The 274,436-nt window shown below is 46.8% G+C and overlaps 12 protein-coding genes and 1 pseudogene across 25 annotated transcripts; 7 read left to right on the forward strand and 6 right to left on the reverse strand.

Annotated features, from left to right (window-relative positions):
* Positions 1–9,832: 9,832 nt before the first annotated feature.
* Abcc10 (ATP binding cassette subfamily C member 10) lies at positions 9,833–30,700 on the forward strand. The gene is made up of 21 exons (XM_038342775.2): positions 9,833–10,049; positions 12,761–13,982; positions 14,092–14,319; positions 16,162–16,318; positions 16,779–16,888; positions 18,406–18,485; positions 19,374–19,545; positions 20,689–20,787; positions 21,188–21,377; positions 21,929–22,006; positions 22,526–22,720; positions 23,536–23,686; positions 23,830–24,010; positions 26,623–26,966; positions 27,186–27,355; positions 27,818–27,978; positions 28,258–28,520; positions 29,358–29,503; positions 29,583–29,680; positions 29,826–29,938; positions 30,294–30,700. Exons 1-21 carry the CDS (start codon positions 9,889–9,891, stop codon positions 30,454–30,456), a joined length of 4,482 nt encoding a protein of 1,493 aa, XP_038198703.1. The 5' UTR covers positions 9,833–9,888; the 3' UTR covers positions 30,457–30,700.
* A 10-nt stretch (positions 30,701–30,710) lies between these two features.
* Positions 30,711–34,671, reverse strand: Dlk2 (delta like non-canonical Notch ligand 2). 2 transcript variants are annotated; one of them, XM_038342777.1, is made up of 5 exons: positions 34,581–34,671; positions 34,254–34,317; positions 32,910–33,040; positions 32,319–32,463; positions 30,711–31,579 (listed from the first exon to the last, which is right to left on the reverse strand). In XM_038342777.1, the coding sequence occupies exons 1-5, from the start codon at positions 34,654–34,656 to the stop codon at positions 30,847–30,849; spliced, it is 1,149 nt and encodes a 382-aa protein (XP_038198705.1). In that variant the 5' UTR covers positions 34,657–34,671; the 3' UTR covers positions 30,711–30,846. The 2 variants fall into 2 exon arrangements, with proteins under 2 accessions (XP_038198705.1, XP_038198704.1); XM_038342776.1 differs by having other exon boundaries at positions 32,319–32,370; positions 32,919–33,040; positions 34,581–34,656.
* An 18,864-nt stretch (positions 34,672–53,535) lies between these two features.
* Tjap1 (tight junction associated protein 1) lies at positions 53,536–80,666 on the forward strand. 8 transcript variants are annotated; one of them, XM_038343271.1, is made up of 11 exons: positions 53,536–53,589; positions 54,121–54,212; positions 65,089–65,218; positions 72,979–73,076; positions 74,417–74,539; positions 75,919–75,947; positions 76,772–76,933; positions 77,114–77,180; positions 78,157–78,264; positions 78,341–78,424; positions 78,996–80,666. In XM_038343271.1, exons 5-11 carry the CDS (start codon positions 74,441–74,443, stop codon positions 80,067–80,069), a joined length of 1,623 nt encoding a protein of 540 aa, XP_038199199.1. In that variant the 5' UTR covers positions 53,536–53,589; positions 54,121–54,212; positions 65,089–65,218; positions 72,979–73,076; positions 74,417–74,440; the 3' UTR covers positions 80,070–80,666. The 8 variants fall into 8 exon arrangements, with proteins under 8 accessions (XP_038199199.1, XP_038199197.1, XP_038199202.1 ...); XM_038343274.1 differs by having other exon boundaries at positions 53,583–53,607; XM_038343269.1 differs by lacking the exon at positions 65,089–65,218.
* An 817-nt stretch (positions 80,667–81,483) lies between these two features.
* Lrrc73 (leucine rich repeat containing 73) lies at positions 81,484–84,270 on the reverse strand. The gene is made up of 6 exons (XM_038344127.1): positions 83,999–84,270; positions 83,276–83,436; positions 82,815–82,937; positions 82,405–82,505; positions 81,726–81,948; positions 81,484–81,597 (listed from the first exon to the last, which is right to left on the reverse strand). The coding sequence occupies exons 1-6, from the start codon at positions 84,268–84,270 to the stop codon at positions 81,527–81,529; spliced, it is 951 nt and encodes a 316-aa protein (XP_038200055.1). The 3' UTR covers positions 81,484–81,526.
* Positions 84,271–86,577: 2,307 nt separating this feature from the next.
* Positions 86,578–90,667, reverse strand: Yipf3 (Yip1 domain family member 3). The gene is made up of 9 exons (XM_038341350.2): positions 90,424–90,667; positions 89,640–89,837; positions 89,401–89,507; positions 88,138–88,183; positions 87,951–88,043; positions 87,677–87,808; positions 87,390–87,503; positions 87,147–87,270; positions 86,578–87,052 (listed from the first exon to the last, which is right to left on the reverse strand). The coding sequence occupies exons 1-9, from the start codon at positions 90,502–90,504 to the stop codon at positions 86,904–86,906; spliced, it is 1,044 nt and encodes a 347-aa protein (XP_038197278.1). The 5' UTR covers positions 90,505–90,667; the 3' UTR covers positions 86,578–86,903.
* A 72-nt stretch (positions 90,668–90,739) lies between these two features.
* Positions 90,740–95,148, forward strand: Polr1c (RNA polymerase I and III subunit C). The gene is made up of 9 exons (XM_038341351.1): positions 90,740–90,872; positions 90,981–91,052; positions 92,973–93,080; positions 93,346–93,478; positions 93,967–94,086; positions 94,165–94,317; positions 94,404–94,553; positions 94,664–94,780; positions 94,876–95,148. Exons 1-9 carry the CDS (start codon positions 90,804–90,806, stop codon positions 94,992–94,994), a joined length of 1,041 nt encoding a protein of 346 aa, XP_038197279.1. The 5' UTR covers positions 90,740–90,803; the 3' UTR covers positions 94,995–95,148.
* Positions 95,149–95,519: 371 nt separating this feature from the next.
* Xpo5 (exportin 5) lies at positions 95,520–135,314 on the reverse strand. Of its 2 annotated transcripts, none has more exons than XM_038341349.1 (32): positions 135,064–135,314; positions 133,433–133,554; positions 131,556–131,628; positions 129,291–129,428; positions 128,950–129,132; positions 124,262–124,285; positions 123,719–123,904; positions 123,049–123,125; positions 120,295–120,394; positions 119,169–119,252; positions 118,322–118,447; positions 117,186–117,276; positions 116,694–116,822; positions 114,871–115,001; positions 112,169–112,324; positions 110,858–110,899; positions 110,349–110,438; positions 109,379–109,578; positions 108,058–108,157; positions 107,125–107,306; positions 104,893–104,993; positions 104,150–104,246; positions 103,476–103,612; positions 101,916–102,013; positions 100,395–100,441; positions 99,868–99,965; positions 99,268–99,330; positions 98,617–98,699; positions 98,186–98,293; positions 97,371–97,508; positions 97,026–97,190; positions 95,520–96,803 (listed from the first exon to the last, which is right to left on the reverse strand). In XM_038341349.1, the coding sequence occupies exons 1-32, from the start codon at positions 135,166–135,168 to the stop codon at positions 96,666–96,668; spliced, it is 3,612 nt and encodes a 1,203-aa protein (XP_038197277.1). In that variant the 5' UTR covers positions 135,169–135,314; the 3' UTR covers positions 95,520–96,665. The 2 variants fall into 2 exon arrangements, with proteins under 2 accessions (XP_038197277.1, XP_038197276.1); XM_038341348.2 differs by having other exon boundaries at positions 124,262–124,288.
* Positions 135,315–135,445: 131 nt separating this feature from the next.
* Positions 135,446–174,602, forward strand: Polh (DNA polymerase eta). Of its 3 annotated transcripts, XM_038343140.1 has the most exons (12): positions 135,446–135,722; positions 140,478–140,585; positions 140,844–140,986; positions 141,610–141,744; positions 148,691–148,905; positions 151,847–152,016; positions 158,614–158,717; positions 161,065–161,184; positions 165,359–165,482; positions 166,610–166,675; positions 171,440–171,609; positions 173,376–174,602. In XM_038343140.1, the coding sequence occupies exons 3-12, from the start codon at positions 140,850–140,852 to the stop codon at positions 174,205–174,207; spliced, it is 2,073 nt and encodes a 690-aa protein (XP_038199068.1). In that variant the 5' UTR covers positions 135,446–135,722; positions 140,478–140,585; positions 140,844–140,849; the 3' UTR covers positions 174,208–174,602. The 3 variants fall into 3 exon arrangements, with proteins under 3 accessions (XP_038199068.1, XP_038199067.1, XP_038199070.1); XM_038343139.1 differs by lacking the exon at positions 140,478–140,585; XM_038343142.1 differs by lacking the exons at positions 135,446–135,722; positions 140,478–140,585; positions 140,844–140,986; positions 148,691–148,905 and having other exon boundaries at positions 141,627–141,744.
* A 2,643-nt stretch (positions 174,603–177,245) lies between these two features.
* Positions 177,246–184,867, reverse strand: Gtpbp2 (GTP binding protein 2). Of its 2 annotated transcripts, none has more exons than XM_038343681.1 (12): positions 184,700–184,867; positions 182,623–182,649; positions 181,940–182,124; positions 181,516–181,624; positions 181,193–181,390; positions 180,755–180,929; positions 180,385–180,604; positions 179,991–180,126; positions 179,802–179,860; positions 179,147–179,318; positions 178,675–178,839; positions 177,246–178,443 (listed from the first exon to the last, which is right to left on the reverse strand). In XM_038343681.1, exons 3-12 carry the CDS (start codon positions 182,071–182,073, stop codon positions 178,270–178,272), a joined length of 1,542 nt encoding a protein of 513 aa, XP_038199609.1. In that variant the 5' UTR covers positions 182,074–182,124; positions 182,623–182,649; positions 184,700–184,867; the 3' UTR covers positions 177,246–178,269. The 2 variants fall into 2 exon arrangements, with proteins under 2 accessions (XP_038199609.1, XP_038199608.1); XM_038343680.1 differs by having other exon boundaries at positions 184,665–184,867.
* Positions 184,868–192,641: 7,774 nt separating this feature from the next.
* LOC119822859 (MAD2L1 binding protein) lies at positions 192,642–199,391 on the forward strand. The gene is made up of 3 exons (XM_038342476.1): positions 192,642–192,765; positions 193,174–193,430; positions 198,508–199,391. The coding sequence occupies exons 1-3, from the start codon at positions 192,720–192,722 to the stop codon at positions 199,018–199,020; spliced, it is 816 nt and encodes a 271-aa protein (XP_038198404.1). The 5' UTR covers positions 192,642–192,719; the 3' UTR covers positions 199,021–199,391.
* Positions 199,392–203,134: 3,743 nt separating this feature from the next.
* Positions 203,135–203,270, forward strand: LOC119824139 (annotated as a pseudogene).
* A 567-nt stretch (positions 203,271–203,837) lies between these two features.
* Positions 203,838–220,837, forward strand: Rsph9 (radial spoke head component 9). The gene is made up of 5 exons (XM_038344304.1): positions 203,838–204,080; positions 211,345–211,510; positions 214,819–214,948; positions 216,322–216,468; positions 220,677–220,837. Exons 1-5 carry the CDS (start codon positions 203,854–203,856, stop codon positions 220,835–220,837), a joined length of 831 nt encoding a protein of 276 aa, XP_038200232.1. The 5' UTR covers positions 203,838–203,853.
* Positions 220,838–221,212: 375 nt separating this feature from the next.
* Mrps18a (mitochondrial ribosomal protein S18A) lies at positions 221,213–237,865 on the reverse strand. 2 transcript variants are annotated; one of them, XM_038343884.1, is made up of 7 exons: positions 237,737–237,846; positions 231,395–231,426; positions 227,903–227,975; positions 227,710–227,817; positions 224,507–224,630; positions 224,258–224,327; positions 221,213–221,613 (listed from the first exon to the last, which is right to left on the reverse strand). In XM_038343884.1, the coding sequence occupies exons 3-7, from the start codon at positions 227,942–227,944 to the stop codon at positions 221,469–221,471; spliced, it is 489 nt and encodes a 162-aa protein (XP_038199812.1). In that variant the 5' UTR covers positions 227,945–227,975; positions 231,395–231,426; positions 237,737–237,846; the 3' UTR covers positions 221,213–221,468. The 2 variants fall into 2 exon arrangements, with proteins under 2 accessions (XP_038199812.1, XP_038199810.1); XM_038343882.1 differs by lacking the exon at positions 227,903–227,975 and having other exon boundaries at positions 237,737–237,865.
* Between the last annotated feature and the right edge of the window lie 36,571 nt (positions 237,866–274,436).

Below are 274,436 nucleotides of genomic sequence, written 5' to 3' on the forward strand. Positions count from 1 at the left end.
CCATGCAGGTGCTGGGAACTGGACTTGACCCTGTGCAGAGCAGCAAATGGTTTTAACCTCTGAGCCATCTCTCCAGCCCCTCATTGCTTCTCATTTAGCATAGCCTCCCTTGGCCAGTTCCTATAGCTAAGGGAAAGGAATGTTCCTGCTGAACCTTTCCTATACCCAACTTGCAATTCTACCCAAATCCATGAGCTGAAAAGAGGTCAGTTACCAATGAAGGTGTTGTGTCCAGACTCTTGCCCCCAAAGAGACCACCAGAGATCGGAGACTTGGATGCAAAAAGCAAGGTTTATTCCAAAGCTCAGTACGAGCCTAGGCAAGGAACTCATCCAGCACACTCAACGAAGTGAGGGTGGGAGGAACTGCCTTCCAGAGATTACAGATTGTTTTATAGACAATCTTGCAGGACCATCAATTCTCACCTAATTTGCATACCCAGACCTAATTGAGGACAGCAAATGATTACAAAAGGGCATGAAATTCAATAAGCATTACATCATTGTGCAAATGAAGTATGGACATAGTATGTTCTCAGTTGGCCCGTTCCTATCTGTCCTTGGGGTGTGTAGATGAAGCATACTATGGTCATTTTAATTGGCCAGCTCTTGGCTGTCCTTGAGGCAATGCTCTCCCAGTTGTTATTGGCTCCTGACCCTTGTCACGTGTGAAATGTTTTAGCCTAAACAGTGTGAGTCAGGCAGAAAACAATTAGGTCACTCTGACCGGTTTTTTCATTTCTCTCAAATGGAAACTGTCTGATAGGTTGAAAATTGACTGCTACATTCTAACTGAAAATCTTTGGGGGACTACGGTGATGGCTCCGTTACAAAGTGCTTTTCTCACAAGTGGTACCTGAGTTCCAACCCCCAGCATCCAGGTAGATGCTGACTGTGATGGGGCCCTGGCACTAGGCATGGAATACAGATAGGCAGACCCCAGGAGCTCTCGGGCCAGCCAGTCTAGCCAATCGGTGAGCTGTGTGCGCAGGGAGCTCATGAAAATGCATCTTTGTCTTGGAATTTTGGAGGATCTGATGTCATAATCTTCAAGAAAAAAAATCCCATCACCTCTTAAATGCACCTTAGCAACTTTCTTCTTATTCCTTGCATGGGTAGAGCCACCCCTAACTGTGCTACGGAATGTGGGGTGCATTGATAACACTGAGGAGAGATTTCGTGGTTAGCTAAGGAAAATATCTTCTGAAAAAAATATCAGTTGGCCTGGAGAGATGGCTCAGCAGTTAAAGACACTGACTGCTCTTCCAGAGGACCCAGGTTCAATTCCCAGAACCCACATGGGAGCTCACAACTGTCTGTAACTTCAGTTCCAGGGGTATTCAGCACCCTCATACAGACAAGCACAGAGGCGAAACATGAACACACATAAAACTAAAAAAAATGTATCAATCAATAGACAGGACTCTTGAGTATCTTCACTTCTGATCAATATCAATGTGGTCATAGTACACATCTCTTATACGCATTATTACTTCCCTTTGAACAAAGTTACCTTTCCACTGCTGCAGATCTGTGTGAAAAAGAAGCCAAGAACTGGGAAACATCCAGCCTAGGCCCCAACCACCAGTAAAACACTTCTGAATAGAGACACTAAAAATGCCGTATTTGTGCGTTTCCAGCCTCCTTTGCAGTTGGTGGCTGGCTCTCACCTGGGCTGAGCCAATCACAATCACCTCTCTTGCGCTTTGACTCTGTTACCCTTGAAAAGCATGGAAGACAATGGAAGTGCGGTCCAGATAGCAGCCCCTTGTGGTTTCCATGGCAGCTACATCCTATGGAGTTAGTGATGTCAAAGGTGGTGTCTAGCGCATAAGGGGCCCCTTACCAGACAAACACTGAGAATGAAGCTGTTGGTCTGAGCTTGGCTCTCCAGTTTCCCTAGTGATTTCTGGGAACTATTCAACAGCTAACAGTATTCACTTATTTTCACTATGGCAACTGGGAACTTGGAGAGATACAGCATTTCATAAAGCATCCTGCAAGTCGAGATTCTCTTTCTCTAAACCACCCGTAATCATAGTAATCACTCTATTCTCTTAATGTGTTTATTTTGTGTGTTTGTACAAGAGAGTGTGTTTCTGTGCAGGTGTACGTGTCCCATGGCATGAGGACAACCTTTCAGGGCTGATTCACTCTTTCAAACAGGGGAGGCCTGGGAATAAAGCCCAGGTTCTTGAACTTGAGGGCAGGCAACTTTATTCACTAAGCTATCTTGCTAAATTTTCTAAATTCCTGTTTCATTATCAAACAAACAAACAAAAAAAGAACCCGGGCTTGGGCTGGAGAGATGACTTAGTTAGTGGTTGAGAATACTGTCTGCTCTTGCAAAGAACCTCAGTTTAGTTCCCAGAGTCTATATGGCAGCTCACAGACATATGTAACTCCAGTCCCAAAGGATCTAATTCTCTCTTCTGGCCTCTGCAGACAACTCATGAACGTGGTGCACAGACATACATGCAAGTAATACACACATATGTGCAGTGATATCTTGTTTTTACTCTACAAGTAAAGCTTGCCTGGAGATGAGAGGGCAGAGCTAGCCACTAGTTAACCACGGAGGTCTGGAGGTCTGTACAGGCAGACAGGTGGTGATATGGCTTGGTGGAGAGAGGAATGTAAGGTGGGAGGATGTAAGTTGGCCCCTTTTCAGCTGAGGAGTTACAAAATAAGAGTTGGCTGTGGTTTGCTCCGTTCTCTCTCTCATCTTTCAGCATTTACCCCAATACCTGACTCCAGGGTTTGTTTTTTTTTTTCTTTTTTTCTTTTGGCTTTTTTCGAGACAGGGTTTCTCTGCAGCTTTTTTAGAGCCTGTCCTGGAACTAGCTCTTGTAGACCAGGCTGGCCTCGAACTCACAGAGATCCGCCTGCCTCTGCCTCCCGAGTGCTGGGATTAAAGGCGTGCGCCACCACCGCCCGGCCCTGACTCCAGGTTTTTATTACTAAGACCAATTAGAACTCATGCAACAGTTGGTGCTCAATGTGGGGCAACTATTCCACATAAAACCTGAGAGAGATTGGGAAGGGATTCTAGACACAAAAGAACAGACTCAAGCATGACTTCTTGGTAGCAGAATTTTCTCAGGAGGGCTCTGTTTGCTAGAGACAACCAGAGGTGTGACTCCCTTAAGAGAGGCTTCCTAGCCAGGTGGTGGTGGCACACGCCTTCAATCCCAGCACTTGGGGGCCAGAGGCAGGTGAATTTCTGTGAGTTCAAGGCCAGTTTGGTCTACAGAACAAGTTCCAGGACAGCCAGGGCTACATAGAGAAACCCTGTCACAAAAAACAAACAAACAAAAAACAAACAAAAAATAAAAAAGAGAGACTTCCTGACTCAGTGTTAGTGGCAAAAAAAACCCATGTTGTTCTTTTAAGGGACCCTGCTACAAAACATTTAAATGGTGTTTATGAGCATCCAGTGGTATGCTTCTCAGTTGTGGTATGGACCTAGAAACTCTGTAGAGGTGTGGCAATAAATGTGGCTACTGCCAGTACCTCTGCCATGAAGCTAGAATCTCAGGAAGCCAAGAAATGTGCAGAGCCAGCCACCAAAGCTGCCACTTTATCCTAGTCATGCTACTTAGCAGATTAAAGACTCATGTGGTCAAAAAAAGATAGAGATATACAGTAAAGAGAGATTCAGATGAAAATAACCTCTAAATGGTTACAGTGTGTTAAAAAATATACATAGGCTTGGGGGAGAAAAGAAATAGGATAGAGAAATTCCTTTTAAAAATAGAGTAAAAAAATAGAATAAAGGGGACTGGAGAGACAGCTTAGTGCTTAAGACCACTGGCTGCTCTTCCAGAAGACCCAGGTTCAATTCCCAGAACCCACATGGCAGCTCACAACTGTCTGTAAACTCCAGTTCCAGGGGATTCAACACCTTCACACAGACATACATGAGTGCAATACATCAATGTACATAAAATAAAAATAAGCTAAAAAAAGAAATAGATTAATTTTTTAAAAAAGCCATGTAGCTGGGTGGTGGTGCCACACACTTTTAATCCAAGCACTTGGGAGGGAAAGGCAGGCAGATCTCTGTGAGTTCAAGGCCAGCCTAGTCTACAAGAGATAGTTCAGGACAGCTAGGACAGTTACAAAAAAAAACCCTGTCTTGAAAACAACAACAACAACAAAAGCCATGTAAAGATGGAAAATACACAGAGTCTCAATACTATATATTTTTGTTTTTGTCTTTGAGTTGCTTGACTGCTGAGGAAGGAGCAACAGTTGCTAAAAAGGAATTTGAGTATAAATACTGCTGGATTAAACCAATCTATATATTTTAAAAATATCTTGACTTCAAAATTTTAGTCAAAAGATACGTTACTTTAGGAAGAAATTCTGCTTTCATTTCCACGGAAAATGAGAGGCTGTGAATTCATACTGGGTTAAGGAAAATCAGTTTTGATCAATGAAGACACCCCTGAAAAATCTCTAATAGGTGTGGATAGCCCAGATCATCCAACATCTCAGAGTGTTTAAATTGGAATTTCCTCTAAGTTTTATATCCATATCAATTTCAAGGTGACTGGTTGAGGTGATCCAGCCCTACAGAATACTCCAGTCAGAATTTGACCATAGTCCTAAATTTTCTCAGAGTCCCCAAAGATTACCATCACCACCAAGCAGCAGGAAGAATCCTAGAAAACTATGGCCACATTAAAAAATGGATTATGGATGTTTGTCTTTGTTTAAAGTGTTGGTTACAAGTTGTTATGAATAATGGTCAGGGAAAAAGCTAATGAAGGAGATTAGATTCAGGGTTCTTGTTTTGAAAAAAGGGAAATGCTGGGGGATAATGCTCTTGTACATTGTAAAAAAAAATGTCATTCATATTGGTTTAATAAAACACTAATTGGGCAATAACTAGGCAGGGAGTATAGGCGGGGAAAGCAGAGTAGGAGAATTCTGGAAAGATGAAAGGCAGAGACGCAGTTGCAAACCAGACACAGAGGAATCAAGATGAGAATGCCTTACTGAGAAAAAATACCAAGCAATGTGGCTAAACATAGACAAGAATTATTAGTTAATTTGAGTTGTAAGTGCTAGTTAGTAATAGGTGTGAGCAATAGGCCAAACAGTTTATAATTAATATAAGCCTCTGTGTGTTTACTTGGGACAGAATGGCTGTGGGACCAGGCAGGACAGAAACTTCCATCTACAAAATGTTGCCCAATGTGGGGCATGAATTCACGAAAAAGCTGCTTGCCTGTGGCTTTGTAGCCACTGACACACACAGGGGCCCCTACCAGAATCATGGCCCCACTAGCACTAGCTAGGTTTTCTTTTACTTTTCCCTCAAGCTTCTGAGTGAGTTTGGGGTTCTCTTATTGTAGTCTCTCTTTAAATCTCCAGCTGCCATCCAAACTCCACAAATACCTGGGCAAGACCATCCTTGCTGCAGTCACATGAGATTTATTGACAGGACAGGAACCATTGCACTGGGGATGAAACTCATTTCCCATGCAGGGGTAGAGTTTGACCCCAAGTAGCTGGGAGAAGGGGTATTTAAGGGAAGAAACCACAACCCAATAACCCAAAAGGGGTAGGGAGGGCATCATTGGAAAATTCCAAAAATACCAGTGATAATCACAAGGGGTTACTCCCTGTTTCTCAAGATTGTTCTCAAGATTATAATCTAACTTTATGGTCAGCTAGTTCCTGGAACACAGTCACTGAACCTGCTAACCTAGATTTTTGGTTCTTCTCTCCCTGCTAGATTATTTGGGCTCTACTCTTTTTGCTAGAAGGGTCTGGATTTACCCAGGTCTTTCACAGTCAGCACCAGATATTAGAAAAAAAAATTAAAAAGGCTGAGAAGTATCCCCAAACCCCCATACAGGAATTGGTGAAAATGGCCTTTAAAGTTTTTAATGCCCAAGAAGAGGCAGCAGAGTCCTCCTGATAGACAAGGCTGCAGCAGGTGGCAATGTTCCAAGCCCTAGCAGCTGCCCTGAGGCCACTCTGGAAGGAAAGGGCTTCCTTACTACCAAGGGTACTCCCGTAGTTAATGGACCCTTTATAGTCAACCTATTGGAGGCCCTCCAGCTCCCTGCAGAAGTAGACATAATTCACTGTCAGGGACACCAATCCTCCAAGGACCCAGCAGCCTTAGGCAATGCCAAGGCTGACTCAGTGACCCAGGGGCTGGCCTCTAGCTCCCTTGATTCCACAGAACATACTTTGTTCTTGACTCTCTCCTATCAGCCCTGTTACCAACCAGAAGAGGGAGATGAGCTCATAAAAAACGGGGTGTCACAAAAACAAAGGATGAAAGGTTCTACTTAAATAACCGTCTCATCCTTCCTCAAGACCAGGCTTTGTTGATCCTTTCAGACATCCTCCAGATCTTACACATAGGCCGCAAAGCTTTGTTCCATTTCTTAGAGCCCCTCTTTGACCCCACCCATCTACAAGATCCTATTTCACAGGTTCACTCCTGCCAGACCTGTGCCCAGGCTAATCCACAGGGGGCTCTCCATATACGTCAGTCTCTGCACCAGCTTTGTGGACATCAACCAGGCGAAGATTGGCAGGTTGATTTCACTCATATGCCTATTCATAAAAACCTCCATTATCTCCTAACACTTGTGGACACTTTCACAGGGTGGATATAAGCATTCCACCTCCAGGGAAACAGTAGATGTGGTGGCTCAGGTACTCCTAGACCACATCATTCCTCTGTTTGGTGTCCCACAAACCATCCAGCCGGACAATGGGCCAGCCTTCACTTCCAGGTTCATGGAGCTAGTGTCAGAAGCTCTCAACATCTCCTGGAAATTCCACACCCCTTACCATTCACAATCCTCAGGAAAACGAACTCATCAAACAACAGCTAATCAAGCTCTCCATTGAACTCAGATTATCTTGGCCCTCCCTTCTCCCCTTTGCCCTTACCCCTCTCAGGGCCACTCCATGTTCCCCTATGGGTCTGAGTCCTTTCGAGCTCCTTTATGGCAGGCCCTCTCTCCTTAACCATCACCTCCCAATCCAAACTCCTCCACTGGCAGGGTACCTACCCTACCTCTCCCTTCTGAGGTCCCTTCTCCAGTCACATGCTGACAGCTGTCTCCCTGCCCCCACACCAGTGGACCCAAATGCCCCGAACCTGCCCCGCTCTCCCCAGAGGACAGAGTACTCCTCAGCTAGTTCCTAGGTCTCTCGAACCTCGATGGACAGGACCTCACATGGTAATCCTCACCACCCCCTCGGCAGCCAAGCTTCTGGGACAACCATGCTGGTACCATCTCTCCAGGCCCAAGTGGGCACCTACTCAGGATACTTGGTCTGTCCAGCAGACAGGACCTTCCACCCTCTGGTTCTCCAGGATGCCATAATGAAGGGCCTACCTGCTCCTCGTCCTGGCACACTCATCTTTGTGGGTACAAATAAGACAGGTAATAATATTTTTTCTCATAGCCTCCTGCCTTCTCACCTCCCTCAAGAAACAGATGCCTGACATCTCCAGAATGGCAGTAAACTAGGTGCCTCTCCAGCCACACCTCTTTCTAAGTGTGAGCCCACCAACTCCCAGCTCTCCCCTCTCCCACATCGCCCCATGCCTACAGGAAGTAACCAGACTTGAGCGGGCACCCCTTTATCCAAAGAGTCTGTAATGTTTGGTTGGGGGCTTCATCCCAGACCCCTGGCATCCATTTGGAATGTTGGGTTGAAAACTCCATCTCAAGCCCCATCCCCTGGGATTTGCCTCAGTCCAAACTCTACCTCCAAGAAAGCCTGCCAAATGGTGGCCCCTCCCCAGGGAGGGTGTCAAGACTACTCCCATAGGCTATTTAAACTGCCCCCCTAGAGACAGAACACATGGTTGCTCCGGGCCACCCGGGAGCTCTGGCATCAATTTAACCTGTACTTTTTCTAATTCGGTCTGATTTGGTTTAATTTGGATTACTGCGTTGGTGGAGAGGTTTACCAGGCCAGAGAAAACTTAACAAATACACAATAGAGAAACAGACTGGGTACACAGTTTTAAATGTCTCAAGGCACATCTTTAAATTGGTTGCAAGGACTTTAGTTTCTGAAGGCAAGAGTTATTTTTGAAAAAACTTTTCCCACAATACTGTACACCCCTGTGAAATAGATTCCAATACACACCTTGTAGACATAAAGCTTAAAATGTAACTTGCCTACATCACGCTGTTAAAATTGGTGGGTCAGGATTTGAATCCACATCCATCTGCATAACCAGAAAATTTCCATTATTCTTATTACTATGAAATATTTAGAAATGACTAAGCAAAGCACTTTACCTGAGCATTTAAAAAAAATGTCTATGTATGGGCTGGGCAGTGGTAGAGTGTGCCTATAATTCCAGCACTCCAGAGGCAGAGGCAGGCAGATCTTTGAATTCCAGGTCACCCTGGTCTACAAGCAAAGTTCCTCGACAGCTAGGGCTACACAAGGAAATCTTGTCTCAAAAAACAAAACAACAACAACAAAAATTATTATGTATTATACGTGTACACGTGCTTACAGAGGCCAAGAAGGCCTTAGATCCCTGGAGCTGGAGTCATAGGTGTTAGGATTTGTGGCACAAGAGTGACCCTTGATGGGTGTGGACCGCGACAGGTAAGGGACAAAGACTACATGTCGACGGAGATTGAGTGTAAAGTTTTATTAAAGTGGGGTGTAGAGAGGAGGAAGGGTGAGAGAGAGGGAGGAAGAGAGAGAGGGAGGGAAGGGAGGGAGAAGGGAAGAGACAGAGAGTGGCCTCTTCAGAAGAGAAGAGGGAGAGGGAAGAGGGCAGAGATCAGCTTGCCTCAACAGTAATGAGAGAGAGAGGAGAGAGAGAGAGAGAGAGAGAGAGAGAGAGAGAGAGAGAGAGAGAGAGAGAGAGAGAGAGAGAGAGAGAGAGAGAGAGAGAGAGAGAGAGAGAGAGAGATTGGGAGTGGGTGGGGCTTGTCTCTTAAAGGGACAGTGTCTGGGTTCACACTGCCAGGTGACAGGAAAGCCAGCATAACCCTAACAATAGGCAGTTGGACCTGCATGGGTACTGTAAATCAAATTCAGTTCCTCAGCAAGAGCAGGAAGCACTCTTAACCCGAGGCACCGATTCAGTGCTCGACGCAAGCATTATATATACTACTTATGCAAATCAACTGTACTTGGGTATTATTATCCCCATCGTAAAAAAGTGGATAATTTCCGCTAAGATCACGCAGCCTTAGGACACGGGAAAAAACGGTTAGTACGTGTCCTTAAGCACTCCTCAGTATGGCAGGCATGTTTAGACCTTCCAGCTCTTTAAACATTAGAAGCGCTGTGCATGTGCCGGCTAGTACGCCGTAGATAAATTGGAGCGAGCAATCCACATGACAGGGTACCAAATATGAATTTGCACTAGGAGCGGGCTGGGTCCCTGTGCAAGCACAATGGCAGAAACGTACCCCAGCACAACCACGCTCTCGCATTCGCTCGCGGCGGCCCTAGGCAGCAGAGAGCTGTGCGCAAGCGCAGAGGCTTGCATGTGGGCGGGACGAACAGCACCCTCCGACAGGTTGGCCTCTAGGGGGCCCTCGTGGCCCTGGCCCAGCGCCCTGCCCTGCCAGCGCGTTCTTTCTTCCCCACCAACACTCGGGATATTGAAACTTGGCACAGACGTCTTTAGGCTTGCAGTCCTGGATTCCGGGAGGCTGGAGACAGAAGCGGCAGCATAAGTACCAGGACCTAGAATCTCGACCTCTCTGGGTACCGAGCATTTCGAGCTAGTCCCGGAAGTCCTGCAAGAATGGGCGGGCCCTAGCTGGAGGCGGAAGTGAGGGGCGGTCCGGATTGGGGGCGGGGTTTTGCGGGGGACCGGGTACCGAACCCTGTGACTCTCGGCTTCTGCCCAGGTGAGGTGTCTATGGAGAGCCTCCTGGCCCAGCTGTGTGGCACCGATGAGGCGCGACCGCTCCCACTGTGGGAAGGGGACACCACGGGCCACTGCTTCACACAGCTGGTGCTCAGCGTCATTCCCCACGCGCTCCTCGCCGTCCTCAGTGCCTGCTACTTGGGCACCCCAAGGTGGGTAACCGAAGCGAGACGCCGTCTCTCCCAGGTGTCACTGGAATTACGAGGTCTCTGGAGTAGGGCAGACGCAGAATAAAAGCTGACTGTTGGCACTTAGTTGAGTCTCAGCAGTGTCGAGAGTGTTAATGAAACAGGGCGTTTATACAAATACTGCAGCACCGGGCTGTGTCCTTAAAGACGCCAATGCATTTCTCTTGCAGAGTTTTACAAGTCCAGACACAGCTGCCATGAATTGGAGGCAAACATGGATAAGCGTGTTAGCTGAAAAAGATGACTTAAGTTAGTTATAGGGCCAGTGGCACAGAACTTCCATCCTTAAAATCCTGCTGTGCTATCTGTAGTCACATGCAGACTCAGCTGAAGAGAAGCTGTGAGGAGAAGAACCAAATCAGAACCCTAGAACTAACTTGGCTTCGTGTTGTAAGACGTTGGTGCTAACTAAACTTGCAAGACAATGGTGCTAACTAAACTTGCCTTGATCTTATATTTAGTTCTTGGATGACCAAGTAGGTTTTTCTCTTTTGCAGAATGAGGCCAAAGCCTAGAGGAGGTTAGCACAGATACCCACAGCCTGCTCAAATCCATCCAGACAGGAAGAGAGACTGCTATTTAAAAAAAAAAAAAAGTAGAGCCCTAGGAGGCGAAGTGGCACATGCCTATAGTCAAGCCATCAAGCTGTTCTGCAGGCTGAGGCAGGAAGATCATTTGAAGTCAGCCTGGTCTGCATAGTGAGACCATGTTTCAAAGTGAGATAAAACCAAACCAGCCAAAGTATTTTGTTTACAATTAAGCTTTTTCGGCATCCCAAAGAGCATAACAGACTCAGTTGAAATAGAACATAGACCAGGCTGACCTAGAGATCTGCCTGCTTCTGCCTTCAGAACCCTAGGATTGCAGGAGTGTGTCTCCAGCCTCACCATCAAGGTTTTGAAGATTGATTTATTTATTTTTCCTGAGCGTATGTCTGTGTACCACATGGGTACAGTGCCTGAGGAAGCCAGAGGAGAGGGCATCAGCTCACCTGGAATTAGAGTTTCAGATGTCTGTGAGCCACCGTGTGGGTGCTGGGAACTGAACCCCTTGGGCCTCTGGAAAAGCAGCCTATGCTCCTGATTGCTGAGCCATCTTTCTCAATTTCCTTTTTTCTTAAAAAATTTTGTGTATATATGTGTGTGTGAGAAAGAGAGAAAGTATGTATACATGTATTTATGTGCACTACATGGATGTCTGGTATTCGGAGGACAAAAGAAGGCATTGGGTCCCCTGGAGCTGGAGTTACAGAGGGCTGTGGGCTATCGTGTGGGTGCTTGGAGCCGAACTCAGATCTTCTGCAAAAAAAGCCATCTCTCCTTTGCCATGCCCCCCTCCCCCACCCAGTTTTCTTTTATGTGAACTTTCAGTGCATTCTGATATTCACTGCTACATATTTTTTTTCTATAATGTTTTTTTGGACAAAGTTTTGCAATGTAGCCTAGGCTGGTCCGGAACTCTCTGTGTAGACCAGGCTGACCTCCAACTCATGGAGATCTTTGCATTTCCACCCTGCCTGGTGCTAGGGTTACAAGTGTATGCCATCATGCCTGGCCCTGTGTTGGATCCATTTGTGGGGAGAGAGTTGTTGAGATGAGGTGTCAAATAGTCCAGTTTTGCCTTGAGCTAGTGGTCTTCCTGACCCACGTCCCAACTGCTGCGATTACCAGGTGTGCTCCACCATACCCAACCTGTATTTGAGAGTTTTTGTTTTTCAGGATCTTACTATGTAGTTTCCTGGATGGCCTAGAACTTGCTAAGTAGACCAGGCTGGCCTTGAATTCAGTTCAAACTGACAACCTGCCTCTGCCTTCCTAGTGCTGGGATTAAAGGTGTGCACCTCCACACCTGGTTCCAGCTTGTATTTGATTCTTTTTTTTAAAATGTATATATGTGGGTGTTCAAGTGTATGCTGTGTTTGTGTGTGTGCGCACGCGCACCTGTGGAGTCCAAAAGAGGGTATAGGATTTTTTGGAGCTGGAGCTATAGGCAGTTGTGAGCTACCTGACATGGCTACTGGGAACTGAACTCAGGTCCTTGAGAAGAGCAGCAAGTACTCTTAACCACTGAGCCATCTCTCCAGCCCCTGTATTTGATTCTTAATGTAAACCTTTTGTTTATGAAAAACATTTATATTAAGAAGATATAGGCAGAACTGAAAGACGTTCCTCTTGAGCTGAGAGGTCACAGGTTGGCCCACTCCACTCTTTACAGTCGGGGGAAAGACTGGAGCAGATTATTCTTAGGCTTTGTAGATGGAGACTCCCCTGTTAGAGGACAAGACCTGCTTCTACGTGCATGGCATCCTGTGACACTTCAGATGAATTTAGGGTACTCTTGTGTGCATCGTTTTTATAAAAAGTGTTTATCTTCGTGTAAAATTTGTGGGCTTTTTCCTAATTAGAATTTTCATGGTACTTACAACCTTAACTCAGACTTGTTAGTGCCTGTAGCAAAGAAATGAATCAGAAGGCCTGTGGGTAGATTAGAAAATGCATTGGGCAATCTGCAAAGGCTTCCTGGGAGGGAAGGCTTTGGTTTCCAGAGTAAAGTAGGGCAGGGATGCCCTACACACACCAGAAAGGGGAATTATTTCATCTAGCTTGTTGGAGGCAATGGGCATGTCTGAGTCTAGAGCCAGCCATAATGCGCCTCCTTTTCTCTTTTTCCTCTAGGACTTCCAGTTACACCCTACCTTTTAATCCCGGTTGGCGCCTCCGACTTGCAGCTTCCTTACTTCTCTCTATCTTCCCGCTGCTGGACCTCCTTCCAGTTGTTCTGCCACTAGGGTCGCGCCCAGGGCCCATAGGGCTAGAGGTGCTGGCAGGGTGTGTGACGGCTGTGGCCTGGTTCACCCACAGCCTGGCCCTGTGGGCATTGGTTCATTCCCCTCATGGCCGTTCCCGTGGACCCTTGGCTTTGGCTCTGGCAGCCTTCCTACCAGCACCAGCCCTAGTGCTGACGCTGTTGTGGCATTGCCAACGAGGCACGTTTCTGCCCCCACTTCTCCCAGGCCCCCTGGGCCGTGTATGTCTTCTCATTCTGCAGCTGGCGGCTGTCTTGGCCTATGGACTGGGCTGGGCAGCCCCTGGGGGCCCACGAGAGCCCTGGGTTCAGGACCGCTTTTTGTCCTCTGAGAGTCAAGAAACAGAGGTGGCTGAAGATGGAGAGAGTTGGTTGTCACGTTTTTCCTATGCCTGGTTGGCACCCTTACTTGCTCGTGGAGTCCGTGGAGAGCTCCAGCAGCCCCAGGACATTTGCCGGCTCCCTCGAAGGCTGCATCCTGCCTACCTGGCCCGCGCCTTCCAAGCACACTGGAAGGAGGGGGCCCAGCTGTGGAGGGCCCTGTATGGGGCCTTTGGATGTTGCTACCTGGCTCTTGGACTGTTGAAGCTGGTGGGGACCATGCTGTCGTTCTCTGGGCCTCTGCTGCTCTCCCTCCTGGTGGGCTTCCTGGAGGAAGGGCAAGAGCCCCTGAGCCATGGCGTGCTCTACGTTCTGGGCTTGGCCAGTGGGGCCGTGCTAAGTGCGGTGCTGCAGAATCAGTATGGGTACGAGATACGTAAAGTGACGCTTCAGGCACGGGTGGCTGTGCTGAGCGTCCTCTACCGAAAGGCCTTGCAGCTTGGGCCTAACCGCCCTCCTACTGGGGAGGCCCTGAACCTCCTAGGCACCGACTCTGAGAGGCTGCTTAACTTTGCTGGCAGCTTCCATGAGGCGTGGGGCCTCCCTCTGCAGCTGGCCATCACCCTCTACCTGCTGTACCAGCAGGTGGGCATGGCCTTCGTGGCTGGGTTGGTCTTGGCACTGCTGCTGGTACCTGTCAACAAAGTGATTGCCACCCGCATCATGGCCAGCAACCAGGAGATGCTACAGCACAAGGATGCCCGGGTGAAGGTGAGGAGAGGCTTCCGAGGTCCTCCAGCCAGACGGAGTCCCCGCCCACCCGCGAAGCAGAGGTGAGTGTTGCCTCAATGTCACCCCACTCTCTTGTCCCTGTCTGCAGCTCATGACAGAGCTGCTGAGTGGCGTTCGAGTCATCAAGTTCTTCGGGTGGGAGCAGGCTCTGGGGGACCGAGTAAAGTCCTACCGCACTCAAGAGTTGGGGCGACTCCGGGTCATCAAGTACCTGGATGCGGCCTGTGTGTACCTGTGGGCTGCTCTGCCCGTTGTCATCTGCATCGTCATCTTCATCACCTACGTCCTCATGGGGCACCAGCTCACTGCCACCAAGGTGAGAGCTGGGGAGGGGTCTTAGGTTGCCGTGATGAAACACCATAGCCAAAAGCAACTTAGGGAGGAAAGGGTTCATTTCACACACAGTTCCATCATCAAAAGCAGTGAGGACAGGAACTCGCATAGGGCAGGATCCTGGAGGCAGGAGCTGATGCAGAGGCCATGGAGGGGTGTTGCTCACTGACTCCCTCCTCATGGCTTGCTCAGCCCACTTTCTTATAGAACCCAGGACCAGCTAGCTGTGCCTGTATCTCGGGGACCTCCAATTGCCACGCACCGCGCCCCGTGTCTGCGCTCTGTGTGCTAGAACCCAGTTTGCAAGCTTCGGGCAAGGGTTTGGAGGTTAAAATACACAGACACACACAGACAGAGAGACAGTGACACAGGTCATCCTTGAATTCCCTAAGAATGCCCCCTTTATTGTGTTCAGGGGCAGATTATATAGAGATAGCCACGCCCCAGCCAAACCCACCAGAAACCATTCTCCTGCCATCAGGAACTCCTGAAGGTCTCGTGCTCAGAGCCCTGCATGCACTCAGATCAGGGGATTACAAGAAATTTGGGGTCTCACTGCTCCCAACACAGTTGCCCAGGGATGGACCCAGTCTACACAGGCTGGGCCTTCCCCCATCAATCACTAATTTAGAAAACGCCCTACAGGCTTGCCTACAGCTGCGTTTTATGGAGGCGGTTTCTCAGGTCCTCTCTGATGACTGGCTTGGGTCAGGCTGACATAAACTAGCCAGCACAGAGGGAGAAGGTGACCCTAGGAAGAAATGGGAAGGGACTACTGTGGTGTGACCATGTGGGTGTAGACCCTTAGTGTTAACTGGGGACGGGAGGAGGACCCCTGGCCGCCTTGCCCTTTCCCGGCAAAGGAGGTGGTCTCTGAGGGATGCTTTCTGATCTTGCACGTGTGTGTACGGAATTCCTTTCTTCTCTCCCTTTATCTTCAACTTCCATTCAGGGCCACACTTGGGGTCCTTTTGTGGAGAGTGCTTGTTTTTGTTTTTGTTTTTGTTTTGTTTTAAAGTTAAGGTCTTTCTGTATAGCCCAGGCTGCTGTCTAACTGGGTTGGACCACTTTATTTTTATTGACATGGTCTTTGAGGCAAGGGATCCATAATATAGTGTTAGATATGGCCAAGGCTCAAGACCTTCATTGTCACTCAGCTTGTAAGGAAGTATCAGAATGACCTAGATTATGTGCTTATCAAGAGAAGTTTGGGGGTTCGTGTGCAGCTCATGTCAGAGCCAGTGCTGACCCTGTGTGAGGCTCTGGGTCTGTCTCCAGCATCAAAAATAGTAACCTGGCCGGGCGGTGGTGGCGCACGCCTTTAATCCCAGCACTCGGGAGGCAGAGACAGGCGAATCTCTGAGTTCGAGGCCAGCCTGGTCTACAAGAGCTAGTTCCAGGACATGCTCTAGAAACTACAGGGAAACCCTGTCTCGAAAAAACCAAAAAAAAAAAAAAAAAAATAGTAACCTGCAGCTGGGTGTAGTGGCGCACGCCTTTAATCCCAGCACTCAAGAGGCAGAGGCAGGAGGATTTCTGTTAATTACAGAGAAATCTTATCTTGAAAAACAAACAAAAATAGTAACCTGCATTCTTAAGGAACAGTTAGAATTTCTAGGATTCTCTGTCTTTTTCTCCCTAGCGTTTCTCTTTGTAGCCCTGGCTGTCCTAGAACTCTCTCTGTAGACAGGGCCTGCCATTGCTAACCCCAGGGTAGCCTCGCCAGCTCCTCAGGTCTGCTGCTGTCCTGCTCCTGCCTCCATTGATGAGTCCACAGGGATGGTGTTCTACCCTAAGAACAAGATTCACCCTTGCTCCCACTTAGGTGTTTACGGCACTGGCACTTGTGCGCCTGCTCATTCTTCCTCTCAACAACTTCCCCTGGGTGATCAATGGCCTCTTGGAGTCCAAAGTATCCCTGGACCGGATCCAGCGTTTCCTTGACCTTCCAAACTACAATCCTGAGGAGTACTACAGCCCTGGTAAGGAGGGGCTGGAGGGAAGGACCTAGCACATGGTGAGGGGGTGATCTTTTCATTTTAAGACTTTATTTTATGTGTATGTGTGTGTGCCTGAGTGTGTGTATGTGTACCACATGTGTGCAGATACCATGGAGACCAGAAGAGGGCATTGGATCCCTTGGAACTAAAGTTAACGGGCATGAGCCTTATGAAGTGGACACTGGGAATGACACTGGGGTCCTCTGGAAGTGTGCTCATAACCACTGAGTCGTCTCTCCAGCCCTAGCCTCTTGACCTCTGTGCTCAGGTGTCCAGAGAAGTCAGGCACAAAATCTAGACACAACAAACTCAGACTGAATTAGCTGTGGGCAGGTAGATCAGGGACAGGTGACTCGGTGACATGCCACTGCTTCACCCGTTACATGCCGGCAGATGAGTGATGGATGAGTAGTGTAGGATGAGCTGCTTCGTCCCTGTTTAGATCCCCCCAGCGAGCCAGCCACAGTACTGGAGCTGCATGAAGCCCTGTTCTCCTGGGACCCAATTGGAACAAGCCAGAAAACCTTCATCAGTCACCTCAAAGTGAAAAAGGTTTGTGGGACAGACACCCTGGGAGAGTTCCTGGAAAGCAGGATGCCCAGGCGGGTACACGAAGACTAATGCAGCTCTACCGGGAGGGAAAGGGGGGCTCGGTGTGCAGCTTCTGAGGGGAGACAACCCCTTAATGTGTGCATGTCCTCCTCCATGCCATCTCCTCACACTGGCCACGCCTCTCCCCGTATAGGCAGCTCACATCCAGCTTCCTCTCCAGTGTCCCTTTCCAGCTGCAGGGTTCAGAACAGACCCCAGGGCTTTTCCACCATCATTTCAGGCTGGGAACCTGGGAGACAGGGCAAGCATCCTCTTTTGGGGACCTTTACAAACAGCTTAGGTGATCCCCCATTTAGTCTTGTGAAAGAGTCATACCTTGTGACCCCGACACAGCATATGTAGTCAGAGAGCTTATAATGGGAAATTCCTACAGGACAGTGACCTCTTTTTCTCTGGTCTTGAGTTCCTGTTCTCCTGACCTCTGTCTAACCCTTTGCCCCACGTCTCAACCCAGAGTTCTTCAGCTATGGCTGAATGGCCTCGACCACATTTGGCTCACGTTTCTGGCTTTTGTTGAATGTTTTGTTTTTCTTCTTAGTTCAGGCAAGACAAGGCTGGAATTTTTCAAAGGAATTTTACTAATGTGTTGGCTTTTTATTTTTACATATAGATAGAAGTCATAGAAACCCACTGGAGCTAGCCTAAGCAAACAAGAATTTGTAATAAGAATACATAGATGAATCACAGAGTTCAAAACAAGAGCGCAGATCTTAGGAGCAGCTCAGAGCCAGGCCTCGACTCGCAGCGCTTTTGGCCTTCTGCTTGGGTATTTGTCTCGTGCTGTCTGTGGGTTCTCCATTGAGCAGAATCGTGACCGCAGTCAGCCTTCCAACTTGTAGGCTCTAGCCAAGAAGAAAGCTGCCTGAGCCCAGTCCGTCACTTCAAAAGATCAGAGAACAGCCTGGTACCCACTTGCAGATAGGTCAGCCCTGGCTTGCAAAGTGTGGGCCTCATGGGCAAAGCCACAAGGACCCCTGCACATTTCTGGGTTTTCTCCATGAGCCAGGAAAGGCTCTGTGCCTGTTCATCACAGCCGAGACACGAAGGAAGAACAGATCACAAGAAAGGGCATGTCACAGTGGGCTGCCTTTGTCCACTGTGATGGGACACTGTAAGATGTTAGCCAGCCCAATCACCCCAAAGACAGGAATCCCCTCTTGCTATGCCTACCTCAGCATACCCTAGGAGTTCCTAGATACATTCCTCTTCTCTCTGGCGGGTCTCATTTCCTCAGAGGCCTTTTACAGGCAGTGAAATTGAGACTAAAGCGTGCAGCTTCTCCGAGGCAGATGCAGGCAGTCACTGGGGCCCACATGGCCTGAGGGATGGAGAGACCTCTTTCCCTGAAGACTTAACTGAGGCCTAGAGTCATCAGTTGGGGGTTGGCCAGTGAAGAACCTCAGCCCCGTGCCGTACCTCTGCAGTCAGGCAGTCCTTACTGTGTGGCTTCCCTGCAGGGTGCGCTGGTGGGCGTCGTGGGAAAGGTAGGCTGTGGGAAGAGTTCGCTGTTGGCCGCCATCACTGGGGAGCTCCACAGGTAATGAACTTCAGTGTGCCCCTGACTCCGGCTTCACCTTTTAGTAGCCATTTGCTGGGTCCCTGGTGTGTGTGGGAATGTTTTGGGTAAGTGTATATGTGTATGTGGAGGGGTAGGGGTACATGTACAAAAAAGGTAAAAGCCCCTTTGTAGGGAGGGTTCAGTCTGGAGATGTGGAGGGAGTCAGGGTACATCTGGGCTGAGATGTAGCTCAACTGGTAGAGTACTTGCCTACCTTGTACAGGAGCCTTGAGTTCGATTCCTAGTACCACATAAAACTGGGTAGAGTGGTGTAAATCTATAATCTCTGCGCTCAGGAGGTGGAGGCAGGAGGATAAGGAGTTTAGGTCACCCTTCAATACACAGCAAGTTCAAGACCAGCCTGGGATACATGAGATCCTAGCTCAAAACACCAGACAAAACTAGTAAATAAATGGAACAGGGGAGATACACTAGAGCAGCGGTTCTCACCCCTCCTCACGCTACCACCCTTCAATAAGGTCCTCATGTGCTGATCCCACCCATAAAATGATTTTCCCTGCTATTTCCTAATTGGAATTTTGCTACTGTTATGACTCATAATGTAAATCTTTATGTTTCTGATGGCCTTGGGGATCGAGACCCACAGGTTGAGAACCGCTGCAGTCAAGAGTCTTAGCCTTAGCTGTCTTTTCTGAAAATGGGGCTACACAGGGAAGAGATCCACAGAGGGGTGAGTGTCTATAGGACACTGTGGGGCTGGAGCCAAAGATCTGCTTTCTCCAGCCTGTAGTGAGCCCACAGCTAGGACCCTTTGGCCTCAGAGGCTGCCAGCTCCATCAGAGGAGGGCCTGGGCATGCAAGGGCTCATTAAGGAACTGGTCCCCATGCTGTCCTGGCTCTCCGCAGGCTCTGTGGGTGGGTGGCAGTGTCAGGGCTGTCCAAAGGCTTTGGACTGGCCACCCAGGAGCCCTGGATCCAGTGTGCCACTATCCGAGACAATATCCTCTTCGGGAAGACATTTGACGCCCGGCTGTACATGGAGGTGCTAGAGGCCTGCGCCCTCAATGATGATCTCAGCGTGAGTGCCTACCTGTCTCAACACCTTCAGCTGCCTGGTTTCCCATATGTCCCTAACACCCCAGACTAGATTGCTTCTCTGGGAAGGGCTTCTACACAGCGTCACTCATCTGGGGCAAGCAACCAGCCTCTGGGCCTCCTGGAGTGTTCAGCTGCTTGGTCCCCACTTCCCTGTGAAGCCCAACGAGGATGGGAGGGTGTTACACACAGCAGCCCTGAGGCCCCCAAAACTAGGCTAGGGTTCTCTGTGAGGCTTGGTTTGGAAGACTCGAGGTCTTGTTTAAACCCTTGGGAAAGCTTCCAAGCCCATTAGATTGCCCCATACCCACAAGCCAAGTACTAAAAAGCATCGGAGAGAAATCCTATTTTTCTGTGAATTCTCCAGCCAATCCCCATGTCTCCTCTAGGACTGTTCTCACCACTGGCCTACTCCTTCCTGGGCAGGAGAGCCTTTGACTTTGATCAACGGAAGTCTTGTGTCCCTTTATCGTTTGCTTCACATCTATGGGTGAAATGGTTCACCTACCTATGCTTTGGTCCCATCTGTGCAGAGGAAATAATGCCAGCCTTATAAGATCTGGCTTCAACTGATGTAATTCTGTGTCTTAGTTACTTTTCTGTTACCGTGATAAACACCATGACCAAGGCAACTTTCGGAAGAGTTTAGCAAGGGCTTACAGTTCCAGAGGGTTAATCCTTGACCATCAAGGCAGGGAGCATGGCAACAGGCAGATAGGCGTGGTGCTGGGAGCAGTAGCAAAAAGATCACATCTTGAGACAATAGTCACAAAGCAAAGAGAGGTAACCGGAAACAACATTGCTTTTGTACCTCAAAGACTGACTGCAGTGACACACCTCCTCTAATGAGGCCACACCTCTTGATTCTTCCTAAACAGTTCACCATCTATGGGGGCCATTCTTATTTAAACCACCACAGCCTAGAAGGTGTTAAGTAAGTGTTCAGTAGCTCTGCAGGCATTGGAATTTGGGCTTATGTCCTCTAAACCACTTGTCCCAAACTGCAGTCTCAAGCTTATGAGGCCTTCTGATCTCCACATTTTCTCTCTTCCCTACAAAGGGAAAGGAGACAGAGTGGAAGGCATGGGGAGTTTGCTGACCCGCTGGGTGTCTTCTGTACTTTCAGATCCTGCCTGCTGGAGACAAGACAGAAGTGGGAGAAAAGGGTGTGACCCTCAGTGGGGGACAGCGGGCTCGGATTGCACTTGCTCGTGCTGTCTACCAGGTAAATTGAGGTTGTGGGGCGGGGAGTAGGTTGGTAGTCAGGGGTGTGGAAGCAGTCTAGCACTGAGGGGGCTTGGCTGAGCAGGGCCAGACATATTTCTGTTTGCATTTGCTTTTTTTCCTCCCTCACTCAACGTCCCGAGGCATTGGCTATCCTACCTCCTGTTTTCAAATTCAAGGCAATAATAAAGGCCTGTCGTACTGGGGCCCAGCAAGACACTGGACCCACCTCTCTGACTTTACACTCAGCTGGAGGGAAGTCTATCGTGTCTCATCTCTTTCCTAGTGTAGAGCTGTTCTCACCTGTCATGTCTGATTGCCTTGAAATTTGGGTCTGGGAGAGTCTCCAAGCCCAGCTAAAGGACTTGGGCCATAGTGCCTGCCATGTTCATTCTGTCTAGGAGAAAGCCTTCTATCTCCTTGATGACCCTCTGGCTGCTGTGGATGCAGACGTGGCCAACCACCTGCTGCATAGATGTATTCTGGGGCTGCTGAGCCACACCACTCGGCTGCTGTGCACCCACCGCACTGAGTACCTTGAGAAGGCTGACATGGTGTTGTTGATGGAGGCTGGGCACCTGGTCCGAACAGGTACAGAATGGCAGGGGAGTGCCACCTGCAGAGCAGACCCTGCCACCCTTCCATATGCAGCCTGAGTACATTTCAGCTCTCCCTTCCCTCCCCACGGAACCAGCATGAGAAAACAGGAAAATGGGTGGGGGTTGGGGAGACAGTGTGCCTGAGCCTTAGAATTTAGCTGCCTGGAGCTTTGAGAGCAATCATGTGGCTTCAGAGAAGTGAGCAGTGACCTGAAGAATGACAGAGCCCTGATGGCTTGTCCAGGGGGGCATGGCCACCTGCAGAGCTCAATGGCAAAGCAACAGGAAGAAGTGAGGCCCAGCCGGAATGACTTGAGCAAAGGCTCCACGGTAGTGACAGCTGACACCGTGCAGGTGGTGGAGAGGGGTGTTTATGTTCATGGCACGAGCTGCTGCTGGCTACGCTCCAGGTACACAGCAGTGGACCTAATGAGCTACTTGGGTGCTAGTGAGAATGAGCAGAGAGAGTGGAAGTTGGGACCATACACACTTAGAAAGGCCTAGTGTAGACCCATTACAGCGTCCTCCCTTTCTTCCTTCCAGGGCCTCCCTCTGAGATTCTGCCATTGGTTCAAGCTGGCCCCACAGCCTGGACTAAGGAAGAACAAGTGACTGACTCAGGTATGGCCTGGGGGTGGGAAGAAGAGGCTGGGATTTTCCCTCTCTTTCTTTGTGTCTGTATGTGTATCATGGAACATACCAGACAGGATCTCACTGTACAGCCCAGGCTGGCCGTGAACTTCCTGAGTAGCCGAGACTGGCTTCAAGAGGCACAGCTGTGTGTCACCACACATGGAAACATTTGTTGTCTCTTTTGTTTTTCCTCCAAGTCCTGGGAGTCAAACTCAGGGCCCTGCCATGCTCATCAGAGGCGGTGCTGCCCTTCTTCAGTCTCAGGCTGTTTGGTTGTTGTTGAGACGGGGTTTCTCTGTCCATCACGTCTGTCCTGGAACTTGCTCTGTTCTGTTGTTGTTGTTGTTGTTGTTGTTGAGACAGGGTTTCTCTGTCCATCACGTCTGTCCTGGAACTCGCTCTACTTTTTGTCAACACACAATGGAAATGATTTTTAAAGCCTGCCTGCTCCTGTGAAACATTCGCATGCCAAGTGTAATTCCTCTGAGGCCTTCCTGATTCTCACAGGCAAGTCCCTGACAGTACAGAACCTGGAGAAGACAACCGAGGGGCTGGAAGTGGAGCAGAGCGCATCTGGCTGCCTAGTGCAGGAAGAAAGCAAATGCGAGGGTGCCGTGGCCCTGCATGTATACCAAGCATACTGGAGGGCCATGGGTGGTGGCCTGGCTGTCGCCATCCTCGTCTCTCTGCTCCTCATGCAAGGTGAGACTATCCCAGAAGGTCCTTGCCTGCCCCCTCTACTGCATCCCCTGCCGTGCTTTCCAGGCGCTCAGGACTGCATTCACCTGGGAACCACAAGTGCAGAACCTTACCGTGCACAGACAACAGTTGATATAAAAAGTGTGCCCCAATTTCCAGTGGTCAGCTAGACTTAGTACTCCATTATGGTCTTCTTTTTTAATTAACAAAAATATTCATTTTCTGCATGAGTGTTTGCCTGCATGTATGTCTATGTGCTATGCATGTTTGGTACACACAGGGGTCAGAAGACACCAGGCCCTCTGGAACTGGAGTTACAGATGGTTGTGAACGATTATATGGATTTTTGAGGATTGAACCTGGGACCTCTGCAAGAGCAGCAAATGCTCTTAACTGCTGAGCCATCTCTCCAGCCCCCATCATGATCATCTTTTTAAAAACTGTATTATTATGGTTTTTTGAGACAGGGTCTCACTGTGCAGTTTATGCTGGTTTGGTTGGCCTTGAATTTGCAATCCCCCAGCCTTAGCATTTGAATATGGAAATTACAGGTGTTAACCACCATGACTGGTTTCCACAGCTATCTATTGATCTGCCATCCAGGCAAGTTCTGTTCTGCAAAACTGGTCATGTTGTTCATGGAGCTGATGGGTCTAGGAACAGTGTAGAGTAGGAAGAACCAAGGGTAGTGGCAAGATGTGGAGGCCCAGGGAGGCGTGCAAAGGAAGGAAGACTCCACTGTGGGCTGAGAATGTGAATGTCTGAATAGAACCAAGCAGATGAATCTTTGCAACTTCTCCCTCCCCATCCATGTCCAGCCACACGCAACGGTGCTGACTGGTGGCTCTCTCACTGGCTCTCTCGGCTGAAGACAGCCGGGAATAGCTCTAAGGAGGGTCCTGCCTTCTCCAGCCCAGGCTCCACAGTGCTCTTCTCCCCACCGCTGCTTCTCTCCTCCAGAAACTTCTAGTGAGTAGCTGAGGCCAGGAGCAGGTTTGCCTAAGGAGGGAGGGCATGCTTGGAGCTATCTTTTAGAGGTGGCCCTAGAGAAGGAAAGGGACATCTAAGGAAGCCTTCTTTGGGTCACCTACAGTCTCCTCCCCACTACTCAGCACCCCACTGCTCAACACTGCTTCCAATGGCTCCTCAGATGTCCACTTCTACCTCATCGTGTATGCAGCCATTGCTGGAGTCAACTCTCTCTGCACCCTTCTCCGGGCAGTGCTCTTTGCAGCGGGTGCCCTTCAAGCAGCTGCCACCCTACACCACCGCCTGCTGCATCGACTTCTTATGGTGAGGTGATGGGAAGGTGAAAGACATCCCCAGGCTTGTGTCCCCCTGTGCATGGACTGCACATTCCCAGTCCACACAGTAGCCTCTGGCAGGTGGGGCAGCATATGATAATCTCAGGCCAGAAAGTACCGAGTCGGGTACACCTGGGTTTGAGTCCAGTAGTATCAGCCTATAGCTTTTCATCCATAAAGAGGGCAAACGAGAGGACATTCCTCGGAGATTCATCTGGAACTTTGTAGTTCATGCAAGGCCTGTTTTCTCTTTTGTGTTCTTTATTTCCCTTTATGTCTATACTGTTTCCTTTTCCCTTCCCTTCCTTGATAAGCTTCCTTACTAAGGGTTTTTAATATGTTATCTTTTTTGTTTGTTCATTATAGAATGAATGTGTTTTATGTACATGCATGTTTTTAAATTTTTATTTCTTGTGCATATATTTTTGTTGTTTTTGAGAGTATCTTATTATAGCTCTGACTGACCTGGAACTCACAAATATCCACCTATCTCTGCCTCCCAAGTGATAGGATTAAACCCCATTCTGTGCATGTTTTTTTTTTTTTTTTTTTTTTTTTGGTTTTTCGAGACAGGGTTTCTCTGTGGCTTTGGAGCCTGTCCTGGAACTAGCTCTTGTAGACCAGGCTGATCTCGAACTCACAGAGATCCGCCTGCCTCTGCCTCCCGAGTGCTGGGATTAAAGGCGTGCGCCACCACCGCCCGGCCTGTGCATGTATTTTTAATCCTAGTTATTGATAACTTTTATCTAGAGCTATTTCAAAGATCCACTCCTACTAGGCATACTTATAAGCACCTTTGGAAGGCTGAGGCAGGAATCTCATGAGTTTGAAGCTAGACTGTGTGCTAGGATGAGACCTTGTCTTTAAAAAAGTAAAATTAAAGCCGGGCAGTGGTGGCGCACGCCTTTAATCCCAGCACTCGGGAGGCAGAGGCAGGCGGATCTCTGTGAGTTCGAGGCCAGCCTGGTCTACAAGAGCTAGTTCCAGGCCAGGCTCTAAAAAAGCTGCAAAGAAACCCTGTCTCGAAAAACCAAAAAAAAAAAAAAAAGTAGAATTAAGATGCATTGCTATTGTGTATTTTGTCCTCTGCTTTCTCATCTATATAATAAGAAATGAAGGGCTGGAGAGATGGCTCAGAGGTTAAGAGCACTGGCTGCTCTTTCAGAGGTCCCAAGTTCAATTCCCAGCAACCACATGGTGGCTCACAACCATCTGTACTGAGATCTGGTGCCCTCCTCTGGCGTGCGGGCATACATTGAGGCAGAATGTTGTATACATAATAAATAAATAAATCTTTAAAAAAAAAAGAAATGAATTGATTGACACATGGAAATGCTTAAGTTAGTGCCTGGCACCCAGTAAGTGCTCATTTAGTTGTTATTTAATTTCGTTTTATTAGCAACAGGCTCTCACTGTGTAGGCCAGTCTGGCCTCCAACACTTGATCCTCCTGCCTCTGCCTCCCAAGTGCTGGGGTTAAAGTTGTGTGCAACCACCAACTGGCCCCGAGCCCTTTCTTAACCTGTTATGGTCTCACAGTAGCCCTGTGAGGTAATCTTACCCCATTTTACAGGCAAGGGAACTGAAGAGCTGAGCATTGAAATGGCCTGACCAAGTCTAGGTCTGCGGGAGAGCCAGTCCATGAACCTGTCACTGTTTGGATCTTTTTTTTTTCTTTTTTTTTTCTTTTTTTGGTTTTTCAAGACAAGGTTTCTCTGTAGCTTTTTTAAAGCCTGTCCTGGAACTAGCTCTTGTAGACCAGGCTGGCCTCGAACTCACAGAGATCCGCCTGCCTCTGCCTCCCGAGTGCTGGGATTAAAGGCGTGCGCCACCACCGCCCGGCCACTGTTTGGATCTTGACTGCCACATGGGAGCAGTCACCCCCTGTTCTCCCTCTCCTTATTGAGCCAAGGAAGACACTGGGCTTTGAGGGACTAATTTCTCCTAAGTGTGTCTGGAGAGTGACTTCCAAGTCATCTGATCTGGTCCCTGCCTTCCAACGGCTGTTTTTAGAGTAAAAGCATATGAAGATAAAGACAGGGAAGAATAGTGTTTGAAGCTGTAACTCTCAGCCTTAGTCCAAGCAGCACTTACGAGCGCTTATGCCAAGCACCCTGCCTCCCTGAGCTGCTCTAATCCTTGTCACGGTCCTGTGAGACGGGGTTGAGCTGTCATCCTCACTCTCCCCTTGTTTTTATGACAAGGTCTCACTATGCAACTTTGGGTGTCCAGGAACTTGCTGTATAGACCACACTGGCCTCGAACCCATAGAAATCTCGCTGCCTCTGCTTCCCAAGTGTTGGAACTAAAGATGTGTGCCACCAAGCCTGACTGCCCCACATTTTTTTTCAAGTAGATTAAGCATAGGTTTGTTGTCTGAGTTTTCTGTCCTGTCCGTTTCCTGCAATTGTTAAGTCCCAAAGAAATCACACAGAGGTCTACATTAACTATAAACTGATTGGCCCCTTAGCTCAGGATTTTTATAAACTTATAACAATAACTTACATTAGCCCATATCCTAGTATATGTTGGCCACATGGCTCTGTACCCACCAACTCTTTTCCTTCAGCCCCTGACCTTGTCCAACCACCTGCTCTTCCAGGCACCGGTGACTTTCTTTGACTCCACACCCTCAGGCCGGGTCTTGAACCGCTTCTCCTCAGATGTAGCCTGTGTCGACGACAGCCTGCCTTTCCTCCTCAACATTCTGCTGGCCAATTCCGTAGGCCTGCTGGGCCTCCTGATTGTGCTAGGTTCTGGTCTGCCCTGGCTGCTGCTGCTGCTGCCACCTCTGAGCTTCATCTACTACCGAGTGCAGCGACGCTACAGGGCTTCCTTCCGGGAGCTGCGGCGCCTGGGTAGCCTCACCCTGTCTCCGCTCTACACCCACCTGGCTGACACCCTGGCCGGCCTCCCAGTGCTCCGGGCTGCAGGGGCCACTTACAGGTGCATCTCCCAGCTGGAATTGGGGGTGGGAGGCAAGGTAATGGGGGCGCATATAGGGGTTAGAAATAAAGGACACTGGGAAAACGTGAAGTGTGAGACTCAGAAGAGAGTAGGGTGGAGTGGGGTGGGTATGTAGGTCAGCCCCCGGGAAGGGTGCAGGGAAGAGGTGAGATCAGTACAGCAATGGAGTGGCCTCCCTTCCTTCTTGACCTTCTCCAGATTTGAGGAGGAGAACCAGCGACTCTTGGAGTTAAATCAGAGATGCCAGTTTGCTTCCCATGCCACGACGCAGTGGCTGGACATTCGACTGCAGCTCATGGGGGCAGCAGTGGTCAGCACCATCGCGGTCATTGCCCTGGTGCAACACCAGCAGGGCCTTGCCAACCCAGGTACCACCGTGGACCATTACCCTTACTTTAGGAGCAGGTCACTCCAGATCCTTGACTCAGACCCCCCCCCCACGTCTCCCTCCCTCGTCCTGCTCTGCTTTCATCGCCTACCCAGTGTCCCCTGTGAGGATGCTTCATCAGTACCATCATCACCCTCGTTTCAATGCTGAGGAATCCATGGGCAGAAGTGGATCTGGGACCAGACCAAGGCTTCTGCGATCCTCCTTCCCTTGTTCCTGTCTACCCCACTGCTCTATCCCATCCCCCTTCGTCTCCGGCCTGCCACCCTTCATAGCCTTCTCCTTCTCCAGGTGTACTCCAGTCCTTCTCTGCCCTCTGCCCGCTCCTCTGCCCGCTTGGTCACCTGCAATCCAACACTGGGATCCTCTTGCTCTCCACACTCCCTCCCACACACTTGTCAGTGTCCAGGTGTCCCCTAGCGGATGGCATTCCTCTCTCCAGGGCTGGTGGGCCTCGTGCTGTCGTACGCCTTGTCTTTGACGGGTCTGCTCTCGGGCCTGGTGAGCAGCTTCACACAGACAGAAGGCATGATGGTGAGCGTCGAGCGACTGGAGGAATACTCTCGTGGTGTTCCCCAGGAGCCCCGAGGTCAGCCACTGCAGGTAAGTCGGCCCCTCCACCTAGGCCAGGGTTGCTGGTCCTGGGAGGTCCTCCAGTCTTCCCAGGTCCTTTCCTTTAGCTCCCTGCTGTCTTTTCACATCCCCGAGCCTCTTGGTGTGACTGCCGCTATTCTTCACTTTACCCTCATTCCCATGTCCACCCTCCCATCTGCTCCCTGTTTTCTCCACCTTTGCTATCACCCCAGCCATCTTCATCTGTCTCCCTCCTCCATCCTCCAACTCTGTCCTTGCCACCGTTCTTCCTTCCCCTCTTCCCCACAGACACCCTACCAGGACATCAGGTGGCTGACCCGGGGAAGTGTGGAGTTCCAGGACGTGGTGTTGGTGTATCGGCCAGGACTGCCAAATGCCCTGGACAGGGTGACCTTCCGAGTGGAGCCTGGGGAGAAGCTGGGCATCGTAGGCCGCACAGGCTCTGGCAAATCTTCCCTGTTCTCGGTACTCTTCCGGCTGCTGGAGCCCAGTGCAGGGCGGGTGCTGCTAGATGGCGTGGACACCAGCCAGCTGGAGCTGGCCGAGCTCAGGTCTGGGGCCAGGTGGTTTGGGGGGAGGGGGAGGGCAATGGGAGCCACTCTGGGAAGGTGTAAGGAAACTCAGGGCAGCCAATCAGCAGCAAAGGAAGATGAAGTAGACAGGTGAGGACAGGTAAGCTGTGACCCCGGCTGGCTGCAGGTCCATCCTCATCTTTCCTGTACTTTCCAGAAGACACCGTCTACTCCAAACCCTAGCATTGCCTTCTAAACCAAGATGCCGTGAGCCCTCAGCCTACGTATTGGTAGGCAGTACGTGGGGTAGCTTGGGGCCTGGGTCAGTTGTACTCGGCCAGAAGCAATCTATCTCATCTGAAACTGTAGATGCCCCAGCCCATTCCCTGTTTACCTTAGCATCATTTTCTCCCAGTTCCATAACATGGAAGGAAGTCTCATCCTGCGCCCACAGATCCCTGGCCTTCCTTCTCTGCCCTCTCTCAAGTCGTGGTGGTTTTTTCTTCCAGCCTGACCTTCTAGCTCCTTGGCCTCCTCCCACTGAGAAGTGCCTCCGTCCCCTCCCACTCTCTTCATTTCCTGCCTGGCCACTGCTGTCTCTGGGGTCAGTCCCACAGTTCAGCACAGTGTTCTGTGGCCGGCACAGCTCACTAGGCCAGAGTCCAGGCCTTTCTCTCTTTGGTCCTCCTCACAGTACCAGTGCTGTCCTAGGTGTGTGGCTAACCAGTGAGCTGGTGGATAAAGGTGGGAAACAGAGGGAATGATATTTCTATCTCATCCCCATATTTCCTTAGAAGTGCCAGGCCCGTAGGTAAGCCTGTGCCACAAGAAAGTGGACACATCCCCAGCCTGCCCCCACCGTGTCCTGTTCCCCAGATCCCAGCTGGCTGCCATCCCCCAGGAGCCCTTTCTGTTCAGCGGGACTGTGCGGGAGAACCTGGACCCCCGGGGCCTGCATGAGGACGGCGCCCTGTGGCAAGCCCTGGAACAGTGCCACCTGAGTGAGGTGATCGTCACTGTGGGTGAGTCCCAGGCCCTGGCCTGCAGAGCAGATGAGAAGCCAAGCGTGGCCCATCGGCAGTGGAGGTGCTCTGCTTACAGGGGGTCTGGACGGGGAGCTGGGCGAGAGGGGCCGGAACTTGTCCCTGGGACAGAGGCAGCTGCTGTGTCTGGCCAGGGCTCTCCTTACAGATGCCAAGGTAAGACAAGCCGAAGACACTGCCAAGAGGCGGGGATGTGTGCAGGGAGGAGGTGGGCTGGTGGGAGTTTCGTGGAAAAGCAGAGGTGGGGAACTGTAGGGATGTTGCAGTCTTCTTTTGCTCCCTCCTGCTCCACGCGGTCCAGGTCTTATGCATAGATGAGGCCACGGCAAGTGTGGACCAGAAGACAGACCAGCTGCTCCAGCAAACCATCTGCAAACGCTTTGCCAACAAGACCGTGCTGACTATAGCCCACAGGTGTGAGAATACTCAGGGACAGTAGAGGCACAGACCTCTGGCCTTTGCATGGACGGGGACACACACACACCCCTCCTGCCCCAGGGAGATCAGACTCCAGAGATGGCATTGGATAGGCAGGGGATCAAAGGCCTGGGGACCTCAGCTCTTGTCCTTCAGGTACAGCCCCAGGGCCCCTGGTAGCACATTATCTGGAAAAACACCACCATTCTTCCCATAGCACAGACCCCAGGGACTCCAACCTGGGGGGGGACAAGCCTGTGCAGTCTGGAGGGATCTGGAGGGAAATCAGGTGAGCTTTCTCTTTAGGGCATTGTACCCCATCTCCTACCACTGACAATCTTCTCCCACACAGGCTCAACACAATCCTAAACTCTGACCGGGTGCTGGTACTCCAAGCTGGGAGGGTGGTAGAACTGGACACGCCCTCTGCCCTGCGCAGCCAACCCGAGTCTCTGTTCCAGCAGCTCCTGCAGAGCAGCCAGCAGGGAACCTACCCTCGCCCTGCAGGACGCTGAGCCTCCCTCCCACCAGGGTGGCTCATTTACCTTCCCCTCTCAGCTTCTACCTCTCCTCCGCTTCCCCAGATGGGAAAGGGCACCCTGGCTTCCCCATGTAAATCACACGTAGGTGGGTTGAAGGCTGAGGCTTTCTCAGAACTGGTCCACCATGGGCCTCTTCATCCAGAATTCTGGGACAATTTTTCTTCCATAGACACCCACTTTCATTTTCATAATTTTATTTGATAAAATTCCTATTTTACATTCTGTGTTTTAAAAAAATAGTATTTCTGGTATGAGGCTGAAATCCCCTGGAAGGGTAGACCAAAGCTGAGGGCTGGTGAGAAAGGACCTCTAGTCTGAGATGTGAAGGAGACAAGGAAGGGGGCCAAAAAACCCCTGCCTCCATCACAATTCTGTGGTCTTGCCAGGCTCAGGGGGCAGGTCTGGTGGCAGAGGGAACCCTGCTGGCAGCATGCTAACCTGGCACTCCTGGTCCTGCCGAGCTGGGGCATAGTGTGGGGCTGGGTAGCAACAGGGTCCAGTGGGGCAAATGCCCCGGCGCCATGCCCTCAAGGTCAGCAACACAGTGGCCAGGACCAGGGCAGCAGTGAGGGACCCAAACACTACTAGGGCCACCAGGCTAGACTCACCGAGCCCAGCCTCTTGCTTCCGCACCACCTCCTTCACTGAGATCCTCAGGAGGCCTGCCCCTGCACTGTGGGGGGCGGGCCCTGTAGCAGGCACAACTACAGCTGAGGTGGGTGTTTGCGGGATGCCCATTGTGGCAGGGGCTGGAGCACGTAAGACAAGCTCACAAGTCTTGCCACCATAGCCACTGGGGCAAAGGCAGTCAAAGTCATGGATGCGATCCCGGCAGCGAGCCCCTCTCTGGCATGGGCGGCTGGCACAATCGTCTAGGTTGATCGTGCAGAATCGTCCAGCAAAGCCCTCAGGACAGAGGCAGGAAAAGCGGTTTATGCCATCAATACATGTGGCGCCATTAGCACAAGGGCGCATCAGGCAGTCATCCACATTCACCTCACAGTGGGCACCCATGAATCCTGCCAGGCAGCGGCATGTGAAGTTGAGGGCAAAACCCTGGTTGTCCAGGCACTGCCCGCCATTCCGGCATGGGGAGCTAAGGTGAGAGAGAACATTGGTATCAACTTGCCAGTCAGTGTCCTGACCACTGATGCCCCCTTTCTTGCTGTGTCACCTTGGGCTGTTCCTTTTGAGTTTCAAATAACCTTATTTTTAAAATGTGAATAAAAATAGCCAGGTCGGCTAAATGAGAGAACCCAAGCAGTTAGCACACATGCGGTCAGAGCCCAAAGTCAAGGCTCAGAGAAGTGCTCTATATTATCTCCACAGGCTCTTAGGCCTGTAGCGGAAATGGGGCAAGTCCAGCCCTGTGGCCGTTTCATAATCCACATAGGAAGAGCCAACTCGTAAGGTTGCATGTCTGCCTTTGTGAGGAAGGACAGGGAATCCTCAGAGCCTCCCTCCCTGTGCCACCCTCCTCACCATTTGTAGTGAAGAAAGTTTAGAATCTGGAGGGCTGGAGAGTTGGCTCAGTGGTTAAGAGCACTTCTTGTTGCAGAGGACCTGGGTTCAATTCCCAAAACCCTCATGGAGGCCCACCACCTCCTTGGGCACCAAACACAAATGTGGTACAGACATCTATGCAGGCAAAACACTCATAACATAAAACAGAAAATAAAAGGTTGAGAATCTGAACCTGGCACACTATCACCCTGGGCTTCTTATCCTGAGGTGTCCTTGTGTGAGTCTGACTCTGTCTCCCGCTCTACTGACAGCCCTGCCTTTTCCTCACTGCCAGATTCTAGCCCAGCTTCCTCAGGGTCCCAGCAACTCACCCTGCCTGCTCACAGGGTCCAGCCTTGCGCTCACAGCCACGTCCGTGGAAGCCTGGCAGGCACACACAGTGGTATTCACCGCCCCCGTCATACACACACTGGCCACCATTCTGGCAAGGTGACTGTGAGGTACAGATGTGCTCATCTAAAGAGATAAGAAGAGTGGGATAGCCCCTCATATTGGTCTTCAGAACCCTTGTGGACCAGATCCAAGCTCTGAATGTGGCTCATACCTCAGACCCGCCCCTGCCAGTACGGTATGTTGGGGAAAGCTATGCTGGAGTAGAGCTCTGGAAGTTCCTGGCCTCAGCTCTGGCAGTCTGGGTCAAACTGACTTCAGACAAGTCACAGCTCTTGTGTGGAGTGTAGTTTCATCATGTTTAAATTGGGTACAACTTTTTAGCACCTGTCGTTTCCAACAGCGCGGTTTGATGTTGAGGATCCTTTCAGACTTCAAGTAGGAATGACATCAATAAGGATGTTCAAATCAATGAGGACTGAGCAAGACACAGTATGTTCTCAGTAAATAGTAAATATTAATGGTTTTTCTAGAGCACATGGGCTCTATAGCCAATAGCCCCTCGACCCTACCTTTGTCACAGAACTTTCCCGCCCAGCCACTGTGGCAGATGCACTGCCACGGCTGGTGGCAGGACCCGTGCTGGCAGCCAGGCATCCTCACACAGCGTTCACAGTGCAGCCCTTCCCAGCCTGGGTCACACCTAGTGGGAGAAAACACAGGCTCAGGGCGTGCGCGCGCGTGTATGAGTGTGTGTGTGTGTGTGTGTGTGTAAGGTAGAACTAGTAGGACATACAACAGGCCTAAAGGAAAAGCAGACCAGTCCCAGGTAGGTGGAGGGCTGTGCATAAAAGCAAAGGGCAGACACAAGCATCAGACAGACAACATCAAACTCAGCATCTACATTTTTTTTTCTGGCTTCTCATAATCTGTTTTCTCACATGGAGGTGAGAAAACACCTTCCTTGAAGGGTATTGTTAAAGAAACAAACAGTGTCTGTAAAGGCCACTGGTGCCCTCCCTGGAGTGTCTCATTAAACACATTTGAGAGTGAGTGACCTGAGGTCATTAGGATCATCTTCCCTTCGGGCTTCAGAGCAAATGGCTGCTGTTTGTTATGTTTTGCTCAGAGTCTCAAGTAGATAAGGCTAGCCTGGAATCCTGACCTTCCTGGCCTCACTTCACAGTCACTAGGACTTTTGTTGTTGTTGTTGTTTTCTGGCTGCCCTGGAACTGTCTCTGTAGACCAGGCGGGCCTCGAACTCAGATCCCCCTGCCTCTGCCAGGATTAAAGGCGCACACCACCATTACCAAGTGACTTATTCTTTTACAAGCCCTCAAGGATGTCTGGTTTCAACCCTCCAGCACGGGAGCCCCATGTAACAATCTGCCTTTGTCGGCTCACTTCTTGTGTCCAAACAATTTTTTTTTTTTTTTTTTTTTTTTTTTGGTTTTTCGAGACAGGGTTTCCCTGTAGTTTCTAGAGCCTGTCCTGGAGCTAGCTCTTGTAGACCAGGCCACAGAATTGGCCCAGTCTGCCCTGGTGAGTCAATTGCAAGATGCGCTAAGAAAACACCCATCCCCAATGCAGCTTTTTTTCCAAAGCACAACTTCTCTTTATATCCCCTTTCATGTGGCTCTGTCTCTAAACTCAACCTTCAGGCGCCTCTACCGGCATCATCAGAGACAGAAGCCCTTGAGAGAATAAAAACAGCTATCCAAGCTCTCCAGTAAGAGGCAAAATGAGATAAGGGGAGGGGAGAAGGGGGAATCGGGACTGGTCATCCTGTTGTGTGAAAACAAACAATAGGGTCTTAAGCTCCTCGACACTGTTTTGGTTTTTTTGACCTGCTCATGGGTGTGGAGGGTCGAAAAGTGGGGAGCAAAGGATTTGAGACACGTGTGCAACAGAAGTACCTGCAGGAGCCGTCAGGAGCGCAGCAGCCGTGGGCCAGGTCACAGTGGGAGCTGCAGTCATCCGCTGAAAGAGATTGGTGTAGTACGCGTGAGTCTGAATCAGGGTCTGGCTTCCTGGGACGTGGGACTTGGTAGAAGTTTCCGTAGTCAGAGGGACTCGGCTCTGGGCATGGCAACACTGACAGGCTTCCTATTCCAAAGGGATAGGACTCCCCAGCCAGATGGAATGGGGCGGCTGCAGTGCCGTCTCTAGCCAGCAGAGGTCAACGTGCCAGCGAGGACGGCTGAACAGGGCCGCGACCCGAACCCTGGGGCGCGCTCGCTCACCTCTGGCAGGCTGGCTGGTTGCCCCCAGGATGCACAGCAGGCACATGAGATGTAGACAGCGGCAGCCGCTGGGCATGGTCAGTTCCGGCCCCAGGAGGGACGGACGGATGAACGGCCAGACGTGTAGACACCTGTGGGATGGCACTGGCTAGGAGCCGGCCAGACCGAGATAGCGGTACTGATACTGGTTCCAAGTGACAGGAGCCGGAGGAGAGGGACTCAACGACTGGGGTGGGAAGCAAAAGGGCGGAGGCGAGGAATGGATGAGCAGACGAAGGGAATGGAGACAGAACCCACTAGCCAGGTCTGAGAGAAAGAGGCCAAAGATGGGCAGCGGCGAGCGTGGCCACCGCGTGGGAATGGCCAGGGCTGGGATTACGGTCCAGGTGGAGGGGTCGCAGGGATGGGGACAGCGCTGAGAGGCCAGCGCAACACGACCTGGGGCCCGGGGGGGAAAGAGGATCGGCTCCCAGTTCCCAGCCGCAAGCGGTCTCCTCCAGGGTCCTCCGACACCCACCCACCCACCCAGGCCTGGCTCTCAACCACCCTACTCGCTCCACGGCGCTCGGGCCTGGGGTCCCCACCGCGCGCCCGTGTCCTCCTGGCTTCTCACCTCCGGCTGGGAGGCGACCGGTTCCCAGGGCGCAGAGTCAAGCGGGATCCGACGGGCTGGGCCGGGGGGGCCGCCCCTAGCTGGCCGCGGGGCTCGGCGCCGAGGTGGCTGCCATGCCAGCCGAGCGCTCGGGAATCTGGGGCTGCAGGCGACCCCGAGCGGCGGCGGCGGCTCCTCGCGCGCTCGGCCCCCTGCCAGGGGCGGCGTGTGCCGGCGGAGCCCGCCTCTCCCCTCCCGCCGCCGCGGCCCGCCCCGCACCGACAGCTCCCCGCGCCCACCCCCGCCGCGCACGGCCACACCTCGCGCTGCCACTCGGCCCTGGCGCCCCCAGCCCTCCTCGCCCCCCACGTGGCGACCTCCCCCAGCTCCCCAGCCTCTCAGCCTCGCTTTCTTCTCCCTAAACCAGAGTATCAAAGGAACCGAAATGGGCACACACTGTAAAGTGCGGGCGACCGAAGGTGAGCGCCCTGCTGTTTCCCCATCTCCCACCCCACTCTTGCCCCACTCTGCCCCTCACCCAGGTCCCGCCTCTGCGCGCCCCTGTCTGCTGCTCATCATGATTCTCATTAGCCCTTCACGGTTCTCAACACACTGAAGACATGCTTGCCACCCTCCCCCTGTCACCAGCCCACGCCTCCCAAGCTTGCAGAGCCTTCGTCACTGGCTTCGTAGGTCAGCGCCTGCTCTCTGTTGGCTTCTTTCTTTCTTCGTTACCTCTTCCAGAATGGACCATACCCACACAGATACCTTCCTAGTGTGCCATCCATTCTTGGCTCCCATCTGCTCAGGCTCCTCAGCCCGTTCCTTTCCAAACCCCCGGAAGCCTGCCTGGGCTAGACTGCCGCTGCCTGTCCATGTTCCCGGCAAGTCTCTGCCTCTGAACATCCTTCACTGCCCCAGATCTCAGACTGAGAGTTTTCTGGGATGGTGGGGAGAACTGACTATGTAGGCCTCTTTACCCTCAGAGCCAATGAATGACTCAAAAACCTGAGCAAGACAAGAACCCCAAATGTGTTCTTGTTGTTCGGTTGGGTACCGGTGCAGAGAAGGGAGAGGCTGTCCACCTTCTCCAATGGGCACTTCCCCATCTTTAGATGAAAACATTGGAAGGTGATGTCCCTAGCCTCACAGAGTGGCCTCCTACTGAAGTTGCCACAGGAACAGAACAATGCCCACCGTCTATGCCTGACAGAACACACGAGCTCAACCCCAGCTCTCTAGAGGACTTCCTCTTTACTCTGCCTTTTGCTGCAGGCTCTCTGGACTCGATGTGGCTTCTATCATTTATTTTGGGTTTTTTTGTTGTTGTTTGTTTTTAGCAAACATTGCAAACTCATAATATCAACAATTAGTGTAGAAAATATAAGCCTGGGAGCTGGAGAGATAACTCAGTGGTTAAGAGCGCTGCCTGCTCTTCCAAAGCTCCTGAGTTCAATTTCGGGCAACCACATGGTGGCTCACAGCCATCTGTAATGAGGTCTGGTGCCCTCTTCTGGCCTGCAGACATACACACAGAATATTGTACCTATAATAAATATTTTTAATTAAAAATATGTATCTTTTAAAAAAGAAGAAGAAAATATAAGCCTGGCATGCCAACATTTTCCAAGTATTTAACTTTCTGAAGTATAAGGATTCCAAAATATGAGGATTTCAAGATGAAGGCAGCCTTAGCTATGTGAGGAGATGGGGGAGAGACACAAAAAGTGGACTTCCATGTTGATAAGATGATGAAACCTCTGCTTGCCTTCTTGGTTAATTGATTCCTTTCTTCCCTTTCTTTCAACAAGGTCTCAAGCAGCCCAGGCTGGCCTGGAACTTACTATGAGCTAAGGATAACCTTGGATTCCTGAGCCTCTTTCCTGTCAGAATTACAAGCATACGATTGCCACACCTGGCTCCGATTTTTTTTCCTATTAATACTTTTCATCGTCGCTATTTTTCTCACAGTGAATATGCATACCATCTTAAAGACGGGAGTAAAACAAGAGCCATCTGTGACCCTTGATCTCCAGAACCACTATCAGTGTTGGTCCCCTATTTTGCTACCCAGGAATACATAGGTATAAATATAATGTACTTACAATGCATTATCCTGTTTCAAAAAAACCCATGCCATATGCTAGCAGTCCTCAGAAACATAATTTTAGTGCTTGTATAATAATCCACTACAGAGGCACACTAGAATTTACTGACATAGCCCTGAGCATTGGCCACATACAACTTCTTTAACTTTTTTGTATCATTATAAATTCATTCAACAGGGCTGGAGAGATGGCTCAGGGGTTAAGCGCACTGACTGCTTTTCCAGAGGACTTGGGTTGGGTTCCCAGCACTCACATGGCAGCTCACGACTGTCTGTAACTCCAGTTTAAAGATAAATAAGTTCATTCAACAAATACATATCGGGTGCCTAGGTGCAGTGCCAGGCTACGGGTGCCATCGTAGGTACTGGAAATGCAGATTCCTGAGAAATAGTAGCTCGAGATGATCACAGATCCCCATACTCGGTAGGCAGACACTCTGAGATGATTCCCAAATCCCCATACACGGTAGGCAAACACTCTCCCATGGAGAGAGCAACATCGTTTTCACCGATGAGTGACTGAGTCAAAGGGTTGTGAAGGAGGAACAACTCCTTTTCATTGATGAAATATATGAAAATTCATTGATAAAACTATGAAGATAGTGGAAGCTTTTGAAGTTGATGGAGTCGCTAGCCTCCCCCACATTCTTTGACGCTCTTAGCACCTGGCTTATTGTCATTCCCTTCACGCCCACACCTTTCTAATTCCTGATAGCTTTTTTCTTCTTTTGGAGGGGGTGGGAATTGTTCCGGGCTCTGTGACTCAACAGAGAGTCCCCCCAAACTGAGTGGTAGATTTCCACCACACTACCTCCTGTCTCATATGACCCATTCCAGGGGCTTGGCTGCTCCCCAGCAGGAGGTGAGTCCCTTGAGTTTGGGCTGACTTTATAACTTGTTTTGACTAATAGAATGCAGTAGAAATGACTCCATCTGAGGTCCTGTAGTCAGGGCCTGCAGAGACCTTGGAGGTCCCCTTGATCTTCCTAGAATACCTCAATGTCAATTAAAGAAGCTCACGTTAAGAACTGAATGCGATGATGCACACCGCACACCTTTGACCCCAACACTTGGGAAGCAGAGGCAGGTGGATCTCTGTGAGTTCAAGCCCAGCTTGATCTACTGAGAAAGCTTTAGGACAGCCGGAGCTACACAGTGAAAGCCTGTCTTTAAAAAAAAGAAAGCCATTCAGTGGTGGTGTTTAATCTAAACACTTGGGAGGCAAAGTGAGGCAGATTTCTGTGAGTTCAAGATGAGCCTGATCTACAGAGACAACTATGGCTACACAGAGAAACCCTGTCTTTAATAAACAAAAGAAGCTTTCTGTACTAATATCACTCCTGCCAACATGGTGAGTGTTCCTAAGACCCGCCAGACAGTCTGCAAAAAGGGGCAAGCACAAACCCCACAAAGTGACACAGGACAAGAAGGGCAAGGGTTCTTTGTATGCCCAGGGAAAGCAGTGTTATGGCAGGACACAGTGGCTATGGTGGGCAGACTAAGCCTATTTTCCAGGGGAAAAAAGGCTAAAACTACAAAGACTGCGCTCAGACTTGAGTGTGCTGAGCAGATCTAAGAGGATGCTGGCTAGTAAGAGGTGCAAGCATGTTGAACTGGGAGGCGGTAAGAGAAAGGGCCAAGTGATCCAGTTCTAAGCTGATCTTGTTGTGAAGAAAATAAAATCATGATCTTTTACTCAAAAAGAAAAAAAAAAAGATAGAAAGAAAAGAAAAAGAAAAACCAAAAGAAAATTGAGAGCAAAGACAAAAAGATAACTTCTGGTTCTCTGAAGATTCCAGCTGCATTTTTTTCTGCTCCCCTTTATTAAAAATGCTTCAAAAATATTTGTTTAAATTAGCTATGGTGCTCACACCTGTAATCCAAGCATTCGGGAGGCTGAGGATCACTGCATATTTCAGGACAGGCTCCAAAACTACAGAGAAACCCTGTCTCGAAAAAACAAAAAACAAAAAACAAACAAACAAAAAAACCTGCATATTTCAGAAAGAAGAAAGGAAGAAGCTGTCTTTGCTGTCGCCAGCTCCTTTCCTGTTTCACCATCAAGATTACTCCAGTGCCAAGGTCCCCAGTTCCCCATGAGTGCCAGCCCGATAATGAAATCTCAGCAGTCATCTCACTGATGGTCAGATCACCTGGCCTTATTCTCCCCCAGCCTGTAGGGTCACTCTCAGCTTCTCTGCCTCTGTAATGGCCACTTCCCCGCCCTCCTTTGCATCCTCCCATCTCCCCCGACCCCTGTATTCTGCATTCCCAGGACTCTTCCCTAGTCCTCTTTCCTGTCTTTTCTTCCTTCCTCCCTGATGCCATTCAGCCCAATTACACCAATAACTTTATAAGATACTCATTTCTATCTTCCCAGCTAAGCTTTCTCCCTGAAATCCAGACTCGGGGACTGTCTGCCTAACCCCTCCACACAGATTAACAGATTTGGCTTTTGCAAAGTGAAGCCCTGATTTCTACGCCAAACACCTTTCCTCTGTCAGGCCTACCCATCCCAATTAGTGGATATTCCACCTGTCACATATTGGAGAGGACAGGTCCTTTGACTCCTCAGAAGCTAGCTATCCATCCACCTTGTTTTTTTCCCTTTCTCCCCCCACCCCGCCCCCCACCAAGACAGGGTTTCTCTGAGTAGCCTTGGCTATCTTGGAACTCACTCTGTAGCCCAGGCTGGCCTCAAACTCCCTGAGATCCACCTGCCTCTGCCTCCTGTGTGCTGGGATTAAAGGCGTGCGCCACCACTGCCCAACCACCTTGTTTTTTGGGTCATTCACTGGCCTAGAGTTCATGGAGTAGGCAAAGCTAAAGCTGCCTGCTGGTCATTGAGCCCAGGACTTATAAAAATGTGCCACCAAATTTGGCTTTTTTATATGAGTTCTGGAATTAAACTCATGACTTCATGTTTGTATAGCAAACACTTTGCTGATTGAGCCATCTCTCCAGCTTTCCTCTTCTTTCTCTTCTACCTTTGTGTGTGTGTTTATGCATGCGTGTGTATGATATATGTGTGGACATGCATGTATGATGTGTGTGTGCATGTGCGTGTATGGCGTGTGCATGTATGTATAGTATGTGTGCATGCATGTGTATGTATGGTGTGTGCATGAATGTGTATGCATGCGCCTAACATGTATGTATGGTATATGTTTGTGTGGTATGTGTGGGCATGCACATGTATGTATAATGTGTATGTATAGTATGTGTGTGCATGTGCATGTATGGTCTGTGTGCATGTATATGTATGCATGTGCACACATGTATATCTGTGGTATTTGTGCACGCACATATATCTATGGTGTGCACATGTGTGGGGGCACATGCCTGCATGTGGAGGTCAGAGGACACCTTGTTTGAGGCAGAATATCTTTGTTATTTGCCAATGCACTTATAGTGCCAAGATAGCTGGCTCACAAGCTTCCAGAGAAAGATCTTTCCACAGATCACTAGAATCACAGAGCTGCAGTATGCCCAGTTTTGTGTAGGTTCTGGGGATTCAGACTCAGGTCTTCACGGTTGTTCAGCAAGAACTGTACCTACCGAGCTATCTCCCCAGTCTCTCTTCTTTCTCTTACAATTCACATCCTGCAAATTCTGCCTTCTAATCTGTCAATAACTTAGCCAGACATGGTGGCGCACACCTTTGATACCATCAGTCTAGGGGCAGAGGAAGGTGGATCTCTGTGCTTGAGGCCAGCCTGGTCTACAAAGTGAGTTCCAGGACATCAAAAACAACACATAGAAACCCTGTCTCAAGCCGGGCGGTGGTAGCGCACGCCTTTAATCCCAGCACTCGGGAGGCAGAGGCAGGCAGATCTCTGTGAGTTCGAGACCAGCCTGGTCTACAAGAGCTAGCTCCAGGACAGGCTCTAAAGCTGCAGAGAAACTCTGTCTCGAAAAACCAAAAAAAAAAAAAAAAAACCAAAAAACAAAACCACCACAACAAAGAGAATTTTGTCTCTCTCTCTCTCTCTCTCTCTCTCTCTCTCTCTCTCGACAGGGTTTCTCTGTGTAACACTCCTAGCTGTCCTGGAACTTGCTCTGTAGACCAGGCTGGCCTCAAACTCACAGAGATCGCCTGCCTCTGCCTCCCGAGTGCCAGGATTAAAGGTGTGCGCCACCACCGAGCGGCAACGTTTGACCACTTTTCACAATTTGACGCCAAATACCCTGGTCTGTGCTGCTGTTACTGCTTTCCTTTTCCCCAACTTTATTTATTCATTATTTATTGCTTGTGTTCATGGATGCACATGTACCACAGCCTGCAGGTGGGGGTCAAAGGAGAACTTTCAGGAGTCAGTTCTCTCCTATGTAGGTTCTAGGGATTGAACTCAGCCTTCAGCCTTAGCCGCAGACACCTTTACCTGCTGAGCCATCACGGGCCAACTACCACTGCCGTTTCATTGAAATATTGCAACTTTTTAGGAGGGTCCTCTGATTATCACGTATCAGTCAGGGCGATCCTAATAAAAGTGAGGTCAGCTACTTAGACATATTTAGGCATACTTATGACATGGTATCTGAAACTAAATCCTGAAAAACGAGTTGGTAGAGGGCCAGTGAGATGACTCAGCAGATTAAAGCCCTTGTCATCAGGCCTGATGTCATGATTAGATCCTGGAGCTCCACACGGTGAGAGGAGAGAACTGACATGTTATACTTCACATGCAGCTACACACATATGTATAGACACAAAATAACTGTAGTAATAAGAAACAAATAGATAAACTCCTGTCAAAAATAATTAGCAGAGGGGTTGGAGAAATAACTCAATAGTTGGGAGCATTGACTTTTAGAGAAACCAGGTTCAATTTCCAGCGCCCACATTCCAGCTCATGACACCTTCATACAGACATATATGCAGGCAAAACACCAATGCGCATAAAACTAAGATTAATTAATTAATTGGTTGATTAATTAATTGGTTAAGTAATTAATTAGTGGAAACCTGGGAAAATCTGAATAAAATCTTGAGTTTATCGCAACGTTTCTCAGCTTTGACAAATATACCATAATAAAAAGTAAGTTAACACTAAATGAAAACAGACAAAGGATATATGGGAACTCATTTTCATGCTTTTGTAACTCTTTTTGGTTGTTCTTGTTTCTGTTTCATCTTTAAGGTTTATTTTTATTATTTGTGTGTATGTGTGCATAGTTTATGTTCACATATGTGTAGGTACCCTTGGAGGCCAGAAGGGGGCATCAGATTCCCAGAAGCTGGAGCTACAGGTGCTTGTAAATTGGCCCCTTTGTGCTGGGAACTGAACTCAGGTCTTTTAGAAGACCAGCAAGTGCTCTTAAATACGAATCATCTCTCCAGTCCTCCTTTGGTCTTTTTGTTTTGTTTTGTTTGTTTTTCTAGGCAGGGTTTCACTGTGTAGTCCTGGAACTCTCAGAAATCACCTGCCTCTGCCTCCCAAGTGCTGGTATTAAAGGCGTGCACCACCACACCTGGCTGCACCCAATGTGTTCTTATCCTGCAAGTTTAACCTCATTGAGAGGTGGTGTCTTGTAACAAAAGTAGAAGAGACACTAAGTGACTTCTTTTTCTGTTTGTTTGTTTGGTTGATTTTTTTTTTTTTGAGACAGGGTTCTCTATAGCTTTGGAGCCTGTACTGGAACTAGCTCTTGTAGACCAGGCTGGCCTCGAACTCACAGAGATCCACCTGCCTCTGCCTCCTGAGTGCTGGGATTAAAGGCGTGCGCCACCACCGAGCATTATGTGACTTCTAATGTTAAGTGGCAAAACATGGCACAGGTTCACCTGATTCTCTTGAGATGTTGCATTTGGAGTATGATGAGATCAGTCTGAGTGCCCTGGGACCACTGCCATAGGCAGAGCAGCGGCACAGAGAAGCCTCGAGACTGCCTGAGTGCAGAGAGACACCCAGACAGACCCTGCTGCTTCAGCACCAGTTCCCCAACGGCCTGTGTCTGCGCACAAGACAGAGCCACCCAGCTGAGCCCTGCCTCAGTCCCTGCCCACAGAAATCTTAAAGGCTAGTGCTGTGGTAGACAACTGTGATGAAAGGAGGGATGGTGTGCTGGTTTGAATACCGAAGATCATCATAGGTTCATATTGATTGCTTAGGCAGTGGCACTATTTGAAAGGATTAGAGGTGTGACCTTGTTGGAGTAGGTGTGGCCTTGTTGGAGGAAGTGTGTCACTGGGGGTGTGCCTTGGGGTTTCCAAAGCCCAAGCCAGTCCCAGAGTCTGTCTCTCTTCCTGCTGCTTGTGGATCCCCAGCTATTCCTCGGGCACCATGGCTGTCTGCGTGCCGCCATGCTCCCTATCATGATGACAATGGGCTAAACCTCTGCAACTGTAAGCTAGCCTCAATTGAATGCTTTCCTTTATGAGAGTTGCCATGGGTGTGGTGTCTCTTCGTAGCAATAGAACAGTGACTAAGACAGGTGGAGCCTCAGAAGCGTCCCATGGGAGCAAAGTCTCCTATTTCTGGGCCTAAGGTTCACATAAAGAAGGCGTTCATTCAATGGACTCTAAGGATGCTCCTGGCGGCTGTGCTTGATAACACTGCCGTGTTGCTCATGGTCAGTTTCACCTCTTTTTTGACATCTGGCAACTATCTTACCTTAATTTCTTAATCCTATGGAGAAATCAGATGCGTGTGGATACCAGTGGTTGTCTAGGGGACAGGTGGTGAGCATCCCTGGCGCCATCTGTCCAGGCTCTCGAGAGTGTGGCACCTGAAAGTAAAGGGACCCGACTTAGAATCTGGCTGTGGGGACCTGAGGATGGGGGCTTTCTGGTGTCTGTTTCTTTGTATGTAAAATGGAGACGTCCCGAGTTCTCAGTGGTCTGCTCGCTGCCCACCTCTTCTCCTTCCCCCACCCCGTTCCTTCTTTCTTCCCTCCTCCCCTCTCTCCCTCGCTGTGAGCATGGATGGTTTGTAATGAAATGAACCTGTATAGCAAGCAGGAGGACGGGGGTAAGGGCAAGGTGAGGCAGTGGAGGGTCCCTTGTGGAGTCAAAGTCACTTTCTTGCCCTGGAGTAGGTTTGGCCAGAAGAGTCAGGACAGGAGATGGAGCAGGGCTGTGCTAGACTGTGCTGGGACTTGTCTCTCCAAACTGTCTCTGCTGCAGTGGGAATCTGTCCGCTTTCAGCCCCTTTACATATCCTTCGGTCCAGGCTTCTGGCTCTGCAAGGCTTTTGTTAATACACACCCTCCTTCATTTAAAACCCCTAGGGATAGCAACTAGTCTCACCACGTCTCAGGTTTCCCCGTCTTTGGCAGAAGCCTCACTGCTCTCTAGGTAGCCGAGTCTCCTACCTTTACCACAGTCCGGGGACCCTTCTATCCCACTGCCTCTGCTTTGTCTTGCACCTCTGTCCTGGTCTTTGCAGCCCATTCCTTTCTCCCATTTTGTTTTTCAGTATGCCTTGAGGGTAAACATTTGGCCACCTAAGTTATCCTCTGCTCATCTCTCCTGTTGTGATGTCATTGCAAATGTTAATGTGACGATGCCTAACGATACTCTGCTATACTCATAGATCTGTCCCCAGCCCAACTGTCATTAGAGGCTTCACCCAGCAACTGATGGAAATAGAGACAGAGACCCTCAGTCAGACATTAGTTAGAGCTCAGGGAATCCTACAGAAGACAGAGAGGAAGGATTTTAGGAGCCAGAGGGGCCAAGGTCATCACAAGAAAATGCATAGAATCAACCAGTCTGTGCTCATAGGAGCTCAAAGTCTGAACCAGCAACCAGGGAGCCTGCATGGGACCGACCTACGCCCTCTGCACATATGGGACAGTTGTGTAGGTTGGTCTTCTTGTAGGACTTCTGACAGTGGGCACAGGGGCTGTCTCTAATGCTTTTGCTGGCTATTGGAACCTATTCTTCATACTGGGTTCCCTTGCCCAGAATACAAGGGGAAGTGCTTAGTCTTACTGCAACTTGATATGCCATGTTTTGTTGATATCCATGGGAGACCTGCCCTTTTCTGAACAGAAATAAAGGAGGAGTGGATTGGGAGAGGCAGAGGGAAGATGGGAGAGAGTAACTGGGAGGAGAGGTGGGTGGGGGAATTATGGTTGGGATGTAAAATAAATAAATTAATTTAAAAAAAGAGCTCCGGGCATGGTGGCCCATGCCTTTAATCCCAGCACTTGGGAGGCAGAAGCAGGCAGAATGTGTTGATACAGATATTTGTGTTTTCTTTCCTCAATATCTTTGTTAAGTGATACAATATCAATTAAGAGAATATCACATTTATTTAAGTTTGATATATTAAAATAATGTCCCTCAAAGGACATTCTAAATTTAAAATGCGTTTGTGATTGTACAAGGGATAGTTATAGCATATTAGGTGTAATTATGACCTGGTTAAATATATAATGCATTCACCATTGTACGTGGGATAACTATGTTAGGAATAATTATGGCATAGTTGTTTTCGTTTGGAAATTAAGCATGACATGCGGAGATGTGTGTGTCAAGCTGACAAAGGGTGGGCTGTCTTGTTTGTCAGCTGGCTACACCTGGAGTTAACTAAGCCCAGATGCCTGCACACTCCTGTGAGGGATTTTTGCTTAATTATTTGAAGTGGAAAGATCCACTTCTAATCTGGTTCTTTGAGATGGGAAGACAGACCTTCAATCTGAAGCACAGCTTGCTAGAAGCCCATATAAGGGACCTGGAAGAAAGAAGCTGTTCTCTCTGCCTACTTGCTCTCACCTCGCTGGCAAGTCTGTTCCTTCACTGGCATTAGAGTCTACTTCTTTGGGAAGACCAGCTGAGACATCCAGCCTCATGGGCTGAACAACTACTGGATTCTTGGGCCTTCTGTTCATAGGCAGTCATTGCTGGGTTAGCTGGACCACAGCCTGTAAGTCATTCTAATAAATCTATATAAATAATATACGTAAGATCTACATCTAAGTATATGTATATGTATATGTATATGTATATATATATATATATATTCATTCTGTAAGTTCTGTTCCTCTAGAGAACCCTGGCTAACACCCTGATCGTGCATTCAATGTGATCAGCTGCCTCGAGCCTCCCCACATGTCATCTCTGCATTATGCACTGTCTCCCCGCAAACTGTGAGTCAGAACTCAGCCCTTCCTTTCTTAAGTTGCATTTCTCAGAGATTTTGTCACAGCAACCAGAAGGTAATACAGTGACCTTCCAGGGACACCTTACTTCTCCAAGCCTCAGGGTCCTTGCTGGTGAGAGACCATCCTATGAACCAGGCACAAGCCCAAGTGCTTTGTGGGTATGCAATGACTACCATTGATTGCTACTTGGCACAACCTGCCATCACCTAGAGACAAGCCTCCAAAAGAGATGAGAGCATTTGCAACCTCTGGTCATGTGGATGAAGAATTGCTTTGATTAGGTGACTTAGGAAGATTGTGCATTGAACCCAGTGCCTCATGCCTGCTAGGCACACACTGTACCGAGAGTGAACCACTCCCATAGCCCGCATTTACACACACACACACACACACACACACACACACACACACACACACACTCATATTCCAGATGCGCCTTCGGGCTCTGGACCCCATGGAGTCCTGAGGGCATGCAGATATGGCCTTTGTTCTCACAAAGTTAGGGCAGTTGTCTGCTCTGCTGCTTGGGCCGTCCTGTTTTCTCTAAGCCAGTTCTAGCCAGTCCAGCAGAGGCCCTAAGCAGTGGTTCTTTTTTTTTCTTTTTTTTCTTTTTTTGGTTTTTCTTGACAGGGTTCCTGGGATTAAAGGTGTGTGCCACCCCCCCCCCCAGTTTAGCCTTCCTAATACTTTGACCCTTTAGTACAGTCCTCATGTTGTAGTGACCCCACCCATAAAATTATTTTCATTGCTGTTTCATAACTGTAATTTTGATACTATGATGTAAATATCTGGTGTGGAGGATGTTTGATATGCAACCCTGTGAAAGGGTCATTTGACTCCCACCCAAAGGTCGCGACCCACAGGTTGAGAACCACTGTACTAGCATAGGGGCTGAGCTGGTGCTAGGAGACATATAGATTACATCTTTCACGGGGCATTTTGCCAGCAGAGGGGCCCTTGGGTCCTGCAACAAATGTTCCCTTCCTCTGGCTGCTTCCTGTTTTCCTTCCACCTCCGTCCTACCTCATAGGCAGTGTCAGAGCCAGCTGTTCAGGAGCTGAAGTCCAAGTTAAGCTACTGTTCCCCGCTTACGGTTAGTGTGTGTGTGCACGCATGTGCACACATGTGTGTGCATGTATGTGTCGTGCCTCAGAGACTGCTGTGCCTAGTCTCAGGCTCTGGAGGCCATGATTGGGATACCTGGATTTTCCTGTCTGGGCTAGGTGGGCACTTCGGGTGGGCATCCAAGTGTTGAGAAGTAATAGGGGACTGGTCATGCCTGAAGGTGGGGTGAGGATTTTGGAAATGCCTAGAGAGGGAACAGGTCCATTTAGACCCATCAGCCTGTGTAGACACAGGCACAGACCTGGGAGGACAGGGGTCCCACTCATCCAGGCGGTGAGTGTAAGGCCCAGTAGTACCAAGCCTTCCCATGCTGTGAAGCCTCTGCCACCTGCACTGTCTGGGGTGGATGAAGGGTGACCCTCTTCTGTGTTTTCTGTCTTAAGACATGGTCTCACTAAGTTGTCCAAGTGCCCTTGAACTTGTGATCCTTGTTTCTAAGCATCCCTAGTAGCAGGAATTACAGATCTGTGCCATCAGGCTGGGTTCCAGGGTGGTCTCCCATTGTCCTTCTTCACTACCTTATTCCATTTATCATAATGTCCTCAAAATCTGTGCATGCTGCCACACATACTGTGGCTCAGGCTAAAGCTCATTATGGAAACCAGGCTGGTCTTGAAATCAATGCATTCTTTCTGCTTCAGCTCCTGAGGGTTGAGATTACTGGCATGAGATACCATGTCTAGCTTCCTACCTTTCTAATTTGAGTGTGTGTGTGTGTGTGTGTGTGTGTGTGTGTGTGTGTGCGTGCGTGCGTGCAGATGGATATTAGGGTGGTTTCCATCTTTTGGTTATTGTCAGAGAATGTTCCAATGAATAAACACAAATATGAAAGTATTTAAATTCCTGATTTTATTAACTTGCTCGTATGTGTTGAATGATTTCAGGAATTTGAAAAAGGATCTGGAGAGGTGGTTTGGCAATTAAGAGCACTTCATGTCCTTTCAGAAAAACTGAATTCAGTTTCCAGCACCCACGTCAGGTGGCCTCCTTGGACACCTGCACAAACACAGCACACACACACACACACACACACACACACACACACAAATAAAAATTAAAATTAAAATTTTTGAGACAGGGCCTTATTGTGTACTCTGGCTATCCTGGAACTTGCCATGTAGACTGAGCTAGCCTAAAATGGACAGTGATTTCCGTGCCTCTCCCTCCCGAGTGCTGCAAATAACAGCATATGCCACCAAATCAGGCAAAACTAAAAGATCTTAAGGGATTTTTCTTTGTTTCTTTTGTTTGGTTTGGTTTTGTTTGTTTTTTTTTTTTTGAGACAAAGTTTCCCTGATGTCCTGGGACTTGCTCTGTAGACCAGGCGGTTCTTGAACTCAGAGATCCACCTGCCTCTGCCTCACGAGTGCTGGGATTAAAGGTGTGTGCCATTACTGACCAGCTTAAAATAAGATTTGAGAAGGAGGAGGAATAGGAAGAAGAGAGAAGAAGAAGAGAAAGAAGAAGGAGGAGGAGAGGAAGAAGAGAGGAGGAAGAGGAAGAAAAGGAGGACGAAGAACCTGGAAAATGGTTCAGTTATTAAAGGAGCTTCCCATCAAGCCTGATACCTTGATTTTGAGAAGAGAACAGATTTCTGAAACTTGTTCTCTAACCTCCACCCTAAGGCTGTGTTTATGCATGAGCTCTCTCTCCCACCCCTAACGTTCACACACACTCACCAAGTTCCAAGATTTTTTTGCTTATTATTATTATTATTATTATTATTATTATTATTATTATCATTTTAATTGTGTGTCTTTGTGTGAGTATGGGCATGTGCTTGCAGGTACCCATGAAGGTCAGAGGTGTGAAATCCCCCAGGAGCTGGAGTTAAAGGTGCTTCTGACCACTTGACATGGGTGCTGGAAACTGAATTAATTCAGTTTAACTGGCTCTGCAGGAGCCAGTTCTTCAACCACTTAACAAATATATTTTGATATGTGCTTGAAAGTAAGAGTCAAGGGAAGGAGAGGTAGTCAGAAAAACATAAAACACACCTGAGAACATGGGTATGGGCTTCTCTGAGACAGCCACCCAAAGTAAGCTGAAGCCAGGAGTGGGGATGGGCTCCTCCAGCAATGGTCGCTTTTCCTTCCTTCCTTCCTTCCTTCCTTCCTTCCTTCCTTCCTTCCTTCCTTCCTTCCTTCCTTTCTTTTTGTTTCCTTTTGCTCTGTTCTGAGATAAGGCCTCATTCTCTAGCCCAGGCTGGCCTTGAATTCGAAGTGATCTTAGTTCAGCCTCTGAAGAAGTGCATTTACCACCATATCCAGCCCAAACTAGATTTCTTAGAGTTCCAACAAACTCAGTATCCTAAGATTGAAAAAGGTTATATAGCACAACTTTATCCACCAGAATGGTGGCAAGGGATTTCATTAATAGAAGAGTTAGCAGACATGGACATAAACTGATCACTACCCTTTAAAGTTTTGAAATTTTCTTTTTGCTGTTGTTTTTTCAGACAAGGGCTTATGTAGAGGCATTTCAATTGTATTTTATTTTATTTTATTTTTTGGTTTTTCGAGACAGGGTTTCTCTGCAGCTTTAGAGCTTGTCCTGGAACTAGCTCTTGTAGACCAGGCTGGTCTCGAACTCACAGAGATCCGCCTGCCTCTGCCTCCCGAGTGCTGAGATTAAAGGCTTGCGCCACCACCGCCCGGCTCAATTGTATTTTAATAAATAAAGACTGCCTGAAGATCTGAGAGTAAAACAGTCCCTTATAGACTGACTGGTCAGCCTTATACTAGATTATGATAACACACATCTTTAATCTCAGTAGCCACAATGACACACACCTTTAATCTAGGAAGCAACCCTAGTTGTCATAGAAATCGGGTGGTGCATGCCTTTAATCCCAGTCTTATAAAGGAACATAAAATGAGGGATGGAGGGAGAAAGCTCTCAGACACAGTCTCATTCTGAGATTCCAGGAGGTAGGATCATCACTTCAGACTGAGGTTGAGGTAAGAGTCAGTGGCTGGCTGTTTTGCTTTTTGCATCTTCAGGATGAACTCCAGTTTCTGACCCTGAGTTTTTATTAATATTAATCTATCTATCCATCCATCCATTATCTATCTATCTATCATCTATCTATCTTTCTATCTATCTATCTATCTATCTATCTATCTATCTATCTATCTATCATCTACCTATCTATCCATCTATCATCTATCTATCCATCCATCATTTATCTATCTATCAACCTATCTATTATCTGTCTGTCTGTCTATCCATCCATCTATCTATTTCTCTATGTAGCCCTGGCTGTCTTGGAACTCTCTCTTTAGATGAGGCTGGCCTCAAACCCAGAGATCTTTGCTTCCTCAGTGATGGGATTAAAGGCATAAGCCACCACCACTCAGTCAGAATTTAAAAAAAAAAGAAATCTTATTCCCTTTGAAAACTGGTTTTGCTATCACTGCCCAGCTCAAAGTTTTCTATGTAAATCTTTTCTCTCAAGCTAATTTATCTTTATTCTGGGTTTTGATATCCTTCCACAGCAAATGTCTCATTTGAAAGGGAACTAAATGGAGATGTGTAATGATCAGAGTAATTTTGGTTCAGTTTGGTTGGGAAGGATCAAAATAGGGACTTTTTTTATGCAAGTAAGCAAGTTTACAAAGAAGCAAGCTCCCCTGAGCTACACTTCCAGCCTTTTGTTTTGAGTTTCATTAAAAAACTATGTGATTAATTTATTCAGTGTAATTTATTCGTTTTAGAAGATATATGTGTTAGAAGAGCAGGAAGGGTGGGAAATAAAACGTGGGACTCTAGCTGGGAGTTGCAGTGAATACTTTTAATCCCAGCACTTAGGAGACAGAGGCTGGTCTATATAGTGAGTTCCAGGATAGTCAGAGCTATGTAGTGAGACCCTGCCTCAATAAATAAATAAATAGATAAATAAATAAACACATGATAGAAAGGATGAAAGGAAAGACGTGGAATTCTTCCCTAGAGACCTGGGATCCTCTCCGGAGATTTTGTTTGTTTGTGTTGATGGAAATCAGCTCACCCAGAGACAGATCCAACTTCCATCTTGAGCCAGGGAAATGGATACTTCTGTGCAATGAAACGTTAATGAACTGTAGAGGGGCTCAGCACAGGAGTAGCAGATGGAATTCCAGGACAATTGTTCCGGCTGTCACCAGAGAAGACTGGATGGCAGGGGCACTGGATAATTTATAGAGGGACAGATGCTAAAGCTTCCTCGGAACCATCTGGTCAAGAGGGGCCTGGGCTTGGGGTAGATGTCGTCTTTAGATCTGAATAAACTCTGGCCATGTGCCTCCATATCTCCTTTATCTGGCTTCTCCTCCTCCAGGAATCTTTTCAGAAGAGCTGAGCTCCCTGACGACCCAGATGCAGAACTCTAGCTGGCTCTCAGCTCAGGTTTTCATTTACTGAATCTGGGGCTTGTTATTGGCTACCGTTCCTGCCTGGACCCGGTGGTGTCATGGGTGTGGGTGACTTTTCTTGTTGTTCTGTATTTTCAAGTCTTCTTCCCCACTAGTACATCCCAGAATCTTTCAGTCACTCACTTCCCGATCACTTCCTGAATGACAAATATTTATTGAGTATCTACTTTGACCATCAGTTGTTTGGACACTGAGGCCATAGTGTCCTCCATAGCTGATGAGGGGGGAGAAAGTTCTGGGGTTTTCACTGTAGTGGGACAGATGGTCAATAGACAGAGACATTTAAGATGATAGGTAATGATAATCTCCTGGAAGCAAATGTTAGCTGGCGCGATGGAGGGGGAGTGAGGTGCTGAGTGACCAGGGAAGGCTTCTTTGATGTGACGACATTTGAGCAAGGACACAACTGCTGGAGACTACCTAGAAGGAGAACATTTCAGTCACAGGAAGCAGAAGACTGGAAGACCGCGGCACAAATATCCATCATAGGAGAATCTGCCACCTCGTCACTAAGTATTGTGTGCCACGCACCTGCTGTGGAATAAAGATATACTCAGACACACCTCTGGCTTGAAGAAACGTTAGGGTAAAAGGAACAGAGTGAGTTAACAATAATTATGGCGCTGAAGAGATGGCTCGACAGTTAAGAGCATTTGCTGCCCTTGCAGAGAACCCAAGTTCAGATCCTAGCACCCACAGGGTGGCTCAGAACTGCCTAGCACTCCAGTTCCCAGGGACCCAATGCCCTTTTCTGACCTCTGCAGGCTCCTGCGTGCACTTAGTGTAGATACACATAAAATAAGTTAATAGTTACGGTGCAGGATAGTCATAACGAACATCTGTGGGACTTGTTAGATGTTGTTAGAACGCATCAGAGGCGGTCTGGAAGAGGTGACAAGTTAACATGAGGACTAAAGAAATGAAAACGGAAAACTGGGCGAGGAGGCTTACACCTGTAATCCCAGGTGAGGCAAGGCTTGCCTGGCTACAGTGTGAAGGCTCCCTCCCTTCGTTCCCCAAACAGTAAAAATTGACTTTTTTGGGGGGAGGAACTGCATTTCGGATCAAAATGCTCCGTTTTCTGATAACAAAGGACTATTTAGGAACCCGAAAACGTTGGAAGAGGTGGGATATGGGCTTGATGAAGATGGTCATACGTTGTCTTCTGTCAGGTTGGAAGCTGGCATTTTTCCTTGTAGTATGTGACACTCTGGAAGAAGGCAAGCGGACCTCTGTGAATTCAAGGTTAGCTTGTTCTACAAAGCGAATTCTGGGCCAGCAATGGAGACCCTGTCAGGCAGCCCTGCCAGGCGTGGGTGGGAGGTAGAGAGGGAAGCGGTGTGTGTTGGTATGAGAGGCATCGCCTACTGTATTTTTGAGCGGTGTTCTCTATTATTCCCACATTAACAGTCTTTTCCCCTTTCCCGCTGTTGGGCCCTACTCCCGACACCGCCTACTTTTTTCCCTTACCAAGTCTTCTCAGCCTGCTTGGAGGAAATTCTCACCCCTCCCCCCGCCCCCCATCATCAGGAGTCCCAGGTCTTTAGCCCGTGGCCCCGCCCCCAGGCCCCGCCCCCGATGACGCGCGGCGCCCAGTGCGTGGGGATTCCCGCGGCCCTGGTCCCTACCCGGCCTGCCCCGCGGCAAGATGGCGGCCTGAAGGTTCGGCCCCGGCGGAAAGTTTGTTGTGGGATTTTTTTGAGTAGTCGAACTGAAAGGCGAGAGTTGGGGAGGATTGCGGAACCCTAGCATGGAGTAGGGATGGAGGGAGGGACCAGCTCCGAGGTGGAGGATGGAGGAGGGTTGGAGGCGAATAGAAAAAAAAAAAAACAAACACCGGTGGGGGCGGAGGGGAGGGGGCCTGTAATCCTGTGGCTGACTGATGGGAGGAGATGGGGCGGGGGCGGGGGAGCCAGAAATAGGTGTGGTTCGGATTCTAGAGAAGCAAACACTCCTGAGTTGAAAAAGAATTACTTTGCAGAGAGTAAAGAAATCTGGAGTTTGGGGCAGAGGCCTGGCTGCCTCAGGCCAGTGGGAAGGGAAAAGGCTCACGTAGTTGTCGGGAAGATTGGGAGAGAGAGCTGGAGTTTGCAGGGCGGTCCTAAGGAGCGGACCGAAGCCAGTTAGATGACCCTTTTCCAGGCTGAGCTCAGTCTTTCCATAGCTCCTGTAGCAACATCTACCCCATTTCAGCTGAAGACCCAGGGCCCCTGGGACTGGAAGAAATCTCACTGCCTGCCTGGAAAGAAGAGGTAGCGACTTGCCCCAGCCCAACCCCAGAGCGGGTAAGATGGTCTCCAAAGACAGGTTTCTGAGTGGTAGTCTCCCTGGGAGAGGATCCATGGGCTCGGAGAGTCAGTTCATACGAGAAGATTGCTCTTCTAGTGTGTTTGGCTGTTGGCTGTGATCCTTAAGTTGGTGTTTGGTAGATTGCTGGCTATCTTTTGGGAGCTGATAGAGAATTGAGTCTTGCTTTTGCTTGCCTTGGTCTGTGTAAGCAACCCTGGGCAAGTAGAGATTAAACGAAAATATTATTGTTATTAATATCATCAGAGATAGGGTCTCCCTGTGTAGCCTGCCTGGCCTGGAACTCGCTCTGGAGACCACGCTAGAAGTATTCTAACCCGTTCCTGTCACAAAGCAGTTTCCCACTTGTGTGCCATCTCCTCTCCCCCCTTCCCCCTCCCCGTCAGTGTGACGTACCTGTTGAGGTGACATGGTGGAGCGACATAAGAAAGCACATTTCTGGTGGGCCTCAATGGATTGAGGTCTTTTCTATGGGCGACTCCAGAATGTCCCAGAAGCTGTATGTCTGCCTTTTCATTTTTCTTTTGGTAAGAAAAAAGTTCCTTGGGTGTGGCCTCGGGGAACTGTGCCCCAGGTGAGAGAAAGACAGGATGGGAATAGGAAGAAACCAGATGAGCTTACATGGTGAGGGGTCAGTGTAAGTTGGGGAAAGTTTAGATGGCTCTGTATCCTTGATAGAATGTTACTGTGCAGTGGGACCAGTGAGATAAGAGCAGGAAAACTAAGGGGCTTGCACTTGTCTGTTAGCTTTCTCTCCTTCCATCAAATCACACTTAAAAAGAAAAGGCCATCCCTTCAGCTGCTCAGAGGAAGCATGGCCTTCCACACAGCGAACCTGAAGGCAGAGTGTTGTCCTCACTGCTGTTGCTGTCCTAAGTAGACACAGAGCTAGGAGCAGGCTTTTGGCAGTTGGTTGTTAGTGGGTTTGTTTGTTTTTGTTTTTGAGTCACTGTTGAGCCTTGGGTGGCCTGGAACTCTTTAATAGACCAAACTGGCCTTGAACTCATAGATGTATGGTCTCTGCCTCCGGAGTGCTGAGATTGAAGGTGTGGAACACTGTGCCTGGCTTAAGTCATTTATTTTAAATATTTATTTTAATTAAAATATTTGTTTCTGTTTTATGTTTATGAGTCTTTTACCTGCATATATGTTTGTATACCACATGTGTGCCCGGTACCCTTGGAGGCCAGAAGAGAGTGTCAGATCCCTTTGAACTGGAGTTACAGATGGTTAGTTGTAAGACACCATGTAGGTGCTGAGAATTGAACCCACATCTTCTAGAAGAACAGCCAGTCCCTTAACTGTTAAGTCATTTTTCCAGCCCCTATTTGTTTACTTAATATGGGTTTGTGTGTGCCTGAGTGTATATGTATGTGCACCATGTGTGTGCAGGAGCTTTCAGAGGTCAGAAGGGGGCTTCAGATCCCCTGGATTTACAGGAAGGTATGAACTGCCATGTGGGTGCTGGGAATTGAACCTGGGTCTTCTACAAGATCAGTACACACTCTGAACTTCTGAGCCATCCCTCCAGCCCCCAGTTAGGTTTTTAAAGATAGTCTCATTCTAGTCCAGTCTGGCCTGGAGCCCACTGTATACTCAGGCTGGTCTTGAACTTGTGGCAGCTCCTTTCCTGATTTGTCTCCTTCCCAGTTACTGGGATTATCGACATGAATGACTGTCAAGTGTGGACTTTTGTTGTTGTTGTTGTTGTTGTTTTATTTTGTTTCTCTCTCTCTTTTTTTCTAAAGGAGTTTGCTAATACTGCCTAGGCTAGACTTAAGACTTCTGGGCTCATGTGATTCTTCCACCTCAGTGTCAAGTAACTGAGTATATAGGAGTGTAACTCTGTGCCCAGTGGGATCAAGTTTCTTATTGAAGTCTATTTTGGGACCAGCATCTGTGACGATTGGACCGGAAGGTCTGCCTTGATCTAGAAACTCACCAATCATCTTGTTTATTGCACATAGGCTCCCACCCCCAAAAGTTTACTCCAGCTGGAGTTCCTTAAGTCAGCGTCACTAGTCTGACTTCAGTGTTTCCAGCTCCTAAAGATCTGAGGAGATTTATGTAGTTGTACATTTGTTTCTAGAAGTTTGGGAACTTTTTTCTTTCCCTGAGGAGACCTTGTGTTTGTGAGTTCTTGGAAACTGTAATCAGCTAGAACTGTGTGGTACCCATGTGTAATAGCACACACCTGCAACCCTAGCCCTCAGAAGGCTGAGGAAAGGATTGGTAGTTTGAGCCTGCGTTGTCTACATAGATCCTGTTTCCAAGAAAAGAAGAGAGAGGGGTGGGGGAGTGGGGATAAACTATGTTGAGCAGTTAAAAGAGTTGAAGCTGGTATGCACTAGTAACTTTAGCATTTGAGAAGTGAGGCAGGAGGATCAGGCGTTCAGGATCGTTCTCAATTACATATTTGAGGCTGGCCTGGGCCACATGGAACATGTTTCAAAAAGCAAAAGGAAAAAACAAAACCTGACACATAGAGCCAGGTTGCTAGTTGGATCCTGACTGTAGCTGTTTGGCCTTCTTAATTGCATAGTTCTATGCACCTCAGTTTCTCATTGCTCAGTGGGAGCACCTGTCTCACTGGGTCGTTGTAAAAGTTCATATATTAATGTGCTTTGATTCTATCTGCTGCTTGATAAGTATTGTTATGCCTATCAGATCTCAGTACTGCCCTGTGCCTCATGACTGACCCTGTGATCTCTGGAGAATTTGTACTGGTGGGCTGCTAGCCCGATGCTACAAAGATGAAGTGCAGCCTTTTGATAATGGACTGTCTAAGCTGTGTAAAGTGATGTCAAGATGCTGTGAGGTGGGCCGTGGTGGCTCACGCCTTTAATCTCAGCACTTGCTTGGGAGGCAGAAGCGGGTGGATCTGAGTTTGAGGCCAGCCTGGTCTACAGAGCGAGTTCCAGGACAGCTAGGGCTACACAGAGAAACCCTGTCTTGAAAAAAACCTTAAAAAAAATACAGATGGCCGGGCGGTGGTGGCGCACGCCTTTAATCCCAGCACTCGGGAGGCAGAGGCAGGCGGATCTCTGTGAGTTCGAGACCAGCCTGGTCTACAAGAGCTAGTTCCAGGACAGGCTCCAAAGCTACAGAGAAACCCTGTCTTGAAAAAACCAAAAAAAAAAAAAAAACAAAAAAACCAAAAAAAAAACAACACAGATGCTATGAGACTGGAAGTTTTGTGTTTGCTGTTGAGCAGTAATGACAGCGAAGAATCTATGTGTCTGATACTGTCGGGAATACTTTGCATGCACTAGCTACTCTTTTTGGTAACAACTGTATGATGAGCTAGCATCTGTTTCACAGATGCAATGAAATAGAGTGGCTGTCGTTTATTCAAAGTACTCTGATTAGTAAGGGGCAGAGCCCTGTAGGATATGAATTCAGGATATCTGACTTCAGCAATTTAATGAACTGGTTTGCTGTTTAAATTTAATTATTTTGTTTGTTTTGATTTTTCGAGGCAGGGTTTCTCTGTGTAGCCCTGACTGTCCTAGAACTCACTCTGTAGTCCAGACTGGCCTCAGACTCACAGAAATCCTCCTGCCTCTGCTTTCCGAGTGCTGGGATTGAAGGTGTGCTCCACCACCACTCAGCAAATTTAATTAATTTTTAAAAATAATTATTTTTGGGCTAGGCAGAGTGGTGTACACCTTTATTCCTTGTACTCAAAAGGCAGAGGCAGTTGGATCTCTGAATTTGAGGCCAGTCTGGACTACTTTGCAAGTCCAGACCAGCCAGGTCTACATAGTGAGATTCTGACTTTAAAAAAAAAAAAGTCATCATTATTACTATTTTAAAAAATATATTTATTTTTAATTGTCTGTCTGTATGTATGTATGTGTGTGTTTGCATGTATAGGTATGAGTATGTGTATGTGACTGCAGGTGTCCTTGTAAGGTAGAGGTGTAGGATCCCCCAGAATTAGAGTTACACATGCCTGTGAACCACCTGATGTGGATTCTGGGAATTGAACTCAGGTCCTCTAGAAGAGCAGTACATGTTCTTAACTGCTGAGAGCCCTCCAGCCTCCTCTCCACCCAAATATCTGTATTCATATGAAATTACCTTTTTTTTTTTTTTTTTTTTTTGTGGCCCAGCTAGTCACAGCCTCCTGGACACCTCACTGTTATGTGGTCTGGAGCCTTGGACTTCACCTATGCTACAGTGTACCCTACCACTGAACCGAACCCATAACACCTGGGCTTTTAAAATGATCCTTTTGCCTCAGCTTCCAGAGTGGTGGCCCTGCAGGTGTCCCATGCATGCAGTTAACTTTTAAATATACCAGCGGTGATCTCTATCTCTTGCTTGTTTGCCTGCCTCCCACTTCATGTTTGTTTGTCTTGTTGGTTAGATGTACATCCATAGGAAACATATTTTGGCTATTTAGAAGTCTTTTCTGGAACCCAGTACTTCATCTCAGCCCTCTGTTTACTCTTAGAAATAATACATAAGGCAGAGACGGTGCTAAGGAAGCCCACTGTGCCGTGTTAGCCAGGCCTGTTCTCTCCTTTCAGGATTCAGTTTGGTGACTATCCATTGCAAAATGACATTGGGATTCATTCTAACTCAGGCACGGTAGTGCCCCTGGACAGAGACAGACATGAGGATGGCCTTGGGAGGCCAGGCTAGCCAGGGCTATGTGTCAATATCTATTTACGAAACAGCACAGTACCCAAAGCATGCTCTAAAGAGGGATCTGTGCCTTTGTGTTAATCTAGACATAAAAACTAAGGCTGCCATTTGATTTTGATCACTAACATGAGATAAAATAGGCACAGTATTAAATCCATAGTCTGTATATAATCACTCTTTTAAAAATAACAGCCTACGCAGAGGGAAAAATAGGTGGCATTTTAAATAGCTCCTTCTCCTGCCTGTTGTGAAGATGGAGAACAGACGCTCCTGTCCTGAAGCCGTGCTGCCTGCTTGGTGCCGGCCCTGGTGCAGCTGTGAGTGAGTGTCCCAGGCTGGGCAGCCTGCAGCCTGAGGGCAAAGGCTAGTTCCTGGTTTGACTAACCGGCTCTTTTCTGAGTCAGTCCTGTCTATTTAACATACCCTCAGGACCATCTTTTCCTTCAGTAAGCGACTCTCCACCCTGCCACCCTGCAGTGGTGTGCCTGATATATAACTGGATTTTAGGGGACATAGAGGCTCAGGTCTGGATTTTCCCCGAGACGTCTGGCCTGGCCCCATAGTGAACTTTTCTATCTGTTGTGACACCTGGAAGTCTTGTTCCTGTCCTCCATTGTCTTAGAAGCCACACATCCCAGGGTAACATGCTTTGCCTTGGTTTAATTTGTGCAGGAGACAAACGTGCTGCAACTTGTTCTCTTAATAGAGTAGTACACCTTGTATTGTAGTAGACGTCAGCAGACTTGCTGCGTTCAGGTCATCTTAGCCAGTCAGTCCTCCTGCCTTACCATTGCGTAAGTCAGTTTTCTCATGAACTGCGCATATTTGAATATTACGTTCAAATCTCTTCCTTTTATTGCCGTCTTAGCAGATTTGAAGAACCCCCGAATGAATTGAAATTTTGTGTCTCACGTGGAAAGGCTTTCTTTCTTTCTTTCTTTTTTTTTTTTTTTTGAGACAGGGTTTCCCTGTAGTTTCTAGAGCCTGTCCTGGAACTAGCTCTTGTAGACCAGGTTGGCCTCGAACTCAGAGATCCGCCTGCCTCTGCCTCCCGAGTGCTGGGATTAAAGGCGTGCGCCACCACTGCCCGGCAGGCTTTCATTTTTTTTAAGATTTTTTTTTTTTTTTTTTTTTTTTTTTGGAGACGGTTTCTCTGTAGTCCTGGCACTTGCTCTGTAGACCAATGCTGTGGAATAACCCTTCTGTATACTTTGAATATGTATTACTCTCATTGGTTAGTAAAGAAGCTGATTAGCCTATAGCAAGGCAAGATAAAGTTAGGTGGGACAATCAAATTGAGGATACTGGGATGAAGAAGGGTGGAGGCAGAGCAGTCTTGGGAGTTACCAGCCAGCCGCCTAATAAACAGGACGTGCAAAAAATGAGGTAACGGCTCATGAGCCACATGACAAAGTATAAATAAAAATGTGGGTTAATTTAAGTCTAAGAATTAGACAGTAACAAGCCTGATCTGACAGCTGAGTATTTATAATTCATATTCAGCCTCTGAATTGGTTATTTGGGACTGGGTGGTTAGGACAGGAAAGGATAAGAAAGGACAGGAAATGACCGGTTACAGACCAGGCTGGCCTTAAGCCCAGAGATCTGCCTGCCTCTGCCTCCTGAGTACTGGGATTAAGGTGTGTACCACCACTTCCTGGTTAATGAGGTTTTTTTTTTTTTTTTTTAATTGTGTGTATTTGTGGTTAATGGTTATATGCACTTGAGTGTAGATACCCACAGAGACCAGAAGAGGGCATCATTCTTTATTTATGCTTTGCTTTTCTGTTTTGTTTTGTTTATTTGTTTGTTTTTTTGAGGCAAGGTCTTCTATGCAGTATTTTCTTGCTTGAAACTCACAGAAGAGTTCTGCCTGTCCTGCCCCCTACATGTTGGTATTGAGGACCCGTGCCATGATACCTAGGAGATCAGTTTTGTTTCTTTTCTTTCTTTCTTTCTTTCTTTCTTTCTTTCTTTCTTTCTTTCTTTCTTTCTTTCTTTCTTTCTTTCTTTTTTTGACAGGGTTTCTCTCTGTAGCCCTGTCTGTCCTCTGGCTCCTGAATGGTGGGATTAAAGGTGTGCGCCACCACTGCCTGGCTGGACATAGTTTCTTACAGCCGCCTAGACTTAGCTCATTTTTCTAGCTTCTGGGCTTTTGGACACATAGATGCTATTGCCTATACATTCCTGGACCCCTCTCTTTGTTCTCTTCAACCTTCTCTTTGTCCTTCAGATCTTGTCTTAAATGCCCTTTCTTTAGGACTCTGCCTCTCTTTAATCCCTTTCTTCTGTGCTGGATTCTAGTGCTGTATTTGCACATTTTGTTTTGTCTGACTCTTACAGGGCGGTAGGTGTCCTGAGAACAAGCACTGGTCTCATTTAGTGTTGTATTTCCAGCACATGGAGGATGGATGAAGGACAGTAGGCATTCTCTCCCTGCTTCAGCCTACCATGTTGCTGTTAAAAGCATTTTCCTATAAAGACTCTGCCCTAACAAGGATGATGATGAACCTATAATCTAAGCACTTAGGTACCAAGGCAGGTTTTGAGTTCTAGAACAGCCTGATCTATATCCCATGACTCTGTCTCCAAAACAAAACAAACCCAACCTTTAGAAATACTGGAGTTCTCCCTTGTTTAACTTAAAGTTTATCATTTTTTAGCTTGGTATGCAAAAAAATCACCTTACATTCTGGCCCTGGCCCAGGCATAACTCTGTCCTGGTTTGCTTGCTTGCTTTCTTTTCCTCCCTCCTTCCCTCCTTCTCTCCCTCCTTCCCTCCTTCTCTCCCTCCCTCCCTCCCTCCCTCCCTCCCTCCCTCCCTCCCTCTCTCTCTCTTTTTGAACAAGGTTTCTCAGTGAAACAGTTTTGGCTGTCCTGGAACTCATTCTGTAGACCAGGCTGTTTTCAAAGTCACAGAGATCCACTTGCCTCTGCTTCTTGAGTGCTGGGATTAAGGGTGTGCTCCACCACTGCCCAGCAAAGCTAAGTTAAAGACATTGAGATCATAGCACATAGCATGGTGCGTGGTAGATGAAAGGCAGTCCTTAAATATTTGCTGGATCTCAGTTTTGAGACTCTGGATAAGAACTTTTTAATACACGCTAGAATAAGCTTCTTGATTCCTGTCATGTTTTTAGGTAGGGAGTAAAATGGAGAGTGTCTCCTTTCTGAGGACTCCAGCATGAGAAGGGAGCACCATCAAAAAACAGCTGTGAAAATCAGATTGCAGCGCTGCTCCCAGCTCTTGGGCTTCAGAGACTCTTGACAGACCACAGTATGTCTGCCAGTTTCCCTAGTCCTGGGGAGGTTGGTAGTGACTTCCCGTGTGTGACCAGTGGATGGTGGGTTGTCATCACTAGAGAGAAGGTTGCATACCGCGAATAGCTGAATGGACTGTGTCTTAGTCATGTTCACTATGCTGTGATGAAACTCCATGACCAAAGCAACTTGGGGAGGACAGGGTTTCTTTGGCTTACTCTTCCATATGACTGTTCATCCTCAAAGGCTATCAGGAGAGGAACTTAAACAGGACAGAAACCTAGATGCAGGAGCTGATGCAGGGGCATCAAAGGAGTGCTTCTCACTGTTCCTCCATGGCTTGCTCAGCTTGCTTTCTCACAGAACCCAGAATAACTAGCCCAGGGGTGGCCGCACCTACAATAGCCTTGACTCTCCCCCATCATTCACTATTAAGAAAATGCCCTACAGGCTCGCCTACAGCTCAGTCTCATATTAACATTTTCTTAATTGAGGCCCCCTCCTCTCTGATGACTCTAGCTTGTGTCAAGTCGACAAACCAGTCAGCACAGAGTGCTTTGGGACCCATGTTCCCAAGTGTCTTAGGGACTGAAAAATGTCGGGACACCACAGGAAATTATGCAGGCATTGAGCAAGCCGATTTCTGGGCCCTTGTGGTCTCAGACCTCACCGCTGATGCTCTTCCCAATGGGCTGTGGCCGAGTCACCATCTGTTCTTTGCGTTTGCCTTTCTGCTGCAGATGACGGGAATCATCTTTAAGGTACCAGTTCTCAACAAATGCCAAAGGAATTTGTTTCTAGAAGTTAGGGTCTCTTACACTATGTGTGCTCCAGCGGGAATCTGCAGTCAGATGAGGAGGAGCTCCCAGTTCTCTGAAGAGCAGTTTTGTTTGGCTACAAATCTCAGCCGGAGCTAGTTGCTTGTCTTGGTGATCTCAAAACATGTGCCACACTGAGTCACTGTTAACCTGTGTCCTCTCTACTAGAGGGAAAATCTGAGTCTGAGGCTACTTAGGAGCAAGGTTCTTACCCAAAGCAAACATTAAGTCCTGTGAGAAAGTGCTGTGTCAGCCAGGCCATCCTTCCTGAGCAGGTTAAAGCAGAGGAAATCACTCTGGTAAGACCTTTCCAGTTCTTAGGACTTTTTTTTTTTTTCAGATAAAGTCTCATTCTGCAGCCCAGGCTAGATTGGATCTCACTATTTTTTGGTTTTTTTTTTTTTTTTGACAGATTTAGCTCAGGATAACCTCCAACTTTGAGTCCTCCTTTGGTAGCTTCTACAGGGTTTTTCTATGTAGCCCTGGCTGTCCTGGAATTCACTATGTAGACCTGGCTGGCTTTGACCTTTCAGAGACTCGGCCGCCTCTCCCTCCTGAGTGCCAGGGTTTAGGCATGTGCCACTCCACCACACCTGCTGTTCTACCTCTGGACAGCAGAGCAGACCTAGCTATTCTTGATGGTGAGGGTTCTGAAGACCGCCTGTCAGTGGCCAGGCTTTCTTCCTTTTTTCCTAGGAAAAAGGTTAGGGCCTTTAGGAAGAGTTAGTGGTTGTCTATAGAGTACTGATTCTCAACTTTGAAATCAAGACCCCTTTAGGGGCCAAACAACTCTTTCACAGGGTCACCTCAGGCCATCGGAAAGCACTGATATTTACGTTATGATTCATAACAGTAACAAAATTACAGTTAAGACGCAAGCAATGAAAATAATGTTATGGCTGGAGGTCACCACAGCATGAGGAACTGTGTTAAAGGGTCCCAGTGCTAGGAAGGTGCGCACCACTGTTCTAGGCCACCGTCTTTTCTCCAGGCAGGTGTTGGCTCTTTTAAGCTTGGGGACAGTAGGCCGTCCAATATGGGGATCTCAGTGAGCAGGTAGTTTGGGATTCTGTTGGCTCTTGGTTTTTTGTGGTGCCATACTGTGTGGTAAATCGAGTCTTGCAATGTTAAGTAAACACGTTACTGCTGAGCCATATCCTCAGCTCCCCACCCCTTTTTGGAACATTAAATACTCTGCTACTCAGCCATGTCCCCAGCCCCCCCTTTATTTATTTATTTATTTACTTTGTGATTTTGAGGCAGAGTCTAAGTTGTCTAGGCTGGTTTTGAACTTGTCATACTCCTGCTTCAGTGTTCTGGGCAGCTGGACTGACTGCCAGACCCTCATGTGAGGGCAGCATGGAGATGGTGCTTCCCGTTTTGTTGAGGACCTTTCTGCTCTTTCCCTGATGTCTTGGAAGCGAACTTCCTGTCCTGCTGCCCCAGAGGACACATGTTGTCAGATTCCACTGTCGTGACTGGCACTGACTTAATATATCACCTCCCCTGAAGGCTTTGGGAAGGTGTGGTGCTTCTTCCTGTCTTACTAGAGACTAGGAGTCTGAGATGGTGGAAGAGCCCCTGTTCGAGGCTGGGGGGCCTTGCTTTGCTTTCATCTGCACTTTCTGGGGTCCTCTGAGGGCTCCCTAGGAAACCATCTGTCCGGCCTAATAGAAAGTGTGAAGTGGCAATGTGCCACTTTTCCCTGACTGGCCCAGCTCTGGGCTAGGTCGTACACTGCTCCATTGTACTGTGTGCTCTGTTGCAGCTCTTGTCACACACAGCCTTTGACCCCCCCCCCCCCCCCCAGCTAGTCTCTTACAGTTCTTTCTCTCGGAGCTCGTGGGAGGTGCTGGAATACACTGTTGGCATAGGCCTGGATGGGTGGTAACTGCAGCTGTGGGAGGGTTTGTTCTTCCGAGCCCTGGTGCAGCCTGGCAGCAGTGTTTGGGAACTAGGGAGATAGCTGCCTTCCATAATAACTGCCTTCTCTTGACCAACCAGAGAGCCTTGTTGTGTGGGTCAGTAAGTTGGCAAAGTTGGAGGTGCTTTCCCGGACAGAAGAGCAGAGTGTACACCTGAGGGATCCTGCAGCTTGTTCTTCTGTGCTCTTTCTTTGCAGCTCCAGAGTTGGGCTGCTCACACACACAGCCATCTGTTTATATGGAGTGCCTGGAGGGCGTCTACCATGAGTCTGTTGCTAACACCACTAACCAGGAGAACTGGCTGGCTGGGGAGAAGACACTAACCCTGTGAGTCTGACCTTGACTAGCTAACCTGCCCTGGGATGCCACCAGCAGTGTGCATTCTCTACCTGGCTGGCTGCCTCTTTCCCTCAGTCTTGCTCCCTCTGCTTTCTGAGTTCCTTTCTTTCCTCTTTTCCATGATGTGGGCAGGATACACCTCCTTTGTCTTAGGTACTTTTCTGTTGCTGTGTGAAAACACATGGCCAGGGCAACCTAGAAAAGAAGGCAATTATTTGGCTCACAGTTTCAGAGGGTTAGAGTCCACGATGACAGATGCAAGACAGCTGAGTGCTCCTGTCTTGATCCACAACCTTGAGACAGAGAAAAGGAGAGGGAGAGAGAGAGAGACAGACACTAGGAATGGTGGGAGTCATTTGAACCACAAAGCCATTCCTTCACAAACGGTTCACCAGCTGGGGACTATTTAAATGTATGAATCTGAGAGGGCTGGTCTCACTCAAACCACTACATCCTTCATGGCCAGAAAAGAGGCGGCCTGCTACAGGACTCCTCTGCCTCGCACTCTTCCGTGCTGGACACCTCAGTCTCCCACAGAACAAATTGATTTGTGTTTCCATTCTTTTCTGTGCTTTTAGCAACAAGGAATTGAAGACTTCTTCAGTTACTATGCTGTTCCTACTTTTCTGCTTCAGAGATGGGTAGAGGCAGGGTAGGAATAGATATACCTTCTGGACCCCTTTGGTTTCCCTCCCTTTGTAAAGAGGGTGCAAGTGGGGGCTGGAGAGATGGCTCAGTAGTTAAGAGCGCTGACTGCCCTTCCAGAGGTTGCGAGCTACCACGTGGTTGTTGGGAAATGAACTTGGGACCTTTGGAAGAACTGGCAGTGCCCTTAACCACTGAACCATGGTTCAGTTTCCAGCACCACATGGCAACTCACAATTATTTGTAACTCTAGGACCCAACACCCTTACACAGACATACATAGAGGCAAAACACCAATGCACAGAAAATAAAAATAAAAGGTGAAAGTGGGTGGTTCCACCATTATTCTCACTCAGAATAGGAAGTTCTTCATTTTTGGCTTTTTATTTTGTCAAGACAGGATTTCTCTGTGTAGCTCTGGCTATCCTGGAACTCACTCTGTTGACCAGGCTGGCCTCGAACTCACAGGGATCTGCTTGCCTCTGACTACTGAGTGCTAGGATTAACAGTGTGCACCACCACTGCCTGACTAGAGTCTCTTCTTGGTTGGGAGATTAAGGTTTACCTTGGCTTGGCTCTGGAGACCTCTTGGTAGGAGAGCAGAGCAAACTAAGTGCCAGATTCAGGAATCTGCGCAATGATGTCGTTCCTACTGGTCACCGTTGCTCTGGAAGTGGAGTTTGGTCTCTTACCTGTTTCCACTCAGAGTGTCAGGTGGACTTTAGCCGAGAACTGGGAGGGTGCCTCAGCGAGATGGGGCAGGTCCTGGCCTTTGCCGGGAGATTGGTGAGTGTTGTCTGGCATGGAGACACTGCTACCCTAGGCCTTTCCTCCATACTTGGAACAGAGAAGGAACATCTGACAATTCCAAGAGATCCATTACTGTATTCTACCTGGTGGTCCAGCAAGGAGCTCTTTACATAAACTGTGTCTCCAGGTGAGGCAGTTCCTGTTCCTGTTGACTGAAGGGAGACGGCAGGGACCTGACTACAGTGTGGGAAGGGCATGTGTGAGTATGGGGGGCATGGGTGTTTCCAGGATCCCTAAGAAATTTAGTAGGGAGTTAGCAAGCCGAAGGGGGTTCGGGCTTGGCTCTGACTAGAAAAGCCAAAAGGAAGGCTGGCCAGGGTTGCGGCTTTCCTTTTTTCTTCCTTAGGAGAGCACATAGAGTCTAATGTCAAATACAGACCACGGACTTGGACACTTTGGCACTGCTTTTGTTGGGAAGGTTTGGTTTGCTTGGATTGCCATCAGTAGTCTTTTTTCCTTTGTTCCTGTCAAGTGTTTGCTGGGTGAGAGTCCAAGTGGATAGACAAGGTGTTTGTTCAGGTGGGAACCCAGTGAGTTCTCACAGGTCACCAGCACTGGTTCTGAGGCTTCATGATTACTGTGGTTAGAAGGATTCTCTCCCCGTTGGGCCTTGAGAGCCCTGCCAGTGTATTCAGCTTAGTGTAGGCAAGGGGCCAGGTGAAAGCTACAGGCGGCTTATCCCAAGAGGGTGAGGTTGTACTTGTCCAGAGGCATGTATAGCTATTGGAGGGGCAGCAGGACTGGTCTGGGCACAGACTGGCATCTTCTACCCTAGTCATCAGCCCAGAGCAGCATCTTTGCCCAGGCCCCACCCTGTGAGCTGCTGGCTGCCTGCCTGCCACGCGCCCAGGATTGCTGAGGGCTTTGCTCATGTACCTCAGAAACAGCTGCATGCTGGAAACTGGGGACGGAGGCAAACGAAAGGGGCTGGGGGTGCAGTGGGAAAGCTAAGTCCAGCTTTATTAGGGTCAGCATTGTGCTAAGACTTTCTCTCTTCACAGTAGGCAGAGGGTAGGGCAGCAGTAGAGAGGTGGCGATTTTAATGAGCACTTCTCATGGCTACATTGCTGGGTCATGTGGCCATAGGGTTGACCCTTTCAACATGGAGTTTTGTGTTTGGGGGCTTTCCGTGGAGGCAGAGCCTGGATTTCCGAGGCTCAGAACCATCTAGGTTTGTATGGCAAGCATGTTGCCTGCTCCTGTGATGTGCAACTTCCCCAGGTGGCAGAGGTCAGAAACTCAATATCCAAGACGTGTGACTCAGGAAAGCTAAGGCAATACCTTGTTTCCTGTGTGATCAGGATGCTGTGATTTGTACTGATGGGGGCTTTCAGAAGGGCTGGTGTTTGTTTTATTACCTATTTATATCCTGCTAGGTTCCCGGAAAATTAAGGCTTTATACATAGCTCAGCTGTCTTCTGAGTAGGGCTGAATTTTCCTTTCGTTTAGAAAGCAGTAGTGGTTACTAACTTCTCTTGGAAGTATTACAAAGAAAAAATTTTAAAGATTCTTATATTGTGGGCCCCACCCTGATTTAAAAGGTCGGGTTCATTGACCCGTCAAGGTCCCCCAGTAATTTGGTTTATTTGTAGCTGTGAGCATACTTAGCAGTAAGTTTCACAGTAATCTGAGACCAGATAAATGACCTCCTTTCCTAAAGGAGGGCTGGGAGGGTAGTAAGAAGATGGTCTAATTGGGTTGAATGCTGATCAGGGTCAGTGAACTTGTTCACACAGATAGTACAGAATCTGAGGAGCTGAAGGGACTTTTTATGGCAGAAGGCTGACAAGAAAAAACAAAGAGGGCTGGAGAGATGGCTCAGCGGTTAAGAGCACTGACTGCTCTTCCCAAGGACCCAGGTTCAATTCCCAGCACCTACATGGCAGCTCACAACTGTCTGAAAATCCAGTTCCAGGGGATCTGACACCTTCATACCAATGCACATAAAATAAAGTTAAACCATAAAAAAAAAAAACAAAGAGCAACATCCATTTTGGGCTCAGTCCTGTACCCACTTCTGTACCAGTGATGGTGTGGGGATGGTGACTTCTGAGTCCTTTATAGGCAGAAAGCTGAATGCAGACCTCAGTAGAATGGCAGGAGGGAATAGGAGGGCATTCCAGACTCTTGGGCTTCTGTTTGCTATGGTCCCTTGGAAACATTTGCTGAAAGAAGAACAAGAATAGTAGTTTGGGTGAGTCGGATCTGAAGAGGTTTCTCTTATGCCATCTATCTCCAGGAGCAGCGATCTCCAGCATCGGTGAAAGATGGCCATACCCCCACGGGGGGTGGGGGGGCAGATATGAGTCCCATCTCCAGGCTAGAGTGCTGCCTTGTTCTTATCTGTCTTCCCTCTGCTCAGCTGCTCAATGGTTTGCAATGCAGGTCCTCTGTACGTGCCTGCCGAGTCCCATTTCTAATGAAAGTAGACTTTGTTCTCTGAAGGCAGCTAATCGTGCCCCATGGGCTGTAATCAGGGAGAAGGTATTTAATACAGGGCAGGTGGCAACAGGCGGCCGCATTGACTGGCAGATTGCAACATGGCAATTAGCGAGCTATCACCCTCCTCCCCAAGCAGATATGAGGTAGTCTTTCCTCTGAACTGACTTCGGTTAGTGAAGAATGAATGCTATGTAGCAGAGGAAAGAGACAGTAAGGTTAACTAGGGTGAGGTGGGGGTGGTGAGGAGAGCCCCTTCTGCGGGGGTTTTTGGGCGTTTCCCACTGCGGGTCAGCAGGTTCATCTCAAAGAGCCACAGCCCATGCTGGGTCAGCCAGGGGTTCCACCTGGGCACAGCCCTTCTAATACATGCTGGTAGCCCCCATCCTGAGTCATCCGACCCTGTCTCCTAAGGCCAGGGTAGTTGGAGTGCAGTTCTTCCCTGCTCACTGCCAGGTCTTTCTCCAAAAGAGTCAGCCTGGCAGCCAGAAGCCACGAGGCCCCACAGGCCAACCGTGGCTGTGGCTTGCTCATGGTGGCCCAGGGAACCTTCTCTTCTTAACACAGGTCTGGAAAACCTTGAGGTAAGGGAGTCGTGGTCAGTGGAGGCTGTAGCTGGGGGCTGAGACTTCCTGGTGAAACTGCTTTGATGTCTTCTAACTTACCTTTTTGTCTTCTTCAGTTTGGGGGCCCCCAAACCCAGCTGTTCTTCGTGCTTCCCTGGCCTGTTCTCTAGTCCAGGACAGTGAGCTGCCAGGCCTGTTGTCTGTCCAGTGCTGTCCCTTATAGGTTGGATCCAGGGTACTTAGTAGATTTGAGAATTGAAACAAAGGCCCAGGTGTCCCAACATGCCCTGGTATTTATGGACAGAGGGCAGGGAGTGGCACAGATCTGCCTTGGGGAGTAGGGTTGGGGAACCCGGAATGTTCTATGATACGTTGTCCCTACTTCCTAGTAGGAGTGTTTCCCTCCTTGTGATACAGACCTGTTGAAGAAGTTTGGTAGAGAAGTAACCTTTGACCCCCTTAGAGTCCCTATCTGCATTTACTATCTCTGTCCTTGTCACACCCAGATCATCCCCCAACTCAGCAAACCAGATTGCCTCTAACCTCAGTGGAGACGCTGTCAGGGCAAGGCAGGGCAAGCTATAGGATGTGGTACCTCAGAGAGGGAGCTCTGCCCACAGATAGAATTACCAACTGCCTGAATGTGCCCTGCCTGCCCATTTCTCGTAAGTGCCCTGGTGCCTAGAAGAGAATATGAGCCTTGGCAGGAATTGGGGCAGGAAAGTAAAGAAGAGGCTCAGGTTGGAGGAAAAAGCACACAAAGAGCCTGCAGAATGAAGGGTTCCTTAACCCTGGGCAGTGTGGGGGGACGACAGGAAGGCCACAGAGAGCTGGCTTGTAGAAGAGAAGGGAGAAGGCAGCGGCTAGCTCCTGGCAGCTTTCCCATCATTATCTAGAAACTTCTGTCTCTTCTTTAGTTCATGGCTCTGGTCCTACCTTGTTTTCCAGGCGTGCACACCCACTCGTACATACCTTTGAGTGTTAGGGCCTGGATACCTGACTGGTCTAGGACTTTTCTAGGCCCTGGATACCTGGTTTAGGACCTTTCAGGGCCCTCTGGAGGACAGCCACAGAGGACTTGTGGTTTCTCTTGTTTGTTTCCCCTTACCCCAGGAATGTGGTGTCCTTTCTGGCCCTCCCGGATTCCTATGTGGGGAGTCAGCCTGACAGCGTGCTGCTTGTACCCTGTGGGGACACGTTCTGCCTCCTGTCAAAGGGGCGGAGGCTGGTGGCTCGTGCTTCTGCTACTACACCAAGCTTTCCTCCAAACCCAGGCCAGGGACCTTATAGAAGAGGGAGACTACTCCAGCTTCCCCGCCCTCCTTTGCCCCCACCCTGATGCCCCAGGCCCTGCTGGAATGTGACAGGAGTCATGGCCAGGGCATGTCCCAACAGTAGGAACAGGCTTTAGCCCGTAAGGCCTCCTTCAGCCCCCAGCTCTGTTTGGGTTGATGGGGGTGGGAAGAGATTGTTTTTTTTTATGCTCAGAAAGCCACCTAGGGTTACTATTTCCTCTGATCAGTGTGGTGCCTGCTGCCCCCATGCTGCCACCCGGTTTATTACAGGTGCTTCTCAGAATCCCAAGAAGCTGAGGGCCAGTGCATAGGTGTAGAACAGGCTTTTGCAGTTGGGAAGTATGTTACCCAGGCACTTCGGTGTGCTGGAGCAGCCCTGGGCCTGGAAACAGGTTTCGGCTCCCCTCACTTGGGTTTACATTTTTTCTTTCTTTTTTTTTCTCTTTTTTTATAAGACAGGTTTCTCTGTAGCTTTGGAGCCTGTCTGACAGGAACTAGCTCTTGTAGACCAGGCTGGCCTTGAACTCAGAGATCCTCCTGTCTCTGCCTCCTGAGTGCTGGGATTAAAGGCGTGCACACCATTGCCCAGCTGGGTTTATATTTTTCTATTACATTTATTTTGAGTGGGGCTGGAGAGATGGCTCAGTGGTTAAGAGCATTGCTTGCTCTTCCAAAGGTCCTGAGTTCAGTTCCCGGCAACCACATGGTGGCTCACAACCATCTGTAATAAGGTCTGGTGCCCTCTTCTGGCCTGCAGATGTACACATGAACAGAATGTTGTATAATAAATAAATAAATAAATAAATAAATAAATAAATAAATAAATAAATAAATAAAGAGAAGCGATAGTTACATTTATTTTGAGTGTATGTGCATAGGCACATGCTTGCTGTAGTGCACATGTGGAGGTCAGTTCTCTCCTTCATGTGAGTCCTAGAAATCAAGCTTGGGTCATCAGCCTTGGCAGCAAGCACCTTACTATTGAGCCATCCTGCCAGCCCCACCGTGTTTCCTATACAAGCATACCAGCAGTTTCCAAACTCAGCTCTGTTGACCTTTTGCCTTGCCAGCTCTTTGTTATAGCAGCTGTCCTGTGCATGGTACTGTGCATGGTAGGATGATTCATCAGTGAATGTCCTGGCCTTGACTTACAGTGGGCCTCTTCCTCTTTAGAATTTGAAAACTAAAAATGTCTCTACCACATTTCCAGTTGTCCCTAAGAGAAGCAGGAACAGACTCATCCTGATTGAGTGCCATTGCTCCCAATCGCTGAGTTTTGGGTGTTCTTTCTTGGACCTATCTTTGCTCATTGCTAAGCTTATTGACCACCATTGTACACAGAAATGGTCTCTGGGTTTCTTGTGGAACTGTTGCTAGGGGCAGTCTCCAGCACCATCATCATCTTGCTCCTCTTGGGTTCTTGGTAGTCTCATTTGCAATCTGTGTTCCTGAATTTCCTAGCTGTTCATAGATTCTGAGAAGCCTGGGAGATGAGCAGGACAAATAGGAGGTAGGAATAAGAACAGTACAGGATGCCAGCAGTGGTGGCGCACATCTGTGATCCCAGCACTTGGGAGGCAGAGGTTGGCGAATCTCTGAGTTCAAGGCCAGCCTGGTCTACAGAGAGAGTTCCATGACAGCCAGGGGTGTTGCACAGATAAACCTGTTCCAGAACACCAGACAGACAAACAAACCAGTCAGGCAAAAAAGAATAGTAGCAGAACTATTCTAGAATGGGGCGTGTGGTAAGTTGAGACAGTAAGCGCATGCCTGTATACCACAGGTGTTGTCTGGACAAAGGCAGGTACTCGTTATTTCAGTTATTTCTTTTTTGAGTTGGCTTCACTATGTAAGCCATGCCACTATCAGGCTACCACCTCTGCCTCCGCTGTGGTCTCCATGCTTGCTGCTTTCTGAGAGCCTTCCAGGTTGCACACTGGGTGGGCAGGCGACTGACACCTGGTGTCCACTTTCTTCCCTTCTCTGGTTTCAGGAGCTCTTGGCTAGAGGAAGTGGAGGGGCTGTGGGATGTGCAGAGCCGAAAGCTAACTCCAGGACAGCAGAACAGAGAGAGCTGCCAACCAACAGACGGTATGTGCTGATGAGGCCCGGATCCCCTACTTGTTCTCTTCTGGGAGTCTGGCAGGTGAGGTGCCGGATAGGCGCTAGTAAGAAAAAGAATGTGTCAACACTTTGTTGACAGTGTCCAGAGTGTTCTCAGCGTGGAGACACTCATCTCGGAGCCTGAGCTGGGTTAATATCCCCAGACTTTTAAGGTTTGTTCAAAAATCATGGAAGACAAACCTGTATTTAACATACCCTAAGTACTGGGCACTGTTTTAGTTTCCCTGTGGAGCCCAGGCTGGCATTAAATTTAGGGTCCTTTTGCCGTTGCCTTCCCCAGTACATAAAATTACAAATGTATTGCTAGCTATGTCTCTATTGAAGCAGGGTTCCAGTGTGTAGGTCTGACTGGCCTGAAACCCACCATGTAGAGACCAGGCCTCTCGCTCACAGAGGTCCACCTGTCTCTGCCTTCTGAGTGCTTTGATAAAAAGCGTGGGCCACTATACAGCCCCATCTGGCACTGTTCTTTTTGATTTTTTTTTTTGTGGATGTCCTGGAACTTACTCTGTAGACCAGGCTAGCCTTGAACTCATAGAGATCATCTGCCTCTACCTCCCAATTTCTGGAATTAAAGGCCTGTGCCACCACTGCCCGGCTCAGACACTGTTGGGTTTTTTTGTTTGTTTTGGTTTTGGTTTTTTGTTTGTTTGGTTTTTTTGAGACCGGTTTCTATGTAGCTTTGGAGCTTGTAAACCAGGCTGGCCCCGAACTCCCAGAGATCCGTTAGGCACTGTTCTTATAGACTGCTACAGTCTTCACAGTAGCCCTGTGAAACTGGTGCTGCTTTAGCCTCAGTTTAGAGGTAAGGAGAATTGATGCTTTTGAAGCTCTCTGTGGCCACACAAGTATGGACTGTACCTGAGGTTCTCACCCCACTTGTAGAGCAAGGCCTGCTCACCCTGGGGCCTGCCTTTCCCTCCTGTTTGTTCTCCATTGGTTTCTTGCCCTCATCTCCAGCATTCCTCTGATCTATCCAAAGTCCAGTCCTTCTAATGACTCAGCTGTGGCGCAGGCCCGCCTGCCTGTGTGGTACTCTCTGCAAACATCCTCTGATTCTACGGGCTGCTTACAGTTTGTTTTCCATTCATTTTGTGTCAGCATGGTGTGCATGTGCCATAGTAGCAGCTGTAGAGGCCAGGGCTAGCTTGTGGGGGTTGGCTCTCTTCTTTCATCATGTGGGTGCTGAGCACAGAAGTCAGGTCGTCAGGAGCCCTGAGTGCCTTTACCCACTGAGCCATCTTGGGGGCCCTTAAAAGCTTCTTAGCCACATCTTTGAGCCTGTGTCTTCCTGGCTTCTTTGGTAGGTAGACAAGCCTGCACCTTCCAGAATGACCAGTGCTGCCCCTGCTAAGAAACCTTACCGGAAGGCACCTCCAGAGCATCGAGAGCTGCGCCTGGAAACCCCTGTGTCCCAGCTCGAGCAAGAGGTCAGCAAGACTGGTATCTGACCCTGGCTAGCAGAAGCCAACTGTCAGCTGGCTTCTCAGGCCTGAGATGCTAGTCGTGTGTTAAGGGAAGAGATTTGCATTGCTGGCATGGCTGTGGCACTGCCGGTGGGGCTATCTGTATGTGTTTGTGTCCCAGGGAGCCTTAGCAGAATTGGTCCCACTGCTAAGTTCTTGTAACAGCCAGCCCACGTCCAGGCCCTGGCTGTGGGAAGCTGAACCCAGGCCTCTCTAGTGGAGGAAAGACATTCAGCCTTGGCTACGTAGGGAGCCTAAGGAGGTGGTGCTCAAGCTTCTTCCTCCATTGTCCAGCCCTTCCCACAGCTATCTTGATAACTTCGTATTTTCTGCCAGGAACCATGTTAGGTTTGCCCATAGGAGGCCTGTGGTCAGCTGCCAGACCCTCCAGTTTGGCTCTCTTCCCTCATTCTACTGAGCATGGGTGGTTTACTCAGCTTCTTGTTAGCCTTCCTCCCACCCCACAGTGCACAGAGTACAGTCTCAGATGCTGAGCATCAGTTGCGTCATGGCTTCCTGTGGACGGGCTGGGGAGAAAATGCTATGATTTGTTCATTGCAGTTCAGGGAGCATCAGGGAAAACTTGCAGTTTTTATGCATTTTGCTTGTTGCTCTGTGTATATAAATGAGGGAACTACAATTAAGTGAGGTGACGCCTACCAGTGTATTGCTGAGTAGGTCAGACCCCGTTGTCAGGCTAGAGTCCATTTGCCTCCCTGGCTTACTCAAGGCCTGCAGTGCTAAAGTGTCCTTCTGCATAGCTTGGGCCTGCTCTGCTTAGCTGGGCTCTAGCACTTGGGTCATGACTGTTGTCAAGACACACATGGTTTGGTGGTCGAGGCTCACACTGGAAGATGGCAGCAGTGAGATCAGGAGTTGGTAGTGACTTAGCGTTCAGCCTAGGCTCTGTGAGAACCTACAGACTCAGCAGCCAAAAGCCCCATAGCATTTTGCTCCCCAGAGGCTCTTCAGACATTCAGTGTTTCCACCCCAGTGTCCAAGGTCCTATTCTGTCCATCTTCCTCTGTAGGGGTGCCATGTTTGGGAGGACATGGTGTATACCTGAGAGGTGCTTTCAGGGAGAAATGGCATGGCTACCTGGTCCTCTTTGAAGATGGTTTTACGACTAAGGGTAGATGTTGGAAGAGGTTCTCGAATTTTCTGAGTGGCACGGGAGAGGGCACTGTAAACTCATCCAGACATTGCTGGGTTTCAGCCATTGCTCGAGGGCCCTCGCTCTCTTCTGTGACACAGCCCTTTTCAGGCCTGTCTGAAGTGTTAGCCAGCCAGGAGCCCAGTAACTGCAGCTGAGTCTCACTCAGGCTTTTCCTCTTTTTGTCCAGGAGGCCCTGACTGACGCAGAGAGGATGAAGTGAGTACTGGCTGTCCATCACTGTCCTGTGCACTGTGCCCCTTTTCACTCCCTGTGTAGACTATTGATTGGTACTACCATGTTTCTCCTCACATCTGGTCTTCTGACATTCCAACTTCTGACTTTGTGGCACAATGTTGTGACCTACAGTTGTTCATGTTCATATAAATTTGAATTGCAAAACAAACAAAAATTGTAGAAAAATGTTAGTTTTATGTAAGTTTGTTATTTTTGTGTTGGGTTTTATCTATAGACTCCTTGGCCACACGTGGCCCATGGACTACTCATGCTTAGCAGAGGTAAAGATGGGACGGGTGTTTTAGGAGTTCTCCCTGGGAAAAGGGTTTTCCTTGACCTGTGGACTGAGGACCTGCCCTTGCCCAGCTTCTGGCTCCGAAGAGTGACCCACCTGTGCCAACTGCCTCTTACGGCTCTTCCTGTCAGCATTTGAGGCCCCCTGGAGAATGACTATGTTGGCCTCAATTCCCAAGAGATTAATAATGGAAAAGCCTGATTGTGAAGTGGGGGAACTGGAGCTGCAAGACTTGGTGGCCTGCTGGCTTGGGTGGTAACTGGAGGCAGGTTGGGAGCTGTGACCTTTTGTTCTGACCTAGTATTCTTCTGTATTGGGTGGGGCACTCTGCTTCCACCCCATCCCATCTTCAACCTAGGCCTTGAAGCCAGAGGGCTATATCTAAAGAGTCTCCCTAGCTAGACTGAAGCTAAAGGGACTCAATCCACCTGCCTGTCCTCTCCTTTCCCAGTCCTGTCTGGTGCTCTAGGGTTAGCTGTCTCTGATGGCTCCCTGCCCCTCCCTCCCCCAGACTTTTGCAGCAGGAAAATGAAGAGCTTCGCCGGCGCTTGGCCTCAGCCACCAGACGCACCGAGGCCTTGGAGCGGGAGCTGGAAATAGGGCAAGACTGCCTGGAACTGGAGTTAGGCCAGAGCCGCGAGGAACTGGACAAGTTCAAAGACAAATTCCGCAGGTGTGGGAATAAGGGGCCAGATTTCTCTCCATTCATGGGAGGTTAGCTGGACGAGCCTCAGATCCCACCCGATTTTATTTAGAAACCCAGGGACTGTCCCCATCCCCATGTAGAGGAGGGTTTGTAGGACCTGAAGAACAGGAGCTTGACCAAGGCTTTCTGCCTTGTATCCTTCTGTAGGCTGCAGAACAGCTACACAGCTTCCCAGCGGACTAACCAGGAGCTGGAAGACAAGCTGCATACACTGGTACTGTGCTGGGACGGGTAGTTTGACGGGCACTGTGCTACAGCATAGCAGTGGGCCAGGACTTGCCAGGGGGTGCCATTCACCATGGGGCTTGGGAGGGGAGGGCAGGGCAGTGTTGGGGAGGGGACTGCAGTGTGCTGTGCCAGTCAGGACTGTCTTAATGCTCACACTGTTTCTCTTCTCTCTTCGTCTCCTCCTCACGCTGCCACCGCTGCTGCTGCATTCTCCTCTCAGGCCTCTCTTAGCCACAGCTGGATTTTTGCAGTTGCGTCTGAGTTTGTGTGTTCTTCCCCTTGGTCCTGGCCTCCTTGGTCCATATCAGGGATTGTGGGGCCCTGGCTGTTTCCCTCTGCCCCTTGAGCACATCCATTCTTCTCCATCACTGTGAGGCCCAGTTAGTATTCAGTGCTACCCTGGGAAAGAGCTAAGGCTGGGGTTCTGCTCATTGCTCTGGCAGAGGTACTGGCTGATAGCAACCCTCAAAGCTTTCCCAGCTTCCAGCTGCAGTGGCAGCAAGCCCGGGCCGTAGGGACACGCTAAGGGAACTGAAGATGAGAAATCTACTTGAGCCTGTAGTTCCCTCTGCCCAGCCAGCTAATCTCATAGGCGCCCCACTCCTAGCTTATCCTGGAAACAGCTGCTCACACAGGCTTTAGTCCCTGGCTAAAGTTACCATCTCTGAGACGCCAGTGCCTTGCCTGGTGCCTAGTGTCCCTTAAGCTCCCTCAAAGGATGGGTAGTTTCTTAGACTGTCTCTGTCCTGGGTTCCCGTGGCATCTGGTCCTTGTCAGAACTCCCCCTCCTGAGCAGCCTGCAGAGCAGGAGAAAGGCCAAGTCTCCTCCTGTCTGTCACCGTCTGTCTGCTCTGTCTGCCTTGGCTGCCCTAGCGCCTGTGGCCTTGTTTCTGGACTGGAGGTGGTAGAGGGGGCGGGCTGGCTGGGGTCTGGGCTACCTTTACCACAAGTCTGTGCTTCAGATCAAGAAGGCTGAGATGGATAGAAAGACGCTGGACTGGGAGATTGTGGAGCTGACTAACAAGCTACTGGATGCCAAGAATACCATCAATAAGCTGGAAGAGCTCAATGTATGTACCCATCCTCAGTGTGACTGCATCTTATCCCCTTGGGTGGCTTGGGCTCTGAGCAAGTCTATGTCTGCAGGAGCGATACCGGCTGGACTGCAACTTGGCTGTGCAGCTTCTCAAGTGCAACAAATCCCACTTCCGGAACCACAAATTTGCTGATGTGAGTGACACACCTGCCAGCATCAGTCCTGCCTTTAGGACTCTGATTCCCCTTCCGCTTTCCTTCCTTTTGCCCCGGGTTGCACTTCAAGCTGTTTAACCCTGTTGTGGTCCTGGGCACCGCCTAGGCCCGTTACTAGTGTTGGAGCTGCGGTTAGTATTTCTGTAAGGTGTTCTTTGAGTCTGAGGAGCCTGTGCAGAAAGAAGGGGTGGCCAGAGCTAAAGCCCATCTGATCCCACCCTCTCAGGGGCAGAGGCTCTGCCTCCCAGCCTCCAGCCCAGTGCCTCACTGGCCTGCAGAACTGGAGGTGTTCGCAGGTCTACAGCTCTTCAAGTCTGGTTTTGGCGAAGCTGCCTGGGAATAGATGTTGCAGTGTTCGCAGATCTTAGCAATTAGAGCTTATTAACTTCATGTTAAATACCATACCAACTTTTTTTCCTCTGTGAAGTGAGGTGTAGAAGTTTAAAAGCTGAGTGCACAGGGTTAACCAGGATATGGTGGCTGTTGTTGCCATGGGTCAGGTTCTCTGCAGCGGGGCTCATTCCCGTCTCTCCCCCTCCTTTTATTCCAGCTGCCCTGTGAGCTGCAGGACATGGTTAGGAAACATCTGCGGAGTGGTCAAGAGGCTGCCAGCCCCAGCCCTTCTTCCAACCTGGCAGCAGGGGCTGTGGTGCCTACCTCGGTCATTGCCCGGGTCTTGGAGAAACCGGAGTCTCTGCTGCTCAATTCTGCCCAGTCAGGCAGTGCTGGACGCCCCTTGGCTGAGGATGTGTTTGTGCATGTGGACATGAGTGGGGATGCTCCAGGTGACCCAGCCCCTGGCAGCTGCTCTCCACAACCCAATGGGGAATGCTGCTCTGTGAGCACTGCAGGAGGCTCCCCAGAGGAGGAGCTGCCCCTGCCGGCCTTTGAGAAGTTGAGTCCCTACCCTACACCTTCTCCGCCACACCCATTGTATCCTGGGCGGAAGGTAATAGAGTTTTCTGAGGATAAGATTCGGATTCCACGCAACAGCCCCCTTCCCAACTGTACTTATGCCACTCGACAGGCCATCTCCCTGAGCCTGGTGGAGGAGGGGAGTGAGCGGGTCCACCGCAGCCCAGTGCCTAGCAGTCCTGCCTCAGCCCTAGGCTCACCCCATCACCAGCCTAGTCCAGCCCCCTCAGCACTCAGTGCCCCAGCTAGCTCTGCCAGCTCTGAAGAGGATCTGCTGGCCAGCTGGCAGCGTGCATTTGTGGACCGCACCCCGCCTCCTGCCGCTGTGGCCCAGCGCACAGCCTTTGGACGCGACGCACTCCCGGAACTACAGCTTCATTTCTCCCCTAGCCATGCTGAGGCCCCACAGACCTCCCCACGTAATGAGACTGGACTTTTGCTACCAACACAGCCTGACTCTGCCTTTCCCAGGGAAGAGGAAGAGGAAGTGCTGAACCTGCCTGTCAGCCCCGAGGAAGAGCGCCAGAGCCTGTTGCCTGGTAATGAGGGCACAGGGGAAGGACCTAGTACTTCCCACATTGATGGCAGGGTCTGGCCACTCCCCAGTTCCAGCCGCCCCCAGCGCAGCCCCAAGAGAATGGGAGTACACCACTTGCACCGCAAGGACAGCCTAACGCAGGCCCAGGAACAGGGCACCCTGCTCAGCTAAGCCCACTTGCCTTCCTGCCACCACCCCTCAGGGCTGCAGACGGCTTCTGAACCCTTTCCTCAGACCTGGGTAACTGTGTCCTATGTGAGTGAGGCCCACACCAAATCTTGCACCTGCGTCGGCACTGACGGGTACCAGCTTGTCTCCTGTTTTTTTCCTTTCCTCTTGGAGTGCTTGTTCTCCAAAGGTAGTGAGAGTCCCAAGCTCTTCCCTCCATTCAGTCGGCCCAGGTGTTTCCATGGGGAAGCGCCCAGCTAGCCAGTATTCATTTTCCATTCCTCTCTCGTATCCAAGAGCTTTGGTTGTCAGGGGAGGGTATCACTGATGCTACTGACCTCTGATTACTCTTTCTGCTGCATGAGCTGCTCTTAGGTGTGGCCCAGATGGCCCTAGGGACAAGGGTGGACTCACTCAGGGCTCCCCTCTGCTGTTCCCACCATCCCTTTCAGAGAGAGGGTGGGACTTTAGGGGCCTCAAGCTAGGCTCCAGGTGAGGCCTGGCCCCCTCTTAACCTTGGCTCTAGACTGTTACTCTGAGATTTGGAGAATTTTTCACATTAATGACTTTTAAAATCAAATAAAACTTATTTTACAGGTATGGCTTAATTTGCCTTAATGACTTTCTCCTTCCTACTATAATCCCCATTCTTATTTTTTTTATTTTTGAATGGCATCTCATGTAGACCAGGCTGGCCTGGAATTCATAGAACCCTCTGCCCTCTGCCTCCAGTGCTGGGATTAAAGGTGTGACCTACCATGCCTAGGTAACATATTTTGAGTGTTTGTGTGTGTGCACATGCATGCGCAGACATGCATGCAGGTGGCCAGAGGTTTGGTACTCTGGAACTGGGGTCATGTGTTAACTGCTGAACACCTGTCCAACACTTAGGTATTCCTAATCCAACTTCTCCTAGTCTTTGCCAGAGACTCCCCTTTAGCCTGTTCTACCTGGCTTCCTTTGGCCAAGGCATGAGGAAGAGGAGGTGTCAGATAACAGCAGGGCTAATATTAAGCTTCCCTGTAGAAGGAGGACAAAGTTCAGCCCAGCTTCTCGCTCCAGTTATCTTCAGGCGTCTGAACTCCCAGGACCCCTAGGTCCCAGACCTAGGCTGACCTCTTAGATTCCGAGCTGTAGGGTGATACCCCCCTAACACTGCCAGTCCCTCCCACTGGTCGTCCCCCAGTGACTACAGCTACAAGCCAGGTTGTGCAGTTTATAAAATCTGTTCCGAGCCAGCGGGTTGCAGCCAGAGCTGCCAACAAGTTCAAAGTCAGTACCCTGGGTTCAGGTCCCGTCCCCACCCCATCCCCAAGGCTGTTGCCCCAGTGACAGCTTCCAGAGCCTCCCACCACTGCCAGGAGCTGCCAGAGCCCCAGCCAGGACCTTGCCCTGCCATGTGGAGGAAGGTAGTCGGGACACATACAAATGTAATGATGCGCAGAAGCTCACGTGGAGAGTCACATCTCGGTCTCAGCCAACAGACTGTCCCCTAGTCCTGATGTCATTAGCACCATCTGAGAGCTGGGATCTGTGAAGGGGCAAAGGATATTCCTTAGTGAATGTCACAAACAGGAAAGCCATGGCCTGGTTTCCCAGCACCACCCCCTTGTTCCAAATCTTCCAGACCTAGCTCTCATTCATTCTCCAGGTTCTTACCGCTGGGACACATCCAGGAGCTGCCACTCCGCTGGTGGGGAGCAGGCTCCCGGCCTCTCCCCCACTCCTGGGTGTCTACAGCCCCTCCTGCTACCTCTTCCTCTTCCTCCCCTTCAGAGAGGAGGTCACAGATCTGCTGCTGCAGCTCTGGGCTAATGCTGTTCTCAGCCAACACCAGGCTCCGCAAAGCAGTTGGGTAATTTTCTACCATGTCCAGTAGGGTCTGGGGAACGGAGAAAAGAGCATAGAAAAGGATGAACAGGAGAGGTGTGGCTCTGGTTAAGAGCGATGGCTGCTCTTCCTAGCACCCACACAGCTGTTCATCACCATCTAACTCCAGATGCAAGCAACCTGACACTACCTTCTGACCTCTGTGGGCACCACAGACATATAGGTAAAACATTCATTCACAGAAAATAAATTATGAAATTAAAATGATGAAGCTGGGTGGCAATGGTGCACACTCGGGAGGCAGAGGCATGTGGATCTCAGTGAGTTCGAGACCAGCCTGGTCTACAAAGCAAGTTCCAGGACAGCCAGGATGGTTACACATAGAAACCCTGTCTTGAAAAAAACAAAACAAAACAATGAACACAATTTAGGCAGCCCTTGGGTCTGTCCCCAGTACTGATTATTTCACTCTTTCACCTAGCTTGTCTCCAAAACATTGCCCTCTCACCTGAGCTGACTGGTTGGTGAGCCCTGTGCCCTCCAAGTCTAGGACTTCTAGGGTACGGCTTGAGGCCACAGCTACAGCCAGCATCCCTGCCACATGGTCACCTAGGAAGACAGCACAAATTCTCAGCTCCCTGAGATAACAGAGGTTTGCTATTCCTTAGTCCTGGTCAGTACCACCGTGCCTGGCCGGGAGATGCAGGTGAGTGGCCAGGAAGGCAGTGAGATGAGTCAGATCCATGGGTTCTGATGGAGGCTCTAACATACCTGTTGGTCATCTGGCTCCTTTACAAGACCCCTGGGGGTTCTCAATTCATCTTCCCTTCATTGAGTGGGGGTTACTATGTGTGGCAACTGGTGGTCTCTGGATGGGGAAGGAGCAGTGAAAATCGAAGGGAATGATCTTAAGCTCACCCAGGGGGTTGTAGTCCAGGTTGAGGACGCGGACTTGGGAGCTGTGGGCCACAGCAATGGCGAGGCGGCTCCAGCCCTTAGGGGTGATGCCAGGGTTGGCACTCAGTGTTAGCTCCTTCAAACCTAGGCAGCAGCATCAGTGAGAATCCAGGATGGGTGGAGTCAGGCCCTTCTCCAGTCCCTTCTATACCATGTGTCTATGAGATTAGCCTAATGGCTGGGAGACACCTTGCCCCCAATCATAGTAGTCTGGAGCAATTAGGGACCTACTCACGCCTCCCCTGCTTGGATCACCATTGTTTCCACTTGGCTCAGTCCCTGAACTTCTCCCTTCCTAAGAAGGGTAAGAAGGCATTCTTACTGCACCCTCCCATCTCTCAGCACTGGGCCACACCCCCTTCTCCGCATTCAGCCTTCCTCAGTCGCACGCTAGCCCATGCACTCAGAAGGGCCCTGCTCACCAGACTTGGCCCCGTCTGGAGGGAGGAGGCCGCAGATGAGGTTGATGGCTTCATCACCCAGCATGCAGTCCCCCAGGTCAAGAGCCACCAGGGCAGGGTGGAGAGCCAGGGCAGGGTTCAGCAAGGCCAGTCCCGCATCCGTCAGTGGGCTCCCGTGCAGGCTGAAGGTTGAGATGAGATTAAATTTGAATCACGAGCCTTATCTGAGAAAGCTGCCCTTCCCCGAGACAAGAATGGGAGGAAAAACGGAAATTCTAGATTTTAAGGCGTACGACGGAAAGGGAATCTGGTTTCTTTTTGTTGTAGGAACTGGTAATGAGAACACTGCACAGGGAACGGTGTGGGTAGTGGACTGGGAGCCGGCATACATGCTTACGGTGTCTCTGAGATCTTTCAGTGGGAAGGGCTGGGGTGTAGTCTCCATGGGAGGTGACCCTGCCTCAGAAATGAGGGGCTTCACAATGAAGTAACTGGGGAGGAACGACATTCCCTACCAGGAAGAGCTAGGCATTCCAGCTCTCCTGCGGGGCCGAATGTGGAGCAAAGTCTAGAAACGATCCATGTTTCTGGGAGGGTGTGGTAGACCCAGAAGAAAGATGAGGTGTGCATTAGAGGTTGCGAAGGCGAGACTGTGGAAAAACAGGTACTGGAAGGTAATGTGGAGATACAGGAGGTGGTAGGGGGTGCAGTAGCCGGGACCCCCTTGCGAGGGGACACACTCACAAGAGGGACTGGATGGAGCGGTTGGTCCGTAGCGCTTCCGCCAGCTGCTTGATGCGGCTGGGGCTGGACACGACGCCCAGGTTAAGGTTGAGCTGCGCCAGGGATGTGGCTCCAGCTAGGGCCCGGCAGATGCGTCCGAAGTCGCGGTCGCACAGGCGACAACCTCGCAGGGAGAGCAGGCGCACCGCGTTGTCGCGCAGGCCGCGGCAGATGTCCCGCACCTCAGCGCCTGACAGCGGCTCCCCCGAAATCTGGATGGAGCTGGGCAGCATGGTCCCCACGACTGGGCCTCGGGGGGCTGTCACCGGTGTCCCGGCCTGGACAGAAGTTGGCCCGACTGCGGTCTGGGGCCGGGCAGGGACTGAGGTCTCGATCTCGGTTGTGGTCGCAGCCGGAGCAGAGGCGGCAGAGGCTGCGGCGGAGCCGAGGCAACCGTGGCTGTGGAGGCGACGAAGCGAGCCTGGGCCGCGGCGGGAGCGAAAGCAGGCGCGGGCCCGGGATGCGGAGACGCGGAGGAGCGGCGCGGGGGCGGGGGCGGCCCGGGGACAGAGCCGCAGCCGCCCCCGGTGGTCCTTTCCCTCGCGGCTTTGGAGGCCGCGCCCGCTCTGCGGGCCCCGGGCCCGGCAGCACGGCTCTGAGGGACAGCCGGGGCGGGATGCAGCTCAGCTTAGGCTGCTGCACCGGAGCAGGCGGCGAGTTCCTATAGCAACGGTTGCGTCACTGGCTCTTGCCCCGCCCCTCCCGGTATGAACCACGCGGCCGGCGCACGGCGCACGATGCTTGTCTTAGGGCGAAGAACTAGGATCCGAGGGCCGGACAGCGTGAAAAGAAGGAAGAGGGATTCAGGATGGAGGCAAGTCATGTTGAGACAGCTTTTGGTGCCATTTCGACTTCTTTTACTTATTCTCCAGTGCTTTTCCATTCTTAAAGTCTAAATCCAGAGTTTCTGCGCCGTCTCCAAGACCCTGGACAATCAGTCCCTAGGCCCTTTAATCCGTGCCCCGCCCCGTCCCCATAACCCAGTGACGCGAGGCGTAGCATGCGTGGGGATTCCGGCCCACGGGGACTTCCCGATCAATGTGGCTGCGCAGGAGTGAATCCCTAGGGTAGGGTAGGTGAACCAGCCTTGAAGACGTTTTAATATCCAGGAGAATGGGACTGCCAAAATCAAAGGGTGTCACATCAAACCAGAGCTGTGGGGATCGGTGTGGGGTGGGGCTGGGCTGGGGATGTGTCAAGTGACTGGAGCAAAGTGAAATCGAATTTTATCCCTATGATTGCAGTGGGGGCTTCATTTGTGCAACAGGGCAGTGTAATAGGAAGAAGTGTCATTTTTTTCCTTTTAAAAAAGTGAGCTAAAAATTGGACTGTGGTGGCATACACCTATAATCCCAGCACTTGGGAGACAGAGGCAGGCAGATCTTAGTGAGGTCAAAACCAGCCTGGGTCTACAGAGTGAGTTCCAGAATAGACAGCTAAGCTACATAAACAGACTTAGTCTGGAACTCTCCCTAGCCCCCCCCCCCAAAAAAAAACCAAACCAAACCAAAAACAACCCAATAAAGCCAAAAGCCCTCCTCCGTTAACTATTTGAATTTATGTAAATATTTTTAATTTTTTTGTGTTTTTGTGCACACTACAGGTGTATAGATGCTTGCAGAAGCCAGAAGGGAGCTAGAGTTACAGGAAAATCTGAGCCAGCCACCTTGGAAGCTGAAACTGAGCTACTGAATTCAGGTCCTCTGCAAAAGCAGTGCACTCGTTCCTGAGCCATCTTTCAAGCCCCAGGTTTTATTTGTAATTGTGTACTCATGTGTCTGTGCAGTGAGTGCAGGTGACCTTGGAGATCCTGGGGCTCCTGGGGCTGGAGGGGAGTGACAAGCAGTTGTGAGCCACCTCCCCATGGGTGCTGGGAATGGAACTCAAGTCCTCCCAAAGAGCAGCATCTGCTTTTAACCAGCACTCTGATCTACTTTTTGTTGAAACAGGGTCTGGCCCTAACTGGCCTGGAACTCACTTTGTAGACAAGGCTGGCCTTGTCATCACAGAGAACCACCAGCCTCTGCCTCCTGAGTGCTGGGATTAAAAGGAATATACCATCACACTCAGCCTGAACTTACTTCTTCAATGGAGGCTAAAGGGTGGTATTGCTCAAAAATAACACTTGGAGGGAAGACAGAAATCTAAGCCTCAGTAGGACCATCTTTGGCTTCAAATATCAGCTGCATGTGAACATTATCTGACAGTGGCCCAGGTGCAGAGGTCCTTGCAATGATGTCAGTGGGAATTTGTTCATTTGTCATTGCTGCAGTGGCTTCTCCAAAGTACAGCCAGCCTAGACTTAAGCCTGGTGTACATATATGTAAGGATTGTGGCTCTCATGCTTGGTCCTGCCTGCTGTTCTGTGGGTCAAGTATCTCTAGCCCTCAGGGGAAGTTTCTATAATCAGCTGCTGCCTGTCCTTCCTTCACCCTGCCTGAGTGAGGGTTCAGAAGGCATATGCCATCTGCACTGCTGACAGAACGGCCATGTGTATCTGAGGTAGGGTGACAGGAGAATGGCTGGAACAGGAGCTGTAGTTCCAGACTTCAATCAATATTTTAATTACCAAGTCTATATTTAGCAAGACAAGAGGGGAGGGGAGAGAAAAGAGGGGTAGGTGGTGAGGGCCTCAGAAGAGCTGACCCATATTCTGCACTTGGCTGCAGAGGCTTGCAGTCCTGGCCAGGAGTTTCTGGCCTTGTGCCTTTCAGAAGCCAAGCCCCATGCCAAGGAGGTGTTTAGGAGCGACAACTCAGTGACTGCTGCAGAACTCATCAAAGAGATACACGTCCTCAGTACTGTCCTTCACTCTTCCTCTGCTCCAGAGCTGGGGGTCAGGGCTGGCCAAGGCTTTCAGGTAGGGTCAGTGTGACTGCACGGTCACTGCTATTGCCTTGGCGGTGGCATTAACCACAGTGACAGGAAGCCTGACAGCAGGGAGCACCGCAGGGATGTCTCTAGGGACCCTCTGCATGGGCGGGATATTGGGGCCCTCCAGGGTGTCCAGAATCCCTAAAGGAGGAAGGATGCAGGATGAGTGAGAACTTGCTAGGCAGCCCCCGGTCTGCTCACCCAGCCCACCCCATACAGAGCCTCCCGCACTTACCCTCTACCACCTTGTGGTAGGCAAAATGCAGATAGAGCAGAAAGAGCATGTGCAGAGCTGCCAGTGTGCCACAGAGGAGCAGCCGCTGGGTGGGGCCTACTGTCCGTGACACCAACACTGCCACCTAGGGCCACAGGTACACAGTTCAGAAGGCCTGTTTTCAAAAGGATGGATGGAGAAGATAGCCAGGGCAGAACTTGTAGAGTCCTTTGTGGGGTGGACAGCAGAACCTGCTCAGCTTACCATGCGCAGGGTGGAGAGCCCACCCACCAGCAGCCAGAAGAGGTAGAAGAGGGAATGGAGGTGAATGTTATAGGTGATGAACAGGACAATACAGTGCCCGAACAGGCCATAGCCCTGAGGGGAAGAGAGATGAGAACACCATCACTTGGGCTGGAGTGGCCTTTGGCTTCATGGAGGGCTCTTTGGCCTGCTCCTCCCACCCCAGGTCCACAGATTCCCGGAGAGCAGTAGACCAGGACTTACTGATCTCAGGCTCTCCCTGCCCACTCCCAGGATCTGCTCCTTACCAGCAGTGCAAGCATCTGGAGCATGGTGATCTGGGCATTGCACAGGTAGGCAAGGAAATAAATGAAGGACGAGACACCCAGCCAGTATCCGAAGCAGGTGCCAATGGCTGTGCCCATCAGGGTGCCCTCCCGCTGTGGGATGAAGGCTTTGCTTAGGGCTGAGACACCTCTGCTGTTGCCTCACCCAGGGCTTCACTCAGGTATCACACCATCATATCCTCAGGCAGTCTTCAACCTACATCAGCCCCACCACCAAGGTCTGTGTCCTGCTTACGATAATGGTATCAGAAGTCTTCATCCCATGGAGGAGGATGGCGACCAGTGTGAAGACCAGCATGAGGGGTCCGTAGAGCTCACCGGCGACTTTCTGTCAGTACACAACACATTCAGACTGGAGGCTGGGCCTGCTGGCCCACACTCTACCCGATGCCTCCCAGGTACACATGCCATTCCCTAGTCACCTGGGGGAAGCTGACCATCTTGATAGGGATCATGGACTCCAGGAGCCTAGGAGAGGGGAGAGGAGAGCAGATGCAGCAATATGCTGAGGTTCTGTTTTTTTTTTTTGTTTGTTTGTTTTTTGTTTTTCGAGACAGGGTTTCTCTGCAGCTTTTTTAGAGCCTGTCCTGGAACTAGCTCTTGTAGACCAGGCTGGCCTCGAACTCACAGAGATCCGCCTATGCTGAGGTTCTGGAGGGCAGGTCTGCAACTTACTCACGTCTCTATCACCAGGGGACAGGGCGGGGCCAGAGGACATACTGAATGAGGGGGAGGGGGAAAGACGGAATGAAAGGAATCACTTTGCACGAGGTCAACTCTCTGAGGTGAGTAGAGTAGCAGCTACCTGGAAAACTTGGAGAGACCCGAGGATTTGACCATTTCCTACATGGCCTATAGAAGACAGGTAAACGTAAGTGGAAGGCAGCCAAAGTGTGGAAGCCCTGAGAGCAGTGCAGCTACTTACTCTTCTTCCAGGCAGTGGGCATTTTCTTGAAAAATGTACTTGAAGTGGTATGGACACGCACACAGAATAAAAAAAGAGGTCATTTCTCTCTTTGTCTACGACTACTATACCTTCGCTTATTCTTGTGTTTTAGCAAAGTTTCTTGGAGTATTCTTTTTAGTTAAGACATTGCTTCTTCTGGGACGCTTCCCTATCAGGGCTCAGGTGCCCTCCTATGCGTCCCACAGCTGTACTAGAGCACTGTTGTGACTGCACTCAACGGCAAGGCTCCCACCTATCCTCACCAATGAATCCGGTATCACAGAATAAAACCTCAGTGCACAGGGCCCTGGGCTCTGTATCAGCACTGGTTCAAGGTTGAGAAAGAATCCAGTTCTTGAGAAGTCAGCTAATGACTATGCTCACGGCAGCAGAGCTTGCTTGTGAGGTGTAGCTGGTCTCTGGGGAGACCGGCCCAGGAATAAGAATGTATTGCTGTCTGAAGAGCTGCCTGGTGGAAGAGAGCAGAGTTATCTAGGAGTCTTGGAAGAACGAGAACAGAGCGAGCGCTGTTGGAGCGAGGTGTGGAGGGACGGTGGCTAACACATAGGACAGAGGGCATAGCCGATGGAATTTCACCACGCTGTAGTCCGCAGCAGGTTTGGGGAGTAGGGTGACAGGGTTACAGTAAGGGAGCCTGCCAGAGCTTGGGCTCAGTATCTGACTGTAGTCTGGGTGAGAACTGGATGGGAGGGCAGACTGGTCTGAGAAGGCTCCTCACCTGCTTCGGACCTGGGCAGGCTCCACATCAAAGTATGGTCTCAGGATGTCGATGTTGGCATACAGACTGAAGGCCTTGGAAGCTTGTCTCTTCCCTGCCTGCCACATCTGAAGAGAGATGGTTTATTACACTCTTGGCTCCAGGCTGTTATCCCATCTCTGCCAGATTTCTGTGTAATTCTAACTGAAAAACCTACATCAACTTGGGGCATACATGGGTCCACTTTCCCATCTGCTTACCTGGTCAGCCACCTGCCGGCTCAACTGTCCCTTAAAGCCTTTCATGCCAAGGAACTCTCCATCCTCCTCTTCCGCAGCAGCTGCATCAGCGTCCACTTCTTCCTCACGCAGGCGCTGATGTAACTCACCCATATCCTCGAAGCTGGAGCCTGAGGTGTCATCCATGTTCTCCATATCAATCACAGCCGAGCCCCCACCCTGTGAAGACAATGGCTCCTAGAGTGAGGGGCCATCTGTTCCCTGCTCATCTCATGGGCTGAGGCTTTGCTCTTCCACTGATGAGGATACTGGAATTGCTACCCACTGGGCCACACTCCTTGTTGGCACACTTGGTCGCCACATTTTCTTAGTCCAGAAAATCTACTACTCGTCTCCTTCTTTCTCTCTCGAAGCTCCAGAGAGCTGCACAAGAGCCCATCTGCCTTTCCCAACCCTCAAACAAGCCTATGCACACAGCCTATCTTTAAGGCGTGCCAGTGACTCCTATCCTCTTAGTCCTACACCGTGCCTCACCCAGACAGACCTCCCACCTCGTCCGCACAGCTCCGGGCAGGCAGAGACCCGAGGCCGGCTGGAGCCTCAGCCTGGCCCTTTCACGTCAGCACAAGCTCTACAGACATGCGAGTGGCCGACTCAGGGAGGTCAGAAGGTGTTGCAATGGAGCCGACTTCCACGCCGCGCGCGAGAACAGCAGCCACACTCGGGACGGCCGTCAGCCGGGGTGGGGGGTGGGGGGGTGGGGGGGTGGGGGGGGAGGGCTGCTGGCAGCCGGAACTCTCAATACCTGGATGTTTTCTTCAAAGCCTCCCCATTCCGGGCCAGCTCCAGTTCGGACGCCGCTGGCCGGCGTCGCCGTAGTCGCCATGTCCCTCGAGGCTTTCCGTCGCTGAAGCTCGTGCTCGTGGGAACAGTGTGAGACCTGAGCCCAAGTGAAAGAAACGTCCAGGGAAAAGAGGGGCGAGGTAGTACCAGCAGGAATGCAAAAAGGAGAAACCCGGATGTTTGGCCCCAATTGACGTCCGGAAGTGAAGGACGTGGACAGAGGCGGGGCATGATATCGCGACATTTGAGAGCTCAGGAGGCGGAGCGTTGCCGCGGAGACAGCGACGGGCGGTTGTACGCGTGCGCGGGTTTGGAGTCTTCTCTGGCTGTGCATGGTGGAAAATGGCGGCGGCTCATGCTGTGGAGGAGATGCGGACTCGCGTGGTGCTGGGAGAGTTTGGGGTTCGCAATGTAAGCTCTGGTCTGAACTGAGGAGAAAGAGGCGAGACAGGGAGGAGGACGCCCTGTTTGGGGCCCGGCTTCGCTGCCGTGTCGTGAACGGATCTCTGTTTGCTCTAGGTCCACACCACTGACTTCCCCGGTAACTATTCGGGTTATGATGATGCTTGGGACCAGGACCGCTTCGAGAAGGTGGGTGGAGCTGGAAGTGTCCAGACGGCTTGAGGGGCCAGACCTCACAAGTTTTGGGGTTGGGAGTCGCTGCTTTCATAAAACGTGAATTGAACCATATGCTAGGAGCTCCATGGACGTCAGGCACAGCTCCTGTTCCTGGAACAAGTTGTTCGCTCTCGGTGGGTAATGGACCATGTAAAGAAATGATAATAAATTATCGGTGACGATGGCTGGGGCGGAGGAATCACATAGATACACCTAATCCAGCCCATTGGAGGGACGTAAAGGAAGTGACATCTGTATTAAGCTTTTTAACTTTGAATAAAGGTTGAGCAATGGCCAGGCGGTGGTGGCGCACGCCTTTAATCCCTGCACTCGGGAGGCAGAGGCAGGCGGATCTCTGTGAGTTGGAGGCCAGCCTGGTCTACAGAGTGAGTTCCAGGACAGGCTCCAAAGATACAAAGAAACCCTGTCTCGAAAAACCGAAAGAAAAAAAGTGAGCAACGAAGGCCTAATTGGAGTGTTAGTATGCACGATTTTGTAAGGTTTGCTCTGAGCCTGTTCCAGCAGTTCATTACTGTCAGATGTTAGCACATCGGCATGAGTGGTAGACAAGACTGGGGTGTATCTTAAGCTCTGCAAGCTAAAAGAGAGAGTTTCTCGACGTATCCTTGGCTGGCCTGAAATTTGCGTCTGTTTTCCAAGTGCTGACATTAAAGGCGTGCAATACGGCTTAATGAGAGTTTTTCAGTAGACCGATCAAATTTTGTGACCTTGCTAGCTGGGAGGAAATGAATTATGACAGATCTGCTAAATTTGTGTGTGGGAGCTGAGGTTGAGGGCATGGATATGCCACTGATAGTGGAAGTGAGAACTAACAAGTCTGTACCATTGCTTTGGTGAGGGCTGTGTGAGTGAAAATGGACCTTGTGATTTGGAACGTAAGAAAATATTTTGGGTTTGTTTGCCTGCATGTGTGTTTATTTATGATTCATGTGTGTGGCTGGTGACCCGGGAGGTTGGAGGAGGGAGTTAAGTTCCTGGAACTGGAGTTATGGATGGTGGTGAGCCACCATGTCGGTGCTGGAAACAAAACTCAGTTCTTTAAGAGCAGTGCTCTTTAAGTGCTCTTAGCTACTGAGCCATCTCTCCAGCCCCACTGGAGAACTATATCTCAAGAGTGATGTGTACAGATCAAGAGGATGATGTTTGAAGTGACGTTAAAAGTGAGACCAAGTTTCGGGAGTTGCCGAGCAGTTGCTTAAGCCAGAAATGTGGTTGAAGTCACCCAGGAGGTTAGAATCTAGGGGAAAGTAATATTTACAGGGTGAGTGGAAGGGAGACTTTAGGAAGACTATCAGATAAGAGAACCAAACTGGTGTTCAGAAACCAATGGACTAAAGTTAAAAAAAAAGGGTATTAAAAAATAAACAGAAATGCAGTAATAACTGGTCTAAGTAGTGTGGGAAGTTCTGCTCTTTAGTGCGCGCTTCTGTGGGTTGTGTGGAGCCATATTGCTTGGTGTCTTCAACTGAAGACAAAACTGAGAAGCCAGACATGGTGGTGCACACCTTTAATCCGAGCACACAGAAGAGCCAGCATGATGGTGCACACCTTTAGTCCTAGCACATAGAAGACAGTGGCAAGTATTTCTGTGAATTTGAGGACAGCCAGGGCTATGTAAGGCAACCCTGTGTTTAAAAAAACAAAAAACAAACAAACAAAAAACAGAAAAAGACAAACCAGGCAGGCTTCTTAGGAAACTCCAGAACTCTCCTACTCAGGGCTTGAGACAAAGGTCTAGTTAGTCATCACCTGGGCAGAGGAAGCCTTCAGGTGAGAGAGGGTGCAAATCCATTGAGGGTGGGAATAATCACAGAGGAAGATGAATTACACGAGAGAACAGGTATCCCATCAGGTTTTTCTCCATCCCTCTAGAATTTCCGTGTGGACGTAGTACATATGGATGAAAATACATTGGAATTTGACATGGTGGGAATTGATGCTGCCATTGCTAATGCTTTCCGGAGAATTCTGTTAGCTGAGGTAGGAGAAACATGGTAAGAGGGCTGGAGTGGGGAGAACTGTCGTCACCTCATTTGTAGAAATGTTCCCCAAAGCCATCCCTTCCAGGTAGGTGGGGTGTAGCACACCTATAAGATGAGCAATTCTGAGGCCAACCTGGACTAGTGAAACCCTGTCTCAAAAATCTGAAGAACAAAATGAAGGACCATCTCTTGATTTCCTGTGGAGGCAGATAGTTGGACATCACTTTGGTTTTGCAGCTGCATGATTCTGCTTCCTTGGACAGGTGCCAACAATGGCTGTGGAAAAGGTTCTGGTGTATAATAACACATCCATTGTCCAGGATGAGATCCTTGCTCACCGCCTGGGGCTCATCCCCATTCTTGCTGATCCTCGTCTTTTTGAATATCGGAACCAAGGTGAGGAAACAAGATGAGATTCCCAGTTAAGTGGAGGAACTGTCCTTCCTTAAGTAGCTTGTGGGTTCAGATTCCAGGTTTATTACTGTACCGCAGTCGAGGTAGTCCGCATTGAGAACACTTGCCCTTGCTCTAACTATGTCAATATATACGTATACATACATAAAACATACACACACAAGCTTTCAGCATAGTGCCAGCACTCAGAGATGTACTTTATTTAAAAAACTTTGTGTGCGAGTGCACACGGGTGTGAAGGTCAGAGGACAACTTTGCAGTAGGTTTTAACTTGAGTTTCAGGGATTGAATTAAAGTCTCTCCCAAGTTGGCTTGACACCTTTACTCTGTGAGAAGTTACTAGTTAGAGCTAGGACCAGACATGGTGTTGTACATCTTTATGCCCAGCACTGAGCTCAAGGCCAGCCTGCTCTGCATAATGATTTCCAGGACAACCAGAGCTAGTGAAACTCTGCTCCTTACTTATACAGGCGAGGAAGAAGGAACAGAGATAGACACACTGCAGTTTCGACTGCAGGTCAGGTGTACCAGGAATCCCAGTGCTGCTAAGGATTCCTCTGACCCCAATGAACTCTACGTGAACCACAAAGGTGAGCAATGGTAAGGAAGAGGGGGGCTGGTGGGTGCTGATTTTAGGATCTGGGATTTTCTGACTTATTTCCCTCCAGTATATACCAGGCATATGACATGGGTCCCCTTGGGAAACCAGGCTGATGTCTTCCCGGAGGGCACAATTCGCCCAGTGCATGACGACATCCTCATTGCTCAGCTTCGGCCTGGTCAGGAGATTGACCTAGTCATGCACTGCGTCAAGGGCATTGGTGAGAACCCTGTCAGTTTGTCACTGGGTGGGGCAAGTCTGATTGCAGTAGCCCCTGGCATAGGGGAGTAACAGAGTTTCTTGCAGGCAAAGATCATGCCAAGTTCTCACCAGTGGCAACAGCCAGCTATAGGCTCCTGCCAGACATTACTCTGCTTGAACCTGTGGAAGGGGAGGCGGCTGAGGAACTGAGCCGGTGCTTTTCACCAGGCGTGATTGAGGTGCAGGAGGTGCAAGGTATGATGTGTGGTGTGCTGTTGGGATCAAGACCTATGTGTATTTTCTTCGAAGGTGGCAGAAAATAAAAGCTCTTAGACTTGACTGAGGTGTAACATTGTTTTCCTTAGGTAAAAAGTTGGCCAGAGTTGCCAATGCTCGGTTGGATACCTTCAGCAGAGAAATCTTCCGGAATGAGAAGCTGAAGAAGGCTGTGCGGCTTGCCCGTGTTCGGGACCATTATATCTGTAAGTGGGGGTGGTATTGGTGCTCTTTGGATAGGATTTAGAACTTGTAGTAAAAGCTAATCCTGCCAGGGCTGAAGTGTCTCTTTGGTCCTTAGTTTCAGTCGAGTCAACTGGAGTTTTGCCACCAGATGTGTTGGTGAGTGAAGCCATCAAAATACTGATGGGGAAGTGCCAGCGGTTCTTGGACGAGCTGGATGCGGTTCAGATGGACTGATGCTTCATAGCATTTCTGGGATGGCCGTGCCAAGTGTGACTAGATGTCCAATTCCAGTCTTATTTCCAGTCAATACATTTTATTAAATGTGCCACAGACTAAAGCTTATGCCTTTGTAAGGCCTTTGATGTAAATAAATATCCTAGCAAAAATGTTTTTGGACTTTTTTGTCTGAAAATACGGGGCCTTGCCATAGTTAAGGTTGGCATAACTAAGGGCCAAGCAAAGGTTTCCAGGTCCTTGTCCTAAAGATGTTTGAGAAAGGCCAAATTACCATCGCTATGTAGATGTGGGGGGAGAAGCTGCAGCTAGTGCTTGTTGTCACCTGTCTCCTGGGCTGCCTTTAGCTGCAGCCATATTGCCACTGACAGCTCCATAGAAGAGAGCCATTTCCCTAAGAAGGCCAGCTGCCAGGTTTTGGTGGTCAGGGATAGAAATCTGCCTAATAGCTTGGCTAGCCCATCAACAGGTTAAGTCCCCCTAACCAGATTCTCACTGGTTTGAAAAAGGAAAATAGGGTCCTTCTGTATGAAACGGAGATTTTTACTGACATGCATGTACTTTAGAGTTAGCATTTCTACAAAAGGTTCTATAAACAATAGAAAATTTCTAACATGAAGTCATAGGATGTTAAAAATATTACAACATAATAAATACAACTACATCCTCCACAGCCCTAACCAGACAGGAGAAGGCAGCTATCAAGTTTGGAGGGAAACACTGAAATCACCTTGACAACCTGTAGACCCCAAGCACCAGGCAAAGAAGGATAGCCACAGCAGGGACAGTGACCTGGCACTAGTTCCCATTGCCCAGCCTTCACTCCACGGCCTAGCTGTGTGCCTGTCAGTGCACACACACAGACCTGCCTTTCCTAACCGGCAGGGCCAGATCTCACACCCATCTTGCTGCATGTCTCTTCCAGAGACAAAGCGACCCTTGAGACAAGTCATCAGAAACTTTCAAAGGCACCTGGCTAGCTTGCAAGGTCTGGATGCCAGTGGTGTCATGTGATGCTCAGTAGGCCCCGAGGCTAGGGAAACCCCTGAGGGCCATTCATAGAAGGGCGAATGTGCATTTTAAGGAACACAGTGTTCCTTAAACTCTGTCCTGATCTTGTCCCCGGATACTGTGCTCAGTACATAGCAAAAGCCTGTCCCATGGATCCCACCAAGTGACCAGATTCTTGCTTAAGAAAAGGATAAAAGAACTGGCTAAGGACGGTTCAGCACGTAGCACCTAGGCCAAACACGCCCTAGGAGTAGTGAAGGACCCCTGCCCGCCCAGCAGCAAGGGGCTCAATTGGGTCCCTTGTAGTCCAAGCCAATCTGGCTGAGCCCTTGCAAGTTTGGCCAGTGGTGTTGGACACGGCACCCTCTCCTGTCTGTGCTGGTGCTGCTGCTGGGGGAAGGCCACTGTATTCTGCTTTTCTTGGAAAAGCCAAAATTGCAAGTTGAATGCCAATCCCCTAGGACATCTCTATGGAATGGTGTAAGCCCTAACTCGCTTTTCTCAGTACTTCAGTGGAGGGCGTGGGCCCCACACAGGGCCCACTCTTGTCCAGGCTGACACGGTGGAAAGTGAGGCGGCAGTACAAGACGGGCCTAGAGAGTAGCTACAAAGGGAGAAGAGATGACAACAAGGCCGAAGAAGGATGCCCAAAAGCATGATTCAGGGTTCAAAGAGGGTGGCCAGTCCGCCCCCCTCATTGTCCAACACTTCTGTCTCCAGCATTGGTTTTGGTTTTTTGAAAAGCATGGGAAGGTTCTTAATGTGAACTTCTTTCCGAAACTGTTCTCCCAACGGTTTCTGTAGAGAACAAAAGAGAAACAGCTTACAGTGGGTCTGGGGTGTGGGTCAGAGGACCCCCCCCTCCAGTCTTACACACACACACACACACACACACACACACACACACACAGAGGCAGAACAGTAAGTGACTAGTTGGTTTCGAATTCACTCACAACAGTATAAGACAGCACACAACTGTGTGGGGCTGGGAGGGAGCCATAACTGGGATGTATGACTTACTCCAATGCAGCCAGCAATGAGGCGTTTGAAGTGGTCCTTCCGGCGTTTATCAGCTGTTTTTTGAAGGGAGGGGTTTAAAAGCTTGCAGTCAAATTGGTCCAGGGACTCCTTGTGTATTTCAGGGATCTGCTCCATCACTGCTCTTATCTCCAGATACCTGGGGCGCTGGGTGAGAGGGGGATAAACTCAATGGATGTAGGTTTGGCCTGCCAGCTTCCCCACTGCACACCACACCCACCTCTCGGGCAGCACAAGCAGTATGGCAGATGCTCGAGATCCTGGGAGGTAGGGTAAGTGAAGCGGCTAGACTGCCAGCCATCCTACCCTGATGCTCTCTCCACTTACCAGTGTCTCGTATATCTGGAAGGCCAAGTGGACCAGGGAAGCCATGCACCCATCGTGCTGCCCATGCATCTGTAACCCTTTCAGCACACTGGTGAAAAGCCATGTGACAGCATCTGCGAGCAGGGTCCCAGACATCACCTGGGAAGACAGCTGTGCTCAGGAGCCACGGGAGCCTCTCAAGGGCCCACCTCCCAGTTCTTCCAACTGACTTACTCTACAAGCCTGACTTAAATTTTCTGAGGCAAGAAAGGGGTGGTAATGAAAGAGCCTCTATCTTGTTCTGAATACTCAATCTCTTGATATTTTGAAGGCAGTGGAGCTTTTAGAAGTTGGGGCCTGACTGGCAGAAGTAGGTCACAAGGCTATGATTGCCCCTGGTCAAAACCTGTGCTCTCGGCTTCCTGTCTAAGATGTGGGTAGCTATCACTGCGGCTCTTGCCACAGTGAACTTAGCCACGCTTTACCCACCATAGATTGAAATCTCCCTGAAATGGAGTAAAAATAAATCCTCCTTCCAGTTAGTCTATATTAGGTGAACTTGGTCACAGTAATACAAAAGTAACTGGTAGGATCTAGGTCTATAGCCTCAGTTACTCTGAAGGATGAGACAGGCCAGCAAGATGTCAGAGCCTCCCTGGGGTTCAAGGCTAGCTTGGGAAATTTAGTCAGACCATTGTCTCAAAAGAAAAAGGAAAAAGAGACTTAGGGATGTAGTTCCAGTGATAAAGTGCTTGCCTAGCATGCTTGTAGCCCTAGGTACGTCTCCCACCATCCCCCAAAAACAAACCCATCCCTGAAACAATGAACAAGCATACCTGTTTGAGGAGAGGCCAGCAGAGCTGTGTGGTTGCCCTCTGGCAAGACAGAGTATCCTTCCAGGTCAGAGAACTAAACGCTGTAATTAACAGTGCTGTGCAAATATCCTGAACAGGAAGGAAGAAAGATAAAAATGGGAAATAAATATTTTTCATCTGATTGCATTATACATCAAGTCGGGCCTATAGTACCAGCAGCCAACCTGGGCTGTGAGTTTCAGGCTAGCCAGGGTTATGCAGTGAGACCTTGTCTCTTTAAAAAAAAAAACACGGGGGGTGGGAGTGGGGAGAACAGGCAAAAGTTCAGTCCTACAGAGGCTAAACACCAGGTTTCTGTAGCAGTGCGCCTGCATTTTACCGAGAACATCTGCCCAGAGCAAGAAAGTGGGATCTGGACCAGGGGAAAAGGTGCTATCTGCCCCTCTACCTACCTCGTGCTTCATCAGGCATTTGCCCAGGTCTGTGAGCTCTGCCGCGGATGAAGGGGTTACTTCAGTGGCCATCATCTCTTCATCTGTAAGTAACACAGACTATTACTAAGCTTCATTTTTTCACAGCAGAAGAATATCCAATGGGAATGTCCTCAGCTGACTGGTCCTGAGCAGTGCTACACAGCCCTCACTGCCCCTGGAAGGCTGCTGAAGCGCAGATGTGACACACTCACATATGGATGGTACCTAGAGCACTGCAGGAGATACTAGGATATTTCATATGTGAGGCCATGCTAAGAGGCATGGGTTCTGTTACAGGAGTATAAAAGGAACAGCACAGTCCCTTCCCTGGCAGCCTACATAGTGAGGGAGACAATAATAATAATAATAATAATAATAATAATAATAATGAATAAATGAATTTAATAAAGGAATGCAGGTAGCTGAAATAAACAGGAAGAGATTACACAGTGCTTGGGCATGTGAGGTTCGGCAGATTAGAAATGAAGGCCTCTTGGAGGAGACATTTGAGCAGAGACTGAATGAGCAAGAGCTTAGAGTCGTGTCTATCCTGGATAGAGGAAACAGCACAAGATTACAGCTAGATATATCCCGGCTCTTTCTCCCAGAGTGGAGCCACAGATGACTCACCATCTCCATCCACAGCGGGAGCAGCGCTGGGCTCAGCAGTCTTCTTTGACACACAGCAGGCCGCTGGAAGAGAGCACAGTTACTAGACCAGAAGGCAGCATCCACCCACGGCGGATGACAGTCACCTCGCCAACTGATCTCAGGCCACTTCTACAAGGAATAAATCAGCTTCACCATTAGAAGGAAGTATTCTGAGAGGACCCCAACCAGACTGTTGGGGTCCTTTTCCAGTCAGCTAGGGGGGCATTACAGACTCCTCTGAGAATAAATGGCCAGGGAAGGTGACTAACACATCCTTAATGACTTTGGGAATAAATGACCGAAATTGAATTCTTCAACGTTTCTGAAAATAGAAAATTGATGTTCATGTCTAAGAACTGAACTTTTACCTATCTTGATCAAGCTAGAAAGTTACTGCAAACATTAATTCAAGTTCCTGTTTTGGATCCTTGTCTTCTTATATGGTACAATTTAGTTTACAACTCATAAAGTGATTGACTTAAGAACTATTAACTTCTGCTTGTCAGTGTGAACCTCTACCACAGCCTAGCCCATGTGGGGCGGCTGAGTGAATGCCCCTGATCCCCACACGCCACTTACTGATTAGGTCCATGACTTCTCGGGTTAACATCCTCACCAGTTGTTCCTCCAGCATTTCTTGAGACTCAGGGTTGTCCTCTGCAATCTCATCCTCTCCACTGCCGAGAACCAAAAGGCAAGTTCCATGGGAGAGCAAAGGAAGCAAGATCAAGGAAAGTAGTGACCCTCACCAGCACCCCTGTCCCAGGTCATTCCTCTTCTGGCTCTACCCAGGTCTGTATTCTAAAGGGACATCAGAGATGGACAGCAGTCCACTGAGGGACATTATCATCTTGTAACTCTGCTTGGTTGGATGGAGGGCTCAGGATCAAAATCCAGAGTAGGTAAGGGGAAGGAAAGCTTAATCTCTACATCAGGTCACTCACTGGTAACAGCCTGTCCAGACACAAACCATCCCATGCAAGCTTGGAATGACTATACCACTGCTATTTTAGTCCTAGGCTAGTCAAAACCCAGCCCACCCCTTCTTCCTCTACCCACCCAAAGCTGGCTGCTGGCTCACCCGCCAAGGAGTGGGCATTCCTTACCACAGCACACTCCTCTGGTTGATGACGTGCCATTTCTGGGAAAGTCTCTGGAAAAACAGGAGGAAGTGCTAAGATGGAGAGAGGCTAGCACATAGTCTACTTCTAATTTTTTTTTGTTTTTAAGAGGCTCTTATTCTGTAGCCTAGGCTGGCCTAGAACTCACTATAAATCCCAGGCTGGCCGGGCGGTGGTGGTGCACGCCTTTAATCCCAGCACTCGGGAGGCAGAGGCAGGCGGATCTCTGAGAGTTCGAGGCCAGCCTGGTCTACAAGAGCTAGTTCCAGGACAGGCTCAAAAAAAAGCTGCAGAGAAACCCTGTCTCGAAAAACCAAAAATCAATCAATCAATCAATCCCAGGCTGGTCTTAAACTTGTGGTCTTAAACTTCCTCCTATCTCAGCTTTCTTAGTGCTAGGATTACAGGTATAAGGATCTACATATAGCTGTTAAGGTTTACTTTAGGCAGAACTAATTGTCAAGAAAGAAACTCCTTATATCAACTTAGAGACACTTTCTGAACTATAAACTTTATTGTACCAAGGCCCAAATATTAAAAAGGAATCTAAAATAAATAGGAACTTGAATTAACTTAGCAATAACATCTAGTATGATCAAAATAGGAAAGAGTTTAATTCTTGATCATGAATATCAATTTCTGTGTTCAGAAATGCTGAAGAATTCAATATTGGTCATTTACTGTCAATACAAGGTAGTCAGGGATATGTCAGACACCTCCCTGGTCATTTATTCTCCCCCTAGACCTAGCGGACCACCAAATACAATGGAACAAAGATTTAGTTTCTATAACCTTATTCCACTAATGACATGAACACATGCCCAGTATCTCTTAGATTAATAATACTTTGAGAAGTTTTGGGTCTCTCTGGGCACAAGTGTTCTCTGTTGAGCTGGACTACTGCCTCATTCCAGAGCCAAGGACAGACCCAGGGGAAACAGTTCCTTGATCACTTCTACTTGCAGCAAGATGGGAGCAGAATTTACACTTGAAGGCACCCCACAGCAACGACCCTTAGTTCTTTGGGGCTGTTTAACTCACAGCAGCAGTAACCTCCTGGAATAATGTTGTATAGCCAGAAGGGCAGGGCTGGGACAACACTTTCAGGGTCTTCTTAGGCAAAGATTCAAGAGCAGGCATCCATCTCTGTGTATTTTGGTATATGTGGCTGTTTGGTGTAGAGTGTCTGCACATATGTGTAGAGGCTGGAGATCGATGTCAGATGTCTTCTGTCTATCACTGCCCGCCTTAGTTTCTGAGTGTGATCTCCCTGAACCTGGACTTATAAACATAGTCTTCTCCCTGGCAGAAGAGCTCCAGGGTGCCACCCATCTCTCTACGTCCCCAGTGCTGAGGTTACAGATGTGTGGCCCCGCATCAGGCTTTCATGTGTGTTCTGGCCATCTAAACTTATATCCTTATAGCTGTGGGCACCATGGAGACCATCTCTCCAGTCTGGACCACATATTGAAGAGTATTTTTGTCCCGCTTCCCTGACCCACTTACCATGTGGAAGTAGGTGAAGAGAGGTCCAAGGATGGGAGCGATCAGGGTCTCATATTGTTCTGGGGGGCAGAAGAGCACGAGGGGCTTCACAAAGACACGTGCTGCCGTGGGTTAAGAAGTTTTAGCACATAAGTAGACACTTCACTTTCCAGCCAATAGGCTATGCTCCTGGGCAGTCTACTATAGGGCTATCAAGACAGAAACAACATCCTATGATGGTGCCCTCATCCACAAGGACCTTTCCTGACAGGTGGTCACAGGAGGTTAAGATGATTCTTCTTACCTAACGTTGCTGTTTTTTCAGACTCAAGTATATCAACACCCTTTTTTGTCCTAGAATCATAAGCTCTACATATACTCAATTCTTTTGTATTCTTAACTTAGCTGCCTTTTTTATTTATCTAAACATTACGGCCCTGGGTTGCTAAAGAGTAGAATTAAAGACACCCTCATGTAAAAGTTCTGAAAGATGATGAGATCTTGAGTGTTCCTTTCAAAAGAAAGCACGTAGCTGGGTGTACAGACATTTGTCTGTAGTTCCAGCTAAAGGAGGCTAAGGCGTAAGGGTCACTTGTGCCCAGGAGTCTCAGGTCAGCCTGGAGGACAGTGAGATTATCGCTTAAAATAAAAATCAAAAGCCAAGTGTGATAGTGCCCAGCACTCAGGTGGCAGAACCTGGCCAAGGCTACAGAGACCCTGTCTCAAAACCCCAAAGGAAATAAGTACAAAACAAAATAAATACAAAAGCCAGCTGGTGGGGCATGCCCAGAACCCCAGCATTCAGGAGGTTAAGGCAGGAGGTTAAGGCATGTTTAGGGCTAGCCTAGACTTCACATATTAAAAAAAAAAAAAAAACCAAATCAACCAAGAAAGGAAGCACTAGCCGGGCGGTGGTGGCGCACGCCTTTAATCCCAGCACTCGGGAGGCAGAGGCAGGCGGATCTCTGTGAGTTCGAGGCCAGCCTGGTCTACAAGAGCTAGGTCCAGGACAGGCTCTAAAAAAGCTGCAGAGAAACCCTGTCTCGAAAAACCAAAAAAAAAAAAAGAAGAAGCACTAATCAAAATGTAGAAAAAGAAATAAATTAGAAAATACACACACACTTTGATTTTTTTTTTTAGATTTTTTTGGGTTTTTTTGTGTACTTTGATTTTTTTTTTTGAGACAGGGTTTCTCTGTGTACCATTGAAGCCTGTCCTAGCACTCACTCTCTAGGCCAGGATGGCCTCGAACTCCGAGATCCTCCTGCCTCTGCCTCCTAAGTGTTGGTATTAAAGGTGTGCGCCACCACCGCTTGGCTAAACTTTTATATTTCTAAGAAGTAGGTAGATAATAATCTATAGCTAGAGAAAAGCTCATGGGGTTTTTGTAAGACACCCTGTCTTCACCCTGACCTGCCTGCCTGTCCCCTGCTATTTATCTATCTGAGCCCTTCTCTGTAAAGAGGTCAGGATGTACGTAAGTGCACAGTCCCACCTGTTCCTTGCATTAAGTTTTCTTTCCCTTTGTCCCATCTCTAATTTTCTGACCTCCTGGGTTTCTTAGGGTCATTTCAAGGATATGAAGCATAGATTTGAGCCGGAAGTCAGGAATATTGTTCAAGTTGACGAAGGCTGAACCAAGGAGCTGTGTAGCAAGGTCCTCTACAGTGTAGAAATCTTGCTGCATGGAAGGGCCTGCCTTCCCTAGGATATGGTAACTGTAAGGCAAAAATCACTGGTGATAGCTAATATTCAACACTGACAGCTGTGCTGATTTATCAAGAAGTCTTTAATATTTGGTTAACTGAGGCTACAGCTCTGAATGCGATCTGGATGGAGCCAAGTATCACTAAACCCCACAACAGGGACCCAAAGACAAAGTCCTGGCTAGATGCTTCTCACTGTTTTATGAGAAATATGGATATTCCTATGGCTGTGAATACTGCTATGACTGTTTCTTACAGACTACAAGCATTAAGGAGCCAGAGCAGATGGAATCCCACTTCTCTAAGTCTTGAGCCTCATCATTATGCACTAGAAACACACAGTGGGCATAAATCCGAAGTCATGGCTAGGACTGTGAGGTGCATGCAACAATTAATACCTAATGCAGGAAGGCAGGTTGCTCCCGTGGACTTAACGGTGCTACCAACTTGCCTTACCTCACCTCTACACTACAATTCTGATCCAAAGTCTCTGTGTTGCCATTCCTACCAAGGAAGCACGGAATAGCAGAGATAGGTCCAGGTCCTTACCAGTTTTCATAGAGGATGCCAAAGAAACGCTGCATTCTTTCCAAAGTACTTTTGTAGACAGGGTGTTCGTTGACTTCCAAGAGAGGCTGAGGCAATCCTACCAAAAAAGAAAAAAAAAAGGTCTGGAACATGCCATTCTCAAAGTGCCAACAACCACACGTCTATGTCTGTAAACATGTGTACTGTATTCCAAAGCAGCTGACCATACAGTCTAGGAGGAATACTAAGAGTTCTCGGCGAGAAGGTGTTAGTCCTTTCCCTCCGTGCCAACCTTTCCTAAATGGGGACAAGACCGAGGGCCAGGCACATGCTAGTTAAGCTATATTCCCAACCAAGTATCTCCTCTTGCACCAGATATAGTTAGTTTCTACTGGTTCATCAATAACCAATTTCCCAAAGGTACAAGATGGAAGAGAGGTAAAAACACACGAGACAAAACGTCCATTAATATAGATTAATTTAAGTTGTAAGAGATACTGGGACAAGCCTAAGCTATAGGCTGAGCTTTCATAATTAATAAGTTGTCTCCATGTTGTTTTTTGTGAGATGGCAGGCCAAAGAAAAATCCCTTGACAGGGATAATTGGGGGAAAAGTAGCTCAGAAGACTCTCGTAGTCAAGATGAAGAAGACTGATGGCACAGGCTCTTTCAGGACCTTCAGGAGCTCCACAAATACATTTCTGCACAGGTGGTTGGACAGAGGAGGTTAGGATGAACACAGCAAGGAGGCAAAACCTTCTTACCTAATATTGCTGTTTTTTCAGATTCAAGTATATCCAGAACTTTGGTGAAAGGCTCTGCCATTTTGGCTAGCATTTCTGGTGTGTATAAAGTATTGTGGGTTCTGAAAAAAAGTAAGGATGTTATGGAAACATATAGTTAGTCTTTCCAATAGATTCCCCCATCAACATTACTCATAGTAGGAGAAAGAAAACAAACCTTTAAGTATTCCCTAGAGAAATGTGCATTCTTGAAGCCGTTAACAACACAGTGTACAATCCCCAGGGCCTAAAAACACACAGCAAATGCTGAGATAGCAGAGTGGCTTAAACCAAATCCTATCAGACTTGAGATGGTGCTGGACACTACCAGTTTTCAGCGGTACTGGATGAAAGAAATGCCAGTGATACTGCATGTGCAAAGAACAGGACACAGAGTAATCGGGCCCAGCTTTTCATTTCCTGTCTCTATGTATGGAGCACGGACATGGCAAAAGTCACTAGAGCTTCTAGAGGAACAAAATCCAAACATGCTCCCCATCAAAATGACTGTTACTAAGGGACAAGAACAATGGACAGGACACACCTCCTGTACACTAATTACATCACTGAACAGTCAGTCACTAATCAGTTTCCCACTATTGCCTTTTTGGAGTGATAAGGAAATGCTCAACATCCTTAGTCATCAGAGAAATGCAAATCAAAACAATTCTGAGATTCCATCTTATACCTTTAAGAATGGCCAAGATCAAACACACTGATGACAACTTATGCTGGAGAGGTTGTGGGGTAAAGGGAACACTTCTGCATTGCTGGTGGGAATGCAAGCTGGTTACAACCCCTTTGGGTGTCAGTGTGGTGATTTCTCAGAAAATTAAGAAACAACCTTCCTCAAGACCCAGTAATACCACTTTTGGGTATATATCCAAAGGATGCTCAATCGTGCCACAAGGACATATGCTCAACTATGTTCATAGCAGCTTTGTTTGTCATAGCCAGAACACTGAAATACCCTAAATGCCCCTTGACCGAAGAATGGATAAGGAAAATGTGGTACATTTACACAATGGAGTACTATACAGCAGAAAATAATGACAGATTCAATTTTGCAGGAAAATAGATGGAGCTAGAAAACATTATTTTGAGTGAGGTAACCCAGACACAGAAAGACAATTATCACATATACTCACTCATAAGTAGTTTTTAAATATAAAGCAAAGAAAGCCAGCCTACAAACCACAATCCCAGAGAACTTAGACAACAAGGATACTAAGAGAGACTTACATAGATCTAATTTACATGGGAAATAGAAAGTAGAAAAAGACAAGATCTCCTGAATAAATTGGGAACATAGGGACCTTAGGGGAGGGTTAAAGGAGGGGGGATAGGCAGGGAGGGGAGCAGAGAAAAATGTAGAGCTCAATAAATATCAATAAAAAATGAATAAAAAAGAAAAACTCCCCATTATCTTGTTAAAATTCGAAAACTGGAGGGGTCCCCAATTCTGCTGGTCTCGCAGTGAAGCACAGCTCAAAGGGGAAAGACAGCTTGCGTTCCTGTGGCTAGTTGAGCCAGTGGATGTTTGGCCTACAAGTATTCAGTCATTGGTGAGAAATTCACATTAGTGGATTAACATTACAGAAATAAGCTATTTCTGTAATGAAATATAAACTATTCTATTCCCAACAAGCCATTCCCTTACTGGTAAAATTTTAAATAACCTTAAAAGTAGGCATTCACAATGAAGAGGCAGAAAAAAGGGGTTAGGAGGTACCTCAGCGGTATCCTGCTGCCTTGAACACAAGGCTCAGTTCAGTCCCAGCAGTACCATCAAAATGACAGCAAGCCAACAAACAAAACAAAACCCCAAACACTATTTTTAAAAATGAGAAAATAAGCTGAGTGGTTGTGGCACATATCTTTAATCCTAGCACTCAGGAGGCAAAGGCAAGCAGATATCTGTGAGTTCAAGGCCAGCCTGGACTACAGAGCGAGTTCCAGGATAGCCAGAGATACACAGAGAAAACCTGTCTCTAAAAACAAAACCAAAAACAACAAGAAAACACAATCAGAAAGCACTATTCCAATTGTGTACATTTAGAGTACGCCTTCCACAGAGGGGATAACTGTCTTAGAAAGAAAGCTCCTCTCTCAAAAGGACCAGAACCTAACTCAGCATCACCACTATGATCAGATATAAAGATTAAAATTTTGAGATTCATGGGGTTAAAATAAATACAAAATATTCTGACTCACCTTACAAGGGCAAGCAAATTGTCAAGAAGTCTCAGGATCTGCTCTGTGCAGGGGTTACGGAAGATTGGATTTCCACTAGGTGTGTAACCCACCAAAAACCCCCCAGCTCTGGCCTCTTCTAGGTCGGAAGGCCAGCTAGTTCGTCTCAAAACCCCGAGAATGCCATGCACACAAAAGGTTATCTACAGAGAAAAATGGGAAACAGCAGGGAGTGAGAGGCAAAGCATTATGTACTCATGGTGACAGCACAGCAAGAGAGGCAGAGAGAGGAAGAAGCCTGTGTCTCCCACCCCGGCAAGATTCCTTTCTTTTCTTTATGGTCCAGTTCAAGAGGGGTCTTTTCATTGTCACCTTGGGGCCCTGGTAGCTCTGGAAGCTTCCTTCTCATTAGGACGTCTTTCCAGGGTTAATGACCCTCTCATGGTACCTTGGATGAGCTCTCCTACCAGTGTGTTGAAATTGGTGTTTAAATGGCCACTTGACCTTCCACCTGGGACTCCAGAGCTTGCACCCTAGCCCCCAACCCCACATGCCAGGCTGATCTTGTGGCTTTCACCACAGAGGCTAATCTGTGTGCCAATGCACTGGAAAGCCTCAGGCCATCACTTAGGACTTCACATGCCAGAGAGCAATAGCAGGGAGGACTCACCCTGCGACCAAGTTCTGACCTACTTCCTCATTACACCTCCAGTCTTCCGAGCTACTTAGGAATCCTTAAAGCCAAAATAATGACTTCATAGAAAAGACCATCTGCTCTGTTGTGAGAACTAACTCAAGAATTCAAGACTAAAGAAGAAAAGAAAGGAGAAGCTTAGGGCAGGAGGAAATCCTGGGTTTCTCACCAGCATAGACAAAACAAATCTGAGAACTTGTCAATGGCCACACCCTACTCCTGCCTGTGGCAGTGCAACTTCCCATTCCCAGCAGTCTTACTCTGGCACGGTTTGCACCACAAGGATCCTCCACAGCTGGGTCACAGGCTTTCAGATCTGCACCCACATAGGCAATGAAGGCATCAATATCTGTCAGCACTCTGAAGGTTGGGAGAAAGAAAAGCACATCATGATTATTGTTAAAGACACAGATTTACTTTATTTTTAGCTAAGTGTATATCTGTTTGCCGATTTGTGCAGGTGGAAGCCAAAAGAGGCCCCTGGGTCCCTGGAGCTAGTTACAGACAGTTGTGAACAGTCAACTTTGGTGTTTAGCACTGAACTCTGGTTGTCTAGAAAAGCAGTAAGCTCTCATAACCACTGAGCCATCCCTCCAGCTCCTACATCATAATTCAAAAAACAAAACAAAACAAAACAAAAAAAACCCCAAAAGGCCAGTTTTTTTCCTTGGAGTGTTTGTTTGCATCTATGTCTGGGTACAAGTGTGTCTGATACTGCAGAGATCAGAAAAGGCACTGGATTCCTTGGGACTGGAGTTACAGGTGGTTGTGAGACACCATGTAGATGCTTGGAAATGGATGAACATGGAGCCTCTCCAAGAGCAGTAAGTGCTCTTTTAATATCTGAGCCACTTCTCTAGCCTCCCCCTTCCCCAGGATGGACTGAAGGCCTGCATGCGCCACAGCTTCCCTGTATCATGACTTTAAGGAAGGACAATTTCCTCTGCAAGAGCTAACAGCAGATATACCAAAACGTGACTTTCTTCCCTGGTGTGTAATCTTCCCGTGAAAGGAAGAAGACAGTGAGGATCAGCAGTTGAAGGTCATGCTGGGCCCTGTGGTTATTCTCTAAAGGCCAGCTGTGGTTACAGAAGACCCTATCTCAAGAAACCAAATTTAAAAGCTAACAGACTGTTAGACACCAAACATCAGTTTTTATAGTGAGAGAAATTTAATCATATGAATTATAAGCTACCATCTAAAAGTTTATGTTAATATCCCCACTTCCAAATATCACTGCATTTTTTTACATATTTATCTTGCATAAATTAAGAAGTTGACAAATAGGTTCTCTACTATGTGGACAACATAGGTCAATCATTGTGATTATTTCTCCAAAGGTATTGAGGCTGCATGGCACACACCACACGGCTTTACGTGCTCTTATGACCGTGCTCTGTCTCTGCCCACTGCTTCCCCCTCCAACCTCCACGAGCAAGGCCACATTGTCAGACAGGACATTAAATGTTAATGCTGGCACAGCCCCGCATCCTCACACCCCTCCCTCAGTCTGGCACAGCTTTGGAAACAGACCAGTTCTACTCAAGTGCAGTCAGGGTTAGTGGTCCCCAAGATCTGTACCTGCACATTTCTTCAGAAAGCCAGATGTTGACCACTGGTGCCATCAGCTCTTCTAAGAATAACTTCTGTCGCTCATAATTCTTAAATTGGTTACTAATGAGAACCAGGGCTTCCATGAGGGCACTCTTCTCCATCTGGGTCAGGAGCAGCTCATTGGAGAGGAGCTGTTTCACATGGCTATAAAGCATGTCAAAATTGGGCTGCATAACACAGAGAAAAAAGGCCTGACTTTCAGAGAGATGGGCCACTCAAGAATGCCAGAAAACCAAGACAGTCTCTGGAGATCAGGCTGTGTAATTTGTTATAATGTCTGTCTGTCTGAACAGTAAGGAGACAGGCCAAAGGCAGTTGTGCCTGGTGCTTTTCTATATCAGTGTTACTGTACCTTCATCAAAATCAATCTATTGTCTATACACAGAAGCAGCTACTATGCATTCAGAAGCAATTTCAAAGTAACTTTTTAAAGTGGGCTAATGTTAACTTTTTAAAGAACCTCCACAAAAATTGCTAAAATCTGCATCTGGATTTTCTCAAAAATCAGACAACCACTTGCAATAGGAATTGAAAACATCACAGAGTAAGAGTGTGTTCATTTATAGGAGTAAACTCACTCATTCACACATAAAAAATAGCCATTCACCTTGAGGGGCTAATTCAATTAAATTTTAAACTGTATCTCTAGGTCAGTGGTTCTCAACCTGTGGGCCATGATCTCTTGGGGGATCACGTATCAGATGTCCTACATATCAAATATTTACATTATGATTCATAACAGTAGCAAAATTACAGTTATGAAGTAGCATGAAAATCATTTAACGGTTGGAGGTCACAACATGGGGAACTGTATTAAAGGGCCATAGCATTAGGAAGGGTCCTAGGTAAAGGAAGAACACACCAACTCAAGCCATCTACAAAAAGGTCTCCAGCCACACAGGCCTCAGTGGTGATGCAGCCAGGGTGCAGCACTTACCAGAACAAGGTCAGGGTAGTCCCGACACATCTTGTTGATGGAAGAACAAGCATGTCTCCTCACATTCCTCACTGCACGAGTCCTGGGGGCCTAGAGAGACAGTCCCCAAATGCAGAAATATCAATACAACTCATTAATGTAGCTGGAAAGCAGTGACAGTCAGTGGATTCATGATCTCCATAAACCTGTGTTCAGATCTGCCCCAGATGCCTCCAGAAAAACACCTTATGACTACATGTTTTGCTAACCCCTCCATACACCAAAGAAAAAAAAAAAAACAAAAACAAAACCAAGATTAAGTATGAATATGAGGTATCACACTTAAGCTTACAAGAAGTTAGAATCCTATAATTTAACGAATCGTCTCTGCTGGGCATGGCGGCACATGCCAGTAATCCTAGCACTGAGAGGCAGAGGCAGGAAGGCTGAGTTTAAGGCCAGCCTGAGATGCACAGTAAGACCTTGCTTCAAGAAATAGCCCAAAATAAAACAGAAAAAAAGGGTCTTACCTTACTTTCTCCAACAGTTTCAAAAGTAACAGATGAAAATAGCTGCAGGGAAAAGAAAATAAATGTTCACTCCTGTGTTTTTAAAAGAACATGGATTCCCAACAAACACTGCAAGCGTATTCTTGGCGTCAATCTGGTGCCAGTGGAGGCAGCAGGAGGACCTTCCCACTGGTGTCATGGACGTCAGAAGTCCACTCTTTCAGACATCTCTGTAAGAGGCTCAAGAGCCCCATCTTGACCTCTGCAACATTTATAAAGTAGAAGGTGGGGACTCTCAGACCCATCGGCCAAGGACATATCTCTTTTCTATCTTTAAACAAGAGACAGACCACCTGAGTCCATTTTGTGACTGGTCCTCCGCTCCTTCACTGAAGCAGTGAGGGTGTTACCTCAGCCTCCACAGTAGAAGGCCACTCGCCTGAGGGCAACTCAGAAACCCACTGGACTTCTCTAACTCTCCGTGAACTTCGTGCGGCTGGCATGTGCACAGCATGGTCTTCCTCTCCCGAGGGGGCTCTTCCTCCTGGGATGGGCAGGCTGGGCTCCTTACTCTGGGCACTGCTGCTCCACTGACGCTGGTGCTGCACTCCCTGCTAGAGCTGGGCCCTCCCAGGTGTATGCGCAGACCGTCTCCCATGGTTAAATGTCTAGCCTTTTTTGTTTTTTACATTTATTTATTTTATATGTGTGAGTGTTTTGTCTGCATGTATGCCTACATCACATGCTTTCCTGGTGACTGAGACCAGCAGAGCGTCTAAAGGGTCTCTGGCACTGGAGCAGAGGTTGTGAGCAACCACGTGGGTGCTGGGAACTGAACTCTGGCCTTTGCAAGTACAGCAAGTGTTCTTAAGCAGCACTCCAGGCATCTTACACTTACAGTCTTGGTATGAAGTTTAGACATCTAAACTCCAATCGCCGTATTGGGAGCTACCTTAATTTTAACGCTTTACATTAACTTCAAATGCACTGAATCAGAAACCTGAAAAATTATCCAGCCTCTCACAATTCCCACCACCAATCTAACACACTTGGAAACCTTCCTTAGCTCTCCTTTCTGTTTCCTAGCAAGAAAGCTTATTCACTGCAATACCACATGGGTAGGTGCAGCGTCTGTTGATGCCTTTCTCCACAATGGTCCTGAGCACTAAGGTACTAGCATAGCGCCCGATCCACAGGAAGCACTAAGCAAAATCATCTAATAAATGAACACATACGGCTGCCTCTTCAACAATTTATAACATATACTTTCAAACAGTTACAAAATGTGACTCACGTTTTAAAATAAAATTTGCAAAGAAGAAAGGCTTATACCTTGGAGAAGACGTGGGGCAGTAACTCAGGTTTGTATGTGACAAATGGGAAGAGTGCGGAAACATTGGTGAGGACACAGGACAGGATGAGAGGATCCTTCATCTCAAAGTTCAAAACCATCTGCAGCAGTTCTATCCCATCACTCACCGGGACTTCCTGGGACAGACAGGAGAAAGAAGTCAATAGGACCACCACCACCACCACAGGCACTGCGTTCTCCTTCTCCTTAGATCTGAGGCTGTAAATATACAATACAGCTGGCATACATGTCCGAATCAACCGCACACACAAGTGGTGTGTTGTATTTTGCTGGGATTGAACCCAGAGCCTCATGGAGACTAGGACAATGCTCTACCACCAGCTAAGCCTCAGTTCTTCCCCCTCTGCCCCTACTTTGTGTCTTGAGACAGTTTAAGTTTGTCCAAGCTGGCCTTGAGCTCAGTCTGAAGGCCAAGATGACTTTGAACTTGTAGTCCTTCTACCTTAGCTTTCCAAGAAACGGGGATTATAAGCCTGCAGTATGATACCCAGTTTATACACTGCTTTTTAACTATTAAAATCTAAATCACTATCCCATTTTATTAAAAATATTTCTGCCGGGCAGTGGTGGTGCATGCCTTCATCTTTAATCCCAGCACTTGGGAGGCAAAGGCAGTCATATCTCTGTGAGTTTGAGGACAGTCTGGTCTACAGCATGAGCTCCAGGACAGCCAGGGCTACAGAGAAATCCTGTTGGGGCTGCAGAGATGGCTCAGTGGTTCAGAGCACTAGCTGTTCTTCCAGACCCAGGTTTAATTCCCAGCACCCACATTGCAGCTCACACTTGTCTGTAATTCCAGTTCCTGGGCTTCTGACATCCTCACACAGACGCACATGCAGGCAAAACACAGATAAACATAAAATAAAAATTAAAAATTACATATAAAAAAGAAACCTTGTCTCCAAAAACAAAAAACCAAACAAACAAACAAAAAAAAAAAACCACCCAAAATTCCATAAGTTACTACATCACAGAAGGGATATATCATTCCCACCAGACACACACACACACACACACACACACACACACACACACACACACACACAAACACACACCCTTAGCTAGAGATCATAGAGATCACTGCAATTGAGGACTGAAGAGGCAGAATTGTGGCAGGACTGCCACAAGTTCAAGGCCAGCCAGCACAGCCATACACTGTCTCAAGTAAATAAGTAAAATAAATCCTTTTGCTTAATTTTCTAATTAGTTTATTTGAATAAGAGATTTTAGGGGAATGACTAAATCTGTTGGGTCAAACTCTATTTTTCTTTTAAGATTTATTTTTATTATCTCTCTGTGTGTGTTAAGCTGCTTCTATTTGTCGTGGAGGCAAAAAACAGGCAGCCTGCAAACTGTCACACTAGCAAACAGAGGCAGGCTAAGTTGTCACCTGCACACACACACACACACACACACACACACACACACACACACACACCCTGGGACAAACACTAAAGGCTTCACAAGAAGATAAAACCTTATCAACCACGTATTCACCAAATACTTATCTCTCAAGATTAACTTTAACCCAGGGCTGAGCGATAGCTAAGAAGTTAGGTGCAAGATCCGAGATGAAATCATCAGCAACACGGGAAGGAGGAAAATGAAGGGCCCACTATAAAATCCAGCCACAGCAACCAGACAGACATCATCAAACCACGAGAAGCCTATCTCCTGCTTCCAAGCAAGATCAGGCCCCCCATATTTATATGCCCACTGAAGTGTCTGAACTAAAGAGGACGGAAGGAGTCAGCAGGATTGTCTCCCTTGACTGGTAAGGGAAGTTTTTACAGCACCAGATGCACCAGACTTACGCTTAGGCCAGGGTTTCTGTTTGAGGGCCCTGACTGTCCTTTAACTTACTTTGTAAGCCAAGCTGGCCTTGAACTCAGAGACCTGCCTGCCTCTGCCTCCAGAGTGCATGGATTAAAGGTGTGTGTCACCACCACCCAGCAATGAATTTACTCTTTTAAATGAGTATAACACTACCTGTAAATAAACACAACTTGGAAAAAAAATGCAGAACCCAAGTAGGTTTTGCTACGTTATGGGCCAAACTGAAGAGTGTCTTCATTTCAAACTGAAAAGCAGATGACAATAGTCACCCTGAGATCTAATTTGAAAGAGCTTGTTTACACAGCTAAACAAGAACACATCATGGTGCAACTACCCCAAACTACCCGTGGTTTAATTATTTTAATTTAACTAATACGGACAGTACAGCATATGTGGCTATCTGATGACTTACAGCTAAGGTAATGCTCTGACTGAAGGCGAGCAGGCGACTATCAATATTACCCTGCACCCAGTCCAGATCTTATGCTGCAGTCTCGCAGTGGAGAATGCTGATTTATGAAGAGCACCTCTTAGGATGATCCCTGTTTCTGTCACCGTCCTGGCTACAGTTCAGCCTCCATGTGGCTCCCATGCACTAACAGGCTCAAGCAGCCATCCCCTCAAAATAGACACTAAATTTGCAGGCTTTAGAGTCACAGCTGAGCTTGGTCTCTGTTCTACCATGTATTTTGTGTGCACCTGAGTATGTATTTACCCTCTCGAAATCTGTTTTCTCTTTTGTAAGATGCACATCCATGTTTCCCTATCCATCTACCAGCTTACAAAAGATCAAAAATTATTCAGTCAGCATAGGAAAGTTACTTACTTCTTTGTCTATTGTTCGAAACATATGGTTGATCACACTTTCCAAAAAGAAAGTCATAGCTTCCCACTGCACAAATGATGACGAGAAGATGGAGCAGTAGCCTCCCTCTCCGGCTCCAGCTGCAGAACACGCTTTTGAAACACACATGCAGATACTTATCAGTGTGGTAGGATAGCAGAACACAGAGACACAGCCAGGGGCTCAAAGAGCACTTGGTAAATTCAGAGGAAAAAGCGCAGAGGTCTGACAGCTCTCACACGTGAGGAGCGAGAAGGCTGCTCTGCTCCCCAACCTGTTTCCACAAACAGTCTGCTGAGACTGTGCATGTAAGTACACGTGTGGCTTACAAAGCACCTGAAAAATATTAATTGCTACCCTTGTTAGATGGCAATCTAGGGGACTCCAAATAATTAATATTTGAGATCATAAAGAACTATTCCAGCCAGATGGTGGGGGCGTGCATACCTTTAATCCCAGCACTTGGGAGGCAGAGGCAGGCAGGCAGATCTGTGAGTTTGAGGCCAGCCTGGTCTACAGAGTGAGTTCTAGGACAGCCAAGGCTACAAAGAGAAACACTGTCTCGAAAAACCAAGAAAAGAAAAAAAAAAAAAACTATTCCAAGCTAGGGCTGTTGCTCAGTGGTAGCATTCTTGTTTAGCATTTATTTACAAGGTCCTGAGTGTATCCCCTGCGGTTTAGGAGTAGTGAGGGCATGGATGGGCATTGGAATCTTAGCACTCAAGCACTGGGGGATGAGGACAGTTGAATCTGAGACCAGCTTAGGCTACACAGCAAGTTCTAGGTCAGCCTAGGTTACACAAAGAGACCTTGTTCCAAACATATATATGCAAGTACTCGCAGACACACACTCCAATACCAACAACAGAAAGAAAAGAACAATTTTTCCAACAGAGAAATTACTTAAGCTATAAAATGCTGCTTCACATCCGATAGCCTCCCAGCAATTCTCAGGGCTACATCTAGAGAAATGTGCTAGGGTCCAAGTTGACAGAGACTGCCAAACCAGATGACCCAGGAAGAAGCCACAGACAGAGACGAACAGGTTGACAGCCTCCATCAAGTGCTGCCTTCAACAGTCAAGTCACCTCACCTTCACAATGGAATCAAGACACTCACAACTGAACGCCAAAGCTCACAATTCAAATCCTTAGTGATTTGGTGCTCTTAGTGACCATCGCCTGGCATGACTTTCCACTTATATGTCACCTCTCCTGCTTGATTAATCCCGCCCACAAGGCAAGAGCACTAGTAAGAGAATTAAGGTGAACAGACAAGTTGAACTGGCTGCAGCGCTTGCATAGGGGGCAGGGATTTTGGTTCCACGTAAAGTGAGACTGCCCAAAGGCTCTGAGGTGCTTCATATGGTAAGTCCTTGAAATGGTCCTGCTAGGACTAACCAGAGATTCTTTCCGAATTTAGGGCTAGTACTATATATTGGCACTTGGTTGAAGCAAAAGTTAGGTCTAGAAAAGCATTTGATTAATGGTGTCCCTGAAGGTAAACATTAAAAACAACACCTGTTGATTCTATTAGAAGAGAAAAACAAAGACAAAGCTTACAGGGATATGGTGGCTTCACCCTAATCTAAACAACAGCTGCATACCGAGTATTATCTATTTTTTCCTCTGTGATCAAAGGAAAACATTACCTAGGGGAAAGGAGGTAGGCAGTGGTCAATGGGATTTTTTTTTTTTAAACAGTATTAGCAAACTGCTCTGATATGTAACTCTGGCTTTTCTCCTATACATAGTTTTCCTACAACATTAACATTTAGCAATAAGACAAAAAGCAGAATAACTAACAGTTCACAGGTCCCGTGTCAATAGGAGCCGACAGCTGGTACTTGAGCCACTCTGCGGCCATTTGGAAGCTGGTCTTAGTATCCAGGCGGCACACCCATCTTAGCACTTCGCCTTGCTGGGCTCGGGAGGCTGACAAGAGAAGAACATGAATCCACACCTGGCATGCAGTACTCAACAGCCAGTCGTTTATCCAGCTATGAGGACTAGTTTGACATTCATGGTCTAGATCCAACAGTGGCTCATTATAGGATTCTTGAATTCAATTAAAGATGGTCTGGCTGCTGTGGAGAACAGCCTTATTTCTCAAAAAGTTCAACATAAAAGGGTACTGGAAGGGATAAATACAATTCATGGGCATAGAACAGTGTTGAAATGTGGCAGCATCCTTCTGCAAGAATCTGGAACTTCAGACTGTTTTCCAGGTTTGAAGATGCGTCACAGCCACAATCACAGCACAAAATGCCATTCTGAGAGTGCTGGAAGGAAGCTTACCATTGAAGAAAGCATTGAAGTCCTCATCGCTATCAAAGTCAAACCGAGAATATTCACAGCTGGGGCTGTCTGTCTTAGAAGGAAAGCCCATCTGGAATAAGAAAGACAATTGGGGAAAAGAATGGACCTACTGAAGAGTATGTGACCAAAGTCCTTCATGATTCACCTAAGAGGAACTAAGGGTTTGCATGACAGCAACTACCCCAAATCCAGCCAGCTCTCCAGCTCCACTCTAGACAGTAATTAAAGGAGAACACAGCCAGCCGATATGCTCTTCTAGATTCCTCAGGGACAACAACTTCCAGGGTTCGTTTAAGATCCAAGTATGAACGTAGCTCAAGAAGAAGTACTAATTCCTTATAAAATAAAGCTGAGGGATCAGCAATTGCTTGTTTCATCATATTACACAACCAAGCTGAGTATGATGGCACACATCCACAATCCCAGCATTTGAGAAAAGACAAGATGATCTCCAAGTTCAAGGATAGCTTTAGCTACACAGCGCTTCCAGGACAGACTGAGTTACAGTGAGACCCTGTCTCAAAAAACAAACCAAAACATAAAAAAAAAAAAAAAAAAAAAAAAAGAGAGAAAAGTACCATAAAACTAGAACACAGTATGTGTTAGATAAATTCTTGAGGAACTAGAGTCCCACTCTATGACTTTACAATCTACAATGAGGGCTAGGGTGTGTTTGTATGTATGTGTGCATCTTGCCTAGCATGTATAAGGCCCTGGAAGTAAGATAAGAAGGGAGGTCCTCCAGCTGCAGTTCTTAGCAGATCTGAGAATTTCTATAAACAAGTCTTTGAAGGGGGAGCAATCATAGCTGCTACCCTCATTCCTCACATGCATTCCCAACTTGCACATGCCCTTCAGAAACAATCCTTAGATATGATTCCATCTTAGAATCCACCTGGTTCTGTCTTGCATTTCCAAAACGGTCTACTAAATCTGCTTTTAATTCCTCAGCAGCGATTAGCTCATGGCCCTGTTCTTTTCTTAGGACCATTCTGAACAGCTTCCTTCCTCAATAAGAAAACTTTCTTAAGAGGATTTAAAGAGACTCAGTCATGCCAATCAAAGTCCTATGTCTGCTCAACAACACTCTGCAATTTAGGATTACCATTACTTACCTTAACTAAGTTGGTCATGGATGCACGAAGATATTTTGGTATTATTGCTAACAGCGAAGGATCACGGGATAGAATCTCATGCCTGAAGAGGGCTCCCCAGGTCATATGAGTGGAAGAGCGTAGAAACTAAACCAAAACAAAAATCCATACAGCTTAGCTTATGGGTTTGGATATGCCTTGACCAAGATTGTTACTCAGCCTAACATTTATCAACAACCATTTTCAGGAGGAAATCTCTGCATTTTGCAATCACTTCTGCAGTACATCAGCAATGGGTGACTGGATAATGACATGCAGAGGCAGGTGGGTCAGGTGTGAACCCTTGGAGCATGGTAAGGCTGTCACTTAACCCTTTCTCTGTTCAGATGGCACTAGGATCACATAGCGAATGTAATCAATCAAAGTAACACAACTCACTAATCTTAGATTTAAATTTTTTCTTGTTTAAATCAACGGGGCAACAACCCATCTCATGGAGCGCAATCAGAAAGCCACCTGTGTGACCAAGACAGTGACATGCTAGAGGAACAGAGCCAATAATCCTTTCATAAAATGTTTGTTTGTTTGATTATTTATTTACTTATTTATTTATTATTGTGTGTGGCTCTGTGTGTTACAGCCAGAGGTCAGAGGCCGCCTTTCAGAAGCTGGTTCTCTCTCCTGTCACTGTTAGTCTCAGGGACTGAGCTCACACTGCCATGCTGGTGTAGCAGTGCTTCTTACCCCCAGCCATCCTTCCTTAGGTCCAGGGACATTTGCACACACGTAGGAAATACTCCACGACACAATACTTAATGTCAGTTGACCATACAAAGTTTGTTAAGTTATTTGTATAAAGTTTTTTTACCTGACTTGGATGGGTTGTGAAAGCAAGAAAAGATTCCAGGTACTTTCCAAAGTTTACTGGTGTTTGTATATTAGCATCTAAGCCCTAAAGAAGAAAAAGACCACATTAAAGGTACTGAGTAGGAAGCAGCTGAAGGAAGATGGCTCAGGGAAAGTAGGGGGAATGAGTAATAAACAGATAAAAGAAATAACATTTTGAAGACTAGATGTATTGGTACACGCCTGTTACCTTAACACTAGGAGAGCCAAGGCAGAAGTATGCTGAGTTTAAAAATAGACTAAGCCGGGCAGTGGTGGCGCACGCCTTTAATTCCAGCACTCGGGAGGCAGAGGCAGGCGGATTTCTGTGAGTTCGAGACCAGCCTGGTCTACAAGAGCTAGCTCCAGGACAGGCTCTAAAGCTGCAGAGAAACCCTGTCTCGAAAAACCAAAAAAAAAAAAAAAAAAAAAAAACTAAATTACAAAGAGATACTGTCTCAGAAATTTAAAACCAAGGCTAGAAGAAAACAGTAGTAGCTGGGTGGTGGTGGCACATGCCTTTAATTCCAGCACTCAGTAGATAGAGGCAAAAGAATCTATGAGTTTCAGGCTAGCCTGGTCTACAGAGCAAGGTCTATATAGCAAGTTCCAAATTAGCCAGAGCTATTACATGCAGAAACCCTGTCTTTAAGAAAAAAGGAAGAAGAAAAAAAAGATTATTTCATCAGACCTATTCTATTTATAATTTTGTGACTCAATCTGTTAAATACCCATCCAATCCAGGTATGGTTACAGTTACCTTTAATCACAGCTCTGAAAGGCAGAGGCAGGTGGATCTGTGAGTCTGAGGCCAGCGTGGTCTACATTGTGAGTCCCAGGCCAGCCAGGGCTACATAGTGAGATTCTATGTCAACAAACAAGCAAACTGCCACCAACAACAACAAAAAAAAAAACATCAAAGAACCCAACAACATCAACCTACGCATCCACGCCCACCTTTTTATTGAAGATGATTTACTGTATAGAATCATGTAAAAAACTGGTAGAGCAATGCCTCATCAATACCGTCAGTGAAGTGGCAGTGCTTCTGATTCCTAAGTAAATGATCCCCCAAGCAGCCCCATGCTCTCCAGAGCACACTTGCTCACCAGCAGTGCACACAGAAGATTGCCCAGTGCACATAACACCTGACAAAGTCTCTTCAGGAAGAGGTAGTGTTTTTCTTCCAAGCCTCCTCCATCTGCAGTCCTGTTAAGGAAGAGAATTGTATGATTAGTTACATGTCAACAAAAGCAAGGAGTCCCACCAGGAAGAAGTTCTACTGACTGGGCCTCACCAATACAATCTTAGTGTTTACTAAGTCAAAACAACTACAGGCCAGTTGTGGTGGCAGAGTTCAAGGTCAGCCTGGCCTGTAAACAGAAGGCTGTCTCAAAAAACAAGCAAACAAACAAACATACAACTCAACAAGCCAGCATGGTGGCACTTGCCTTTGACCCCAGCACATAGGAGTCTAGCTAGTTCCAGATCAGCCAGGGAGACAAAGTGAGACCCCGTTTCAAACAAACAACGAGTGACAAAACCCAGCTCTGATGTGGGATATGGTTTCAATGCAGCTTCTTGCCTCATCATTATATACTCTGATCTGGACACGATAAAAGTACTTAATACTTTAGGACTTGAATTGTGTGTAACTGATGGAGATAGCACACACACACACCCAGAAGCAGCAGCACAAAAACACTGGTTGAGACCCAGGGAGATCTTGCAGAGATTCTCAGCATTGGAAAACATGGCATTAATGTAATGATTACTTACACCAGGGATCAAAAAAAGGATAGAATAAAAATACTTTATGTCTTCAGCCAGTCAGATGGCTTAGTAGGTAGAGAGAGGCACTTGCTGCCAAGCGCAAAGATTTGAGCTCAAATCCTGGGACCCACTAGGTGGTAGGAGAAAACTGGATCTTACAAATTATCCTCTGATCAAATACATACCATAATGTGTGCCTGTGTATACTTCCATGCAAATAAAAATAGATAAATATAATTAAAAAAATATTTTGTTTAAGCATGGTGGTACACACCTTTAACCCTAAGAAAGACAGGCATTTCTTAGGATTCGAGGCCAGCCTGGTCTATGTACTGAGTTCCAGAACAGCTTGGGCTATATAGTGAGACCCTGTCTCAAAAAAACAAAAACAAACAAACAAACAAACAAACAAAAAAAACCCAAGCAAAATAAAGTGTCTCACTTTCCTAAATTTCCTCCAGAGTTTAGGTCTATAATTCATCCATAATCCAATAGCTCTCATAAAAACACACACACACACACACACACACACACACACACACACCAAAAGAGACTATATCTGAGTTTTTTTGTTGGTGAAAATTAACCTAAGACAAAGATTATTGAACCTCAGAAGTAACAAGTCATGCGCATTGCAGAAGCAGTAACTGAGACCTCAAGGCAGGAGGATGAGAAAACCCGGTCTCAGGGGAACCAGAGACTGGAGGGATGTAGACAGACAGCATACTCTACAGCCTGCCTATTCTGAACCACAGCCTTCCTAACTGCGGGTGGGTACAGCATGTACCAACTGGAGACCTCTGGGAGCATATCACAGTTGCTACAGATTTAAGAGCTAGACCTTAGGAGCAATAACCACAGCGATAGCCAAAGATATATTTTTTTTATTAAAAATTTCCGCCTCCTCCCCGCCTCCCATTTACCTCCCCATTCCCTCTCCACTCCCCCTCCCTCTCCTGTCCATAGAGCAGTAAGGGATCCCTGCCCTATGGGAAGTCCAAGTTCCTCCCCCCTCCATCCAGGTCTAGGAAGGTGAGCATCCAAACAGGCTAGCCCCTCACCCCCCCCCCCCCCCGCAAGCCAGTACGTGTAGAAGGATCCAAATCCAGTGACATTGTCCTTGGCTTCTGCAAGGGGTGCTCCCACCCACCGAGATGGTGGGGCTGATCTAATTGGAGCTAACCAAAGCCAGCTGGACTGGGACTGAAAAAGCACGGGATAAAACTGGACTCCCTGAACATGGCGGACAATGAGAGCCAAAGATATATTATTCAGGTAACAGAATTCCTTAAAAACAGATGCATCCTTCTTAAGACAGCAAATGCCATATTAGAGTGGCTAGTGAGGGATCACAGGTAACAAACACATCTTGTTTCTTACACCCCTTTCCATACTTGTCTTTGGGACTCAGATAAGAGCATCATAAAGAGAGGGAGGGCCCAGAGAGATGGTTCATAGTCTCATTCACTCATACTCTCTGTCTCTCTCTTAGACACACACATACACAAATGCGCACCAGGAAAAACACACTGTAGGAGGGAGGGCTTGGGAGGACCTGGGGGAGAAGAAACTGTGGTCAGAATACATTCTATGAAAATAAATTATTCTCAATAAAAATTAAAATTATTAAAAAATAAAACCATACTGTAGGGCTAGGTGGGCTATCAGTGGTATTTCAGTATTTTCTCAGCACATGCAAAGCTTAGCACCAAAATAAGCAACAAACAAACAATAAAAACCCACCTAAACTAAGGGCTGGGGGTAGCACCAACAGGCTCTGCCCTGTATGAGGACCACAACTGGACTCTCCTATGGGAGCTGGATTTGCACCTATAACCCTGGTGCAGGGGGATGAGACAGGCAGACTTTAGAGATTACTGGCCAGCTAGTCTAGCCAAGTGAGTGAGTTCCAGATTCAGTAAAATGTTGGCTCAAAAAACAAGGTGCACAGTAATAAAGGAAGACACTGGTATTGACCTCTGACCTTCATGTACAAATAGACATCTATAAACACTATGTACATAAAATGAAAGTAAAACAACAAAAAAACACATCAAAACCACACAAGATATAGAAAGGCAAAGACTCACTGTGCAGCGGAGAGAATATAATGCATAGCAACATCTCCAAATAAAATCATCAACGGTTTCCGGTCATCCAACTTGCCCTGGATCCAATTTTAGGAAAACATGGTCATATATACTAACTATAGTATAAAAAAATAAAAACAAAAAAAACCCTCATAGTACTGATATCTTCTATACCTCTAACTGACATCAAAGTAAGCTTTAAACTTTAATGCTACTTTAATTAAATACAGTGACAAGAATCATGGCTATTTCAAGGAGCCACTAGCCTAATACATTTTCATATATTATGTTCACGATTTCAATATTTCAATGTTGCAAACTTTTATCTAAAGGCATTGGAGGCAGCTAGTAAGTAGAGGTGAAGGGATAAAATCCCCAAACCTTTAAGCACGAGACACACAGCTGAACTGGGTTTAACACATGATGGTTTGAATGAGAATGCACTTGGTCCCAGGTGGTGGTGCTGTTTGAGGGAGGACACGGAACTTTTAGGAGGTGCATTCTTGCTGTAGGAAGTAATGTGAAGGGGGGGTTTCAGAGTATACAGCCTTTCCCTTTTCTAGTTCTCTCAGCTAACCATTCTTATTACCATGGCTGCTGTCACGATGGCCTCCCATCCCTCTGGAACCACTTCCCCAAGTCACCTTTGTCACGGATAGCCAGGGCTTACTTTTCTGCTGACTGCAATGAGCAGACACTCAGCCGCTCCCAACTGCAGCTCCTCTTCATTAAGAAGCAGGCAGAGTGTCTCCAGCAGTTTGCAGTTTTCAGCAACAATGTGATTCAGAGACACCCAGTCAATATAGCCTGCCAGGGTATTCAGTGCTGCGGTGCTTACTCGGCAGTTTGCTTTAGCCTGTGTGAAAACACTTGAGTAAGAGGGACTGAATTAAAACTTATTTTCAAATTCTGAAATAGAAATAATTCTTCAAAAAAGTTTTCGCATAATTACTGATGGGGAGCTCAAATTTCTCTCCCGATAACGGAACCATTTCTTAGTATTCTCTGCCCTGATCACGAACAACAGACTGGCAAGTATGGCATTACATCTTCTTTGAAAAACTCCCACATTGTCATCGTACCTCTTGCTATAGTTAAGTGAGGATGGGGCTCTAGAAGGCTGTGACCATTCAGAGGCCGCAGTCATTAGGCACACCTACCCATACCTGAGAACTTTAAGAAGCATCCTCCCAACTCCACACAGTGCTCTTACCTCCGCCTCCCGAGAAGCATCAGTCTTCTGGAAGAGAAGTATAAAGAATCCAAGGGTTTACTGAGGAAAAGGCTCACGATAACTTAGTACTCTCTAATAAAGGGGCTGGAAGGATGAGGGTTTACATAGAGCCAACTATTTTGGTTTCTTTTCAGACAAGGTCTTGCAGGAGAAATAAAAACAAATGAAAGTAATGACTTCCTACAGTACTGGAAGGCGACCATCACTCGCGTCATAAAGGACTAAGCAACAACAGCTAGGTCCAGCTTCTGTCTTCCACTCCAATGATCCTCCACAAGCCTGGGGCCAGTGCAGGACAGGGAACAGAACCCAATAGGCAAGCTTCTTTATTTATCTGAGTTCAAAATTCAGTACTCTCCTTAATTGTGTCTGTGAAGGGACACAAATTAATTGGGACTGAGAATGAATGACACAAATTCAAAATACCAGTGCGAGGCAGACAGCGCATGTCTATAATCTCAGCATTTGGAAGGTGGAGGCAGTAGGATGGCGAGTTTGAAGCCAACCCTGGGATATATGAGACCATATCTCAAACATGAATAACAAAGTGAAGGAAGGAGACCCCTGTGTGTGTACTTCTACTTTATGCTGAAGCCATCACCAATCTGAGCTGCTCTGGCACACACTCTGATGAGTGCACCTAATACACAGACTCCAACAGATTGCTCTAACAGCAGTTGTCAACAAGGAAAGAGGTTTTGTAAGCAGAGAAAATGTAGTTCTTTTTTAAGAAAAAGTGAGAAAGAACCCCAAGGGGATGAGTAGATACAAAAATAATTTTCTTCCTTATTGCTATTGTTTTTTGAGATAGGGTCTCTCTATGTAGCTCTGGCTGGCTATGTGGACCAGGCTAGCCTCAGAGATCTGTCTGCCTCTGGCCCCTAAGTGCTAAAAATTAAATAATAAATGAGTTCATTTATAATTTGTAGTATGTGCGTGTGTGCAGGACAGAACGGGTGTGGAGAGCAAAGTGTAACAAAAACATGTTCAAGTCTCTCTTTCCACCAAGTGGCCTCAGGGATGAGACTCAGGCTGCCAGTCTTGGCAGCAAGTGCCCTTACCTACAGAGTTACTTTGCAGCTTAGAAAATCATTTTTGGTCACATGATACTGTGAAGCTGTCCACAGACCTTAATGTATGAAGTGTAGCTCTCCACGTGCTAAGTCTTCCGTGTCTAAAACTATCTGAGCCAGAGTGGGTCTGACTTGCTAGACGCTGGTCTTGAACTCCATCTGCCAGAGGAGAACCTTATATCCTGACTTCTTTGCCCTGCACTGAGGGTGGGATGACAGGTATGAACTATCACACCTAGCATTTAAAAATTTAAGAGCAGCTGGGCATGGTGGCTCAAGCCTTTAATCCCAGCTCTTGGAAGGCAGAGGCAGGAGGATCTCTGAGCTCCAGGTCAGCCTGGTCTACTACAGAGCGAGTTCCAGGACACCAAGTGCTGTTCTACAGATAAACCCTGTCTCGAAATCTACCCCCCGAAGTATAAATATTGCTGAGGCCCAAAAATTTTGATCCAGAATTCTTTCAAGAATTAAGGAATATCATCATTAATTTACTGCTATTTATTAGACAATACAAATAAGTGTTTCAGGAAAAGTTATCTCGAGGCCTAGTCAACCCTGCTCAGACTTCCCCTGTGAAGTTAACCCATTTTACAGAAGGTCCTCCTGGGGTTACATTTCCTAAGGGAGAACATAGATTCTGATTTTTGTTTTAAGATAGACTCCTTAAATATGTAGCTGAGGGTGAACTTGAACTTCTTTTTTTGTAGGGTATATACATGTGGTATATGCACACATAAATGATTATGTACACAGTGTACAGACATATGTGCATGTATGTTTGAGTGATGTAGAGGTTAGAGGTCAACATCATGTATCTTCTATTGCTCTCCACCTTACTGTTTTTGAGAAAGGGTATCTGACTGAAGCCAGATCTCATTAGTTGGCTAGCCTAGCCATCTAGCAATTTCTGTGTCCATTGCTCATTACTGGGATTACAGACACCCCACACACAAAGACGTTATGTGGGTGCTGGAGATCCTAGCTTGAGCCCTCATATTTGTGTGGCAAGAACTTTATTCACTGAACCATTTCCTCAGTTCCTACTGCCTACTGGGTTTTTGTATTATTAAATTATTAGGGGGACTAGAGAGATGGCTCAGTGGTTAGGAGCACTGGCTGTCCTTCCAGAGGACCTACGTTCAATTCCCAGCAACCACAGGGTGGTTCACAACCATTTGTAGTGAGATCTGGCATTCTCTTCTCACCTTCAGGCACACATGCAGACAGACTGTCCTGACTGGAACTCACTTTAAAAACACAGACTCTGACTGTCCTGTCCTGGAACTCACTTTAAAAACACAGATGGCCCAACCTCACAGAGATCTTCCTGCCAAATGTTGAGATTTAAGGCATGAACTACCATGCCCAGCTAACTTTTTCTTTTAAAAATATTTTTATTTTCACTGGGTGGTGGTGGCACATAGACAGGTGGATCTCTGGGAGTTCAAGGCCAGCCTGATCTACAAGAGCTATTTCTATCTAGGACAGGTTCCAAAGCTACAGAGAAATCCTGCCTCGAAAAAAACAGAAAAAAAATTATTTTCATTCATGTAAATATGTGTGTCTGCATGAGTGCATGCCACGTGTGTACAGGTATCAGTGGAGGCCAAAGGTTATGGGGTCCTTTGGAGCTGGGATTACAGTTATGGGATGTCATGTAAGTGCTGGAAACCAGACAGGTCCTCAGCACTCTTTCCTGATGAACCATCTCTCAAACTCCAAGATTAATTTTCAAATGCCTTCTAAAAATTAAAGGTGGGAAAGGCGTCTGTCTACGCTTTTCTGTGGTGTAGGAGGTCCTTCTGTTTGTGTGTTGCTTTCATTAATCAATAAAGAAACTGCTTGGCCTGATAGGGCAGAACTTAGGGAGGCAGAGAAGACAGAACTGAATTCTGGGAGGAAGGAGAGGGAGAGAGGGAGAGAGAGAGAGAGAGAGAGAGAGAGAGAGAGAGAGAGAGGGAGGGAGGGGGGAGGGAGGGAGGGAGGGAGAGGGAGAGAGAGAGAGAGAGAGAGAGAGAGAGAGAGAGAGGAGCATGGAGCTGCCAGGTCAGACATGCTGAATCTTTCCTGGTAAGCCATGACCTCGTGGTGACATGTGACATGCAGATTAATAGAAATGGGTTAAATCAAGATGTGAGAGTTAGCCAATAGGAGGCTAGAGCTAATGGCCAAGCAGTGTTTTAATTAATACAGTTTCTGTGTGATTATTTCAGGTAGCTGGTCAGCCGGGATGAAAAGCAGGCCCTCTCCTCTTCCTGTAACATTTGTGCAGAAGCAAAACCCACTGAGAACAAAATACCACGTGGCACAGTGACAATTAATACCTACTGCAGCTGACCCACTGCAAAAGGAACCAGGACCAAAGGAACACCCTGATTTATCAGGACTTTACAGACTTGTCAAAAATCTAAAAAGGTCGCCGGGCAGTGGTGGCGCATGCCTTTAATTCCAGCACTCGGGAGGCAGAGGCAAACGGATCTCTGTGAGTTCGAGACCAGCCTGGTCTACAAGAGCTAGTTCCAGGAAAGGCTCCAAAGCCACAGAGAAACTCTGTATCGAAAAAAACAACAACAACAACAAAAAACCAAAAAAAAAAAATCTAAAAAGGTTTTGTGTTTGTTTTTTATTAATTATGTGTATGGGTACCAAGTGTGTGTCTGGTTCTTAAGAAGGCCAGAAGAGGGCATGAGAGCCTTTGGAACTTGATTTACAGAAGATTGTGAGATACCACGTGGGATGCTAGGAATCAAATACCATCTAGAGTTTTAATAACAAATTTTAAACTGCAGCTTTATGCTTCTTAGGTTTAGCAGACAAGGTCTCACTATGTACCCCTAGCTAACCTGAAACTCACTAGTATACCAAGCTGGCTTGGAACGTGGGAGATCTGCTTCCTGCTGCCTTCCGTGTAATGGGAATAAAGGAGTGTGCCACCATGCCTGGCTCTTATGCTATTTTAAAAGAATGCTTTTATTTTGAAAGAAATTTACATATAAACTCATTGAGCTGAATATCTGAGAAAATGGTTTAATTTTTCTGACATTTCCTAGAAATTTTGCTCTTAAAATGGCCTTTCCTGCCAGGCGATGGTGACGCCTTTAATCCCAGCACTTCGGATGCAGAGGCAGGTGGACCTTAGTGAGTTAGAGGCCAGTCTGGTCTACAAAGCAAGTTCCAGGACAGACAGAACTCTTACACAGAAAAAACCTTGTCTTGAAACTCCCCATTCCAAAAAAAAAAAAAAAAAAAAGAAAAAGGCCTTTCTTTCTGCGAAACCACATACTCTCACACCCCATGAAAAGTCACTTTCACAAGACAACACATAAACACCCAAAGTAAAACATTACACTCAGGTCAAATACAGGACATTTGCATAGGTCTGCAATCCCAGCTACTCGGGGGGCAAAGGAAAAGATCACAAACTCATGGCCTGCTTGGATGGTAAGTGAGGTCAAGGACATCCTTGGCAACTTAGCAAGAACTTCACTCAAAACAAAAGGCAAGAGTGTGGTAAAGGTACAGCTTCACAGCAGAGCGCTTGCTCAGAATATAAGCAGGGTGGGAAGAGAGGACCTTGCGGGGAAGAATCCATACCATTTGCTGGTACTTGTTTACATTTTCCTGAAGTGTGCTGAGCAGAAAGCTGAAGATTCTTTCCATGTTCTGCGTTAATGTTTGCTGAATATCCCTTCTTCTTTGAGTGGGAAGTGTCTGAAAGGTCACTACATCCTCTGCCAACCGCAAAAGGATAAACATCACTAACTCCCTCTGCGTTTCCTAGGCCAACAGAAACAAGCTAGTTAATCAAAAGCACTTGATTGTGTACATACGCTAACAGATGACCTGCTACTGATAAACTGTGAACACGACTACAAGCAAACTCAACGACTGCTCTAACCATGAGCACACACAGCCAGCACGCACACACTCCATACCCCTTGTCTGGAGAGAGTGTCCAGCTCCAACAGCATGTCAGGCCAGTGCTGTGGCCATTCTCGTTTGATCATCTCTACCATAATTCTGGACAGAACATCTTTAATGTGGTTCTCCTCCTCCAGAATATTCAACGTTCCCTGAAAGAAAGACATTATGAAGATGGTAACACTAAACTCTAGGCATAAAAACTCAGAGCCCTAGCCGGGCGGTGGTGGCGCACGCCTTTAATCCCAGCACTCGGGAGGCAGAGGCAGGCAGATCTCTGTGAGTTCGAGGCCAGCCTGGTCTACAAGAGCTAGTTCCAGGACAGGCTCTAAAAAAGCTGCAGAGAAACCCTATCTCAAAAAAACAAAAAAAAAACAAACAAAACAAAAACAACAACAAAAAAAAAACCTCAGAGCCCTTGGACTTGGAATGTGACCCAGTTGGTACAGTATTTGTTGGGTCCTGGCTTTAATCCCCAACAGGACATAAACTGAGTGTGGTGGCACACATCTGTAATCTCACATATGGGCAGTGGAGGGAGGAGGATCAGAAAGTCAAGTCACCCTCTGAGCCAATGAGACAGCTCAACAGGTAAACGAGCTTTCTGTGTAAGCCTGAGGATTTGGGTTCACTCAAGAAACCCGAGGCAGAAGGAAAGAACAGACTTCTCAAAGTTGTCCTTTAACCTTCATCAATGTCTGTGCTACGTATACGCTTGAGTGTGCACACACAGTGACAGAATAGTGTCATTCTCTACAACATATCAACTTTGTGCCCAGCCTGATCCACATGAAACTGTGCCTCAAAAAAAGGGGTGAGAGGTGCATGTCAGTGAGTAAAGGTGCTGTCTCCAAGGCTGAAAAGCTCAGTCCCATCCCCATAGCCCATATGGTAGAAGGAAAGAACTGATCCCCTCTAGCTGTCCTCTAACTCCCAACGCACGCCATAGTACTCACACCACACCCAACCCTCCACAGAAACGAAAGGAACTGAAAGAATACAACACTAATCAACAGGTCTCCTCTGAACCTAAACCTGTTCTCCATGTATGAATCACTTGTCTTGCATTCTCAGCGATCCATGTTCCCACGTAAAATATAAACGACAATTTCAACAGCTAATAAGTGGCTGTCACAGAGTCAGGAAAACACTGCTGCTCTTATTCACAAATGGAAGAGGCTTTCATATTGCTTCATGGTTTTGAAGATCACAGGGGATGCAGAAGTAAGATGTGCTCTGGGAAACTTACAGACTGCAAGGGCATCGAGGAGCGCTGTAACACCAGTAGTTCCAATATTAAAGAAGATTAACTGTCACTGTCTCCCAAGAATTTAAACTTAAAACTGATAATTCACCATTGCTAGCCTCCACAGGACTAATAAATTATAAGTCATAACTAGTTAAACTAATCTAATTTTGTAAAACATCTTTTCCCAATTAAAAGTAAAAAAATCAGGTTACAGTACTTGTCTGTAATCCCAGTACACAGGAGGGTCAAAAATTTAAGTTTATTCTCAGCTACATAGCAAGACTGAAGCTACCCTGGGCTTCATGAGAACCTATCTCAAAAAAACCCTACTAACTACACAGGTATCCCCCTGTTAATACACTCTTATAAAAGAAAGGATGGGCATGGTGGCTGATGCCCACAATCCCACAATGCAAGAGGCTGAAGGCAGGTGGAGGCCAATATGGGACACAGAATGAAGTTCTAGCTCAAAAAAAAAAAAAAAAGAAAAAAAGAAAAAAGAAAAAAGAAAGGCTAGCCAGACATGGTACAGTACCTCTGGAATCCCAGTAATGGGAGGGGAAGGAGGATAGTTTGAAACCACTCAGAACATAGTGAAACTAACTAAATTAAATAAATAAAAAGGCCACCAATTTATAGCATGTTTGAAGTCTTATTAATGATGGAGACAAATCCACTCTCTATGGTTTCATCACATGGCTCACAGTAGTTAAGCTTTGATAAAAAGGAAAAAAGATTCAAAGTGAATGGTGTTGTAATCATCTAATTTACATCTAAGAATCTTATCTATTTATTTTGAGGCAGGATCTAAGTAGCCTTCACTGTCTTGGCACTTACTACGTAGACTGGTCTGGCCTTGAACTCTGAGATCTGCCAACTTCTGCCTCCCCAGGGCTGGGATAAAAGGTGTGTGACACTATATCCGGCTACATCTAAGAATCATATTCATTCATTTGCTGAGTTGTTTAATCTCCTCCGCTCTGTATGTGGATGTCTGGGAACACGAGCCTCCCAACAACCCTTTGCTCACATTTACGATCAGCTCCATGACACTGTTCTTCAGATAAACCTTCTCCAATCGTGACATGCTGTTCCATCGAAACCTGGCCACCAAAACAAAATCAACAAAACCATGTTAGAAAACTTTTCTTCATAAAATCAACAAAACCATGTTAGAAAACTTTTCTTCATAAAAGAATATCTGTTTCCTGTTTTACATTTTGTAAGAAGTTTCATTAAGAAATTATACTTGCTGTGCTATGGTGGTGCACGCCCTTAATTCCAGCATTCGGGAGGCAGGGGCAGGTGGATCTCTGTAGTCTGAAGTCAGCCTAGTCTACAGAGAAAGTTTCAGGACAGCCAGAGCTGTTACAGAGAAACCCTGTCTTAAAAACAAAACAAAACAAAACAAAACCAAAAACAAAAACTACTTTTGGTCAGGTGTGGTGGCTGTCACCTTTTATCCCAGCATTCGGGAGGTAGCAGAAGGTGGATCTGTGATTTCAAGGCCAGGCTGGTCTACATAGTGAATTCCAGGACAGTCAAGGTGTCATAGAGAGACTCTGTCTCAAGAAATCAAAAACTCATGCTTCCCACCCCCAAACACACTTTCGAGGATGGAGAGGTGTCTCAGTGATTAAGAAGACCTGAGTTTGGTTCCCAGCACCTATGCTGGGCAGCACACAAACACCTGTAAAAGCTCCATGGTGTCACATGCACATATGTGCACTCTACCTTTACTCACAAGCACATACCCATACAAATGCACATTAATTAAAAATAATAAATTCTTGTTGGGTGGTGGTGGTGCACACTTTTAATACCAGTACTTGGAAGGCAGAGGCAGGTGGATTTTAGTGAGTTCAAGGTAAGCCTGGTCTACAAAATGAGTTCCAGGATAGCCAGAACTGTTACACAAAAAAAAAAAAAAAAAAAAAAAAAAAAAACTGTCTCAAAAAACAAGGAACAAAACAAAACAAAAACTCTTAAAAACATCCTTGGTGCTGGAAAGATGGCTCAGCAGTTAAGAGTTCTTGCTACTCTTGCAGAGGATTTGAGTTGGGTGCCAGCACCCACATGGCAGCTCATCACCATCTGTAACTCCAATTCCAGGGGATGCAACATCCTCTTCTGGCCTCTGTGGGCACCAGGCATGCACATGGTGCACATACATACAGGCAGGCAAAACACTTATACACATAAAATAATTAGGTTGACCTATTTAAAAATTCTACTTGTGATTCTGTGCTCCTCAGAGAATGAACAAAAGCCCATTTTAAACAAGTAACAACAGAGTCTCGAGGAGCTTTGTATATGCTTTTGTGCATTAACTAGCATTTACACAAGATTTATGTCACAAATCAGCTTTTCTCCTTGATTCTGTTGACAGCTCAAATTCCATCTAGCATCTACAGTGCCAATGCTTTTCAAAAAAAAAAAAAGTTTTTCTGGCTGGGCGTTGGTGGCATATGCATGCCTTTAATTGCAGCACTTGGAAGGCAGAGGCAGGTGGACCTGTGAGTGCAAGGACAGGCCCCAAAGCTATACAGAGAAACCCTAAGGGGAGGGGGGGTGTGCTCTGTAGCTTTTTTAAATTTTGGTTTCTTGATACAAAGTTTCACTCTATAGCCCACTATACTGGAACTATGTAGCCTATGTGAGCCTGAACTTGTGGCAATATTTCTGCTTCAGTTTCTCAGTTCAAAAGCATGGCCAATGTGAGCCACTATGCTTGGCTAGTTGAATGCTTAGCGTGTGTAACACATTTACAGAGATGATTTAACTGAACAAGAAGTAAAAACCCTGAGTTCTGTTCTCTCCTAGCCATTGGAAAAGCACCTGTGGAGGTCATGAAAGGATTAAAGAGTTGCTCTCTTCAGCAGATTGCAGTGGCCAAGAGCTCCTTACTTGACAACATGTTCCAGGATCTGAAGGCCAAAATGTCTGATGATGGCAGTCTGTGTTATTTCAGCCAACCTCAAGCCACACGGGACACAGATAGGGCACTTTTCTTTAAACTCTTCACAAAACTGAAAGAAGAAAAGTTATTATTTCCATGGAGAAACATGAGAAAATGGAACTCAAGAAAATTCCAACCTTAGCTGATTGTGTGCATTTTTACTGGGAACCGAACCTCTCGTGTGGCAGGCAAGCATTCGATCACTAAACTAGATCCTCAGCTTTCTCTTTTTGATAAGTGTATGCAGTATATTCATGTATGTGCATGTGTATGTAGCTGAGCAAGCAAATGAAAGCCAGAGACTGAAGCTGAATGTTTTTCTCTCTTGGCTAACTGGCTAGCCAGCAAACTCAGGGATCTGCTAGTCTCGTCTACAGCTGTGCTTGGATGCCAGCACCCAGCAGCCACAACAGCACTTCACCCTCGAAGCACTTTGTTCACTTCTTGAGAAAGGGTCTCTCGAAATTGCCTACGCTGGTCTTTAACTTTTGAATTTCCCACCTTAGTCTTCTGAGTACTGGGGATTACAGGCCTGCCTTTCCACTGTATTTTAAGTTGCAAGATCTAATGATCCACTTTCACAGTAATCATGTTAACACTAAAAAGAAAGTGGCCCTAAAGGAAGGAAAACACGGTAGCAATACACCCATAGAGGCGGAATGGCAACCCCTTGGATTAGCTTTAAAAACTGTGGGTGACAGATAAAGACAGTAAACAAGCAAATCTGTGCATCTGTGTTTTGGTCACAGGCCTATTCGGGATCTCTGTAGTATTCTATTTCTGTGCCTGTGTAAAACTCTTCACAATAAAAACAACAACAACAACAACACAGCTGTTTGATCCCAAACCCTGTACCTCATACACCTAGATGTTGGTGCTCACTCTAATGGGGAAGAAGCTCTGTTGCAGGTTCCCAAACAGCAAAACTTGAGATAGACCTTGGGGCAGAGCACCTGGGACTCAAGAAAACTATTTCCAGGAAACCAAAGTGCCCTCGTGAAAATGCAAAGCCGGTGGTAAGGCTCATCTTTGCGCAAAAATAGCCGAAGAATATCTCACACCTATAAACAGTGGAGGAGTGTTAACGAATCAGCCAGAGATGCCCAAGACTCGAAAGAAAGTCATGTAAGAACATAAGAAAAAGGGATACTCGGGGGTCTGAAATCACAAGTCCGGAATGGATCGGCAATGCAATGAGGGTGGCATTGGGGACAGAATTTGCACGTGCGCTCCTAGAACGCCAGGCAATGTGGGGCTTGCCCGGGCGTCAGAACGAGCGCAGCCTGCTGTGCTGGAGATCCGTGGTGAGGTCAAGAGTGAAAAGAAGTGAGTAGTGGGCAGACAGGCCACTGAGAAGTGGCTGGGGAATGCGCAGCACTTAGGGACAGGCGCGCAAGCGAAGAGAAGACCCAAACGAGAAGGGGTGAGGCGGCCCGCGCGACCAGAAGCCACTGTACCAACTGCGAGTGGGAGGTCCGATGGCCGCAGAGGCGGGAGACAAAATGAGCTTGGCAAGGCCGTCGGGGAAGCCTGGGATGGGGGTTTCGGGGCAGGCCCAGGGCGCCAGGACCCCAGCTACCTTGAGGGCTTCCAGCCGGTAGCGCTGGGTGGAGCTGGGGTCCATCATGACCGTCACCGCTTTCACTAGCTCCTCGCACAGCGCGTTCACTTGCTCCATATCCATGGCTAGAGCCGGGAACAACACCGCCGACCTGGGAGCACGAGGCGCACACGGCTCCCCTGGCCGGACCACACGTTGATAATCAGGCCGCGGCGGCCTGGGGGTGGGGAACCAGAGGAGGAGCGTGAGCAGCAGAGGCAGGAGCTGGGACGAACACTGCGCTGCGCACGCGCCAGACCCGCCACCGCGCATGCGCGCACGGAAGTGGCGGCTGATTGAGTCGGCCCTGCCTGAGTGGGCGGGGCGGGGGAACGGAAGTTCCGCGATGCGCAGGCGCATCAACCGTCCCTCGCTGCGCGCGCGGAGCTGAGCTCTACCTCCTCTGCGTTAGCTCTGGGACGCAAACTTTCAGGCTGCGCGGGCTCTTTGCTTGGCGGGATCCTAGGGATACCGGCTCGATTCTCCGTCTACACGGGCAGCCGATCTCTCTGAACCCACTGACCTGCTCGTGGGAAGGCGACGAGATTGTGTAGACGCCGTCATTTTCCCTCCAGGGGACTCAGCCAGGAGCCCGCGGCACTGCTCTTGACAGTTTTGACAGGTGCCCGCCGCCGGGGGTAAGGACATTAAAACTCGGGGTTCGGAATCGCTGTGTCGGATTGCTTCCGTTGCCTTGGCTGTTGGTTTTTCTTGGATAACTGGGGGTATACTTGGCCGAAGTGGAAACATGCATAAGTGGAGAGAAGGCCCTGAAATTGTCTCTAAGGAGTGTTTTCTTGTTGCAAGAATTATTTACTTGTAACTTAAACCTTCCTCTTCACCGGTACATATTTTCTTGTGCGTGTTACTACACTCCAGTTGTGTTTTGTACAAAAGGGGGTAAACCAAAAATGTTTTAAAACGCATCCCACTACGCCTCTGGAGGCTGAGGCAGTAGGATTGCTTCGGGTTTGAGGACAGCCTGAGCCACAACGTGAGATTCTGCTTCAGAAGAAAAAAAAAAGGAAAAAAGCCAAACCTAAATTAACATAATCCTTTCGGAAGCAAAGTTTTGGCAGTGCGCTGATTTTACACCGATACAGACATTAGTACAAAAGGAACGTATAAACTGAGATGCTTAACAGCCTTGGCTGCGTATGTTTTATGAGGTGTTTTTTCTACCTAGTTTATGTTTGCTGCCCTTAAATCACAGATTCTTGTTTCACATCTGATATCTATATCGAATGTGGCACTTCATTGTATTGATTGTGGCAGCACATTTGCCATTTTCTGGGTTTATCTGTTACAGTATTACAGAAAAACCTCTTCAAAACAAAGGCATGCCTGACTTGCATAGGTGAGTGATTAGACAGATTTGTAAGGAGTTGAGGCCTTGAACATTCAGATTTTAATTGTTTATTTTCTTTACACGAATACTGCAGCTTATTTTTAAGGTGAATGTTCATTTGAAAAAAATTTTCAAGTTACGGTTAGGTGCTCACTCATCTGTATAACCTGTTTCTTGTATTTAAATCATGAATTTCCTGTGTTCCTGTGAAAGTGTTAGTTATGATAGGCCATTGGTATGCAAAGCTGCTGCGTAGTGTAAGTGCCTTGAGCACCTTTAAAAATCATGGTGCCATGGCAGTGGTCGCAAGTACTTGTAATCTCAGCGTTTAGCAGGATCAAAGACTTCTAGCTCATTTGTGGCTACAGAGCAAGTTTGAGGCCAATTTGGGCTATAGGACATTCTGTCTTTTAAAAATAAGTACAGGGTGAAAGAAAAAAAATAAAGTAACCACTTCTCATAACAACAAAGGAATTGCACAAATAGAAAATCACTGAGCACTACAAAGTAGTTGTCACAGGTAGGAGCTGTTGAAAGTTTGCAGAGAAACAGGGTATTTATGTAGTATTAGATTATTCTCTCTCTCCTCTCTCTCTCTCTCTCTCTCTCTCTGTGTGTGTGTGTGTGTGTGTGTGTGTGTGTTTAGAACAAAGTTCTTTCTACATAGCTCAGGTTGACCTTGAACTTAAAATCATCTTGCCTTAGCCACTTGAGTGCTAGAATTACAGAAGCGTGCCACTATTCTCTATATCCAAATTTTTTTTTTTGTTTTTTGAGACAGGGTTTCCTTGTAGTTTCTAGAACCTGTCCTGGAACTAGCTCTTGTAGACCAGGCTGTCCTCGAACTCAGAGATCCACCTGCCTCTGCCTCCCGAGTGCTGGGATTAAAGGCGTGCGCCACCACCGCCTGGCTTATATCCAAATTTTTAAAAAATTATTTCAAAATAAACAGTTTTACCTGATGACAGTTGCAGTGGCAAACACCTTTAGTCCTAGCAGAGGCAGTTGGATCTCTCTAACTTTGAAGCCAGCCTGGTCTTTATAGGGAGTTACAAGGTAGCCAGAGCTATATAGTGAGACCCTGTCTCATGCCCCTTCCAATTTTGCATGAATGCTATATTTTAGATAGATAGATAGATATAGTCCTTCCAGATTCACATGGAAATCACAGGAAGATTGATTCCAGAATACTTTTCCTGAAGTCTGCAGGATACCCAGTCTGCAGATGCTGTGTCTCTTACATATAATGTCATATGTAGTATTTGCATATGACCTATGCCATTGTATTTATAGACACACACACATACAGAGTCACTTGCTAAGGTTCAAAGTTATAGTCTTGAGAATGCTAGGAAAGAGCTCTAACAGTGAGAAACATCCCACCCCACCCTCTCACAAATACTTTAAATCCTAATACCTAGCACAATATAAGTACTATATGAATAAATATTCTGTATCTCATAGAGAATGATGGGAAGTATCCATATACAGTCATTGTGCATGGTTTTTTTCCCTGAATGTTTTCAATCTGAGGTTGATTGATATACAACATTTTCTTCTTTTTTTCCTAAATTTACAGTTAGGGTTTATCTATTAACTAGATTACCCTTTTGCCCTTTCTCCCTAGTGTACTTGTGGGTTTTTGGTTTTGAGTAGTTTTAATGTTCATTTTCCTATGAATGATGATGCTGAGGCCATTATTAGGCACTGTGGTGGTTTGAGTGACAGTGACCGTCCCATCCCCCATAGACTCATATGTTTGAATGCTTGGTCTTTAGGTAGTGGAACTGTTTGGACAGACTTAGAGGTGTGACCTTGTTAGAGGGGCTGCATAAGTGAAAATTCCCTGTCCCAGCAGCCACTTCACAAATAACCACTCAGAGTCTTAAATATTAATTATAAATGCTCAGCGAATAGCTCAGGCTTGTTGCTAGATAACTCTTACATTTAAATTAACCCATATTTCTTATCCATGCTTTGTGCCATAGCTCTTGACTTGTTACCTCATTTTCTACACAACCTACCTCCTCGGCCTCCGGCTGGAGTCTCCTTTGACTCCAGAGTCATCTGTTTCTGGTTGTCCCACCTATGCTTCCTGACTCACTACCAGCCTACCAGATTTTTATTTTTTTTATTTTTTTATTTTTTTGGTTTTTTGAGACAGGGTTTCTCTGCAGCTTTGGAGCCTGTCCTGGAGCTAGCTCTTGTAGACCAGGCTGGTCTCGAATTCACAGAGATCCGCCTGCCTCTGCCTCCTGAGTGCTGGGATTAAAGGCGTGCGCCACCACCCCCCGGCCTGCCAGCTTTTTATTAACCATTGAGAGGAATATATATTCACAGTGTAGGGAGAATTATTCCACAGCAGAGCTGTGCCACTGGGAGTGGGCTTTGAGGTTTCAAAAAAGCCCACAGTAGGCCCAGTCACTTCTCTCTGCCTATAGATCAGGATGTAACACTTTCCAGCTGCCGCTCCAGCCCCATGCCTGTCTGCTTCCTGCCATGATGACCATGGACTAATACTCTGTAACTAAGCCCCCAATTAAATGCTCTCTTTTATAAGAGTTGCTTGGATCATGGTGTCCCTTCACACAACAGAACAGTAATAAGACAGGCAACTTTGGCTATTTATGAAATGGGGGCTGGAGAGATGGCTCAGAGGTTAAGAGCATTGCCTGCTCTTCCAAAGGTCCTGAGATCAATTCCCAGCAACCACATGGTGGCTCACAACCATCTGTAATGCGGTCTGGTGCCCTCTTCTGGCCTGCAGACATACACACAGACAGAATATTGTATACATAATAAATAAATAAATAAATAAATAAATAAATATTTTTTTTTTAAAAAAAGAAATGTCTGTTACTGAGAATGAGTAACCAGGTGTACTGATGATGCATGCTTGTAATCCCACCACTTGGGAAATAAAGGCAGGAGAATCTGAGCCCCCTGAAACTGTATTTAACGCTTTATGTATTACCTTTATAAAATTGTATTACTTTATTCTCATGTCAACAGTAAGGAAATGCCTTCCATTCTTCGTAGTTCCCATGCTCCTGTTCGTGTTGTGGCTCATCAGTTAGAATGTAGAAATACAGCTGTTACTGTTGTTTCGAGAAAGGATCTCACTGGGTAGACCTGAAGGTCCATCAAGGGCCATGAGAGGTATAGCAGGATAGCTAGTATTGGACAGACTGACCTAGCAGATGGGTCCCAGGGAGCCACACCCGGAAAGGCCGTGGAGATCAGCTGGTCCTCTCTGTAGTTCCTCTTGTGACTTCATCTCTTCCCTGAGAACAGCTTTACTGTTTCCCACTGTTTATCTCATCGACTGGCCTCATACATCTGTGGCTCGCCTGGAAGAGGACTTTTCATTTACTGTATAATTTTGATATATAGAATATATACTGGGTGCCCTGAATTCTCCCACAGTCAACCTGGGAGAGAGCAACCTCAGTTTACCCCTATTCTACTATTTACTGCGCCGAGTAAAGGATGATTCCTGCCTTGCTCATGGCTTCTACTGATTACAAACTTTTTAGCTCTTCACTTAGTCATTTAAGAATATATTGTAGCACATGAAACCCCCTTCCTAGCTTCTCTAATGACTCAATCTCTTAATTAACCTCCTTCCCCCTTAAGAGTTCACAGAGGCTTTCACAGACCACTCCCACTTTGAGCCAAAAAGTAAGCTGACAGCTACAGCTTTGTGTAAAAATCTTTATCTGTAGTAGTATTTTATTTATGTTTTAATAAATAGGCTTGCTTGAAGATCAGAGGGTAAAACTAAGCCACTAGAGGTCAGGCAATGATGTCACATACCTTTAATCCCAGTACTAAAGAGTCACATGCTTTTAATCCCAGCACTAAAGGGAAATATAAAACAGGAGGAGACAGGGCTCAGGGCTCATTCTGCAGTTGCCCAGCCTTTATGATAGAGGTAAGAATTCTCTAGTGGCTTGACTATTTTGCTTTTCTGATCTTCATCTTGAACCCTGATATCTATCTCTGTGTTTATTTTATTTTATTCATGCCTTTTATGACCCTGAAGGAATTCCAGCCCTGTACCGTGCTATTGCCAGAGAATTGTTGACTGTGTCTATGTGTATATAAGCTAGACGAAACTTTTGCAGCAGGACAGAAGAATAAATGGGACGTGGTAAGAAGATGTGTGTGAGCTGATTCATTTCCTTTACTCTCATTCCTATAGCCAGTTCCCACACTTGCTGTAGCATTCCTTTTGGATCCTGAGAGGATCCAAAATAAACCTCAATAAAGATCTGTCTGCCCCTGCCTCCTGAGTGCTAAGATCAAAGATGTGCACCTACCACACATGGTAGACATATAATAGGGGTCTTTTTGTTATGTTTTTGTATTTTAGATTAATTATTTTTTCCGTTTATGAAATGTCTTCCAGAAATAAATGGCTCCTGGACAGGATCGAGTGGTTGCTCTTGTAGATATGGATTGTTTTTTTGTCCAAGTTGAGCAGCGGCAGAATCCTCATTTGAGGAGTAAACCTTGTGCAGTTGTACAGTACAAATCATGGAAAGGTGGTGGGTATGTATATTGATGGTGTCGTGTGTGTGTGTGTGTTTGTGTGTGTGTGTGTACATGTTCACACGTATCAGATTCAGCTAGGCTGACTGGTCAGCAAGTCTAGAGAGCCACCTGTTTCTACTCTCACAGACCTGGAATTAAAGACATGTACTACTGCACCCAGCTTTTTCTGTGGGTCCTAGGGATCCCAACTTAGGTCTGCTTATTTGCATGGCAGACACTTTACTGAAACTGAGCCATCTTTCCAGCCCCTCTTAGTATTAAAAAAAAATTGTGTGTGTGCAATATAGGCAAAATAGGGTGTCAGATCCCCTGGGACTGGAGTTACTGATGAGCATCATTTGGGTGCTGGGAATCAAGCCCGGGTAAAAAGAGCAACCAGAGCTCTTAATACTTCACCATCACCCCAGACCCCACTAGTATTTTAATCTATGGAAACTCAATGATTCTATTCTAGGTCTTATTTTTGAGGTTTCTGAACTGCTGTGTCTACAATTGAATAATAGCATCTGTGATCACAAAATTTCTGATTTTATGTGTTTATAGCCTACTTCTGTTAACATTTATTGTTTGAGATCATATAATACTTTTGGTTTTGTTTCCTTTTCTCTCCCTAACTTTAGGATTATTGCAGTGAGTTATGAAGCTCGTGCATTCGGGGTCACTAGAAACATGTGGGCAGATGATGCTAAGAAGCTATGTCCAGAGCTTCTGCTGGCACAAGTTCGTGAGTCCCGTGGGAAAGCTAACCTCACCAAGTAAGCAAAAAACATTGTAAAGGAACATAGAGGACTTAGGCAGTGTTTTGTGGATATGGGAGTGTGTCTCTGTGATAGAGTAGTTGCCTAGCATTTATTCAATCCTAGGTTTAATACCAAGGGCCACTTAAAAAAAAAAAGCTACAGGTGATTCTTGTTACTGCTAGCTTGTTGTTCCTTGCAGTATAGTCAGTCAGCTGTTGTTCAAACAAATATGAAATGTTTTTCTGTCGACATCCTGTGTCTATGAGTTAAATATTTTATGTGTACTTCAGTAATAATTTTATTATTGCTTTTAAGTTCTTGTCTTTAAGGAGCCATTTATTATCTTCCTTGTTTAAAAATCATTCATTATGGGGAGATGAAAGATGGCTCAATGGTTAAGAAGAGGTACTGTTCTCAGAGAGGACCTGAGTTTGTTTCCCAGAACCTACATTGGGCCTCGTTGATGGCGAATGACCCTTCTTACTGCCACCTTCTTTGTGGGAGCCATTTTCCTGAGCACAAGTTGGAAAGGATGGGGGGGCACTTTATTTGCCGTTTTTTAAAATTTTATTTATTTTTATTTCATGTGCATTGGTGTTTTATCTGCATGTATGTCTGTGTGAGGGTGTCAGATCCCCAGGAACTGGAGTTATAGACAGTTTTGAGCTGCCATGTAGGTGCAGGGAATTGAACCAAAAAGTAGCCAGTACTCTTGACTGCTTGGCTACCTCTCCAACCCCTGCCTTTTTTTTTCTTCAGTTGATTCTGTCTCTCTGCAAACTCAAAGGTTTGCCCTAGAATGAGAGACATGTATAGAGGCAGACACAAGCTCCAGGCATTATAACAGTCCTGCTTGGTCAGTGTTCTATTGCTGTGGAGACACCCTGACCACGACAACTCTTAGAAAAAGAAAGCATTTCATTGTGACTTGCTTAGACTTTCAGAGCTTCATTAGTCCTTTATCTTCATGGCAGAAAGTATGGCAGCACACAGGCAGACAGGACAGCTCAGAGTTCTTTTTTAATTATTATTGTTTTTATTGAGCTATATATTTTCTTCCACTCTCCTCCCTTCCTATCCCCTCCCCTTCTACCTTTTCCCATGGTTCCCATGCTCTCAATTTACTCAGGAGATCTTGTTTTTTTCTACTTTCCATGTACATTAGATTCATGTGTGGCTCTCTGGGATTGTGAATTGTAGGGTGGTTTTCTTTTTTTTATGTATAAAAGCCACTTATGAGTGAGTACATATGATAATTGTCTTTCTGGGTCTGGGTTACCTCACTCAATATGATGTTTTCTAGATCCATTCATTTGCCTGCAAATTTCAAAATTTCATTGTTTTTTTCTGCTCTGTAGTACTGCATTGTGTAAATATATCTTATCCATTCTTCGGTCAAGGGACACTTAGGTTGTTTCCAGGTTCTAGCTATGACAAATAATGCTTCTATAAACATATTTGAGCACATGTCCTTGTAGTACAATTGAGCATCCTTTGGATATATACCCAAAAGTGGTATTGCTGGGTCTTGAAGAAGGTTGTTTCCTAATTTTCTGAGAACTAGCCATGCAGGTATCCAAAGCGGCTGTACCAGTTTGTACTCCCACCAGCAATGCAGGAGTGTTCCCTTTACCCCACATCCTCTTCAGCATAAGTTGTCATCAGTGTTTTTGGTCTTGGCCATTCTTATAGGTGTAAGATGGAATCTCAGAGCTATTTTGATTTGCTTTTTTCTGATGGCTAATGATGTTGAACATTTCCTTAAGTGTCTTTCAGCCATTTTAGATTCCTCTGTTGAGAGTTCTCTGTTGAAGTCTCTACCCCATTTTTGTATTGGATTATGTGTTCTTTTGATGACTAATTTTTTGAGTTCTTTGTATGTTTTGGAGATCAGCTGTCTGTGATGTGGGTTGGTGAAGATATTTTCCGTTCTGTAGGCTGCCGTTTTGTCTTGTAGACTGTGTCCTTTGCTTTACAGAAGCTTCTCAGTTTCAGGAGGTCACATTTATTAATTGTTTCTCTCAGTGTCTGTAGTACTGGGGTTATATTTAGGAAGTGGTCTCCTGTGCCAATGTGTTCAAGTGTCCTTCTCTGTAGTGATGAGACGAGCAGGCCTGCTTTTCGTCCCGCCCGGATCCCGCATGACTAGCTTTACACCCGAAATAACAACACACAAATTGTATTCATTTAAACACTGCCTGGCCCATTAGCTCTAGCCTCTTACTGGCTAACTCTCACATCTTGATTAACCCATATTTAGTAATCTGTGTAGCACCGTGAGGTGGTGGTTTACCGGGAAGATTCTAGCCTGCATCCATCTCGGAGAGGAGAGTCATGGCGACTGCTTCACGGCAGTTGCCTCACTTCCCTTCTTCCCAGCATTCTGTTCTGTCTACTCTACCCACCTATGTTCTAACCTATCAGGCCAAGCAGTTTCTTTATTAATTAACCAATGAAACACCAGATAGATAGAAACATTCCTACATCATTTCCCCTTTTTCTGTTTAAACAAAAAGGAAGGCTTTAACTTTAACATAGTAAAATTATATATAACAAAATAGTTATCAAGCAAGAATTATAGTTACAGCCGGGCGGTGGTGGCGCACGCCTTTAATCCCAGCACTCGGGAGGCAGAGGCAGGCGGATCTCTGTGAGTTCGAGGCCAGCCTGGTCTACAAGAGCTAGTTCCAGGACAGGCTCTAAAGAAAGCTGCAGAGAAACCCTGTCTCGAAAAACCAAAAAAAAAAAAAAAAAAAAAAAAAAGAATTATAGTTACAATATTTATATCTACTTTATCTTTTATCATAACTAAGGAAAACTATAACTATCTATCCATTCTTCAACTCCATCAAAGACTCCAGAGGATATAATATTACCTAAGTAAACAAGAAGTAAGCAACTTCTAAAACTCTAGAAATGACAGAGACATCTTGCTGCCTGTACAGTCACCCAAAGTTCTTCTGTACCATTGGGGCATCCATATTCAGCCTACAGGCCCATAGTATCCAGCAGACATTTCCACGAAGCAGGAAATTTCAAAGGCAGTTCAGTCACTATCTGCTGTGTCCTGCAGAATGTCTCACAGACTCTTTCATGAATCAGGAACCCTGAAAGACCATCTCACCTTTAGGCAAGTTAAGCAGTCCTCTTTCTGCAGGTTCTTTGTGTCCTGTTTATGCCAACAATCCAGGCAAGAGCAGTTTCTTGCCCAAATGGCTATCAAACTCCATAAGGAGCCTCTTCAATGCCCATCTTCCTCTTGAAGTAGGTGGTGCTGCTAGGAGCAGACGTGTCTCATTGTCATGAAAAATCCTAACTTATTAAAACATTTTAAATGCCATATTCTGCAGTCTTTGAAAGATATGAAGAATGCCTATCTAACTGAAATATACCTCTGTATATCTAGAAAGTCTAACTAACATGACTACAAGCCTAACTATTATCGATGATTATCCATTAACAACCTATATTTCCTAATTATACATTACATTTTTAAAATGAACTATACAATCACAATACCTTAATCAAGATCAGAAATACATATACATATAACAAAATTGACCTTAGATTTAAATCACTAAAACAAAATCCATATCAATGCAAATTATTCATATCTATATCATATCCCACTTTCTCTTCTATGAGGTTCAGTACAGCTGTCAGCTCAGAGTTCCACATCCAGATCCAAAAGCAGCAGGAAGAGGCAGAGACACTAGGTCTGGCCTAAGCATTTGAAACCCCAAAACCCACCTGCAGTACAAGCTACATCTACTCCAACAAGGCCACACCTCCTAATCCCTGTCACATAGTGCCGCTCCCTAATGACCAAGTGTTCAAATATATGAACATATGGGGGCCATTCCTATTCAAACCTTCACGAGTCCTAACACTGAATACATACTGACTGTATTCCAGGCAGTGTTCTTTACAGGCAGTCACCCTGTTCACTCTCACATTACTTCTGGGTAGGTACTAGTAAAGCGGGTAATCCTTTCTTTTTAATAGTTTTGGTTTTTTGAGTTTTGTTTTTGTTTTTGATGCAAGGTATCATATATCTCCGGGCAAGGCTTGAACTCATTCTGTAATGGAGGATGACTTCAACTCCTGATGTTCTTTTCTCCACCTCCTAAATGCTGAGATTACAGGCCTGCTCTACCATATTAGATTTTTTTGCAATGGTGGGGATAGAACCCAGAGTTGCATATATGCTAAGCAAATACTCTACAGACCAAGCTACATTCCCCAGCTCAAAAGAGATTAGTTTAAGTTCAATAGCTGAGTGGAAGACTGAAGACTCACATCTATTCTTTTTTGATTCTAGTATCTACATTCTCACAGTACACTATGCTGTAGGATTTGAAATATTTCTGAATTGACCTGTGAACTGGATGTCTAAAGATACAGTTGACAAAAGATTAATAGCTTACCGGAGGTAGTGGTACATACCTTATCCTAGCACTGAGGAGGAAGAGGCAGATGGATCTCTGTGAGTTTGAAGCCAGTCTGGTCTACAGAGTGAATTTCAGGACAGCCAGGGCTGCTCCAAGAAACCTTGTCTAAAAAAAGATTAGTCACTTAACCATAAAGCAGGACATGAAGTATTGCATGCTATGTTAGCAGTATAGCTTCTATGAAATATATATTGTTGAGTTCAAAATTTGATTTGGAAAAGGCATACTTCACTAACTTAAGCTGAACCATTTATTTTTAAAACCTGAATAGTTGGGTGTATAGCATATTCCTGTAATTCCATCACTTAGGGTGTAGAGACAGGAGGATTTGGAGTTCAAGGTCATCCCCAGGTACTCAGTGAATGAATTTCAGGCCAACTTGGGCTATCTGAGACACTGCCTCAGAAAACAAAGGACAAAGCAATTATTTAGTCAATCTTGAGCAGTTGTGGACTTAGGATATTTAGGGATAAGTATTTAGGTCAGAGAGTTTAAAAGACCTAGCAATTTAAAATCATTTTAATGGTTAAGATACCAGGTTATGAGAATGCTCTTTGCAAAAACATGTGCACTAACAGTTTATATTTTTTTCAAATATTCTTCAAAATAGAGTAATTTGCTTGAGAGACTGTTAAAGACATACTAACTACTACAATAGGATACCCTTTCCAGCTTTGTGTGTGAGTGTACTGTACACTAGCCTGCTTTTGTCCTTTGAGACTTTTTCCCAATGCAAATAAAGATTGTAAGAGAAAAGTAAAATAATCTATAATTCTCATTTGATGACATTTTAGAACAATAATAATAGTTTTTTAGGGCATGTTAGTGAAGACATGCAAATATTTCCATCGTATGGAAAATATAACAAGATCAAAGAACTTTAAATTATATAACAAATCCAAACCAAAGTAAAGTAAGTATCCAGATTGTTGTAGAAAACTAGCTATTTGGCTAGAAGAACCATTTATGGTTTATCTTAGTTTGCTTTTTTCTTTTTCTTAGTTTGCTTTCTATAGCTGTAATAAAACACTGACCAAAAGCACCTTGGGGGAGGAAAGGGATTATTTGACTTATATCCCAGGTCACAGTCCATCACTGAGATGAAAGATGGGGCAAGAACTTACAACAGGAACCTAGAGGCAGAAACTGAAGTAAAGACCATGTCTTGCTCCCCATAGCTCACTCAATTTTCTTATATATAAGTTTTTGAGATTGCAATTACATCATTCCCCTCTTCCTTGTACACACGCAAATTCAAATTCATGGCCTTTTTTTCTTTGATATGAGATATATATATATATATATATATATATCCATGTGTGTATCCATATATGTATGGATATATTCAGTCTGTATACAGTTTGCTTTTTTTTCCTTTTTTTTAAATATTTATTTATTATGTATACAATATTCTGTCTGCAGGCCAGAAGAGGGCACCAGACCTCATTACAGATGGTTGTGAGCCACCATGTGGTTGCTGGGAATTGAACTCAGGACCTTCGAAAGATCAGGCAATGCTCTTAACTGCTGAGCCACCTCTCCAGCCCCAGTTTGCTTTTTTTATACAACCTGAGATACCTGCCCAGGAGCAGCGCTGCACTCACTAAACTGGGCCTTTCCACAGCCATGAGTAATCAAGAAAATGCCTCCCAGACTTGCCTACAGGCCAACTGATGGAGGCATTTTCTCAGTTGAGGTTTTCTTTTCCCAGATGACCCTAGCCTGTGTCAAGTTGACAAAAGGCTATCCATGTCTTAGATAGATCTATGATAAGATGGTATTCCCCAAAAGAAGGTGACCTCCCTGCCCAAGTGTATCACCAAATTCTAGGCACTTGTCTTCATAATTTGAATGATAGCATGTCCAGAGTGATTGGCTTACACTAGCTAAACACTGTTGACTGAAACTGAAGTCCATAGTCAGTTTCTTAATTTGTAGTGAGAGTTGCTGTCATAAGAAAGATCTGTTGTGCTGAGTGCCATGTTCTGCATAAGTTGTCTTGTTTGAAGATAGACTCTGAAGCAAAAGATTTTTTGGTTGTATGTAAATAGCAATGTTTCATGGTGCAAGGCATTTCTTTTCCTTTTAGAGAGGACCTTAACACATGAGTATGTTCAGGGTCTGTATGCTTTTTAACTTGACATAATGCTAGCACTGCATGAAAAGGCTTTCCTAGGATTCTTCCTTTTTCTTGTTTCTATTGTTTGTCTACCTATCCATTGTTTACTTCATTTGGGTAATTATTACATCTTTATTAAGCCACTTCTCACTTGCTTATGGATATTCTTTTTTTTTTTTTTTTTTTTTTGAGACAGAGTTTCTGTGTAGTCCTGGCTGTCCTGGAACTCGTTGTGTAGACCAGGCTGGCCTCCCAATTCAGAGATCTGTTTGCCTCTGCCTCCCATGTGCTGGGATTACAGGTGTATATTCTTGTTCATTATGGGAAGAACAACATGGGGCTGACAGTCTCAAGGTTGTATTCATTTATGGCCTGCATGTATGATCCTTAGGTACCGGGAAGCTAGTGTTGAAGTCATGGAGATAATGTCTCAGTTTGCTGTGATTGAACGTGCCAGCATCGATGAGGCTTATATAGACCTAACCAGTGCTGTGCAAGAAAGACTTCAAAAGTTACAAGGTCAGCCTATCTCAGCAGACTTGTTACCCAGCACTTACATTGAAGGGTTGCCCCGAGGCCCTACAGTAGAAGAGACTGTCCAGAAAGGTACTTGTATCACATTACTTCTGCTTCCTGCTTTTGGAACCTGCTTTGCCTGGTTATGCTGATTTTTTTCTAGAATGATACTTAAATTGTTGCCTGTATGTATCACAGAAACTCACATGAAAGGATATACAAATTTTCTTTATCTTTCCAGGAAAATGCATGATGAGAAGCTGTGAAATTTGTTTGAAAGTAAATATCTTTTTAGCTATATAACCACGTCAGTTTAGTGTTCTCAACAGAAGGTAGAAGGCTGTAGATTAATTCATAGTGTTGAACCCAGGTCCTCTGGAAGAGCAGTCAGTGCTCTAACTGCTGAGCCATCTCTCCAGCCCCAGAATGAAGTTTTTAAATGGAGAACTTTTTTATTTTTTTTTTTTTTTTTTTTTTTTTTTTTTTTTTTTTGGTTTTTCGAGACAGGGTTTCCCTGTAGTTACTAGAGCCTGTCCTGGAACTAGCTCTTGTAGACCAGGCTGGCCTCGAACTCAGAGATCCGCCTGCCTCTGCCTCCCGAGTGCTGGGATTAAGCCACCGGCTTGAACTTTTAAAAGTAGGAGTTGACCAATTTAAAATTTTTTCTCAAGAGAAAGGGTCTTCCTCTGTAGCCCAGGCTGCCTCAAATTCTCCACACACACTCCGCCCCTGCCCAGCCATTGTAGTTACTAGGATTACAAGCATATACTACCACACCCAATCACACATAAATCTTTTAGGTTGCAAGTTTTGTGAGAGACAACTGCAGTTTTAAACAGGAAGATAAGGTTGATAGATTGATAATATTAGTAGTTAAGAGTGTTTAAATTATGGGTATTATATGGTGAGTTTTGGGTTTGAGGCTTTTATTTTGTTTTACACTAGAGACAAACACAGGCTCTCCAGTGTGCTAGCAAGTGCTTGTCCTCTGAGTACTCCCTCAAACCAAGTGGGAAGAGTTGAGGTGGATGGGCCTCATTCTGCGGGTGTCTTGCTTTTCTATTGCTGTGCAGATGCCATGATCAAGGCAACTTAAAGAAGAAAGAGTTTATTGGGCTTACAGTTTCAGTGGGGGAGTCCTTGACCATCATGGGGGGCATGGCATCAGTCAGATATCAGTAGTCATGGTGCTGGAGCAGTAGCTGAGAACAGAGACAGACAGACAGACAGACAGACAGACAGACAGCACGCTAAACAGAAATGTCATGAGCTTTTAAAACCTCGAAGCCTACCCCCAGGGACATGCCTCTTCCAACATGACTATACCTTCTAATTCTTTTCAAACATTTTGTACCAGCTGAGGACCAAGTATTAAAATATATGAGCTTCCAGGACACCATTCTCATTCAAAGCACCACAGCAAGTAAAGGCTCTTACTGATGCCTGATGACCTGAGTTCAGCCCCTAGGACCTGCACTGTGAAAGGAGAGCACTGACTCCTGCAAGTTGTTCTTTGATCTCCACATGTGTGCTTTGGTGCATACACGTTCCCCAACCTACAAAATAAATACATCTTAATTTGTTTTTAAATTAAAGAGATGGCTCAGTGGTCAGGAGCACACACTACTCTTGTAGAAAACCCACATTTGGTTCCCAACACCCACATCAGACAGTTTACAACCACCTGTAACTCCAGGAATTTGATGCTCTCTTCTGAGAACACCTGCACTCACATGCACACTCTTATACAAAAACACACAAGTGTACACATAATTAAAAACAACTACTTTTTAAAAGAGTTATGGTAGTGTAAGAAATAAAAGGTGAGTAAAGCAGGAATAGTTATAGTGTTGTGGGAAATAATTTTGAAGTGGGCTCTTTTGACTGACTGCACAGTGGAAAATGGGTGGGGGTGGAGTTAATTCTAAACTTTTATTAAGAATAGAGTGTAGACTGGGTGGCGGTGGCGTACACCTTTAATCCCAGCACTTGGGAGGCAGGGGCAGGCGGATCTCTGAGTTCAAGACCAGCCTGGTCTACAAGAACAAGTTCCAGGACAGCCAGGGCTGTTACACAGAGAAATCCTGCCTTGTTAAAAAAAAAAAAAAAAATAGAGTATAGCTCAGCAGTGATGGTGTATGCCTTTAATCCCGGGCAGATGGATCTCAGAGTTCAAGGTCAGCCTCTTAGAGTGAGTTCCAGGACTGTCAAGGATACACAGAAATGTAAAGAAGAAAATTTGAGGGAACATGCTTTTAAATCATAGTTGCTGGACTAGGAGTATAGATCAATGGTAGCATATTTGAACTATGGATTCTAGCCTCAGCACTGCAAAAATCAATAAATCATTATTCATGAATGATTATTAACATAAAAATGTTTGTTAAACATTATTACTATAAGTTTTAACCTAAGCTGAAACTGAGCTGCAGCAATTGGTATGTTTGAATGTGATTGGTTTTCGAAATGTATATATCTAGGGCTGGCGAGATATCTCAGCAGGTAAAAGGGCCTGCAGCCAAACCTAACAACCTGGGTTTGATCCCTTTGTTAATTTTAAGTTAAATGGGCTGGAGAGACAGGTGGCTTAGTAGTTAAAAGCACTTGCTGTTCCTCTAGAGGGCCCAAATTTGGTTCCCAACATTCACATTGTGAGACAACCACCTTCAACTCCGGCTCCAAAGGATCCCAAATCTTCTTCTGGCTCCCAGAGGTACCCACACACATGGCCTACACGGACACATAAATAAAAACAAGGTTTGAAGTAAACCTTTGTGTCTAAAGTACCTGAACGCAAACCACTGTTGCATTGAATGGTAAATATAGTTAGTGCTACTTAATGTCAGGCTCTGGGAAATGTGTCAGTGATAATATCATGTACTTGGAGAAAGCTAGATCATATAGCCTACTATACATTAAGTTCTAAAGCCATATACCATGATATATGTAGTCTTCCCTTGAGAAAATATTATGTGATTCACGTCTGAAAATAATTTTAAAAATATCTAAATGTAATCTCAACTTTTTTCAGAGGAAAATCGAAAACAAGGCTTACTCGAGTGGCTCGGTTCTCTTCGGATTGGCGACACCACCTCTCCAGACCTACACTTGACCGTGGGAGCAGTGATTGTGGAGGAAATGAGAGCAACCATAGAGAGGAAGACTGGTTTTCAGTGTTCAGCTGGAATTTCACACAATAAGGTGAATGCTTACTGTAGACTTCAGAGAGGAAGTTCAGCAAAGATGGATGTTAGTGGATATTAAAATGCATGTGGAGCCTGATGCTGTAGTACATGTCTGCACCTCCACCACTGGGGAGGTGGAAGCAGAAAAATCAAGAGTTCTAGAGTTCCAGGCCAGTCTACTCTATGTAAGACTTTGACTCAAAAAACTTTAAAAAAAAGAAAGAAAGAAAGAAAGAAAGAAAGAAAGAAAAGAAAAGAAAAAATGAGGGACTGGAGAGGGGACTCAGCGGTTGAGAGCACTGGCTGTTCTGCAAAGGACATGGATTCAATTCCCACCACCCACATGGTAGTTCTCAACTGTCTGTAAATATAGTTATAGGGACCTAACACATCTTCTGTCCTCTGAGGGCATTGCATGCACATGCTGTAAGACGTGAATGCAGGCAAAACACCTATACACATAAAATAAATTTTCTTAATTGTTTGAAGTTTTGGGACTGGTGAGATGGTTCAGTGGCACTTGCTACCAAGCTTAATGACCTGAGTTCTACCTAGAACCCACATGGTGGAAGAAGAGAACCAGGTTGTTCTTTGACCTTCATATATGCAATGCCCCTCATAAAAGTAATTTTTAAAAAACTTAGATAAAATAAAATTCATATTGAGACTCAAAAGCTTAAGTAATACCATTATTTGACATTACATAAGTACTTTCCTAAGCAGCAGCCTAAAATCTGACCAAAAAAAAATTATTTTCTTAATGTCTGAACCAACTGTATAGAAAAGCTGAGACATGGGCTGGAGAGATGGCACAGCGATTAAAGCACTGGCTGTTCTTCCAGAGGACCCTGGTTCAATTCCCAGCACCCTCATGGCAGCTCACAGCTGTCGGTAACTCCAATTCCAAGGGATCTAACACCCTCACACAGACATACATGCAGGCAAAACAACAATGCACATAAAAATAAACTTATTAAAAAAAAAGCAAGGCAGTTGGATCTCTATGAGTTCAAGGCCAGTCTGATCTACAAATTGAATTCCAGGACAGCTAGAGCTATTACATACAGAAAGAGAAACTCTGTCTCGAAAAGAAAAAGAAAAAAAGCTGAGGCCTTGAAATTTTATGTATTAGCCTATTTCTTTTATTTTCACTTGCTGTATATTTTTTTGTTATTGTTTCATCCTATATATTTTGACTTTTTGACGCAGGGTCTCGTGTAGCTCAGGTTAGCCTTGAACTTCTTGTGTACTGATGGAGGATTCTCATTGGCTAATAAACAAACTGCCTTGGCTTTTTGATAGGGCAGGATTTAGATAGGTGGAGTAGACAGAACAGGAAGAAGGAAGTGAGGTAGATGGCTCAGACAATTGCCCCGTCTCTCCTCTCTGGGACAGTCACCATGAAGCCAACCACCAGGTCAGATTGTCATGCCTCTCCTCTCAGAGAGAGACACGATGAAGCTCCAGCCCAAGATGGACGTACGCTAGAATCTTCCTGGTAAGGCACCACTTCCTGGTGCTACACAGATTATTAGATATGGGTTAATCAAGATGTGAGTAAGAGGCTGAAACTAATGGGCCAGGCAGTGTTTAAAAGAATACAGTTTCCGTGTAATTATTTCGGGTGTAAAGCTAGGTGTGCAGGAGCCAGGCGGGATGAAAAGCAGGCCTGCCCGCTGCTCATCACTACAGTGTACCAAAGACAACGTTGATCCTCCTGTCTCTACCTCCCAAGTCCTGGGGTTACAGGCATCTACTACTACTCTTAGCTCTGTTGTTTCCTTATGTGGAATTGCCTAGATATTTTGTGAGTTTGACATATATTTGTGATGTGTGCATGTGTGTCATACTCTGTCACTCTCTGCTGGACTTCTTTTAGGCAGGGTCTCTTTCTGAACCTACAACTAGCATTTATTTGCAGGAGAGTGGGCTATCCTAGCAGCCAACAAGTCCCAGAGATGTTTCTGCTCTTCCCCTCCAGTGCTGGGGTTGCAAGTGTGTGCAGGATTGTGCACAGATTGATCACAGTCACCGGCTTGAGCAGCTGGGACAATAAGAGAAAGGCGGCAGGACCACTATTTTGTTTCGCTTTGTTTTTTTGTTTCTCGGGACAGGTGTCCCTGTGTAACAGCCTGGCTGTCCTAGAACTCACTTTGTAGACCAGGCTGGCCTCGAACTCACAAAGATCCACCTGCCTCTGCCTCCCAGGTGCTGTGATTAAAGGCATGCGCCACCACCGCCTGGCTGGACCACTATTTTCAAAATAGGAAAAACAGACAATTCTCAAAAATCCAGGAGCAGAATAACTCATTTATGAGAAGCTGTGACTAAAGTACAGCAAGACCCGGAGACTTCAGACCCTCTAAGCGGGCTTAGTCTTGGAGCAGTAGCTGGCCAGCTTGTTGCCACCTGCTTCTCCCTCTAATAGAAGGAAAGTTGCTAAGCTGCCCACAAGAAATTTTGGGATTTTTTAGCCATATGAAAGGAAGGGAAACATGTTCCTAATGTAATAAAGATTATACTAAATGTTGCCTAGTTGAAGTTACTAAGGAACTTTACCAATAGCTGATCATGGTGGTGCACATTTTGTATGTGTGTATTGTTGTTTTAATTCATCTATTATTTATTTATTTATTGGTTTTTCAAGGCAGAGTTTCTCTGTAGCTTTGGAGCCTGTCCTGGAACTCAGAGACCTCCCTGCCTCTGCCTCCCAAGTGCTGGGATTAAAGGCATGGGTCATCACTGCCTGACCTTATCTATTTACATCTAGCCACAGCCTCCCCCCATTCTCCCCTCTCAGACCCTCTTTATCCCCCCTCACACTTCCAATGCCCTCTTCTTTAGTCTCCAGGAAAGCACAAGGCTCCCAGGAGAATTAATAAAACATGGCATATCAAGTTTCAGTAAAGCTAAGCATCGCCCCATGTGTTAAGAATGGGAAGGCAACCCAGTATGAGTAAGAGTCCCGAAAGCCAGTAAGAGTTGGAGGCAGCACCTGTTACCACTGTTAGGAGTTCCGGAAGACAGCCAAGCTACACAACTGTAACATGGATGCAGAGGGCCCAGGGCAATTCTCATGCAGGCCCCCTAGTTGTCATTTCAGTCTCTGTGAGCCCAGGTTAGTTGATTGTGTGAGCCTTTCCGTGCTGTCCTTGACCCCTCTGGCTCCTATACTCCTTTCTTCTCCTCCTCTGCAGGATTCTCAAGCTCCACCTGATATTTGGTTGTGGGTCTCTGTTTCTGCCTCTGTCAGTTGCTGGATGGCATCTCTCTGATGACAACTGAGTCAGGCACCGATGTGGTCACAGGAGATGACCAGTTCAGGCTACTTATCTGCTCTTGCTAGGAGTATAAGCTGGGGTCCTCCCCATAGACTCCTGGGAGATTCCTCTGCACAAGGCTTCAAAATGTCAGTCCCCCCGCAGTCCCCCTCAGCGCTCTCCCCCTCCATGCATTCCACCCACCTTATTGCTCAAGGTACCATCTTCATCCGCCCTCAGCCCAGTCACCAAAACTCTTCTATCCCCCCTCCCAGGGAGATATGGGTCTCCCCTCATGAAGCCTCCTTGTTACCTAGTCTCTCTGGGTCTGTGAGTTGTAGCATAGTTATTCTTTATTTTACAGCTAATATCCACTTAGGAGTGAGTATGTGCCATATTTGTCCTCAATCTGGATTACCTCACTCGGTATGATTTTATTAAGTTCCATCCATTTGCCTGCAGATTTTCTGGTGCTCTTAATAGCTGAGTAATCCTCCATTGTGTAAATATACAACATTTTCATTATCCATTCCTCAGTTGAGGAACATCTAGGTTGTTTTCAGGCTCTGGCTATTACAAATAAAGCTGCTATGAACATAGTTGAGCAAGTGTCCTTGTGGTATGATTGAGCATCCTTTGGGTATATGCCCAAGAGTGGTATAACTAACTGGATCTTGTGGTAGGTTGATTCCCAGTTTTCTGAGAAACTGTCACACTGACTTCCAAAGTGGGTATACAAATCTACACTCCCACCAGCAATGGAGGAATGTTCCCCAGGTAGTGCACACTTTTAATTTTTAATTTTTTAATTTTTTAATTTTTTTTCCATTTGGAAGGCAGAGGTGAGTGGAACTTGTCTAGTGAGTTCCAGGACAGCCAGAGCGTGCCTTATAATAGAGAGACTGTGTATTAGTCAGGGTTCTCTAGAGCAGTGGTTCTGAATCTGTCGGTTGCAACCCCTTTGGGTGCTGAAAGACCCTTTCACAGGGGTCAGAAATCAGATATTCTGCATGTCAGATATTTATGTAATGATTCATAACTAGCAAAATTACAGTTATTAAATAGCAACAAAAGTAATTTTATGATTGGGGGGGTCACCACAACATGAGGAACTGTATTAAATGGTTGCAGCATTAGGAAGGTTGAGAACCACTTCTCTAGAGGAACAGAACTTACAGAATGAATATGTGTGTGTGTGTGTGTGTGTGTGTGTGTGTACACATACATATATGTACATATATATTAGATTTATTAATGGCTTACAGGCTGTGGACCAGCTCGTCTAACAATAGGTGTCTACTCATGAAAGGCCCAAGAATCTAGTAGTTGTTCAGTCTGTGAGCTAGATGTCTCAGTTGGTCTTCAATATATGCCAGGATCCAAAAGAAATAGGCTCTAATGCCAGTGAAGGAATGGACTTGCCAGCAAGAATAAGCTTCCTTCTTCCATGTTCTTTATATGTAGGCTACATGTAGAAGGTATGTCACAGATTAAAGGTAGAACTTCCTACCTCAACTGATTACAATTGGGTCTTGCCAGGTGGTGGTGCACACCTTTAGTTAATCCCAGCACTAGGGAGGCAGAGGCAGGCCAACCTCTGAGTTCAGGGCTACCCTGGTTTATAGAGTGAGTTCCAGGACAGCCAAGGCTACACAGAAAAACCCTGTCTTGAGGGGGGAAAAAGGTCTTCCCACATCAAATTATTTAATTAAGTAAAGGAAAAATTCTTTACAGGTACACCCAGCCTCTTTGGTTTTAGTTAATCTAGATGTAAACAAGTTGACAACCAAGAATAGCCATCACAGACAATGCTGCAAAGAAAGGAAAAAAAGAAGAATCTTACTAGTGAAATTAAGGAATGATTATATATCAAATTTTCAGTTCTATGTACTTGTCTGTGTGTAGGTCAGGGCCAGTCTTGAGCTCCTGCTCTTCCCACACTCACTTCCAAACATTTGAATTACAGGATTGCACCGTCTGTTCTAGCATTTTCATATTCACATAAATGAGTCTTACTTGCATTTCTTCTCTGTTCTTTAAACATGTTTTGAGAAAAATCTCAAATAGATGGAAAAGAAAAAAAATGACATGAGGAAAATTGATATCATCAGGAAAGTGTAGGGAGACTTGTGCCAGACTTCTTGCCCCCCAGAGAAACCACCAGGGAACTTGGGTACAAAAGCAAGGTTTATTCCAAATGAGCCTAGGCATGGAACTTGTCCAGCACACTCAACTCAGTGAAGGTGGAAGAGCTCCCTTCCAGAGATTACAGGACTTTTTATAGACAGTTTCGCAGGACTACCAGTTTTCACCTAATTTTCATGTCCGGACCTAATTGAGAACAGCACGTTCAGCAAGCATTATGTAAATGAAGTATGGACACGAGTATACTCTCGGTTGGCCCGTTCCTCTCTGTCCTTGGGGTATGCAGATGAAGCATACTATGGACACATTTTTAATTTGTCAGTTCTTGGCTATCTTTGAAGCAATGCTGTCCCCATTGTTATTGGCTCCTGGCCCTTGTCACACATGAAATGTTTATTCTTTTAGCCTAGCCTAAGCAGCATGGTTCAGGCGGAGAGCATTTAGGTCACTCTGACGCTCTGACCAGTTTTTCATTTCTCTCAGGAGAACAGTGGGGAAAATGGTTTCCCAGAGGACTCTGTGGAACACAGTGGTGTAGTACAAATTCTAATTGATCTTAATAATAAAAATCCCGGAGTCAGATATAGGGGTAAATTCTGAAAGACAAAGGAGCAAGCCACAACCACTTCTTTCCTGGACGACTCAACCTGAAAGGGGCCAAGGTCCTATTTCTACAAATCTTCAGACTGAATGGATTGCCCAGGCAACTGTGTCCACGCGCCTTCTATTCCTCTCTCTGTCCAGTCCTATCATTTCCTATCTCCACCTCCCTAGTGCTGGGATTAAAGGCATGAGTTCCCCATGTGCTGGGATTAAAAGTGTGAGCCTAGCTCTGTTTGTCTTTTAGACCAGATTAAGCTTGTGTAGCCCAGAGTGGCCTTGAACTCACAGAGGTGCGCCTGCTTTTGTCTTCTGAGTAATGGGATTAAAGGTGTGTGCCACTACTGCCTGGCCTCTATGGTTAACTAGTGGCTAGCTCCACACTCTGATCTCCAGGCAAATTTATTTGTTAGAGTACAAACAAAATATCACAGAGATTTTCAGGTGTTTTGAGTTTCTGATTATATTTTGATTTTCATGTGGAAATTTATTAGGATAGCCATTAAGCTGTGCCTCTGTGTATGTGTATGCATACTTTAATATTTACCAACTCTACATAGTTACCTTACTAATAATATTAATGATCTTATTGTTCTCTGTGCTTCCAGGTCCTGGCAAAACTCGCCTGTGGACTAAACAAGCCCAACCGCCAAACTCTGGTCTCACATGGGTCAGTCCCACAACTATTCAGCCAGATGCCAATTCGTAAAATGTAGGTATTCAGTTTCATCATGTGAATGATCTCTGCTTGTAGTGGCTTTTGTGCCTCATAATGACTTAGTCTCAGAGAAAATAGGTAACAGTCAGAGAGGCAACACTGAAAAGTTTATAAGCTACATTTAGGCCTTTTTCTAAAGGAATTTTCAGTTTGTGGTAATCTATGGTATATATCTAATCCTGAATTTAAGTACAAAATTGCCAGGTGTAGTGGTGTACTCCTTTAATCTTAGCATTCAAGAGACAGAGGCAGGAGGCTCTCTGAGTTGAGGTCAACCTGGTTTGCATATCAAGTTCCAGGACAGCCAGGACTATGTAAAAAGACTCTGTCTCAAAACAACAACAACAAAAGAATTGAAAGTTAGATGTGGTGATATATGCCTGTAATCCCAGCACTGGAGGGGCTGGAATGGGCAGGAACACCACTGAGGAACTCACGGCCAAACAGTGAATACCTGGTCCCCCAGGGCTGCATAGCTGGACCCTCCCCAAATAAAGCTAAGGGGGCTAGGAAGATAGCTCACTGGGTAAGAGCACTTGTTGCCCAAGTATAAGGAACAGAGTTCAGAATCCCTAGTACATTCATAAAAAGCCAGATGTGATTGCTTGTGCAGTCCCTGTAACCTCAGTGAGGTGGAGGGAAGAGATTGACCTACAGCCCCTAAACTGTAGGGGATGGAGATGGGCATTCCCAGGGCTTCGCTGGCTGCCACCCAGCCCCAGATACAGTGAAAGACCCTGTCTCAAGGAAATAATGCTGAGAATGGCAACAGGACATTTAACATCCTGTAGCTTCCACGTGTGCACATATACTACACATTTTACACACACACATACACCTGAGTTTTAGCTCTGTGCCTAACTTCCTTCTGGCTTTTTATTCAAGTGTATTAAATGTGTAACAAATAAAAATTTCACTTATCTTGGGAGGGTATTGAGATAAGGTCTCACTAAACAGTCTAGGCTGACCTCATTCTGGTTGTGTTCCTTCTGCCTCAGCCTCCTAAATGCTAGGATTATGGGTACAAGCTTCTATATCCAGCTGGAATTTTACTTTTCTGTACTATCAAATCAAGAGTTTATATCTGCTTATTGAGACAGTTTCACTCTATAGTCCAAGGTAGCCTGGAATTCACTATGGCACCCAGACTCACTTAAAACTATTTAATTCCCCTGTTTCCGCTCACTGAATGTAATTACAGATGGAAGCCCCTATATCTGGCTCAGTCAAGGTTTTCAGATCTGTCAAATTGCTCTTCGATGAGGCATGAAAATAAAACTGATCTGAGAAAGGTTTATGAACTGGAGGTGGTAGAGAGCCAGCCAAGGACAAAGCAGCGTGGAGACATTTAGCAGAAAGAAGGAAAGTGTAAGATGTTCTCAGTGAACCTAGGGAGACATGAAATAGTTCATATTGCTGAAGACACTGAAACCGAAGGACTGAGGGTAGACCAAGTACGGGTTGTAGGTCACTTCAAAGCCAGCTGGAAATTACTGGCTGTGGAAAAGATTTGTTTTGGGTTTGGAATGTTTAGGGTGTGATTTTTCTTTCTTTGTTTGTTTTTCAAGACAGGGTTTCTCTATGTAGCTCTAGCTGTCCTGAAACTCACTCTGTAGACTAGGCTGGCCTGGAACTCAGAGATCCCTGCTTGCCTCTGTTTCCCCAATGCTGGAGTTAAAGGCATGCACCACCTCTGCCGGGCTTGTTTGGTTCAGATTTTTTTCAAGACAGGGTCTTATTATGTAGCTCTGATTGTCCTAGAACTTACTAGGTAGAGTAGGCTGACCTCAAATTTGCAGAGATCTGCTTGTCTCTGCCTCCCCAGTGCTGGGATTAAGGGTATGTGCCACTACACCTGACTGGGTTTGGAATTTTAATCTCCAAACAGGACAGATAGTAGGTTTAACACAACTGAAAATTTAATATACAAGACCATGAAAAATAAAGTTTTATGTATATTTGACTTGATAACAAATTAATGATGAATCTTTATTTATGCTCCTGTTAATCTTCCCAGCTCCCAGCTGGGAGGAGTCATCAGTTCTCTTCATTTGTTCTCTGTGTGCATGTGTATGGGAGTGCATGTGTATGCACCTGCACTCATTGAGATGGGTATTTTCTTTCTGAGGGCTCCAGAGGTCAGACTCTAACCATCAGCACCTTTACTTGCTGAGCTCTCTAGCTCTCGGCTTTGTGCTGTACAGTAAGAGTCTGCTGAACGAAAACATTCTCTGATCATCTCTGAATCTTTGGGAGAGCTGTTTGGAGCAGCAGAATGTCTTAGTTTTGGTTAACTGTGTATTTAAATGTAACCTGAAAATTCCTTCTCTTCATTGTTTAGCCGCAGTCTTGGAGGAAAACTCGGGGCTTCTGTCATCGAAATCCTTGGGGTAGAATACATGGGTGAACTGACCCAGTTCACTGAAGCCCAGCTACAGAACCATTTTGGAGAGAAGAATGGGTAAGTAATAATAATAATAATAATAATAATAATAATAATAATAATAATAATAATAATAACCTGCCTCTGCCTCTCAAATGCTGGGATTAAAGGCATATGCCACCACATTTGCCTGTAAGTGGTTTGTATTATTTTTCTTTTTCTTTTACATTTTTTTTATTTTATTTTTACTTTATGTGCATTGGTGTCTTGGCTGCATGTGTGTCTGTGTGAGGGTGTTGGAACCCATGAAACTGGAGTCACAGAAAGTCTTGAGCTGCCATGTGGGTGCTGGGAATTAAACTTGGGTCCTCTGAAAGAGCATCCATCTCTTCAACCCTTGTTTATATTATTTTTCACACATAACCTTTATAGAGATGTTAAATTCAATATAGATAAAAGTTTTTTTTTTATATTTATTTATTTAGTATACAATATATGCCTTCAGGCCAGAACAGGGTACCCGACTTCATTACAGATGGTTGTGAGCCACCATGTGGTTGCTGGGAATTGAACTCAGAACCTTTGGAATAGGAGGCAATGCTCTTAACCGCTGAGCCATCTCTCCAGCCCTAGATAAAAGTTTTTAATAGACAGGGTCAAATAGCCCAAGCCAGATTTAAACTTGGTTATATACCAAAGAGAGCCTTGAAGTGCTGATCCTCTTGACTCTCTACCTTCCAAATTTTTAGATAACAGACATGCACCAGGATACCAGCCTGTGCTCCAGGAGGTCATTTAGAATATTAGATTCCAAAGCCAGGCGGAGGTGGCACACACCTTTAATCCCAGTACCCGGGAGGCAGAGGCAGGTGGATTTCTGTGAGTTTGAGGCCAGTCTGGTCTACAAGAGCTAGTTCCAGGACAGGCTCCAAAGCTACAGAGAAAACCTGTCTTGAAAAAAATAAAATAAAGAAATAAAGAATATTAGATTCCACCAGACATAGTAGGCTGTTATCTTAGTGCTTGGGAGACAGAAGTACAAGTCTGAGATCAAAAAAGAAAGGCTTGAGATATGATTCATTGGCGGGCACTTTCCTAACATGCTACAAGGCTTCTGGTTCTATCCCCAACACTGAAAACATTCTAAAAGTAAAATAATTAGGTCTCTATGGCAATTCCCTCTAAAATAACTTTGTTATATTCCTGGGTAGTTGATAGGAGTCGTTCATTTGAAGCCTGGGTATGTATTCTTAACATGCTTGTTTTTGCAGTACTGGGAATTTAGTCCAGGGCCTTACACATACTAGACAAGCATCCTACTATGAAGCTAGATTAACAAATTTTTCTTTTTAATTCGTGTCTTACCAAGTTGTCCAGGCAGTCTTTGAACATGTAATTCTTCTGCCTCAGATGCTCAAGTCACATGAATTCAAGATCTGCACAGCCAGGCTAGTCCTAATATATCATTTGTGTTTGCTATTTTGCTGATGTTATACTCAAATCCTTGTTTTTCAGCCCTAGTAAGCACAAAAAGATGAATTAGTGGCTTATTTGTTGGTACTTTGCAGAGAATACAAATAGTGACTTGCTTTAGAAAGTAGTTCTCCCCTTACCAGTGTCTTACATTAGAACTATTTAAGAAGGGTACGAGCTCTGTCAGAACTTAGGTATGTTTTATTTTAGAGATAATTTTCTTTCTTTGGTTCTTTCTTTCCTTTTTGAGACAGGTGTTGACTGAGGTTTCTGTCCCACCTGGTCCCATAGCTGTTCAGTCCCAAAGAAGCACACAGAAGTCTACATTAATCATAAACTGGTTGGCCTATTAGCTCAGGCTTCTATTGACTCTTAATCTTATATTAGCCCATTATTCTTGTCTGTGTTAGCTATGTGGCTTGGTTCCTTTCATCAGCAAGGCATTCCCATCTTGCTTCCTCTCTGCCTGGGTGACGACTGCAGGCTAATCCTTTCCTCTTCCCAGAATTCTCCTCATCGCCCCTGGCTCTACTTCCTGCCTGGTCACCCCGCCTATACTTCCTGACTGGCTACTGGCCAATCAGCGTTTTATTAAAATACAAGTGACAGGGTACAGGCCATTGTCCCACAGCACTCCCCCTACACATACTTTTTTTTTTCAAAACCAGAACTCCGAATCTAATCTCCTTTGGTTAGCTTTTCTCCTGACCATTATCCATAACTTGTATCCAACATTCTAAACAAAGGTAAACATCCATAGTCCATTTTTTGGGACTGTGGGCAGTTTTCCAGGCTACTTCCTGCTGATTGAGGGTGCTGATAATCTTATGGGAACCTAAAGAAAATTTAGAATTATAAGCAAGTCCTGACTGGAGTATTCTGAGAGGCTTGATCATCTCAGCTAGCAGTCTTGAAACTGTTCTGGATGCAGAACTCAGAGGAAACTCCAACAGAGATGCTCTGAAATGTTGGCTCATCTGGACCATCTGTTCCTATGGAGATTCTTCAGATGGTCTTCCTTGATCAGACCTGATTTTTCTTAGCCAAGAATGAATCCACAGCCTCTCATTTCCTGTGGAAACAAAAGCAAAATCTCTTCTCCAAAGTAACTTACCTTTTGACTTAAATTTTGAAGTCAAGGCATTTTCAAAATATATATATTGGATTAATCCAGCAGCATTTATAATCATATGTCTTTTAGCAGCTTTTGCTCCTTCCTCAGCAGTCATACAATTCAAAGACAACACAACAGTATTCAGATTCTCTGTGTATTTTTCATCTTTACGTGGCTTTATCTTAAACTTTATTTTATTTTTACTTTTTGGCTTTTTGAGACAGGGTTTCTCTGTGTATCTTTGGCTGTCCTTGAACTCACCGAGATCTGCCTGCCTCTGCCTCCCAAGTGTTGGGATTAAAGGTGTGTGCTACCACACCCAACTACTCTCTTTTTAAAGGACTTTATCCTTTTTTTTCTCTCCCAAGCCTACATATATATTTTTAACACACTCTAAACTGTTTAGAGTTTTTTTTGTCCGAATCTGCCTGTAATTACTGTATATCTCTCTTTTTCTGACCACATGAGTGGTCAGAAAATTTTCTAAGTGATAATGGCTAGGATTAAAGCCGTGACTTTGATGACTAGATCTACCACATTCCTTAGCTTTCTGAGAGTCTAGCAGAGGTACTGGTGGAACTCGTGTTTACTGCCACAACTCTATGGTGTTTCAAGGTCCCTGATACCACCAGAAGCATGCTGTCAGCTATTCATCAACACCATTTAAGTGTTTGGTGGTGGGACCATTTAAAAGAGCTGCAAGGTTTTTGTAGCTAAAGCTGAGTCAGAAAGCCTCTTTTAAATGAGATGAGCTTGTCTCTAGCAAACAGAGCCTACCTGAGAAAATGCTGCTAAAAAGAAGACATGCTTAACTCTGTTCTTTTATGTATAGAATTACTTCCCAAACTCTCTCAGGTTTTACGTGGATGCAGTTGTCCACGTTGGCACCATTCTGTTGACTGAGGTTTCCTGTCCTGCCTGGTCCCATAGCCATTCAATTTGAAAGAATGTAGACCACACAGAGGTCTACATTAATTATAAACTGGTTGGCCTATTATCTCAGGCTTCTTAATTAATTCTTACATCTTATATTAGCCCATTATTCTTGTCTTTTTTAGCTATATGGCTTGGTACCTTACATCAGTGAGACATTCTCATCTTGCTTCCTCTCTGGGTGACGACTAAACCTATCCTCTTCCCAGGATTCTTCTATTCTTGTTGCCGTGCCTATACTTCCTGCCTGGCTACTGACAGGGTAAAGACCATTGACCCACAGCAGGCAGGGTCTCAAGTAACACAGGCCTTGAGCTCCTTGATCCTTTACCTCCATCTTACACGTACCAGGACACCCCTAGCTATTAATTTTCTTTGTAGTGCTGGGGATTGAACCTAGGGCATTGTACGTGTTAGACATGGGGTGTACCCTTGAGCTATATTCCCTAGCTTCAATCACTTGTCAGGAAGAGTATAAAAGGCTAATGTAAGTATTTTGTTTTAACAAGGGTGCTGGGGCAGGAAGATCATGAGCTGGAGGCCAGCCTGAGCTGCACAGTTAAATGCTGTTTATAAATAGGTAAAAAACTAGGCATGGTGGCTCTCACCTGTAACCCCAGTAGAATCACAATTTGAGGTCAGTTGACTACTGTGAGATCCTCTCTAGGAAACAAAGAAAAAACAAGGAGAATGATCATGCTTTCACCTTAATGTTGTTTGCTGGTTTTATAGATCTTGGCTATATGCCATGTGCCGAGGGATTGAACATGATCCAGTTAAACCCAGGCAGTTACCGAAAACTATTGGCTGTAGCAAGAACTTCCCAGGGAAAACAGCTTTGGCTACTCGGGAGCAGGTAAGCAAGCCTTTTCAACAGAGTACTGCCTCTCTTTAAGGAGATAGTAGATCTTGGTAACTGTGCAAAGTTTACTGGGTTTACATGATTACCTTTATTATAGGATAAGAAAATTATTTTAGAAATTTTAATGAAATTTATTTTACCAAATAAAATAGGAATTGCTTTTTTTTTTTTTATGTTGAAATAACTAGTTTACGCCGGTTGTGGTGGCACACGCTGGTAGGATTTGCTGAAGGAGGCAGAGGCAGGAGGATCACAAGTTCGAGGCCAGCCTGAAATAACTAGTTTGTCATTTTTTTCCCCTCTTCAATCTAAAAAGGTATAAAATAGGACTGGCTGAAATGGCCAGTGAAGTTTCTTGTCTTTTTCTGTAGGTAGGAACTTCAAAAACCTAAAATATTATGCTTCACTCGGTTTGAGTTCTTCCTTGGAATTGGTCCATGGTAGAATTTACCCGATGGCACCAGCAGGAAAAGTGAGGTGAAAGACTTGGAGCCTGAAGCCTAGTGGGGCACACCTGTAATCCCGGCACACAGGAAGCCAAATCAGTACACTAAGAGTTGGAGACCAATCTGGGTTGAAATAGCGACTAAACAAATTATGTGTTGCATATGTGTGTTGGTGTGTGTACCTTTACACGCATATGTAGACAGCAGAGGAGGTTCTCGGATGTCCTGTTCTATCACCCTGCCTTATTCTCTTGTTGAACCTGAAACCATGCTGGCAGCCAGCAAATCCCAGTGACCCTATTGTCTAGTTCCACTAGTCCTGAGTTATAATAGGTCCATATGCAGCTATGCCCAACGTTGTGTTGTGGGTGCTGGGAATTCATATTCTTGTCTTCATTCTTGCCCAGCATGTGCTCTTACCTACTGTGTCATTTCCCTTTCCCCATAATTTAAAACCATTCTCTTTTCTTGTTGTTGAGATAGGTTTTTGCTATATAACCCGGCCATGAACTCATAATCCTTCTGCCTCCACCTCTCGAGTCTGGACCTGACTGAAACTAGAGGATGACAGAGTGCCGGGGTCTTCCTGAGCTAGTTACAGGGGCAAGTCCACTGTCTGCTTCCATGTCTACTTATGAAAGATTAATTTTAGCTTGTTTGTTGTTTGTTTTTTAGGTACAGTGGTGGCTCTTGCAGTTAGCCTTGGAACTTGAGGAGAGACTAACCAAAGACCGAAATGATGTAAGATTTTCTTTTCTATTAGTCTTTGGGATTTAAATGCTACACGCTCCTTACCCTGTGGAGAAGGAACAAGAAAATAGCATCAGCCTAGGAAATTTTAAGAAAGTTTGTTTGGCCAACATGGTAGTGCACACCTTTTTTTTTTTTTTTTAATTTATTTATTCATTATGTATACAATATTCTGTTTGCATGTATGCCTGCAGGCCAGAAGAGGGCACCAGACCTCATTACAGATGGTTGTAAGCCACCATGTGGTTGCTGGGATTTGAACTCAGGAGCTTTGGAAGAGCAGGCAATGCTCTTAACCACTGAGCCATCTCTCCAGCCCCAGTAATGCACACCTTTAATTCCAGCACTAGGAAGGTAGAGGCAGGTGGATCTCTATGTTAGAGGCCAGCCTGGTCTACAGAGAGAGTTCCAGGAATCCAAGGCTACACAGAGAGACCATTTCCAAAAAAAAAAAAAAAAGTTTGTTAAAGTGGTAGTCCAGATCTACAGAGTAAGTTTTCAGGACAGCCAGGACTACACAGAGAAACCCTGTCTTGAAAAACCAATATAAATACATTTATGTGGTAGTCCAGGCTTAGCCTTAAACTGGCTAGTCCTCCTATCTTTCCTATCTTTAGGCTCTCAATTTCTAGGACTATAGTCATAAGTTACCAAGCTTGGCTGAGAATTCTTTCTTTTAACACAGGCCCATAAAACTTAACATCCTGGGGCTGGACTGAGGGCACACCTGAGTTGGTAGAGTGCTTGCTTAGCATGCTTAAAGTTCTGAGATTGACCCCAGCACCCCACAGATACCAGGGGTTAAGGTCATCCTGACAAAAAAGGCGTTAGACCTCTGAGAGTTTCTTCTCTCTTTTTAAGGATCTGTGTTTTGTTTTGACATGGTTTCTCACTTGGCTCTGCTGGAATGCAGAGTGATCCACTTGCTTCTACCTCCCCAGTGCTAGGATGGGTATGGTCTACTCCCTGCCCTGATTATATATGCTTCATATACATAGAGTATATCCATATAAGTGTACAATTCAATGGTTTTAGCACCTTCCAGAGTTGTATAACTCCAATCGGTTTTTTTGTTTGTTTGTTTGGTTTGGGTGTTTTTTGGTTTTTTGGTTTTGTTTGTTTGGTTTTGGTTTTGGTTTTGGTTTTTGAGACAGGCTCTCCCTGTGTATACCTGGTTGGCCTGAATGTAACATTATATAGACTAGGCTGTCTTTGAACTGACAGAGATCTGTCTTCCTGCCTCTGCTTCCTGAGTACTGGGACTACAGGTGCATGCCACCACACCCAGCTTTTCAGTCAGCTTAGTATTTTTATTTACTCCTCAGAGAAATTATGTACCCATTAACAGTCACTCCCCATTTCTTCCCTTATCTGAAGTCCCTGGCATCCATGTAGTATGATTTTTGAACCCAGAACAGTGGTGCACACCTTTCATCCCATCCCAGTATGAGAGGCTGAAGTCGAACTTCTGTGACCATTCCTTCAAAAAAAAAAAGAAGGAAGGAAGGAAGGAAAAAGTCCTGGACATTTCATATAACTGAAATCATGCAGTCCATGGCTGTTTTGGCAGTCTTGAAGAGTCTTTCACTTAGTTGACCCATATGATAGCGTGCGTCAGTGATTACTTTTTAGGACTGGGTAAGAGTTATCAGTAAATAGCTATTGGGTTATTTCTACTTTATCAGTAATGCTGTTATGAACACTGCACATTTTTATCCTAGGAGCACAATTACTGGGTCACATGGTAATTGTTTAGCATTTTGAGAAATTTGGTGACTGCCTTCTGTAGTGGCTTATCATTTTACATTTCTGCTAGCAATGTAAGGAGGAGCGATAAACATGTTATGGGAGGCTGCTTGTTTGTTCCTGGCTGCTCAACCTTGAAATAACCACACAGAAACTGTGAGTTTGAGACCAGCCTAGTCTACAAACTAGTTCCAGAACAGGCTCCAAAACTACAAAGAAACTGTGTCTCAAAAAACCAAACAATAGTTACAATATTTATATTTATTTTTATCTATATTTTAACTTGATTAAAGACTCCGAAAGGATATACTATTACCTAAATAAACAGAAAGTGTATTGTGAGCAACTTCCGAAACTCTAGAATTGACAGAGCCATCTCACTGCCTGGACAGTCACCCAAAGTTTTTCGGTAACATTGTAGGCACCCATCTTCAACCTACAGGCCCATAGTATCCAGCAGACTTTTCCATGAAGCAGGAAATTTGACAGTTTCACCTATATTGGCAGTTTGTCAGTCACTTTTTTCTGTATCCTGTAGAATGTCTGGCAGACTCTTTCATGAAGCAGGAACCCTGAAGAACCGTCTGACCTTTAGACAAGTTCAGCAGTCATTTCTCTGTGGGTCCTGCATGTCCAGTTATACAGCGTAACATTAAGCAATCCTGGCAAGAGCAGTTTCTTGCCCAATGGCTAGCAAACTCCATTAGGAGCCTCTTCGGTACCCATCTTTCTCTTGAAGTTATTGGTGTCATGGAAAATCTTAAGTTTTTAAAACATTTAAATGTCATACTTTGTTAGCTTTTGAAAGATTTGAAGAATCTCTATCTAACTGAAATATATTTCTATATCTAGAAAACTTGTATTAACGTATTTTTTAATTATACATTATATTTTTAAATAAGCTGTACAAACACAATACCTTAATCAAGAGCAGAAATGCACATATACAATATAACAAAATTGATCTTAAATTTGTATCACTAAACCAAGATCCATACCAATGCAAAGTATCCATCTCTACAGCATAGCCCCCTTTAAATGTAAAGAAACATTTATAAACAATCATTTAGGGAATTCAGACGTGTGCATACATATGAGTGCAGGTGTCTACAGAAGCCAGAAGATTGGATCCCTTGAAACTGAAGTTACAGGCAGTTGTGCACCACCTGATGAGGATGCTAGGAACTGAACTCTGGTCCTAGGCTAGATTTATATTACTCTTTTTTGGGGGGTGGAGGTAGGGGATGTTTTGAGACAGGGTTTCTCTGTGTATCTTTGGCTGTGCTGGAACTCACTCTGTAGACCAGGCTGGCTTCAAACTCACAGAGATCCACTTGTCTGCCTCCTGAGTGCTGGGATTAAAGGCATGTGCCCTCCTAGATTTATATTCATTCACTCTTAACCACTGGAAGCATCTCTTGAGCTGACTCATTGTGATTTTTGTTTACTTTTTTCCTTTTTTAATGAAGCACAAATTTTCCCATGTTCAAGGCTATGCTGATCTTCTCTGTATTGTTCCAGTTTTAGTTTGTATGTTGCTTAATCCGATAGATAAACCTATTTTCATGTGGGTTTTTTGGTTGTTTGGTTTTTGTCTCTGAGACAGGGTTTCTTTGTGTAATCCTGGCTGTAGTGGAACTCACTCTGTAGACCAGGCTGGCCTTGACTCACAGAAATCTACCTGCCTCTGCCTCTGGAGTGCTGGGTTAAAGGTGTCCACCACCACACCCAGATATTTTCATGTGGTGTATTGACCATTTTCGCATCTTCCTTAGACAAATGTTAGGCTTTGCCCTAGTGCTGTGAGTGGCAGGGACCAAAGGATCACGGAGGCTTGGAGGCTGCCAGGCTAGGAAGGAAAGGCAAGCTGCAGTTCAGTGAGAGACCCTGCCATCAGGGAGTAACGCTGAGAGCACTGCAGGAAGATATATCATGTCCTCCTCTGGCAGCCACATGAGTCCATGCATGGGCATATATACCCTACACACACACACACACACACACACACACACACCTATAAAAAAATAAGATCATGAGGTTCTAAGCTTTAGTTTTCTCTTGCTCTCTAGGCATACATTACATCCAGTTGTAATTACAGAACTCAAACTATCCTTTGCAATCTCTTCTTTCAAGATGCAAACTTCTATGTTTTATAAACCACTCCCAGGCTGTGCTCTTGACTCATGGAGTTTCAGGTATTCTTCCTAGTCTCTCTGACTTTGAAAAGGAGCCTTACATAGACTTTTCACCTTACACACTCTACATACTGATCTTATTTCTGTTTGCTGTGTGTAGTGTCCAGATGCTATCTCTAGAGGTATTCTATGCTGTTTTCTTGTTTCAGTGCTGAGGATCAAATCTAAGATCTCACGCATGCTTCTTTTTTATATAATTTAATTTTACTTTTATGTACATTGGTGTGTGGGTTTCAGATCCCCCTGGAATTGGAGTTACAGCTGTGAGCTGCCATATGGGTGCTGGGAATGCAACCTGGATCCTCTGAAAGAGCAGTCAGTGCTCTTAACCACTGTGCCATCTCTCCAGCCCTCATATATGCTTCTTATGCCTAGAAATAGCACAAACTACAGGATTTTTGTGAAATCTGTAGTCAGATTTTTATTCAGAAATTTTACTATAGTCTATGTTCTGTATTTTTTGTATCCTTTATAGTACTGAAAATATATCCTTAGTAGGTGTTCAGTATACATTTGTATTTTATATAAATAGGTACTAGAATAGCCTCATTTTTTTGTCTACTAAAATAAATTATTTTTTAAAGGAAGGGTCTTACTATGCAGTAAGTACTGGGTTACCTTGAACTTGCTATGTGGACCAGGATGACTTTGAACTCACAGAGATCCATCTACCTCTGCTTCCCAGTGCTGGAATTAAAGGAGTACACCATGCTTAGCCCTATTCTTGGCTTCTAAATTGAATTTCCAAGTTATTGTATTACTCTACAGATGGTCTTAGTAACTATTTCTGGTGTCAATCCTTTACTTTTCACAGAATGACAGGGTGGCCACTCAGTTGGCTGTCAGTATTCGTTTTCAAGGAGACAAACGTCTGAGCAGCCTGCGCCGTTGCTGTGCCCTCACTCGCTATGATGCTCATAGGATGAGCCAGGATGCATTTGCTGCCATCAGGAACTGTAATACTTCTGGAATCCAAACTGAGTGGTGAGGCTCCTTGTTTTGTTTTCTTTGTGTTTTTTTTTTTTTTTAGGTGTGTGTGTGTGTGTGTGTGTGTGTGTTTTAAGAAAAGGGCCGGGAAGTGGTGGTGTATGCCTTTAATCCCAGCACTCAGAAGGCAGAGGCAGGCAGATTTCTGTGAGTTCGAGGCCAGCCTGGTCTACAAGAACTAGTTCTTCCAGGACAAGCTCCAAAACTACAGAGAAACCCTGTCTCGAAAAACCAAAAAAAAAAAAAAAAAAAAAAGTATTTTGTGGTTTAAATCCTTGAGCCTCTGACTGAAGTAGCTTGTGACTGACTAGCCACACCTCATAGAGGGGTGATCAAGGGCTAAGGAAGGTGAGAAGAAAGCAAGTTTGTTCACAGGGTTTTTGTTTTTCCTACATTTGATACATTCTGGGACCCAAGGGTATAGTAGTAGCTAGAAGACAACATGAACTAGTGCCAGCATGCTGCCTTCAGGGAAATGACTGCCTGTAACAGTATTAAGCTTTTTATGTCCTGAGATTATCAAGATAGGGACTCCTGTATTTCAGGCAAGTAGCCAGAGATGACTATGTACATCTTTTTGTTTGTTTTGGTTTTAGAGACAGGGTTTTGCTGCCCTGACTTTCCTAGACCAGAATGGCCTCGAACTCCACCTGCCTCTGTCCCCTCCCCAAGTGCTGGGGTTAAAGGCGTGTGCCAGCACACACTGGATTTTACACTTTTGATGCTCTTGCTGCCATCTCCCAAGTACTGAGGTTAAAGGCCAGGACTATCACATACCTGAAGTGCTGGGATTAAAAGCGTGGCCACCCCTGCCTGGCAATAGTCTGGATCCTGAAGATTAAACCTAGGTCCTTGAACGTGCGAGGCAAGTGTTCTACTACTGAGCTACACCTTCAGATTTTTCATAAGAACTTTATGAAAGCATAATGAGTAAATAAATATGTAAAACATAAAACAGAAATCGACAGATTTCTTGAAATGTTTCCCTTCGTATTTTTCGAGACTGTATTTTTCGTATTTTTCTCTGTGTAACCACTCTGGCTGTCCTGGAACTCACTGCAGACCAGACCGAGACTGGAAACCAAAAGCTTGATAGGGAATTTCATCTTGAAAAATTCTAGAGTTATGGATTAGGATTAGAATTTTTTCCCAGTTATCTTGTGTGTATATGTGTCATAATTTGTGTACTACTTGTGAAACTCTGAGTTGGTCCTACAAACCAAACTAAGGCCATCCAGTTCGGTGGCAAGTGCCACCCCCTGAGCCAACTGGGGATGACCCTGAGCTATGATTTGCTTATTTCTCCTGTTGTTGTCTTGAACAAAATTTGTGTAGCCCCAAGCCAGGTGTGGTGGTACACACCTTTAATCTCAGCACTTAGGAGGCAAAGTCTGACTGATCTGAGTTCAGTGCCAGCCTGGTCCAAGTTCTAGGACAGCCAGCCAGAGCTACACAGAGAAACTCTGTCTCAAAAAAAAAAAAAAAAAAAAAGAGCAAGGTGGTGGTGCACGCCTTTAATCCCAGCACTCAGGAGGCAGAAGCAGGTGGATCTCTGTGAGTTCGAGGCCAGCCTCGTCTTAGCCTCATCTTCAGAGTGAGTTTCCGGACAGTCTCCAAAGTAACAGAGAAACCTTGTCTGGGGAGTGGGGGGGGGACAAAATAATTTACTTTCATGTAGAACCAGAACTTGTCATTCATTAATAAAATCTAGGCTCTTAAAAAAGTGACTTGGTAATGTCCTTGTTCCATTACTTTGTACACAGGTCCCCTCCCCTCACCATGCTCTTCCTTTGTGCCACCAAGTTCTCTGCCTCTGCCCCTTCAGCTCGCACAGACATCACCGTCTTCTTGAGCAATGACTCAAGTTGTCAGTCAAAGGTGCCAACTGCCAGCTCTGAAACTAAGATCCGGGGACCTGGTGCAGCTTTGCCCACATCTAGAAAGCCAGCCCCCTCTCTGGAATCTTTTTTTCAAAAGGCTGCCAAAAAGCAAACAGTGAAAGAGACTTCCCTTGCTCCTCTCAACACGTCCACAGACAAGTCACCAGTCAAGCCCGCATTACCGTTCCAAAGCAGCTGGACTGCAGGAATCGAGCCCTTCTTCAAGCAGAAGAGGCTGTTATCACAGCAAACACAGCTTAATAATCCTTCAGCTCCTCACTTTCCACAGAAGGATGTGGAAGCGATATCAAGCTATTTTCCCACGGAGTGTGCAGATGAAAGAGTATTGAAGCCACTATCTTCTAAAGCAGTTTCTACAGAAAAGGATGTGGCTGGGAACAGTCCAAACATGCTTAATTCTTCACTTTACAACTCTGAGGAGGTGGCCCACAGTGCAGCTGAGGACCGAATGCTCTGTGAGAAGTGTGACTCGCTGGTTCCAGTGTGGGACATGCCAGAACACATAGACTACCATTTTGCATTGGAGTTGCAGAAGTCTTTTTTGCAGCCTTGTACTTCAAAACCCCACACTGTTCCTGCAATGTCTCCTCAGGGCAAAAGAAATCCCAAGAGTCCTTTGGCTTCCAGTAATAAACGGCTTAGGCTCCACGGCATGCAAACACTGGAATCATTTTTTAAGCCACTGACACATTAATGGTGCCCTCCGGCTTGTAGAACTTTATAATAGTTATTTGTAACTGAGCAATGGGATCATGTTGATTTCTCAAGGGAATCTACAAAATATTAATATAAAATTAGGTTCCTCTGTTCCAGTGGGATCCTGATCCTGTTTCTGATCAAAATGTTTTTAATGTCTTTAGGGAGACAGTGTCGTAAAAGGTGTAAGGAGCCTTGGCAAACTCCTTCAACATTGAGCTTTCTCACTTATTTATAAAACTAAAGACCATACATGATATATTTAGGGGTGTAACTCCTAATAACCTCCCCAGGCCAGGTGGTGATGGTGCACGCCTTTAATCCCAGCACTGAGGAGGCAGAGGCAGGCAGAACTCTGAGTTCAAGACTAGCCTGGTCTATAAGAGCAAGTTCCAGGACAGCCAGGGCTACACAGAGAAACCCTGTCTCACAAAAACCAAAAGACCCCTCCTAAAAAAAAAAAAAAAAAAGAAAAAGAAAAAGTCCTAACTTGAAATTGGAACAGAATGGGGGAAAAATGGGATTGGGGATATAACTCAGTGGTGGAACACTAGTCTTAGAGTAGCATGTGCAACACCCTGTCTGTGTTCAATTCCCAGTACTGGAGTGGGAATAAAACAAAAAACAGTACGTTAGCCAAAAGGCTAAAGTAATGGATTTAATAAATAATCTTTTTAATGAGACATGTAGTCTTCCTTAGCCACCCAGGTGTTAGGCTTTTCTGATATGACCTTGAATTATATGCAAAACCAGGCAGTAGGCTAAATGAGTTGGAAGATAGCATACACCTCTCTTCCCATACTAAATACAAGCCAACTTCATTTTCCGTTTTATAAATTGTGCCTTTGTATTTTACTTCAAGGGGAAGGTTTAAAGCTAACTGTGTTTAGCAGGAATTGACCTTTCCCTTGAATTTACTGTGGCTTTCCCTTAGCTGAATCAGTAGCTTCTTAAAGCCAAGAATTCTTGCAGTGCCTTACATATAGTGTGTTCTTGATTATTGGTTGATGTAATAAAAATTATACATGATTGCCCACACTAGGACAATAAAAATGTACTCTTTGAGGACCTGCCTTGCATACTTTTATTTCTCTAAATGTTCTGTTAATGTAACAAGGTGACCTACTGGTAATTTTGACATTGGGGTGGGTAGGCTAGGCTAAACGGTCTTCACAGCTCTGATCCTCCTACTTCAGTTTTCTGTGTGCTGGAATCGTATGTGTATACAAATGTACCTGTGCAACTGTCATCTCCTTTTGGTTGCAGTTGGGATGACTGCAAGGAGTAGTCGTAGAGAAAAATAAGGTGTGGCGAGGTGTTTTGTACGTGCTTGGAATCCTAACACTTTAAAGGGTAAAGGAAGGAGAATCAATCGGGAGTTAAAATCATCCCTGGCTAGATAGCAAGTCTGGGGCTACATGAAGGATGTAAGCTACTGGTAAAGTGCTTGCTTAGCATGGCATTTTAAAAGAGAAGACTAAATCTAGATGTGCCCATGTGTAATCCTAGGGTTCTGGAGGTGGAGGCAGGAGGATCTGGAGTTAAGAGAAGACTAAATCTAGATGTGACAATGTAATCCTAGGATTCTGGAGGTGGAGGCAGGAGGATCTGGAGTTAAGCTCCAGGTCATCGTGGATAATTCAGTGAGACCTTGTCTCAAAAGAGAGAAGCACTGTAGCAGAAACTTAGGTGTCACTTGATCTCTAGAGATCAGCTGGAGGTCAGGTGGACCAATGGAAGGCAAAGGCGGCAGTATACCTTGTCCTGGGCAGCCCTGCCCTATTGTGCAGAGTCTATAGGAAAGCAGACAGCAGACCTTCATCAGTGCTGGGAAAGCACCACTGTGCTGCAAGGTGACCTTCCTTCCTCACTGCGCACAGCTTTTAAAACAGGAGGCAGTTTGCCCACAGGCTTCTTAGTAGTATGTTAAGCCAGTGGCATTTTTTGTTTGTTTTTCCAGATGGGGTTTTTCTGTATAGTGCTGGCTGTCCTGGAACTCATTTTGTAGACCAAGCTGGCCTTGAACTCACAGAGATCCACCTGCTTCGGCCTCCTGAGTGCTGGGATTAAAGGTGTGCACCACCATGCCCGGCTACCAATGGTATTTAAAAGAAAAAAAAAAGATCAGATGTGGTGGCCCATACCTGTGACCCTAGCTGAAGGAGAAGGCTAGGTAGGACTACTGTGAGTTAAGGCCACAGAGCCAAGAGCCTGTCTAAAAGTACTAGATATAGGACTGGGGATACAGCTCAGTGGTGCCTAAAATTCAGAAGACCTAGGTTTGAGCCTTAGCATGGGATAAAAGCAGGTATGAGTCGTGTCTGTGACCCTAGCAATTGAGAGGTAGAAGGATCAAAAGTTCAAGGTCATCCTCAATTACATAGTTTGATGCCAGCCTGGGCTAGAAACTTATCTCAAAAAATAAAACTCCGGTGGCAGAATGATGCATAAGGCTTTGGACCACATGTATTATTTGCTTTGCCAGGATTAGTATTCAGAATAGAGTTCCTACTTTTGCAGTAGACTTTAGCTAGCCTTAGACCCTACTTAATATGGGATAGGCTGGAAATAGAGCTCAATGGTGGTACCTGGTTAGCATGGACTCTAAAATCTATGATAGTCTGAACACAGAAATAGGAAAGGAAGGTTTAGCTTACGTGGCCCTCGATGCTCCAAGAACCTAGGCTTAAAAGGGAAGTGTGAGGACTGCATTAACCATTCACCTCTGAGTCTTCATCCCTGCGAGCTGGTACTCTAAGGAGAGGGCTCCTCCTAGTGTTACCACTGACAGGTGCAATGGAGCTAACTATTTGAGCTGAAAAGGCCTCTCCACTCTGCTCACTTGCAGAATGAAGGAAAATAGTCAGAACACACAGAATGCTGATCCTATGGGGAGAGGAAAAGAATGGCCAATGAGATAAGGGATGACTTCTTTCCAGTTCAGAGTTCAACGATGGTAGGAAGTCACTTGTCTCTAATCCTGGAGGAGAATCCAGCTGTGGAGGTGGAACCTTTGTCTTAAGTATAAGCACAGAATTTCCAATAAAACAATTTTTTATTCTGTACAATATATATGTGTATTTAAATATATATATACATATATATATACACATGTGCAGAGAATCTTCAGCCAACAAATCCCTGAGTTCATGGGAACCCAGGATGCTAACAAAGGGAAAAGAGGGAGTCCATGCCTAGAATGACATCTTTCCCTTTCCTCCTGGTTCCCGGCACTACAGATTACTAAAACAAGAAAAAATTTATGTGGGAGAAGGAATGGGGATGAGGATGTCAGGATACATAACTGTGGGTCAAGATCCTGCAGCTACCAGTCTAGGAAAGAAAAACAGACTATTTGATCTAGTATGAAAACCAACAGATGACTTGAGAGGAGAAGAAACTGACATGCAGCTGGCCGTTAGTGTGCCAAGTCTTAGCTTGGCAGCCCCACGCCTAGGCCAGCACCACAAATAGCACCAAGTGGGGCCTATAACAGGAGGATCTGGGCAAAGGGCCCTTGAGTAAAGGACAATGAAATAAAGCCAGAAATATGCATCAGGACTCAACACAGGGTAGGGACACAGTCTTTCATGGTCTCTGTGCCATTTCTTCTGTCCCTGGGTCCACCAGATAGTGAGGAGCACTGTCTTTCATCCACAGTCAGGTGGAGAAGGGCAACTTATGTGGCCCTGAGAGGAGGTATAAGAAGTACTTTCAAGGGCCAACCCAGTTATGACAATTCCTGAAGTGCAGAGGTCACACTGGTGAGTCATGCCCAGTCCTGAGAGTGGCATCCAGTCAACAAGATCATGCAGCTGCCAGGGTTAATGAGCCAACCAGGGGCACACAGCTGCTGAAAACTGCCCTGAATTGTCTTCTCCCTCAGGACTGCCCCCCCGACCACGCCAAGCTTGATACCTCTCCAGAAGGGTGGCAGGAAGCAAGTGGCAGCAGACACTAATCTGCCTAGCCTATTAAAACACAGAGCCGCCAACGGTGGGCAGCATGGCCGGAAGTCACCTTATTATTGTAGCGACAGCAGCAGAGCTGTTTTGAGGACTCAGAAGCCCATGCTGGCCTGGGCTTCTCCTGTGATGGCTTGCACATCCGTGACATGACCGATGCCCTTGGTCACACCCTCCCGGAACAGCAGTTTGGCGCCCACCTTCAGGTATTCTGGGTGTTTGAGGAAGCGGAAACGTACTACTGCTTTCTCCCCTGTCCGCAACTTGTCCTTCAGGAGAAAAGTGGTCACAACCCTGGCCAGTGCCTCTCATCCCATCCTCTATCAGCCTTGGCTCCACCCTTGAAGTCCCCAGGTGGGCTGCTACCCTTCCTGTATGGGCTTGGTTCCCTTTATGGGATCAGGCAACTCTAAGCCAAGTGTAATGTTAGGGCTCCCTCCTATATAAAAGCAAAATACTGACTTTCCCTGCAAAAATGGAGACGGCTGGGTGGCTCTCACCTTTGCATGGATCTTTTCCACCACTGCTGTTTGACGTACGTTGCCCACATGTACTGTCACCTGGAATCCCCGCCGGAAAGTGGTGGCATGGAACAGTAGGACTATCTCTGCCTCAAACACTGAGCAGATGGTGGGATTCATCTCGGGACTCACCATCACCATGCCCTGGGGAGGCACAGCCGGGGAGGCACAAGCCAGATCCAAGAAGGGCAGACCTGGCGTTAGACTCCATTTCCAGACATTCTGCACATTTTAGAACTCCTTAATCCCCTTTTCTTCTATATGCCTCCAGAGAAAGGCCTCAGAAGGCCATGGCACCATGGTACCTGTGTTTTCAGTATCCTAAGCCCTTTCAATAGTCTATATAACCAGGCCTACACTCCCAAGTTAGAGACCACCATGTTTCCTTAGGTTTCAATAGCCAGTCTTCCAGACACTTGCATTCCCTTTCCAACCCACCTGTTCACCTCACCTTGCGAAGCAGTGCACGGTCAAAGTCTCCGAGGGCTAGTGTAGCAGCCTGACCAGCTCGCAGCACACGGCAGGCAGAGCGATTGCGCTGGATGCTGCACACTCTGAGCTCCAGGAAGCTGCCGTCATCTGTTGGGCCTACCACCAGCTGGTCACCCTCACGGCAGATCCCACTGCAGCCCAGACAGCAGGTAACACACTGTCAGCACAGGTCCCTCAATTTCTCTGCTAGGGGCCCTCGAATTAGGGCAAAAGAACCCTAAATTCCAGCTTGGAAGTAGGGAGATGATTGCCTTTCCAGTCTAGCATTTAGATTCTGAAGGCCAGCAGTAACAGCTGGCAGAGCCACACCTGTGACTTGGCTAACACCAGCCCACTAAAGAACAAGTTACATCCTCGGGCTCTATGCTGTGCTTCCTCACTTCCCTACTTTGAGATGCTAGGTGAAGGCACTGTTTCTTTCTAGAGCCCATGACCATAGACTCTAGGGGCCTGGAGAGTCCCCTAAAGCAGCAATGCCATTACTCCCTCATAAGCCAAGAGTACTAAGCTCCCACGTTCTGTGCATGAGCTCAGGTCAACCCAGGGCCTGCTTCAGGCAAGAGGTCTTCAAGTACAGGGGTACACAGTAAGGACGAGTAACACAAGGCAGTCACCTGGACAGTGTTCCTCCAACCACAGTCCCCACCTCTGGGACTGTATAGATTTCATCCACCTAGAGCCAAAGAAAACTGTCAATGTCCTGCCACCAGGGCTTGTAGACCCAAGCTTTGTAAATACGCTCAGGCTGTCAGAACTGGGCTGGCCCTGCCCTGCCCCTCCCTTCTGTTTGTTGGGTCAACTACCTGGAATTCTGTCAACTGCTGCATAAGCTCTTCCTGCTCTTTGCTGTTGGTGAGTGGAGGCAGGATATTCAGGAAGACTTTAAGAAGATCCAGACTCTCTCCAGACACACTGGACAGTGTGAATATAGGCGTGACACTGCAGAGAGACAATGTGTAAGAATAGTCTTAACAGGAAGCAGTAGCCAGAGGCCCCGTCTGACTGTGAGCAAGTCAGGGAATGTGGACAGTTAATGTCTTCAAGGTCCCAAGCATAGCTCCCTCCCACAATCCCAAGCTGAAAAAGGCAAAGAAATGAACTACAATGGATCTGGCCCTAGAGGTGGGACACCATGCTCCTGGACCCTGTGGCAGCCTTCCCTGTCCATCAAGGCTTGAGGGTGAGAGGCAGGCTCACTTGGGTGACTGGGCAAATTGCTGGGCAGCAGTGACAGCATCATCCTCAGAGGTGACCAGCATAGGGACCTTGTGGCAGCCAGGCTGCTTGAGGACCCGCTCCAGCTGGCGTACTGTCCTCTCCACTGTGGTCTTAGCACACAGGTCCACCTTACTGACCACGATGAAGAAGGGCACTTTCAGGGCCAAGGCCAGCCCCAGATGTTCCCGTGTGGTGCCGGCTACCTCATAGAAAAGAGGCAGGTGGCAGGAGAGAGAATTTGGGAGGAAGGAAAAGGAAGAGTTGGTGTTGCTCCCAGCTCTGAGGGGGTTCAGGGCAGAAGAGAGTCAGCTCCTGCCTTTGCCCTGCCCCTCTGCTCAGTATCTCGTACCGATTCCAGTGTTGGCACTGACGAGGAGCAGGGCACAGTCGGGGCAGTAGGAGGTGAGGCCGAAGATGGTGGTGTGCAGGTATTTATGGTGGCCCGCCAGGTCGATGAAGGTGATCATCTTGGAGCTGCTTTCACAGATCTCTTCTGCAGTCCGTGAGTCGCTGTAATTCACCACCTAGCCCAGGGCCAGGGCTCTCAGTGTCCCTGTGACCTCCCCAACCCTTCAGAAGTCACCAGAACCTAGTCTAGTCCCTAGCCCATTTTCTATTTCACTCCGTAGATTCTCACTTGGTTTTTAAGAGGGAGGGAACTGTTCACAGTAACAGTACCCTCAGACTTCTCCAAGAGGTCTCCGCACCCTGCCCCCAGCCTCTGCCATCACCTCTACCAGCCCCTCCTCAGAGTCTGGCCCCACTGGGTCCCGCTGATCCCATGCACCTCTCCCTTGCTGTTAAAGCCCAGGATCTCAAAGCTGATGCTGGAGGTTCGGCCAGACTGAATCTCATGCAGGTGGCGGAAAAGGTTGAGCCGGGCCCGGCCCCGCCCGTTGTCCAGCTCTCCTTGGGTCAAGACTCCAAGCAAGGTCGACTTCCCCGAGTCCACGTTCCCTAGGACTGCCACGCGAAGATCTAGGAACTGTGAGGAATTTGGCAGAGGTGAGTTCACCTCACACTGAAGGTTAAGGTTCTCATACTCCCTGGAGCACACCCTCAGGAGCCTAGCAACACAGCCTTTGCTGGGAGGAGAGCATGGCCGCTCACCTGCTGATTGTCAGGAACCTTTCGCACCAGCACCTCAGTGATCTTCCGGGGCACGTCACTATCATAATCCACTTCTCGTTCCCGCAGAACAGTGATGTCTGCCCCAACCCTGTCACAGAAAAGCCACAGCTGCCATATTTCATATTACCCCTATTCCAGTCTGGCTCTGACCACAGAGGTCAGACACCTCACTGAACTTCTTACCCCCGCAATCTACCCCCACCCCCCACTTCTTTTGAAACAAGAATCTTAAATCAAAAGGAGTGGGGAGCCTAGGCACAGTGAGATGAGCACACCAACCGGACTCACTCTGCCCCCGTCTACTACAGGACGAACCCCACCTCACCCCAGTCCCTCTGGACCTGGCTGGCTGCGTATGCACGGGTCCTCCCTAAAGTTGGGGAGAGGGGAGAAGGAAGCATACTTCTCTGCCATCCGGTGCAGGGTCTTGAGGGAAGCCCGCATCTCCTCCTCAGCCAGCCCCACCAGCAGCCCATTGTCCTCTACCCCAATCTGGTAGACAGCCTCACCGCGTCCCTCCTGGAGCCGCCACTTCATTTGCGTCACCAAGTGTTCAAAGCGGTACTGCGATGGATTCACCAGCTTCAGCTTGGGACAGATGTGGTATCATGAGAAGAAGAAAGCAGGGTGCTCCACCCAGACCCTAAATGTGATCCCTCCTGTCCTGCTATAGGAACCAGCACCTTTTCCACTTAAAACCTTGCCCCCCTGGGGATGGAGAAATGGTAAAGAGAACTCAGGTCAGGGGCTGACAAATGCCTGAAATGACAGCTCGAGGGGAATCTGACATCCTATTCTGACCTCTGAGATACTGGTACTCAGAAGCACATACCTACACACACACACACACACACACACACACACACACACACACACACAAATTAAAAATCTAAAAAAAAAAAAAAAAAAAAAAAAAAAACCCTTACCCCTGACTACACTAGCAGTGATTCTCCCCATGACACAGTGGGGTTCTGAGAGCCCAGCATGATGACCATGCAGTATGGAGTGGAAAGGATAGCAGAGAAATCACCTTATACTGACTAGGGCAACTACTGCATCCCATCTCCTCCCCAACCTAAGACTCACTTTATATTCGATGTTTCCATCTTCAGCCTAAAAAGAAACAGGAAACAGTTAGCACACCCTGTTCAGACCCAATCCCTACTTCCTCAATTCCCAATGACCTCGGGCATATAAGGCAAGCCATGGTGGCACCTGCCCACGCTCCCAGGTAGCCTCTGAGGAAAGGCTGTAAGGATACAGCGAACCACCCACTTATCCAAGGATGGAATCGCAGATCCTCAGCGTGTTCTTTCTAGATGCAAGAGCACCTCTTCCTCCCCAACCTCCACATCTGACACTGTTGTCCAATCTGGGTGTTCTGGTTTTGGTTTTGGTTTCTTTCTGTATCCAGGCTGTTGCTGCCTTTCTTGGACACTCATCTAGCAGACACCACTTCCTTCTTGCCCATCCCTCTCAGCTGATGCCATCAAGTGTAAGAGGTTACAAGTGACTCTGGGCCAGAGCCAAAGTGTGAGCTCAGCACTGGTCACTGCAAACTCACTGAGATAGGAGGCCCAGGTAAGAGAGGAGGAAAACTCCAAAGTTGGGGCTTACATTTAAAAAAAAAGAAAAAGAAAGAAAAGAAATTTACTAAAGGGACAGATGTCATAAACTGAACTTACTATGGCTTTTTCCCGTTCCCGCCTCAGTTGAGGCGAAACTCTGAACAATCAGAGCAGCCACCTTTTGGGCTGTGTGCTACACACACCTGCCTCACCCCACCCCACCCCCTGTACAAAAGGTTGTGACATCTTCTCATTTTGCCCCTCTGTATTTCTGCATTCCTCCTCGCTGGCCATTTTACTTTTCTATTTCCGTTTCTGTCATCATTCCATCTTTAAAGTCCTTCGGAGAGTCTTTATCCACAATCTCAACCCCATGGAATGTGTGGGAGCTCTTTTCCCATCAACAAAGACACTTTTTACTATTCTGCTGACGGTGAACAGTTAGGAGAGTAGACTTTAAAGATGGCATAAAGATAATCTAAGCAACGGTTCCCAAAGTGTGGTTCTGAGACCAACAACATTATAGTGAAAGAAATGCCAAATTTGCTGGGTGGTGGTGGTGCATGCATTTAATCCCAGCACTCGGGAGGCAAAGGTAGGCAGATCTTTGTGAGTTCAAGGCCAGCCTGGTCTACAAAAGCTAGTTCCAGGACAGCTAGTGCTGTTTCACAGAGAAACCCTGTCTTAAAAAACCAAAGGGGAAACAAAACCAAAAACTACACACCAAAACTACAGGGAAACCCTGTAAAGGGAAAAGAAAAAGAAAAGAAAAAAGAAATGTCAAATTCTCAAGCCCATCCCTCACCTAGTGGATCAGAAATTCTGTGAACAGAACAGCAATCTGGATAACTCTGGCGCAGACTTAAAAGTCTGATAACCACTGTTTGAAGCCCTTCCCACCTTGGGTTCTTCTATCTTTTGTTTGTTTTGTGTGCAGAAACAAGGTTTCTCTGTGTATCCCTGGCTGCCCTGGAACTTGCTCTGTAGACGAGACTAGCATGGAACTCGGAGAAATTCTCCTGCCTCTGCTTCCTGAGTGCTGGGTTCTCCTATCTAAAGAAGAAAAGTGGTCTTTGCTTTAAGGACTCATGGAGCATATGGGGGCTCTTCTCTGTCTCCACGCCCCAACAGGACAAGGGAAAGGCAGAGGGCTATGTCTAACTGTTCTCTGTTTTGTGTGAGTACCGAGGGCGTAGCGAAGGAACACATTGCTCTAGTCCCGACTACTCCCCTTCTCCCTGTGGACCAAGTTTAGAAAAGCGGTGGTTACTCTGCTAGCCTTCTTATCCCAGGGATCCCCGTCCTCACTTCTCCAAAGGTTGTGTTAGTGAAAGGGGCATTCCCTTCCCGAGGTCCTGACACCGAAAAGGATCGTCTAGTCTTAACGCCCCTCTTTTCTAAGGGGTCCTGAGACAGGAGGAGGGGTTCTCTTCCCCAGTCCTTCCTCCCTGGGGTCTTGACACCGGAAAGGGGGATTAATTATCTCTGTCCCGCCTCCCTGGAGTCTCGGGGACCGGAAAGAGTAGTTCCCTGTGCCCCTCCAATTATTCAGGTGCTCACCTCTGGGGGCAGGTACGGAGGGTTGTTGGCTTTACCTCCTCTGTTCCTTCCGTTCTTCTTCTTCCCCTTTGGGCCCCCGCAACTGCTGCTACCGCCGGCCCCCCGAGCTTTGAGGTTTCCGCCCATGGCCGGGCCTCCTCCGGGCCGGCAGCAGCCGCCGAACAGCTCCGATACCCGCGAGTCCATCCGCTGCTGCCACCAGCCCCCCGCCCGACCCCTCCCCCCCGCCACTGCCACCGCCCCTACTGCCACCGCTGCGTCGGGCCAGCCGGAGGAGAGCGGGGTGTGGCCCAGTGCAGGCCACGCCCCTGCCTACCCTGGCCTCCTGGTCGCGTCAGAAAAAGCCGCAGGGCACCAAGGGATACCGAGTTCGCGGACCTAAGATTTAGTGCTAAAGACTGTGAGCTTGAACTACAATTCCCAGGAAGCATCACTACGCAAGGGCCGCAGGTGGTTTCGGGGGCGTGGGTAGCCAGCGCGCCTTGCGCGCAAAACCCTAAGGGAGTTGTAGTCCGTTTCCCATTCCCTGCGCTGCGTGCGGCTCCTTTTCTAAGGGCTGTAAGAAAGCCCTGCGGCCTGATGTTGAGGACAATCACCGGAGGCAAAGAGCTCATATCAGAATCAAACTGGGTTTGACCACTCAGCGCGGATCCCAGACAACAAGTTAAAATTCAGGGCAGTTGACAACCTGCTGGCTCCACCTCTGCCTCAGTTTCTTCCCGACAGCTGGCGTGCTGTCAAGTGAGTCAGGGCAAAAGCCAGGGGCGGAGGCAGATGGTAGTTATAGCATAATTAGAGCTGTTATTGTGACGATGATTATGCCACCCTTGCACCATAGTCACTGCTTTATTACTTGCCTGGCTCAAGTCAGTGGGCTGCTTTTAACAGCCCCAGGCACCGCGGCTGCCAGACACGTGTCCAGAACCCATAAACCAGCCAGCTGCTTCAGGGATTTGAGGATGCCTTTCAGCAAGTATCTCTCCTCCCCTTTGTTTTGATGTTGAACCAATCCGGGAAAACCGAGTTTGATTTAAAATTAGTCCGGAGGAGGGGCCTGGCCCCCACTTAGGGCGGAGCTGGGGTTCCAGACACGTCAACCGCCAGAGGGCGGGGGAAGTGGCCAGGAATAGAAACTTGTCCGAGGTCCCAGGGAATTGTTGACCTGCCTTTCTAGCCAAACAGTCTCTCCTGTCCTTTGGAACACTGGAAGCGACATAAACCAGTGTATAAGGCACCAAGAAGGCAGAGTAGAGAAACAGAATTGCATGGCCAAGAGTCAGGACGCTAGGGTTCAAATCCCAGCTCCATAGTTATCTTATGACTCACAGTGTGTCCACTCCCCTCTTCACAAACAACCAGGTGTTCATATATAGTCAAGAAATTAAACAGCTTTTGCCTCCAAAATTTTGAAGTTTTCCCCGGTAAACTAAGAACAACAATAGCGTCTTACCTCTGGTACACCCTGCAGGAGCTCAGGCCTGGTGGAGGCCATGCCTTCATAGGCCCACATGGAAGGAGGTGGATCTATTGCACACGCAGCTGCTGTCCACATTAGATAACTTCCACACCAACTAGACCAGAAGAACCAAGATCTTAAAAAATGCCTTGCAGGTCTAGTCAATGACGCGAGTCTCCAGGGAGGAAAAGCAGGTGTCTGTTCTGTATGCTATCCTGTATGGTTGAGGACAACCTTAACCCAGCCCAGGACTACCAGGAAAACTGTTTTAGAGACTGAGACGAGAGAACTCAGAAATCGCAAAGGATGGGAATTGAAAGGTAGAGATAACGCCAGGCAGCAGTGGCTCATGCCTTTAATCCCAGCACTCAGGAGGCAGAGGCAGGCGGATCTCTGTGAGTTCTAGACCAGCCTGGTCTACAGAGCAAGTTCCAGGACAGGCTCCAAAGCTACACAGAGAAACACTGTGTCTCAAAAAACAGAGACAGAGAGAGAGAGAGAGAGAGAGGCCACACTCACACCCATACACTATCACCACTAGCAGTCCTGGGCCTGAACAGCTGCACTCAGCAGATAAAGTTTGTTGTTTAAATATCCGTGGCTCTCCTAGCACTCCACTTTTCACGCACAATGTCACCCCACCCATTCCAATTCCCATATCTCCTTAGTGGAGACCTTCTTTTATGAGATGATGGGGGATAACCCATTCTTGAACAAAGTGGCTTACCGACACAGACAGACGCGAAGGCTGACAGAGCAGCAGGCCAAGAGGACATCTGCCAGGAGAGCTCAGGGTCCTGGGGAATGGAGGTGATATGTGACCAGTTTCCTGGACCGGTTGCTTATGAGGTACCCATGAGGTGGTTGCCTATCGGATGTGTGTGTATATACATACTGTTGTTACATACACATCACATGCAAATATTTTTCCTGGCTGGTAATGAGTCATTTGCTTTTATACGTAGTACCTCTGTGTGCACATGCATTTTGTGAATGGCACCTTTATATGCTCTGGCTTATTGCAACCCTTTTCCTCTGCTTTCTTGCTTTCCTATCATCCTTATGTAAACTTCATATATTATTATGTAATATATCTTTGAGGAGATTTAAAAATTTTTTACACTTGGGGCTAGAGAGATGGCTCAGTAGTTAAGCGTTCTCACTGTTCTTACAAACGCCCAGAGCTCGGTTCCCAGCATCAATGTTGGTCGAGATAGCACTGCCTTTAACTCCAACTCCAGGGGACCTGGTAACCTCTTCAAAAGATCACACTTACGTGCACAGTCCTAATTATAGATATACACATAATTAAAAATTACATCTGTTAAAAATTTACATCTATTCTATGTGCACATGTGTATATACTATGATGTACATGTGGAGCTCAGAGGGCAACTTGCCAGAATCTATCATGCTATCATGCCTTATTATATGGGCTCTGGAATTAAATTCAGGTCGCCAGACTTGGCAGCAAGCGCCTTTACCCACTAAGCCATCTTGCTGGCCTTTTGGGTTTTTTTTTTATTTATACTAACATTTGAACCCAGAGCCTCAGTGCTTGATGTGCACAGACTTCCACTGTGCTTCTCTGCTAGCTTCCTACAGTGATTTTCCTGCATGTTCTGAGACAGGGTTTCTCTATGTAGCCCTGGCTGTCCTGGAACTCACTCTGTGGACCAGGCTGGTCTTGAACTCTCAGAGATCTGCATGCCTCTGCCTCCCGAGAACTGGGATTAAAGTAGTGAACAACCACCAGCAGCACCCTGCTGATTTTCAGGTGCATTTTACACTTACTTTAATTTACTTGAACCATACCATTTTTAGTGTATAGTAGAAACTAATTTTATTGCTTAATGGATCTCCCCCATCCTGTTTCTCAAGCATTCTACTGTGCACCTATATTTCCCGACCCTGTTTTTTTACTTTTTGAGAAAGTATCTTGCTAAATTATCCAGATTAGCCTTGAACTTGTGACTCGCCTATCTCAGGCATCCACTGAGCTGGGACTGCAGGCCTTCAGACCAGACCTGGGTTTATCTTGTGGTAGTTACTTGAAGAAGCTGCCACTGTTGTATACTAAGATCTACATATACACCTATCTGTTCTGGGTTCCAATATTTAATTTCTTTTATTCTATTATCAGTTTCCCACACAGTGCTTGGACCAAGACTGCTGTGCATGCTAGCCAAGCATTCTGCCACTGTGCTACACCTCCAGCTCAACACCACACCTCTTTCTCCCTTTATCCTTTTAGAGATTGGGTTTCTCTGTGTAGTCCTGGTTGTCCTGGACTTCACTCTGTAGAAGAAGCTGGCCTCAAAGCCCAGAGTTCCAGCTGCATCTGCCTCCCAAGTACTGGAATTAATGATGCATACCACTATGGTCAACTTCACAGTGTTTTTAATTGTGTAAGTATGTGAGTGGGTTTGTACAAGTGAGGGCCATGCCCTTAGAGGTAGCAGAGGGTGTCATGTCCCCTGAGCCTGATTGTGACCCACTTTGAGTGGTTGATGGGAACTGAACCTGGGACCTTTGCAAGAGCAGAATGTACTCTTAACCACTGAACCATCTCTCCAGCCCCCCACAATATATTGATCATTGTGCTATTACAGTATGTTTTGACCTCTGGTCCCTACTTCCCCAAACACTCTCTAGTCTTGATCTCTGTGCCCTGGCCCTTGCCTCTTTCTTCATACTTTTCTCAACATTCCTTGGTGGCTCCCGCGGGCTCTTTTCTCTCCCTAATGGCTTCAGGATCCAGCTTATTCTGTTTTATACATCCTCTCTGGGTCATATAATCGGAGTTCATACTGAGGACTCCCTCATACTTGCCTCTATTGTAAATAGAGTATGTTCTAAATATACTACTACTGTATCCAAGAGATATTTAACTCTCCCTGGGAAAAGCCGAGCTTATCTTTCCCCCTTCCTAATATGTCTTCATCTCCTACTTTGTCACCCAATATACAGCTGGTCAGAAACCTAAACTTGTCTTTTTCTTTTTTACTGTATTTGTTTGTTTGTTTTTTTGAGACAGGGTTTCTTAGTAGCTATGGAGCCGGTCCTGGAACTTGCTCTGTAGACCAGGCTGGCCTCAAACTCACAGAGATCCATCTGCCTCTGTCTCCAGAGTACTGGGATTAAAGGCGTGCGCCACCACCGCCGGGCTGTTTGTTTGTTTTAAAGAAAGGGTCTCAAGGGGCAGCGAGAAGATTCAGTGGGTAAAAACACTTTCTGTTTAAATCTGATGGCCGAAATTCTGTTCCTGGAACCCACATAAGACAGAGTCACTATGTATTTATTCCAGGCTTGTGTCAAAGTCTCCACCCTACTGTTGCTGCCTCCTAAGTGCTGAGATCTCAGGTGCTGGCCACTGCATGGCTGCTCTCGTCTTCCTGAGGGTGACTTTCTATTTCTTCTCCTCTTCGAACCCACCGCTACATTAAATTATATTCACGAGACATGCTGCTGGTTATTTTTCACTCTTACTCTTTTGACTCTTGTTGGGGGCCCACCACCCAGCTCCCAAATCAATTACATGGAGGCTTGTTTCTTATAAATGCCTGGCCTAAGCTTGGCTTATTTTTAACTAGTTTTTTTTTTTTTAAACTTAAATTAGCCTGTCTATCTTTTGCTTCTGGGCTTTTACCTTTCTCTATGTCTGTATCCCTTCCTTGACTTCTTACTCCATGGCCTGGTTTGTTGTGTAGCTGGGTGACTGGACCCTTGAATCCTCTCACACTTTCCTCCTCCTCCTATTTATCCTCTCTCTACCAGCCCCGCCTATCCTTTCTCCTGCCTCACTATTGGCTATTCAGCTCTTTATTAGACCAATCAGGTGTTATAGACAGGCAAAGTAACACAGCTTCACAGAGTTAAACAAATGCAACATTAAAGAATGCGACACATCTTTGCATCATTAAACAAATATTCCACAGCATAAACAAACTTAGCCCATCTTAAAATAATATTTCACAACAAGATACCTGTCTATTTTCCTTCTTAGACAGAGACAGGGTTTTTCTATGTTACCCTGGCTGTCCTGGAACTAATTCTGTAGACAAGGCTGGCCTCAACCAGATAATGAGCCACAGAACAGAATGCAGATTAGAAGAAAAGGGTTAATATAAGTTTTAAGAGCTAGTGGAACAAGGCTAAGCTAAGGCTGATCTTTCATAATTAATAAGAAATCTCCATTTCATTTCTGAGCTGGCAGTCCAAATAAAATCTGACTACATCAGTCTATCTTTGTATTAGAGGAACAAGCACATCCATTTCATGAATATGAAAATTGGCTTTTGTCTCTACTAAATAGTAAAATTATATGTACATCAAAGAACTGTTTTAGAAATCTATTTAAGTTTCTTAGCCACTTAAATTGGGATCGGTTGTGTTATGCCCAAATCCATGGGTCCCCACAAAAGCCAACAAAGGAGACCAAGTCCCATATGTAAAAGCAAAGCATTTTTATTTTAATTAAGTTTGCAAACTCAGTCTCTCAGCATGTCCAACGTATTGAAATATCCAGAGAGCCCCGAGCTCAATTAGAATTGTGTTTTAATAGTAGTAAGGGTGGGGGTGAGAGGTCTCTGAGGTTCAGGACCCCTGATTGGCTGACATTTGTCTAGGGGTGTCCTGGTGAAGTGCTGGCAGGTGTTTCTATCTACAGTGCTTGGAATGCCAGGAATTTCCTTTGAATGGTCTGCTCTTGGGTGGGGGTCGGGTAACCTTGGCCTGCCAGGCTTTGTCTCAGGGTAAACTATTGAGACTCCAGACTCCATTTAAATTTATTGGTGGCCAAAGTCGCAGGTGATGATGGTTGGAAGTAAAGAACTTCCTTTGGGGGGCTGGAGAGATGGCTCAGAGGTTAAGAGCATTGCCTGCTCTTCCAAAGGTCCTGAGTTCAATTCCCAGCAACCACATGGTGGCTCACAACCATCTGTAATGGGGTCTGGTGCCCTCTTCTGGCCTGCAGGCATACACACAGACAGAATATTGTGTACAGAATAAATAAATTTTTTTTTTTAAAAAAAGAACTTCCTTTGGATGACCTGCCCAGCTTAGCTTTCACAGCTGGCCCCCACAGGTTGCACTTTTTGTAGTTCTGGGAATCAAACCTCGGGTTCATGCAGGATACGAACTGAACCATGTCCCCAGAGAAGTTTAAAATAAACTTCTTTGATTTATTATCATCAAATGTTTAATTTGCACGCCCATTTTTGCTGGGTTCTTATTTGGTTTGTTTTTTTTCAAGACAGGATTTCTCTGTGTTGCCTTGGCTGTCCTGGAACTCACTCTGTAGACCAGGCTGGCCTCGAACTCAGAGATCTGCTTGCTAGGATTAAAGGTGCATGCCATGACTGCCCAGCTGTATCACTCAAAGTCAAATAAATATTAGGTGGGATGGATGTGGTGGTGCACACACCCTAATCCCAGCATTTGGGAGGCAGAGGCAGGTAGATCTCTGTGAGATCCAGGCCAGCCATAGCTACCTAGTGAGACTTTGTATCAAACAAACCAAATTGTCCTAGTTGCAGCCTCTTTCACCAAGCACTGAACCACGGTGGTGCCACCTCTAAGCCTTATCCTCCTGTCAGTCTACACTGTAGCAAGTGTAAGGGTATGTTTACAAAAATGTAAATTAAAATGGTTACATTTGTGTGCGGACTCGCACACCTGTGTGGTGCGGAGGTGAGAGGACAACTTGTGGGAGTCTGTTCTCTTCTCCTATAATGCGTGTCACGAGGATTGTATTCAGGTCATCAGTTCTGACTGCAAGTGCCTTTACCTTCTCAGCCATCTTGCTTGCGGGCCCCAAAACAGGCAGTTCGCTACTTTGTGTTTCTGTGTGAGCCTGTCATAGAGTAGTGTAGAGGGAGTCTGTCCTTTCTTTTTCTTCCTTCCTTCCATCCTTCCTTTTCTTGTTTGATACAGGGTTTCTCTGTCGGTTCCTATCCTGGAACTCACTCTGTAGACCAGACTGGCCTCGAACTCTGAGATCCGTCTGTCTCTGCCTCCCGAGTGTTGGGATTAAAGGCGTGCGCCACCACCACTGGGAAAAACCTTAGCTCTATAAATTTTCTTCTAGTCCTTGAACAGGGAACGTTGTCTCTCAAGATCTCAAACACTAGGATCTTCTTTTTTTACCTAGCTAACTTTACCTATAGGTCACAGGGCATACATTCAGGGGACCACCCTTCCCCTACACTAACCCTAACCCTGCCCCAACCCGCTCTGGGGCAGGTGTCCCTGTTCACAGTCTAATCCTAATGCGGCCAGAGACTGACTTGACCGCGGCGGAGTCTCCAGCACCTAGGACAGGGCTTCCCACCAAGCAGGCGCGCAGTGGGGTGCGCAGGGAGCTGGCGTGAAAGGAGGCGCCCTTAGGAAGGCAGCCCCGGAGGACGCGGGTCAGCCAAGTGGGAAGGGCCGAGCGGTAGGGAACACTTCCCCGGGGTGCAGCTAACTCTAACCTCCTCCACCCAGAGGCCGCGCTGAGCTCCTTCCGGCCGGTAGGAATCGGAAGTAGAGTAGAAGCTTCCCATGATGCTTCGCGCGTCGTCTCTTCTAACCGCAGGGCGACTAAGCAGGCAGTAGCTATGGCTGCGCCCGGGCCAGAGGATCAGTCTCCTGCGGCCGCCCCCGGTAAGGCGTGGGATCCAAAACTTGGGGGCCCGTTTCTTCCCTGTTGCTACCTTCCAGAAGGCATTTAGAGACTGGCGCTTCCTCCGTCGTTCTCCCTGTCTCCTTGGTTCCCGGTGTCCTGGCCGGAGCTTCCTGTGGGTCGCTTCCTCGCTTTGGGTGGAGCTGCTTCTCCGGTCCCGTGCTTTTGGGTGTGCTGGCCCCCACTTCACACTTCATAGCGAAGCCTTAGTCTCTGCCTCCGAAAGTCCCCTCCTGTCCTGATGTCGTTTAAGTCGCTCCCGGTCAGGATCAGGTCTCCAGTCACCGTCCAGGGTATATGTGGGTGTCTGCAGGTGTGACCCCTGGGAACGAGAAGACTGACGTTGATTTTAAACCCTCCCCCCCTTTACTCTTTCATTCACGGACTAGATTTGGATTGGTATGAGAAGTCGGAAGAAACTCACGCTCCTCAAGTAGATCCTGAGACCGTCATCACGTCAGTTCAGGAACCTTCGGAGCCCTTTCGCCCAAGAGACTTGGTGCCGGTGGTGTTCCCCGGGCCCGTGAGCCAGGAAGGCTGCTGTCAGTTTACGTGTGAACTTCTAAAGCATGTCATGTACCAACGCCAACAGCTACCTCTGCCCTATGAACACCTCAAGCACTTCTACCGAAAATCTCCTCCCCAGGTTCGCGCGGGCTTTGGAAGAAAATGGGTGGGAAGACTTCGTGGCTCTGAGATGGTGGGCAAGTTAGAAAAGTGAGCTAAGAACTCCTCAGCTTCCGAGGAAGCCTAGGCCTTTGCGAAGGCTTTCTTTTCTCGTTTTTTTTTTTTTTTACCCACTTGGGCCTTGTTGTTCTCTCTCCTTGTTCTCTTACTGAGACTCGTCCTATTATGTGTTGTATGAAGACGTCATGAGTTAGTTCTCTAAACTGTATATATTTCTTGAAACAAAATTTTACTGTGTAGTTCAGGCCAGTGATCTGCCTGCCTCAACTTCCCCAGCTGATTGCTGGGGTTACAGGTGTGCATCGCCATACCTGGCCTATCCTTAATGCTCTGTCTCCTCTCTCCTCCCCTCCACTCCTCTTCTCTCTCCCCTCCACTCTTGAGAATCCAAGGCCCCTCACATGCTAGACAAGTGTTGTATTACTAAGCTATAGCCCCAGACCTGAACTGGGTGTTTACATTTGTATTTCTTCTTCTCACATTTTCACCCGTTTCTGGTTTTATTTTTAATGTATTTTCTTGGGGATAATTTCTAGACCTTAGAGTCTAACAATTTTTTATTCTTAATCAGTTTGGGATCTTTTTTTGGGGGGGGGGCTTAGAGTTTTGTTTTGTTTTTATTTTAATGGTCTTGTGATGTTGTCCAGTATTATTTTGAATGTGTGAACTTTAAAGTTTTTACATTCATTTATTTAGTGTGTGTGGGGAGTGGGGAACAGGCATCACATGCAGGTGTGGATGTCAGAGGACTATTGCAGGAGGCAGTTCTCCTACACTGTGTGGGGCCAAGGGATCTGGCAACCAGGGCCTGAGCCATCTTACAGGCCAGTGAGCTTATGAATTTCAGTGTTCTCCTACTTCAGCCTGGGTCCTGGGATTATAGCCACCATGCCCCCCCCCTCTCGGGGCTTTCCCACTCTCCTCCTTGCTGCTTGCAGTGTCTTTCTTCCAGAATCCTTTTCCCGTTTGTTTCTTTTACTTTTGCTGTTTGCTGTGGGAACTTTTGGTTCTGTCTGGTGAATATTTCAGGATAGATCTCTATCTGATGCCTGGGCCTTATGAACTGATATTTATAAGAAGAACCTGGTGATCTCTTGGAAAACGTAACAAACATGGTATAGGAGGGCCAGGGATGGAGCCCTAAAACCAGCATTTAGGAGAGAGATGGGTGGATCACTTGGGTTTGAAGCCAACCTGGTCTTCATAAGTGGTTCCAAGCTAGCCAGGGTACATAGACTCTCTTAAAAAATGCTTAAAAACCTGGAAGGCGGAAGCAGGCAAATCTATGTGAGTTTGAGGCCAAGTCTGGTCTACAAGAGTTAGTTCCAGAAAAGATAGGGCTGTTACACAGAGAAATCCTGTCTTGAAAAAAAGAATAGAAAAGAAAGAAAGAAAAGCCAGTCAGTGGTGATGCACGCCTTTAATTCCAGCACTCAGAAGACAGAGGCAAGTGGATCTCTGAGCTTGAGGCCAGCCTGGTCTACAAAGTGAGTTCAGGATGGCCAGGGCTGTTACACTGTTACACAGAAAGATTCTTTCTTTCTTTCTTTCTTTCTTTCTTTCTTTCTTTCTTTCTTTCTTTCTTTCTTTCTCTCTCTCTCTCTCTCTCTCCCTCTCCCCCTCTCCCGCCTTCCTTCCTTCCTTCCTTCCTTTCTCTCTCTCTCTCTCTCTTTCTTTCTTTCTTTCTTTCTTTCTTTCTTTCTTTCTTTCTTTCTCTTTGGTTTTTTGAGACAGGGTTTCTCTGTGGCTTTGGAACCTGTCCTGGAACTAGCTCTTGTAGACCAGGCTGGCCTTGAACTCACAGAGATCCACCTGCCTCTGCCTCCCAAATGCTGGGATTAAAGGTGTGTGCCACCACCACCCGGCTGAGAGATTCTTCCTTAAAAGGAGCAAAGAAAAGAAAAGGAAAAAAAAGACAAAATCCCCCAAACTATAGTATTACAAATTCTCCCCAGACTTCTGTCACGCAGATTTGTTCAGCACTGGTAATCAGGCTTTCTGTCTAGTTCTGCAGTGTGGACTTGCTTATTGGGGTGTTTATTACTAACAGTTGCCAATCAGCTGTCTCTTTTTAATTTTATTTTTTTTTTAATTTTTAATTTCTATACAGACAGTTTCTCTGTCTCTTTTTTTTATTGATTTTTATTGAGCTCTATACTTTTCTCTGCTCCCCTCCCTGCCTCTCTCCTCCCCCTTCAACCCTCCCCCAAGGTCCCCATGCTCCCAATTTACTCAGGAGATGTTGTCTTTTTCTACTTTCTACTTCCCATATAGATTAGATCTATGTAAGTCTCTCTTAGTGTCCTTGTTGTTGTCTAAATTCTCTGGGATTGTGGTTTGTAGGCTGGCTTTCTTTGCTTTATGCTTATAAACCACCTATGAGTGAGTATATGTGATAATTGTCTTTCTGTGTCTGGGTTACCTTACTCAACATAATGTTTTCTAGCTCCATAATAATGTTTTCTAGCTCCATTTTCCTGCAATATTCAAGCTGTCATTATTTTTTTCTGCTTTGTAGTACTCCATTGTGTAAATGTACCATATTTTCCTTATTCATTCTTCGATCGAGGGGCATTTAGGTTGTTTACAGGTTCTGGCTATGACAAACAAAGCTGCTATGAACATAGCTGAGCACATGTCCTTGTGGCACGATTGAGCATCCTTTGGATATATACCCAAAAGTGGTATTACTGGGTCTTGAGGAAGGTTGTTCCTAACTTCTGAGAAATCTGCACAATGGCATCCAAAGGGGTGGTACCAGCTTGCATTCCCACCAGCAATGCAGAAGTGTTCCCTTTACCTCACAACCTCTCCAGCATAAGTTGTCATCAGTGTTTTTGATATTGGCCATTCTTACAGGTGTAAGATGGAATCTCAGAGTTGTTTTGATTTGCATTTCTCTGATGACTAAGGATGTTGAACATTTCCTTAAGTATCTTTCAGTCATTTTAGATTCCTCTGATGAGAGTTCTCTGTTTAGGTCTGTACTCCATTTTTTAAAATTGGATTATGTGTTCTTTTGGTGACTAATTTCTTGAATTCTTTGTATATTTTGGAGATCAGTCCTCTGTCTGATGTGGGGTTAGTGAAGATCTTTTCCCATTCTGTAGGTTGTCGTTTTCTCTTGTCTGTATCCTTTGCTTTATAGAAGCTTTTCAGTTTCAGAAGGTCCCATTTTTAATTGTTTCTCTCAGTGTCTGTGCTGCTGGGGTTATATCTAGGAAGTGGTCTTCTGTGCCAATGCGTTCAAGTGTACTTCCCACTTTCTCTTCTATAAGGTTCAGTGTGCCTGGATTTGTGTTGAGGTCTCTGATCCATCTGGACTTGAGTTTTGTGAATGGTGATAGATATGGGTCTATTTTCATTTTTGTACTTGTTGATATCCAGTTATGCCAGCACCACTTGTTAAATATGCTTTCTTTTTTTCCATTTGATATTTTTTGCTTTTTTGTCAAAAATCAGGTGTTCGAAGATGTGTGGATTGATATCCGGGTCTTCTATTCGGTTCCATTGGTCCTCCTGTTTTTATGCCAATACCAGGCTGTTTTCATTACTGTAGCCCTGTTGTAGAGTTTGAAGTCAGGGACTGTGATGCCTCCAGAAGCTCTTTTATTGTACAGGATTGTTTTAGCTATCCTGGGTTTTTTTGCTTTTCCATATGAGCTTGAGTACCATTACAATTGGGTGGAGTAGGCAGCATCTACTTTTTATCTTCTGAAGCTTTTTGCCTTTGACCAATGTTATTCTTTAGTTCTTTCTCTACAGGCAGTTCTTTCTAACTCACTCTATTTTCTCCCTCCGTCACTGAATGTTCTCTCTCTCCTCTCTCTCTCTCTCTCTCTTTCTCTCTCTCTGGTATATATTGCTCTCTTCCTTATTGCCTTGAGACCAGGTCTCATTGAATCAGAAGCTCAACATTTAGGCTGACTGGCTGGTCAAGCCCAGGACTTTCTTGTTTCTGCCACGCAATGCTGGATATTGCTCTTTTACTTGGTTTTGAGGATTTGAACTCAGGTCTTCATGCTTGTAGAGCAAATGCTTTTACCCTGTGAACCATCTCTTCATTCTCAATAACCATGGATGTGTTCAACTGGATGGCCTACTCTAGAATTATCTTGATTAAACCAAGTAATCCTCATTTCTACACTCCCTGTATGTAGAAGGAACGGCGGGCTGTGTCCCGCCACCCGGCTAGCTTTGCCCAAAATAATTACACGGAAACTGTATTCTTTTAAAACACTGCCTGGCCCATAGTTTCAGCCTCTTATTGGCTAATTCTCACATCTTTCTTTAACCCATATTTAGTAATCTGTGTAGCACCATGAGGTGTGGCTTACCAGGAGAGATCTTAACCTGCATCCATCTCGGAGAGGAGAAGCATGGAGACTGCATATGGCGACTGCCTGAAGCGTCTGCCCTTCTCTTTCCCAGAATTCTGTTCTGTTTACTCCTCCTACCTAATTTTCTGTTCTATTAAAGGGCCAAGGCAGTTTTCTTTATTAATTAACCAATGAAAGTAACACATAGACACTCCTCCATCACCTGTATAACAAAAAATTGCTACCTTGATCTATGCCAAGTCTTTTACATTTTTAAAATTTTTTTATTGCTCTGTGTGTGTGTGTGTGTGTGTGTGTGTGTGTGTGTGTGTGTGTGTGTCTGACTGCATACATACTTGTGCCACAGTGGAGGTCAAAGGATAATTTTGTGGAGTCATTCTTTCCTGTTTTTACTTGGGTGCTGGGGATCAAACTCAGATTGCCAGGCTTATGCAGCAAGCCCCTTTTAATTGCTGGCCCATCTCACTATTTCATTGCTTTCATTTTGATATCCTCCAGTTTTAAACACCATCTTTGCTATTCAAGACATAGGCAAACTGTAGTTGGTACAGTGTATAGATTTCCCTTAATTTAATGCTTTCTGATAAAGCCCAGTAACAGAAATCTTGTTTATCTACACATCTCAATGGGGTTACACCAAAGGCCACCCACTTAATTTTATCGTGTTTTTTCTTCTGTCACTCTTCATCTTTATAGTCAGAGGACACTGCAAGGAAGAAACCTCGGCTCACCGCTGAGGTGAACAGCAGGAAGTGTCAACAGGCTCTGGCGGAACTGGAGAGCGTCCTCAGTCACCTAGAGGACTTCTTTGCCCGAACACTAGTACCAAGAGTGTTGATCCTTCTTGGAGGCAATGCCCTGAGCCCCAAGGAATTCTATGAACTTGACTTGTCCAGACTAGTCCCCTTCAGTGTGGACCAGAGCCTGAACACAGCTGCCTGTTTGCGTCGTCTCTTCCGAGCCATCTTTATGGCTGATGCCTTTAGTGAGCTGCAGGCTCCTCCGCTCATGGGTACCATTGTCATGGTACAGGGGCACCGTGACTGTGGAGAAGATTGGTTTCTACCCAAGCTTAACTACCGAGTGCCCAGCCGGGGCCACAAACTGACTGTGACGCTGTCCTGTGGGAGACCTTCCATTCCAGCTGTTGCCGCAGAGGATTACGTGTGGTTCCAGGCACCAGTGACACTTAAAGGTTTCCATGAGTGACTGAAGGAGGACAATGGCTGAATTCTCCCCGTGCTACCAAGGCGCCCATCTCTTGTTTGGAATTGAAGCTGCTTCCTGGTGAGGGAGGAAGGCTGTGCCCTGGTGGTGTGCCGCCTCTCCCCAGACTGCCTGGTGACTTGTGGTATGTGTCCTCGCGGTGGTACTCATCATGGAGCAAAGTCCCCAGTCAACGATGGACTCCCAGAGGCCTCTGGGCCCACTAGCTCTATCTGAGATTAGAAAGCATGGAGGTGGACGTTGTCTGCTTTATGCTGACTTCAGCACGTGTGTTATTATGTGGGTGTGACTCAGGCATTTAAATATGAAGTCACTAGAGTCGTATTAAATTTTCCTAACACTTTTGACTTAGACTCAAGGGTTTGTTGTTTGTTTTTAGAAAGTCCTGTGTGCCCTAGGTAGGCTTCGCATGTGCTGTGTGTAGGAGAGAGTAACCTTGACCGTCTGAATGTTGGCATCCTGGGCATCCGTGCTCAGCCGGACCTGCTTTACTTTGTGCTGGCACTAGAATCCAGGGTTCCATTTGTCACCGCTAAGATGGTTCTAGCTCAGAGAGCAGGAGCCACAGCCCTATTCAAAACACGGTTACCTGGAGCTTCTGCTACTGGTCAGTCGACCAGAGGGTGCTGCTGTATTCAGGCTCATGACGTCACCTGATGACGACCTTAGCCTGTACCATGTGCCCAGCGCCAGGGGCTGAGTGGGGGAAGGCCCTGCAGCCTCTCTCCGCTGTTCTCAAGTCTTAGTGGTTCAGGTAATTTGGATTAATTCTGCTCTTCAGATCTGAGAGACAAATTCAGAGGAAGGGTACCAAGAGAATAGGCTGAACACAGAGAAGCGAGAGGCTCTTCCCAGAGCCAGATGGAGCTGGGACTCAGGCTCCCCAGATTGCCTCCCCGTGTTCCTGTTCCTTCTGGAGCTTTTGTCCAGCCTTGTCTCTACTGCTTGATGGCTGATGACATTGCTCTTGGCAAAAATGGCCCTTCTCTCCCTCCTGACTGCAAGTCAAGGACAGACTCACACCCTGCTGAGGGAGATGCACACGCCAAGTTATTAGGGTAATGTGTGTAAAGGGTTTGAAACACAGTAACACATACATATTCTTAAAGATGTTTTGAGACAGTTTCATGTTACTTGAGCTTGATTCGTAGCATAGAACATGAGCTCCCGACCCTCCTGCCTCTGCTTACTAAATGTTAGGACTATAGACTAGCAGGCCACGTTTTTACTGTGTTTCTTTTCCTGTGTTTTGGAAGCTGAAAGTCCAGTCTTGGGGAGCCTGTGGCAAACCCCGCCCCTTTTGCTCATATTCATATCAAACTCCTGCTTCTGCTTCCTCCACCCCCACTGCTCAGCGTGACCTTTCTTACCTTCATGTCCTTTCTAACATGGCACTTCAATTCTACATACTTCAGTATGCCCCACAATGGAGGCCGTTTTCACAATCCACTGTTTGCGACACCAGGCTGGCCTCTGTACATCTGCCCCATGCTCCTTGTGCCTGTATACTATGTTAAGCACTTACACACAGGCTGAGTAGGGTGGTGCATGCCTCTAATCCCAACACTTGGAAACAGAGACAGGCAGATCTCTGAGTTCAAGGCCAGCCTGGTCCACAAAGTAAGTTCCAGGATACCCAGGGCTACATAAATGGACCCTGTCTCAAGAAACCAAAAAGGAAAAAAGGTACTTATACACCTTAGTTAATGCTAACTTATATGTATATGTTAGTATGTTAAACCTGAAAATTGTGAGAAAAACCAAGTCCACAATTGTCTGATTAAAGCAAGCTGTATTTTAGTGTATGCTGGGATTTTAGGTATGGCCAGTCCAAGGCTGCTCTAAGTCAGGATTTCAGAGAGCAGCCCCTGCTGGCCTATTGAAGTCCCCTTTATAGAAGAGATACAGTGTTTACAGGGGCAAGAGAGTGGTTCTTACACATTGTTAGTGTGGTGGCCAGCCATGAAAGCTAAGTGTGGGCAGGTAATCCAAAGGAAGTTCTTTACTTCCAACAATTATCACCTGGGACTCTGGCCATCCATAAATTTAAATGGAGTCTGGAGTCTCAGATAGTTTACCCTGAGACAATGCCTGGCAGGCTGAGGTTGCCCGACCCCAACCCAAGAGCAGACCATTCAAAGGAAATTCCTGGCATTCCAAGCACTGTAGATAGAAACACCTACCAACACTTCACCAGGACACCCCTAGACAAACGTCAGCCAATCAGGGGTCCTGAACCTCAGAGACCCCCTCACCCCCACCTTTGCTACTATAAAAACACAATTCTAATTGAGCTCAGGGCTCTCCGGATATTCCAATACTTTGGACGTGCTGAGAGACCGAGTTTACAAACTTGATTAAAATAAAGGCCCTTTGCTTTTACATATGGGACTTGGTCTCCTTTGTTGGCTTTTGTGGGGACCCACGGATTTGGGCAGAAAAGAAAGATAGTATGAATGGGAAGGAGGGTAAGGATATAATTATGTGGATGGTGTCACAAGTTTAGTACAAATCAAACATGGTTTGCAGTTTACATCAGATCTAATAAATAAAAACTTATTCTTAATTACAAATAGAAATTTAACTTGCAAATATTTAACACAGGAAAAATAGGAACTTACTGTCTTAACTGCAAACAGAACCCTTAACCTACATGGTCTGTTTAACTTGCCTTGGTCTCGCATGAACTCACAAGGGATACCATTTCTGCTTTGGTCTCACAGCTGCTCCATTATAAATGAGTTTGCCTACATGGTGAAGCCTGAGCTCAGACCTGTTCACCTGCCGGCAGCTGCTCTCCTGTGATCTTAGTATCATTTTTCTCTCAAATAGCCAGGATTTGTTCCTGCTCCAGTTGGGCACATAACAAAGCTTCGAGACTCCCCCTTCCTTCCAATTCTGGTTGCTGAGGTGGAACTCACCAGCCATAGATAAATCTAGAACCGGTGAAAACAAGGTGTTTGAGAGCTGTGTTCTGTGTTGAAATCACCAGACGTGTATCCCAGCAGCCAGACTGTTGGTTGTTGGTTTTTTATTATTATGTATATAATGTTCTGTCTGCCTGTATGCCTGCAGGCCAGAAGAGGGCACCAGATCTCATAGATGGTTGTGAGCCACCATGTGGTTGCTGGGGATTGAACTCAGGACCTCTGGAGGAGCAGCCAGTGCTCTTAACCTCTGAGCCATCTCTCCAGCCCCCTGTTTTTTTTTTTTTTTTTTTCTGCTAGTATTTCTTTACTATCGGGCTATATTGCCAAAGCATGGAGGTGAAGTTGGGAATGGGGCCATAAATTGTTTTGAGGTGGAAGACCTATCAGCCGGGTCAGCTGTTCTCAGATGCTCATTTGAACAGTCATGATGAACAATGCTCAGGGAATCAAAACAAAGTAATTATTGAGTGATGTAGACACATTTCTCTATGGGCTTGGCGTGGAGGCCCAGGGCATTTTGACTTCATGAGTCTTCCCCAAAGGAATCCAGAAATAAAAGCTCAGTCACTACAAAGCAAGCCTAACTTCCCTGAAACAAGTCTTCAGAGCAACCTGTTGAGACTGCGTTTGTCTGGGGACTCCTGAAATGGTTGTGAAGAAGCCCCAGTTAGGTTAGCCTGGGGAATACAGAGCCCCACCAATAGTGGAGTGTTGGTCTCCATCCGTCTGTTGCTACCATCTGAGTCTAAATGGTTGTGGGGCCCAAGGTTAAGTACATGCCGGTTGTAGCTGATCCACACCGTGTGTTGGCTTCTTTATTTGAGACAGCATCTCACTAAGAGCCTTGACTGACTCGGCACTTGTTAGGTAAACCAACCTGGCCTAGAACTCTATCTGCCTGTTGCTGCCTCCTGAGTGCTGGTTTTAAAGGTGTGGGCCACCACCCCTGGAAAATGTCACCCTTTCCACATCTTCCTGGGATCTTACTTCATTGTCTATTTGCCACACTAGTCCAGGGACTGAGAGAGCTCTCAGGAGGAAACTGGAGAGGACACAATGGATAGAGCCTACTTGGTGAAACCTGGCTTCGGGGGCGCTTAGAGGGTATCAGAAACTAGTGCTTTTAGAAGCAGGAGCTGTCAGATTCGTCCTAAAATTCTGAGGTCATACTTAACTGGCAGGGTTAAGTATGACCATAATCACAAAGGTGGTTTTCTCAGGGCGAGGCTTATCCTAAGTTGCGCTCCTGACATGCCAACCCCTGCGGTTTTCCCAAATGTGGGAAACTGTGTTAGCACTCTCCCCAGAAAAAAATAAAATTCTGAGGTCAAGAAGTGATATGCCCAGGCTGAAATAACACAACTAATAATAATGGCTTTGTTGGGGCTTTGGGCTTTGGGTTTTTTGTTCGTTTGCTTTTTTTTTTAAAGACAAGATTTCTCTGTTTAACAGCGCTGACTATCCTGGAACTAGTTCTGTAGACCAGGCTGGCCTGGAACTCAGAGATCCGCCTGCTGGGATTAAAAGTGTGTGCCACCAGCGCCCAGCGAAAGTCCTTGTTGGGACTTTATATTGGTTTTCTTCCCAAGTCCCTATTGGGAATAGGTGGAGGATAGGCCTTAATAATATGGAGCGTGAGTGTGGAGCTCGTCTGGCACTTCGTACCTGAAAGCCAAGCCGGAACAACAAAAGACAAGTGTCTGGACTGGTAATGGAGGAGGGTGGGGCTGGTGTGTTCCCGGGCTCCAGGAAAGGGCGGGGTTGGAGAGATGGGCGGTCCTGTGGGTGGGATTTTGTTTCCTGCTAGACTGAGGGGCGGGGCTCAGGGTCTCCATGGAGACAGGGTGTAGCGGTCGGACTAGCGTGGAGGAGAACCGCCGGCCTGATGGATGCAGACAGTCTCTTGTTGTCGCTGGAGTTGGCGTCTGGCAGTGGGCAGGGGCTCAGCCCGGACCGTCGAGCCTCCCTGCTCACGTCCCTTATGCTGGTTAAGCGCGATTACCGCTTTGCTCGGGTGCTTTTCTGGGGCCGCATCCTCGGCCTTGTTGCGGATTACTATATCGCACAGGGACTGAGTGAGGACCAGCTCGCACCTCGCAAGACGCTCTACAGGTGAGGCGACCCTGTGGCAGACGAGGCTGCAGGAGAATACCGTAGGGTGGTGGGTGCTGCTACGGCTGGGAGAGATGGGTGGGAAGGACTTGCCCTAGAATCACTAAGAAACAGCCTGTGGGCGGGGCCGGAGGAGGGAAGTGGACAGTTGAAAGAGCTTGGGAACTGGGATGTCGTGACCGGGAGAATTTTGTGAATCCTGATAGGGTTGGAAAGTGGCTGGGGGCGGGCGGTGTTCGGGGTTGTCAGCCTGGAGGAACAAGAGAAACTGGTGCAGGGGGATTCATAGTAGGGAGAGATTGGCACAGAGAACCACTTCCTAAATATAACCCCAGCAGCACAGACACTGAGAGAAACAATTAAAAATGGGACCTTCTGAAACTGAAAAGCTTCTGTAAAGCAAAGGACACGGTCAACAAGACAAAACGACAGCCTACAGAATGGGAAAAGATCTTCACTAACCCCACATCAGACAGAGGTCTGATCTCCAAAATATACAAAGAATTCAAGAAATTGGACATCAAAAGAACACATAATCCAATTTTAAAAAATGGAGTACAGACCTAAACAGAGAACTCTCATCAGAGGAATCTAAAATGGCTGAAAGACACTTAAGGAAATGTTCAACATCCTTAGTCATCAGAGAAATGCAAATCAAAACAACTCTGAGATTCCATCTTACACCTGTAAGAATGGCTAAGATCAAAAACACTGAAGACAACTTATGCTGGAGAGGTTGTAGGGAAAAGGAAACACTCCTGCATTGCTGGTGGGAATGCAAGCTGATACAACTCCTTTCGATGTCAGTGTGGCGATTTCTCAGAAAATTAGGAAACAACCTTCCTCAAGACCCAGTAATACCACTTTTGGGTATATATCCAAAGGATGCTCAATCGTGCCACAAGGACATGTGCTCAACTATATTCATAGCAGCATTGTTTGTCATAGCCAGAACCTGGAAACAACCTAAATGCCCCATGACTGAAGAATGAATAAGGAAAATGTGGTACATTTACACAATGGAGTACTCTACACAGCAGAAAAAAAAATGACATCTTGAATTTAGCAGGAAAATGGATGGAGCTAGAAAACGTTATTTTGAGTGAGGTAACCCAGACACAGAAAGACAATTGTCACATGTACTCACTCATAGGTGATTTTTAAACATAAAACAAAGAAAACCAGCCTACAAACAACAATCCTAGAGGACTTAGACAGCAACAAGGACCCTAAGAGAGACTTACATAGATCTAATCTACATGGGAAGTAGAAAGTAGAAAAAGACAAGATCTCCTGAGTAAATTGGGAGCATGAGGACCTTGAGGGAGGGTTGAAGGGAGGGGGAAAGGCAGGGAGGGGAGCAGAAAAAATGTAGAGCTCAATAAATATCAATAAAAATGGAAAAAAAGAATCCAGGTTACAGCTGTGGACTGGGTGTGGCTTGGAGAAGTCAGATGCTCTGGGAGTTGTGCTAGAGCTATTTGGAAGCGTCCCACGGGGATGTGGGCTCTGCAGCGGGGAGGGGGTGCTCTTGGAGGCAGAAGACTTGTGCAATGGGGAAAGATCTGGGGGAAATCTTACAATGTAAGGCTACCATAGAGAACCATTCCAGTCTTTTTCTGAGTTCCGCAGGACAGTGGAGAGAGATCCTACCACTTTATACAACACTCGAGCTGCAGGTATCTGGGTACTTCATTTGCTTACCCATGCCTCAAACCAGCACTGAAGGAGATTGAGAGGTTCAAGGTGAGCCTCCAATGTATAAGGAGTTTGAAGCCAGTCTGGGCTACTCAGACCCTGTGTTGGGGATGGAGATGGCTCAGTACTTTAGAGCACTGATTACTCTTCTGGACACTTGGGGGTCAATCCCCAGCACCCACATGGTAGTTTAGAACCATCTATAACTCCAGTCCCAGGGGTTCCAACACCCTCTTCTGGCCTCTGAGGATATTGCACACATGAGGTGCATGTACAGATATGTAGGCAAATCATTTGTACACACAAAATAATTAAAAAAAAATTTAAAGACCCTGTCTCAAAAAAAAAACCCCTAGAATTAAGTGTACTTAAAGAGATAACCAAGAGTCCTGGGCTCCCGGAGAACAGCTAAGTAAACTTGATCAGGGAGCAACTGCCCTGGCTTCTGAAAGACAAACACGCCCACAGCAGCCAACTGTGCATTCCTCTAAACCCTCCTGCACTCTGAGGAGAGGAGCCTTCGAGGGACTGGGGAGAGACAGGACGTGAACTTGGCAGAGGCAGCATGGTTGGACAAGTCAAGGGCTGGAACTTTATCCATAGGTCACCAGGGGACACCGAAAGCAAGAAGAGCCTGCTCAGATCTAAGTGGGCAGTGGTCTGGGAGTGGCGGGGAGGTGAGCATTAGGGGTCTTTGCAGTGCCCACAGGTGAGGGATGGTTGAAACAATTAAAGAAGGAGACTGTGACAGGTTGGAAGAAGATGTAGAGTTTGCTGTTGGTCCATTCAATTAATGCAAGCTAAGTGTCAGCCCTGTTACTATTGAAAATCCAGACATCAGGATCAGGCTTGTAATCCCAGTACTCAGGAAACTGAGGCAGAAGAAGCTCAAGGCCAGCCTGGGCTACGGTGAGAGACCCAACCTCAAATAACAAAACCACCCACAAGCAAACAAACCAAAGCTAACAAAAGGCAGTGGGAGGGCAGTGATTGGTATGAGGTGACCAGGGGCAATGCATGGTAAGGCAGGCGTAGAAATGCGGACCGGAACCCACGGTTGGTCTAGAGATGCAGAATGGGACTCATTTGGTTGAGCTACTCCTGCTATGTGCTGTGTACTGATTCAGGCACCAGGAATACAGTCTCCCTGGAAAAGGTAACACAAACTCTCCTTGGGCCTTCTGTTACAGTGTGTATTTGGAACCACATAATGGTCAGACTAAACACCCACATCTATTACAGGCTGGGTGGCACCAGGTACAAAAGGAAACAGGAAATAATGTATCGCTCTACCTGTCCTGGAACTTGCTCTATTGTGACCAGGCTGACCTTGAACTCAGAGATCCGCCTGCCTCTGCCTCCTGAGTGCTGGGATTGAAGGTGTGCGTCACCACAGCCCGAATGGGAGCGGAAATCATAGTGCAGTGAGGAAAGAAACATCCCACCCACCCCACCCCTGCCACACACACACACACACACACACACACACACACACCCCACAGGGTCTTATGTATCCTAGGGCCTTAAACTCACTACATAGTCCAAGGTGAAAAGGTTTACGGTCCAACAAACCTCTCAGCCAATGTAATAGTCCAAACCAGACCAAATTAAGCCAAATTAGGAAGAAAGATGGGAAAAAAACATGGAGAGGGAAAAAGAAGACTGAGAAGACCATGTGTTCGTTCTCTGAGGGGCAGTTTAAATACACTATGGGAGTGGTCTTGAGCCTCTCTGGGGAGGGGTCACCGTTTAGCAGGCTTTCTCGGAGGTGGAGTCTGGACTGTGGCAACTCCCAGGGGAGAGGGCTTAGGGTGGAAAGTTCCACCCAAACATTTCAGACTCTTTGGATATCAGCGGCTGGGGTGAAGCTTCCAACCAAACACAGTGATGACCTTGAACTTCAGTTTCTCCTTTTTCTGCTTCCCAAATGCTTGGGATTACAAGTGTGTTGTAGAAACAACGTAACAAGCAAAACAAACAACAACAAAACACTTTGTTTGTTTGTTCCGTTGTTGGGGGTGGAAACAAACTCATAATTGTACAAAATTCAGCTTCAGGAGACTCATCTGGAATTTCACAGCCCAGATGTTTTTAACGTGGCGCACAGCCGGGACTGGGGCAGGCTCCACCTGCTGTGTGATGACCTCACAGCAGGGTTCAGAAAGTGCATCTGCCCTGAACGTGTCCTGTCCCTGGCTAGTGACGTGTGGTTTAATTCCTCATCCAATCCTGAGCAGTGGTCGTAAGCAGGAGTTCCAGGCTGTGTCTCTAAACTGTGGTGTTGGCTAGTTTAGGGGCATTTAATGTATTTTAGATTTATGAACATTTTAAACTTACTGTGCTTTGTAGTTGGTTGGTTTTTTTCTTTCTTCTTGTTGTTGTTATTGTTAGTGGTGGTCGTTTGTTGTTTCCAGACAGGGTTTCTCTATGTAACAGTTCTGGCTGTCCTGGAACTTGATTTGTAGACCAGGCTGGCCTCAGACACACAGAGATCTGCCTGCCTCTGCCTCCTGAGTGCTGGCATAGTTTTATGTCAATTCGACACAAACTGGAGTCATCTGAAGAGGAAACCTCAATTAAGAAAGTGCCTCTAGCTGGATGGTGTGGCCCATGCCTTTAATCCCAGCTGAGGTAGATGGATCTCTTTGAGTGCCAGCATGGTCTACGAGAGCTAGTTCTAGGATAGGCTCCAAAACTACAGAGAAACTCTGTCTTGAAAAACCAAAAAGGAAAAAAAATGCTTTTTGGCAAGCCTATAGGGCTTTTTTTTTTTTTTTTTTTTTTTTTTTTTTTTGGTTTTTCGAGACAGGGTTTCCCTGTAGTTTCTAGAGCCTGTCCTGGAACTAGCTCTTATAGACCAGGCTGGCCTCGAACTCAGAGATCCGCCTGCCTCTGCCTCCCGAGTGCTGGGATTAAAGGCGTGTGCCACCACCGCCCGGCTGAGGCATTTTCTTAGTTAGTGATTGATGGGGGGGGCAGATCCTTGTGGGTGGCTACCATCCCTTGGCTGGTGGCCCTGCATTCTGGAGAGATGGCTCAGCCATGTGGCTACCATCCCTTGGCTGGTGGCCCTGCGTTCCAGAGAGATGGCTCAGCCATTAAGAACACTTGCTACTCTTCCAGTTTTCCTGGGTTCAATTCCCAGCAACCACATGGTGGCTCACAACCATCTCTAGCAGCATCTAATGCCCTCTTCTGGCATAAAGGCGTACATGCAGATAGAGCAATCATAAAATAAAGCAAGCTGAGCAGAACAAGCAGTGATGATCAGTGCCCCCCATGGCCTCCATGGCCTCTGCATCAATTCCTGCGTCCAGGCTCCTGCCCTGTTTGAGTTCCTTCCTGACTTCCTTCAAGGATAAACAGTGACCAAAGAGTGATATGGAAATACAAGACAAACCTTTTCCTTCCAGGCTGCTTTACCCATGGATTTTATCACAGCGATAGTGACCCTGACTAGAACGCTGACCATGGCTCATTGTAAGTCATTCGATAGGGTCGTGTAGGTAGGTCAGAGTGGCCTCAGACTTATGACCTTGAATTTTCTTTTGGCTCCACTGCCTCTAAGTGCTGGGATAACAGGAATGTGTATCTGTACCTAGCCATGGAGCTTCTGTGACTTTGAAAAGCTTAAAGTTAGGGACTGGAGAGATGGATCAGCAATTAAGAGCACTGACTGCTCTTCCAGAGGACTTAGTTACTCCAATGTGAGGGGATCCAGTGCAGCCTTCTGGTCTCTGTGGGTGCCTGGCATGCATGTGATACATAGACATACATACTAAAACATGCTAAAAACAAAACAAAAAAAAGGAGGAGAAAAATTATTAAGCAAGAAATAATAATTTAAACTCTTTATGGTTCTATTTGAAAAATAAGCAAATCAAGATTATGCTAGTGGAGAGTCAAACCTTTCTGCTGGTGACCATGGGTTTTGCTGCTAAGAGGGTGATCTATCTCTGAAGTTGGGTGCACACTTGGAACTTGGACCTTCCCTATATTACTCTGTGTAAGCAACTCTCAACTTATTAGACAAAACACTGGCCCCCAAACCAGCACAGTTATGTATCCACGAGATACATAAATGTTGTATATAAGCGTTGGTTGGGTGGAGTGACACGCATACCCTGCTATAGGTTGTGAGGGCTGAAGAGGGCACCAGGCTCTTCTGGAACTGGAGTTATAATTTCAGGCCACCATTTAGGTGCTGGGGACCAACCTGGGTCCTCTGGAAGAGCAGCAAATGTGTCTAGCTGCCATATCTTCAGCCCCCCAAATAAAATATTTTAAAACAAGTTAAAAATACATAAATATAAATGTACAAGCTAGGTGGTAGTGGCTCATGCCTTTAATCCCAACACTCGGGAGGCAGAAGCAGGAAGATTTCTGTGAGTTTGAGGACAGCCTGATCTACAAGAACTAGTTCCAGGACAGCCAAGGCTACACAGAGAAACCTAGTCTTAAAAAACCCAAAACCAAAAACCAAAAAAAAAAAAAAAAAAGTGCATCAAGCCCTTTTGTCCGGGTGGCGTCCCTGGGCTGCCTGGAATCCCTGATCCTGTCCCCTGAACTTCCATCTGGACTGAACCTCCACCTGGCAATAGATGAAGAAAATGACAGAGCCCCACATTGGAGCACCGGACTGAGCTCCCAAGGTCCTGATGAGGAGCAGAAGGAGAGAGAACATGAGAAAGAAAGTCAGGACCGTGAGGGAACCTCCACCTGGCGATAGATGAAGAAAGTGACTGAGCACCACATTGGAGCACTGGACTGAGCTCCCAAGGTCCTGATGAGGAGCAGGAGAGAGAACATGAGAAAGAAAGTCAGGAACGTGAGGGGTGCGTTCACTCATGGAGACAGTGGGACAGAACTAATGGGAGATCACCAACTCCAGTTGGAATGGGACTGATGGATCGTGCAACCAAACCCGTCTCTCTGAATGTGGCCAACAGTGGGGGCTGACTGAGAAGCAAAGGACAATGGCGCTGGGCTCTGATTCTTCTGCATGGATGGGCTCTGTGGGAGCCTTCTCAGCTTGGTCGATCACCTTCCTGGACCTGGGGGAAGATGGGAGGACCTTGGTCTTAACATAGAGTAGGGAACCCTGAGGGCTCCTTGGCCTGGAGAGGGAGGGAGGGGAGGTATGGGTGGAGGGGAGCGGAGGGAAGGGGGAGGAGGAGGGGAGGGAAGAGAGAGGAGAAGGGGATGAGATGGAAATTTTTAAATATAAAAATATAAACCATGAGAAAAAAAAAGAAAATTGCTTTGTGTTCCCAGCTCTTAATACTTCCAATCATATTACTTCCACCTAACTATTCATACAAGCAATTTGGTTTATGATTAATTGTTTTCCTTGTAGGAACAAGAGAAAGAAATAATAAATAATATCTTGGCAGAATCCAAAAAAAAAAAAAGTGCATCAAGTGTAAGGGTGGACTGTACCACAAACACTCTGAAAGGTCCAGGATGCAGGTGTTCCCAAAGCTTTTGGCTCTCCGACCCTGTGAGAAGGGAAAGTGGTGTGGGCAAGGAGAAGTGGAGCCCAGGGTGATATGGATGTTGTTGGCAGCCTGAACTGCACAGAGTGGAGCCTCTTGCCCCCTGCCACAGAGGAGATGGCTGCGCAGGTGGCGGTGGTGAGTGGCCGCTTCATGGGTGATCCCTCACACGAGTATGAGCACACCGAGCTCCAGAAGGTGAACGAGGGGGAGAAGGTCTTTGATGAAGAAGTGGTGGTAAGTGCAGGGGTGTGAGAGTGCGGGAGGGGTTTGAGCGGATGCCCATTAGGGTTGGGGGTCAACATGATGGGAGAAGGTGTGAGCACCACGGGCAAAGCCCTAGCACTCCCAGCCTCACAAGCCAAACCCAACTGAATCAACACAAGAGCAGGGTTCCAGAGCCTGGGAGATGCTCAGGGGCTACAGCGCTGGCTGCTCTTCCAGGGGATCTGGGTTCCGGTCCCTGCATCCATACGGAAGCTCACAGCTGGATCTCCAGTTCTAAGGGATGCAATGCCTTCTTCTGACCTCTGTGGGCACAAGATTCACAAGTGGTACCTGGACACGCATGCAGGCAAAACCCTCAAACATATAAAAAAAGCTAACAGGATCCCTGCCCAGTAGAAATGAGAGCAAGTCCCGCTGTGGCTATCTATTGTCTCCACTGTCACTACTGCCCAGCTGTGCACTGAGTCCCTGGGGGAACTGGGGCCTTGCTGCACCTGCACTATCCTGGTGGCTCATCACCATCCAGGTGGAGAGGAGGACGCTGGACTAGTGGCTGAGACTTGAGGGACAGGGCAAAGAGAGTGGGTAGGCAGCTCTGGTAAAGCTGGCTCCACAAGGGGCCGGGGAGAGTGGCCCGTGCGGTATCTTGAGGACCAGGACTGTGTATGCATGCAGACAGTGTTGTTTTTATTATTATTATGTTTTTTTTTTTTTAGACAGGGTTTCTCTGTGTACCCTTGGCTGTCCTAGAACTCGCTCAGTAGACCATACCTGCCTCTGCCTCCCAAGTGCCTCCCAAAGGTGAGTGTTACCATTGCCTGGCTTATTATTATTGTTTTACAATGCTGGGGATCAAAGCTGGGTCTTATTTATTCTGGGCGACCACTCTGCTGTTTAAGTGCATTTATTTATTTCATATGTGGGGTTGGGCTATTCTTCTCCATATAAGTTCTAAGTCTGAACTTTGATCATTAGGCTTGATGGGCAGTTCATTACCCACAGAGCCATCTGACCAGCCCTTTGGGACTAATCTTACTTTTACTAGATAATACACCACATGCTTCCTGAGTCATAGGCACTAAAAGGAATGTAATAAAGTTACCTTTGTTCCCTGCCTGCTGGACTGGGAAGCCATCTTTCTAGGGGACATTATGTAACTATTTAGCATGTGTGTCCCTGTCTACTCCAGATCCTTCTAACGGCATCAGCAGCCTCACTGCCCTCCAGGGACTCATAGGGTACAATCCACGGCCCAGCATCCCAAACCTGCATCTTCCCATGATCCTCGGGGGTCTGGCTCCATTATGATGAGTGGGGTGCTATTTCCAGATACCAGTGGCAAGGAAACCCCTGGCCTCTATGTGTTTTCCTTAATAAACAAAATAAAAAGATGTGGGGCTGGAGAGTTGGCTCAGTTGTTAAAAGCAGCTGTTGCTTTGCAGATGACGTGGCTCTATTCTAAGTACTCATATGGTGACTCAGAGCCACTATAGCTCGAATTCCAGGGGACCTGACACGACAGCCTCTTCTGACTTCTGCGGGTACCAGAGATGCACATGGTGCACAGACATGTATGCAGGCAAAACACCCACATGTGCAAAGTAATAAAACAATAAATTTTTCAAACAGAATGGCTGTGAGGTATATCCACAGGCTGTGCATTGCTCTTCTCTGTGTCTTCTAGAAATCTACCTATATCAGCATCCAACCAGCCGTCCTGCTTTTCGTGCCAGTGTGTGAATGTACCTGTGTTTAAACAGAGTCTGATTAGTGGAAAGTAGCTTCCAGGTTTCAGCTCTGACAAACACGCCGTGCCAAGTGGCCTTGGACTGACGTCATTTCCAACGTGTGCACTTTATCTAAAGGGCCAGTTCCTAGAAATGCCACTGGGCCAACAAGTAGGGAGCTCATGTTCAGCTAAACCAAACCTGGATTCAAAACCCAGCTTTGCATTTGAACTTGGGTGACACTATACGTCTGTGTTAGCGGCAGCTACATCTCCCACCTGATAAACGCACTCTTCTGAGCCTATATACCAGGATGACTATATTGCTCCTGCAGCCATGTTGGAGTCACTAAGGTGGCATTCACAGCCCCAGGGCTGGGGACAGGCTGCCTGTTGGTTTCTGCTTTCCTTGGTCAGCCGTGCAACAGGTGGCTTTGTGGGTTCAGATGCCTCTGTCCACAGGCTGCTGTATTGAGCACGGCTTGCTCCCTTTTCTTACTGCTGCCCTGATGTGAACCACATTGGAATATCATCTGTGTAAGGTGTGGTGACCTTATGGGGAAATACTTGGTGATGTCGAGCCTAGAGAAGGACGCTACATAAACTGTGATCCCAATTTTACTTTAAATATATTCATAATTTATTTTTTCATAAAAATTCATAAAAATAGAAGGAAGCATATCAGTATGCTAGTGGTTGGGAGGTAGAATAATGAGTGGTTTGAATCCCCTTTAATATGCTTTTCTATATTATCCAAATAATGTACATGATTTTTCCATATATATGATTTTTATATATTTGTTATTAGTGTGTCTGTCTCTCTGTGTGTTTGTCTGTGTTTGTGTCTCTGTGTGTGTGTGTGTGTGTATTTGGGCAAGTATGAGCCATGGTGTAAATATGGAGGTCAGGACAACTTACGGGAGTCAGCTCTTTCTTTGCACTTTAAAAAAAGAAAATGTATTTATTTGATGCGTATGAAAGCTTTGCTTTAATGTAAGGTCTGTGTACCTTGTGACTGGAGTCACAGATGGTTATGAGCTGCATTGCGGGTGCTGGGAACTGAACCCAGACCTTTCAGAAGAGCAGTCAGTGCTCTTAACCTCTGAACCATCTCCCTGCCCCTTCCACTATTTTTTTAGACAAGGTCTCTACTGTTTCTGTTGCTGAGTTGTTTATGGTAGACCAGCTGTCCCTTGAGCTTCTGGGCAGTTCTGTCCTTGCCTTCCGTCCCACCCAGGAGCGCTGGGATTACAGACATGTGCCACTGTAGCCAGTGTCCAGCTTCTTACATGTGTTCCCAATCACTGAGCCACCTGTACACACACACACACACACACACACACACACACACACACACCACACATGCACACACGCACACAACACACACATGCACACACGCACACAACACACACATGCACACACACACGCGGGAGTTGTGCTGGGCGTGTGGAGAGGGGAAGACAAATGCTTACTCAGCACAACTCAGGTCTCAGGCCCTGCTGGTGAGAAGAATTAGCCATGCCCATCTCTGTCCTTCACCCAAGGTGAGCAGGCAGTGTCCTGGCAAGATGTTCCTCTCCTGTCTCCTCAGGTCCAAATCAAGGAAGAGACCCGCTTGGTGTCAATCATTGACCAGATTGACAAAGCTGTCGCCATCATCCCCCGAGGTGCCCTCTTCAAGACTCCTTTCGGAGTCACCCACGTCAACCGGACCTTTGAAGGCGAGTTCCTGCGGATCCTCTCAGGGCAGGAGGTACTAAGGTTCTGTTGGACATGTCTGGGAAACCAGGGTATCTGCCCTCCTCGGAGAAGAGTGGTATGTGCACAGCATCCTCCCAGGTGGATGGGCCTCCTGGCCTGCTGCTGTTAGCGTCCTGATTTCATTCAGCTGGTCACATCACAGTTGCGAGCAGAGAGAAACAGGGACATTCAGGCACACCTGCTTGCTTGCTTGTGCTCAGCTAGCTTTCTGTATTCTCAGATAGTTCAGGTCTCCCTGCCTAGAGAATGGTATTGCCCACAATGGGCTGAGTCTTTCTACCTCAATTAACAATGAATATAATCCCCCAAAGACATGCCCATTGGCCAACTTGCTCTAGATCAGTGATTCTCAATCTTCCCAATGCTGCGATTCTTTAGTACAACTCCTCATGTTGTGGTGACCCCCACACCATAAAATTATTTTCGTTGCTACTGAATAACTGTGATTTTGCTACTGTTAGGAATTGTGATGTAAATATCTGATTTGCAACCCTGTGAAAGGATCATTTGATCTACAGAGGTTGATCCACAGATTGAGAACCGCTTCTCTAACTGATTCTACATTAAGACTCCCAGGTTGGGCATGGTGGCTCATGCTTTTAATCCCAGTACTCTGAAGGCAGGGACACAGACAATTTCTACATTTTTTTCTAGGAATAGAGAATAAAACATGTATTCTTTCTTAGTGACTTACTTTGGCTTAGAGTACACAAAAACAGAAAATAAGAGGAACTCTTTGTGAGTTCAAGACCAGCCAGAGCTATATAGTGAGACTCTGTCTCAAAAATATGTATATAAAAAAAAAAATTAAAAGAACCAAACTTGCTGGGTGGTGGTCGCACACGCCTTTAATTCCAGCACTTGGGAGGCAGAGGCAGGTGGATCTCTGTAAGTTCGAGGCCAGCCTGATCTACAAGTTAGTTCAAGGACAGGCTTCAAAGCTACAGAGAAACCTTGTCTCGAAAAAAAAAAAAAAAGAACCAAACTCTTTCTCTAGGTGATTCTAAGTTGTGTCAACTTGACAGTTAAAACCAAGCAGTGCAGCTGAAATGGGTTATCAGTCACGGGACCCTGAGGGCAGGAGTGTGTATGGTGACCTGGGATTCGCCGGGTCAGAGTTGCCTGCTTCTTGCCACTATCCCTCCTTGCTCCTTTTTCTGGGGTGGGGGCGTGGATGGAGGTCAGGGTCAAGCATGAGCAGAGGGAATGAGCTCCTTTCCTGTCTTGGATTCTTTGGGGGACAGAGGGATACTGGGCAGTCATCTCTACGGTGGCAATGCCAGGACAAAGGACCCCTGGGCTTTGGGCTAACTGCTCTCCTGCCCCCCTCCAGGCCTGCCCTTGTCTGAGATCAAGAAGCTCAACTCCTACTTCCACTTCAGGGAGGCTGTTGATCTGAAGAACAAAACCTTGCTTGAGAAGGCAGACTTGGACCCCTCTCTGGATTTCATGGACTCCCTGGAGTATGACATCCCCAAAGGTAACAGGCTTTATCTTCAGGATGCAGGACTGGTCTTCAGGTCAAAGCAGTAGGCCAAACATCTACCTTTCTCCTTCTTCCAAGGCTGGAACTGAGAAACTGGGCAGGCTTTGGTGGCTCACTATGACTCTTGAGAGTGGGGCTTCCCCAGAGTCTGCTTGGAGACATTCCACTTCTATTGTCCAGGGGAGGCCGCAAGTGAAAGTATTTGAGCAGATTTTTGAGACAGGGTTTCTCTATAGCTTTGAAGCCTATCCTGGTACTAGTTCTTGTAGACCAGGCTGGCCTCGAACTCACAGAGACCCACCTGCCTTTGTCTTCCAGTGCTGGGATTAAAGGCGTGCACCACTCCACTTAGTAAAAAGCCACAATTAAAAAGTATTTCTGGCCAGGCAGTGGTGGCGCACGCCTTTAATCCCAGCACTCCGGAGGCAGAGGCAGGCGGATCTCTGAGTTTGAGGCCAGCCTGGTCTACAAGAGCTAGATCCAGGATAGGCTCTAGAAACTACAGGGAAACCCTGTCTCGAAAAAACAAAAAAACAAAAAAAAGTATTTCTGGTGGTAAAAAAATGGTGGAAGCTGCTGCGGAGGCTTGAAGGTAGGACTGTGCACACATCTTATGCACATAATAAGGCAATGTGCACAGGACAGAGAACCCTCAGGGCCTGTGCAGTGCCAGGGGCTGGATGACGGCCCCGAGCAGCTGGATTCTGCCACATGGGGGCACCAGAGCCAAGTCACCGCGAGTAGTGGATAGGTGGCTTCTGTGACCAAAGGGAACGTGAGTAGGGATAGAATGGGTCTTACTTATCAGACCCAACTCTGGTTTCCTTCTAGACTGTCTCTAGCTGAATGAGCTGCCGAGTTGCGCTCCTGACTGACAGATGGCAGTGGTGACATGCTGGGCTGCAGAGTGGGGACAGGAACCCTTGGAGGAGTCCCCTGGGATACCATGCCTGGCTAAAGGGGTGGGGTTTGTAGCTCCTTAGCTCTTTCTGCCTAGGGAGGAGTATTGTTTTCTGAGTCTAAGGCAAGCATTCAGGATGACCCATGTCACCTCTGAGCAGGTATGGTTGAAGTGGGCCTTAACCTGGGGCCTTGTCTCTGAGCCCACAGGGATAGGCCCAGAGCTCATGGCTTTTCTCTGGACCAGTCTTGGTGAAAGAGAAGGGGGAGGGATGTTGTCTGAGGCCAATATCTTTTCAATGAGCTGCCATGTAATAATGCCCTGGGATGGGCAGTTCTGTAGGGCTGGATCCCTGGCAGGCTCATCCTCCCGATGGGCACAGGGCACTGGCTAAGACTTCTCTGGCCTTGGGTTTGCACCAGGAAGACAGGCAGCCAGATTCCTCAGTGGTATTCTGCCGTTCGATATTCCTTCACCTTGCGCTGTCAGTGGAGCATGGAGCAGCTGCTGTGTGCCAAGCCCCTTTGGTGCCCTTGGAATGAGAAAGACAACTCTCCTGTGTCAGGAAGGTTTGAGGAAAGCAATCGAGATGGGCTGGAAGGTGTCAGGAGCACAGAGGAGGGGGCAGAAGAGGCAGCAGGTGGCAGGGCTGGGGGTGCAGAGCTGGCGGGAAGGGATCCCAATAGCGAGCACTCATTGGCAATGCTCATTTTGAACAGCAGAGGGCAGCAAGAGTCCTGTGGTTTGGAAATTGGCCTTTAGATGCCATCATAGATGGTGATTACGGTGGGGCTTTATGGTATAGGATGAGACAGGGAACCTGGAGGATGGGCAATGGGGTATCAGCCTTACGGGTGAGCGAGCAGATGGCTTTTCCTGTCTAAGTCTTTTGTAAGCTTGGCTGACCAGGGGCCTTGCTACCAATGCTTACTTATATTGGTGGCTGACACCAGGGGCATCTTTTTCCTATGTCCCCAGCCTCTAGGAGGGTTGACTACCTTGTGGTAAGGGGGATGTAGCTTTTCCCATCAGGAACCCCTAGTCATTTTTTTAAATTTCATTGTGTATCTGTGTACCACACGCATGCTCGGTGTCCATGGAGGCTAGAAGAGGGTACTGGACTCCCTGGTACTGGAGTTACAGATGGTTGTGAGGCATCATGTGTACTTGAACTCAACCCAGGTCCTCCTAAAGAGCAGCCATGCTCTTAAGCGTTGAGCCAACTATCCAGTCCTCCCTGGTCACTTTTTTGTGTGATGAAGTCTAGGGGTTGAGGCTTAAGCCATCTGCTGCCCCTCGACAGGAACCTGACTCTTACACGCCCTATGTCTGCCTTCCTTCCCAGGTGGCAGGAGGATGTAAGAATCAGCCCACCTTAGCTTAGGGCTCCACCCTGGAACCCGGTTACCCAGGAGGACTCCCTGCTGAGCCAGGACTGATCCTTTCCCCAGCCCCAAAGCACAGGTGTTTGGAGAGCCACCCGAAGCCAGGAAGCCAGGTCCGAGGAGGCCTGAGAGACCTGGGGCTGTGAATTGCCCCACTAGGTTACTTCCTACCTTCAAAGGGCAACTGTAGCTGGCTGGGCCTAGTTTTTCCATGTTTGCACTTGAGACAGTGGTGAAGGTGACAGCCAATGCCCGGCTTCTCAGATACAAGCTACGTGCCTACTGACATGTACAGAGGAGAGAGTGTGTGTATTCTGGATGATGAGCAGCCAGGAAGGATGAGAGGACAAGAGCATGACAGGAATGCAAGGGAAGGCGGGAGCTGGCCCCTGGCATGCTGCAACTCGGCTAGCACCCTTTGGCCTGCTTGGCCCTGTCCTCCTTGGTTTCTGTGTTTCTTTAACTTCCTCAGTTTTCCCCGTTACCGGGCCTGGGCCACTCATCCCAACCTCTGTTCCCCATCTACTGGAAACAAGAGGTGATCAGTCATGCTGGTGTGAGGGGCCCTGCCACTATGCTGTTGGCTGAACTGATGGGTATCTGGCTACAGTGAGGGTGGGGGTAGGCCCTAGGCTGTTTTCTCCAGGCTAGCACTCAGGCAAGGGAAGTTGCAAGCCAGTCTCCTCTGGTGGGCAGAGCAATTGCAGTCTGGGCTTGCTTATCTCAAGGGGGCTGTGAAGCTGTGGACTCCAAGGTCTCTATGGCTGCGCTGGCCCTGGTGCGGTGACTAAGGTAGAGAACAGTGTATTCCTGGGTTTGTTGTCAAGGACCAGACACAGCGGGCCTGAAACACTTTGTTCTGTCACACTCCATCCTCATCTCCCCCAGAACAATGTTTTCTGGAGACTTGTGACCAAGAATGCCACCAAGGTTCTCAGGTTCCCAGAGAACAGCTGTTGGCCAGGTGCTGCTCCAGCCAGGGCCTGTCATACACCATGTTCTGAGTCCTTCTTGACGATGGGGCAATGGCAAGCCCATGGTGTAACCACCACCTCATCATCCCATACATGGCTGAGTCAGGACCAGGGGCAGCAAACCTCCATGCTTCCAGAAAGCTCTGGTTTTGACCAGGGCAGACAGCTAGCTATGCAGGGACCAGCTTTTCGGATGCAGAGTGGCCCCCAGAAGGTGGGGATTGAATTGTGAGGCTGTTGGGTGTGGAGTGACCAGGGTGGGCCATGGTTGGAGGTAGGCTGCGGGAAGCTCAAGTGATGGGAGCCAGCAACAGGGCTGAGTTGGCAACTGATGAAGGCCCCAGAACAGCCCTCTGAGCAGAACTGGTTGGTCCTGCACCAAAACCTTCAGAAGTATTTGCCTTCCTGGCAGGGCCCTGAGCAGGGCTGTGGCTGGTTTGGGGGTGAGGCCTCAGTGCGCAGGGGAATAGAAGCTCCAGATCTGCATCCAGAGGCGATTTTCCCAGGCTCCTTCCTCCCACACAGCGGCTCCCTCCCTTGGAGCTGGATCAGGCCCTTCCCGCCAAGTCCTCCTGGCTCCACAGCTCGGCCTGGGCTAAGCTGCTGTGTCTGGAGTAGCACAGGGCCCACTCAGCAGCGATGTTCTGTCACACTAAGCATGGCTCCACCTACCAGCAGTTAGGAAGACCTCTGAGGTGGGAGTGGGGACAACTTCAGCCTGAGCCCCGGGTTGTCTCATCCATCTCAGAACAGAGGTTCAAGGACATGGTGATTTACTCTAGTGCAAGGGGAAGGAGCCACTCTGTCTGCCAATCCCCTAAGCCCTACCTTGGCATTTCACGTCTTCATTATCTCCCCTGTGTCATGAGCAGCAGCAGCAGCAACACAGCAGTTCTTACAGTGGCACCTCAGCCCCGGCCTCCACCCCTCTGTCCCCTGCAGGGTCGTGGAGCATCCAGATGGAGAAGGGCAATGCGCTGGTGGTGCTGCGCAGCCTGCTCTGGCCAGGCCTCACCTTCTACCACGCTCCCCGCACCAAGCACTATGGCTACATTTATGTGGGCACAGGGGAGAAGAACATGGACCTGCCCTTCATGCTGTAGGGGGGCAGTCCGGGTTATTATGTGCAGTCTAAACATTATTTCCATAAAGTCTGACACATTAGGCCTCTCTGTTGTCATGGTTTTGGTCATTTTGTTCCCCATCCAGAGACATGGGTCTGAAAGGCCCGCTGAGCAGAGAGCAGGAACGCACTCCCAAGGAGATGCCATGTAGAGACGGGTGGGAGCAGCTGCAGAAGGGATGGTCAGGTGTCTGCTACTTGTGGGTTAGGTCCCCACTAGAGTGTGATGCCTATTGGCAGAGGATGGGCACCTGTCGGTGCACATGGACCCACTCCAGCCGCCGACAGGGCCATCCAGAGATGAGCAGCTTCGCATTCTGAAGTGTGCCCACACTTCTAAGCAGTGACCACCGGGGACGCCGAGAGCCTGCTTTATTTCCTTTCTTTGCGTAAGGCTCCTGCCCTTGCACAGACCCCAGCCCAAGCTAGTCAGAAGACCACAGGCCACTTCCTGCCTGCCCCGGCTCCCAACACCATGGCTGGGCAGATCCAAGGAACAGAAGTTAGTCCTGAAGTCCCCATGCTGTGTGTGGAGGGCAGTGGTTCTGGTGAGAGGGGTAACTGCATCATCTGGAAGGTTCTAGTCAGGATATTCAGCAGCGCAGCTCCCATTAATGCATCAGCTTCAAAGGCCTTCTGGAGTAGCGGACATTGTCTTTCAGGAGTGGTGACCCCACAGCCATACCCACCTTATCCCAACGGTGGCCTTTTTTATAGATGGGCTTGACAGAGCTGGGAGCCCAGCGAGTCAGGTAGCTGTAGAGGGAACACAAGGAGGTTGGCATGCTGGGACAGAAGAGCAGGGCACTAAACCCTGGGGCTGGGCTGTAGCAGCTGCGCTGTCTTTCACCAGTTTTCCCTTCTCAAAGGGCGAAGGATTCTCCTGGAGAAACTGCTGTTTATAAGTGAACGGGCTCCTGCTGTTTCAAGTGTGTGGTCAGGGTCAGTCAGGGTCAGGAGCCCAGGCCCCGCTCCCTTCATCTTTCTAAGCTGCCAGTGTCATCTACTGAGGGAGAAGGCCATGGAAGAGGCTGCTTGGACAACAGCTCTCTGGCCTGACACAGGGAAGGATAAAGGCGGAAGAACCCTGCCACTCTTCCCCAGCTGGCTGCTCTAGACGCCCCAGCCTCCAGGGAACTCCTCAGGGTACCACACTGGTGCAGGACTCCACCCGTCATCCAGTCTGACAGAGAAGAACATAGAGGGTGCAATCCCAGCCCAGCGGGTTCCTGTAAGTGGGAGAGGCAGGGAAAGATGGCGGCCACCCATGGTCCTCTGGCCTCCTTTGGGGATAGCCTGGGCCCGGACTGTTCCTGGAAAAGTGGCTCACAGCACCAAGATTGGGGTTTACTCTGTTCATAATGAAACCTGGCTCCTGACCAGAAAGACCCATCCTTTATCCTTAAAGTTCAGCCACAAAGGCCAGGGGTCCTCCTTGTGTTCTATGTGAGGTTGAGGCTTGCCCTGGCCTCCTCCAGAGACCGTGTCAAGTAAAAGCTTAATTTAAAAACTAGTATTCCTGGCAGAAATTAAATGTATTTTTTTGGCTGAAATCTTTGGCTGAAAGAAGGACTGCTGACTCATGCATGCCTTCCACTGTGCTGCTCTGAACCCTGGTCTTCAGCTGACGGCCTATGTAGGACCCGGTGTGTGCTGCCTGCACAGGGGCTGCTCTCTCACCAGTGGTTCCAGAACAGCGGGTCGGCCCAGCATGGGCTCCCTCACCACCAGTTGGCCCTTGTCCCAGGAGGGAGAGGTAAGGATGGGGGTCTGACAGTGGCCCCTGAAAAAGGGTGTTCAGCAGGACTCCAGAATACCCCAGCTGACCAGACTCTCCAGAGCCGTCCTCCACAGCTAGCCTTGGGCCTGATACCTGTGCCACATGGGGCAGCCAGCTGACGGGGAGGCTAGGTGGCATCCAGTCAGCCCTCTGTGAACACCTCAGCTCTTTCCAAATTACTCCCTTTACATCCCTTCTGAGCTGAGCAAGGAGGGCTGGCCTGGACCCCAGTGCACAGGAGAGCGGGAACGGGAAGACCATCCCCTCTGCTGGAGAAGGTACTGCTGCACTAGGGTGCTGAGGACATGGGGAGTGAGCGGGCCTTGAGTACAGACTAGGGACCTTTGGGTGCAATCACAGCACCCCTTGTACAGGGATGAGTGCCTCCTGAGCCAGGACTTCCCCTCCCCCAGGACGGCCTTTTGCAACTCAAGAGCCCCCACACATCATCAATCCCGTGTCACACTAAAGGACACCGGATGTAAGGGAGGAGCCTGGCCCAGCTTCAAAGGCCCGAGGGCAGGATGCATTGTGTCCTCAGGCTTGCTGCTGTCTCTTAAAAGCCAGGGTGGGGGTGGGCTCAACCCCTGAGCGGACCAGAGCGTGCCCTGCTCCTTGGGGCTGCTGGCAGGGAGCCCAGCTCTGCAGGATCTAGGACTGGGGGAGTCAAGGCACAAGGAAGCAAGCCTACATTACCCTACCTCACACCCTCCACCTAGCAACCTGGCTCCCCGCATCCACCCGAGATGGTAGGGATCTCTGCAAAGATATGTGGGGGCTTCGGAGTCTCGTTCTGCCTTAGTCACCTTGCAGAGCATCTGCGTTCTCACGATCAACAGAGGCAGCTTGACACACGAGAGGTAGGAAAGGCCGCTGGGGGCATAAGAACTACGAAATCAATTCTACAGACCCAGCTCTTCTCTCAACAAGGGGATATTATAGATTTAATTGTCTGTCAGGGTGACATCAGGAGAGAGGATCCTGCAACAGGATAGCTGTCTGAATGTTAGCTGAGAATCTGCTCTCACTCCAGAGGGGCTTGCCTACCCTGCTGCTGTTGGAGGGCTGACTTCATCTCTTCCTCCTAAGACCTCAGAACGGCTTAAGATGCCAAGGAAGTTGTACAGGCTGTTAGTTCCAGGGAGCACGGGTGACTGAGCCTATATGCAGGCTTCCTTGGTGCAATGCCGTGTACAGTGGCCCTATCCCAGACAGTCCTCCATGGCCAAGGCCTTGCTCTGCCCTGTGATGACCCTAGTGTTGGAGAGAGTTGGGATACTGAAATTTGTAGTAGTGGTCTGACAGCCCAAGAGCAATGCAGTGATGTCATCAACGGGATTAACATATTCTAATGCCCAACCAGTAGCCTCCTTGTCAAGGCCAAGGTCCTCTAGGACAGAAAAGAGAGAGTAGGCCTGAGAGGGAGGTGGTAGATAGCATACAGTATGGCATGGTGGTGAAGATGTGGGTGTGTACTCGGGCTGGCTGGGAATGGAGCAGACAGCCAAGGAACACTTTGGTTCTCCTGGGCTGCTGTGAGAACCACGGGGCAAGCTCCCCAGAATGCGTGAGATCCATGGGCCCAGAGTGCTTAGGTCGATTGTGTTCATGTTTCCTTACCGGTTGAGTTTGGGTTTACTCTTTGATAAGGACCCTTCTGGAAGCCGTGGCCTGTGATCCGGGAGAAGACCTGAGTGGAAGAACACACAAAGGGTCAGCCTCCACAGTTCTGAAAGGGCCGGGGTAAAGACCATGGGAGTGGGGAGCAGGGGACACAGGGGGTGGGGGAACATAGAATCACTATTCTGCTCATCACCTCTCTTCCAGCTGTGACAGTCCCCACCACCCCTTAGTCCTGGGTACTCTGACCTGCTCGGTGAGCCATCTTTACACACTCCTCGATCTTTCGGTGTTCTTCCAGGCACAAGCCTGTGACACTCCGGGGCAGCATGCCTCCATGTGGCCGGATGAACTGACTGAGCAACAGCACATCCTAGTGAAAACCAAAAATTGGAATGTGGGTCAGCTGGTTTAACCAGGACTATTGGCTCTGCAGGGGTCCCAGCAGGACAACTCAATAGGATTTTTCTATTACCCATTACCAACAAAAGGGCTCCCAAGCACCTCCCCCAAAATCTTCTGACATATTAGGTGAGACCAGAAATGCTCCAGTGAGTGTTTATCACCAGTCTTTCTTGGTAGTAAAATGTCTGGTAGTCTGTCAGGGAGTTGTGGTGCTCAGGAGGCAGAGACAGGCAGATCTCTGAGTTAGAGGTCAGCCTAGTCTATAGAGTGAGTTCTAGGACAGCCAGGGTTACACAGAGAAATCCTGTCTCAAAACAAACAAACAAACAAACAAACAAACAAACAAACTCCCAAATAAATAAATGAAGTGTCCAGCGGTCACTTCTATCTGCTGGGATGGACCATGGAAAGCATTTCCGTGTGAGGCACTGCTGTTCCACCTCAGCTGCACAATCTGGATGCCCAGGTGATGTGCACACAGACGGCTGCCCTGCCTGCTGTGCACGCTCAGGTGCTAAACGGGCTGTGAAGGTCAGTTCAGATTTCCCAAGTCCAGATGGGAACGGGTCCTTGGACCTAACAAGCTATGTGGGACTGAGTCTAGCAAAAAGGACAAACTGGGGCTAGAGAGATGGCTCAGTGGTTAAGAGGACTGGCTGCTCATCCAGAGGTCCTAAGTTCAATTCCCAGCAACCACATGGTGGTTCACAACCATCTGTAATGAGATCTGGGATCTGGTGCCCTCACCTGGCCTGTAGGCATACATGCAGGCAGAACACTGCATACATAATAAATAAATAAATCTTTAAAAAAGGAAAAAGGACAAACGTAAAAAAACCAAAACAAAACAAAAAAAAACCCTCTCCCAAAATGGCTCAAAGGGTTAAATAACACTTTTCCCTACCAGGGCCCAATGCCAGCCTTTGTCCGTTTACTAAATTGTTGCCTTGGTTGCCTTGCTGTATGACTCTGCAAATTTATTTTAATCACTGGACAGCTCCTGGGGACCCCAGGTTCCAAACTCTCAGCCCAGCACTCTGCGGAAGCAGCTGTAATGGACTGGCTTGCATCCTCGGCACCCTCATGTCAGGCCGCCATGCCAGCTGACAGCAGCACACAGCGTGGACCAACAGTGCTCCAAGTGGAAAGGAGAAAAAGAAAAAACTTTAGCCTTTACCTTGGAGAAGATTAGATTTCTTCTCTTGGAAAAACAGTCAAATCCATTTCCTAGAAATGGCCAGTTGTGGCTACCTGAGTGGGGCAGGTGTGGGGTTCACCTTCTTACTGCAGCTGGGATTACGAGCATACCTGTATATTCACTGACATCCACGAGACAAGGAGCTCAGAACAGCCTTCTGCTGTATTCTGGGCACTTATTTTCTGAGGACCCAGAGCAGGGTGAGAGCCCCGCCCCCACGCCCGGGGATGGAGTGAAGCCAAGGTTCCCAGTACAGGAGATTAGTTGGGTCACTCTGTTCAGAGCTTCCTGCACTTATCATCTGAGCAGGATCTCTGGCCTTAGCCACCCTGTGCCTCAGAGGGGAACTGAGACAACACACAGGTCAAACTGGCCCAGAGCCTGAATTACCTGAACCCTAAGCAGAGTGCTCACGTCACAGAGAACTCTGAAGAACAAGTGTGGGCATCCAGGACTGGGTCCCATCTTCTCTGCAAGGTAGTAGTTAGCACAGCATGGGCTCTGCCTGGCTTCTTGGATTTGGATCCCAGCTCTGATACTTAGTGTGGAAGGATTGTGGCAAGTTTATTAACTTTCCTCAATGCAAAGCAAGGATGAAGTCCCCACTTCAGGGGGTTAAATAGAAATCTAAGAGCCGGTAAGATGGCTCAGACAGTAAAGGTACTTGCTAGGCCTGACTATCTGAGATTGATCTCCAGGATCCTCATGCAGGAAGAAGAAAACTGACCTCTATGCATATGCTGTGGCATCTGTTCCTTCATACAGACACAAATTACTCCAAAAACAGACTTAGGTGATGCTGGGCAGTGGTGACACATACCTTTAATCCCAGCACTCAGGGGGCAGAGGCAGGAGGATCTATAAGGCCAGCCTGGTCTACAGAGTGAGTTCTAGGATAGCCAGGGCTGCAAAGAAAACCCTGTCTTGAAAAACAAAATACAACAACAACAACAAAAAACTAAGTGAGTCAAATAAAGCCTGTGACTGCTCAGGACATGGTCCACTGGAGCATGCTGCCTACTGCTGGGTACGTTCACGATTGTTTCCTGTCCCAGACAGAAGCAGCTGCTCTGGAAAAGGGACAGCAATTGGGTGGTCTGGAGCTGCACTTTGGAGACTAAAATGTGCCTGTAGATCATACTGTGAACCATCTTGTTACCTAAGGGGAAAGGAGAGCCAAATCTACCCCCATGAGACCTACTCCTGCCCTTCTGAACCAGGCCATGAACTCAGTGGCTTCCAGCTCCGCAGCCTGTAAGAACTTGAAAAATGCCCAAGCTGAGCGGGTCTGTTTGAGGCTGAGTTATAGAAGCAATGATTTACCTTAAAAAAATGTATGTGTGTAAGTGGCTTGCCTGCATGCATATATGCACACTGCATGTTTACTCGGTATCCTTGGGGGACACGAGGGCACTGGATACTCTGGAACTGGCTGAGCTGCCACTTGGGTGCTAGGAGCTGAACTAAGGTCTGTTGCAAGAGCAGCAAATGCTCTTAACTGCAGAACTGTCTCTCCAGCCCCATATTTCTTGTTTCTTTAAATTTTTATTTTTTAAGATTATTTTATGCATATAGGTATTTTGGCTGCATGTATGTATGCATACCATGTGCATGCAGTGCCTGTGGAGGCCAGAAGAGGGGGCTGGCTCCTCTGGAACTTGATAAATACTGCTTTCACCCAACATGTGGGTGCTGGGAGCTGAACCCCTGTCCTCTAGAAAAACAGATAATGCTCGTAACCAAAGCCCCTTAGTCTAGCACAGTCAGCGCTGACAGCCACTGGACAAAGCTCCACTGTCTTTGGTGGCCATGTGAAATGTGCGTGCAGGGTGGCGGCCTTCATACTCACCTCATAGCTATACTTGTGCTTCAGGTTCCAACGGCAGATGGGGCACTGGCCTGAGGGGTTAGGGGGATTTGGAGTTGCCTTGGGAGTTTCTGTGATTCGGCCTTCAATCTAAGAGGGAGAGAAAAAAAGCCAGTGAGAGCCTGGGCCAGGCATGCAGGTCTTTAACTCTGCATGAACGCCAACCAAAGCTTACTTCTGGGGGTCTCATGGCAGCAACGAACAGGTCTGCTTGCATGGAGATTGTCTGTAGCTGCTATATGCTGGACCTTGGACACAGGGATGCGGTTTGGCGGTCAGACAAGTGATGCATACCTGTAATCCCAGCAGTGGATGGCAGAGGCAGGAAAACTAGAAGTTCAAGGCTAGCCTGGGCTACACAGTATTAAGTTCCAAGCCAGCAGGGGTTGTATGGTTAAGACTCTTGCTTCAAAAAACAGACAAATGGCAATGATGACATCAGACAGACATACACACTGGTAGCGAGAGCAGTGGTTCTCAACCTTCCTAACACTAAGAACCTTTAATACAGTGACCCCCAACCATAAAATTATGTTCACTGTTTCTTCATAACTAATTTTGCTACTGTTATGAAGTGCAATGTAAATATCTGCGTTTTCCCATGGTTTTTGGGGGTGTGTGTGTGGCCCAGTTTGGGAACTGCTCAACTAGAGGGAAGAGTTTGTCCTATCAACTGAATGCCATCTTTCTTCCCTCAACAAACCACAATAAAACACCTGAACCCTAGGCTTCCTCCCTGCCTCTGGGAAAGGTGACACAAGCACTTGTTAAAAGTTCCAAATGGAGCCGGGCGGCGGTGGCGCACGCCTTTAATCCCAGCACTCGGGAGGCAGAGGCAGGAGGATCTCTGAGTTCGAGGCCAGCCTGGTCTACAAGAGCTAGTTCCAGGACAGGCTCTAGAAACTACAGGGAAACCCTGTCTCGAAAAACCAAAAAAAAAAAAAAAAAAAGTTCCAAATGGGAGTTGGAGAGAGGGCTCTGCAGTTAAGAGACTTGCCGCTCCTGAGGAGGACTGGGCTTCAGTCTTCGAGCACTCCAGTTCCAGGGCAACCTGCGGCCCTCTCCTGGCCTCCAGGGGTCCCTGCATGCACATGTACACATACAACTAGACATATTACAAAGTTCCAAATGGCATAAAGATGCACTATCCAAGGAAAGCTTCCACCCGCTCTACGTTATCTGCGGAGAGCACTATTTCCAGCTATGTTCCAGGAACAAAGCCGTATCTATGCTAGCAGTTTCCAACAAGAGGTGATGTTTTCCCATCAGGCCACGTCTGGGGACATTTCTGATTGGACAACTGGGGAAAGGGGTATGATGGGTATCTAGCAAGGATGCACAGGGAAGCCCTTACAACAAAGAATGCCAGCCAGTGCTGCAGCTGAGAAACCCTGGGAATAGCCAGACAAGTGGGTGTCTGTGTGCGCTGCTCCTCTCTCCCTCTGCAAACAGAAAGCACGGGCAGAGGAACACAATATACGCCCTCCTCTAAAACAAACCAGGATCCCACTAGGTAGACTTAGGTGGCTTGGATCCTGTTATAGAGACCGGGCTGGCCTCACATTTGCAGTGACCCTCTTGCCTTTGCTTCCTGAGTTCAGGGAATATGGTTCTCTTTACTTCTATCATTTTGAATAACAGCCTGCAAACACCCGGCAGAGGTCACGTGACACGACTGTACCCTGAGATCCAGCCTTGGAATGGCTAAGTGTACTAAAGCAGCAATTTGGGAGTCAGCTCCAATTGCAGAGGAGCTTAGCAGGCCTCGTTGAGGCTGAGTCTAAGAGCATGGCTAGGCTCAGTAGCCCTGTCCCTTGGACTGAGAAAGGCTACAAGTTCTGCTCAGTTATACCGGGCACCACTATCTGCCCCACCCCACTTCTACCATGGCAACCCCAAACATGACAGAGAAAATCTGTAGGTGCATGGGAGGCCTCCGGGGCCCCAGGAGAGCACCCGCATTCATCAGCTCACTGCTATTCAGCCGGTTCTGCACTAAGAGTAGCTCGCACGTCAGCTTCTCTAACTCCTACAACTCAGTGCGGCAGGCGGCAGATCTGATTTTGGAGAAGACACACCCACAGTCAGTAAGAGTCACAGTGTCTCTCCATGCTCCCTCTACAAAGAGCCTCATATGACAAACTTAAAAAGTAAGATGTGGCCAGCACCATGAGCTGGGACGTAAGCCTTCAACTCTGAATGTCCAACACATTAGCTTCTCTTAGAGACACTGTCATTGATGGTGAACTAGGTGGTTCTGAAGTCTGAAGACGACAGATGACAGACAGCCAGGCATGGTCTGCCATAGTCTTCACGGGAAAATGGAAACAGCAATCAGAAGAATAACGTGCATTCTGATGGGCTAGAAAAAATGCTGGGCCCAGGACAACAGCTGCATTAGCAGGATATGCAGTGGCAGGGAACTCTCTTAGCATTGAGCACTCTGTACTCAGAAAAGCAGAAGCAAGAAAGTCTGATGTCAGGTCAGGCTGGGTGTGGTGGTGCACACCTTTAATCCCAGCATTCAGGAGGCAGAGGCAGGCAGATCTCTGTGAGTCTGAAGTCAGCCTGGTCTACAAAGTGAGTTTCAGGACAGTCAGGGCTACATAGAGACCCCGTCTCAAAATACAAAACCAAAAAAGTTCGATGGCACCCTTTTCTTCAGCATGGAGTCTACAGGGTGAATGTGTTCTGTCATTTGAGAGCCCAGGCTCGCCTTGCACTCACTATGTAACTGAGGATGGCCTTTAGCTTCTGATCCTTCAAGAACTGGGATCACAGGTATGCACAATCATGCCCAGATTGTTTTAGGTTTTAATCAGAAAATTGGAGAGATGCCCAAAGCGGAGTTCCCTAAAAAGTTAAGAGTCAGGTGGAGGCTAACCAGTGGAAAGGACAAGGGGGTATTCTGGGAGAAGAATGAGTGGATTTCTCCTGGGGATAAGACTGCCTTGGGGAGGCCTATAGTTGGCTGACTGCCAGAGAGGTTAAGCCCCTGGTTGACATGGAAGTTCCTGAGCCTTCTGGGAGCTCTGCAAGGTGGCTGAGAATTTCTTGGAGGCATAGAAGCCCATGTGAAAACAAGGTTGTCTTTTAAGGATTATAGGATAATCTAGACCCCATGACTGACTCCCCAAGGGAGGTGAGATGGGCCCAGCAAGGGAAAGTGGAGCATGGGTGAAAGAATCGTTCCAGTTTCCTTACCAGGGCGCCTGCAGTGAGGTTAGGCTCTAGGGACCGTCACCTCCTAACGTCTCACTTACGGGTACACTTTCTAGACAGAAAGCAAGGATCAGAAGTCCAGACCCTGGCTCTGGGCCAACTAACTCTGGTTCTGTAGGCCTGCAATGCTGCCTTAGTTTCCCCTTTGGGAAACTAATTTATCACCTGCCAGAAAACTTATTAGCAAAGTCCTCTGAGACTTTGTCATACAAAAGGTCACTTTAATCAAGTAACAGATACCTCAGTACAGGCACAATGACTGTTCTTGATTAACCACACTAAGGCACACAGCCCAAAAAATAGTAGACTTCAGGATTTATGGTCTCAGAGGGAGCAGATCCTGGAGCCAGGAGTCCAGATTGGGCCTCTTTCCCTCCCTCAGAGGAGCAGCCAGGCGGCTCCGAGCGTTAAGGAGGTCGTGAGTGGCCAACGCGGCGATACTTACTACAGTTGTCTTCCCTTCTTGGATCTCCACCACTACAGAGATAAAGGGGAAAAATTAGGTCAGCCATTTAATAAGGAACAGGGAGTTTCAAATAACAGCTCAAATGCTACACAGGCAGAGGAGAGGAGTCTTCAGTCTGCACTCTCCCACGGTCCCTGCCTGGGACAAAAAGCGGGCAAGGTTCACCCTCAAGTGCCAAGGCTCTATGCCCTCGAGGCTGGCTGCAGGCAAGGCTGGGATGCTCAGGCTACAGCGTCTCTCTGGAATTAAGGGTTTCCATATTAGTTTTTGCCCTTTGAAGCAGAGATTCATCTTGATCCTGTCTAGAAGAATTGGCAAACTCAACAGCTGTGGCAGGAAAACTGCTATGTGTTTGAGGACAGCCTGGGCTACAAAGTAAGATTCTTACACATGTCCCTTTACAGACTGAATCAGACCAAAGTGGCCTCTGACTTTGAAGGGTTTGCAATTTACAGCACAGCTTTCTGTGCTCCAGTGGTAGCTTTTCAATGAGACAAAGCCAATCCCAAAATGTATCCTGAGACTCCTGTGTCAAGACTGCATGAAACTGGCTGTGAGGGAAATATTCTCTGCTCCATCCTTCTTCACCTCTCCCCGAAGGGTCATGTTCTGTTATCATCCCAGAGAGCGGAATGGAAGAGGGAACCATCAGGAGCCTGAAGACAGTAGGGTCAGCAGGGCTTAGGGGAAACTGTTCCACACAGAGGGCAATCCAGGGCCTATCGATGCCTGAGGTGGGCAGGGGAGAAGTGGAGGCAAGACCATCAGCTGCACACATCTGTCAGGCTACACACAGTACCCATTCACCTAATTAGGTATTGAATGACAAGGCCAATGGTGATGGAAGCTGCCAGCTCACACACAGCAACTGTCCTTGGAGCATCTCCCATGTTCCTGGCTTGTTTAGAGAGAGAGCCACAGCTGCTAACAAGGAACTGGTACACAGCAAATGCTCAATAAATGCTAGGTTTAAGAAGTGAAATAATCACCAATGTCTCCTTCCAACCGTTAACTGCTACAATAGGGAGCTTGAGCCCACACAATCTGCAAACCGTCTCTCCAGATATTAAGACCCTATTTAAACAGTAGTTTGGCTACCACAGTTTAGTTTTACTTAGCTTTGGCTAACACAAGAAATAATATAAAATAGAAAAGCGCCTAAGGTCCTTGACTTTGAGAATTCAGTGGGAGCTAAAGATCTCTCCCTAGGAAAAATATCCACCTGAGAATACACAATTGGCCATGGGTTGCAGGAGGCTGTGGGGTATGTGTTACACACCTGGCTATTCCTCAGAGGTGGAAGGGAGTATATTTCTTTTTCTTCTTTTTACCTACCATATTTTCTAAAGTAAACATACATTGCTTCTTCAAAAACATAATATAAACAACAAAGAGAGAGGGCCTAGGGAAAAAGGCACCACTAACCCAGCCAGAGCCATGTCAGCATCTGTGGCCACTGCGTTCTGTGACCGACACCTAATTGGACACAGACTGCCTAGAATTACTCCTCATTTGTTTTCTGGGCAAACCATTCATAAAGAATCATTACTCCAAAGCAACCAATCGGAGAGCCCTCCACGTCCAACTCCAGACACACACAAGTGAAACAATGACCAGAAAAACCCAGAGGCTGTCTTCAGAGAACACTCTAGCCACTAATCAGAACAAACTAGGCTCCTTGTGTAAAAGAAACTGCGTCACCTCACACACGGTTCTACTTGTCCAGAACGGAGCCCAGCCCATGAACGGGATGTGGTGAGACCCAACCTGGTTGTCAGCCTAGAAGGCAGCACAGCTGCAGAGGGAAGGTCACCACGATGTCCACTGCAGAATGGCCCACACAGGGGGACCAGTCCAGCTACCCTAGAAATTGTACTACTACGCAAAAAAAAAAAAAAAAAAAAAAAATTGGGGGAGGGAAAGAAGGTAACTAAATGGGAGCAACACCAGGTAGGGGGTAAATTTCTGAGAAGTTTCAGGAAACAAAAGCACGGACACATTCTCAACCATGGAGTCAGCACCAGGACAATGGGCTGAAACACAAAGAGCATAAACATGTGGTTTCCTTCTTGGTCCAAGCTCTTGGGCCCTACCCACGAGGTAAACAAGTCTAACAAAACACACATCACTCTCGGCAAAGACCCAAAGCCTGAAGTCATCCCACTGGCCCCTGGAAAAGAGATCAAAGCCCATGGCAAGCTCCACAGTTCACAAGCTCTCCCACAGCAACCTCGAGCCAGCCAGTGTCTTTCTAGAAGCCAGTGGGTAAAACAATAGGCAGATGCTTATCTAAGAGAGATGAACTGTCAAACCAAAGGAATGACCCAAGGAACTCACAGGAGGCATAGATTGATCAGGGTGGTGAGTTAGTGCAGGGGAAGGCGGCTGACTGGGGCCTGGAGAGCCCCCTTCAGCAGATTTTAAGCTTCTGCAAAGAGGAGATAGGAATCAAAAATAGTATTGATTTTCAGTGTGCATAGAAAAACATGGCAAAACCAAACAAAACCTGAGATCCAGTTGTCCCTAGTCTCCTCTCCATTTAAGAGAAGTGGTGGTAGGCAAGAGAAGCTGGACTAAGGTTCAGAGACCAAAAGAAAACTTACTAGGAAAAAAAATGCAACCACGCCTGCATCCTGAGATAGGCCAGCATCAAGTAGGCCACCAGACATGACGCTGTTTTCTGAGGAGAACGAAGCCTGCCGCCTCTCAAGCGAGGCAGCACGTGCACCTAGAATCAGGAAGGGGGCGGCAGCCTGGCTCTACTTCCTGGGCAGAGGAACAGCAGAAGAGTAAGGCACAGTCTTTGCCCTGGAGGAGGAAGTAGAGCAAGGATGGGAACGTCACCGTCACCGTAATAAAGCCCATGTCTCATAAAGAGGTCCTCTGAGTACTTCAGTAAATACTCCTAGGAGGGAGTCCAAGATGACTGGGTTATAACAGCCTGGAGCAAGCAGCGATGTGGTGAGACTGCAATGGCCGCAGAAGCCTTTGATGGACACATAAACACAGGCAGACACAGCGACCCTGCTGCATAAAGGCTCGCCTGTTTAGGAGAGGAGGGAGGGAGATGAATGATGGAGGAGGCGGGGCCCCGCAGCAGTGAGTGGCCCAAGAAGCCAAGGCCTCAAGGATCTGTGGAGACTGAGCTCTGGGCAGCGTTGAGGGAGGGCTGGAAGGCAGCCCTCTGCCTCAGCAGTCACAATGAGGGCCTGTGCTTCAGGTCGCTGCCTGTTTCTTAAGCGCCATCTCCTTCAGTTCACCTTGCATCGCTTAGTTGATGGTCTCTGGTTGCCTCCCCGTTCCTGTCCTGGAATTCCTGATGAAATGTCCCTCTTGCCCTGGGCTTCAGTCTCACTGCTACCTAGGACTTTCCCCACTGGCAGGACGCTGAAACCTTAACCCCCACTTGTTCCCTCCTCTCAAAGCTCCTTGATGTGGGATTACTCAGCATATCAGACAGCCCTTCTTAGCTCTCAGTGTTTCAGTATGCTCTATGCCGTAAGGTCACAGCTGGTAACTCACTGCTCACAGTTTCTTGTCGTGCTGTCATTTCCTGACCTTAGAATTCACAGAGATCCACCTGCCTCTGCCTGTTTCCTAAACGCCAGGATTAAAGGTGTACATCTTGGCCCTCGTGCCAAACTTCAGACCAGGCTGTCTCAGCATCAGTACTACTGACATTTGGGCCAGTTGGTTCTCTGTTGTGGAGTTGACATGTTGTGTTGTAAGACATTTAATAGCATCCCTACCCACTCACCAGGTGCTGGTATTACCAGCTGTGACAACCAAAAAGGTTTCTAGACACTGCTAGAAATGTCTAGCCACTGGGGGTGGGAGAAAGGGAATGGATGATCACCACTGACTGAGAAACAATGCATTAGACTAGAAACTTATAGCAATGACACCACTGCTCAGTCCTCAGGAAGGTTCTTTTCTTCTCGAGTCCAAGTCTCATGAATTTTTGCTTCAGTTATATAGTTTATCTTTGAAAAGCAAGATGATTGAATATTTTCAACCAGAGAATAAGCTTGTTTGTCACAACTTTAAATTTTACATGTACATATTCGAGTGACAAGTATACTAGCTAGTTCAATGACAGTCAGCTGTATATGGCGTACCAAAGGGAAGAATAATGGATGATTCCAAAGAAAATAAAACATGACAGGGCTTTCACGTAAAAGCACATCAATTCAACTTAATATTCAGCCTTGAGACCGGGCTGTCTAAACAGTGGCTCACAGACAGAAGAGTTACCAACCAAGCATTTGTAATGACGACTCCAAATACTGATTATATAGTTCACCATTCCACAAACTTTCCAGTTAAGAAAATTTCTTGCTGGGTGTGTTAGTACATGACGGTGATACCAGCACTTGGGAGGCAGAGGCAGGGAGACTGCCAGAAGCTGGAGGCCAGCTTGGTCTACCTAGAAAGTTAAAGCCACCCAACGCTAATTAACAAAACTTTGTCTGAAACAACAAGTTTTTTTTCTTTTTAAAATTCTGCCTCGCGTATTTTAGAATTTTTAAATTTTTAAATATTTAAATATTTATTTATTTATTATGTATACAATATTCTGTATACAATATTCTGTCTGTGCGTATGCCTGCAGGCCAGAAGAGGGCACCAGACCCCATTACAGATGGTTGTGAGCCACCATGTGGTCGCTGGGAATTGAACTCAGGACCTTTGGAAGAGCAGGCAATGCTCTTAACCTCTGAGCCATCTCTCCAGCCCAACAAGTTTCTTATGTGAAATCTCAAATACTCTAGTTTTAAATCAACTAATCATACAAGATACTACATATCAAAAAAAGGAAAGAAAACTACATATCATAGAAACTACGAATCATACAAGAAACCCTCTTGATTTATTTCTTCTCTATCTTTTCAAAGATAAAACTACATAACCGTAGAAAAAAAAACACCCCAAAATACAAAAAACAACACAGTAAAGAACTAGTCAAAGCCGCGGATGGTGGCACATGCCTCTAAACCACACACAAGAAAGAGCCAGAGGTGGGTGGATGTCCATGAGTTTAAGGGCAGCCTGGTCTACATAACGAGTTCCAGGTCAGCCAAAGCAATATAGTGAGATTCTGTCTCAAAAATAAAAATAATTTTCTTTTGTTTGTTTCTTGGTTGAGAAAGGACTTTTTGGTGTGTAGCCCTGGCTGCCTCTGCCTCCCAAGAACTGGGATTAAAGGCGTGCGCCACTAGGCCCTTATCTGCCACTCTTAATAAAATTACTGTTGGAAACAAAAGAGACCTCCTCTAAGTTGTGCATACTTGTTTATGCCTGTTAGCCACATGACTGGGGAGGCTAAGGCCTCTTCTTTGACTCGGTGGCTCTTTTTTTCCTGGCTTCCTCCAACAATAATGATTATTCTTTCCAATTGGCTAATTCTCAACTCCGACGGATATTCACTGGTTGGCCAACACTGCGCTAGAATTTAAAAAACAAGCCCCTTGTCCATCATTTCTTTTAGCACAACACTAATCCATTCCTGCTTCCCACAGAACAACAAAAGAAGACTATCCCGAAAGACCTTTTCACTCCGCCAGATTCCAGGCCTTCAGGAGCCTGTTCAGGGAGCATCCTCTTTATGAAAACTTCCAACTGCCTTTGCTATTTCCGGTAACAGAATCTTCCTGGGCTCTTTCATGCAAACGGATGACTTTCATTATGGGGGACGTAGACATAGCTCATCAGAATCCAAGCTTCACAGAAAGGCTGTGCTTTCTTCTCCTTTCACAGCCTGACTCACAGCGCTGGGACTTCAGTATCCTTTCAGCCGATGAAAAAGTAGCTCGGGTTACTTTTCCAGGTTTAATATTAATGAAATGCAGAACTAAAATTTAGCACTTGCTTCTGTCTTAGTTGTTCAATTGCCTTCGCACCTTGGCTGCCATCTCTCAAGATTAGTAGCCTAGACAAAAACAGCCACCACCTAATATCATTTTCGGAGGGGACATTGAAAAGGGAGGCTTTGGGGATACGGTTTAAGGAGAGGGCGATTTGGAAATTATGAGAGAATTAGCAGTCGGCCCTTTATAGCTTTTCTGAACTCTCAGAAAATCTTGTCTTTGATCTCTAAATCTTTGAAATCTAAATCTCTCAGTCCTCATTTACTCCCGGAGGACACTAAAACCGGGAGATGAAGCAACAGCCCAGGGTCTGGAAGAGCTTTTAAGCGTCCCGTGGAGCCCAGCACCCCCGAGGTTTGAGAGCCGTGCAAAGAGGGAGTGCCACGCCGGGGTTGACGGAAGTCTGTTATATGGCTGTCTCGAGTTCTAGAGGTCGCTGGGTCCTGAGACTCACCTTCTCTCAACCCGCGAGCTGGAAGCCATAGCCAGCCGGTCGTGGCGGGACCTCCCAGGAACCCGTGAAGCTGCCTTCCGAACCCAGATACCAGAGCCCTGAGGGCCGCCATCTTGGGAACACACCTGACCTCGTGTGCACTTCCGCTTCCGGAGCGGGGAGTACGCCGCCGCCGGGCGGCGAGCGGGTTTCTCGTGGTTTCTGTTTCTAGCACCTGTCGGGATTTGGTGAGGAGACGCGCGCGGCTTTGTGCGGAGCAGATCCTCCAACTCTGTATGCCAGAACCTAGTCTTCAAAGCTGCCTGTTAGTCTCCCTTAGTAAATTACACACCACACCGATTCTTTTTTTTTTTTTTTTTTTTTTGGTTTTTCAAGACAGGGTTTCTCTGCAGCTTTGGAGCCTGTCCTGGAACTAGCTCTTGTAGACCAGGCTGGTCTCGAACTCACAGAGATCCTCCTGCCTCTGCCTCCCGAGTGCTGGGATTAAAGGCGTGCGCCACCACCGCCCGGCCACACCGATTCTTTAGGGTTGTTTTTTTTCCCCTTCCTGCTTGTGGATGTTAAGCTTTTGTGAGGAACAGAATGAAATGGTAATGAACTCTGGCTCTGGGAGCAACAGACCTGGAACAGAATTGACGACCTTCCTTCCCATCTGCCAATCTTCGTTGCTTTATTTCCTGTTCAGCACTTGGCGCCATCTATCCTCTGCCTATTTTTTGGCTACCTGGTAAATGGTTTGTTAGAGTTTACTTCAAACTTCATTGGCTATGCTCGTTCTCGGCAACATCTGTTTTAGTGTTCCACACAGTTGCAGTCTCCCCACAGGACTGTAAATTAAGCCATAAACATTGTTGCCAGGCATGATGATGCATGCCTTTAATCTCAGTACTAGGGAGGCTGAGGTAGGTGGATCTCTGTGAGTTGGAGGCCAACCTGGTCTACATAGTGGGTTCCAGGACAGAATTACACGGTGAGACCCTGTATTGAAACAAAACAAAACAAAAAGACAGAAACATTGCAATTGCAATTTTTGTTGCCTCTCAAGACTACATCTCTTAGCACAGTGCTTGGTGTCTAATAACAGGTAATAATGGTACAATGTATACTTGTCAGTGGATAAGTAGAATCTGTTTTATAAAATAGCTTGTTGCAAAGATTAGATAAAATAAATCATTCGTGCTCAATATAAACTACTTAATAGGACAATTAGGGAAATGGATCTTTTCACAAGCTTGGTGTATTTTCTTTATAAGAAAAGTTAAAATGGGCTGGAGAGATGGCTCAGAGGTTAAGAGCACTGACTGCTCTTCTGGGGTCCTGAGTTCAATTCCCAGCAACTACATGATGGCTCACACTCATCTATAATGAGATCTGGTGCCCAGAACACTGTATACATAATAAATAAATCTTTTTTAAAAAAGTTAAAATACCAAGCCGGGCGGTGGTGGCGCACGCCTTTAATCCCAGCACTCGGGAGGCAGAGGCAGGCGAATCTCTGAGTTCGAGGCCAGCCTGGTTTACAAGAGCTAGTTCCAGGACAGACTCTAGAAACTACAGGGAAACCTTGTCTCGAAAAAAAAAAAAAAAAAGTTAAAATACCAAAAAAAAAAAAATTGTCTGATTTTCCCACTTTCAGATTTTCAGGATGTTTCCCCTGAGAAAGAAAAATTATTGACCCCTCAAGTATTCCTTTTGATGGTAAGGTTCCTCCCCCCACACTTTATCCAGTGTAAGCCTCAAAGGAGTGAGGGTGTTGCTAGTTATCTTATTCTGGTACTCTGGTGAGAGAAACTAGGTCTACTGAAAGACACAGTAAGTTCTCTGATGATAGGAGAGAAAGGGCCTGTTGTTTGGTTGGTACTGGCATCCTGCTGGGCTAGGTGGATACAACCAAAGCTGCGTGAGGAGCTTTGGAGCATCACTGTTAGGATGCTCTCTGCCGACACAAATAATTCCAATCAGACCAAATTAGACCGAATAAAAGATGCCCATGTTTAACGCAGCACTCCTGGGTGGTTCTGGGAAAGCATGGCAAGGGGAAGAGAGAGAAGGGGAGACCACACGGAACCCAGAGACTATGTGTTCATTCTCTGGGGGCAGTTTAAGTAGCCTGTGGGAGTCATCTTGACCTTTTCTGGGGAGGGGTTACCATTTGGTGGGCCTTCTTGATCTTTCCTGGGGAGGGGTCATTGCTTGGCGGGCTTTCTCAGAGGTGAATCTTGGACTAAGGCAACTCCCAGGGGAGGGGGCTTGAAATGGAACTTTCTGCCCAACATTCCAAAATGGGTGTCAGGGGCTAGGGTGAGACCCCTGACTATAATATTCCAGACTCTTTGTATAAAGGGGTGTTAGGGAGCTGGGGTGATGCTTTCAACCAAACAATCACTATATATAGGAAGAACAGGAGAAATAATATATTGAGCAAAGGCAAATGCAGGGAAGCAATCTGAAAGGTCAGTTAAGGTGGGATTGATTGACACATGGATTAGAAGCAGGTTTCTGTGATGGAGGAGGGTCATCTGTCTATGTGTTACTTTCATTGGTTAATAAAGAAACTGCCTTGGCCCTTTAATAGGACAGAAAATTAGGTAGGCGGAGTAGGCAGAACAGAATTGTGGGAGAAAGAAAGCAGAGTCAGGCAGACGCCTCAAGCAGTCACCATGCCTCTCCTCTCCGAGATGGACACAGGTTAAGATCTCTCCTGGTAAGCCACCCCTCGTGGTGCTACACAGATTACTAAATATGGGTTAAAGCAAGATGTGAGAATTAGCCAATAAGAGGCTGAAACTAATGGGCCAGGCAGTGTTTAAAAGAATATAATTTGTGTGTTGTTATTTTGGGGTATAAGCTAGCCAGGCGGCTGGGGGCGAGACGAAAAGCAGGCTTGCCCGCCGCTCCTTCTACATTTCTGTGGGTGCACTTCTAGGTGTTCCAGTCAAGCAAGATCAGGATAGCCTTGACTCACTCTAGCTTCCAACTTTCTCCTGTATAAATGAGCCACATCTCCCGTTTTAGCCGCATTTCTTGTTTTCTTATTCACTTCCAACTTCTGGGTGCTGAGCAGAGACCAGGGCAGTAGCAGAGCCCCACCTGACACTTGTGGGCATAGTGAACTAAGGCATTTGGGTGCCAGCCCTTTCCACGTTATGTTTTCTAACTTACTGTAATCAACATATTTTGGGGTGCTGGAGAGATGGACCAGTGGTTAAGATTCCTGGCTTCTCCTTTAGAGGATTAGGGTTTGGGTCTCAGCACACATTATGGCAGCTCCCACCCTTCTGTGACTCTAGTCCCAGGGGATCTGATGACTTCTTGTCATAAGTGTGGTGCACATTCTTACGTGCAAGCAGTCACACTCATAAAATAAAAACAATCCCTTTCTGTTCTGCCCAGGGAGGGGACCCTATGTGTCATTCTTAATTACTGTTGTAACTTAAAGGGAAACTTCTCCCAATATCTGGAGCCCTTGATAACCTGCAGGTGGAAGAGGATGGTGTCTTCCAGCTCATTGTAGCAGGAACTGGTTTAGGTGGCACCAAGTTTGACTTTGGATAGAACAGCACACCCACAAAAGGAACAATGATGGATCTGTATCCTAAGCCTGAGCAGGACCTGGGAAATGCTGCTGCTGGCCGCTCAGCATTGTTGTTTATGTCAGCATCATCTCCTCCAGGAACACTGGCCAGCAAGCTGTGCTGCTGTTTGCTGCTGCCACTGGAGCCACTCCAGCTGCTGGCCGCTTCACTCCTGGGACCTTTACTAATTAGATCCAAGCAGCCTTCAGGGAGGTGATGAATCCAAGGCTGACCACCAGGCCCTGGCAGAAGTGTCTTATGTCAGCCTGTTTACTATTGCTCTGTCTATACAGATTCTCCTCTACCTTATGTGGGTGTTGTGAGTGTTAGATTATTAAAAGGCAGCTGTAGAGAGACAGAATGTAGAAAGGAAGGAAGGCTTGCTCTGATCATAGGTGAACCATGTTTATTCCTGGTGAGGGAGCACTTTGTTATCCACATGCGTGGATGGCCAAAAGGCCTACAGAGGAAGATGGGATGCAGCCCCTTATAGGGGTGGAAATGACTTCCACAGTACGAAAGGGAAGCTGGGAAGTGCAGTCTTTCAGCAGGAAGCTATCACTCCTAACTCTGAGAGGCTATAAAAAACACAGGACAGCCGGGCGGTGGTGGCGCACGCCTTTAATCCCAGCACTCGGGAGGCAGAGGCAGGCGGATCTCTGTGAGTTCGAGACCAGCCTGGTCTACAAGAGCTAGTTCCAGGACAGGCTTTAAAGCCGCGGAGAAACCCTGTCTCGAAAAACCAAAAAAAAAAAAAAAACAAAAAAAAACACAGGACAGGGACATTATAGCTGTTTTTGCTGAGGAGGGTCTTTGTTAGAGGGGGTAGTTTTGAGTCCATTGAAGGGGGGGTCTTCTAGTCATGTGGCAGGGGAGAGTCTTAACATGATCAGCTTTGATGGATCAGGTGATTGCCATCTTATATTCCTGGGACATCTGGAAAGTAATTGTTAGAGGGCTGTAAGCAGCTGGTTTGGTTACAGAGCAACACCAAGAGATTTCCCGGGAAGGTTGAGGGATGGGGAGGAACAGAGGCGAGGGGATATTGACACAGAGTTGATTCAGGGTGACAGTGACTAGTCCCATTGCCTGGACTGTTGGACCAAAACGAGCTAGCAGAGGTAACAGGGAGCTACAGAGCATGAAAGGAAGGAGACAGGAGAAAATAGAGGGCTAATATAAATAACTGTATCCAGCTCAGGGGGAAAGGAATGAAGTCCCTTTAGCCTGTTTCTTCACGGCATCCAAAAGGCCTTTCTGCAGATGTATTGAGAACACATGGAGCTGTTGTAGGCTGAGAGCATTGGGAGAGCTTGCGTGAGATGTTTTGTTCGGGCAGGGTTAAGTTGTATAAGTGAAACAATTTTATTTTATTTATTTTTTTGGGGGAGGGGTTTCGAGACAGGGTTTCTCTGCAGCTTTAGAGCCTGTCCTGGAGCTAGCTCTTGTAGACCAGGCTGGTCTCGAACTCACAGAGATCCGCCTACCTCTGCCTCCCGAGTGCAGGGATTAAAGGCATGCGCCACCACTGCCTGGCTCTCCTTTTATATTTTTTTGTTTTGTTTTTAGCATGTATGTCTATGTATCACATGCATGCCAGGCACCCACAGAGACCAGAAGGCTGCACTGGATCCCGTCACATTGGAGTAACTAAGTCCTCTGGAAGAGCAGTCAGTACTCTTAATTGATGAGGAGAATAAGGAGGAAGGACGGCAGTGCTGCGGCCGTCGTGGGGTCCAGCTGGTCCTGAGGGACGTCCAGCTCATCTGAGCCGTGAGCCAGAGAGCTGCATTGATGCAAAAGAGGCTCCGGTCCAGCTGTTTCAGTCCTCTGTCCCTGAAACGATGTTCAGAATGGCAAGAAGACAGATGAGTTAGATGGCCCCTGGCCATTAGCCCCGTCAGAGGCCACCTGAATGCTTTTAGGTGCTTAGGGACGTTGGTCTCTCGGTGACTGTTTTGAGGTCGACAGAAGGGTAATGAGGGGAGCAGCAGTTGGAGTTCCTCAGAGGAGGGTCTGTCCTAGGGGCCGTGATAAAACCGAATAGTTGTCAAAGATCCAGAACAGAAGCCAGGAGGGAATGACTACAGCTTAGTGTGGAGCGTTAAGAGACGAAGAGGAAAACTCTCACACCGAGAACACTCACAGGAGCACACTGTAACTGGACACCCGGCAGGACCGTGTTCTGTGGAAGGATAAGGTGCCTGTAGTTAGCTGTTCGTTACCTCAGACTCCTGCATGCAGAACAAGCTCCTGAAACTTTGTAAAGAAGTCAGCTAATGACAGCCTCTAAGGACAAACCTGACAGAATGTGGCTCAGTGCTACTCCTTGCTTTCACATCTGATAAACTTTGTATACTTATTTCAAATAGTAACAACACCAGCTATTATTTCATGAGCAAAAACAGAGTATCCCAAGGAAAACTAGATTTCTGGTTAGAAACAATTTGTTGAGACAATTTTTTTTTAAACTTGGGACTATTACCTTTAAGTGACCATATCTAGTATTTGAAAACATGACAATGTATATTTTTGCTAAAATCAAATTATAATACCTACATTCCAAAATTTTATGTAAGTATATTTTATATTGTCAGGCTGTGTAAAGAGACAATTTATTTCTAGGTTGTATTTCCCAGAAAGAAATTATTTCCTACGGGCAGTGATGGCGCATGCCTTTAATCCCAGCACTCGGGAGGCAGAGGCAGGTGGATCTCTGTGAGTTCGAGGCCAGCCTGGTCTACAAGAGCTAGTTCTAGGACAGGCTCCAAAGCTACAGAGAAACTTGTCTCTAAAAACAAACAAACAAACAAAACGAAACAAAACAAAACAAAAACAAAAAAGAAGAGAAATTATTTCCAATTTAAAAAGTATACTCCCAGAAATAGTGACATCCTTGATTTCTTGCATGTCTCTGGAACACTCTAGAACATCCAAAGTTACTACCTAAGTGACTGCCTTGATAACTCCTCCATAGACATGTCTCTAGATCACTCTAGAACATCCCAAGTTACTACCCGAGTCAGTGACTGCCATGTCAAGAGTAAACAACTCACTTTTAAAAGTTTCCTAAAATTAATTAACAGAACCTCTTAAAATCTTAAAAATCTCTGTATTTTCATTCTACACACTCAACCAACAGATGAAATATGAAAGCAGTCAGTATGTCAACTCTGTAATAAGCAATTTACATGTAACATAGGCTAGATTAACAAACCCTAACCCTAACCCCAATCCTAAAATGAAAAAGGCTTACGTCAACTCTTTACTTCTTTTGTCTATGGGCAAATTTCTAGGTCATCACATACAACAGTAAGCAGATTTCCTTATGTCACATTCTATTTAAAAATAGACTGATTTTTTTAAATGCATAATTTTTTTGGTTTTGCTTTTTGTTTTGTTTCTGACATGATTTCTTTGTGTAGCCCTAGCTGTCCTCGAACCCAGAGATCTGCCTGCCTCTGCCTCCCATGTGTGCCACTTCCACTGTCTAGCTCAGCCCTCTTTTTTGAAGCAGCAAACTGCTTTCTTTTTTTAATTTAATTTTATTGATATTTATTGAACTCTACATTTTTCTGCTCCCCTCCCTGCCTTTCCCCTCCCGCTTCAACCTTCCCCCAAGGTCCCCATGCTCCCAATTTACTCAGGAGATCTTGTCTTTTTCTACTTCCCATGTAGATTAGATCTATGTAAGTCTCTCTTAGTGTCCTCATAGTTGTCTAAGTTCTCTGGGATTGTGATTTGTAGGCTGGTTTTCTTTGCTTTATGTTTAAAAACCACCTATGAGTAGGTACATGTGATAATTGTCTTTCTGTGTCTGGGTTACCTCACTCAAAATGATGTTTTCTAGCTCCATCCATTTTCCTGCTAAATTCAAGATGTCTTTTTTCTGCTGTGTAGTACTCCATTGTGTAAATGTACCACATTTTTCTTATCCATTCTTCAGTCGAGGGGCATTTAGGTTGTTTCCAGGTTCTGGTTATGACAAACAATGCTGCTATGAACATAGTTGAGCACATGTCCTTGTGGTATGATTGAGCATCCTTTGGATATATACCCAAAAGTGGTATTACTGGGTCTTGAGGAAGGTTGTTTCCTAATTTTCTGAGAAATCGCCACACTGACATCCAAAGGGATTGTACCAGTTTGCACTCCCACCAGCAATGGAGAAGTGTTTCCTTTACCCCACAACCTCTCCAGCATAAGCTGTCATCAGTGTTTTTGATCTTGTCCATTCTTACAGGTGTAAGATGGAATCTCAGAGTTGTTTTGATTTGCATTTCTTTGATGACTAAGGATGTTGAACATTTCCTTAAGTGTCTTTCAGCCTTTTTAGATTCCTTTGTTGAGAGTTCTCTGTTTAGGTCTGTACTCCATTATTTTTATTGGATTATGTGTTCTTTTGATGTCCAATTTCTTGAGTTCTTTGTATATTTTGGAGATCAGACCTCTGTCTGATGTGGGGTTAGTGAAGATCTTTTCCCATTCTGTAGGCTGTCATTTTGTCTTGTTGATGGTGTCCTTTGCTTTACAGAAGCTTTTCAGTTTCAGGAGGTCCCATTTTTAATTGTTTCTCTCAGTGTCTGTGCTGCTGGGGTTATATTTAGGAAGTGGTTCCCTGTGCCATTGTGTTCAAGTGTACTTCCCACTTTCTCTTCCATAAGGTTCAGTGTGGCTGGCTTTATGTTGAGGTCTTTGATCCATCTGGACTTGAGTTTTGTGCATGGTGATAGATATGGGTCTGTTTTCATTCTTCTACATGTTGAAATCCAGTTATGCCAGCACCAGTTGTTAAATATGCTTTCTTTTTTCCATTTGATTTTTTTTTTTGCTTCCTTGTCAAAGATCAGGTGTTCAAAGATGTGTGGATTGATATCTGGGTCTTCTATTTGGTTCTATTGGTCCTCCTGTCTGTTTTTATGCCAATACCAGGCTGTTTTCAGTACTGTGCTCTGTAGTAGAGTTTGAAGTCAGGGATTGTGATACCTCCAGAAGTTCTTTTATTGTACAGGATTGTTTTAGCTATCCTGGGGTTTTTGCTTTTCCAAATGAAGTTGAGTACCATTCTTTCAAGGTCTTTGAAGAATTTTGCTGGGGTTTTCCTGGGCATTGCATTGAATATGTAGATTGCTTTTGGTAAGATTGCCATTCTTACTATGTTAATTCTGCCTACCCAAGAGCATGGATGTCTTTCCACTTTCTGGTGTTTTCTTGAATTTCTTTCTTCAAAGATTTAAAGTTCTTGTCATATAAGTCTTCCACTTGTTTGGTTAGAGTTACTCTGAGATTATTTATGCTATTTGTGGCTATTGTGAAGGGTGTGATTCTCTGATTTCTTCCCCAACCCATTTATCATCTGTGTACAGGAGGGCTACTGATTTTTTGAGTTAATTTTGTATCCTGCTACATTGCTGAAAGTGTTTATGTGTTGTAAAAGTTACTTGGTAGAATTTTTTGGGTTGCTTATATAAACTATCATATCATCAGCAAACAGTGAGAGTTTGACTTCTTCTTTTCCAATTTGTATCCTCTTCATCTCCCTTTGGTGTCTTATTGCTCTAGCTAGGCCCTCAAGAACTATATTGAATAGATATGGAGAGAGTGGACAACCTTGTTTGTTCCTGATTTCAGTGGAGTCACTGGGAGTTTCTCTCCATTTAGTTTGATGTTGGCTGTTGGCTTGCTGTATATTGCCTCAATTATGTTTAGGTATGTTCCTTATATTCCTGCTCTCTCCAAGACCTTTATCATGAGGGGATGTTGTATTTTGTCAAATGCTATTTTGGCATCTACAGAGATGATCATGTGGTTTTTATTTTTCAGTTTGTTTATATGGTGGATTACATTGACAGATTTTTGTATGTTGAACCATTCCTGCATCTGTGGGATGAAGCTGACTTGATCATGGTGGATGATGGTTCTGATGTGTTCTTGGATTTGATTTGCTAGTATTTTATTTAGTGATTTTGCTAAATAATGTTCATGAGTGAGATTGGTCTGTAATTCTCTTAGTATTGTCTTTCTGTGGTTTGGGTATCAGGGTAATTGTGGCCTCATAAAAACAGTTTGGCAATGTTCCTTCTGTTTCTATTGTGTGGAATAATTTGAGGAGTATTGGTATTAGTTCTTCTTTGAAAATCTTGTAGAATTCTGAGCTGAAACCATCTGGTCCTGGGCTTTCTTTGGTTGGGAGACTTTGATGACTGTTTCTATTTCTTCAGCAGTTATAGGTCTGTTTAATTTGCTTATCTGGTCTTGATTTAATTTTGGTGAGTGATATTTATCTAGAAAGTTGTCCATTTCCTTTAAGTTTTCCAATTTTGTGGAGTACAGGTTTTTGAAATATGACCTGATGATTCTCTGTATTTCCTCCGTGTCTGTTGTTATGTCCTCCTTTTTATTTCTGATTTTGTTAATTTGGATATTCTCTCTCTGCCTTTTGGTTAGTTTGGATAAAGGTTTGCTATTTTGTTGATTTTCTCGAAGAACCAACTCTTTGTCTCATTGATTCTTTGTATTGTTTTCTTTGTTTCTATTTTGTTGATTTCAGCTCTCACTTTGATTATTTCCTGCCGTCTAGTTCTCTTAGGTGAGTTTGCTTCTTTTTGTTCTAAAGTTTTCAAATGTTCTGTTAATTGACTAGTGTGGGATTTCCCCAGCTTTTTTATGTAGGCATTTAGTGCTGTGAACTTTCCTCTTAACACTGCTTTCATTGTGTCCCATAAATTTGGGTATGTTGTGTGGTCATTATCATTGAGTTTTAGGAAGTCTTTAATTTCCCGCTTTATTTCTTCCTTGACCCATTGATGATTCAGGTGAGCATTGTTTAATTTCCATGTGTTTGTGGGTTTTCTGGAATTAGTATTGCTGTTGACTTCTAGTTTTAAAGCATGATGATCTGATAAGGTACATTGGGTTATTCCAATTTTTTTGTATTTGCCGAGGTTTGTTTTGTTACCAAGTATGTGGCCAATTTTTGAGAAGGTTCCATGAGGTGCTGAGAAGAAGGTATATTCTTTTCTGTTTAGATAGAATATTCTATAGATGTCTGTTAAGTCCATTTGTGTCACAACATCTGTTAGCGCTCTTATTTCTCTGTTCATTTTTTGTCTGATTGACCTGTCTAGTAGTGAGAGGGGAGTGTTGAAGTCTCCCACTATTAGTGTGTGTGGTTTAATATATGATTTAAGCTTTAGAAGTGTTTCTTTGACATATGAGGATGCCCTTGTATTTGAGGCATAGATGTTTAGTATTGAAATTTCCTCTTGATGGATTTTTCCTGTAACTAATATGAAATGTTCTTCTTTGTCTCTTTTGACTGATTTTAGCTTGAAGTCTATTTTGTCAGATATTAGGATAGCTACAACTGCTTGTTTCTTAGGTCCATTTGATTGGTATATTTATTCTCAACCTTTTACTCTGAGACGATGTCTGTCTTTGAGGTTGAGATGTGTTTCTTGTATGCAGAAGAGGGATGGATTCTGTTTTCGTATCTAATCTGTTAGACTGTGCCTTTTTATAGGTGAGTTGAGTCCATTTACATTAAGGGATATTAATGATCAGTGGTTGCTATCTCCTGTTAATTTATTTTGCATCGTTGGTGATGTTAATTTGTCCATTTTTTCTTCTTCGAGATTTGCTGTAATGAGATCATCAATTGTCTGTGTTTTTGTTGGTGTAGCCATCTTCCTTGGGTTGGAGTTTTCCTTCTAGTATTTTGTGTAGGGCTGGATTTGTGGCTAGGTATTGGTGAAATCTAGATTTGTTATGGAATATCTTGTTTTTTCCTTCTATGGTGATCAACAGTTTTGCTGGGTATGTAGTCTGGGCTGGCATCCATGATCTCTTAATGTCTGCATAATGCTTGACCATGACCTGGCTTTCATTATCTCCACTGAGAAGTCAGGTGTAATTCTGATAAGTCTACCTTAATATGTTACTTGGCATTTTTCCTTTGCAGCTCTTAATATTCTTTCTTTACTCTGTATGTTTAGTGTTTTGATTATTATGTTGCAAGAGGACTTTTTTTGCATTCAGTCTATTTGGTGTTCTGTAAGCTTCTTGTATCTTCATAGGCATATCTTTCTTTAGGTAGGGAGAGTTTTCTTCTATGATTTCATAAATAAATTTTCTGTGCCTTTGAGTTGAACTTCTATAACTATTATTCTAAGATTTGGCCTTTTTATGGTGTCCCATATTTCATGGATATTTTGGGTTAAGCTTTTGTTAGATTTAATGTTTTCTTTAACTGATAAGCCTATTTTCTCTATTGTATCTTCAGTGCTTGAGATTCTCTCTTCCATTTCTTGTATTCTGTTGTTCATGCTTGCGTTTGTGGTTCCTGATCTTTTTCTCGTGATTTCTGTTTCTATAATTTCTTCCATAGAACAAGTAGAACATGATCAATAATCCAGAACATTGTCTTGTATCCCCTTCCAGTCATTCCCTCTAAGGATAACCATTATCTCAACTTTTGGCACCACAAATAACATTTTGCTGATTTGAACTTTATATAATATTTTCTTAGATTGCATCTTATTTTTAAACTCCTTTATTCTGTTGATAGAGTTTGGATCCTTTCAATATGAACTGTTGCAAATAGTGCTGGGACTAACATGACTTTGGGCAAACTTGAGAAAAAACTTTCTGGAATATTCGAGTGATGGAACTGTTAGGGTCCACGCATGCTCAGCTTTAGTAGAACATGCCCAAATGCTTCTCATGCACTTGTACCAGTTTATTTTCGTACCAGCTATATGCGGGAATTCCAGGTGCTCCAAAACCTTGTCATATTTGAAAATTTTTTTGTAGATTTCATCTTTCATTCTAGCTAGTATATAATAAGAGCTCATTGAAGATTTATTTTATATTGGATGCCTAATGACAATAGCTTTTCATATATTTATAAGCCAATCATAGATTCTATTTTGTAAGAAATCTGTTCAGGATTTGTGCTCATTTTATATTTATCTGTCTCTTTTTTCTTGATATATTTATATTAAATACATATATTTAAATTTTATTTTAATTTTATGTGTATATGTATGTGCACCATGTATGTGCCTAGTTCTCAAGAAAGCCAGACAAAGGTATCTGATCCCCGGGAACTGGAGTTAGAGGTGGCTGTGAGTTACCACGTGGTTGCTAAGAACCAAACTGTAGTTGTCTGTAAGAGCTGAAAGTGCTTTTAACCACAGAGCCATCTCTCCAGCACCCTGGTCTGTTTTTTATTATTAACTTGTTCTTTCTATATTTTGCATACTTGTTGTTTGTTGACTACATGTATCACAGATGTCATACAGTTCTTCAAGTATTACCTTCTTACTCCCTGAAGTACAATTTTTAAAAAATATTAATTTAATTTTTAAAAATTCATCAGTTTTTCTTCTGTTATGGTTAACTATTTTCATTTTGTATTACTTTCATTCTCTTTAAATATTTGTGAAAATATTCTCCTATGTTTTCTAATTCTTTCTTCATTTCTTCTTTCTTCCTTCCTTCCTTCCTTCCTTTCTTTCTTTCTTTCTTTCTTTCTTTCCTTCCTTCCTTCCTTCCTTCCTTCCTTCCTTCCTTCCTTCCTTCCTTTCTTCCTGTTTTTTTGAGACAGGGTTTCTATGGCTGTCCTGAAACTTGCTCTGTAGACCAGGCTAGCCTTGAACTCACAGAGATCCACCTGCCTCTTGCCTTGCAAGTGCTGGGACTAAAGATAGATGCCACCACTGCCTGGGCCTGGATCTTCTATGTTTTCTTGCAAAGACTTTATAATCAGATATTCAGTTTGTCTGGAATTGTTTTGCCATGTGGTCTGAGATTCATTTTCTGAGCCACCAAGGTGGTTTAATGGATAAAAGTGCTTGTCTCCTGCCCTAGTTAGCTTTCTGTTGCTGTGATAACCACCGTGACCGAAAGCAACTTGAGACGGACAGGGTTGATTGGGTTTACGGTTGCAGAGGGAAGTCAAGGCAGGAACGGAAGGAGAGACCATGAGGAATGCTACTTCTTGTCTCATTTTCTGCTCAAGTTGACAACCAGATTGGCCAGTACAGTACCTTGTGAGCCTAATAGCCTGAGTTCAATCCCTGGAAGCCACATGAAGGTAAAAGGAAAGAACCAGCTTTTAAAAGGTGTCCTCTGACCTCCACACTTAATGTGACCCATGCTTGTGTACAGGAACACATACATCTTTGTCATCATAAATAAAAAACATTAAAAATATTCATTTTTGCCATAGTAGTGTCTTACTGACCTAATACCATTAAAAATGCGATCACAGTTGGAGGTGGGGTGATCAGACTCTTCCTTCTCTCCACTGTGGTCGGTCTTGTTTCTGCAATCTCTATTTGGAGGTGGGGTGATCAGACTCTTCCTTCTCTCCACTGTGGTCGGTCTTTTCTGCAATCTCTATTTGGAGGTGGGGTGATCAGACTCTTCCTTCTCTCCACTGTGGTCGGTCTTTTCTGCAATCTCTATTTGGCCACATTGAGCTCAGTTTTATCATTTACTTGTCCCGTTGTTGAGGCAGAGTTTCACTCCAGCCCAGGCCACCTTGGACCTTGCTATGTAGATCGGGCTGTAGCTGGAAGCTTTCAACTCAATAATTCTCCCCCTCTTTCCTATATCTCACTTCCCTGTGGTGGGGTACACGTTCTTGCTATTTAGGCCAGACTATCCTTAAATTTATTAGCTAGCCCATGCTAGTCTCAAATCTGTGGTAATTCTACTGTCTCCTGGGATTAGAAGACATGTCTTGTTTAATTCAAACTCAGTTTCTAAGCTGTCTCTTCCTACCCTAAACATAACATTTTCTACCAGTTAGTTAATCTTCTATACTCCTCACTTAATTGGGTATGTGGGGATGTTTGGTGTATTGTAGAGTTGTAGTGTGGAATCAAGGTTTTTTTTTTTTTCTTTTTTTTTCTTTTTCCTACAGGCTGTAAAATGATAGCTCCAATCCAAGAATGCATCTTTTCATGAGTCAGAGCTTCTAGGACTGTTGGCAAAGGAACTCATACAGGGAAACTGTTTTCTTTTCTTCCTTTCTTTTCATTTTTCCTTCCTTCCTTCCTTCCTTCCTTCCTTCCTTCCTTCCTTCCTCCCTCCTTCCCTTCCTCCCTCCCTCCCTCTCTCCCTTCCTTCCTTCCTTTTTAGATAAAGTCTTACTATATAGGCCTATCTCATTGCCCCGTGGATGCATTTCTTTTTCCTTCCACATTTTGTCCTATACTCAGCCTCTTAATTCTGGAGATAATCTAAAGATTTAAAATTGTTTTTAAATTCTGTGTATGTGTTTATATCCGTGTGTGGGTATGCGTACATGAGCACAGGTGCTTGAGAGGCCAGAGAAGGGCGTCGGATCACCAGGTGCTGGAGGTACAGGTAGTTACAAACCACCTGGTGTGGATTTGGGGAAACAAACTCAGGTCCCTCGCAAGAGCAGAATGCTGTCTTAACCCTCTCCCTTGATCTGGAGGTAATCTAAATCCCCAGTAAACCTTCCCAAGGAAGATGTTTGGGGACACACCCATGGCAAGCAAACCCGGACGTGTTCATTTGCCAATGAAAACTTCACTTTATGACAGAACTGATCTGGTCAGATTGCTGCCTAACAGCAGAACACAGGCTCAGGCCTGAGTAGAGGTAGGAGATGGGTAGCCAGGGGTTGGTCAGCTGTGGCCTCAGGGAAGGAAGTTCTGGTCCCAGCTATGGATGGATGAGCCAGTCTGGCCTTCCTCCCACCTCACCCAAGAAGAGGGGTCAGAGCCGAGAGTCACACAACTCTGACCCTGGAAATAGAAGGCACAGGGAAAGGGCAGGAGGACAGAAGCTGATCTGGTACTGATACCCTGGTGGGAGCGGGCTGGGAGGGAATGCTGGGGAAAGGACTGCCAGCAGTGACAGTCATGTTTGCTTTCTCCTAATTAATGTGGTTTCCTTACAACCCCCCTGTTGATTCCCAGCTGGTCGACTCAACCATAACAACACGTGGCCTGCCCTGCCCAGGCCAGGAACTGAGAAGGCGCCTCCCAAGGAGGGTCTGGTTTCATCTACAGCCGGGCTGCCCTTCCGTTCACTGGTTTAGTGCAGGGGAGGGAAGGGACAGCATCTCAAGCTGTGGAGACAGCTGGGCTGGGGGAACAGCCAGGACCTGGCTACCATGGGCTTGCCTGGCTGCATATTCCCACGGCCTTTCCTAGAGGGGAGTGGTCTCCCGATGGAGCTGCTGCCTCTCAGGCAAGTGTGAGCGGGGAGACCTCAGTCAAAGAGCCCTTCCTCGGTGGGACTCACCCAGCAGCAATGACGTGAAGGGACACTTATGAAAGGAGGAAGACAATGAACCTCTCTTTGTCCCAACAAAACGTACAGGCGTGTTTGGCCCAAGGCTCTCCAGGGATCTGGAAACAGCTAGGCTGTGTCTAGAGTTTTGGTTACATTACCACTGTCCTCTGAGTCTTTGTATTGCTTCCTTCTTTGGGAGACTCTTACTCTTGTAAGTCATTGTTTCCATCCACTCTCACACCTGCTGCAGTGGGCATCCATCAAGCAGGTACTATGCGCTTCTGTGAACAAACGCATATATACCCCGGGAACATTCCTCAAGGGTGAAAGGTTTTGTCGTACAAGTATTTTGAAAACTTGATTGCCCTGGAGTTGGCACTTTTTTCCTAATTTTTCTTTAAGTTAAAAACATATTGTTGCCAGGCAGTGGTGGCGCACGCCTTTAATCCCAGCACTCAGGAGGCAGAGGCAGGCAGATCTCTGCGAGTTCGAGGCCAGCCTGGTCTACAAGAGCTAGAGTTCCAGGACAGGCTCTAAAGATGCAGAGAAACCCTGTCTCGAAAAAAAAAAACAGAAAACAAAAAACAAAAACCCATATTGTTGTTTTAATTTATTATTATTATTATTATTATTATTATTATCATTTATTATTATTATTTTGAGACAGGATCTCTCTATGTAGCCTGGCTGTCCTGGAACTCTCTATGTAGGCTAACCTCAAACTCACAGAGATCTTCCTATCTCTGCCACCCAAGTACTGGGTTTAAAGGTGTGCCTCCTAATTAATTAATTTTTTCAATACTTTGTCTCAATAGCCCAGATTGACCTCCAGCTGGCTCAGTACTTGAGAATAACCTTGCTCCTTTCTGCTTCCAGAAGTCCTGGAATTGTAGGTGTGGGCAGCCATAGCTGCTGTTTTATCTCTTATTTGTTTATTTTGGTTTTTTGAGACAGGGTTTCTCTGTGTAGCTCTTGCTGTCCTGGAACTAGCTCTGTAAACCAGGCTGGCCTGGAACTCACAGAGGTCTGCCTGCCTCTGCCTCCTCAGTGCTGGGATTAAAGGAGTGTGCCACCACTGCCCAGCACTGTTTTAAGTTTTAAGCATTAAAGAAATTTCTTTTGAGACAAGGTTATCCTGTACTGCAGACTGGTCTTAAATTCACAGTTATCCATACTGTTTTAGCCTCCAAAGTGCTGAGATTATGGGTATGTTCTTAAATTTTTTAAAACCATGAAATCAGAAAAAGTACACAAAGTTTATATCTACTGTCTTATGGATTCTTTTTTTTTTTTTTTTGAGACGGAGTATTTTTTTTTTTTTTTTTTTTGAGACAGAGTAACACTCTGGCTGTCCTGGAACTTGCTCTGTAGACTAGGCTGGCCTTGAACTCACAGAGCTCTCCCTGCCTCTGCTTCCTGAGTGCTGGAATTAAAGGTGTGGCCTGACAGATTCTTCAGAAGGCAAAATTGATTCATTTTTGTGCTAGAACACTGGGCTCTGCTGCCCCAGCAATGAAAGAACACACACACACATAAAATGGGGTCAGTGAGTGGCAGCTTCTTGTTTTCTTGTTGCTGTGGCAGTTGCCAAAAGCAACTTAAATTGGGGCAAAGTGGAAGGTGGATCTCAGAGAACTCAACGCCAGCCTGGTCTACACAGTGAGTTTCCGGTCACCAGGGCTATGCTGCTCTCCCTGAGAGCTACTTAAAGAACGAAGGAACTGCTTTGGCTCATACTTTGAGAGTGCAGTCCATCACAGTGGGAAGGCCTGGGAGCCAGAGCAGCTGTGCTGGGGACAGTAGGGTGGATGTCACATTACATCCAGTCAGGAAACAGAGAGACAAATGTCTGTGCTCAGCTCACTTCAGTTCAGAACCCCAGCCCAAGGGAAGGTGCCACCCACCTTCTCAGTTAAAATTTCTCTGGAGGTGCCCTCAGGGACATGCCTAGGGACATGTCTGTGATCTTAAATCCAGTCAAGTTGACAGTCACAATTAGTCATCACAGGGACGCTCAAACATCCCTGAGGGAAGTCAGGCTGGAGGAAGGATCCCCAAGCAGAACTGCCTGCTAGAGGAGGTCCCTAGTGTCCTTTGGGTACTTTCTCAAGCAGGGCCAGAAGCGAAGCCAAGTGAGAAGTTTATCCTGTGGTTAGGGACAGTGAGGACAGCTCAGCTCAGTTCCCCTGCCGTCTAAACAAGTCTGTGCTGGGCACTTGTGCAGATCACTGGGTGCTCTTTCTGAAAAGGCCACATCCCTGTCGGGCCGTGACTCATCAGATTCTTCTCCCGTGTTGCCCAAGTGTTGTTCTTTTAAAAAGATTTATGTGGATGTGTGTGCGTGTGGTGGCTTTGGATCCCCTGGAGCTGGAGTTCAGGTGGTTGTGAGTCACCTGACATGGGTGCTGGGAATTGAACCCGGCTCCTCAGGAAGAGCAGCAAGAGCCCCTGAGGCTCCTTTCCCCAACCCATGCAGTTCTTTAAAGAATTATTTCATTTAGTTTTGATTTATGTTATCTTATGTGTATAAATATTTTGCTTGTATGTATGAACATGCCTGGTCAGAAAAGTGGACTGGATCTCCGGAAAGTGGAGTTATGGATGATTGTGAGCTACCTAGTGGGTGCTGGGAATAGAACCGGGATCCTCTGGAAGAGCACCAAGTAAAGCACCAAGTAATTGCTTTAAACCACGGAGCCATTGCTCTGCCCCTCTCCCATGGGGTTCTTGTCCAAGGAAAAAAGTTCTAACCTTTGCTGGCATTTTAGGATTACTGCATCTGTCTGAATCGGCACATGTGGCTCCCTAGGAAGATGCTGTTCTTTGTATGCACAAGGAGAAGTACATGGAAGTCAAAGATGGAGCTGAACATCAGCCTCCAGCCTGCCGATCAGCAATAGGAGCCAGACATACATGTCCCCGGGCCTATCCGCATCTAAAGAGCCCTGGCTGGTCCAGTCAGATCCTACCATGACTTTGTGTCTCTGTAACCCGGGGTGACAGGATAAGCCTATCCCATGAGGTGTTAGATAGCTAGTGATGCTAACTTAGCTTCCAGAGCTGCAGGGGTGACTTTATATTGGACAAGCTCATGGAATTGGCAGGCCCAAGAGCTCTAGAGCTGCCCCTGACCATCTGGACCAGTCTATGCCAGTCCACTTCCCTTGCTGCAGTTTAGTTTCTGTTCCTTCGAGAAATGCTATCTGGGGAGTTGCCTGGTGGGAAGGATGTGAGTGAGACCTTCAGAGAGGCCTTACAGAGGCCTGGTCTGGACCGCCAGGGAGTCACTGGGCTCTCCCATAATCCCCCAGCTTGCTTGGGGCAGAGGGTTACTGTGGGGCTCATCGGAAAGCCAGGAGATGACCTGGGGTGCAGGTCAGGGATGAACACCCGGGAGCTGCAGAGCCCATCTTAGGAGCCTGCTGGTGAGGGCTACTGTGTGGGATGGTTTCCCTCAGGCTTCTCCGAAAGCTTGACAGCAGACAGACGTCACAGAGCGGTAGGAAGAGGAAGAAGGAGACTGTTTAGGAGGCCTGGGGTGTTCTCCACACTTCTCCATTATAACTCTGCCTCTGACCATGGGCCCTGGGGCTTAACCTTGGCCCACCATGGACTTCATCTTTGGAGAAAAATGTGGGGTATTGGTTGTCTCCAATTTTATGATTCTGTCACCAGGGAACCAAAGCATGATGCACTTCTTTTGTGCTTTCGTCACTGGGTTAGCATGGGAGTGAGTAGAGAGGACAGTCTAGGATCTGGGGAGCCGGGCCCTCCTCACCCTCCTCCTGTTGTTGCCGCAGAAGCCATTGTAACCCTAGGGAAATGGGTTTTGGTGGGGAGTGGCAAGGTTAGGAGTTGGGGTGCTGGCAGTGTGGAACTGCGGAAAGACCACAGGCACACATAGTGCACATATGCTCATGCAGCTCACACATGCACATATAAACCAAATAAGCCGGGCGGTGGTGGCGCACGCCTTTAATCCCAGCACTCAGGAGGCAGAGGCAGGCGGATCTCTGTGAGTTCGAGGCCAGCCTGGTCTATAAGAGCTAGTTCCAGGACAGGCTTCAAAGCTACAGAGAAACCCTGTCTTGAAAAACCAATATATATATATATATATATATATATATATATATATATATAAAACATCAATACTTTGACTTTTATTAAATTGCTATGGAACTGTCAGATCCATAGCCTAGTCTGTTTCCACAGACAGGAAGGATGGGTCTGAAGTGGTATTGTGACTGTCCTATCCTGGGCCTGCTGACTCAGACCTGTCCTTCCTGTCTGTGGAAACAGACTGGCCCTTGGGGGGCCAGTGTGGGACCCCTGCAAGAGGCAGGTGTCAGCCACCATGTGGGTGCTGGGAACTGAACTCAAGTCAACAGGTGCTCTAACTGATGATCCATCTCCCTAGATTTCAGGGTTTATTAATAATAAAGAAAACTAGGTTTTGTCTGAGATGTGGGGTGTATGTGTACACGAGAGGGAGAACAAGAGAGTAGGCTAAGAAAGTGGTCATGAGTCTGTTTGGGAGAAGCCACCTTTCCCCTCTGCTCACAGCTTCTCCAGGAACATTTTGTTGTTGTTGTTTTTTGTTTGGTTGGTCTTTGTTTTTCAAGGCAGAATTTTCATGTGTGGTCCAGATTTTCCTGAAACTGGCTCTGTAGACCAGGCTGACCTAGAACTCAGAGATCCACCTGTCTCTGCCTCCTGAATGCTGGGGTTAAAGGCGTGCGCCATCACTACCACTGGCTAGATTCCAGGGAGATTTTCTGAGGTGCTCATTCCTAAGAGCTGATAACCATGGGCATGGGAACCCAGGGAAGGAAGCGAAGCCCGCCTGCTGCTTCACTCTTCTTGGGGCATTGGACGGCAACTGGCCAGAATTTAGGAGAAGGTGGTTACTTCTCGTCCCCTTTTCAGTCCAGCTCACCTCTCATAGGGCCCTCTGCCCTACTGTTTTCCTCTGAGGAACTATGTAGGTTTGCACAAGGTGGACATTTAACTCACTGCTTCCAGGCCATGTGGGATCCTGGATCTCTGAGATTTGGGGCACAGGGACGTGTTAAATGCTTCTCTGCTGTCCCTATCACTGAAGGTCTGTATGTGCCATCTGCCTCAGGCTTCCAACTCTCTGAGAGCTGAGGGCCCTCAGTAGCAGCACACCTTCTTACAGTAGCCTGGGTAACAGGAAAGGCAAGCCGAGAGGTGTCTTCTTCTGAGACGACACCCACTCTCAACTCCACAGAGGAAATGCGACTTCTCTAAGAAGACCCAGAAAGTGAACTGGGGTTGTCATTTAGTTGGTAGCATGCTTGCCTAGCATGCACAAAACCCTGGGTTCCACCCCAGTACCACAATAAAACCACCACCACCACCACCACCAAAAACAACAACAACAACAACAACAACACACACACACACACACACACACACACACACACACACACACCAAACCAAACTGGGCACGGTGGCACATGCTTGTAATCCCAGCACTTGGGCACGTGGGGGCAGGAAACTGAGAAGTTCTAGGCCATCTTCTGCAGTGTACTTAAGAGGCTAACACTGGGCACGTGAGACCCTGTCAAAACACTAATAACCTGGTACGTTCTAGACAGACTCCTGGCCAGTAAGTGTCCTGGCTCCTAGGAACAGGGAGATTGAACTTGTTCTTGGGTTGGGAGGTGGGTGCTGGGTCCACACAGAGAAGCTTCTGGGCCAGGACACTCCTGGTGTCTTACCAGTGCTCACTTGCTGAGATGGAGGAGGGCCATCTCTGCTCCACAGGCCCAGGGAGCTCACATGGGAAAGGAAGGCTGCAGAGGCCAAGATGGAAAATCAGAAAGGGAGGAGAGGGCTGGAGAGAGGAAGCTAGAGAAGGAACAAAGCTCTGGAAAGAACTTTGCTTCCTCTCTCACCAGCTCCTGGTCAGCCTGGCCCGCTGGAAAGTCATTTAGAATAACAAGTCATAATTTGATTATGACTCTATTCTAGCCTTTCGGAGTAAACAAGGCTTTCCCTTCCTGAACGGAGTGGCCCGGGCTTCTGGGGCGCACTTTCCCTGGGCCTGCTCAGGGGTTCCCCCTCCTGCAGCTGTCACTTTTCCTAGGTGCACTGGCAGCACGTAGTTGGACTGCTTCAGGCTCATGTTCTACTAACATTTACATTCTCCTGTGTCCCCTGCTCCTCTGCTGCCCTCCCTGTAACGTCCTCACCCCGGAGCCTGCGTACCGTGTAAATATTTAAACCCATCTATGATTTCCTGTTTATTATCAGTCTAAATCCTGAGTTCACTCATTGTGCATCTGTCTGCCTGTATCTGCCTTGTACCCACCCTTCTCTGGGGACATGTCCTCACTCAGGGTCAGCTTTGAGACACATTTTGGCTCTTTTTTTTTAAAGTTCCAATGTTTCATTAGTTTGGTAAAATATACCTACATACATACATACACACATGCATACATACACACATGCATATATACATACACGCATGCATACATTCATTTTTTTCACCTGAATTTTTGTTCAATTTTCTCCTTCCTTCCTTCCTTCCTTCCTTTCTTCCTTCCTTCCTTCCTTCCTTCCTTCCTTCCTTCCTTCCTTCCTTCCTTCTTTCCTTTTTTCGAGACAGACTCTCATTATGTAGCTGTGGCTGTCCTGGAACTCACTATGTAGTTCAGGCTGGTCTTGAGCTCACAGAGATCCACCTGCCTCTGCCTTCCAAGGACTGGGATTAAAGACATGCCCCTCCACACCTGGATTGTTTGATTTTCTTGAGATAGAGTCCCATGTAGCCTAGACTGGCTTTAAATTTGATATGTAACTAAGGATGCCCTTGGTATTTTTAAACTTCCTGTGCCTTCTAAACTCTGAACTATTTTGAAGTGTAGTTTCAGAAGTGTTAAATATGTTCTTTTTTTTTCTCATCACCATTACCATCCCTCTTCAGAACAGTTCGTCCTGTGGAACTGGAACTCTGTAACCACTGAACAGCAAGTTCCCTTCTTCCCCTGGTAACATCATTCAACTTCCTGTTTCTATGACTTTGTCTGTTCTAAATACCGCACAGAAATGGGGTCTGGTGACACTTGTCCTTTCATTACTGAGCGTTAAGTCCTCAGGGTTCATCTGCTTTGCAATTTGTGCCACAACCAAGCTGGTTGTGGTGATGAGGCCTATACTCCCAACGTGTGGAAAACTGAGGCGGGAGGACAGCTATGAGTTCAAGACCAGCCTGAGCTATATAGCAGGATCCTGTCTCAAAAACCAAATCAAAATTATATATATATATAAAATTTTGATTTGGTTTTTATTATATATATAATATATATAATTTTTTTAATGAAACAGAGTTGGCATTTAGTAAAATTAGAAAGAAAAGTCACTGAGAAAAAGTGTAAGGTATACCCAAGTGTTGATGTGGGTTTCTGACACGTGGAGCTTCCTGTTAGGCCTGAATAATATAATATTCTAGGGCATGCGTGTACTAAGTTCATACACTGATGGACATTTAGATTGCTTCCACCTTTTTGTGTTGTATCTATCTGTCATCTATCTATCTATCTATCTATCTATCTATCTATCTATCTATCTATCTATCTACCTACCTATGGTTTTTAGAGATAGTGTTTCTCTGTGTAGCCCTGATTGGTCCTGGAACTTGCTCTGTAGATCAGGTTAGCTTTGAACTCAGGAATCTACCTGCCTTTGCCTCCCAGCCCTGGGATCAAAGGTGTGCACTACCACATCCTCCCGGACTGCTTTGACTTTTTAGATGTGAGGAATGCCACTATGAAGTGGGTACACAAACCAGCTTTCACTTTTTTTTTTTAAATAAGAGGATACCACTACAGTTTGCATCTTAAATGTCCAGGGAGGTGCCACTGGGAGGTGGTATATCCTTTAAGAGGATGGTAAGACCTAGTGGGAAGTCTTTAGGTTATTTCAGTACTTGGGAATGGACACTCATACCTTTAATCCTGGAATTGGGGCACAGAGACAGGAGGATCCTGGGAGCTGAAATGGTGAACATAGAGACCCTGTCTCAAGGGAATAAGATGAGGAGTGAGAGAGTGGGACAGTCAATGACCTCTCGTCTCCATGGGCACGCACAGGCCATTGTTCAACTCCTTGCTGTTTCAGTTTCTTCCCAGAGGTGAACTGAACTCCCTGGGCTGGTGCTCAGGCATCAGATCGGCACTGCCTGAAGAACATTTCGTGGCCTTGTGAGTTGGCCCAGTGAGGAAAGGACTTGATGACCAAGCCTGAAGTCCCACAGTCAGCCCACATGGTGAGAGGAGAGAACCATCTCCCACGAATTGTTTTCTGACTTCCACTTGTATGCTCTGATGCATGATCGTGTGCATATGTGTGTTTGCGTGCACACACACACACACAAAGAATGAAAGAGTATGAATATATAAATATAATACAATTTTTAAAAGTTCCTTGAGTTGGGTGGCATGTGCCTTTAATCCTAGCACTCAAGAGGCAGAGGCAGGTGGGTCTATGTGAGTTTGAGGCCAGCCTGGTCTACAAAACAAGTTCCAGGTCAGCTGGAGTTACACAGAGAAGTCCTGTCTCGAAAAACTAAAAGAAAAAAAAACCCTAAACAACAACAACAACTAAAAGCTCCTCAATTGAGTCTGATTCTGTGTGTGACTAGCACTGAGAACCACTGGGCTAAGAGACCGAGGAAGAAGATGGGAAAGGATGGATGTGGATCAGCCTCTGTGGTCCCCTCCCATTCCCCTCCAAAGGTGACAGTCGGCCACTGAATACCCTGGATCCAATGAACCCAACCAAACCTCTGAGATGCCTTCTGCATCTTCCTCCAGGGGTTCCGATTGTGTGTGTTCCTGCAGGATCCCCGTCGGACCTAGTGTGAGTGATCAAACCTCAGGATTTGGAAATATGTTGCCGACAGCTGGGTTTCCACTGTCTCCCTAAGGAAAGCCATGCTCCATACCTGTCTTAATACTTCTGTCTGTAGCTAGAGCACATTTGGTGCCCCAAGATTCATCTGTTGGGTCCCCAGTCGCCCCAGCTAGTCAGGGCTGATGTCTAGACATGGAGAATCTCCAGTGAGGTTGCTATTCTAAGGTATCCAGCCTGCCAGTCGCTGGGGTGTGGACCCTGAGATAAAGGGCTCAGACAGTCTGTCCTGGGGCCCCCTCTGAGCCAGAGCTAGAGGATCCATGTGGGGCTAACAGTCCGCAGGGAAAGTGCCCTGGCAAAGGGAGGATGGCAGGTGGGCACACGCAGGAGGAGGCCTGCCCTCGGGCACTGGAGCTGCTGGGCCCAGTGCTGCTTTGCTTTGAGCGATCGTCTCTCTCTGGGCCTTGACATCTCCAGCTGAATTAATAGAGAGTTTGGCCTAGAGTACCTACTCCAAAACTCAGCTGCAAACTGGAATGATCAGGGGTGGGGGTGGGGTTGAAAACTTTCATCTTCCGCATTTGAAGACAGAGTGTTAGGGCTTTGGAGCACCCTGAGGGATTCTGACTTACAGCTGCGTTAGAGCCCGACCCCAGACAGTTGCTTCCTAGCCATGGTCCCACAGCACAAGGTGAGAGTTTGGGGTGCTGTCCTATCAGCAGAGGGCACCAAGGAGGGGCTCTAGCTACCCAGCTGTCTCTCCAAGGTCTGGAACTCAGCGTCTTAGACCAGCAGGACAGCTTGTGGGGCCTTCCACCTGGAAAGTGATTGCCTCTCTGTCTTCTGACTGAGGTTTACAATGACAACTAATGTGTGGGTTGGCGTCTTATAGAGGCCTTTTCTCTACTATTTGAATGTGTTGTGTGTGCATATGTGTATGTGTGTGTGTGTGTGTGTGTGTGCATTTACACATATGTGTGGAGGCCAGCAGTCCTACCTCAGGTAACTTGGGATGCTCTGTGCCTTGTTTTTGACTTTTTGGTGTTTGTTTGAGACAGGATCTCATTATGTAGCTCTGGCTGGCCTGGGACTCATTTTGTAGACCAGGCTGGCCTCAAACTCAAGAGAGATCCACCTGCCTCTGTCTTCTGAGTGCTGAGATTAAATATGTGCACCACTACTGCCTGGCTAAGACCAGTGTCTTAACCACAAAAGATCTCTGAGGATGGGAGAGTCCGTGAGATCAGTTCTTTTACTTTCCAGCCACGGGTGCTGACTGAGTTGTCGCCTCGACGGCATGTGTGCAGTGGCCAGGCCAGCCTCTCTGGGTGGCATGGGCTTCATATTGTGCATATGTGAGCCATATGTAGTCGGGAGCAGGCTGCCTGGATTCAGGCTAAGCAGAAGACCTGGTTTTGCTACTTGCTAGCTATGTAGTATCAGGTGACCTTCTTAGTCATTCCATTCTGTTCCTCAGTTTCCTCATCTGTCCAGCAAGGGTGTGGTGGGGTTGTTAATGCCTGGCAAGCTCTTGGAGAAATGCCTGGTGAGAGGCCAGACGCTCAGTAAGTGTGAGCAGTCGCTGTTGCTCTTTTGATAGAAGCCCACGGTCGCCCCAGGCTTGTCCCTCCATGCCCACACCCTTGCCTCTCTACTGGCTTCTTTTGGTACACACATGCTGGGGAGGGGAGGGGGGGCTCTGGGTGCTCTCTGCTGTGCCAGGCATTGAAGGGAACAGATGGAAGCAAGTCAGAGGCCTGCTTCTGGGGTGCTGACTCCCCTGGGGGGACAGCTTGGATGAGTAAGATGAGGTTCTGCTCTGGAGACCTCACATCCTGACAGGAAAATAAAGTGCCACTGTATTAGTTACGTTTCCAACCATTGTGACAGAATTCTTGGCCAAAAGCCACTTGTGGAGGAAGAATTTATTTTGGCTCTCAGTATAGGGACAGAGTCCATCAGAACAGACAAGGCATGACAGCAGGAGTGGGCGACGGCTGGTCCCTCTGTGCCTGTCACCGAGAAGCAGAGAGCAGTGAATGCTGACGCTCACTTTCTGCTCTCCTTTTTCCTCTCTAATTTGTTTGTTTCCGAGACAGGGTTTCTCTGTGAAACAGTCCTGGCTGTCCTGGAACTCTCTCTGTAGAGCAGGCTGGCCCTGAACTCACAGAGATCTGCCTGCTTCTGCCTCCTGAATGCTGGGATTAAAAGCATGCACCACCACCGTCCGGCTACATCTCATTTTGATTTATCGAAAATGCTATTAACACTGTTAGATAATGCGTTCCCATACTGCACCATTATAACCATATGGAGGTCTATGCCACAAAATCCGCCCCTCCAGATGCTAAGGTAGCCGCTGGTTTCCTATGCGGGTTCCCCACCCCCACCTCTGCAGTTCTTTGGTGCCCTGTCAGTCACTGCACTCCGCACATTGCCTTGTGTTTGTTCAGGCTTGGCTTGGCTTTGCCTCACTCAGGAGCGTCTCGTGAGTGGCAGGACTCTTCTCTTCGTTTCTCTACAGCTGCACAGCATTCCATGGGCTGTGTTTACTCAGATTCCTGCTGCCTCACCTTGATGTTGAAGTCGCTTCCTGCTCCGTGCTGTGGTTTCCCACCATACGCTGGAGCCTGCGAGAAAGTCTGCAGTACAGATGTGGCTGGATCTGTACAGAAGAGCAGATCGCTGCGGGGAAGAGGGCTTCTGAGAGGAAAGGCGGGCGAGCCCCTGACCTCACCCTCGAAGGTCACGGGAAGGCTCTGATTTCTACAGTGCATAGGTGGTCAACTGGTTCCAAGTCCAAAGACATACCCGAATTTGAGATGCCCAGGTTATTCAAATAATGGTAACATATTGTACACACTTATACATGCGGATCAACATGATAGCACAAACAGAATCCTGTGGTCACAGAATGTCCCAGCAGGACCCTCAAGAGTGTTGGGAGCCTGGGCTCTTAAATCACCCCCCTTCTGCCATATCTTACCTGGGAGGAGCCCAGGGGGTCAAACGGGAACACGCTCATATCCTTAGCGGCACAGCCAGGTCTCGAATCCTGGACCACTTCAGGGCCTCCTTCTAGAACACTGCCTTAGTTTGCTCCATGAGAGAGCAGGAGGGAGCATGGCTATAGCTTTCGGGGGCAGATGGTTCTGGACGTCCTGAGGTCTGAGGGTAAGCTGAGTATCTGTTAGTACACATGGCCTGAGGTCTGCCGATCCCTGACTCAAGAATGGCCCCTTAGCCGGGCGGTGGTGGCGCACGCCTTTAATCCCAGCACTTGGGAGGCAGAGGCAGGCGGATCTCTGAGTTCGAGGCCAGCCTGGTCTACAAGAGCTAGTTCCAGGACAGGCTCTAGGAACTACAGGGAAACCCTGTCTCGAAAAACCAAAAAAAAAAAAAAAAAAAAAAAAAAGAATGGCCCCTTGTTTTTTTGTTTGTTTGTTTTGTTTTTGTGGTTGGTTTGTTTTCTTTTTCTTTTAAGACAGGCTGGCCTCAAACTCTCTAGGTAGTTGAAGAGGACCCTGAAAACTTCTGATTTCTCTGGCTCCTGTCTTGTGCTGGGATCACAAGTGTTTGTCGCCACACTTGTTTGTACAGCACTGGGGACTGAACTCACAGCTCCAGCGCATGCTAGACAAGCACTCTGTTAACTAAATGACATCCTCAGCCCCTCCCTCGACTCTTGATACTGCTCCCTAGATATACTTCTCTTTAGTCCCGTGCCCACCAGCTCCCAGGCCATCGATGATGATGGCCATCCCAGTTCATCGTAGGATCATGTTATCTGAGAAGGACCCGTAGTGTCATGGAGGTAAGGACAACATTTACTCAAAGATAGCAAAGAGACCACACGCGGTTGGAAGTATCCTGTGGCAAGGACTTCACACACACTTGGACAGGTCTACCAGGCTGGATGTGACTTAGGAACCACAGTAGATGGATTTCTTCTTGATTTTTCCAGACTGAATGGAGACACTTCCAACCACCAGCCTCCTGGGGCTATGGAGTACCCCACATTGCCTGCCTCCCTACCCTAATCCAGGCCTAAGCTGGAGGCCTGAGTTCCTGAGGTGCATTTGACTGAGAGGCTCCAACAGGAATGGTGTGGGTTGAAGCAGGGAGTGCCTTCTCTGGGACACTGTTGTGGGTTCTCATGCTCCGTGTGTCCTCTTTCCACTCTGCTCATGTTGGATGCTCTCAGGGACTGTCAGTACCTCCACAGCCCCCAGTCAGGACACTCACAGACAATGCAGTCGATGAGTGTGCCTCTGACTTCTGAGTGTGGGATCAAAGGTGTTCATTACTCTGCCTGGCCTTCCTTTCTTTTTTTCCTCCTCTTCTCTCCTCCTCTCCTCTCCTCTCCTCTCCTCTTCTCTCCTCTCCTTTTCTTTCTTTCCTTTCCTTTTTTTTTTCAAGACAAAAATCTCACTGTGTAATTCTGGTTGTCCTGGAACTCACTCTGTAGACCAGGCTGGTGTTAAACTCAGAGATTTTCCTGTCTTGGTCTCTCAAGTGCTGAGATTAAAGGCATGTGCTACTACACCCGGCTTAGAAAAATAATTTTTGTCCTTCTTTTTTTTTCCGAGACAAGATTTCTCTGTAACTTTAGAGCCTGTTATGGAACTCACTCTGTAAACCAGGCTGGCCTCGAACTCACAGAGATCTGCCTGCCTCTGCCTCCCGAGTGCTGGGATTAAAGGCATGCGCTACCACCACCCAGCCAGAATATTTTTTAAAATATATATTTTTAAATTACATCTGTTTATTTATGTGTGTGTGTGTGTGTGTGCATGTGAGCACTGAGTGTGTCATGATGTGAGAGTGGAGGTCAGAGGACCCCACAACCCGTGGGATCTACCATATGGGTTACAGGAATTGAACTCATTAAGCTTGGCCGCAATCACCTTTACACACGAAGCCGTCTCGCTGGCCCTCTCTTGTGTATGTGCTCTATTCATGTGTGTGTACCTGTGTGTGATGCAGAGGCCAGAGAAGGGCATCAGTTGTCCTCTATTTTCTCACTGGTTTTCTGGCTAGGTTGGTGGTCAGCAAGCCAAGACAATCCTCCAGATTCTTCCCCTACCCCTCCCACTGTGGGGATTGACAGGGATGTGGCCACGCCTGACATTTGTACATGGATGCTGGGGATGCTAACTCAGGTCCTCAAGCTTGCATAGCAAATACTCTTCGTCACCAAGCTGTCTTCCCAGCACCCCCTTTTCCGTTTAAACGGCTTTATCGAGATATAAATGTACAGTCATATGGCTCTGGTCCGTTCCCAGGATACACAGCTCTCAGCTTCCCAGTGTGTTCCTCTCGGGCATTGCCTATGCCAACGCCCATCCCGCTCGGTTGTTCGATGGTCATAGGTCTCCCTGTGCTGAGACACAGCCTCTCTTGACCCCGCTCTGCACTGTGGCCATTGTGCAATCCCTTCCCTCCTGTGTCCAAACCACTTGAACCAACGCTTAACTCTTGCCGCTTTCGTTTTCTCAGATTCAGCTAATGTTCTGGAAAAGCATCCATGAAGGACGACTTCAGGGGCTTGCTAGCACGTGCCTCATCTCACTGAATCTTCACAAGCAATCCATTGCATTCCTTCTCTTGGACGTGAGGAGCCCAGGCTGGCTTCATACTCACTATGTAGCTGAAGATAACCATGAACCGGCCTTGTCCTCATCTCCCAGCGGCTGGAACTGCAGGTGTGTGCCACCACATCGAATTTCTGCAGCACTGGGGACTGGATGGACTCTGCCCTTTATGCCTACCAGGCCAGCACGCTACAACAGAGCTCCTTTCCCTAGACCCCTGGCTCACTTCTACTTTTTCTTTCGAGTTTCCTGAATCTTTGTTGGAGACTCCTTGCTCTCCAGGCTATCACCGTTTTTTTTTTTGCTCCTAGCCCAGTTAGCTTGATGTGGTAATAGAAACCAGGAGCTCAGCCATAAATCCTCTGCACCCTGTAACATCGTTGCTACCCCACCATCTGTTCTGTGCTGTGAATGGAATAGACGTTCAGAAAAATTTATGTAAGAAAGGAAAAGAAGAGCTGGGCAGTGGTGGCACTTTAATCCCAGCACTCAGGAGGCAGAGGCAGGTCGATCTCTGTGAGTTCGAGGCCAGCCTGGTCTACAGAGTGAGTTCCAGGATAGTCAGGGCTACACAGAGAAACTCTGTCTTGAAAAACAACAAACAAAAATAGATAAATAAATAAAAAAGAGAAAGAGGAAGAGGAGAAGGAGGAGGAGGAGGAGAAGAAAGAAGGGACTGAGGGAGCACAAGAGGTTCTAGGAGACTTGTGTTGGGGAGATAGGCTTCAGGTGTTGTAAAGTAGGGAACTGGAGTGAGCTGTGTTCAGTGACCACAGTCCATTATGCTGACTCCTCCCAGGGTCCCTTCACACCACCCCATCACATCCTTGTGGTGGCTGGGACTGCTGGGTTCTAAAGACATCCTGAATGTTGAGCCAAAAAGCCTTGCTGTAACTGAAGGTTAGGCTCAGGGATCCATGTCAAAATAGCTTCAAGATTTCTGTTCTGAGCTGCTGGGAGAATTGCTAGGACCTGGAGAAGAGGCTGTGGACAAAGCAGGTTTTTTGTTTATATTTTTTAATTAAAAAATAGTTAGACTTATTTATTTTTATTTTATGTGTATGAGGTTTTTTTTGCCTGTGTGCATGTATGTGCACCATGTGTATTCCGGGTGCCTGCAGATGTCAGATGGGTGTGTCAGGTCTCCTGGAACTGGAGTTACAGTTGCGAGCTGACTTGTGGGTGCTGGGAATTGAACCTGGATCCTCTTTAAGAGCAACAAATGCTCTTAACTGCTGAACCACCTCTCCAGCTCCAAAGTCAGTTTTCTAAAGGGAAATCAGGGGTTTGATCTGAGGCATGCTGAGCTGGGGATACTGGTGGCCATGCAGATAGTGGCTGACGGTTCATGCCTAGGATCCTTTGATGTGGGTGAACTTGATGTCTGTCTGACGCTATGCTGGGCTGATGGGCCTTTGCAGCTGATGACGGGGACAGTGTATTGTGGAGGGTCTGTTTCTGCTTTTGTGACAGAGCCTCATGTAACTCAGGCTCATCTCAAACTTTCTAGTAGTTGGAATGACCTTGAACTTCTGATCAGCCTGCCTCCATCTTCCCAGTTCTGGGACTGCAGAAGTGTGCCACCATGTAGCACTGGGGTTGGTACCCAAGGCTTTGAACTTACTAGTCCTGTACTCTACCACTGAGCCGCATCCTTTTTGTTTCCTCCTTTGCAAGATGGATACAATATACTACCTACAAGGATCACTGCGGGGGAGGCTGCTGAGTGAAAGAGCAGCTGGAAGGCCCTCAGGACAGTGTCTTGGACAAAATAGGCACTTGATAAAGGGTAGTTAAAAAGACCAAGAGCTAAACTGCATTGGCTTCTGCAGATGGGTCATCAAATGAGTTCAGGGGCGTGGGCTAGGGAGGGAGAAGGAAGTCTGTGACTAGAGCCTGGAGCGTGGGAGGAGGGTGGCAAGAAGGGGAACCTTGTTAAAGTGTGTGTACAGCCACCCAATGGCAGCATCCGTCAGCCTTTTGAGGTAGAGCTGAGCATCTGTCTTCTGAGTGTCTCAGGCAAGAACTGAGGACCGGTTGGCAGGAGTACCCAAGAATTAACCAGCATTCCCTCTTTAGTCAAGTCTCATAGTCCCAGCTAGCTTGGAACTCTATGTAAACAAAGCTGGCCTCACACTCAGAGATAAGCCTGTCTCTGCCTCCAGTGTGCTGGGATTAAAGGTGTGCGCCAGCATGCCTGGCCAGTTCTTCATTTTTAAGAGCAGGTCTTAGGAGAGCATGCAGGAGATTCTGGATGCTGCCAGATCAGGTGAGCGCCCATGGGTTGGTGTGTAGCAAGCTTTTGTTGAATGTGGGTGTCAGATTTTCCTACTACTGTTATAAGCCGGTGGCTTCACCCTCACTTTCCAGAACTGGGAAGAAGATTCTGTGTCTATAAGCAGACGGTGACAGTGATGCCCACAGTGACTGAGTTCAATCCACCTGAGACAAGTGCTAGGAAGGGAGGGGCAGGCATGAGGTTAGAAAGCGAGGAGGGCAGAGCTAGGCACAGGGGCAGGGCAGACTGGAGGGGTGCGGCTTTGAGAGCAAGGGAACGAGACCCCAGAGATAGCGAAGAGGACAGAACTGGGGGAGGATAGCTTTCCGGCTTCCTGCTACTCTTGACACGATCCTTTCTGTGGCAGACTGCAAAAGCAGAGTTTACCATCACACACACACAGGCACTGCTTTGGCTTGGAGACCCTCAGGATCTTGCTCAACGTCACCTTGATTGACAGTGATAGAACCAGGATTGTGACCTAGCTTGGCTCAACTACAAAGGCTGTGGTCTTTCCTCTACACCCTGCGGGTCACTGTGACCCCAGGCAACAGGGCAATGGACAGTATCAGATGACCTTTGCAAGATCTCTTTCTAGCAGAAACGCTCTCTGCTTCCCAGCGCCATAGTCTCCGGCTTCTGCCCTTCTCTTCCCTCACCATTCAACCCATAGTAACCTTCAGGACGGGGAGAGGAGACCAGCTCTTCTGGGGACGGCTGTGGTTACTCACATTAACCCTCTGCCGCTTGCCCATCTCCCTCCCACCCCATGGCTTTGCTGGCCAGAAACCCTAGCCCAACCCCCACACTCTGCCTCTGGCCGAGGGGCACTTCCCGGAATTAGCCACCGCAAACAGCTGGCTCCAGGAGGGGGGTCGAGGAGGCTAACAGTTTCCAGATGTGCCAAGGCACCAGCGCCTAGGAGGCCTGAGGTCTCCTCCTGTGCCTGAGAGCTGGGGAGGCTGGCCTCAGATCAGGACTTCAGCAATGCCAAGGCATCCAGGCAGATCCTTGCCTGAAAGCTGCAGGAAGATTCGTGGGTGCAGAGAGATAGAAACGTCCATTCTGCACCTGCAGGGCCCTCTGGGGAAGCCCCTGCAACCTCAGCAGCTCTTGTGGCCTGGACTCAGCCCAGAGAGCCACAATGACACTCTGTTACCTTCCTACTCTGCTCGAGTGTGGTGGTTTAGAGTACACCATACTTGGAGTCCAATCCCAGTGAAGCCTCTGACCAGCTTTGGGACCCATACAGTTTAGCTCCCCTGGCCATGAAAGGTTTCTAGGATTAAATAGGAGCTGGGAGTGTAGCTCAAATGGTAGAGGACTTATCTAGCATCATGCACAAAGCCCTGGGTTTGATTCCCAGAACTACAGAAACCAGGCCACTACCTCTGTTAGCACTTTGAAGGTAGAGGTAGAAGAATCAAAGGTTCAAGGTCATCTTCAGCTACGTAGTGAGTTCAAGGCCAACCTGGGCTACATGACACTATCTCAAAAATTATTACAGCTAAATGGGAAAATCTATAGGAAATGCTTATTATTGTACCATACTTACAATGGCTCTTCCTTCCTTCCTTCCTTCCTTCCTTCCTTCCTTCCTTCCTTCCTTCCTTCCTTCCTCCCTTCCTTCCTTCCTTCTGTGTGTGTATGTATGTTACATGTGTGCTTGTGAGTAAGCATGGATATTGAAGATTCTTAGAGAGAACCACCCTAAATCACTCTTCTTCCTTACTCGGTCAGGGTCTCTCAAACCCGAAGCTTGCTGATATGACTAGTTTTGGTAGCCAGCTGACCGCTGCAATTGTCTCCACTTTCTGAAGCTGGAATTACAGGCAGGTCACTATGCTCATCCTTCTGTTTACCACAGCCACCAACATCCTCCACACTTCTAACACCCCTACCCCATGCTCATGGCATAATTATCAGAGAATATCTATTCTTTCCAAGGCAATGTGATTTTATCATTGCAATCCTAGAAGTTAGTTCTCTTATCTTCATTTTCACGAGAAGAGATGGAAGCTTACCTATCCAGGCTCACACTGGTATTCAGTGGAGAGCTATGACTTAAAATGTGAGCCAAAGGGACCCTCAAGCATGTGCCCCACACCACACCCTTCCCATGCACCTCTCTACCATTTTCTCATAGGAAGAAATCAGGGGACCTTCTTGAGACTGAGGACGTACTTCTTGCCCCTTTTCAGAAGAGTGGTCAACAGCAGCTTGGGGACCCAAAGGGACCTGGAAGAAGAAGGCGAGTGCCTTAGAGAGGGGCACTAGGGATATGAGAGTTTTAGAACACGTCAAGGACAGGGAACAGGGGATCTAGATGTTGAGAGAAGTCCAGGTTGTCCTAGGGTGCCCTCCAGGAGTATCCAGGGCTCCTACGAGCTGATGAGCAGGGTCCACTGATTGCTCGGGCTCTGTGATTCTTGTCTTGCCAGCTGCTGCTTCTCCCCTGCACGTCTTCTTCTTGGCCGGGGAGGGTGGTGGAGGGTCTCCAGAATTCCCCTTTGTGGGATAGGGAGGACGGGAGTCCAACAAGGAGGAGAAGGCAGAGGGGGGTGGTGGGCAGGAGCCAGCCAGCAGGGAGGCCCGTCATTGGCCCAGCTCCCAGGGTCTGAGCCTGAAGAGGGATCTGCCTGCCCCTCACCCTTCCCTCCCCTGCCCTCCACACCCCATCCCCGGGCTCCTTGGCTGCTGAGCCTGCCAGCTGGGCCCATGCCAAGCCAAACGACTGCCAGGAGGAGAGGAAGAAGCATTTCCGAGCAGAGAGGCCCTTGTGGGCTCTGCTGGTCTAGAATCCCCCTTTCTCACGGCCAAGTGTAGAGAGAGTATGCATACAGCACGGGCATGCACTCTCCTGCATGGAGCCCAAGGTGGCTCGGTGAACAGGCTGAGGGCCCAGGGGCTGCAGGGTGCATGGAACAACTTGAAGTGGGGCCATGGTTGTGCCAGGTGGCATGGCTTTGGGAAATTAGGTTTGGTTCACTCTGAAGTGGGGGATGTAACGGCAATGTTGAATGCTTGGGCGGTGCTTGGGATTTATCTGAGTGACATTATTTGGAAGTTGAGTTTTTGAAGATTGTATGAAGGCAAGGATGGAGGTGGGGGTCCCTTTAAAGTGGGGTGGGTGCTCAGTCTGGTGAGTGTCTTTGTAAGAAATGGATAGGAACACAGACAGGCCCAGGTAAAGACAGAGGATCTGCTGACCCCAGACTGTAGCCTCTGGTGTCAGAACTGTGATACTATGTCTCTCCTGTCTTAAGCTGCTGTGTTGCTGGTAATTTTCACAGTAGCTGTGAAACATGCATATCCAGAAGCCTATGGCAAAAGGGTGGGATGGGGAATGGGGGAGGAGAGGCTTGGTGAGACAGCCTTGGAAAACAAAATGAAATATATCCATCTTTTGTTGAGCCACAATTCTCTCCAGGGCCCTTTTAAAGATATTTGTGTCAACCCTCACAATAACTATGCCAGAGATAATTGATGATTCCAGACTTGGAGTCAAGTTCGGGCCCATGGTCACTCCATTTTGCTGGAATTCTAGGGTCTTCTATCTCTCAAGGCTGGCCTCTGGCCTCTGCCTTAGAGGTGGACTCATCAGAGTCCATGTCACATGAGTCTTGCCTTGAGTGGGAAGGATGCTCTCCTAAGGTCTAAGAAGGGACTTATTTTGCTTGGCTGGAGAGCAAGGGCAGGCTGCTACCCACCTGCTCAGGTCTTCTCCAATGCTTGCTCCGGAGAATTAGTAATTACTGTGATGTCTCTGTTTCCTCAGGGTCATTGCTGACATTCTGTTTATACTTAGAGAGGGAAAGGAGTCTCCTCTATTCATCTCTAAAAAACCATTGCTGCATTGACTACCACAGTCATCATCACTAAACGCTTGCCCTACCAATGCCACCAGCATCCTAACATCTCCACTATTAACACACAGCCACTGACATCCCTGACACTTATATCCACCCCTGACACCCATGACACCTTCATACCCACCACCTCCACCATTACAACAACCACCTCCTCCATTCTCACCTCCTCCACTCCCACCTCCTCCATTCTCACCTCCTCCATTCTTAGCTCCTTCACTCCCACCT

The sequence above is a fragment of the Arvicola amphibius genome, chromosome 9, assembly GCF_903992535.2.
Source record: "Arvicola amphibius chromosome 9, mArvAmp1.2, whole genome shotgun sequence".
NCBI classification, from domain to species: domain Eukaryota; kingdom Metazoa; phylum Chordata; class Mammalia; order Rodentia; family Cricetidae; genus Arvicola; species Arvicola amphibius.

Bases quoted from the DNA above. Each gene is read 5' to 3' on its own strand.
- Abcc10 (XM_038342775.2), top strand. From the start codon at position 9,889: ATGGAGAGCCTCCTGGCCCAGCTGTGTGGCACCGATGAGGCGCGACCG. The intron at 19,546-20,688 runs GTGAGTGCCTAC...CTGTACTTTCAG, and splicing joins CCCTCAATGATGATCTCAGC to ATCCTGCCTGCTGGAGACAA. The intron at 29,939-30,293 runs GTGTGAGAATAC...TCTCCCACACAG, and splicing joins GTGCTGACTATAGCCCACAG to GCTCAACACAATCCTAAACT.
- Dlk2 (XM_038342777.1), bottom strand. From the start codon at position 34,656: ATGCCCAGCGGCTGCCGCTGTCTACATCTCATGTGCCTGCTGTGCATC. The intron at 33,041-34,253 runs GTACTTCTGTTG...TTCTCCCACTAG, and splicing joins GCTCCTGACGGCTCCTGCAG to GTGTGACCCAGGCTGGGAAG. The intron at 31,580-32,318 runs GTGAGTTGCTGG...CTCTCACCTTAG, and splicing joins GGACCCTGTGAGCAGGCAGG to CTCCCCATGCCGGAATGGCG.
- Tjap1 (XM_038343271.1), top strand. From the start codon at position 74,441: ATGACCAGTGCTGCCCCTGCTAAGAAACCTTACCGGAAGGCACCTCCA. The intron at 74,540-75,918 runs GTCAGCAAGACT...CTTTTTGTCCAG, and splicing joins TGTCCCAGCTCGAGCAAGAG to GAGGCCCTGACTGACGCAGA. The intron at 78,265-78,340 runs GTATGTACCCAT...CTATGTCTGCAG, and splicing joins ATAAGCTGGAAGAGCTCAAT to GAGCGATACCGGCTGGACTG.
- Lrrc73 (XM_038344127.1), bottom strand. From the start codon at position 84,270: ATGCTGCCCAGCTCCATCCAGATTTCGGGGGAGCCGCTGTCAGGCGCT. The intron at 83,437-83,998 runs GTGAGTGTGTCC...CTCAACCTTCAG, and splicing joins CGCTCCATCCAGTCCCTCTT to CCTGCACGGGAGCCCACTGA. The intron at 81,598-81,725 runs GTAAGAACCTGG...GCCCCTTCACAG, and splicing joins CTCCTGGATGTGTCCCAGCG to ATCCCAGCTCTCAGATGGTG.
- Yipf3 (XM_038341350.2), bottom strand. From the start codon at position 90,504: ATGGCGACTACGGCGACGCCGGCCAGCGGCGTCCGAACTGGAGCTGGC. The intron at 87,271-87,389 runs GTAAGCTGAGCA...CTGTGGCCCTAG, and splicing joins GGCTCTCCACCCTGCGCATG to GTGGCAGTGTTGGTGTCACG. The intron at 87,053-87,146 runs GTAAGTGCGGGA...TTCCTCCTTTAG, and splicing joins CTACCACAAGGTGGTAGAGG to GGATTCTGGACACCCTGGAG.
- Polr1c (XM_038341351.1), top strand. From the start codon at position 90,804: ATGGCGGCGGCTCATGCTGTGGAGGAGATGCGGACTCGCGTGGTGCTG. The intron at 93,081-93,345 runs GTAGGAGAAACA...TTCCTTGGACAG, and splicing joins GGAGAATTCTGTTAGCTGAG to GTGCCAACAATGGCTGTGGA. The intron at 94,087-94,164 runs GTGAGCAATGGT...ATTTCCCTCCAG, and splicing joins ACTCTACGTGAACCACAAAG to TATATACCAGGCATATGACA.
- Xpo5 (XM_038341348.2), bottom strand. From the start codon at position 135,168: ATGGATATGGAGCAAGTGAACGCGCTGTGCGAGGAGCTAGTGAAAGCG. The intron at 104,994-107,124 runs GTGAGTCAGAAT...ACTTTTTTTCAG, and splicing joins AATTTGCTTGCCCTTGTAAG to AACCCACAATACTTTATACA. The intron at 99,966-100,394 runs GTAAGGAATGCC...GGTTCTCGGCAG, and splicing joins AACCAGAGGAGTGTGCTGTG to TGGAGAGGATGAGATTGCAG.
- Polh (XM_038343140.1), top strand. From the start codon at position 140,850: ATGGCTCCTGGACAGGATCGAGTGGTTGCTCTTGTAGATATGGATTGT. The intron at 140,987-141,609 runs GTATGTATATTG...CCCTAACTTTAG, and splicing joins AAATCATGGAAAGGTGGTGG to GATTATTGCAGTGAGTTATG. The intron at 152,017-158,613 runs GTGAATGCTTAC...CTGTGCTTCCAG, and splicing joins CTGGAATTTCACACAATAAG to GTCCTGGCAAAACTCGCCTG.
- Gtpbp2 (XM_038343680.1), bottom strand. From the start codon at position 184,850: ATGGACTCGCGGGTATCGGAGCTGTTCGGCGGCTGCTGCCGGCCCGGA. The intron at 180,127-180,384 runs GTGAGCCTGCCT...GTCTCTCTGCAG, and splicing joins CAATTTGCCCAGTCACCCAA to TGTCACGCCTATATTCACAC. The intron at 179,861-179,990 runs GTAGTTGACCCA...CTTTGGCTCTAG, and splicing joins AGCAGTTGACAGAATTCCAG to GTGGATGAAATCTATACAGT.
- LOC119822859 (XM_038342476.1), top strand. From the start codon at position 192,720: ATGGCTGCGCCCGGGCCAGAGGATCAGTCTCCTGCGGCCGCCCCCG. The intron at 192,766-193,173 runs GTAAGGCGTGGG...TTCACGGACTAG, and splicing joins GTCTCCTGCGGCCGCCCCCG to ATTTGGATTGGTATGAGAAG. The intron at 193,431-198,507 runs GTTCGCGCGGGC...TCATCTTTATAG, and splicing joins ACCGAAAATCTCCTCCCCAG to TCAGAGGACACTGCAAGGAA.
- Rsph9 (XM_038344304.1), top strand. From the start codon at position 203,854: ATGGATGCAGACAGTCTCTTGTTGTCGCTGGAGTTGGCGTCTGGCAGT. The intron at 204,081-211,344 runs GTGAGGCGACCC...TGTTGTTGGCAG, and splicing joins CCTCGCAAGACGCTCTACAG to CCTGAACTGCACAGAGTGGA. The intron at 211,511-214,818 runs GTAAGTGCAGGG...CTGTCTCCTCAG, and splicing joins TCTTTGATGAAGAAGTGGTG to GTCCAAATCAAGGAAGAGAC.
- Mrps18a (XM_038343882.1), bottom strand. From the start codon at position 237,848: ATGGCGGCCCTCAGGGCTCTGGTATCTGGGTTCGGAAGGCAGCTTCAC. The intron at 224,328-224,506 runs GTCAGAGTACCC...TCTTCCACTCAG, and splicing joins AAAGATGGCTCACCGAGCAG to GTCTTCTCCCGGATCACAGG. The intron at 221,614-224,257 runs GTAAGGAAACAT...TTCCCTCTACAG, and splicing joins AGTAAACCCAAACTCAACCG to CTACCTGACTCGCTGGGCTC.